We start from the raw sequence: 218,013 nt of genomic DNA, 5'->3' as shown, positions 1-218,013 counted from the left end.
CAAGAAGAAGAAGGCGAGTTAGGTCAGGAGCAAGCAAGCAGTAGAAAGACCACTTCTGAGCAAAAGCACAGGTGGATGTGAAGGCCCTGAGACGGGGAGCGGCTGGCTCCCTGGAGACAGGTGAACGAGGCAGGTGTGGCTGGCGATGTGGCTGCAGCTGGAACAGGTGAGATTCTCTTGGTCACAGATCAGAGGCTGGTTTTTGTCTAAAAGTGCCACAACACTGACAGGTTTAACCAGAAATTGTACATTTTCCTGGGATTGGCACGTATCTGGTTTTAGATACGCGTGAGATTATTTTCATTTTATTTTGTGGTTTTAATCACTATAGATAAAAATGAGGCAAAGGAATTTATGAGGCAAAGAAATTAATAAGTAGGGCAGCAGGGACAGAGAACTTGAGAGAAAGGAGTTGGGGATTTTCTTTGTTCCATGATGCCATTTTAGAAGTTTTTTGTTTCTCCTTTTCTAGGTGCATGTTTTGGAAAATAGCAAACAAAAGCTGTCAAATCATTTTGTGAAAGAGTTGTCTTTCCAAACTTTGTTAAAATTTTTAAGGCTATAACTGCCTGTGAGATTTATGAGTCTTTCTAGAATATGCCAAAATTTATAAGGTAGCAACTGGAATTTTAGCACAATGTGATAATTGATTGACTCGGGCTAATCAAGTTCAAGTCCAACTTTTCAATCACTAGATGTGTGACAATATGTGGTTTAACCTCTCTTTCTCTTATTTTCTCTTATGTACAAAATGGAGACAACAATATTAACTACAGGGTTGTTGTTAGGATTGTGAAATAATGCATTTAAGCATGGTGGCTGGTAAATAAAATAGCATATGATCAGTCAACCAATAATAATACATAAAAATTTTAGGAGGAAATTATCTTTTCCCACCAAATAGATTGTGAAAAATTACATGTTTATTGTAATATACCATTTTATAATACATATGTGACAAATAACAGAAACCTAAGTTCACACACACAGACAATAGATAATATACAAAAGTATTAGAAGGCAATCTGAAGGATTAGAAGTCTGGATGAATGAATAGATAATGAATAGAGAATTCACAAGAATGAATGAATAAGAGATTAATTAAAGCTAACCTGTGATAGAATTCAAATACAAAAAGACAAAGCCAAGTTTAAATGGGTACATAAAAAAAGGCAAAAAATCATTTCAGAGGGTTCAAAAAACAATAAAAAGAATTTTAATTGATGTTTGAAAGCAAAGGGGCAGAGAGAGGAGCTGACGGCTAATAAGTATCTTCAAGGGCAGGGGAAGTGAGGGCAACATATGGAGCTGCTGCATGTAATAGAGAGGGGAGGTGGGGGGCTGCCTGAAAGCATTCAGATGAAAAACTAGATATGTGAAAAATCAGGCTGACCCAACAGTTTTCAGCCCCAGGAATAAAGTGATAAATCCTCCAAATTAACGGAAAATAACAATGGACACCCCAAACAAACCCTCTCTGGGTGTAGACCACATTCTGCGCCCCTCTCTCTCGCCTGATCTGCTCCCAGGCCTCTGCCCTGGCTCCTGCTGAGCCACGTTAGCCTGGTCCTGTGGCTGTGTGGAAAGACAATCCCTCGCTGTCCTTAGCATAGCCAGCCATTCCTTGGATGAGTTATGCTGAGATTTGATCCTAATGGTTATGGGTGTGATGGCCGGGAGGGCATGTGTGGAGGGCAGATCATTCCTAGTGAGGCACTTGAGTAAGGCGAACCCTCTTCAAGGAAGGGTGTATGTGGGGGGCAGTGGGCTCTACCCTCAACTCTGCGGAGTGGGCCTCTGCTGCAGACCCCAGGAGTTCAAGGGAATCGGGGGGACGAGGTGTCAAGGTTCTCAAGTATTTCTACTCAGACACCCCATCCATTCCCAGGGTCCCTATTCTTCCCCATCAAGGCCCTGACATGGGCTTTTGCTGGGAATCCAACCTTCTCTTGACTTCTACCATTCTTACCAATAAGTCTTCCAGCTGCAGGAGCTGAGGATCACTGCAAAAACTGTCAAAGAGTTTTCTTCTTCTTTACTCTCATACTTTGCTTTAAACTGTTGATTAATAAATCTGCCAGTTATTTTCTCTCTTTATTAAATGCCCCAGTCCTTATAGTCACTGTTTCCCACATACTGTCTAAACGCCTGTCTCATTGCACAGTTAATGCGTCTCTTTCCACATGTATCCTGTCCCACTTTTCTGCAGGTAAAGGCCTTAGCAATCACCATGCCAGGAACTAGCAGCACTACACCTCCCACCAGCGACGTGGCCCTCCTTTCCAACTAGCAGGCTGGTGACGCGCAGTCTCATCCTCAGCATTATTTCCTAGGGCCATATGCAATACCAACTCTTTTTTTTTTTTTTTTTTTTTGCTGAGGAAGATTCGCCCTGAGCTAACATCTGTGCCAATCTTCTTCTATTTTGTACGTAGGTCGCTGCCACAGCGTAGCTGCCGACGAGTGATGTAGGTCCGCTCCCGGGAACTGAACCCAGGCTACTGGAGCAGAGTGTGCCAAACTCAACCACTAGGCCATGGGGTCGACCCTGCCATACCAACTCTCCTAGGGCGGAGTCCCAAGAAGGAGCCTGATGTGGGGCTTCTTGCTCAGGTTACCGACTGGGAGGGTGCTCTCTGGAGAAGAGGAGTGAGAGAAGCAGGGATGGGGCAGAGAGGAGAAACTGGACGAGGGTGTGAGATGAGCTGGAGACCAGCCTTCCCTTGTGGAAGAGCCGGGGCAGGAGTGCACTGCAGAGCTGGCCCCCCCGGGTGAGGGCCCAGGCTTGGGTATGAACATCAGTCAGTGGTTGATCACGGTCTGCACTGTCGGCCGCCTGCACCTCCCCACAGAGATATAAAGAGTGGGCAACTCTCCACTGAGTTGTTGCCAGCCGCTGAAATAACTTTCTAGGCTCAAGATGGAGCTGCTCCTGCTTCAGCTAATGGAAACTTAGATACTTTTGTGTTCTTGTAAATGCTCCAGTTGACCAGAAACACAGCATATCCAGTCAGCCAATCCCCAAATGCCAAGCCGACTCTGGGCTCTATCCTAATGGAATCCTTCTCACCACAAATAAGGTTGACCATGTGGACCCAGCTACTAATTTTGTCTTCCTTGTTCCTTATTCCTTGTTCCTATGAAAGCTTCCTGCCTTCCACCCCATTTTACAGTTCTCTGCATGCAGACTGTCCACTTCATAAAGTGTTAAAGTTTGTATCACCTAATTGTCTTCTTTAATCATTTTTTAACACAGCTAGCGCACAGAGTGGCTGGGGCTGGGTGCTCCAGGCAGTAGGGAGAGTGGGGCCCCAACCTCCCCACAGCCATCATTGTCATTGTCACAGTGGGTAATATCACTGAGGAGCAGTTTGTAGTTTTACAACTAGAAAGTTTCCCTTTGATGATTCTTGTGAAACTAATGCTATTTTTTTCCTTCTACAAGAGGTTGTTTTCTTAATGTTAAACTGTGTCTAAGTGGAAAAGCCTTTCAATTTTAAGGGAAAAAGCAAGTGAATTTATTAACTAGAATATTAATAAAAAGGTTTATTGCAGTAATTTTCTCTTCTCATTCCCCACCAGGCCCCCTAACACATTTCCACACACACTACTTTCCTAAGAATGTCTTACTATTGGCTTCTGAGGTAAAAACACCTTTTTTTTTGGTCAGCTGTAACCCAGGCAAAGGTTTCCAAGTTGGTGAATTAATCTACTGTCTCTCACTTAAAACTAGCTAGGAGGGACACAGCATCACATTATATATTCACAAAAATACAACTTTAATATGTAAACTATAATTAATTAACATTTTGTGTAGAAAAATCCATTTTGTTTCAATCATTTCATGCGAGCACCTGAGAAATTGTTTTTCTGAAAGCTGCTAGGAAACTTCCAGAGTGATCTATTGAACTATAAATGTGAATCTATTTATAATGTACAAGCAAATAAGCTCCAGGCACGTTCTTATCATTTCAAGCTTCTCTGGCTAGTCCTCACAGCAGAAAAGAAAAAAAAAAGTGCTTTTCTGAAAGGACCTCTAATTTTCCTCCCACATTCAGCTTACATGAAGGAATTTGGGGAAATTTTGCTTTTAGTGAAACCCATTTATAAATTTTTCTTTCTGAAAATATTATAACCATGGCAGCAATCACGGGCACAGGAAGCGCTTGATCTTTGGTAAGTCGTTGGTGATGAATATTGCAAGTGAGAGCTACTAAGTCTGTATTGTAGGAGCAGTGGGCTGAAGTATCTGGTTAAAGGGGAAAGAAGTCTACATTTCAGATTTCGTGTATACTTCTAAGACCACAGTAGATATGACCTTTCAGGGAAAAAATGCCAAAGAAGTGGATTGCTTCCCCTGCCAGGAGACAGAATTTTTGAGCAGCTCTCTGGAGAGCAATAATGGTCCAGCATGGGTTTGACTGATCTGCAACTGGATAGGTAGTAACTTGAAGAAAGTGTTCTAGAAATATTTGAAAGTTATGTTTTCTCTATTGGACTGCCTTGAACATTTACCCGTCGCCACAGGCGTTGTGTGATCTGTAGAAAATGTAGTGCCTCGTGAGCTGTTGGAGGTGAGTGATGAAGGGTGACAGTGATATGTTGAAAGAAATCAAAATTCCCTTTCTTGGTCAGGAACGGTGGCTCGGTTTGAGGCATACCAGCTAAGATTTATTGAGGACTACGGTTGTACGAGGCACTAAGAATTTGAATGTACCTATTTATGAGGGAGGTACTATGACTACCCCCATCTGGTAGGCAGGGAACTAGAGGCAAAGAGAGAGTAACTTGCTCATAGTTACACAGCTAGTTAGTGATAGAGTAAGATTTGAACCTAGATAGTTTGACTCCGGAGCACATGCTCTTTGCTATTTTGCTATACTGACTCCAAAGTTATAACCACAATCAGGAGAAGGAACTTGTAGGCTTACATCATCCAGGTTACTTTGAAGTGAGATGGTGTCCCTGCAAAAGACGGTAAGCAAGGAATTGGATTATTTTCTGATGAATTTGGTCAATCCTGTTTGGCAGCCCATCTATTTTGGAAAAGTCAAGTTGTTAATGGTGGTTTAGAAGTCTCCAATTACTGTTTTTTCGGTCAGCTTTCCTAAATTCTCCACTTCATTTTATTGATCGAGTTTGTACCAGCTGAAAAGAACCCAAGCACAAGGAGGCAAATGAAGAAAGTAGCCTGGATCTGACCTCCAGCATATTTCCCTTTGCCAATGTGGATTTATAGAAGGATTTTGGAGAGACATGTAACTTTAGTTGGGCAAAGGGTGGGAGCCATCATGACCCTTAAAGATCAACTGGAGATGAGGATGCTGAGGGTCACTGAAGGTCAGCGACTCGTGTGGGGTCCCATGTAGTGGTTCAGAGACGGGCTGAACGGGAACCTCGAGCGTTTGCTTGCTCGAACAGAGCTCTCTCCACGACGGTGCCCTGCAAATTGAAGAAGCAAGCTGTCAGGCCGCAATTAAAAAAGCAGTGGGGGGCCGGCCCGGTGGGGCAAGTGGTTAAGTTCTCGGGCTCAGCTGCCGCGGCCCAGGGTTCGCAAATTCGGATCCCGGGCGCGCACGGATGCACTGCTTGGCAAGCCATGCTGTGGCGGCATCCCATATAAAGTGGAGGAAGATGGGCACAGATGTTAGCCCACGGCCAGTCTTCCTCAGCAAAAAAAGAGGAGGATTGGCAGATGTTAGCACAGGGCTGATCTTCCTCACAAAAAACAAACAAACAAAAAAACCATTAAAAAAAAAAAGCAGTGGAAAGTAATAGCTCTGGTGACAAGGCATTTGCTGACAAAGAGGCAAAATCCAGTGGAAAAATTCCCCATTGGAACTCTTCTGCGCCCTTCAGCCTTAGAGTGTCTTCCAGGGAAGAATACGTTTGGCTCAAGTCTACTCTTTGGTACCAAAGATGCCTGATGATGAGGTGGCCGGGGCTGGCTGGGATGGGGATAATGACAAGTTGGCAACCAAAATGAGAATAAAGCAGATTTATGGCTTGAAAACCTAACCCAAACCAGAGTGAAAAACAAGGGGCTATCAACTGCCAAGTGCTGAGGACCTCAGGGGATTTGATATCTCTGGAAATTAGACCAATTTCTTCTGCATCTGTCTAAGCATTTGAATACATCATGATACTGTGATCCTACCTTTGACAGTTGTAGAACAGTTTGATTGTGATTCACAGAAAAAGTGTCCTATTTCTAGAAATTAAAACATCACAGCTATAAGGCTAAATGTTAGTGTCTCATATTATTGGCACATAAATATTTTTTGACTGAATAAATAAATGAATGATGGCTCTAGCCAAGACAGTATGTCCCTGGTCAATCCTTACCTATTCTTGTGTAGAATCAACTTTTAAAATTGTGATCAAAATACTCCTTTTAAATTACTTCACTAAAACTTAATTAAATAACTGCCAGTTAGTATCGTTTGCATAACACCTTTTGGACTGCTTTGTACAATTTCTTTAAAGCCTTGACTAGCTTTTTGTTAGTAGCTAGAGAACACGACCAACACCTCAGGTTTACACGCATCTAATATTCTGTACAATTAAATTTCTGCTTCTTTCTCCAGCTCACCTTATTAGATGGCGATACAACTGTCTTGTACCAACATAATGGGAACATTGCAGGACCAGTGAGCGAATGCCCGAAGTACTTTGATAATCTTACTTGTGTGTGTCTGGTGATTATATTCATTAAATTGTCTGTTGGGAGCAGCACATAAGTGGGTTTTTAGTCTTTGAATTAAGTTGATTTTCAACCTGGCAATGCAGTTAAATTCAGATTCATTTTGAAATGTAGGTATTTTAGAGTAGAAAGAATTGGTAATTTCCCCCACTAAAAGAAACTATGGCTCCTTGGAGAAATGGTTGGAGAAATGGTTGATTCTTGGTCTGGGTCAGGAAGAGCACAAGGTGAGCTGGACACCCTTTTGTTCCAAAAGGAAAGGAAGCTATCAGAGATCACTGAGGATGTGCCGAAAGGACATAGCAGCCATTCTAAGGGGCTCCTACTGCCCTAAGATGGGGTCACTTGAGCTGCCCAAAAAGAGTAATGACTATAATTGGTCAAAACATATTGAATATATAGAAGTTGTGAGTTCATAAAGATAATGAAAAAAAGAAGAGAACAAAAGGAAAAAAAATCTCAAAACTCATTTGTCACCATTAGGGTGGCTGGTGCACCAAACTGATATTCTGAAAGTTTCCATTTAAGGAAAGAATTAAGGATTTATCTTGCCTTACCTATACAGTTTCCTACATAAATTGTATTTTAGGACGCTGAAATTGCCTCAGTTGATGAAGAATGCTTTAATTAAGCAAAAGAATTTTAGTTAATAAATGTGGAAAAAATAACAGTATTATAGAATCTCAGTTTTTCATCCCACAATGAAATAAATGATTCGGGCAACTATTATCAAAATGGATGGCACAAGGATTAGGTGAAAAGTTGATAGGGAACTGGATATTTGAAAGATGTCAAGGTACCAGCCTACAGTATAAGGGAGGAAAGTCAGCATTATAATGGCGGGGAGGGCAGACTGCCGTTTGAGCCACCTGCTCAATCCTAGCCCCCCAAAAGTGGGACATCCTGGCATTGCACGCCTCCTTTGAGAAACAATATGAAATACACAGTAACACCTAAAATGTTCTTGCCAAAAATCTTAAGCTTGAATGTAATCAAGCTTTAAGATCTGAATTCTCATTTACAGGCAACACCAGGAACAGAGGAACAAGTTAAATGACACCACAAGCTCACAGAAAAATCCAGAACGTGGGACATTTCATAGGACCACTGACATTGTTTCTTTAATAAATCACTCAGCATGGAAAAAAACAGGGAGGAGCTCTCTGCAAAAAGATATTTTGAAGATAATCAGGCAAGCTTGAAAATGGCCAAGATATTAGATGATAGTAAGAAATTATTGTTAATTTTCCTAGGTGTCATAATATCAATACTGTGGTTATATAAGAAAATGTCTTTTTTTTAGCAATGCATAGTGAAACATTTAAGAATGGGATGTCATAATGCCTGGGATTTGCTTTAAAACAAATATGGTCAATATGACAAAATGCGAATAAATGTTAACTCTGGGTGCCGGGAATATGGAGTCTCATTATACTATTCTCTGTACTTTTATGTATGTTTAAAAGTTCTCATAATAAAAAGTTTAATCGGTGTTAGGTGCAATAAAATTACTTATGAATTAAGCTCTGAGGAGCAGTTCAAAACATAGAAAAAACTTCAAATTGTTTTTTAAAATACACATATAAGTAAATATGGGATATTTTGCTTATCAAAACTAAAATAGCTGGATGTAATAAGGATTTTTCTTAAACAACCTGTATGTAATAAAAGGAAAAAAGGAGAGGTGGGCAGGCTCTAACATTCTATTTCTTGGGGATACTGGCTTCCTTCTAGTTTCAGAGCTGGACACTGGATGAGGGCTGACACCTACCATCTAGAATTGGAATTTTGGCAGAAATGTGCCATTGTAATTAAAATGCAGTTACTGTAATATAATTGTGAAGTAATACAGACGTGTATAGTGCCGCAAAATCCTAGACAAGGAGAGCCCGTTTTAGTGGCATTATGCCTGAATTAAATGAAGTTTATGTAATTTCCATAGTTAAAAAAAATCCATAACCTGAAACCTCAAAATGCAGTTAATCTAGTTTGAGTGGACAAGCAAGCAAATGTGCTCCCTCAGCATGGGGCCAGCGACCGACAATTCAGAGTTATCTTCACATGATCTCATTACAGACATTTTCAAATTAAAGGTTTCTTTGTGAGTTTAAAGGTAAGTGAATGGTCTACATTTAATGACACTTGTAGTGACTAATATTTCATTCACTACTTTTGAATGACAAGTGCATATTTAATTAGCTTAGAAGTTTATATGTAAACTCCAGAGTTTTAGTGCATTTTGAATATAATAATCATTTGGGAGTTGTCTATCTTCCTGGAGTCACGTTACGAGGAAAACCTTGTAACAAGACACACATGTTCTGGAGAGACCGGCCCGCCAGAACCCCGGTACAGAAGGGCCATTATGTTTTAAATTCAGATGTTTGTGTTGTGTTAATAGCCCTGGCAATTTCCAATAACATGACGCTGAAAAACTGATGTTTAAGTTATCAGGTGCAGGAATTCACCTCCATCTCCTTAAGAATTCTTTTTATCAGAATATTCATGCTAGAAGTGGGCCTGTGGTGAAAAATGATCTGTCAGGACAGGTTAGAATAGTCTCTGGGCCCAAGTAGTAGACGCTTGGGTAAAAGAGTTTTTCTTCCTTTTGAAGGTCTTGGCTCATCATGAATATCAAAATCAGCACACAAAACACAAACCACAACGAAAATGTCAGAGAGAACTTTACATTTGTCCTCATTGAAATAAATTTTTTAAGCTAGCATCTCCTTCTCTATTAGCCTGGAAAAGATATTTCTTTGTTAATAGAATGTATTATCATAACAAGGCGATGAAGTTCCACAGGCAAACTTCTAGAGGATCATGGTGAAGAATAAACAGAGGCTCAAGTATATATCGCCCAGAAAAGAGAGAGTAAAAAATAATGAGAGCAGTAGTGGTAATATTAACCAACATTTATTGAGCAATTACTATGCACCAAGTGCTATGCTAAGGGCTTTACAGGGATCATATTCAATTCTCACAGTAACTCCATGCAGGAGGGACCATTCTTATACCCTTTGCACAGATGAGGAAACTGAGGATGGAGGAGTCAAAAACTACCCAAGCAAAGGCAGAGCTGGGCAGTTGGAGTCCAGAGCCTACGTTCTGATGTCCTAGACAAGAACTTTTGCTAATCACAACCATTATATGACATGAAATTTAAAATTTCCAGTGCAATAAGCAAATATTAACCAAACAAGCAAATAATCCAATGGCTCAAAACACAGTTCTGCCTGTTTATAAGCATACAGTGAAAAAGCACGGGGACTTTCCCAATACACACAAACGCAAACACACATTTACACACACGCACACTAAACACAGACACACGAGAAAGAAGACAGACCTGTAACACCACAGATGACATCCACAGCCACTTACTAACATTTATTCACCCTTGCAACAAATATTTAGTCCTAATAAACAAAGCAAATCTAAGAAATTTTCATGACTTTCTGTAGTTTGCCTAACTCAAAAGCCGATTTTCACTGGAAAGGAAAGGACTTGTACTGTTTTAAACATGTCTGCATTTTATTACCTATTTAAGTGTGTGGCGGCGTGCCTGGGTTGAATTTAAGTGAGTCTCAGAGATGTCTGGACCTGGATCCTGGTGGGGCAGGTAGTGGGGAGCCCAGAGGAGAGGCTTCTAGAAAAGGAACTCTACCTTGTGTCCTCTGCTGGGCTCAGATATGCCTGTGCAAGTCTGGGGAGCAAGTGTGGTAGCCACAGGGGTCCATTTACAAGGGGGCTGAGGACCTTCCAGGGATGATATTTATCCAAGTGGAGGAAGAAGCCAGGTTGGTTGAGCTCAACCCAGGGGCAAGCTTTGCCTCACACAGGGGAGGGAACAAGCATTCTGATGCAGTGTGATGGCTGTTCCCCCAGTCCATCTCCTGCCCCCCGGGATGCATACTTGGCTCCTGAGTAGAGAAGGGGGCCAGCTTTTCTGCACAGAACATCTAACCAAGGGGAAAGAGCAGAGGGCGCTCTGCCTTTCTGAAGGGTGGTGGATGCCTGCTGAGAACTGCTGACCCAAGAGATTCAGGCCCAGTGGAGAGATGCAGGAGCAGCTGGACCTGATGGGGATGGGAGGGAGGTGGGGTGAGGGTGACCGCATAGCAGAAATGCCCGATAGAGGCTGGGAGACTCCCCTTGGCAATTTCCAGAATTAGATGCAAGGGACTTGGCAGGAAGTCAGAAGTCCTGCATCCATGGCAGCTACAAACCGGCAGATGCTTTGCCTCTCCAGGCTGGTGGGTCGGAGGGAAATTTGGGTCACATGTAAATGAACAAAGGAACCGGCATGGCTGCCAAAGTCAGTTCGGAAGCTCAGCAGGTTTATTTACGTCGTATTGATTTGATTATTCTAAACCTAAGTTGAATTAGAACTGCTGCTAATTTGGAGACCAAGTGCTCGTTTTGCAAACATGCTCCGATATTTTATAGTAACTCACAGGTACCAATGAGCCGTGGAGGATGCAGGAATAGGGAACACTGTCTGCTTTCTCTTTGTAGAGAGATATTGGTGCCTTAAGAAACACCCACTGGAGTTTTCATAAATAAAACATAGCAAAGAAACGCCCAGGAGGGCAGTTTTCCCTCTAGTGTGAAAGGAATTAGTGTAGTCGACAGAAAAGGAAGCTGTGTGTGAAACCACAGAGCATAGCACAGGGTTTTCACTCTGGGGGTCAGGATATTAAAGATGCAGAATCCAGTAGTGAGATCGCAGGGGGGTGTCCAGAGGGGGTGGTCACACACCTTTAATCTGTAGGCTGCAATGTTGTTTTCCTAATGTCTATGTGTATGATCTTTCCCATATAAATACATGTTTTATAATGCATAGATAAATAAGGCGAAATACCAATGCTTCCTTCCTTCAGCCATCATGTAGATGAAGAACAATGAAAAGCAGGACACATAAAAAGTTACAGCACAGAACGGGACAGTGAATTAGACAACAGTCTCTTCTAGATTGTGGGGCTGATGTTTTCCTGACTCAGAGCTTCTGTCCTGCCTTGAGTCCCTTATTAGTGATAGAATGTTACATCATGGACTGAGGCAAAGAGCATGTTCACAATTCTGTGTGTGTCCAATTTTGTGGGACTGGGACCCTCAGTGCAGCAGCCCCTCTCCCACGATGGAGGTCCCTGTGATCACCACTGCTTCTCAGCAGGCCTCCCGGTTTGTCTCAGGGAGAGGCGTCTGGCAATAACTGAGACCCTGCCCAGACCTGGTGGGGCTGGAGATTAATCAGCTACAGACCAACCAGCGGGGAGCCCTTCTAGTCATTTTAACTGTCCTGACCATTGATTTAGGACACTCACTGTGGCTCCAATTAATTTTGTTCATTTTGAAAAAACAAAAAACAGCCAAGAGCGGTCATGTTGCTGAAATATTGGTATTCTGATCCCATTCTTATTGTTTTCATTCCTAGGAAGCCTGCTATAGTATATTTCTTGGTCTTAAAGTCACATAGGCTCTGCATTTTTGTTAGCTAGCAGTGATAGAAAATGCTCCTGTGTTTTAGTGCTGGCTTCACTCTTTTCTGAAGCTTGCATCACGTGAGACTGTTTCTGTCAGAAGCTACGCTTGGCACAGTCTTCGTATCGGGTTTCTGAGACTGCTGTCAAAACCAGAAACACCCCCTGAGGTTTGCTTCTGCTTTTCCTTTTTGTGTGTGTGAAGTTTAATAAAAACACTTTGTGTGCAGTATGGGTTTCCCTACCATTTTGCCCTGAGTTAAGAACATACATTAAATAGATTACACAAGGAATAGAAAGTTCCCATCTTATTTTATTCTGACCTGATGTAAAAAGAGAGGCACGTTCTAGTAATCTGGCTGTGAAAAACCTCCACAAATAGGTTCTTGGCTTTAATCATAAGTGCTATAGGGACATTGCTGTTGTACACATTGCATAGATGCCCCCAAAGCTGCAAAGAATGCCATAAGCCATTTAACCTAAAAGGCATCCAACAGAACATACAGGGACACCAGAAGTTGAAGGGCAAATTTAAGGAGCGGGGAGTAGATGAGCAGGACTACTATTGCTAAGGCCAGCAGACGTGTAACTCACGAACCGCGCATTCCGAGGAGGGCGGTGCTGTGCTTCTGAAATCTTTCCCCAACATACATTTTACCCTGAAACACTGTCTGAGGACATGGTCCAGTGCCTCCTAGTTCAGTGCCGAGTATTGGAATTTTATTCCGTTATACTTTACTTCTTTCCAAAAGATTTGAATGACTACTATGAAACTGAAGGTGAGATTATGTCCATTCCTTCTGAAACCGAGCACGAAGAGGTTAAAAAGTCTTCCCTGGGCTAGAAGAAGAGAGCAAGAACTTGGAGATAAGCTTTGCTAACTGCAGCTGTGCATATTCAGCATAATCAACTGTTGTTCAAAACTAACGAGGTCTTTCTGTCCCTCCTTAGTATATAGTGAGCTGTCTTTCCCAGGAAATCAAGGTCCAGACATCAAGATTCAGCCTCACAGGGCCAAACGCAGGCTGAAGATGAAAACTAACTGGAAAAGTCCAGACAGTCAAGGGAAAGAAACTCAGTCTTCAAGGCCAAATGCAAGCTGGTGGGAAGGTGCCAGCCAGCACGTCCACATTCTCCCCCTCCCTTACCTAAAATCCCAGCACTTGCTCTCCCTCCCTTACCTAAAGCCCCAGCACTTGCTCTCCCTCCCTTACCTAAAACCCCAGCACATGCTCTCCCTCCCTTACCTAAAGCCCCAGCACTTGCTCTCTCTCACAACTTTTAAAACCCCTTGCCTCCCATCTTTCGGGGATCTGGGACAAATTCGAGAGCTCTTGTCTCTCAGCTGACGTCACCCGAAATAAAAACTCTTTCCTTGCCATAAGCCTGGGGTTCTAGTTTTATTTGGACCCTCTTGTGTGGCAGGTAAAGGACCTGGGTATGTACCCGGTAACACTTCTACTTCTGTGACATTTGATCTAACGGGCAAATTTTCCTCCTCTGTGAATTGGGGATCCAACTTAGACTGTCTGGCCCATGAGCATTGCTCGGGTGAGCTAATAGCTCCGGAATACCGGTAAATTGTGAAGAGGCACACCCATGAAACACTGTTGATGGGCTAGAGACCTGTGGCCTTTAGATCAATGGTATGTCGGAACTACATCGTCATTGGGCTCTACTCAAGAACAGAGGAGTTTTAGTAACACCCCTACGTTCCCTGAGCACATGGGTGTCAGGTGTGGAATGCCCTTTCTCCCACATTCCATGAGCATATTAGTGTCAGGTGTGGAATGACCTTGCTCCGATAGTTCATGAGCATATTTGTGTCAGGTGTGGAATGGCCTTTCTTCTATGTTCCACGAGCACATTGGTGTCAGGTGTGGAATGGCCTTTCTTCTATGTTCCATGAGCACACTGGTGTCAGGTGTGGAATGGCCTTTCTCCTACATTCTCTGAGCACATTGGTGTCAGGTATGGAATCGCCTTGCTGAGTTCTTTGAGTGGCCCTCAGTGTCCTGGATGCCCCTGAAACTGCCCGGAATGGGATATAAAAGAAACCAGAAACATAGTTTGATTTTAAATCAAAAGTTATGATTTTATTTTTAATATATCAGAAAAAATATTTCTTTTAATGTTGTGAAATAAGCACTTGTAGATAACAATTCCAACATCACTGTGATTTGCTCTGTGAGGCTTATATGGGTGGGCTTAATCTGAACACAGGCTCTGGGGCCCCTAAGAGGCTGCGTCTTCCAGTGGTTTTTAAGGTAGCAGCACCAACCTCCTGTCTGAACTTCCCCGGACAGGCAGACCTGTCTGAACTGACACGCCTGGGCAGCGTGATGAGGCTACTTCTGGAGCCTTCTTGATTTCTGTCCACTGGGAGAAAAAGTCTCATGTGCCGCCAAGCATTGGGAAAATAACAGCGTTTAGATACCAGCGTGAGTCAGGACCCCTCAACCCTGGCCTAAATGGGTTGCAAATATGGCTTGACCCTGATTTATGGGAGCAGGTGCTTCAGGAGAACTTGACTACAACATGGTTTTGCGATTGGAGTTTCAGTGAAGTACATCTGATTGTAAGACTTCTGCCCACCCAAAATAAAACCAAAATGCCGTTATGGAGACCTCCCAAACCCACGTGGGTGTGCTCTCACTGTCTCTCTCTTTAGTGCTAGAGCAGCTTGTTTCACTTTTTTAAAAAAAGTATAATTCAGGAGGAAGGGAAGCCTAGGAATTATTTTCCCCCCTCTGCTAGCCTTGAAATTCTCAAAGTATCTGAGGATGAGGAGAGTAACTTGAGGAGTCAACAGGCTTGTGACTAGTCTTCAACGCTCTGCACAGGTGTACTTAACTGGCCTCTTTAGCTCTGGGTTCTGCCATATGGCTCAAGGATGTTTATAATTGGAGTGTCACAGCTGGCCTTCAAGAAAATCCTGTCACCACCCTGACACTTGTTCTGCTGTAGTATCGGGTACCAGCATAGAGGAGCTATGGGTTCATTGGAAAACTGGGACCTAACACTTCATGCTGATTGTCGGCACCAAAGAAGAGTAGGGTTGCTTTATCAGCTCTCACTTTAATGTGGATACACGACAGGCCAAGCCCTGTGGTGCATCCTTAGCAAAATCTCTTCCTGATGTTACTGGGTCTGAGGCACAGAGTCAGGTCTTGTACATAAATATAAAAGGGACAGAAGAAAGACTTTAAAAAGCTGCAGGAGACAATGACTCACAGCATGAACACAGGCTCTCCCATCACCCTCATTGTTGGCAGAATATTTATTATCAAAAACAAAAAGATTGGACTACTGGAAAGTTCTGGGCTTTCATCATGAAATTATCACATAATTGTACTTTTCAGGAGGGAAATTTTTTCAGGGAATAAGTGTCTAAAAGAAACAGACATGGAGCACACACATACAACCAACACACTGAATTCCAGGAGGCAAGTTTTCTCCACTTGAACCGCTCTCTTGAATCAGCTCGTGGCCGATCCAACAACTGTGTAAAAGAATCATTAACCCAACTGGAAAAAAGCCCTCAGAACGTGCTGGAGCTAACTTAGTTGTGTGACACATGCAGTCTGAGAGGCTGTTCTATCAGAAGAGATAGCAACCTGAGCACGTTGTCTCTCCCAGGCAACTCAGCAGTCTGGGAACGAGGCCAGGCTTCTGGAACACTCTACTCCAGTGTAATTGACTCCAGGTACTTTGTTACTCTGATGTGACAGCTTTTATCTGCTCATAAAGATACCACATCAGATTTTTAAAAAAATTCTGTGGGTCTCTCTCTGAGAAGTGTTCTTCCATTCGATTCTACAAAAACCCCACTCAAATGAAGTCTCTGACCCGGTGCAGAGCTCCGTTAGCAGAGATGTTGAGAAGTGAGGGAGATGTGATCAATCCTTTCTTTCCCCTTAAGCAACATATACGTATGTATTGTCCCTCCCCCCTAATTTTTGTAGTGGAAGGATGGCAGTAAATGACCTGAAATAACCTCAATACATGATTTTAATTTGGTACTTTGGCCTGGCATTGGATATGAATGATAGTAGTTGCTCTTTTCTCATTAGCAAAACTAGAAGGTTCAGATAAAATCTCCTGCTCTATGAACACAGCATTTCTTACTAGAATGTTTTTCCTTGCAAACTCATAGACATGGGTTGACGCTCAGACCTGATGTATTAAATTGCAGGTACTTATTCGTGAAATGAATGATTTGGGTTTTTTTTTCAACCCGGGAATGTTTTCGCCATACTGGAATTGGAATGCAGTGGAAAATCTTCGATAGAAAGATAATCTATTGCAGCATAGTGGGGCAGCTATAAAAACTTGCCTGCCGAAGTTTTTCTGGAATGTTAACTGACAGCAGGATTACCTATGTGGCAGTCAATTCTCTGGTAGGTTTCAGATTTGCTATGGGCTAGTGGTCCAGCCTCATATCTTGATAAAATTAAGCAGTTAAGCTGAGATGTTAAAATCATTGTCTGGACTTGTAACACCAGAATTTTGTTTTTTTCAATGTGTGGTTTTTCTCCTCCCATGATAAACATTGGAAATATCTTTAGCTAATTTAAAAACTATTTATTATACAGTCAACCTGTAAACAAAAATTCTAAATTATCTCACCAGTGAACACAAGCACGAACCTGTATCAAGATGAAAGTGCTTTGGAAGCATCATTTTGAGTCTATTTAAGGTCTATGCCCATTCCTTCACTCTAACCTGCAATAAAGGATCAATGACAAATCAATAGATTAAATAAGTAAATTAAATCAACCAGAGGAGCACTAACTGTTCCTTCAATTAAACTTAAGTCAGCTCTTATTTGGCCTTTTCCTCAATTTAATTATTCTGTCCATTTTCGGTTATAAGAACAAAAAAGCTTATTGCACAGTATCATGTATTTTCAAAGCTCAAAATAACAGTATTTGCATCTTCAGAATCTATTAGTTGTTATAGCAGGACCCACTTTTTCAGCTCATGTCAGTTTTTGCCACAATAATAATAAAATAATAATAATAATACATTCCTCCATCAATTGCTGCTCATCTATGAACAAATCAAGACATCAGAGACTGTTCACAATAATTTAACAGATGCGGCAGCTCCCCCCCTGCAAACCCCGCCCCCCCCCGGGCTATCAGCCCTGACTTGGTCTGCATGGATTCTTTGTTCACTGTTCAAACCATTCACACAGAATGGAGTAAAACTTTATTCTTTTAAATTCACACATAGACGAGATGCTGAGAAAGCCCTTGTCATCTCTGACAGAGAAGCAGAGCAGCTCTGTTTCATGAATGACAGCACAATTAAAGCTAAAATAATATAAAAATAATTTGAAAAATCCCTTTTACTGTACACTCTCAAATAAAGCAAGAAGGATAAACGACAGTTTCTTTTTCTGCTAGCCAGAAAACGTGTTTCTATTCATTTGGGCTTTGAAATTGGGTGCACCCCACGTCGGAGTGCATACGTGTGTAGTTCTGTGTGTAGAATCTATGCAGGGTGGTAGCTCCTAATCTTATCACCTAGTTTGTCTAATCCTTAAGCTACTTAACCAATTAGAATACTATTATATCACATTGAACAACTTTACGTAATCGCTTCTTTGAAATACTAGGAACATTTACACATTTATTTGGCTTGTAAAGGACTGAAATATTACACGTACTATTATATTATCTAGCTTTCTTTTTATTTCTTTAAAGAATATGGCTCTTAGTAAGTTGATTTTCTGAGTTCCAGAGCGAAAGTCCCTTTTAAAAAATTTCTGAAGCTCACTCGAAGCAGGAAGAATGTCTTCTGATTTGGCCAAAAATATGACGAGTATTTTATATCACTTAAAATTTGAAGGATAAGTCTAGAGGGGGCCTTTTGTGGTCAACTGTTCAGCCAAACTTGCCGTTGAGTGTGTTTGTTGAAGTATCTCCACTTGGCCAGCAGAGGGCACTTTACACACCTCTGCACTGCTAGGGAGCAAATGCAGAAGATGCAGAAACACAGTGTTCACTCATTATCGGGAGAAGCCCTGCAGATTCCTTTGAAATTCACAAAAATATAGAAAATATGGACTGTACCACAGGGTTTCATTTGGAAAGTTATGAGAATGTGTGAAGTCAAATGGGGTGGGCGTACACATTGTCTGTCTGTTGCCTTGATTTTCCGCTGACTTCTCTTCCCTTCCCCAGCTCAAGAATGGTACTGGGCTGAACCCTTTTACAGGTAGGTCAGAACCCAATTTCAAGCCATTTGGTTGACTTTTATCTTTTCTAGTCTGTATTTACTCTTCTTTTCAAAAGCCTAAGGGCCTCGGAACCAAGGATAATGCTCCGTATCTCACTTAAGTGTAGAAATTACAGCTAATCTATCAGAAATGCTCTGAGGTGGAGCTGCCCCTGTAGGAAGTGGGCTGCATGGCTTCCATCCTCCTGGGAAGGATCTCGGAAAAACATTGTGCCCGTCTGGTTTTGGCAAAATCACTAGCCCGAGGCTGTGCTGTGGAGAGAAAAACACCAGTCTTTCTCTTGGTCGAAATAGAGTTGTTTACATCTGTTTTCTTAATCTTAAAAGATTAAGGCATCTTTTCTCATGGGGGCTACATCTACTAGCCTTTCTTAATAAGGCTTTAATTTTTGCAAAAGCATCATTGTTCTGGATACACACCCTGTGTCTCTTCCATTTTTATCTATTACGCTGGCTCCAGTTTAGTGTCGAAAAAGGTGAGAAAGGATTGTGTGGGTATGTGCTCACACAGTTTTTTAAGTAAACTTCTTTCATCCTTAGAGAAATATAACACTTAGTAAATACATTTTTTTTCATATAGTGTTAAATTAGCCTTTGTCTGCCTGCTGTTTCTCTTTCTGCCTCTGGCTCACTTTTGTTCTCAATTGTCCTAGAGTTGACAGATGAAGAGGGAATGAGGTCCTCCAGCAGCAATCCTTTGAGACGGAGGTGCCCTCAGTGAGTCCTCACCCAAAAAGGATCATAAACTTACTGGGTTAAGTCAACCTAATCATCCCTACGCTGCCGTGGGCTTTGTGTTTGCTCATGTGTTGTGTGTGTGTTAGCTGCACCATGTGAGTCCTTGTGCCATTTTCTCTTGTCTGTTGTTTTTCTTGATGACCCTGAGCTGTGGCTTCCTCCTCAGTCCCAACACTATTCCGTCTTCGCTGTTTTCCTCATCTTGCCGATGTAGGCCTCAAAGAAGAAGTGGCAGAAGAGCACAAGGTAGCTGAGGTACATGAGTGAGGACCAGAAGATGTTCTGAAAGTGAGAGTGACACTGGTCATGCTGCATCCAGTAGAAGACCAGGTAGTTAATGACGCAGCCCATCAGCATCTGAGTGATCTGGGACAAGGTGATGAACATGGCAAACTTCCGAGAGACCCGGAACCCGGCTGCTCGCAGGGCATAGTAAGAGTACATCACGGCGTGCACGCCGTAGTTCATGGTCATGAACCAGCCACCCCCGGCGACCATGTCCTTGTAGGAGTACCAGGAGTACAGGAGCACAGTGATGTGGTGGTACCAGTGCAGGAAGATGAGCTTCTGCTTCCTCAGGATGATGAATATCGTGTCTCCTGAAAGACACAAAGGGAGAGGACGCATATGAGCCCCTGACCATGACACAATGATAATTTACGTTTTTGCAAGAAGCTAGAGATCTTGAACTAGTACTTGAGAGTGAGATGGACTGGGTTAGACTCCTGGACTGATATTTACTAGCTGTGTGCCCTTGGGGAGGTTACCTATCCTCACTATTTTCCAGTTTCCTCATCTGGGAAAATGAGGATAATCACAGTAGCTTGGAATTGTCTGAGGATCAAATTAAATAGGATAATCAACATGCCTTCTTGGCACATGGCAAGTGCTCAATAAATATTACTTTCAGAAAGGTGTTTTACACAAAATCTTATTAATTTTTGATCTGGAAGGGACATTAGCAACCATGTGGCCTGGTTTCTAACTTGACCTACATTTTAGGAAATATCACCTGGAAGAGTCGAGTGACTTCTAGATCATTCATCAACCGAGGGAAGCAGATTGGAATGCCAGTGCCCAGCAAAATGTTCTTAAGCCTCTCCGTAGGAGTAAACCATTTTTCTTTGGTACATGACAAAAGGTACCCCTCAAAAACATATCTTTGTAAGCTTCCTATAAAGTGAAGCCCTGATACACAGTAGTTAGAAAACTAAAAGAAAAGGCAAAAACAGAAAAGGAGAACAAAAGTCATCTTCTACCACATTTGCTGAAAATGGTAACTAGAATATTTTATACCAATGAATCAAGTGATAAAAAAACTGAGAATGATACACATTTTGATGGAATTAACTTTGAAAAAGCTTTCCAAGATCTATCAAAAATTTTACTAACAATATCCCTTTGAAGAAAGAGACCACTGCTTCTAAGGGAGGAAATTTACATTATAGAAGCTGGAATTATGCTCAGGTAGGTAGATGCTATATATTTGAAATGATTCTCTGAAAAGTTTAGGGATTTTGAAAAATATAGTGTAGAACTCTTATGTAAAAATGGATGAAGAGCAAGCATAGTAACAAATATACCCAATCCCATTTACAAGTATGAAAAAAGGGAAGAGATGCTGGGACGTGGGATAGAAACGTTTACACAGGTCAACACTTCGTCTCTTCTCTATCTCTGTTCTCAGATATGGGAAAACCCCACACCCTTCACAATCTTTGGTGAACTCAAACTTGACTTCTTTTTGTATAAGAAGGAGAACCAGAAGGTCCCTCTTCTCATTCTGAAATTTAATTAAGCACAAAGGGAATTAGTACTTATCCTAGACTTATCCCTCATACTTCAAGGACACCCTAAAACGTCTAGCACTAGGGAAGGTCAAAGAACGCTGGACTTTGGAAAGATTTTAAGTTTCTGATGGCTGTGGTTGGGATACAGGTGGTGCCCCATTCCATCCAGCAGAAGCTGTTAATTTATTTCCCTGCTGAATTGTTAAACATTATCACTTCCTTTTTGTTTAGAACAGAAAAGGAAAGCTGCCAGTTGCTGCATTTCTGAACATATTATAAAATTTTCTCAGACGTCCTCTTCTCTCTTGTGACGTGCCTGCCGTATTATGCCTGTAAATGTCAGACAGACTGACAATGATTGATGGTGATGGTAACTCTCACTTGTATACTTAGGGGACAAAATTGGTGTCAGGAGACCTGAGATCTACTTCTTAGTGTTAAACTGTGCTATTTCTGTGTGCCTGTCACAGATCCACTATTCTGTGTAATTACTACTCTGTGCCTCCTTTCCTCTGTAGACTATAACGTAGGCACAATAATTCCAGCCTACCTTTGCTTACAGCAGAAAGAAGGTAGAAGTCCAAGGAATTATATGTTAAAAACAAATTTAGTCATTCATAATTAAGAAGATGTTGTTTATGAGTCTCCAAGCATGAACTAAAATATATATCCCACACAAAATCCAAACACATTGTAATAAAAGTCATTTGTCATAAAGTAATAAGCATTTCATCCTTTTAAATTCTTTAGATTTAATATCATCGCTTTTACATTAAAACTTTATTGTCTCTGAAGAATGATTTCAGTGTGAGGAGCGTAGTAGGGGACTAAGACAGACCATGTTAGAATGGGATACCCTGGAGTGGGAAGTGGAACCTACAACTCTGGAATCAAAAATTGCTTTGTGTTTTTCCCGTCTGAGTGGGGGTCTCAGGTTCAATCTGAGACACACTAGGCGTTTCCATTTATTATGGGGGTGTGGGGGCAAAGGACATGTCATGAGATCTTCAAAACAAAATTAATTTGAATTCAGTGAAGAATTCTTTTCACAACAGATATGCAGGATGGTAGATAGAGTAATGAAGATGAGCATCTTCCAGTAAGGGCTCTGGAGCCTCTCAGGAGTACCACTCCACTGCCATCTCAAGGCTATGGTCCCCAAGAAGGCTGCTGAACCAGAGAATGGTAGTTTCCCTTGAGTTAGGGGAAAGTGGTGGGGTTCCAGAAGGGCTCCCTGAGACCTCCCATGGTTCTTTTGATACTGCAGCTGAGATGTATCAGTCATGCCACTCTGGCAGTTATGAATTATTTTTCCTCTGGGGGAATCACATAATATCACATTTGATTTGTCATGAGCCAGTCATGCCAAGCCATGGTACTTACAGGCTTGTCAAAAACTAGAGTGACCTAGAAATGCACACTAAAGATAAGCATTGTGTATATGATGTTGGCCAACCAATCTTTCTTGGCCAAAGGTCCGGTTGGCATTATGGAAAGGATTTTGGCCAAGTATAAGCCTTTTGACTCTTGAAAGTTTAAGCCATGTCATGTATTTTAGCTACCCCTGGTTCATGTTCTCTCTTTACCGTGGTCTCTCTAACCTTTGGCTCAGCTATTTTCAGTCAAGAGCCAGCCTGCAGGCAGGGCATGGTTCTCAGACCTACATGTCCCTCCTGAACTATATCTTCTGCTCACATGCCGGTTGAGTGCAGGTGTCTGTGCAGCTGTGGAGAAGTCAGTCAGCATCTGGAATCCCCAGGGCACGCATGGCCACCAAGAGATGGAGAGCCTACTCTGTGTGGTTTGTCATAGATGGCTGTGTCCCTCTTTGCAGAGTTAGCTGGAGTTCTGCTGAGTCAGGGTTTCAAAAACAATGACAAGCTCAACTGAGCAAGGACCTAGACTCAGAGCAGATGTTTCCAAGTTTTAACAAAACCAAATCTCAGCAGCTTTTAGTATAATTCAAACAGTAGGCACTCAAAGATTTTGGCACACAAAGCAGGTTGGTGGCTCTGTTCCCTCACTTGTTCTAGTAGATTGCAGTTCTATAATTCACTACAACAAGCTCATTGTTTTCTGCTGAAACAGAGAGCCTGTCCCGCTATTAAGAGTTGAGTGGAGGGGGGACCGGGAGACAGTGTTCAAGGGGTAGAGAGCTTCAGTTTGGGAAGCTGAAAAAGTGCTGGAGGTGGATGCTGGTAATGGGTGCACGATGCGAATGTTCTTAACGCCCAGCCCTATACACTTAGAAATGGTCAACTTTATTTATGTATATTTTGCCACAGTAAGAAGTTTAGTGAAAACTGCAGACATGCAGGCTTTGGGGGGAAAATAGAGTTTTAGTGTTGAACATGGAAGAACCGTTCTTTTTTCACACAAGACCTTTTCTTTCTGGTGCTTGTAAGGGAGTCCAGCATCTTAGAGTATTGAAAAGCAGAACTAGTGACCTAAAAATAAGAAAAGTTCTAAATAACCCAAATGGATAAATCTATTTTTTTTTTTTGGTGAGGAAGATTAGCCCTGAGCTAACACCTGTTGCCAATCCTCCTCTTTTTGTTGAGGAAGACTGGCCCTGGGCTAACATCTGTCCCCTTTTTCCTCTACTTTATATGTGGGACACCACCACAGCATGGCTTGATAAGTGGTGCATATGTCCATGCCCGGGATCAGAACTTGTGAACCCCAGGCCACCGAAGAAGAGCACGCGAACTTCACTACACCACCGGCCGGCCCCAAATCTTTTTTAATTAAATGGTAGTGACCAAGGTTTTCTAAGAGTAAAAGACTGGGAAGTAATTTAACCTCCAAATGACAGACAGACATCCAGGCAAACATGTTCCCTCCATGAGGGCGAGGGGCTGGCTGTCTCCGAGACACTCAACTGGCACTGATTTTTGGATCTATTTTGATCCAGCAGTTTACCTTGGGAAGGCCACTGTCAAATGAGCTCCAGAATATTTGAAAGAAAATTAATCATATTTTAAATTGAAAAAGGGTTCTCGGACAATGAAAATATCTGTATAATGGATCTGAAATTGTGTGAAGAATTTGTATCACTAACTAGCCTCGTTAAGGAACTGTGTCAAGATGAGGATTTTATTTTTTCCAACTCTTCAGCCCGTTGTCAACACTCAATCCCATATTTTACCTGTGAGGGATGGACTGATATTTAACCTATAAACTAGTGATGCTAGTGTATGAGGCTTCTCCAGGGAGAGGGATTATCAAGACAATGGCACAAGGGCTTGAGTACCGCTCTGTCTGGGCTCATGAAGGAAGACCCCATGTTCAATCATAATGCGTGCACAGAGGCAGTAGGGAGCGGCATGTCATGTCTAGAGTAAATTAAGACAGGGGATTAATAACCATCATTAGGACCAACTCTAACAAGACAGAGGATGATAGCAAGACAGCCACCTCTGGGCACTGCCCTGATAGCTCATCTGGGAATCCCAACTCTGCCCACCCTCCTAGAACCTTGAGTTCAACCTGGACTAGAAGTGGGAACAGAGAGCACAGGTCTAATCATGTCTTTGAAGGAAAATGACCACTATGGATAGGTTGGGGTGGCTCTTCAATAAATTATTCCTTCAAAATGTAGAAGGGACTATTTTTATTCTCAAGTCCCTCAAATACAACTGGATAAAACTCAGAACCCAGAGGAGCAGCCCTTGTAGGGAAAAGGCATTTCTAGAAGAAACACTAAGGCCGCGCCTCTGCAATTTGAGGCTTAATGGCCAGAAGCATAGTGATACCATTTCTGATTTTTTAAAAAAATATTTGTGGAGGGTAGTGAGGTGGGAATTGTGAAAGTGCTCAAGGGGGCATGTGGGGAGTCACACTTTCCACACATTCACTGCATTCATGTATCTGCAGTCGGTTCTTCACCAAGAAAGATGGGGGGCTAATAAGGATACTTATCAATGTGTACAGCACAAATGAGAAGTTGGGGATATGATATTTCTCAATATGAATAATTCTCAAACTTTCATAACGTATGAATTTATTTTAAAGATAAACGTCACAAGACGGCAAGAGTGAAGAATATGTGTTCACACTCTCGGACCAACTCCAGTTTGAGACCAAGGATCTGACTCAGAAACTCGATGAGTCCAACTAAAAAAAACAATCACTATGAAGGAGCTGGCAAGACTATCTTTGGTTTCTAAATGAAAACATAAAATTAATATATTCTCATAGAATTTTGAAATTCCTAAAAATATATCTGCAGACTTTCAGGCGTTATCTGTAGCTCCAAGTTTGAAAAATACTTCTCTGCCCTAAGATTCTGCACCTAGTGGTCCCAATTCAAATATAAAAAATAGCCTCCTGGGGCCTGGTACATAAAATTCGTATTATAAATTTCTTTTTAGATAAACTAGCCGTCCCATTCCAGCCCCTATTACATGTTTGGCCCATGGCAAGTGCTTAATATAAATTTACTAAATGAATGAATGAATCTACACTAATGCATTTCACTCTAAGACTGTTTACACAGGCTTGTGTGTGCGTGCACACACAACAGCGACATCGTTATCTTGGACTATGTAGAAGACCCATCTTTGTACCCCTGTGCCTCTTAGGAAAGGTTTTCAGAAGAACTTTTCTTCCGCGGCTCTTCCCTTGTCTTTGACCTGGGAAGGCAATGGTCAAACCAACAGTTCAAACCAATTGCCAGCTATGTGTAGACGGCAGACGTGTGGCACCCGGTGGAAAGTGGGCAGGTTGCTGGAGCACATGGGAGAGACCTCACATCCTCTGTGAACAGACACGGAACATGCACCAGGGGCACCTTACAGAAAGACGGTTGAGAGCTTATATTGTAGGCGGCTTATAATGAAATTGCAACCTCTCATCCCCTTTTTAGGGGCAACAGGAGAGGGAACACAATCTATAAATAAATATTTTGAACTAAATAATACAATTCTTAATTCCACATAAGAAATTAAGAAACCCAGAGGATGGCTAGGTGCTCCCTAAGGATTTACACCAGTTTGCGGCACTGCTCATGGATGAACTCAGAGCTTATCATCACCAGTAGATCCCTTTCTCTGGCAATAAAGATATTTTTCCAGAGAACAGTGCCCATGTCAAATCCTTGCCACTTAATTTTTTGCTGTTTCTGCTAACCTGTATCACACTTACAGTCAAGTCCATTAAAGAGTTGAAGGAAAAACCTTAGGAATCCACAAACATAGCCAGTATTTCAATTAATTTCTAGAAGGTGAACTACATTCCTTTTCTCCATGGCCCATCTCTCTGATGATTAAAATCAAACAACAGCAGAAACCAACCCTTAGCACTTGTTAATGAGAACTGGAGGAGACCCCAATGGAGATCTCAACTTGCTGGTCTGATCCGAACTCCAGAGATGAAAACAGCCTTCGATACGGGACTGAGAAGAGCTGTGTTGCTAATTTCCCCCCACATTCTAGTGTTAGCTCAGCTCTCAATGGGCCTGAGAGGAGGGGCTGTGTATGTTTTATAAGCCTCTAAAAGTGTATTTTCAGCAGTGCTTGGAAATCTGCACATTCTATGTAAACTATTTTGCCTTTCATACACACAACATACAATTATTTAAAAGGAGGGAGGGAGGGGAGAGAGAAAAAGACAGTGTAAATTAGTTAAGAACTCAAAGTCATTAATTCTAACTTTCTTGAACCAACACAATAGGACCTTCAAATTGTTTATTTCTTTGTTCATTTTGAAATAAACATGAGGGATGTGTAGCTACAAAGAGTGGGGAATGGAAGGAGAGAAGACACTCACCTAGTTCTGGTGCTTTGCTTAGCACAAAGGCATAAGCCCAGAATTTGCTGACAGGTCCATTGTAAAAACTCTGGTCACACACAGACTGCTTCAGGCCTTTGGTCATCAGAATGTACACCATATAAGCACCAGTTCGAAGAGCACCAAATATACTTCATAATGAAAAGAGAAAAGAAACAACATTCAGGAGAATAATTTCACGTCTGACATTAACCATATTTAGAAGACTACCTGCCATTGGTGGGTAACAGGTATAGATGAACCATAATAATTTGCATTTACCCAGAAGCATCTTAAAATGTTTTGTAAACAAGAGTAATAAAACTTCTCAGTGCTTTATTCTGAAGACCATACACAATGCCACTTATTCTTCATCAACGTTCCAAAAAATGGTCATGGATCCAGGGCAGGATCTTGTGAAGAATGCTGGTAACCTTTGTGTTTCAGCTTGAGAACTATCCCTTGGGAATGAGATGAGGTTGGCTGAAAACTCGTGGAATTATCTCCATTCTGTCCCATGTTCAATCATTCTCCAAGTCCCCCCGGCTCTATTCCCCGAATGTCTCTGTTTATTTCTTTCAGCCAGCTCTTCCCTCTACACCTGGACTGGCCGTATCAATCGAGGCCTCCTTGGCCTCTCCTTGGACTCCTGCAGCAGCCTCTGAACCACTGTCCTTGGTTACCCCTTCCCATTCTCTAATCCATCTTTCTCATGGAAGCCAGAGGGAGCCTCCTTCAAGGCTTAGCTCTATCATCACCTCCTCCAGGAAGCCCATCCAGGCTCACGCCTCTGAGCTCCCCGTAACCACGTCCTAACTCTGCTCGAACACTGTTCTGCAGTGCCCTGTTGTGTGTTTGCCTCCAACAGGCATGGGTGCTCAAAGATTGTCGAAAAAGCAAAAAACTGTTGAAAAACAAACTGACATATGGAATTTTGATCAAGGAACCGCTATGGAGACAGGCGAGCTTGGGAATGCGTAGAGCTCCCTGGTGTAACCTAAGTGTGAAAGGACATGGCACTGGAAGGAGCAGCTCCACTGTGGAGCGAAGCCCTCAGGCGCATGTCCCAGAGGATGCACACCACACGCAGAATGAACCGCGAGCTGGTTGAACAGTTGGGCAGACGTGCTCGCCCATCCTTGTTCTGGCAGCATCCCTTGTAGGTTCTAAAAGTCAGTCAGGAGATAAACTAGTGAATAACTGCAGCTTCCCCAAATTGGGAAACAGGAGCTTTCGTTGCTCTTCAGAGGCACTAACTTTTACCTACAATGTCCTAGAGTTGCTCTGCAATAAGTCATCCGACTAGATTACTCTGTCCATAAACGTGCACCGGCCAACTGGAACTAAAGGTCAACTTTGCAGAGAACCACGGCAACGGAGCTGAACTCCTGGCAACTGTCTGTCAAGTTGGGACTTTGTAAGTAGCCTCTCTAATGACATTAAATGGAGTTACTCTTTCCAACATATGAAACAGTCCCGCATAGGATTAGATCCTACTTAATCCTTCAGTGGCTTCAAAACTGTACTTAGAATGAAACCCCCAACTGCTCACTGGATCTGCAAGGCTCTGAAGGGCCCCTCTCTCCACCATCTCCTCCCTTACTTCCTGCCATTTTCTTCCTGCTCACTGCGGGCCAATCATTCCAGCACTTTCTGATCCTCTCAGTTTTCTGCCTCAGAACCTTTGCATATGATATTCTCTTTCTTGGGAAGCTTTTCTCCTGTGTTCACCCAAGGCTGCTCCTTCTCACTTTCTTATCTCAAAGAACTGTCCTCTCTTAATGGAATGACCTCAGTCTTTACAGTCAATAACCTGTCCTAATCTGAGAGTGGGGAGTTATATTTCATTGGTAAAGTCAGATAGTGGAGATTTTTTCTGTCTTATCTGAATTGATTTTATGTTTTGTCTTTACCTCACTAGATAAAGGCTAAATTTTACCACGAAAAATTGCAACCATCACCAAATTAGGGTTATTAGCAGATTGGGCGCGTTGGTTTGCTGCTATGGAAGGTAATATGTAAATATGGCATCTCTACTGAGCATATGTAGCAGATACTGTTGGTTGCCTGTTCAAGAGCCAAGTCCTTTCCTCCTCCTCCATATTAATATCCTGATTTTGTTCAGGTTCTCCCAACTCAAGATTCCCCTAAGGAGAGTGACCTTATCTTGATTTAGGAGTAAATCTTAAATACCTAAGCAAGTTTTAGTAATCCCATTTCCCTTACCAGTGATTTGTTAGGGTGCACATTGACCCAATTCTAGCCAACATGATGAGAGGAGAGGGATGCTGGGGGCCTTTTGGGAAAGATTTCCTCGCTCTTTACCATGTAGTGGCTGGAAGTGCAGCAGCCATCTTGCAACTGTGAGGGAGCTACCTTGAGGACAAAGCTGACTCAGAGAAGATGGCAAAGTAGTCCTTCAAGATGTGATGAGCTGCTGAATTAACCCATCTTTCAGTGACCCTCTCACAAGACCTCTCGTTTTTGAGATAAAGCTTCCTTATTGTATAAGGAATTCGGAGCTCTGCTTTCTATTACTTGCAGCCCAAAGCACCCCAGCAGACACAACACACAAGATCTGAGCTTCAGTAGACTTCTGAACACTATGGCCACTTAACATTTTGTGGCTACAAAATGCATCTAGTCATAGACACTGCTGATGAACTAACTCCATCAGTTGTCTGCTTTTCATAGACCAGTGGGAGAGACGTCAAAGACTTTTGTACAAGCCAAAAGCAAAGAAACACACAAATGACACACTTACAGTATGTATCCATCTCTGTTCCTTAGCCCCAGATGTATGATTTCTCTGAACCATCAGCACATTGGACACAGCAGTCTCTCCCCGCTGGTTCCAACCCACCACACCAAGGAAGCAGGCCCTGCCTCTACCATATTTTGCTGCTAGACGGTGTGCTTCATACATGATCAGAGTAGACCCAAAGAAAGTACCTTTGGAAGAGTTCTTTCCTTTCATCTTTTCGAGTCTAAAAATCATTGTAGTTTACACCCAACTTCTTAAGTATTGGCACAGTTTAATTTATTCTTTCAATTATTAAATATTTATTGGCAATGTTCTTAGATGCTGGAGTGACAAGAATCAATCAGCTAACTCTGGTGGGTGGTAGTGTTGGTCGTGGAAGACTTCAGAGGAAGTAGTATTTGAGGTAGGGACAAACAGGTATTCAAAGTTTGAGGGTTACAGTACAAGGAGGTCATTTCAGAGCACTGTAGAATTGACAGTTTAGATACCATGGTGACCCACACTACTGCTGACAACAAGTGCATAGAATATATTATTGTCCCACATCTGGACATAAGCCTCACTCCCTAAGCTCTGAACAAATAAGGCTGACTCAGAACAGAGGACAGTGCATTTTTCAGGGAAACCATCAGGGCCAGCCATTGGGCCTATGTGTCAAAGGCAAAGGCGCTTTGTTGGGATGTGACAATGCTCCTGCTGGGGAGCTGTTGGGAGGCTGCTGGGCCAATGGGATGATTGTTATTTGTGGGCAGCCAGTAGCTCTGCCCCTGGCACATCCCAGCAACGCTACACTTTGGAACCATATGGCTTTTTATTATAACTGGACGAGGGGCCCTTAGACTGTGATACTTTACCAAAATATACTTTAGAGAAGGAAACATTTTTTCTTCCCTAAGTTACATCATCTCGAGGGACAGTGTCATGCAAGAGACCAATATGCACCTTCTGTTCTGTTACCCTCAGGCCTTACTGATACTCACGGGAGACACCGCTAATCAATCTTGACACTCTTTCTGGACGTGCCTGGACTTAACATCAACGTTCTCAACCAGTCTAAGCCAGTCCAACAGATGAGAGTGGCAAATTCCAATCACAGTGCTCTCACTTACTAGTTTCCTGACTGGGCAGATTACTTAACTCTCTAAGTCTTTCTTCATCTGAGATGATAATAATATCTAACTTGCAAATTAGTTCTATGAATTTTGTAAGACAATATAAGTAGGGTATTTAGTTAGCACAGAGCTTCTGATATATAGGTGCTGAATAACACAGTTTTTATTATATTATTATTATTTTATTACTGTTCGCTGTTGTAATTGTTGCTGTATTACTTGATCTGTGCTTCAGTGTTTAAAATCACTTTTTTCTCTCTCATCTCATTTGTCAGATAAGAGAGGTTAAGGCTAATTATCCCTAAGTGAAAGTCAAGGAAACTGACATACAGAATTTGATTTGCACCAAAGATTTTTCATGTTAAGTATTTATTTTTAAGTGTTCTATTTCATGAGCCAAGTTTTCACAAAATAAGTGACAGCTAGCAAGTTCACAATGGGATGTGAAAAGAGCATTTTCCGTAGAATGTCTTGAAGGAGAGACTGTCGGTATAGAAGAGCATCTGGTTCTTGTGAAATTCATCTTTTGATGAGGTGAAAGATTATTCTAAATCTAGGGCCTCAAAGAGGCTGAGAGCCTGGGCCATTGGGTTTAATGATGGGAGATGACTACTATGTCACATGCCTTTTCCCAGCTGTAAGGTCACACTGGTATCCTTTTTTCCCTTTGGAAGAAATATATCATTTTTCTTCTCAAAGCTGAGTTTTGATTATAACACTTAATGGAATCGGGGAGAACTCGGTGGAGGCAGCAGTGGCTGTTTCTGCTGTCCTTCAGCCACATTAGGCACAATGCAGCAAGGAGTTCTGGAGAAACCACAGCCTTGGTCAGCTGAGGTGCTTCTTCTCAAAAGAATGTTCTGGATTCCTAGTTCAGAAGAAGCTTGTTTCTTCATTATTAGCCATTTGCCATGGCATGTACTCCAGGAAGTGCCAAGAATGCCCACTGGGCTGCTATCTGTGATACTCGGGGTGGCGGGGGGGAAGCTCTATTTGTACTATATATACATTTCTGCATTGTTCAACTGTTTTAAAGCAAGCATATATTAGATTGACAATTTTAAAAATACGTATTTTTAAACAGGTGCCTAGCTGCAATTCAAACACTGAATAAACAATCACATGGTACTAGCTTGCAAGGCTTTACTCGAGAACCTTTTAGTACAAAGCTGAGATACACCACTAATTCCTGACCAGCCCATGGACGACACACGGGCCTTGGGACTGGTGGAGAAAGACTGAGGCATTTATTGAATCAACACCTCTGTCATCAACAACCACCAAGTGTCAGATATTATAGGCTTCACCGGGCAGGGAGAGAATCTCTACAGCCTACTGCTGGAGACAGGAAACATGTAAATAAACAAAAATATATGTATAATATATAAAAATCTCAAATTCTGACAGAAACAATTTGTGGTATAAGTATTGGGTCCTTTCTAAGACCTCTAAGGTCCTTTCTAGGAGAGAGATGGCTAATCTTTCAAACCCAGGCTCTTACCATGAGGTCTGACCATTTACCCACTTGAGAAAAGGTTGAATAACTCTGTATTCTAGCCTTCCAATTTTACTGCCATCTGCAAGTCAAAGGGGAACATCTCAGTAACGACTAGAAGAATTCCAGAATTCTGCCCTGGGAAGAAAGAGCCTTGGGTATAAGTCATCAATAATACTTTCAATCATTTCAACATGAACACCAATAGTTGATAAAACAGTTTTTACACTGTTTCCTTATTGGCCCTCAACTTAAGTGTAAGGTATTTTGGAATCAAAACAAGGTTTCTCAGGGACCTTTTATTCTGAACTGCCAACCACTCTGAGCCCTTCATCCTGCTAACTCAATAACCAAAGGTGCAATTACTTCCAGGATTGGGCAATGAAAATGTTTTATTAAACTTGTATCCTATAATCAGAAAAAGGAAAAAAAAAAAAAAAGTGTGCAATATTGTCAGTTGTCAATACATGGTAACAGCTGATCCAATACTAGCAACTCTTCATAAACATAGGAGAAGTCACTGATTTTCCTGATAACAAAACTTGAATTGCCATTTGTCTTAGACTCTGACAGTTTCCAGAGTAGGAAGAATACTCAATGATCCCAGAACAGGCTAAAGCAAATTAACAACAACCCCCAAATCCACAGTAACAGCTCTAGATTTGGGAGGTGAGAGAGGATTATGGTGCTTGCAACACTGAATGATGGCATCTCCATTATCATGTCTCAGTCGACCAAGTGCAACCCAACTTCTAAAACTTTTCCACACCTAACAGGCATCCTTAATAGAGAAAGCCCACTTTAGTTTAGTCTAGTGTTTAGCCTTTGCTAAAACACATTTTTCAATAATAATAATAATAATAATATAACAAGCCATCAAAGTGTGGGTTTTTTTTGGTCCAATAAATCAGCAGTTAAATGGGGATATACACTGTACTTTTTTGATAATTTACTTCCTCTTCTCCTCCACTAACAATTCAGAGTGTACAATTTCACCTTTTACTGAGTGATCATTTCTAGGTTTGACTCATTTATCTTGATTGGGATCTTTAACGAGATATCTCCACTAGAAAGTTTGCAAGTCTTTCAAACATCTTGTGGATCAAGAAACATGAGGATAAAATTGCATATTATATATATCAAAATTGAAAATACATCCATCTTCTGACCTAGTAATTCCATTTTTGGAAATATAACATGCCGTTAGGTATATTTGTAAAAGTATACCTAGTTATATATTTTGTAGTATTAAAAAGATGGTTAGGACATAATCTAAATGTCCATTGACATGAGAACGGTTCAATACATAACGATGAACACAATACAGCTATCGAATATACGTAGTAGATCGCAGTAAGAATTTCCCAAAAGAAATGTAGCACCTGGCTATAGAACCTGTAACATTTTAGTTTTAACTGGAAATTTTGATTAAGATTGTGTGTTGTTTCATAAAACAGACAGGATTTTCTTTTACTTGAGCTACTATTATTATGTTTTAATCTGAGATACAGGAATTTCATCTTCTTGGCAGGACTTGTAGCCGCCTCAGCCCCGTGGGGGCCACAGCAGAAGACGGCCCTGGCTACTTCACTCCAACTCTCAGACCACACAACGCCAGCTTTGATTCTGGCTGACAAGTATTTGACTCGGTGCAAGCATTGTGCTAGATGCTGGTGTGGTGTTTCACATTTAAAGAACTTTATTGAGCTCCTACATTGTGAAATTTGATTTCTCACAACAACTTCATAGGGAACCATTATCCCAGTTGTACAAAGAAATAGGCATGGAAAGGGCAGGGAACTGGCCCAAGGTCATGCAGTTACTAAGTAGCAGACTCTTCTGACTACACCTGTAGCACTGATCCCGAACTCCCTGCCAGGCTTTCCTTTAGGTTAGTGGTTCTCAACCTGCCTGGACGCTACAATCGCCAGGAAGCGCTAAAACAATTCCAATGCCTAGGACCCATCTCATACCAATAGACCCAGAATCTTGGATGTGGAAGCACCTGTTGTCTTAGCTCTGAGTTAGGGACGCCTTGGAGACCTCACCCTCCAAGAGGTCTTCCTGCCTGCCCTCCCCTACTCCACGCCTACTCCATGCACCTCTGGATGAAGCTGCTCAGGTAACTGATGAAGAAAGTTGCCTGGCCACGCAGCACTGCTGTCCTGTGGGAGAACACTTTTCCCTGCATTTTAAGCCTTAGAGTTCTGCTAAATTTTACAAAATTAACGTCTTCTGGTGGGCATGCTTTCTTCCTTTGACTTATCTTCTTTATTCAGTCTCTGATGGGATGCTGTTTAATGCATTCCAGGGCAAATGGAGACTTGCCCACAACTAAGGCATTTTGGCTTTCAATTACATAACAAAAGAACAAGGTGCTGGTTCCTGGACTTTTACAATGGGAAGAAAGAAATAAAAAACTACCATTAGTCACCCCAATTAAGTACAGCAGAAAATTAAAATAGGGGAGTTGTATGAACTAAAAAAGAACCTAAAAATAGGTGTGGGCAGTAGTAAAGATTAATGGTGAAGCCACAAAACTCACCAAGACCACAAAGTGGTTAGTCATCTTGTTTCTACAGCAAACTTTGTTCCTTTGAGAAAACTCTAATCTCTTTTGCAACATTAACAAATTATTAGGACAGTGACAATTCCAGTGCCAAGTCTCACGGCATTGCCCCATTAACTCCATTGCACAGTCTTAAGCAGATTTCACAGCTGCATGAGGAAACCAAACTTCTTTTTTTTCTGAGGGGTGATTAATGAAAATTTCATTGGGAGAGAACTTGAATCATGATATATAACATTACCCGTATAAACAATCTCTTCTCCAACTCAACCCAATCAAATAAAAAAACTGAAACAAAATAAAAAGGAAGGAAGGAAGAAAGGAAGGAAGGAAGAAAGGAAGGAAGGAGGGAGGGAGAGAGAGAGGGAGGGAGGAAAGAAAGGGGAAAAAGTCATTATGACCCTCAGTCTTCCACATCCTTATAACTGGGGACTGGGAATGTCCTTTTGGATTCCAGCCCTAAACTTCTGTGACCTCATGTTATAACTTTAAGAAAGGGAGGAAACATAAGTCATCAGTCTCTGCTCATTATATGCCCAATTTCTTCCTTTGGGCTTATTAATCTAAAACTCCATTATATAAAGGTGATATGCCCTGCGCCTATCCTACTCCCATTGAAAAGGGTTTATTAAGGGGCCGGCCCCGTGGCTTAGCGGTTAAGTGTGCGTGCTCCGCTACTGGCGCCCCGGTTCAGATCCCGGGGGGCGCACCCACGCACCGCTTGTGGGGCCATGCTGAGGCGGCATCCCACATACAGCAACTAGAAGGATGTGCAACTATGACATACAACTATCTACTGGGGCTTTGGGGAAAAAAAAAGGAGAAGGATTGGCAATAGATGTTAGCTCAGAGCTGGTCTTCCTCAGCAAAAAGAGGAGGATTAGCATAGATGTTAGCTCAGGGCTGATCTTCCTCACACACACACAAAAAAAGAGTTTATTAAGAGATCACTCAAATACCAACACAGAAAAGAGATGGTAGGAAAAGAAAAGATATTCCTTTCCAAATCACATCTTTTGTTATTATTTTCTAAAGATAAGGATTTATAGGCCTCCAGGGAAATTTCTGGGGAATTGTCCAAAGGATTACAGGGCCTGACACATCGCGTCTGCTCTCTGGCAGGTGAACTTTATAATGTGATGAGCGGAGAGCCAGCCTCCCCATCACCTGGGTCCTTTGCATCAGAAATACAGTAGTTCTCAAATGAGATCAATTTACCACCACAATCATGAAATTAGAGGGATGGCCGGACAGACAGACAGACAAATATTGACTGAAGCCCTTCAACGATAGCTGTTGACTGCTAGAGAGTGCCTAATTCTATATGGCTGACCAGGGATCTCAGAACGTTGAGTCTCTAGGCTGAAGTGGCTGCTATGCAAATCCTTTTCCTGTTATTCCTAGGAATCACTGGGAATTTATCTTCCAGGTGAAACTCAATAGTAAGCTCTTCAACTGCAAAGTGTTATAGATGGTGCCCAGATGGGTCGCCCCTCAAATGTGTCACACCGACAGTGGCTGGCAGTGACTATGTTGCTGAGTTCATCTGCTCCTCCAGAAGAGACCCAGCAAAAAACCCTAGGCAGTACTAACAGTCTCCGAACTTGTTGCCAATTCAGAATCTCTCATCTTAAAATTGCCAAGATGCTGGCATGGCCACTCTGACATTTGTGACTGTCCAAATGGTCTGCCCTGGGATCCTCTCGCCTCCATCTCAAGAAGTTCCTTTTGCTCAAAGAAGCCTGAGAATTTTCACCCTCCTGCACCTCAACACTCAAATTAAAGGCTCCCACAGTGCTGCACAATGATGCAACAGGAACTCATTGCCCCAATTTCACCACAAAAGGATTTTGAAAACAAAAATCATAGCATAGATAAGCACATTTTTATACACGTGTATATACCATGTCTAATTAAAGAAGGAAAATTCACTCTGTTCCTTATTTCTTCTATAGATCTTGGCTTGCTTCCTGCCTGTTTCCATTTTTCCTATTAATCCAGATTTTTGAGTAGAGAATTCAAACGGGACAAGTTTATGATCTACTAGCAGCAAAAAGTGGAGATGACCAAAATGACTGCTTTTAATTACTATGCCTATGAAAAGTTTTACGTGTAAAATGTCATCTACCTTGACCCAATTAAATAAGATGTGCACATTCCTCAATAAGACCACTCACGTAGGAAGGACTTAATAAAATGCTAATCACTAATAAAATATATAATACCCATTGAGATAATATATGTGAAAATATTTCTAATAACTAAGGCATTCTCTAGAAGTTTTAGGTATTATCAGAGAGGCAGCCTGGTATTAGGCAAAGAAAATTTGACAACCAGATTCCTAATCTCGTCTCCTCCACTTACTGAGTGTTTTAGGGAATGTCTCATAAATCTTCCCACTTTCCTTGTAAAATGGAGATGGCATTGTCTAATATTCTGCCTACATCACAATTTGTCATGAGGATCACATAAGCTGATGGATGTTAAAATTATTCACTCAACAACAGTAAAACTTTATTATTGATACCATACAACCTCTCTTTCGTCATTTTCATTACAGTCTCTCTAATTTTTCTCCAAGCAAACACACTTGTAGTAACTGTGTTCTGTGAATTTGTAGGAACTAGGAGCATGTTAAACTCTCCTACCTAGTCTGCTCAGCTTTGTGCTTTTCTTTCTTCCACACACACACACACACACACACATTTTTAAGATCAATCTGTTAGATTTCAATGACAATACTCTGGTAACTTTTAAGAAAAGACATCCGTGTATACATTTATCTCTTAGTAAGAAATCGTATCTGACTACTAACAGATTAACAATTGAAAACAACAACAATGTCAACCACAAAAATACAGAGAGCACTCAGGCTTTGATCCCTTGTTTTAATACTGGAAAACATTTCAAGCCCATTCCATCGGACGGTTGGGACCACAAGTTCCTGGACACATCTCCATCTCTTGTTTCCAACCACACGTGTCACCAAGCTCGTGGGAGCTGATGGCTGGTACACTCTGCACCTGGACTGCCGTGGCATTCTGTCAGTCCTATCTAGGAATATTCATCTTTCTTTCCACAGAGGAATTTTTTTTTTTAACCTTCAAGGCAGAAAAAGCTTAAAATTTCATTAAGTGTGCTTTCACAAATTATCTTAAAGATCTTTGGGACATAAGGCAGGAAGTTGTGCCTGTGAGTTACCCGTGGCCCCTAGGCACCTCTGAATAATAGGAACTCAGTGGGGATTTGTGTGCCATGATATTTATGACTATGAGTAGGATTGGGTAATAAAAAGAAAGGTTTCAAAAAGTCTGGGGACCATGCTTTCTCTTGCTTCACAGATCCCCGGGCTATTGAACTTTCCACGTGGCCTCATCATGCACGACTGAGCTCTCCAAGCCTCTGTAAACGTCCTCAGGGGAGAAGGTCTTCTCATTTCATCATCAGAGGTGAGCACTGAGAAGAAGGGGCATCCCCTCCACCTCTGCCCCTGACTTCCCAGCCAGACTAGTGAGGACAATGGGGTCGCTGAGGTTTTAGGGTTTTTCTCTCTTCTGGAGAAGAAGCCAGTTTCCATCTGATGATTGAGAGGGGAAACAGACAGATAGAGCCTAGAACACAGTGGAAGGTAGATGGTTTGTGTTGGCATTTCCGACCTCACTTGCTGGCCTTCTCCTGTATCTTTGCTGCCTTTCCCTTCCCATACCCCACAGCCTTTAAAACTTTAGGTTTCAAAATACAGATTCTTCTGCTTCTCTATTTCTGCAAAAAATTCCAATAATTTCTCAATTAGATGTTAGAAGACAAATGTGACTCAAGGAGGCAATGACTAAAACACCCTTAACTCCTCCTGGAGTGTTAGGTACATTTCTGACTGATAAAACTGCAGATACTCCAGGTCTCTGAAGAATTCCAGGCAGGGGAGGAGCAGGAGTTTTTAATTATTCATTCATTCAACTCACAATTTCCTGACTGTTTGTATAAGTGCCAGGTGCCATTTTGGGTGAAGAAGAGGCCTAAAATTTTAGGACCCAGAAAAGCGTAGAAAGGATGTGGATAAGACATTAGGTACTGGGAATCCAGCAGTAACTCAACAGACAGGTCTTGCATTTCTTGGAGCTTACACTGTAAAGCAGGGAGAGAGATAGTATGTCAGGAAATACGTAATATGCCAGATGATAAGGAGGGTAGGGGGTGCTGTGGGGGTGGCCTTGCTGTTTTATTTTATGTATATATACATGGAAACCTCAATAAGATGGGGACATCTGAGCACAGACCTGAAGGAAGTGATGAAGTGAGCCCTGTGGCTGTCCTCCATCCTGTGACCTGGCCTCGGCCTTCACTGGATCCCCACGTCCATCTGTGCGCTATGCCATTGTCTCCTGGAGCTGGAAATGCGACTGACCCACTAGGTCCCTTATGTTATCAAAGCTTTACGTTCATAGGTTCTGTGCCCAGCAGGCTGGGGTAGAAGCAGAGAAGTAGGCCCAAATTCAAATCTCACATTGTCCAATCTTTATTACTCTGGGAGCAAATACACCTAAATCAAGAGTGCTGGACGGGCCTTGAGTGTCTCCCCGTCCAAACTTCTACACCTTGGGCAATCACTTCAATAATGCCAGTTAGGAGGATTTCCCAGTTATTGACTTTTAAAATACTGGGATCAAAGTTAAATCGAAAGTCCAAACGTAGGTGACACGTGCTGTTGATAAAAATGATAAAATGACTTACTGAAATAAATCAAAGGTACCAACAATATTCGTCCAGAGACGAATAGAGTAAAACCCAACTTAATCAAAATTACTGCGGACATCAGAGTGTTGCATGGAAGTGTCACGGCCTAGAGATGGTAACAGAGAACAAGCGGAGTAAAGAACTGAGCACCAGTGTGGCAGTCACAGCCAGCACCAACACCAACACCAGACGGAGCTGAAGAGACTGCTGAGAACGACTCAGCCCTTGAAGCTACAAATTGAATTCGTTTATAAATAAAAATGAAGAATTAGTGATGAGAGCTGAAGAGAAGACAGACAACCATCGGTACAAATGTCTGGGGACAAGAATGCTAGGAAGCATGAGAGGAAGAGGATGAAATCATGACTATTCTCTATAATTTATTGTATATAACTATATATAATAAGCTGTATCAAGTTTTCATTATAGAATCACAATGATCTCAACCACCCACCACAAACCCCGTTAGCAGCTCCACAGAAATCCCAAATTAAGGAATGCCTTCGGGTACTGTTCCATGAAAATATCAGAACAGTAAACCTGACTTGGCTACTGAGACAACTGTCTGGTGCCCAACATGAGCACAATCAGAGAGCACAGACACCCCTCTACAAAATTCTGATTTCATTACACTGTTTCTATCTGGGTTTATTCATTTAAAAAATTTATTCTAGCTGTGGCTACCACTACATTCCTCACAGTGTGGATGTTCCTGATCTGCTGAGAAAGGCACAACAGCAGTAGGAAAAAAAGATGTTCCCAGAGACTTAATCCATTCAGGCAGCTGGTTTATTTCAAAAGAAGAAACTACTAAGCTACCTACCAGAATGGCTGAAATTGGGAAAAACTGACAATACCAAGTGTTGGTGAGGATGAGGAGCAGCTGGAATTTTCACATGCTGTTGGTGAGAGTGTCAATTAAATTGGTGCAAATCCTTTGGAAAACTGTTTGGCAGGATCTGCTAAAGCTAAAACCAGGGACGGAGCAATTCCTCTCAAGGGTATACACCTGAGAGAAATGCCAACACAACATGCACTCAGGACAGGTGTAAAATGTCCGCAGCAGCATTACTCATAGTATCTCCGAAACAGAAACAACCCAAATGTGCACCTACTAGAGAGTGAAATGAAATGAACAAATGCTGTGCTGTACAGTGAAGAGAACACAGGAACCACTGCCGCATGCACAATCGTGGACGATTCTCATAGACATAACGCTGAATGGAAGGATCCAGACACACGAGCACGTGTCATATGATTCTGTCCATATGAAGTTCAAATATAGGCAAATGTAAACTGATGACAGAAGTCAGAGTCGTAGTCACTTTTCGAGAGATCATAATTGGGAAGGGGCGCAGAGAGAAGCTTCTGACATGCTGGCAATGTTCCGTATCTTCCTGGGTGGGGATTACATGAGTGAGTTCATTTTGGTAAAAAAAGAGAAAAAGACAGGGAACCTTTTGGCATGGAGTCTATATTTGAGTGGGAGGGTAACAGATACATAAAAAATAGCTTAAAAATTTCAGGTAGTGTAAGCGCCATACTGATACTACATGGGGCAAGGTGATACTGACTAGGGGTGGGGGCAGGAAGATCGCCTGCTGAGGTCAGAGAAGGCCTCTCAGAGGGGGTGACCTGGAGCTGATGAAAAGGAGCCATTTCTGCCAAGACCTGGAGAAGAACATACCAGGAAGAGGGACAGACAACTGTGACGAGGACGAGCTGGGCATGCTTGAGGTACATGGCCTGGGAGGCTGGCAGTGACCAGGGCTGGAGTGAAATGCAGGTCAACAGATGGGCAGGAACTAGATCTTGTAAAGCCTTTGAGGATTGTGTAAGGCATAGAGATAGGAATATTCATCGTTAATAAAAAGTCATAAAATTTATTTTATTCGAATTGCACTGCATAGGCATTGGTGAATTTTAAGCAGGGGAGTGACATTATGTGATTTATGTTTTTAATGACAACTCAGGCTGTTGTGTGGAGAATGGACTGTAATATAATAAGATATAATAAAATAATTAACATAATAGTAATAGTTATTAATATACAATTAAGACTAATGTATAATTATTAATAATATTACATCATAATTTATCCTTATATAAGAAAGCCTCCAGGGAGAACATTTAGAAAGACATTATATTTCTCATTTCCAAATGAGAGATGACAGTGGCGGGTACATGGTGACAGCGGGTGTGAACAGAAAGAAGTAGACAAATTGGGGATGTATTTTGGCAGTAGAGCTGATTCCACTTCCTGAAACACTGTATGGTAATGCCAAACAGAAGAAGACTAAGCCTGATCAACAGGGTGGATAATGACAATACCAGTGTCATAACACCAGTTAGAGATAAGAGGAATCAAATAACTTACTAATTAATTTATTTGTGTTAATTAATTAATTTGTGTTAATTAGTTAATTGATTTTAATTAATTAAGCCATAGTGGGGAGTGGAGAGAGAGGAAATCCAGAATTCTGTTTAGGTATATTAGATATGAGGTGCCTATCAGACATCCAAGTGAAGAAGAAGTAGCTTTTCAATTTAGGGAGGAGATTAGGCCCGGAAACTTCAATTTGGGAGTCACCTGATCATTTACGGAGAGAAAGTAAGCAGAGGAGAGAAGCCAACTTTGAGAGGTCAGGTAAGAGGAGGTGGAGTTGGCCATTGTTGCAGGAGGAGCTGGGAGGAGATTGTTGTCAGGCCCATAAGAGATGAAAAGAGCGCTCATGGCGGGTGTTCTAGAGTCTTTAACAAGGACCTACAGAGCTGACCTGAGCAGTTGAGGGTGAAGTTAGAGTCCTCTACGTATTGAACCCTGTGAACAGGAGGTAACCAGACTATCCCCATTGGGGAGTTTGATGAGCTTTATAAAAACACAACTTATAAAAGCATATATGCTTTGGAAAAATCAGGAAATGGAGAGGAAAAATCAGTCATGATCCTATCAACCTAACAAAACTATTATGATTTTTACTACCTTCCAGTCTTGGTCATTTTCCACTCATGGTTGAGCTTAGAGTACCTTAGTAGTGCAGCCTACTTAGGTACAGTCCTTACTTATCATCAGCTATTTTCTCATGTTGCTACACAGTCTTCAGGAACCCTCTATTTAATATCTGCATAATATTCCATTGAATGCTTGTGAGAAATGTAATTTACTACTCCCCTCTTTTTACATTTCTCTCTAGATTGATTTTAATTTCTTCTAATTGTAAATAATGCTGCCATAAGCATCATTATACATGAAGCTTTTCCTTGTTTTGAGTTATTTCCTTGGGATAGATTCCCAGTGGTGAAATTACTGAGTGAAAGGATTAGCTAAGAACATCTTTCATAAAACTCTGTTTTAGGTCATGTTGAGTCTGAGGCAAGATGGGACATACAAGAAAGAAGATGCAGACTGATCTGAAACAGTGACTCAAGAGATTTGGCAAATCTGTATGCGTGTGAGTGGAGGGATGTGGTGTGGGAGAAGCCGGAATCATGGAGACAGTGTCCTCAGAGGAGGTCAGAGCAGAGGTATGAGACGCTGCTCTGGGCCTTCGGAGACGGCATTGGGACGACCAGGAAGCTAATTGACCACGATGCCGATAGAGGTATGACACTGATGTTATCTCAGGTGAAAGCACCCAGTTAATAGTCCACGGTGCAGGAGAAAATGGCTGTAGAAAGGTCAGAGGCACAATAAGAAATGCATGAGTAAGGACTAGGTATGCCATAGTCGGCCAAAGTCGTAGTCTGATACCTCTCCAGAGAAGCTCACCATGCATGACCCTTCTCAGCTTCTGAACATCTCTCGAAAGTCTAGTTGTTCAATAGGGACTGTCAGTGTAGGGGTTCCCTGGATGTGGGGTGGGGAGAGGGTGGGGTTTAAGAGGCATATAAACCCCCTGAAGTTATACAGAAATTTTAATTACAGTAAACCATGGAGGCTGGTAAAAATGTAGATTTCCAGGCTCCACCACCAGAGGCTCCAATTTAACAGCTTTAGGAAAGACCCAGAAATGGGAGCTTTAATAGATATTACAGATGTTTTGATGCAAATGGTCCACAGGCCACAGTTTGAGAAACTCAGCAGTTTCTCCTCCCTTCCTGGCTCATGAAATCATATTCTTCTCTTATCAAAGCCACTCACAAAGTCCTTCTGGAAATCAGCACCTTTCACTTTGACCTTCCCATTTATGTAAGCAGCACAGCACTGAGTGAAGAGCTGGGGCTTTTGAGTCAGACCAACTAATCCTGATCCTGTCACTTAGAAGCTGTGTGTCCAAGGGTACATTTCTTAATTACTCTAAGTATCAGTTCCTTCATCTGCCAAATAGAGAAATAGTTGCATTTTATATGGGTTTGATCACTACATTTTGAAATATTGGTATATACAATATTAATAAGGATGCTCCTAATATGTAAAATTTGCAGGAATATAAATCTCTTACATCTAAAATATATTCAAGAATCACATAATTTCAAAGCTGGTGGCCCAACTGATTTCAACTACATTTATAATACTGCCACATAGAGCACATTAGTGAGGAACAGAAACACCTACATCTTTGGTCAGTATCTTCTGAACCACTCCGTTGTTTCGGTGCCTCAGAAGTCCTCAGGGTGATTTTGGTGACTACTGAGCTGTTACTTTAACAATCACCGTCGGTAAATTGTAACAACGCCACCCGAGGATTCAGTGAGTGGGGGTACTAGTGGTAGAGCAGAGAAACATGTGTCAGAAACCAAGAACTTTCTAAAGGAACAAAAGTTAGACATGATGAAAAATTGTTATAGGTATGTATTTATTTGTTGTGTATAAAATCATTCCTGTGGAAAAACCAATTTTGAATTATGAAAGTTCTGCAATATTTGAATATTTTGAAATATTCAAGGAGCTCATCCATCCCATGAACTGTGACCTCCCTATTATAGTATTTTCTTTATAGATCTGTCATAAGGATGAGTGAGATGGTGTACATAAATAAAGCGCTTGGCATATCCCATCTAAATTGGTTATCAGGTTTGGAAATTTAGAGCAAAACCTATAATTTCTTCTCTGTTCTCAACAGAGGGGAACCTGTTCACTTTATTTTATTTTATTTTTTTTTGTGAGGAGATCAGCCCTGAGCTAACATCCATGCTAATCCTCCTCTTTTTGCTGAGGAAGATCGGCTTTGAGCTAACATCTATTGCCAATCCTCCTCCTTTTTTTTTTCCCCTAAAGCCCCAGTAGATAGTCGTATGTAATAGGTGCACATCCTTCTAGTTGCTGTATGTGGGACACGGCCTCAGCATGGCCGGACAAGCAGTGAGTCGGTGCACGCTCAGGATCCGAACCCGGGCTGCCAGCAGCGGAGCGCGCGCACTTAACCACTAAGCCACGGGGCCAGCCAGGAACCTGTTCACTTTAAATCAGAGTAATCTCCAAAATTTTGGAAAATGAAGAGTTTTCAGAACAATAAAAGTTTCCCATTCAATATTGAGAGCTACTTCCTGTACCCCCACCCCCTCAAAGGCTTTCACAAATCACCTAAAAGTTCCAAGGAAGCCTGGTTGAAATCCTCAGCTCTTGGATTACCATGGCAGCCTGGGAGTGGATAAGGAGTCTGGTTTTCTCTCTCCTTTATTTTCAGTGGTTTTGACCAGATGGTTCTCTACTTTGCATTCTATTAGTCAAAGTGTTTACTTTGACCTCTTCTGAGAAGACTGCTCCTTTAGAAATATTTTTATAAAATTCAGTCACTATTCTTGCCCCTTGGCTCACATTTCTTTCCTACTAGAAGACCAAGGTTATCTGAACAGCCTGAAAACTTGGCAGTTCTAAAGGGTAATTATTCTTAACTTCTGCACTGGATCCAATACAGGAAACAATAAAAGACTTCCAGAAAGTTTGCAAGCTCAGCTGTCTCTGACACTCCTCCTCATTCTGCAAAAATATTTGAATGAGTTTCTTAGTGTGCACCTGTCGTTAATGTCCTGGCAGAGAAATTCCCCCTTACCTTGTTTGTATAGTCACTTAAGCTGCATCAAGGGACGGTAATTTAAAACCTATGGTGGGATCAAGGAGGAATTAATTTTTAAAAAATATCTCCTATTTTCTGGTTGGTTTTCAGTACAAAATACTTCTAATCAAAGTGATTTCTGGTAGCTTTGTTTAGTCAGAAGATGGATCATGTAGTCCTTAACAATTAGTCGCTTTGGTTCTCTTCTTTTTCCACATTCTCGCCTTTTTTAGAATAAAGGTTATGAATACATGATTTGATTAATTTTTTGGAGTGTTTTAAATGATAAACCTATTTAGGATTTATAGAACATGTCACAGGGTTTTGCCTCGAAGTGTTTAAGGAAACAAGAGGTAATGGTTCAGATACTTCCAGGCCCTTCAGTCATTTCTTCAAAGGTTTCAGTGGAACTGGGTGTGGAGTTTCTTTTCACCAAAGCCCACATCAGGGTGTGGTAGCTTGTATATTTTATGGGAGTCAAATGAGAACAAACATTACTTTCTATCAAAAGGCTGGGTACAGTAAGAGCGAGTGAAAATGTGAGGAATTACTTGCTCACATTAGTGTTTTAATGTAGGGACTCTAGAGTTGAACCTAGCCAGAATTTCTGCAACACATTTCCTTTTCCTCTAAAAATAAGACTTTTCTCTTCGGCTTATTCAAATTTTCCCCCCTTCTAGCAAATGTTACTTCGATGAAGTTCACTCCTAAGAGATCTCATGCCTTTTTTTGAGATGCAGGCAGAAGATCAGGCCACTAGATGCTAATACTGTCTGTGGGTTATACGAGGTTTTTGACCAATGAGAACTTTTGATTAGATGGGCCAACTTTTCTGCTGTCAAAGCTGTTCATTGTTGTGACTGTCACTGTCGCATCAAGACAGCAAGTCATACAAGCTCCTACTCAAAAGACCTCAGGGCTGCACGATGAGCACAGCCATGATGATGACAAAGAGGAGGCGGAGGAGAGCAGTAACTTAGGTATCCAGAGGGCAGAGTTCTGCAGTAGGTTCCTGTGTTGGAGTGATTTTCATATAACAGAACAGGTCTATTGTCTAGACGTGACTGTGGGCAAATTACTTAAACCTCTCTGAGACTTTGTTTTCTCATTTGTAGAAGGAGAAAGTATATACCTCAAGGCAGTTCTGAAAATGAGATAACACAATATCTTTAAAGAGAGTTTAGTACAGTGCCTGGTACATAATAAACACCCATGAATGACTTCTACTGTTAGTGTTACATTATTAGGGCAAAGACCAAAATTCTCTCAAATCTTTTTTCCCTCATTCCACATAACATTGCTTAAATCTTGTGTGCTGAGGTGGGGGTTTAGACTGTGTATGGAGCAGGGTGACATTTTCCCCATGGGCTCCTTGTGAGCAGCAAGATTTATCATTTATCATTACCATTTATCTACATGAGAACCTTCTGTGCAGGAGGAAGAGAAGTAGAAGGCGTGCCCTCTATTCATATTTCTGTCAACCAAAACTCTTAAAAAGATGCAATGTGTGCCCAGCACCACAGCATTCTGCACGTAAGGATAGGCATGTTGCTTGTAAGACATATTACCCATCCAGTCACTTATGGATTTGAGACGCAATAGTGAACCATACTTTGTGCTGGGCTGGAGATGCAGGAGAACAGTAGCGACACAGTTCCTCCCTCACTGGCCACAGGAGGTAGTTCTTCTTGAAACGGCAAAGAGAACTTGACTCTTGTTCTTTAGAACTAACTTCGGATCCAGTCCCATTTGTAATCTTGGCTGTGTGTGTAAATGTGAAGGAAGAAGTCAAGAATGTATTATAAAGGGATGGTGGAAATAGGACTAGTAAGATATTTACAAGCAAGCAAAGATGGAAGGACGCCAACATAATGAATTTAAAGTAGGAAATACACAGGCAGGAAGTGTGCATTTGTCTTTACTTTTAATGACTGGTTCTGCTCTGTGAATGGAAGGATCTAAGTCCTTAAAGAGCAAGACTTCATATACACTCTAAAGGTGTCGATCAGCAGCTTGGAGAACACTCAAGTGAGATTCCTTTAGGCTTAGGTGTGATCAGAGATGGGTTTGGTCTCAGCAAAAATGTAAGAGGTGGGGAGAACCAGTTCGAGAAGTTAAGAAGAAATATCTTGAGCCAGGCTGTCTGCTCAAGATTGGAAAAGTTCTAGAGTTTTAATTATGTTCTTTTTACAAGGCAGAAATTAGATTTTTCTTCTCAACTTTACCCTCTTGAGCTCTGAGGCCTTGCCCTGGACCCTTTTGAATTTTTTTCTGCACTAGTATAAACTCCAATTTAAAGCTAAACCCTTTCAGAAAACCCGCATCCCTGCCTCCTGCACAGGAGAACTCCGAATAGCTAACGATTCATAATTTCTTCAAGCCATAGGCAATTCTATTAAGCTGTATTGAAGATTTCTACTCTGGCTCTGGGTTAACACAAATAAGTGGAATCAATGAATAATCTCTCCCAGCTACTGTAATCACACTGCACATCCGCTTCTAAGCTAATGATGCTCATCCACTTCTCAGAACAAAAAAATACAAAAAGCCACCTCCCTGTCCATCATTGTACCATTCATAATGAAGTAAAAGGAATAAAAGAAAACCATGGCTTTATTATGTTAGAAAAATGCAGTGTTCGAGCAATGAAGTATGATGCCTGAGTCAATCATTTTAATCACATAGATTTGATTCTAAATCCCAGGGCTCTGAAAACCGTAAGAAATATCATGGGTAACAATGAATACAGTGAGGACGGCTTGCGTACTGCAGCCTCCAGCAAGAATGACAATTTAGTCATACGTGATGATAAGAAGGGAACAAACAGCCCCTACACCAATTTCCACTTGCAAATTTTTTGAAATAAATGGTAGGAAATGAGTTCCAAGGAGAGGTACCTATCAATTAAACTAATCCAACTACTCGCAGCACCAGCTAACAGAATCACTGGTTACAAGGGAGATAACTGGGCCCGTATTTCACACACAAAATCAAGTGGGATCTAGGCAACTTGTCGATGCCACAGCATCATCAAAAATAGATGAGCAGTTACTATTTGAAGTTCTTGGTTGAAATATAGAGAATAAAAATGGATAGCTTTCATGAAAGAACTGCCAATAGTATCGAGACTGAGGTCAGAAGAGGCCTGTAATAGTTGTTTCACATGGGAAAGGCGTTCTATTTCGGAGGATGGTTTTCCTTTATCTAACAGCAGTGGGTAACCCTAGGGTGAGCGACCAATGTTTTAGTACTGAACCCTGATCTCATGTCTTCCCTACTGTCCTGCCCTCCTGTCCACGCTTTGAGGACACGTGGACAACAGAGGGAAGGAAGTCTCATCTCTCAGTGTTTCAGTGAATTCTCTGCTTGCTGACGGGCCTCTCCAGAATAAACTTCTAGCACTTTTCCATGTTATTCAATTTTATATTCTCTTCAGCCGATTTACAGCTGTGGTTACCTCAACTTAATACTGGATGTCAGCATCATCTGCTGCTTTCTAGATTATGCAATTAAGCAATATCATAAAAAGTTAGGTCTGAAGATTTTTTTTTTTTTGGTGAGGAAGATCGTCCCTGAGCTAACATCTGCCAATCCTCCTTTTTTTTTTTGCTGAGGAAGACTGGCCCTGGGCTAACATCCATGTCCATCTTCCTCTACTTTATATGGGACGCCGCCACAGCATTGCCTGATAGGTGGTGCGTTGGTGTGCGCCTGGGATCCGAACCAGCGAACCCTGGGCCGCCGCAGCGGAGCACGTGCACTTAACTGCTTACGCCACCAGGCTGGCCCCTGAAGATATTTTAAGCATTCAATTTTTTGTTTAAAATTTGGTAGTTTTTTTTTTTAAACTCTGCTAAACAAGAAGGCTAGCTTAAGAATTTGTGAGGTAACGATGTTTATAAGCACAGTAATCCTTAACTCAGTCTTAACTCAAAATCATCCTTAACAAATGCTTCAGGGGTTATTATAGTACATCCTAAATTACCAGGCAGTTGCTTCGAGAATACTCATGTTATTTCTCACCCAAGCTTCAGAAAAGCTATAGTATTACAGCTATTTAAATACTAATTCATTTTGGTAAAATGATTTAAAATATCTTACACGTCAGCTGTTTCAAGTTACAGCACCTGTAATGCAAACCTATTACGAAGTCTATTCTGTCCAAACTCAAATATTGGATTACAGAGCATTAAAATTATGATGAAAGAATCTCATAATTAACATTAAATTATCGAAAGGGCACGCACCAAAATATTCACAATAAAGACCTGTGGGTAGTGAGATGAAAGGCTCGGTGTGTGTGCTTTTCTGTGGTTCAGTTTTATGCACAGAGAATTCTCACTTTTATAAGTGGAAAAAGAAATTATTTAATAAAAACAATAACTACTGGATAACATTTCCGAATGTGAATAAGCACAGCTGTCAGATGGACTGCAGCCCTGGGAGAAGGGGAGCCACTCTGCCTGTGTGTGCATGAGCCCACAGGTCTCCCCGAGCCTCGCAGTGGGTGGTCTGGGTTCTCTACAAACGTACTACATTTATAACAAACTGCCATGAACTGTAAACTTTTGTCCAATTTGGACCAGATCATTACACTATGAGCGGATTTTTTTTTTCTTAATTAGGAAGGAAATTGATAAACCAGGCAAGTATGGAGCAGCAGAGTGACCTACAGTGTCCATCCTGAGGTAAGGGGGGCCAGCCTGCCCTCGTGGACCAGAGCCCAAAGTGCCACCTGCAGAGCAGGGTGACACCTGTTTTCCTGGCTTCTCATCAGTAAGCCCCTTTTACAGAAGCTCAGAATTCTCTCTCATAATGGACATTTTTATCTTAAAAAAACAAGCAAAATATCATGCATTTACTTAATCTAATCTTGGAAGTACTAATTCGTAGTTCCTAGATTCAAGGGAAAAGCAGAAAACTTTTCCTATTTCCCTCTTTGGAAAGAAAGATTTTCCAAAAAAGGAAAAGAGAGTTACTAACAGTTGTCTACAAGTATCCTCTGTTCATTTCCCTTTTCAATTAAAAAATAAATCAATATTTATCAAGCACCTCCTTAGATCCTAGAGACACAGTAGAAGATCTGACAAAGATCCCTGTCCTCCCAGAGCTCGGAGTCCAGCAGGAGGAGGGAGAATGAACAAAGTTAGTAAGACAGACGGGGCTAGAAGGTGGTACGGGCCAAGAGGAAAACAAATCAGGCCCGGGCAATAGGAGTGAGGGTGGGAATACTGTGATTTTAGACAGTGAGGAGGGGGGCCTCACTAAGAAGGTGACATTTGAGCACAGATCTGAAGGAGATGAGGGGCAAGCCTTAGAATATCCAGACGAGGAGTGTTCTGAGCGGGGAGGGCGCGTGCCAGGGCCCTGAGGGAGCAGCCTTACCAGCATGCTGACGGACAGCAAGAGGCAGGAGAGAGGGGAGAGGAGGAGAGGGGGAGCTCAGAGAGTGACGAGGACCAGACTGTGCAGGGCTTTGCAGGCCTCGGGAAGGTTCCTGCAATGACATGACGTCAATCCCAGATTTCTTTTCTTTTTTTATTGAAACATAATTGACATATAACATGATGTGTTTGTTTCAGGTGTGCAACATAATGATTCCACATTTGTATGTATTGCAAAGGATCACCACAATAAGTCTAGTTAACGTCCGTCACCACGTGTAGTTATACATTTTTTTTCTTATGCTGAGAACTTTTACAATCCTCTCTCTTAGCAACTGTCAAATATACAGTGCAGTATTATTAACTAAAGTCACCATGCTGTACATTACATCCCCATGACTTATTTATTTTATAACTGGAAGTTTGTACCTTTTGACTCCTTTCATCCATTTCACCCACCCCCCAACCCCCTAGCAATTACCAACCTGTTCTCAGTATGTATGAGTTTGGTTTTTTTTTCTTTTAAAGATTCCACATATAAGTGATATTATACAGTATTTGTTTTTCTCTGTCTGACTTATTTCACTTAACATAATGCCCTCAAGGTCCATCCATGTTGTCGCAAATGGCAAGATTTCCTTCTTTGTTATGGCTGAATAATATTCCATTGGAGGTATACATATATATAACATTTTCTTTACCCAGAGATGGACACTTGCTTCCATGTCTTGGCTATTGTAAATAATGCTGCAGTGAACATGAGAGTGCATATATCTTTTCAAGATAGTATTTTCATTTCCTCCAGATAAACACCCAGAAGTAAAATTGCTGAATCATACGGTAGTTCTAATTTTTTTGTGTGTGAGGAAGATCGGCCCTGAGCTAACATCTGCCAATCCTCCTCTTTTTTTTTTTTTGCTGAGGAAGACTGGCCCTGGGCTAACATCCATACCCATCTTCCTCTACTTTATATGGGACGCCACCACAGCACGGCTCAACAAGCGGTGTGTCAGTGCGCGTCCGGGATCTGAACCTGTGAACCCCGGGCCGCCGCAGTGCAGTGGAGTGCATGCACTTAACCGCTTGCGCCACTGGGCCGGCCCCTGGTAGTTTTATTTTTAATATTTTGAGGAACCACCATACTATTTTCCATAGTGGCTGTACCAATTTACATGTCCACCAACAGTGCACAAGGGTTCCCTTTTCCCCACATCCTCACCAGCACTTGTTATTTCTTGTCTTTTCCAGATTTCTTGAAGCATGTCTGCACTTTCACAGGTAAAGCCTGATGATACCAAATGAAGACTGGACTGGGGTATGTCTGAGGCAGTTGATACAAGAAATATCAAGGATGAAAAAGTGAAATGACTGACAATGCCAATTACACGTGACTGGAGAAGTGGCCAAGTGTGGGATTTTAATTCATTAATGGAGGAGGTGGGTGTGTCAGGAGCAAGGTGTAGACGCAATTCTGGCCCCAAGGAACCCATTTGGTCTACCGAGAAGTACATGGTTAAGGCAGTATAGAGGCTGAACTGATGACATAGCAACAAGTGCGGTGGAAACTGAGATATGGGTTGAAATGATCAGAGAAGCCTTTATACAGAAGGCATTCTAAGTTAAGTCTAAGTGATGGCTAAGATTTAAAGAAAAGAAAATGGAGGAAGAATGGAGAAAGAGAGGGTGATACAGTGCGTTCAAAGATGTGAAATTAGGACAGGCAAAGTATATTTGTTCTGCAGGCAATGATCAGACATTTGTTGGCTTGAATGGAAAGTTTACATAGGGCAGTGATGAGAGGTAAGACAAAGATTGTAATTTTTTATGGACAGACTGAAGTTTTAACCTAGAGGTTCATACAGGGAAACGATATGGCATGTAGAGCTGCTTGGACAGAGGAAACACTTGGGAGACAGCAGTCGGTGGTTGCAGTGCTGAACTGTGAAGTGGAGGCTGTGGCTGGAGTGTCCAGCACGGAAGCAGATAGGTGTGGACAGCTACTCCAGATATTTAATAAGAAGTACACAACTTGTGACCTATTGAAAGAGTTATTTGTATATTTTGAATGACTTAAAGATGCTCACTAGGAAAACAGTGACAAATTTTGAGATATTTTAAAGTGTTATCAAAAAGGGATCTGGTTTGAATATTTTAAATTTCAGTGATGATACGTCATCACTGGTTACAGACAGGAGAGCAAGCTCCCTATGAGAGGTCAATACTAAAAATACAGATGTGTTGGGGCTAAGTTGGCAAATGATCATTGGTATTTTTCCTTTTTCTGTTTTATTGCGCCAACACAATTTCTCAGTGGGTTATAAATAGAATAGCCATTTCACTCACTGTTCAGATTGGGACATTTTTGAGAGTGAAAGGTGATCTATTAATAATTACACTGAGATAGTGGGCATAAAACTAAGACTGTTCAGAGTAAACCAGGATGTATAGATTCCAGTTTATAAGTTCTATCTTACTTTTAAAAGATGGAGAGTTGATATTTCTTATCTTTATTAGTGCTCTTGGTTTTTCAAAAGGAGTCAAGTGATTTAATTAGTGTCACTTTTTGTGATTTGAGACTAGAGTTTATTCTGGCAAAGGATCCAGCTTTAGACATCTAAAAAACAAACACAATGCTAATGAAGTAGCCTATGTCATACAGCTCCTTTCTATGACCTACTGTTGATGCTCTTGGCATGGCTACTCAAGAGTTGAGGGGGGAATCATGGATGCTCTGGGTTGGCACTGGATCCTCTGATGTGAGATCCCAGCTGAATCAGCATTTTACTTGAGTTGTATCTGAAAATGGAGGGATTGAACAAATTCCCGGGGAGCTGGGAGAATACCCAAAGGGTGTATGTGTGTATGTTGTGCACACATGGGTTGGGAGGGGCAGGTAGGATGTCTTCTTTAGCCTGTAGCTATGATTTTTCTGGTAGTCCTTTGCAGCACACATAGGTTAACAGAATAACAAAACTGATATGTAAACTGAGCAGAATTGTAGAGGGTATCCTGGCAGCTCTCAGGTGGAAAGGCATTCAAATACCACTCAAAATGTACAGAAAGCCATTGTGTTTCAGACTAGACATTGTCATCTCCATTTATGAAAACGTTAGCATGGTGTCCTTCATCAAGGAAGGAAGCGAATCTGCAGGTCCTAAGTAAATGCCGGGATTATCTTTCCTATGGCAGTGGACTTTTTTGCTTTTACTGTTTATTAGGCTTTTTGCCTTGATTGTTTATTGGGTTTTTTATTTAGTGTAGATGCTTCACATTTCTCTTGCTGCAAAGGGAAACAAAATGTGTTTTGTTATCATCCTGGGACCTGACCTTTGAAACAACTGTGTCATCTGGCTGTTGTGTTATTCCTGGTCTCAGCTGTTTTATGTCTCAATAAACAAACATTCCAAAAATTTTTTTGAGAAAAATCTATTTGATTCTGAAAAAAAAAAAGCTTTTATACACCTTGCCTTCAGAAAGAAATACTTTCCTATATATCCATTAGTTTCAGTTTACAAAAATGAGAGAGAAGCTGTAATTTAAATATGGCATCAGAATCAAACATTAAATGATTTCTATGGTTCCTTGATAAAATGACACAAAAGCCAGAGAGGAAGGAAGGCACAAAGAATTGATAGAGATAAGGTCATATTTTATATTTTCAAGTGGACTAAACATAAAACCAAAACATTTTGATAAAATGAGATGATTAACAAAATTTAAATGAGCAATATCTGACCTCCATCTGTCTACAAGGTGTCTACCAGACCGTATATCTGTGTACAAGATGGAAACATTAACAATGATGGAGTCTTCAAGGGCTGAACAACAACGGACAGGAAAGAAATGTCCCCAGATTATCCTTTCAGCTACACATACACACTTAACACAGTATCATTGTCAGAAAAGAGAAACAAGAAACATTCTTAATTTTAACTATGAATCTGCCATTATGGGGGGAGGGGTGTGAGGATCAATAGGGCACAAAGTCTGTGTTTTGATATAAGCTGCTTTATTTAATGTACACCAGCGTGTTATCAGATTCTTATAAAATGACACAATTGCTAACTTTTCTTTTGAAAAACTGACTCTTTTCATTTTTTGCTTTATTGCCATCCATACTTTGTATCAAACACAGTTATCTTTTTGTTTGACTTGTCTGTAATGACATAAAATCTTACAAAAGGAGGTGAAGCCTCCTATGGACCCTCTCTGATCCCATCACTCTCCCTGCCTCCCCAGAAACACAGACAATCGCTAGCCAAACTTTTCAAACATTACTTTTATACTTTTACTACATATATGTTAATAGATAAAATGTAGTGTTAATTTACGGGCTATGAGCCTTTTCATACGTGGTATCACACTCCCAGGATTATTCAGCAGCTTTCTCACTGCTCAGCATTAGGCTTCCTAGCGGCATCTTTCACTATGTTACTCTAGCCCTTTTGGTGCTACATTTACAAATGTGAAATTTATAACCTATTATTGATAAAATAGGAGCTTTTCTCCTATGACATTTATAGTTTATGTATCCATTTCTTTTATATCATTAATATGGCTGGAATCATTGTCTATAATGTTGTTCTTTGTGGATTAAGAGGGATCACTTTTGGCAACCATAGACAAAAATACTGGACATGAGATGCTTGGGTATAAATTGATTCAGTTGTCCTGAAATTTGTCATTTTTGACATTTCATCATTTTACAGGTCAGTGATGTACTTACTCCTTCAATATGAGTTCTTTAAATGTCATATTTTCCTCATCTGAACAGTTTCAGTTGGTTTTTAAATTATATATTTGTTGCCTTAAAAATAAGACAATTGCTGCTAATTCTTCAGATATTAGATACTGATGTGTGTGTATAAAATCACGAGTAGCTTTGATTAAAAACCATTCACTTGCTGCTCTGCACTATTAAACATACTTTTCTGAATGTCTCCTGTGCTGTATTCAAACACTTTCTTCATGGAAACCTCACTGAAGAAAAAAAAGTAATTTTCTATTAATCTTGAATATATTTTACACATAAGCAGATAATGAAATTTAATGACAAAACAAAAATATGGCCAGGAAATAAAAGTGAGTTTCAACAGGGAAAATTGCTGGTTAATAACGAGGTGAGAAGTCAAATTGCAAAGTACAGAACATCTGGCTTTGTGCAAATAAAGCATAAAACAATCGAGGCTGGAGTGAATCACTAGGACACAGGAGTAAGCAACTTTGAAGCAAGTGTGATACTGGCATCTATAAATATGCAGCCCAAAGTAATTATCGTATTCCAATGTGCGCTGACTAGACACCATGCTTTGACCTGTTCTGGGTCAGAGACCTAGAAGAAGGCTCCTTGGAACTCCTTATGCTGCCAACGAGAAGAAAACACTGCCAGACAGATACCAGGTAAAGCCTGCTTAAATCAGAAGCACACACATCTGTACTCAATCTGGAAGGACTGAGAGTTATTAAATAAATACATAGAAAGTCCTTTACAAATCAACTGTAGTAACCCAGCCAAGATGTCACAGCAACATGATTTAATGTCAGCAGTGTCTGAGAAGAACAGAGCATAGGCACCTTGAAGTGCTTGATGCTATTTGCCATGAGGAACAATCTCATCCAAAGGCTTTACTAATTCAAATTAACAGAATTTTTCTCAGTATTTACCCTAAGGAAATGTTCAAACATCTAGGGCCAAACGCCACAGGGAATTACGTCATCGAATAAGGAAATGCTTCTCCTTAGGTTGGGTGGCATGTATGCTGGAAGAAGGGCACTGTCTCATCATCCCGGTCATATTCGTAAAGACTAATTGACACCAGAAGCTGGTGGTTTGGATCTGAAGGGGGGCTGTGGGTAATGGGGAGAAACTGTCCACAAAACCCCAGAGAAATCATTCTCAGATGAAAGGAAGCCAGTGCAGGCCTGGGGAAGACTCAGCTCATCGTATTCTATCTACTCCATCAAAACTTAGGACAGCTTTCAATAAATTAAACTGTATACAGCCTGTGTGAAGACCGCTATCATGTTCAGCCAACATCCAAAGATAAAGAAGAAATATATTCTACAGGTAATTCTTGCCAAACTATACAAAAAAATCCCAACACTTTCTGAAGCAAACAGGGTTCTTGTTTTTGCTTAAGTACTCTGCATATACAAATTACTTCCCATTTCAGTTATCTTAGTTCACGAGTACACAGTGTGTGGCTTCTGGAAATCAGTCATAGCTGGGTCTCGGTGTCAATGATTTTGAGATGAATTTGATGAATTTAAAGTATAACTCCATGAGTTCATAATGATACATAAGCAAAAAGACGTTATTATTCACATGCTATGTAATTAAATCATTTTCTTTTTTGAAACTGCTAAATATGACTCGTGTCAAGCATTTATCCTGCCTTTGCTGTAATAACTATAAATACTTTGGGATAACTGAAGAGTTGATGAAGGCAAGTTGCCTCTTACAGAAAGTCCTGTCAAATGTTAAACCTGAATATAATCAAACTTCTAGATCTAACTACCAACTAACAAGGACACAGGGGACAGAAGAAGGCCATCAGCAGAATCCAGTCTGGGAGAGCCTCTAAGGGACAAGTGATCTGATTTCTTCAAAGGGTGGATGGGGTCGGGGAGGGACACAGGAAGAGCAAGGTAGAAACCTCTAAGTTAAAAGAACTCAACCAATGGAAATGTATGAATCTTGTTTTGACCCATAAAAATAAATTGTAAAAACAAAATCATTTGTTGGACAACTGGGGAAATTTGAACACCTAGGAATAAAGAATTATTACTAATTTAGATGAGATAGTGATACTGTGGTCAGTTTTTAAAAATGAGTACTTAGATTTTAGAAATGGTATCATTTCACTCAGAAATATTTCAGCTTGTATTGTTTCCAAATAATATGGGGAAAAGGGGGAAGTTGGTAGGGATGTAGACGAAAGAAGATTAACCCAGTGTTGATCATTGTTTAAGCAGGTAATGGGGTGCATGCGGGTCCATGTACTTTCTTTTCTGCTTATATGTGTTAAAGTTTAAAAAAAATGAAAGATAAAGGCTCAGGGGATGTTAAAAATTCTGTAAAATGGTGAAACGCATCATTCAGATACAGATAATTATTTCCTCAAATATCAAAATACTTTGGTCGAGGCATACTCTGTGAACCTTAAATTTAAATAATAATGAAAATGCTACTTTGTATTCAGAGAATCATGCCCTGAAACTGATTGAAATGGAAGAAGTCTTGAGTGACAGATCCAAATCACAAGTCCCTCAAACACAGCACCTTACAAAATGCACCGGAATCCGTGTAGACTATATCTAGTAGTAGCGAGCACATGAGTGTTTAGATGCAGGATCTGACATAATGGAAATGTACAGGTCATCAGAGTTGGTGAAAATCCTCTTCCTGCCTCATCATTTTTAATCAGCCTTAAGTGACTAATGAGGCTTCTAAGGATACTATCTCTTTCTGCTTAGTGGTAGGACAGTTAATATATAATATTAAAAAATAAAAATAAATATTCATAAATACTACTAAAATGAATAGTTTTTAATTTTGTGGTATGTCTACATCTGCTCCCTCCACCCCTCTCACCCCAAACCTAGTTATAAACTTGCTGGTTTTGACAAGCAAAACACAAATAGAACAGGTGCCTTTGTTAGTGCTGTAGGTAAATTCTGGCACCTGTTTGGACACCACCTGTGTGCTAATTAGTCTTGTGATTGCCTAGATCACCAAAAATTACAAAACTAGAAATGCTCCTTCAAGCTTCCAGGAATGTGTCTGAATGTTGGCTGGCAGATGCCCCCAGAGATACCAGACCTGGTCCTGGCAGTCTCTACGATGAGTTCTACCTGATACAAAGTAAAAGCTAGCTGCAGGCAATGGGGTGGAGGGTGCTTCTGGGGACACAGAACAAAAGCATTCTCTGGTCTAGTGATACTGACGCAGCCTGGTGTCCAGTATCCAGTCATATGCCTGAGTGCCATTTTTTGATTAAGTATTAGTTAGGAACAGTATGCCCATCACATTTGAACCCTACTCCACCATAGACTTCAACAGTTTACTGGTGCGGCTTTCCATTTAGCCCTTCATCTATATTTATGAAACAAAAATAACGAAAGTGACGCATTGCTTGTAGACGTAAGAGATAAATTGGATTACCGCATGAGCAGTTTGGACAAGAAAGGAGATGGCATGAAAGCTCTCCAAATACAAAATTGAGTATATAATGTGGCACATTTGGTTGCAATGAAGTCTTTCTCTCTGGACATGGCTTTATTTTATGTCTTCAATAATCAGAAATGTGTGATGTAAATATAAAATGCTCAATCATTGCTTCTTTCAGCCAACTCTGATGAAATGGATGGATTGTATTAGGAAAAAGAAAAAAACCTACCTGAAGACAGCAAGGGTCAGAGACCAGAGCACTAACGGCTTCCTCAGCTCAAACTTGGCCCGCTTGTTCATTAGGTGCCGACCACCGAAGATAAAGGCAGCGTACAGGGCGGAAAACAGGAACGATTTCTTCCTATGAACAAACACAGAGACAAAATCTTATGCGATAACAATCTTTAAATGATCTATTAGAAATTTATATTTATTCATTATACATCAACTTTTATACCAGTCCCCCCTTTGTTAGCACTGCAAACATATTCTTGGGAATGTGCCCCCTTCACCAAAGAGAGATTGTTGAGTCCATTTGAGGACATGGTGTTCTGTTGAAATCTCCCTTGACAGACTAGGTCACCCAGATTAAACAACATATGTCAGCATAGATAGATTTTCTTTTCAGGCTGTATGACTAAAGATTTCAACAACATACCATCAAGGTACGAAAGGAAGCTTTTCTCTGAGAGAATTAACTGTGTTTTTCAGAGTTTGTTGGGCAATTTAGATAGATTTTTTAAAAAGAATTATTTTTCCCACCAGCTGGGAGAAAATATTTGCAAAACATATATCTGACAAGGGGTTAATCTCCATAATATACAAAGAACTCACACAGCTGAACAACAAAAAAAACAAACAACCCGATCAAAAAATGGGCAGAGGAAATGAACAGACACTTCTCCAAAGAAGATATACATATGGCCAATAGGCACATGAAAAGATGCTCAACATCACTAATCATCAGGGAAATGCAAATCAAAACAACACTAAGATATCACCTCACGCCCGTTAGAATGGCTATAATCACCAAGACAAAAAACAACAAATGTTGGAGAGGATGTGGAGAAACAGGAACCCTCATACACAGCTGGTGGGAATGCAAACTGGTGCAGCCTCTACGGAAAACGGTATGGATATTCCTCAAAGAATTAAAAATAGAAATACCCTATGATCCAGCTATCCCATTACTGGGAATCTATCCAACGAACCTGAAATCAAGAATCCAAAGAGGCTTATGCACCCCTATGTTCATTGCAGCATTATTCACTATAGCTAAGAAGTGGAAGCAATCTAAAATGTCTCTCCACTGATGATTGGATCAAGAAGATGTGGTGTATATATATATAATGGACTACTACTCAGCCATAAAAAAGACAAAATCGTCCTATTTGCAACAACATGGATGGTCCTGGAGGGTATTACGTTAAGCGAAATAAGCCAGAAAGAGAAAGACAAACACTGTATGATCTCACTCATATGTGGAATATAAACCAACACATGGACAGAGAAAACTGTATTGTGGTTACCAGGGGCAATGGGGGTAGGGCGTGGGCACAAGGGGTGAAGGGAGACATATATATGGTGACGGACAAACAAAAATGTACAACCCAAAATTTCACAACGTTATAAACTATTAAAACATCAATAAAAAATTATTTCTATTGGAAATAAAATACTCGGTGACAAGGTTGTATCTTGGGACAAGAAAGCCATTTAAAACTGCATCTTCCTAATAGGCTAATGAAACTAAAAGATGATTTTGGAGAAATACTAGATGATTTAAAACACTAAAATCGAGCTACATGACTTGGGGCACTCCCAACACGGATTCCTGAAATCTTCTCCACCAAAGAAGCAGATATGAAGTTTCCATATTATCACTAATAACAGGCATAACTGGCAGACACGATCTGATGTAACGGGAAGAACACAGAACCACCTGCGTATACTTGCCTAAAACCTTGAACTGAATCTAATAAAAATCTGGTTTTACTACCTGTTTAAAGGAAATACAGAGGATAAATTCAAACTGTGAGTCCTTCTGAACTTATTTCTTCACCAAATCAGTAGTGTGGAATCAAAATCTGTGACTGCTCTAGACTAAAAAGCGACTTGAGAGACACAACAATCAAATATAATATGTAGAACTTTTTTGGGTCTTTATTTGAATGAACCAATTGTAAAAAGACATTTTTAATAAGATTAGAAAGTTATTAGTCATAATTTTAAAAGTACTTAGTTAATATTTATGGGTGAAATTACATGTCTTGGATTTGCTTTAAAATATCCCAGGAAACAAACAAAACCAAAACAATATTAAGGGCGGAGAGATGAAACAAGATTAACAAAAGGGATGATGGAACACAAGGGCTCATTATTCTCTTTCTCTTTTTGGTGGTCAAGCTTATGTGGGACTAAGCCAGAAATGTATAAGCAATGTAAAGTGGCATCTCCAGGTCCTGCTGGTTTATTACTGCACTAAGGAAGTGAACAATAGTACTGATAGCGCCAACAAGAACAAGAACAACAGCTTCTATAGAACTATGATTCAATAGAAAGTAACAGAGGCCTTGTAAATAATTTAAACATCTGTGCATACCTCCTAAAAAAGCAATGTTTCTCTTAAAATGGGTATTCTCCACTCAATTAGCTTAAAAGGGAGAGGGTTGAAAAGTTACAAGACATAGTACAAAAAGCACAATATATTAACCTAAAGAGCATATCTGTTCATATTTTGTTCCCTAACTTCTGACATGGATTGCTGACTCACGAGGGATCTTATTATTTATGCAAGCAACACTCCTGCTTCAATGAATGCAAGTGACCTACTTGGTGAACACAGTGGTGGTTCCAGAAATCAACCCATAAATACGAGTGGAATAAATCACTTCCACCGAGGTTTTCAAACCCCTCTTGGAAACATGAGACCTGGCACACAGTAAATGCTTAATAAATACTCATTGAATGATCATGGTCTTGTCATATCAAATTTTCTGATAGGAAAAAACAATTATGCACCTGTGTTCGTAGGTGCTCAGCAAACACTAACTGAGTGAATGAACAGTTGTACTCTCCCAGGAATATATTAATAACTAAAGAATAAATTATTCAGAAAAAACATATGATCCATTTTCTTCCTCCAGAAAGATACAGACTATTTCTATACTTCAAAGAGAAAAGTGAGGCAATTTTATGGAAATTTTAACTATTGAACACTTCAAGAAGAAAGTACTTTTGGCCATAAATATATACATCGCTTTACCTCTCCTTTGTATTTTGCAAGTATACGGCATTAAATTACTTTGAGTCAGAATCACTATCTGCCTTTATACTCATATAAGCAAGGACTCACTAAAGAAAAACAAAATTCTATCAAGTTAATGTAGGCAATAGTAATACCAAATAGTATATATTCTTTTCTAAATTATAAAGTAATAAGTGACAATATTCACTGTATGATTTAGGAAGTGATTCCTGTGGGTAGAAGGAGTGCTAAAAAGCTTTCTCTTCTAATCCTCCCAATCACCCCTAAAGTCAGCAAAGCATTATCTTGATTTGATGGATAAGCAACCAGGCTTAGTGGCTGAGTAGCTTCAGATCTTCCTGTTCTCCTGTGGTAAACTTTCAGGAGAAAAAAGGGTGCACCTGATGTGTAATCTTATACGCATATAAGAATTCCTTAAGCCCTCCTACTGAATTGCATAGTCATTGTGTAACTGTATAGTACATTGCTTAACTGTGAAAAGTTGAAGAGGAATCTCCATGCCTTCATGTTTCAACTGTCATATTTTCTGGGCATGGAACACTTTGATCCAAACCCTCTTCACCTCCTGGAGAATACAAACTAACACTATATGCCACTGAAAACTTTTCCTTAAAATTATTTATCATTCTTTCTCTTGCTTATTCAATCTAATTCAGATTTTGGTTAGGGTTAGATTAATTGTAATTCTTGTAATTATGGGCCAAGTTAAACGGATGTCTTTATATGATCCTATCAATCTAGCCATTAAGGGAAAAATAATGTGCCTCAAAGGACCAAGAAAAGAATAAAAATCTTCCCTCTGTATTTTTTTCTCTAATTTCTTCAGTTATGGAATGAGAATTAATCCTAATGCACTGCTAACTTCCTGGCACGAACCATTCTCTTCTCCATGTGTTTTCTAAAGATCTCTTTATAAACCTTCAATTCCACAGCTAGGTCAACCAAGTCAAACAATATAGACACGAAGAACTTGAGAACTGTAAGAGACCTTAGAGATGGAGCCCAATTTTCTTTTCTACAGAAGGGGGGTGAGTTCTGATGACATCAGTTGCTCATGGTCACATAGCTACATTTTGCATATTGGTCAAAATTACCAAAAATCCTCACGGCTGTGATCAAGCAGGCAGGTAAACATAAATTGATTGTCTAGGCTATATCTGGGTCATAGGTAGTCAATAATGGAAACTGATATTTGTTTAAGTATAAATGCTACAATAATAATAAGCTGCTTATTGTATCCTACACAAATCTTGTACTGGGGTGAAATTCCAAGAATGCTTTGGGTTAATTTAGAATTAAGCTTAGGCTTCTTCTGTAAGAGGAAGTCATCTAAGAAAGTATTAACTCTTATCTCTTCAACTGAGTAATCAAAATTTATCATTTATAGTTGAATGTGTTATGATTTTTCCATTTTGCTTAGAAGAAGAAAAAATTCTCTTCAGCAAACTGGGCAATTTAAGCAGATTAAAACGGTCTTTCTGTTCTGGCATCTTTTTGGTAAAGGTTCAATTATAGTCAAGATGAATAATGACTTGCCGTAATCCACTTAGCATTTACTGTGAATAGATGACTTCCCTAAAGCTTCAATGGTAATCCAATAATACTCCATATTCTCGGCCTACATAGCTGGGTATAATGGTAACACTACATTGTTTTATTACCAGATAACTAGTAATTTCTGGATGGGATGGAGTCTTCTTGTTTAATAAATCTTAAACTAGTAATTTCTGGATGGTATGGAGTCTTCTTGTTTAATAAATCTTAAATGTACATCATATAGCAAACCCTTAACTCTAAGTGCTTAATAAATACATTTAAGGACAGCGATCCTGTAGCTGCAATTACGAGGTAACTAACCAAATAAAAATCACCCCAATGAGATACTGATGTGCTCTGAGCTTCTCATGCTTGTATTTACCTTTTTTCCCCCTTCTATCTCTGCCATCAATGAGAATAATGGAAATTAGTTCACAATTAATAAAAACAAATAATGGCTTTATCCTTTATCCTTACAAAGCTGGATTTCTCTATCATGCTACCTTGTTCCAAAACATTCCTAGGGGATGTTTTGCTGTTCTTACCAAAGTAGCTGCTTAGGATTTGTATTTATTGTTCTATCCAATAACACTTCTCAAAGAGTATGTATATATATAAATGCTTTTTTCCCCCCAACTCCTGGGATTCCACCAAAAACAGTACCTAGCTTGAGTTTCTTTAACACTCACATCAATGGAATACTACTCAGCCATAAAAAAGGAAGAAACCTTGCCATTCTCGACAACATGGATGGACCTTGAGGGTCTTATTTTAAGCAGAACAAGTCAAAGAGAAAGACAAGTACCATATGATTTCAGTCATATATGGAAGATAAACACAAAGACACAGAGAACATGTTGGTGGTTACCAGAGGGGAAGCGGGGTGAAGGGAGGGTGAAAGGGGTACAGGGGCACATTTGTACAGTGATGGATGGAAACTGGACTTTTGGTGGTGAACAAGATGTAGTCTACATAAAAGTCAAAATATAATGATGTACACCTGAAATTTATATAATGTTATAAACCAATGTGACCTCAATTAAAAAAAAGATCTCTACCAGCTGACTTGTATTCCTTCAGGAGTCAAACAAGTTTAAGAACAGAGAAGCCTGTATGCGGGCAGCACTTCAACACAGGACAATTGCTAACGAACACCTTGGGGAGACAGATGGCCTGAGCTCGTTTATCTCTAAGTGACCTTATTTTTATGGCTACCATATTGTGTAAGGCAGCTGTGAAAGTGAAAATTAAGCTGCAAGGGAGAAAAGATAGAAAAGGAGCAGCGTCTCTCGCTTTCACTGGTATCTATGGTAGATAGATAGTGTACAGAAAGTTTTCATGTTCTAAGTTGAAGAGTTTGAAGCTGAGAAAGAATGCTAATCGGTGAGGCCACATCTCTTTTAAGATTTCTCCTTTAGTTCAGTTGCTGATTCAAGTCAGGAAACAATTCAAGTTTCTGAAAGGAACTTTAGGGCCGCGTATCCTGGAGACCCAGAGACTGAAGCAAATACACTTCTTTTGCCAACATGGCCTTCAGGGGGTGTCCATGGTGGTTATAATTTGATAAGAATATAAAGGAAGGTTTTTGCGAGTGGGATCCTGAAGTTGTGCTCTTGGAGTTCTAGCCAGGCCTGGATTGCATCATATTCTTGAGAATTCCCCCAAGACTTCATAGAGGCATTTTTCAACATTAAAAATAATGGGAATTTTTAAGCAGTTTCTGTTCACAAGTAAATTATAACTGAGAATTAACTCTGTGCCCAAAAGTTCTGACAAAGAATAACTTTGTAAGTAATAATGGAAATATGTCCATAATTAATACAAGTGAATGGCGCCTTGATAATTGCAAGACAAAGCCAGGACTAAAGAAACGGGTTATTCTAATGTTATGTTTGACCCAGGAAACCAAATAATGTGTGATTTCTGAGCTTCTTTGAGTTGCAAACACCTCTGCTTCTCATTCTGCTTTCCCCTGAGATGCTAATTTAAAGATCACAGGTTCTCCATACTTATTTAAAAGAAAAAAAAAGGCGAGAAAACTATTCTTTTGTAATTCAGTTCTCCTGTTGTTGAAGTAGGCCGTGATCAAAGTCACATTTAGTGACTAAAGTTGCATTTAGTACAATGGATTCAATAACCTGGCTACACATCCCTTTCCAGGAGAGTCCACTTCTCCTAGAATGGACCAGCTAGGGAAAGGTGCTTGTACATATCTGTCAACATGTCTTTTCTTCCCCTTGTTACCTTTTTAAAAATCTTGAATTCTACTTTCTTGTTGGCTTTCTTTTTACAATTGAAAATAGGATCTTTGGGGAAAAAATACTTTCAAAATGTTAAAAACACCCACACACAGCCCCATAAAAAAAAATGCCATCGCTCCAATACTTAAATTGGCAAGATATCAATTAATTACCTTTGTCTCCTTAGATATTTTCAGTTGCTGATGAAAAATGCTGACATTCATCCATCCATTCAAAATTTAATCAACTTTTTATCATTTTCATTTTCATTTGCAGTGTGGTTAGTATGCCATTGAATGAAAAAATAATAATAAACCGATCCCTAATTAAGAGTAAATCCTGCCTCTGCTAATCTAGTTAGCAAGAAAAAAATGTGTGCTATAGATAATAATGTTTGATAAAAATTCTGAGGAAGGAGCTATTATTGTCATGAAAAAATGCTCTGTAGAAGGCAGGCTTTGAGCTGGACTTTTAAGGCCTTGGATGAATGGACAGAGGCCAGTGAGAATCTGGGGTGGAAGAAGCCGCCGCATTAGGCATAAGCTGAGTCGGGAGTGAATCGCAGGAGGCGCTCTGGGGTGTGAACCACAGAAAGTTAGTTTGGAAACGCAGGTTAAAGTCAGATTGTGTGGAGCTCTGAAAACTGTGGCGGAGTTAGGACTGTTCATCTCAAGTTCACCTCAAGGTTGCAGGTAGGTGGCCAGTAATTTGTTACTACTAATAACTAAAGCACAGTACTGGAATTTGTGGCTTAATTTTCTTTTCCTTCCTCCTTCTTTTTAAATAAACAAGAATAGATTCACTCATGTATATACCACTATGTGCCTTGGGCCAGAGAAGAAGGAGGAGGAGGTACTGCTCGTGGCCCCCAGAAAGACAGATGGAGGATGCTGGTTTCAGCCATGGAGAGCACTGAAGGGTTTTGAGCTGGGAGGGGGCAGAATAAAAAAAGATATGTCTTCAGAGGAACTTGGCATTAATTATTTCTATTCTAGCGAGCAGATGTGGCTGAAGTTTGATTCCACATCTCTAAGTCAGTACACTCAGGCACATTCCCCACAGCCCACATTGCCAGCATCTATAGCTGCATAAGTGCATGTGTGTGAACTGAAGGAACTTCTCTAACGAATTTCTGCTCTTCCCAGGAATTATCAGATGGGGCCACCTCTAAGTTCCATTCATTTAAGAATGAATATCCTCCCATTCTGAGAAAAGGATAGCAAATTGTTAGGCTAATCATGGTCTATTTCAGTAAAGCTGATGTTCGCCTCAGTGTCCTGAATTGTCTTGTAGACTAAATGTCAATTTTAATCCTAAAGTTTTGCATCTCAGAGAGATGCAAGAATCTTTTTCTTTGTTTTAGAAGACATGGTTTAATAAAACTGATCAAGAAGAATCCATTTCAAAGTTAGAATCAAAGATTTTAGACGATACTAAATCAAAGAAAGAATTAAAACCTATTCTTTCTTTGATGAATGTGACAGTTTATCTCCTTAGAAAGAGGAAAGCTTACCACAACCTCTGAATAAAAATTTAGCCAAAAATGGTCTTATTAGACAAATCTCCCATCTCAGAGCAAACTAATAATGAGCTCTGCATTGACAAAGTAATTTATAATCTGTTTTGTTTGAGAGTATTGCTCTCAATATTCTCGTCTTGATTCTCCAGTATTGATTGCCACTTCAAGTCAGAATTTCCAAGGAACTGTCTTATATAATACATCAGCTACTGATACTAGTAGCTAGTAAGTAAATAGTAGCTAGTCATGGTAAAACGTTAAACTTGAGTGGCTGTTTCAAAAACACTAAGTTCTCAATAGGAGAGGCAGCATGCAGACACGGAATCCAGAGAGTGGTCTCAGCAGCAAGTCAGTTTCCTTGTGCTAATACCCTTAAAGAAATGCCCTTAAGAACAAGAACCAGACAAGGATGCCCACTTTCACCACTCCTATTTAACATAGTATTGGAAGTCCTAGCCAAAGCAATCAGGCAAGAAAAAGAAATAAAAGGGATCCAAATTGGAAAGATGACATGATTTTATATATAGAAACCCCTAAAGAATCCACTAAAAATCTTTTAGAAATAATAAATGAATACAGTACAGTTGCAGGGTACAATATCAACATATAAAAATCAGTTGTGTTTCTATATACTAACAATGAAGTAGCAGAAAGAGCAATTAAGAATACCATCCCATTTACAATTGCAACAAAAAGAATAAAATACCTAGGAATAAACTTAACCAAAGAGGTGAAAGATCTGTACACTGAAAACTATAAAACACTGTTGAAAGAAATTGAAGACACAAAGAAATGTGAAGATATTCTGTGCTCTTAGATTGGAAGAATTAACATAGTTAAAATGTGCATACTTCTTAAAGCAATCTATAGATTCGGTGCAATCGCTATTAAAATTCCAACAACATTTTTCACAGAAATAGAACAAAGAATCCTAAAATTTATATGGACAGCAAAAGACCCCGAATAGCCAAAGGAATCCTGGGAAAAAAGAAAAAAGCTGGAGGGATCACACTCCCTGATTTAAAAATATACTACAAAGATATAGGAACCAAAACATCATGGTACTGGCACAAAAACAAGACACACTGATCAATGGAACAGAATCGAGAGCCCAGAAATAAACCCACACATCTATGGACAGCTAATCTTCGACAAAGGAGCCAAGAACATACAATGGAGAAGGGATAATCTCTTCAACAAATGGTGTTGGGAAAACTGGACAGCCACATGCAAAAGAATGAAAGACCATTGCCTTACACCATACACAAAAATTAACTCAAAATGGATTAAAGACTTGAATGTAAGACCTGAAACCATGAAACTTCTAGAAGAAAACATAGGCAGTACATGCTCTTCGACATTGGTTTTAGCAACATATTTTCAAGTATCATGTCTGATTGGGCAAGGGAAACAATAGAAAAAATAAACAAATGGGACTACATCAAACATCTTCTGCATAGCAAAAGAAACCATAACAAAATGAAAAGACAACCTAACAATTGGGAGAAGATGTTTGCAAATCATATATCTGATAAGGGGTTAATATCCAATAAAGAAGTCATACATCTCAACAACAAGAAAACTAACAATCCAATTAAAAAATGGGCAAAAGACCTGAAGAGACATTTCTCCAGAGAAGATATACAGATGGCCAACAGGCACATGAAAAGATGTTCAACATCATTAACTATCAGGGAAACACAAATCAAAACTACAATGAAATATCACCTCACTTCTGTCAGAATGGCTATAATTAACAAGACAGGAAACAACAAGTGTTGGAGAGGATGTGGAGAGAGGGCAACTCTCATACATTGCTGGTGGGAGTGCAAACTGGTGCAGCCACTATGGAACACAGTATGGAGATTCCTCAAAAAATTAAGAATAGAACAACCACACGATCCAGCTATTCCACTGCTGGGTATTTATCCAAAGAACATGAAAACACGAATGCGTAAAGATACATGTACCTCTATGTTCATTGCAGTATTATTCACAATAGCTAAGACTTGGAAACAACCTAGGTGCCCATCAAGGGATGAATGGATAAAGATGTGGTATATATACACAATGGAATACTACTCAGGCATAAGAAACAATGAAATCCAGCCATTTGCAACAACATGGATGGACATTGAGGGTCTTATGCTAAGCAAAATAAGTCAGAGGGATAAAGTCAAATACTGTATGATCTCACTCACAAGTAGAAGATAAAAACAACAAAAAACAATCACATAGAGACAGAGATTAGATTGGTGGTTACCAGAGGGGAAGTGGGGAGGGAGGAGGGCGAAAGGGAAAACTAGACACATGTGTGTGGTGATGGATTGTAATTAGTCTGTGGGTGGTAACATCATGTAATCTATACAGAAATTGAAATATAATGATATACACCTGAAATTTATACAATGTTATAAATCAATGTTACTGCAATTAAAAAATAACAAATAAAAAAAAACGGGGCCAGTCTGGTGGCATAGCAGTTAAGTTCGGGCACTCTATTTTGGTGGCCCAGAGCTCACCAGTTTGGATCCTGGGCACGGACCTACTCACCACTCATCAAGCCATGCTGAGGTGTCATCCCACATAGAAGAACTAGAAGGACATACAACTATGCACTGGGGCTTTGGGGGGAAAAAAGCAAAAAAGGAGGAAGATTGGCAACAGATGTTAGCTCAGGGCCAATCTTCCTCAAAAAAAAAAAAAAAAACAGAAATGACCTTTGCTCTAAGAAACAGAAAGCTTTCATCTGAATTTCCCATGAAGAAGTGCTCACTTGTTGAGATTATTTTAAAATACAATAATAATGATAATACGGAAAGCACACTATAACTCTGAAATGGTTCCTATTAGAGCAGTTGAGTGCCTCCTCTGTCATCAGGTTAACTTTACCTCTTACAGTCTTAAAATCTATTATGTAATATAAGTGAGGGATTAGTGATGTTTTTTCCTGAATATGAAATTTTCTTGGACCAGAAGTCGTATGATGTATAATTATGGGCTTGTGTCAAGGCTGCAATCTTTAAAAAAAAATCTTGTCATCCACTCTAAGTGCCTGCTGACCATAGAAATATATAATAAGACAATTTATAAAATACTAAAAATTATATAAAAAGTAAAATTAGAGTCAAATATAACAATCTGTTTTCCTGCTTGTCTTCATTCTCAAGAAGCCCTGAATGTTCTGCAGATAACAGATTTATCTGAGAGCTGGAGACTAAAACCAGAAGTGAAAAAACACTATAAAAAGCATATGATTATTCACAATGGAATGGAAACCAGATTTCAGGTTTACAAGATTAAGTCCAATTCAGACATAGAATTTTCCCAGATTTAGATCAAAATGACAGCTGCACAGAAAACTATATAAACAAGCATAAACATATCTAAATCTGTAAGCACTTTCTCTACACTCAAGGGGTGAATGTTGGAACTGAAGATGATCCCCGTCTGTTGCAGTCTAATACATCCTTGTATTTATGAAGAGTTTTAGTTTACAGTCATTGCTTCAGACAACTGTCAAAGAAGCTAGAAAATACTATCAAGGAAAAAATTACATGTTTTCATGTTAACTACTGAGTAATTATGTATCCTGCTGCATGAACCTTCCCCTGGATATAAAGTTTGCAAGGAGTTGGAGAAGCAACAAGAAAATATGCCCCAAATACTATTTCTGGATTAGGGAGGAAATAGCTCAGCCATGATGAAGATGATCTCATGGTATAGGTCATGGACACTTTTCTGTCACCAAAATCAAATTTACATAAGAAATTAAGCCTGAGTAAAATCTAGCAATGACAAGAAGAAATACATTATTAGCAAGGTAATGAAGATGGCAGACATTTTTCACCCATGAGATATCACCCATTTACCCAAGAAGGGATTATCAGTTTCATTTTGCTCTTGAAAATAATAATGTGGCAAGATTTTGATTAGAGCATTTACATTGCTCCTTCAAAATCTGAATGCTCATTCAGTGACGTAAGACGATAAGGCCTGTAGACGCTAGCTTTGAGAACTCTGCTAATGAGGACAAAGTGCCTCATGAATGGGATTGTATTACCTTACTGCTGCTGGAACAAATTCCCACAAACTTAGTGGCTTAAAACAACATGAATTTATCATCTTACAGTTCTGGAGCTCAGAAGTCTGAAATGAGTCTTAACGGGACTAAAATCAAGGTGTTCCCAGGGCTGCATTCCTCTGAAGGTTCTAGGGAAAATATGTTCCCTTGCCTTTTCCAACATCTAGATGCCGCCTGCATTCTCTGGCTCGCTGCCTCTTTTTCCGTATTCAAAATGCATTGCTCCCACCTCTGTTTCCATTATCCCATTGCCTTCTCTAACTCTGCTTTTGTCATCACCTCACCTTCTCTGACTCAAATCCTCTTGCCTCTCTCTTAAGGACACTTGTGATTACACGGGGCCCAAGGGATAATCCAGGACCACAGCCTAGAAAGGTTCTCCAATTTTAAGGACCCATGTGATTAGACTGGGCCCACCCAGATATTCCAGAATAATCGCCTCATCTCAAATTCCTTAACCTAATCACATCTGTAAAGACTCTTTTGCTATGTAAGGTAACATACTCACAAATTCCAGGGATTAAGACATGGACATCTTTGGGTGATTATCAGTCAGTCATTTTACCACATGGATTAACCTGAACAATAGTAAGGTCTAAAGCCATTTTTCTACAAAACACATGGAGGAATGCCCTACAGATGGCATACCTTTCATCTCTACGCTTAGTTTGCTAGATCTAAAGCCAGCCTCTTCCTTCCAGCTCAGGAAAGCATTTTAGAATGCGAGGGGCTGAGAGTCAATCTGGAACGGATTGTCCTGAAGCCACTGAGAACAATATAAACTCACAAACATCAGTACTTGAACTCTTATTACTAACATTTGATTTAACATATACTTTACAATGGACTTGGCACCAAAGCTTACAATTTCTAGTAAAATATACAGTTTATTAGAAATGACTAATATGTATTCAATTTATCCCGACTGTCACAAATTCTAAATTGCCATTTTATGCTCTTTTGCAACAACAAAGATTGTTTGGCTTGTGCCCATCCTCTGAATTTCAATCTTAAAATATATGTTACAGGCTCCATCAAGTTCATTTTCCTATTTGCATTAATCGAGTTATTTTATACTTCACCACTCTTATAGTTAAAAAAGCCATAAAGAATGAGTCATCTCAGGTGGCTTAACAAGGGGCAGCATTTGATACAGATGGTAACTCTCTCTTTTCTGCAACTTTCTTCACTTGGTTTCTGGGACACTATTTTCTCTTATTTCTTCTCTAACTTCACCATCTGCTCGTTTTCCATGCTCCTTTGCTGGTTCCCTCTTCATCTCCCCAGTCTTCAACTTTGGAGGGCTGCCAGGGCTCAGTCTAAGGACTTCTCTTTTCAGCTACACCAGTGGTTCTCAACGGGGGTGATGATTTTGTCCCTAGGAGGACATTTGGCAATGTCTGAGACATTTTTGGTTTTCACACTGGAGGGGAGTTGGCTATTGGCATCTAGTGTGCAGAGGCCCTGGCTGCTCTCCAGGACAGCTCTCCACAACAGCGAACTATCCGGCCCCAAACGTCAATAGTGCCAAGGTTGAGAAACCCCGGACAGGAGAAATATGAAGACAGAGATTAAGAAAAGAGAAATCGGAAGACTCAAGAGAGTACATGTTGAAATGTGATACAGCCTCAAAACACATGTTCACTGGTTGGGATGATGTCACTTATGCTTCAGATACACTCGGGCTGAACTGCTTCCAACTGATGCCAAGCACAGAGCCAACAGAGTACGCTTCTCGTTTCAAATCAGCAGTTAAACTTAAAAGTGAAAACAAGGCAAAACAACCAATTCGGCTCAGTTTTTCCCTTTACTATTCTAGAATTAGCTTCACTTCTGCCTACAATGGAAACATGCTCCAGCTGCCCGGTGAGGCCTGGAGTGACCAGTTCTTACACACTGTTCATCTGTCGCAAGGCTTCCCTTGCCACAAAGGTCCTCCAGAGCTGCATTTTACAATCTCTCTCCGGATAAGATAGAGGAGTGACCTGAAATGAAGGGCAGTCACCCCACAAACAGATTTCAAACTCTTCTTGAAGTAGAATTCCAGTAATTTCCAGTCATCCCTTTACTAACCAATCCTATAAGACAATTCCATGATAGCCGATCCTAACTTAGTCCCGCATGGGGCAACGTTGTAAAACTACATCAGACTATCAGAACTTACAACTATGATATAGATCTTATATGTTCTTACCCAATCTCTTCTAAATCATTAAAATAGGGCAATGTGATAACAATGAAGGTTTCTATGACATAAACTTTTAAAAAATTAAGGGCAGAAATAGCTCTATTTCGTTAAGTCTCAGAATTAGACAAGGAAAATATGTGTATCATATGATAAAGTATACCAATTGTGATGAACAAAATCAGAGTCTTGGAACAAATTAGTGATTATTTTTATTAGGTACTCCTAGGCCTTTGTTCCCCGACATTTTTGCCATGTTAGGAGCCACTGATTCTCTTCTGATGATTGTGTACCAAGCTGAACGAGTTGAACAGGAAGCTGCTCCCTATAATGTGCATGTCATCAGTTTCTACAGGAGAACCAGAGGCAAACCTGCCAGGAAGTGTCCCAGCTGGTTTAGGAGCCTTTTATCTCTATATCTGTTTACATAGTTTCCCACAAAGACTTTCTCTTTGCTTCCTTTTTTTCCGTCATTCACAGGTTCAAAGCTAGGAAAAATGATATAAAGACTTTTTGGGGGAAAAATGTTTAAAATGTTTAATAGGAAAATAGAAAAATGTTTAACAGGAAAACCTCAAGGTCTATCAGAAAACATGGACATTAAGTGCATATGAAGAAGATCAACTAAAGAGAGTAACAGGCGAATTTGTTTTATTTTTAAAAGTCTCTTTTTACTACTAGGTTGTGAGACAAGATTAATTTCTTCTTTACTTGCATGTCAGATGAATCCTGGGATGTAACTAAGGTACATCTGTGATTTATCAAGCATGAGTTTTGAGAAAAGAGATTCTCAAAATAACAATTTCCATAGCATCCTTTTCTTCAGACAGTTTCAGAAGGAAGAAAAAATGCTTAGGGAGAGAAGAGAGTGTATCTGACTCATGGTTTCTTTGAAAGCCAGAAAGTTAACGTGTTTTCCCATATTCCTCAAAGCATTCCCCTTGCGAAAGTGGTCTGCGAGGGAACGTGTCCTTCAGCTTACTCATGCCCACAGGCATGCGCCGTGTCCATAGACAGTCATCACTGTATAGCCAACCTGAGCCTTTGTGCTATTCTCTTTCCTTCTTTTCTTGTTTGTCTAGACTGATTTACTAAACGAGAAGATCTGAGAGTAAGAATATTCTTTACTTAGCTATGCTTACCCAGAAAGGTTTCCCACCAAAAGAAAACAAGTAAAAAAAATAAAGGATTGCCATATGTTAACTTAAGATACGTGCTTTAGTCCACGGCATTTTTGAACCAATTTGAGAAATTCTAGATGCATAAGTGCTATAATAACATTTAAAAGTATTTATTGAACATCCACAGGTTGCAGCTCACCAATAAATGTAGGGTGCAGGAACTGACTGTTCCATAATAGACGGTTGAGGGCTGGCCTGAAATCACAACAGCGCATCGCTCCAGACCACTAAAATAGAATGGGTTTTAACTGGATCAAAGTAATAACTTTTTAAATGGAGCAGTTACTATATTCCAGGCACTGTTTTTGGTGTTCCAAGCACTTGATATATATAAAGTCTCATTTATATTTCTAAGAACCCACCATCATGCACATTTTGCCAACAAAGAAACTAAGGAACAAGGTTAAGTCACTTGTACAAGAACCATGGCTTTAAGTGACAGTGCTGGGATTAACCTAGGCAGTCACGTGTCAGACCTGTGCGCTTAACCATGACCTTGTAGTCTGTGGTCCTTTCAACAACAGTGGTTTTTTAGCATCACTTTTTTCAGCTCCCTCTCACACCCCACTGCTCTTTCTGACATTCAAAAACATAAATAATCAGGTACACTTGAAATTCACTTTTTCTCCAAGAAAGCATTCCTTTCTTTAAATCATATTCATAAGGCTACTGATTTTAATAGAGAGAAAGAACTTGAAGAAAATAAACTAAAAGACGGCACCCTTGCTTAAGAGGTCCAAGTCTCCAGACAGTACCTCCCACACGTTCCCCGCATGCTGGAAGCTGCCTGCTCCTTTCCAGTGCCATGCCTGCTGACTGGTGTGCATGCTGACGGCCGCGTTCCCTTGACCACTGCATGGAAGGATGTCCTGAAGGTCTTTGGCATATTACACACTTTTCTGCCTTTGGGTCTTCCCACTTGGACTGATTTATTCTGTAGTTCTAGCTGTCCAAAAGGACATGCAAGGTGCCTGTGCTTTTGGATCCTGAAACCTAGTACTGAAAGATTGTTGAGACAAGACTATATATAAGGAAATGTAAACATTAAATCATACAAGGGCAAGTACTTTATATTTTCTAACTACCTTGTTCATTTATATTGGCATGTCATAAGGTGGGTTATAGGCGCTACAGAAATTTTAACAGGTATGACATTGTCTCTTAGACTATGTCCAAATGCTTTTACATGATTCAAATAATTTGACCTCTGTCCACTCTGGAATCATGTCTTGTCACTTCCCCTCGAACATCCTATGCTACAGCCATGTTGTGATTTTCAAAAGACATCACAGCCCTTTGTCTCACCTTGCCTTTAAACACGCCATTCTCGCTACCTTGCATGCCCTTCCCACCTATCCTTGTCATCTTGTTGATCTCTGTGAATAACATTCCTGACTGCTTCAAGGTCAAATTGATTCCCCCTTCCTTTGTCACCTCTGTGCTTTCTATATTCCTTTCGCATACCTATTATAGCACTTATATCTTTATATTTCACACGTTAAGTTCACAAGTCTGTAATCCTGAAGGGTAGGAACTGTGTCTTATTCAACTTTGTATGCCCAAGGCCTTATCCCACAGTGCTGGCCTTAAGTGGGCTCCTGACATAGGAATGGATGAATGATACATTGGATATTTTAAAAACCTTATGTTTTGGAAATACTTTAAGGAAAAAGAAAAAATATATAACTGGGAGACTAAAGAGGATAACCAATGCTCAAGTCATCTATGAAGCTATGCTTCAAATCCACTTGATTCCAAGTCTAAACAGTAAAAATTATAGCTTGCTTTTTTCTTCGGAAGCTGAAAGAATACTATAAATGAATCTGAATTCAATTCTATTGGGTTTTTTTGGTTAACTTCTTTTTGGAAATATGACTATGTTTCTGCTGGGGCACGTTGCTCCTGGAGTGGCATACTGTTGCAAGTACTGCTCCAGAATGTTGGGAAAGCGCCATCCAATTTCTTTAGTTCTTGCTGGCCAGAGACCAACGTATTGCCTTCTCAAGGTAATTGTTTGCATAAAGTAAGCAAAAGACAGAATAGACAGGTATAAATTGAGGCTAGTGCTGTGACAGCATCACTTTCCACCTGATAACTGTACCCTCATCTGTAATTAACTGATACATTTCTAGCCAGATTCTGTGAAGGACCAAGCTTAATCTGAAATCAAAATAAGGACAACAACCAACATCATAATATTACAATTCTAAGTAAAACATGTTTATTTTGATCAGGATCATTATATAATTAAAGAAAACTCTAAGATACCATTCGATGTCTAGCAATAGACAAAGAGGAAAGGAATGACACCTGATTCAGGTGAGGATACATATGTCATATGTTTTGCTGGTGAGAAGGCAAAATGATAGATCTCTTGGAAAAACAATTTATCAAGAACTTTAAAACATTCATAAGTTTTAATCCTGCAATTCTACTTCAAGGAATCTGTCTGAAGCAAACTATCTTACATATGGTAAAGGCAAGATAATCACTGCAGTACCCCAGGAAAAAGTAGACGAAAGCTCTGAGAGTCAGGGATGTACTCTGGTAAATCCACTCCAAAGACTATTATTATACAACCATTAGAGTTGTAAAATGTATAGGATTTTAATAACTGGGGAGAACAAAAGCAGGATGTGGTATAATTACAAATAGGAAGAAGAAATACTCCCACCCCAAATTTATGGTAGTTATTACTGGGTGGCAAGATTATGCATGTTTCTTTTCTCCAATTTACTTTTATGTACTGAAAGTTTTTCCTACTAGTTTAATAATGAAAAATGAAAAATTTATATAATAAAATTAAATTTAAAAAATGTTTTTATTTTTAAAAGTACAAAATGCTAACCAACGCACCAAGTGTTTTGGTGATGGCTACATGAATATTATATAAAATTATACAAATTTTACTCCCCACACTTCTGCACATATCTCTTTGGAAGTTACTTTGGCAGACACCACCAGCATAGAATCACAAAGACCTGGGTTTCAATCCTGGCTGTCTCATTGGGTCTATGACCTTGAGTGAACTACTTTATATCTATCTCATCAGCCTCAGTTTCCTCAATAAAAAAAAACTGGGAGAATAACACCTACTTCTCAGGCTTGAGTAAATCATCAAAACACTGAACCTGGCAGCATCTGACACATTGTAAGTACTCAATACATGGTAGATAATGCGATTGCTTATTATTAGGAAAAAACAGAAATACTAAGAATAGAATCAAATGCAAAACTGGGCTAGTTGGGTCTTTATGGCCAAAGGCATTTTGAGTCCTGTTTAGTCATTTTAGTGGTATGCATGATACCAGAACTCTTGCGAATTTGATGTTGGCCTTTTGTGAGTATCTTAAAAAGCAATAAACAAGCAAAACAGCACAATCCAAATTTACAAATAAACAACAGCTTTTATGAAAACAAGTCATTTTGATATCTCAGCTTGAATATGGAGAGAATTAACGCTGTAAAACCAATAATTTGAACGCTTTATTCTTATAAAAATTCCTAGATGGCATGCAGGACATAAATTTCTTAGATGGCACACGCAGGTCGCTCTTGAACTGAGCTAAAAGGTGTGGGTCCCCCTAAAAGCAGTATGTTTAGGAATAGTAACAATTAAAAAATGGCTATAAATAAGCCTTCTGAATTAGATATTCTAAAAGAAAATGAAAACGAAAAAATATTACGGGTAGACACTCTTTTTTTTCTGACCTATTTATGGTGGAAGAAAAAAGAAAGGTCCCTTTTACAGTCATTTAATTACTAGGGTGGCAGTAAAGAAAAGAATTAAACCTAACCATTTGGCTGATTTTTGCTGCAGTTAAAAGGCCCATGGAACGTTATGGCTGTAATGTTGTACACTGCTCATTCCTTTCACGACCTACAGTATTTCTGCAATCAAAAATGTTTATTGCAGCTAGTCTGAGATGAGATCAGGTTGGCCAGGCAGCCACGTGAGTGGAGACAACAGTCTGTATTGGGAGGTCGCTGCTCTCACCTTGGAGGTGAGCAGTGAAAAGCAGACCTGGCCACAAGGTGAAGGGCTCATCTAACCCAGATTTGTAAAATTGGCATCATTTCTTTGATGACAGCAGACATTCAAAGGGTATCTGCAGATACAGATATGGCACTATCTGATTTTCCCAGACCAGCTACTGGCCAGGAATCTGCCCGCAATCCCACACACCTGGCACTGGGTGAACCTAACTGAGCAGGAGTAAACATTCACCAGCTATTGGACTTGAAGGGACCTTTCGCTTTGGGCCGACAACCGCTGATGATCTTAGATAATTAGTTTTCAACTTCTACTCTTTCCTTTTGCCCATGATTTTCCTTCGATCTTTACATGAAAGAAAACTTCCAAGGGAACCTGTGCACAAGTTGAAAGGGGCTGAAATTATGAAAGGGCTTTGGGAGGTTCCCCTTCTCATCAATATCCTCATTTGGCAACTACTGGCTGCTTGGGGCAGAGGAGTGGGCAGCAAGAGCTCCACTCAGCTTTTCAGCTGAGTCAGAGCTCCCCACCCAACAGCCAAGGGGCAGAGATCTGCACGTGGTTCTCAGGAAGAAGTGGTTCCAGTAGGGACAGTTTAATCTCAAGAGTGGAATGGCAAAAATCTAATCCTTTTGTGGTTTTTTTGGTGAGGAAGATTGTCCCTGAGCTAACATCTGTGCCGATCCTCTATTTTGCATGTGGGACGCTGCCTCGAACCCCGGGTCACCGGATTGGAGGGCACGAACTTAACCACTATGCCACCAGGCTGGCCCCTAATCTCTCTTTTTAGAGTAAATCTTTCTCCCAGTTGCAAACTCTTTGGCTAGGTCCATTGTGAGGTGTCTCAGTCTATAAAATGGTCATTAAAGTTGCAGCATGGATATGACCTCGAGGGGCAAAGGCAGCCTTGCCCAACTATACGCAGGCATCATGGTCAAGAATTCTCATCCATCACCGTATATGATAAAAAAAAAGCAGGGGTTTTACCTAAAAGACATCCAACTGATGATTCTTTTTTCTCTTTGAATTGATGAATTTTGCAGGGTAAATTGATAGAATCCAACAATTTATATCATATATTCACTGAAACTCATATGGCATATGTTCACTTATCTTATGTCTAGTCCCCATAGCTGCCCCAAAGAAGAAAAGTTGTACATTTTGACAGCACAGATAGCCACACAGAAAAATAAATTTGCCAGATTCTTTTCCAACTCCAGTTGGAACCCCTGATTATTCATTCAGGAAGTATTAATTGAGCACCAACTGTGTGCCAAGCACAGTTCTACGTTCTGGGAACACATCAATGAACAAGAGACAAAAAAGGCTGCTCCCATGGAGGTTACAAGTCTGGAGACAGACAATAAATAAGAAAAGAAAAAAATAACCTGGTATGGTATGTTAGAAGATTATAAATACCATGGAAAGAAGAAAAAGTAAAGCCATGTAAAGGGAAAATGAGATGGTGAGTGAGGGACAGATCCCAATTTAAAGTAGGGTGGCCAGGGCAGGCACATGGAGAAGGTGAATTGAGCAAAAGACTTGAAGGGAGTGAGAGAGTGAACCACTCTCGGAAAATGTGTGTAAGGCAGAGAGAAATAGCCAGGGCAAGAACAACTTCCAAAGTTGAAATTTACCAGATTCTGCCAATTTTGTCTTTGGAACTTCAAGATCATCAAGATTATTTAGCTTCATACCTTCAGCCATCACCACCCCTAACCCCTCTGGATTCTTTGATTTCCTACCTCAAAGTTAACACAAGTGTAATGCATATCAAAGTCAATTATATCTTACAATCAAATGAAAAACTTCTGGCTAATATCATATTTACAAAAAAAAAAAGTGCATTACAACTAGCAAAGATTTTTTGACAAAAGACGAAAACTCAAGGAAAGGAAAAGTGGTAGACAATCCCCTGTTCTTGGCGATAACACAGAGACAGGACACATGCACTGGAGTTGCCAGGACCACGAGCGTGAGAAGGTAAGTCTCTGTCTCACCAAGCTTCTTTTTTTTTTTTTGTGAGGAAGATCAGCCTTGAGCTAACATCCGTGCTAATCCTCCTCTTTTTGCTGAGGAAGACCAGCTCTGAGCTAACATCTATTGCCAATCCTCCTCCTTTTTTTCCCCCAAAGCCCCAGTAGATAGTTGTATGTCATAGTTGCACATCCTGCTAGTTGCTGTATGTGGGACGCGGCCTCAGTATGGCCGGAGAAGCGGTGCGTCGGTGCGTGCCTGGGATCCGAACCCAGGCCGCCAGTAGCGGAGTGCGTGCACTTGACCGCTAAGCCACGGGGCCGGCCCTCACCAAGCTTCTCAAGCTACTCATTTGCATGAGAATTGAACAAAAACATTAAATTAATCTAAAATCTCTTGCCTTTTCAAACAAAATGAAACCTAAGAATAACATATTTACTTGTCTTCATAAGTAATGAGCTACTTCAGGTGAAAGAAATAATCTTCCAGGAATTGCTCTGGGGATGATAGTTTAGTCTAACAACAGAGATCAAAGATATTTACTTATCTTCTAATTAACAAAATTTTGCAAAGCCTTTTGGCTTATGGTACAAAATTTTGCTGAATTAGTATTACTAAGATTTTATCTGGGCTGAGAGTAAGGAGAGTTCTGATTCATTTCTTCTTTCATATTGCTATTCAACAAATATTTAGTGCTAACTACATGCAAGGCACTGAGGAGAGTTAACAAAACTCATTCCTCGCTCCCTGGAGATTTTAAAGTCTTTTGGGGGTAATAGACAAGTAGATGGAAAGGTGGGGGCACAAATAATAAGAAAATACTCCAGTAACAATAACAATAACGATGCACTCTAACCCAGATTTAAACAAGAGGAGTAGGTGAGCGGGAACAGCATGGACCAAGAGCCAGATGCAAGAGAGAGAAGCACATTCAAACAACTATTTGACATTAAGTGTACCTAACCTTCAAAAATCCAAAGAGTAGGTTGGAGAATGTTGAGCTGAAGGTCCAAGAAATAGGTGGAAACAAGATCATGAGGACTCTTACAGACCATGTTAAAAGGTTTCTTCTTAATCCTAAGAACAGTGAGAAGCCATCAAAGAGTTCAAATGAAGTCAACCTGCTTTTACTTGTGATGTATAAAGACTGCTCACTGATAAAAATCAAAGCAGGAGCTCGAGTGAGCCCTGAGTAAGTGAGTGGCACAGGTTTTAGATAAGGGCAGGCCCTGGATCTGAGGACGAGGCAAGCATGGGCAATGTGGTCACGGCAAGTTCCCAAGTCTGCACTCTCCCAGGTGGGGGTCATTTCACAGGAGCTCATCATATGCTCAAATGTTCAATGGATGGTGTATGAGGGTAGTCAGGGGCCTTCTGCAAATGATTTCACTCAAACGCTCATCTGTGAGTGTAGGGCACACAGTGAAGTGTCATATTTCCTCCTTGGTTTTTGTGCTTATCATATTCTTAGATATAAAATCACATTCCCTCCTGCCATGTGTCAACCAACAGTACACAGTAAGGTCAGTTTCGGGACCAAGAAAACATTCATCTGTGTTGCCAACCAACAGGGCAGAACTTGTAAAGGAAAGTTCTCAGCTCACATGGGACACATTTTTGAAGATCCAAGAAAGGCTATACTGATGAGGATAAGTACATGTGTGACTTAGTTACCAAGAGTTTACATCCATGCCTCCAAGGTAAAAAAACTTTTTTAAAATACAAGTTTATCTTACTTTATGCAACAAATTTACTCCAGGAAAATTTTGCATTTTTTTTGTGTGTGTGTGAGGAAGATTGGCCCTGAGCTCACATCCGTGCCCATCGTCCTCCATTTTGTGGGACGTGACCACAGCATGGCTTCATGAGCTGTGCGTCGGTCCGTGCCCAGGATTTGAACCTGCGAACCCCAGGCTGCTGCAGCAGAGCGCATGAACTTAACCACTACGCCACTGGGCTGGCCCAACATTTTTTTAACTAAAGTGTATTCTGAAAACATTTGAGGAGCTTCCCTACTTAACAGAAGTTTAATGATTATTTGCAAAGATCAAATCTTATTATTGTATTATACGTTTTCTCAAGTGAGGGCACAGGTGTATGGGATTGCTCTCTCTTCTTGCCAGCTGAGAGGATAGGGTGTCCCCAGTGTCATCTCTTGAAAAGTCCCTGAGTCTCTCAAGAGATGCCACAACACCAGGGCAGACAGCGCAGTGAGTGATGGGCTCCATGGGTGCCCTTGGGTTGGAAGCCTAGCTTCAGCGGACTGCATCATTAGTGAGGCTGACTGAGTATGGCAGAGTGACTGACTCGCCCTCCATGGTACCCTTCTCCCTAGCTCCCAGCGACTGCTCTAGGGGTAGCCGTGGGATGGAGCTCTGGCAAAGATACGTAGGCAGAAGTGGGCAGGCGGGACTTCTGGGAAAGCTTGATTGACTTGGCTGACATGCTCCTTTGGAGTTTTCTCCTTTGCACTTCTCTTTCCTACCTAGTCACAGATCTGATGCCTGGTAGCAGCCATCTGAGAGCCACGAGAAAGAAAGGCCGTGGTGTAGAAAGATGAAATGAGCTCGGTTTCCACATGGTATCACTGAACTGTCTTATCAGCTCTAGATTCTGTGCTCCAGACTTTTGTTGAATGAAACAAGGAAATCCTCATACTTAATTAAGGTTCTATTTGTTTATTTTTCTATTTTCAGCCCAACATACTCTTAATCAATACCCTTAATTTCTATTGAAACCTCTCTGAATATAACATATCAAGTTCTGTTGCTACTGACAGTATGTGGAATTCTGTGGCGATTTAATAACATGAGTGAGAACCAGCAAGCCATTAACTCCAAAACATAATTTTTTTTGGCTGAGGAAGAGTCACCCTGAGCTAACATCCACGCCAATCTTCCTTTATTTTTTTTTTAGTATGTGGGCTGCCAGCTCAGCATGGCCACCAATACAGCAGTGTAGGTCTGTGCCTGGGAACTGAACCCAGGCTGCTGAAGTGGAGTGTGCTGAACTTAACCACTAGGCAACTGCTGCCGGCCCCAAAACGTAAATGTTTTTATAATAATGTTGTATAGCCTCCTTCTATAAAGACGCTGAGCTGCCTGATCTATGGGAACTGTGTTGTTACCAAAAGACATCAAGAAAACAAAACCTGAAAAACCCTCCACACCCTTGCTGGGTATTTTGGCCACAATTATTTTCATTTAGTTGAGCTTGATTGGTCAAGAATTAAAAAGGACCGAGCCCTGGATGCTAAAGCAGAAGCGACAGAATGGCTCAAGGGAAAGTAACTTCCCAGAAAAATAAGGCAAAATGTTTTGTGGGCAATTTTAGGCAAATGAAAGTTACACAATAATAAGCACTGCACAAACCGTCCAAGAGTCAGCTATCAGGGACCAGACAGCTCACTTGAAGCAAAAGGTTCTAACAGCCATACTTATTCAAAGGTGCAGCCTGTCCGGCAGGCTCCAGGATTTTCAGATTAGCTTATATGTACATGACTGTAAATCATTTTCAGATATCAAAGACAGCACATTTATATCTGTGCATGAGTGTGTATTTATGTTGGCATTTAAATGCATGTAAACAAAGGTAAGTACATATTTCTGTTGAAAGAGATAATAGGTGAGTTTACCACAGTATAAAGCTCATTAGACTTCTCACTCCCACTCGTATACAGAAGCTCTAGCTGCACTGTTTTTAGTCTTCTTTTTATGTAACAGAATCTTTTACAGTTAAGGAAGCCTCTTAAATCATTAATTCTTATATGTAGGGGCTATACCTTGGACACTGAATTGAAAATAATGAAACACATATAAAATATCTGCCACAATGATTTTCAAACCCCTGCACACCACCTGGTGCGATGCACCATAAGTCGAATTTGCACGGAGAGAAACTGAGTTCCAGAGGTGGGACAACATGCTCACTGGAAGAACCTGGAGAAGAGTGTGGGCTCTTAAATCTGGTTTCGTGGATTATTTTTAATCTGTTCGAATTGTTTGTTTATATTGATTAAAATTAGCCAGAGGATTTCCAAATCCCCAGTTCATCTATGACAGATAGGCAATCATTTCCCTAGAAAATTAAACTGCCTTTTATAAACATGATGAGTATTTACAGAATTATCAGCAACAAATCCAAGTTACTATAGCATATATGAATAAAATATAGGCTCCAGGGGCTGGCCTGGTGGCCTGGGTTCGCAGGTTCGGGTCCCAGGCGAGGACATACATCGCTCATCAAGCCATGCTGTGGCGGTGACACACATGCAAAATAGAGGAAGACGGGCACAGATGTTAGCTCGGGGCCACTCTTCCTCAAGCAAAAAGAGGAGGATTGGCAACAGGTTTTAGCTCACGGCCAATCTTCCTCACCAAAAAAAAAAAAAAGAAGAAGAAGGCTCAAAGGTTCCAGCTGATTTGTTTATTCAAAAATATTTATTGAATACATATATTCATAAAAATTAGCTGGGGAGTCTATTTAAAAAAACAGAAACCCTCATTCTCTAGGTCCTGTGGGGGTGGGTAAGGCCCAAGATTGTGAATGTTAACAACAGCTAAATGATTCTGACTTAGGTGGGCCTGCGGATCCCACTTTGAGGAACACTGGTCTCTGTTGCTCTAGATGCCAGGGACACAAATCTCAAACTGCTCCATCTAGTGAGATAGACAAGTAAACAACCGTTTTACAATGCACTCTAAACATCCAGAGAGGTACGAAGAGGACAGACGGCAGAAAAGGGAGGGCAGAAGTGAAATTCTCCTGCACAAATAACCAGTTTTTAAGGAGGAGAAGAACCACCAGAGAAGAATGGGAGAAAAGGGGCCTGTGGAGCAGGCATGGCAGGGACACGCATTCAGAGGGGCTGGCAGGAGCTGAACTCGGAGCTTGGAGTGACCAGGGCACCAGGTACGGGAGAAGGAAAGGAGCTTGGAGAATTAAGACAAGGGAGTACCCTGGATGACTCAAACCCACTGAGGGCTTACGTGAGGAGGAGCGGCAGAGTTAGAGTCCATCTTTAGAAAGCCCGCTAGGCAGCAGAACATGGAGGACATTTGGAAGGAATGTAACCTGATGGAGGCAGGGAGGTGCGGTAACTGGAATTCTCATCACGAGAAGATGCCTGTACGGGTGAAGACACACAAGAAGATTGCTATCTAGAAGATGGTAACCCATCAGAGTGACCAATCCTTATGTTTACTGAAATGAGTTCAACCTCTCTCAGGAGGTAGAACAGCCAGGCCTTAGCAAATAATTTAATGTGGGGAGAGAGGGAAAATGATTCTTGGGTTTCTGGTTTGTCTGACTTGGTAGCTGGTGCTAGTTTGGTGGGTGGAGAGTACAGAAGAAGTAGCATTTTAGTATTTACTAATAAAGATAGTTAAGAGGACTGTAGGCCTTACTGGTAGAGACTGAGAGAGGTCTGTAGGGTGTGGGACTTAGAACTGTCTGAGCTGAATGAAGATATCTATCTGGAAGTCATCCATGTCTGGGTGGGGTGGCTGAAGTCACGAACATGAATGAGGTCATCCAAGACGAAAACTCTGAAGGCCAAGGTGGAGCCTGAGAGGGGGGCACCACCATTTAGGGGGGAGGTGGAAAAGAAACAAACAGGAAAGAATAAGAAGAGACAGCCAAAAGGTAAGAAGAAAACCAAGGAGTGTCAAGGAAAAAAGGCTAAAGAAAAGAGAGGGTCAAGTGTCACAGAGCAATCACGTCAGATAAGGACTGACAAGGAGAGTGTCCCATGGTGACCCCAGTGGCCTATCAGTGCCTCCTCTGTGAATGGTTCATTCATTTCTTCTTCAACAAATATTTACTGGAGTCCCCTGGGTGCCAGGTGCTGGGCAGATACACCTCAGACCTTAAGGACGCCTCATCCTACTCCAAAAGCACAGCAGAGGCATTTCCATTTCCTCACAAATATTACACCAGGTGAGATGTGAACAGGCGTGAATTTGCATGTAGGGCACATGTTGACACTGCACTTGGGGCAAACAGGAATGAGGAGGGGAGGTGACACCTCATCTCATAGTTACTTAGCACTGACTAAATGTCCATTTCTTTCTTTTTTTATTTTTTAACAGAACAAGCCTTTTGATTTTTTTATTACTCAAAAAGCTTCACTTTTTAACTTTAGCTCTCTGACTCTGTGACTCTCACAATGGTTTTCTGCTCTCCATAAGGAAGGCAGGCTAGAGCCAGTCGTGGAGCCTCCACAGGCCCTGCGGACCTGCCGTTTCCTTGCAGACAGCCTCCTGAGAACTTCCAGTCTCACGGCACGAACGCCTCCACGTCGGCCTGGGCACATGCCACACTCGGGCTTTGGTGCTGTCCCAACCTTCGTGGTACAAAGGTAAACAACTCCATCGCCCAGGGTTCGGCAGCCTGCTTTCCTCAGGGGCTGTATGTAGGATGGCCTACAACGTAATGTCCAACGCTGGACCACGCCCAACGCCTCTAGACACCGTCCTGGAAGAGCACCCATTTCTTAAAATTACTCTAAAAACTTAACCTCTAAACCCCCAAAATAACAATTAGTAGAAAGCCTGCTTATACACCTTTAGAAAAATAGAACTGATAATAATCTCCACAACACGTTAGAGTAAATCCTACAATTGTTTCATTGATCCATTGACTTGATCAGGAAACAGTGAGTTCTTGCTAAACATTACAAGTGTTAAAAAGATGAAGTCCTTGAGCTCATGAAGCCTACACTGAGGTGGGCGACAGAAACGAGCAGACAACCCGGGGGCTCCACATCACCGTCGTAGTGATTCGTGTCGTGTAGAAAAGCACAGCACAGCGAGCGGGCCACGAGTGACCGGGCTCCACCAGGCGCAGTGGTCAGGGAAGGCCTCTCATACATGGAATAGAAATGTATGGAAATAACCCTTTGAGATGATTAGAGAGAATGGATTTGACTTCATAACTGATAACTGGTTCCAATCCCCACGAGGTATTCCTTCCTTCAGTACTCCACCACTGAGACCTACCAGTGGCCAAGCACCATTTGAAGCCCAGTGGGGGACAGAGAATGAAACCATTTCCTGCCTTCAGAGTCCATCACACATGGAAGAACGTGGCTGGTCATAAAAAAGTTATAAAAAGAGGACGCTAAGCGAGCAGATGAGGGATTGTTTCAGGCTGTGAGAGAACAGGCCTCAGGTAGGACTTACATCATGACGGGACAGGGAACGGTGGAGACCAGCAACATGATGTTCCAGAAGGAGGGAACAGTGTGAAACAAGGGCTAGGGCGTTTGTGCAGAGAATGAAGGTTATTCCAGTTTGGCAAATGTGTTCAATGTTTGAAGGTGAAGATGTGGGAAATAAGGCGGAAGAGGGAGTTTGGAACAGAACAGTGCAGGGCCTTGAATTTCAGGCAAAAAATGTGAGGCCTTTCCTTTTCCTTCTATTCATTAATAGATCTGGACAATAGAACCCAGGACCCTTTATTATGTAGACGAATGACTTGGTGAGGATGAAGGAATCACCTTAAGGCTCTCAAGGGAGTCACTGAAAATAACATGAGGCTGCCTGACAGATGAGACGTTCAAACTGGAACCAGAGCCCAGTGTTACCTGGGACTTTTCAGGGACCGTGCTGAGAACCTGGTGCAATTTCTCCTTCAATAGTCACCAACTCCACCAGGGGTGAGCACCATCCCCATTGACACATGAGGGCACTCTGCAGGGTTAAGTAACTTGCACAAGGTTGCACAAATAGTATAGTAAGTAGTGGCGTTGTGGGCTCACACTGGCCTCTGTGTGACTCCAAAGCCAAGGTCAGCACAGTGGAGAACAAAAATTGTAATTGAGTTAGCAAATCTGAGGGCTCAGGAACACATGCCATGAGGCTCACTAAGGACAGTTTAGGGTAGCAGGCTGGCAGCCCAGGGAAGAAGGGAAGACACTAAAAACTTAACATTTAAAAATGGATGAGCTCAGCGGCAGGTAAAGGCCTTAGTGGTAAAGAAGTCAACCAGCTGAGGGACTGCGATAGGGCACTCTCTTCCCTTCCTGCCTTCTTCCTTCCCTCTCTCCTCCTCTTTCAGTCAACCTCAATCAAGGCCGCCTGGAAGGACAATGAAGTAATCCTGTGCTCGCACAAGTCTGATCCACACCAGGCACCAGAGGCAACTCAACGTTCAGAGATCTTCAGAAATGAACAAAGGGTCAGAATGTCAGATCTGTGAAGAAATATCAAAGAGAACCAGGAGGAGAGAAGGCTGACCGTAACTTAGTGTAAGGTTTTCAAAGAACTGACCTCTACCTTCATCAACATCCCAAGAAGAACTTCAATTAGATGTTAAAACTGTGAGTCCAGTAGAAAAATGAATGTTTCTTCTAAACTTGGATCTGTGGTTAGGACGTTAATTTAATCAATATATACTGATTGATGATAATATAAATGATTAGGTCTGGGTTAATATGAAAGACATCTATAATGGGCTCCTTAAAGCATTGATCATGGAGACTGCACATTCACAAACTGAAATGTACCCATTCACAAAATTTAGCTCAACACATTCTTGTTTTTCTATTAATGTTGTTTCATAGGATTCTGGATATTTGAAATTCTAAGTGTTATTTTGGCCTCAGTTTTCTAGATAAGTATCTCAAATTCCCATTTCACTTTTTGACATAGCATGAATGCCCTCAGATGTTTTTTCTCTAACTGGAAATCCTGCATTAGTAATAGACACATAAATAAAATACTTCAAGTTTCATATTTAAGTTCAATCAATTGTAAAGTTAAAGGCTATGCTAACGGTTTTGGGTAGAATTCCCACAACTGTAGGTTTGTCTTTAATAAAATGTTCACTCTATATTGAATGCCTTCTTGAAGACATTAGAAATGTATAAGTAGTAATAAAGAAATTTGTCTTGCTATAAACAAAGCTAGGACTGATTATGTATTCCATTGACTGACATACAATCACCTAAATTAGGAGCAATCAGCACTTCCTCATACACTAAATTAAAGACTGGAGATGTGGTCTTTGCATCAGCTTATGAATATTTTCTTATTTACCCAGAATAACCAATTCTGTAGGATCTGCCGGCAAGCTCTAATTATATCAGTTGCACCCAATAACAACACTGAACAACATTATTTTACCCTCTGAACAACAAGCCTGCTTAGCAGGCTACAGGTCAGCTGTGGTTTTCTGTGTTTCATAACACTTTTGTGTTTCAGGTCCTCGAATGTTAATTTATTTGTAAAGCTGCTGTTTGAGACTGAATAACAAAATTAGCAGCTAAATGGCAGCGACACCATGTCCATCTATATCCCACTACAGAGTGCAGAGAGAGGTCAGAGGAAGAGTAGAAAAGGTGGAAATGGAGGAGAAATTGAGGCCTGAAAAGAAAACTTCATCACAGAAATGTCCAGATGTCTTCTAGGATTGTCAATGAAAGATCTGTGGAACTCACATAAATGCAGAATTAATCCCTTTCTTTCTTCCTGGTTGGAAAGCCAAAGGCACCATGGTAATAAGTACATACATCAAAGCTTGGCAGGAAAATGGCACCTTTGGAAATTTTATGGTCTGGTATTCTATATAGGCCAAGAAACATAATAACTGATTTCTTTGGTTTCCTTAGAAGACTGGAAATCAAGAGAACTTTAGACTAGACTTTTGGGTTACTAAGAGTAAATTTTACTTCCTTCCAGCACCAGAATTCAGTGATTCTTTGACTTTGAGCCTGGATTAATTCGACCTTGGTTGAGTATAAGCCTGGATTACTGGCTGGTTGCCTTCAGTGATTTTCCAATTGATGGCTGTTTCCTCTCAAGAAGTTCACCACAGCGACTAACGTTCTTTGGGGCAAAGTTGGAAAGCAGAGGTCAAAGTCAGTTCAAAATGGAGCAAACAAACTCACCATCCACCAACTATGAGGGCAACATTTTCACTAAGAAGCATTAGCATGGTTTAAGGTTCTAGAAGGGATTTTGACTTTACTGTAGATCTTATTATATCCATGTCAATTAAGCTTCTGCTTCTCTTAAGTCTATCTAAATTAAAAAGGTAAAAGCTAACAGTCGCTATTAACAGATATCTCTTATTCATTAATAGAATCTATTATTTTTTAAGTGTATAATAATCTTAATAAGACCATAAAATTATATGGCCCTTTGTAATTCACAAAACACTTTCACTAACATTACCTAAGTTTCTCGACAACCAACTCTAAGACAATAAGAAATGTGTGGAAAGAACACAATTGGCAACGGGCTCACAGATGCCCGGAATTTCCAGGCATCTGCCTGCATGGGCTCCCCCTTCATTAATTTCAAAATAATGAGACTGTGCAGATTCATTTATATAATTATGGCAGGTTTTAACTGTATCTCATGTATCACCTACATTATTCCTATGAGACAAAATTATTGCCTTTTTCAGATAAGAAAACTGAGGCTCTTGGAGGCTCTTAGGAAAAGAACTTACTTATAAATGATTAAAAAATAGCAGATCTAGAATCAAAGTGAGTACGATCCTTTCTTCCACCCCACAACTTCTGTTCAAGTCATTATAGAAATGTATAGAGTAATTCTTAACCATTATTGCTCAGGTTTCTCATGTGCAGTAACCCATTTTAGCAATACATCACACTCTGTAATTTACTACTGAGGTGACTACTACTAGGAGTTTACTAGTAACCTTTAATTTGGTAAAACATGACTAATAAAAACGAATCAAATGGCAACTTTATCTTTCTTCACGGCCTCATGTTTGTAGAGCAAGCGAGTAATACAATTTATAGTTTGTGGATTTGCACTAAAGATATATATTCACCTCATTAATTCCACAAATACTTATTGGACACCTATTATCTGCCAGACCCTATGCTAGGTGCTGGATGCACAGCAATGAAGAAGACAGATACCACTGGGGGCGTTACAGAGCTTGTTCCACTGAGTAGGAGAGAGAGAGACAATCAACTAACAAATAAAATAACCCGCTATGATGTGTTTTGAAGGAAAAGTAAACAGAGCACTGGGAGAGACAATGTTTGCAGGTGGGGAGCCCTTTTAGACGGAGGATGAGAATGTCTCCCTAAAGAGTTGGCACACAAACTGAGATCACAAAAATGAGAAAGAGCCGGCCTTGAGAAGGGTGGAAGGACATTCCAGGGAGAAGGAACCGCCTACTGGAAAGCCTAGAAACTAGAGTTCGGTTTGTGTAAGGAGCTGAGAAATGGTCATCGTGTGGGCAAGACGTAGGGGGATGGGGGATGGTGTGAGAGAAGAATGGAGTCCTGAGCAGCTCCTAAGCATATGCCCCAATGTGCCTGCTTCCCTATGTGCCTTCAGTGGGCCATCACTTCAATAACTGGGTTGTAATCCAGAAACCATGACAGATTAAGCATATAAAACTAAAAATATAATAATATCAATAGACTACCTAAAGGACACAGTGTTACATCTTTTTAATGAAGGTTTGCATTAAGTTAAATCATTATAATTATAGATACTGATATAGATACATTGATGGATAGATAGCTACGGATAGATAGCTCTAGTATTCTAGAAAAGTATTCTCTCTCAAGGTTGGAGGGTAGGGAAACTTTCACTTCTTGTCAATTTTAAGGAAAATGTGTGATTATGGGGACTTACTTTTTTGTGAGTGTGTATTTTTTATTTTTTTTTAGTGAGGAAGATCAGCCCTGTGCTAACATCTGCCAATCCTCCTCCTTTTTTGCTGAGGAAGACTGGCCCTGGGCTAACATCCATGCCTCATCTTCCTCCACTTTATATTGGATGCCGCCACAGCATGGTCTGCCAAGCGGTGCATCGGTGCGAGCCCAGGATCCGAACCAGCGAACCCCGGGCTGCCGCAGCGGAACGCACATACCGAACCCCTTGCGCCACCAGGCTGGCCCCCTATTTTTTAAATTAAGACTAAACAACAAAATGAAGAAAACCTTTTTGTTTTTATGAAAGCCTGGTTCTAAGAATTTCAGTGGTTAAATTTAGGGATCTTAAAAAAAAGATCAAATCCAAGAATGTTCTCTGGAACTGAGCCCAATACAAGTTTATTTGAGTGAGAATTGGATGTACATTTTTATCCCCTGGGGGCTCTGGACTGTCGATATTTCACTTTTCAGAGAGAGGCAGACACGCTAGTCATGGTGACCCCAGCAACACTCCTTCCCTTATATGAATATCTTCTTTCCACAGTATTTTTGTCTGTTAAAGATGATTTCTTTCTTTCTTTCTTTTTTGGCTTGCAGGTACATTTTTAGAGAGTAACTATGCACATAAAAAATTTTCCCCTTGCTCTGCTGGACCTGGACTTTTTCTCTTAAATGTCTACTCTTTGTCTCTTTGGAAGTGATTTAGAAGCAAAGAAGAGAATGGCTATATAGTTGACCCTACTCTTCCTCTCAACAGAGGGTTTTAACTTAAAATTTTTAAGTGGAAGTGAGTGTTGTTTGTCTAAGATTTTTTTCAGGTTCTTAAACTAACTCTGCCCCTGCTTCCCAAGTCAACCTTGGCCAAACCTGTCATTCAGCAGGTAACAGTCTCCACCATTGCTGAATTTTCACAGCCAAGAATCTCAAAACTTACCAACTGGTTATAAACTGTTCTGTAATATCTAAGTGTTTGATATGGCTCTGTCCTGTCCCTTTCTTTTCCTGGCAGAACACCTAACCTGCCCCTTACACTAGTCATTAAGCCTCTTTGGGGACGGTTATGTCACCCCTGTTGCTTGGTATTCCCTACTCTCCTGGTGTGAGGTGAAGATCCGTGACTTCCCTAGTCCCTGGCTGCCGTAGATGGGGCTGACTCACCTGCTCATTCCCTCAGTGAGTGCTGGGCTGGCTCACGTGGCCTTTATTCCCCACGCCACTTGAGATACACAGGGCTAGCAGCTTGCCATATGCCCCAAACAGAAAGGTGGAGAAGTTGGGTTTTTTTTTTCTTTCCTATCCACAAGAAGATACAGCCAGAGGAAGCCTGTACCTAGTCTTTATTTCTGCAATTGCGACGAGCAGCTGCTTCCTGCTCCTCACTTCTAAGTTTCTGAGCATTCAAGTATCAAATCCCGACCAATCTCTACCACTTACTCTGCTAAAAAGAACACATGTTGTCTCTGAGGCTCTAGTTCATGTTAATTTTCGAATGGTTTTCTGCCTTCAATTCTGAGCACTTCTTAATTTCAATTGAGATCATATTTTTTATGAATTCTTAAGGTTATCAACAGATACTCAGTTCCAGCAGTGCCTGAGTGACACCGAGCAAATCCTACTGCCCAAGTGGCTACTTGGCATTTGCAACCAAGGGTAATATTTTTTAATGAATATATTAAAAGTCTTCAAGAGCTACCTAAAGTTTAACAACATATGAAAATACTGTGCATGTTCTTTTTATTACCCACAAAGGTCACCTCTTGGGCACTGTAAAAATACCATGGTAAACTCTTCCAGAATGACTAGTTTTTCTGCTGTTTCTTAGATAATCTCTTTTATTGTGATATGAATAGATAACATGCAAAGGGACATTTATCAATAACTTATTGCCGGTGTGTAAGAGTGATATCCTGCTCTCGGCCCTGTGGACGATGCGAAGCCCCAGGCTCTTTTTCTGCAAGTGGTTGGCAAGCTAGCTGACGAGCTTACAATTTAGTCTGAACAAAATACTGACCTAAACTAAGTTCAATTATCCCAGTTTACAGACTGCTAAAATGTTCGGGTTTTTTTTTTATGGCTCTCCATCACTATTAAAATTTCTCTATACCAACAACGAACTAACAGAAAGAGAACTCAGGAAGATAATCCCATTTACAATTGCAACAAAAAGAATATAATATCTAGGAGTAAATTTACCCAAGGAAATGAAAGACCTATACAATGAAAACTATAAGACATTACTCAGTGAAATCAATGATGACATAAAGAAATGGAAAAATATTCCATGCACTTGGACTGGAAGAATAAACATAGCTAAAATGTCCATACTACCTAAAGCAATCTACAGATTCAATGCAATCCCAATCAGAATCCCAAGGACATTCTTCACAGAAATAGAACAAAGAATACTAGCATTCATATGGGGCAACAAAAGACCCCGTATAGCTAAAGCGATCCTGAAAAAGAAGAACAAGGCTGGAGGCATCACAATCCCTGACTTCAAAACATACTACAAAGTGACAGTAATTAAAACGCATGGTACTGGTACAAAAACAGACACACGGATCAATGGAACAGAATTGAAAGTCCCGAAATAAAACCTCATATCTATGGGCAGCTAATCTTTGACAAAGGAGCTAAGGACATACAATGGGGAAAGGAAAGTCTCTTCAATAAATGGTGCTTGGAAAACTGGACAGCCACTTGCAAAAGAATGAAAGTAGACCACCTTCTTTCACCATATACAAAAATTAACTCAAAATGGATCAAAGACCTGAAGGTGAGACCTGAAACTATAAAACTCCTGGAGGAAAATACAGGTAGTACACTACTCGTCATCAGCCATAAAGGGATCTTCTTGAATTCCATGTCTACTCAGACAAGGGAAACAAAAGAAAAAGTAAACAAGTGGGAGTTCATCAGATTAAAGAGCTTCTACAAGGCAAATGAAACCAGGATTAAAATGAATAGGAAACCCATCAGCTGGGAAAAAATATTTGCAAACCATATATCTGACAAGGGATTAATCTCCATAATATATAAAGAAACTCACACTACTGAATAACAAAAAAACAAACAACCCAATCAAAAAACGGGCAGAGGAAATGAACAGACACTTCTCCAAAGAAGACATACAGATGGCCAACAGGCACATGAAAAGATGCTCAACATCACTAGTCATCAGGGAAACGCAAATCAAAACAACACTAAGATATCATCTTATATCCATTAGAATGGCTATAATCACCAAGACAAAAAGCAACAAATGCTGGAGAGGCTGTGGAGAAATGGGAACCCTAATCCACTGCTGGTGGGAATGCAAACTGGTGCAGCCTCTATGGAAAACAGTACGGAGATTCCTCAAAAAATTAAAAATAGAAATACCTCATCATCCAGCTATCCCACTACTGGGTATCTACCCAAAGAACCTGAAATCAACAATCCAAAGAGGCTTATGCACCCCTATGTTCCTTGCAGCATTGTTCACTATAGCCAAGACATGGAAGCAACACAAGCGTCCTTCGACTGATGATTGGATAAAGAAGATGTGGTATATATATACCATGGAATACTACTCAGCCATAAAAAAAGACAAAATCGTCCCATTTGCAACAACATGGATGGACCTGGAGAGTATTATGTTAAGTGAAATAAGCCAGAAAGAGAAAGACAAACAGTGCATGATTTCACTCATATGTGGAAGATAAACCAACACACGGACACACGGACAGAGAGAACTGTTCGGTGGTTACCAGGGGCTAGGGGGCTGGGGGGTGGGCACAAGGGGTGGAGGGATGCACTTATACGGTGACTGATAAACAATAATGTACAACAAAAATTTCACAATAAAAAAAAGAAAAAAAATTTCTCATTCACTCATTCTCATAACTCTTGGTTTTGGAAAAACTCAGTCTACAGGAACTGATTTGCTCTAAGGCACGAATGACTGACAGTTCTCATTTTTAATCTTTAAAGCTGCAAGGTCCTGAGCCCTGGGAGCACATTAGAATCACCTAGAGAGTTTTAAAAAATACAGTATTTGAGAGCTACCTCCTAGAGAACCTGATTTGTTTGGGGTAAGGTCTGGGAAATTGGTATTTTTTAAAAGCTGCCCAGCTAACTCTAATATTCAGCCCCAACACTTCTGAAGGATTCCCAGAATGCACCTGAAGAATACAACAGAAACAGCATCTCACTGGGGCCCCATACGCAGAAAAGGGTGTTATCAGAAGGTCTGGGACAAGGTAGGGGTGGGGGAAGATCTGAAGCAGTGCTACAGACGACTGATAAGGACCCACTTGGGTGGGAGGTGTCCTTAGCTTGAGATACACTGGGATCCTTACAGAAGTATTTGAACTTTACTAGTATTAGTGTTTTACTTGTATAAACACTAGTGTTTACTAGTATTCATGTTTTATTAGTATAAAAGAACCTTGCAGTGCTTTGGAATTTTAGGCAAAATTTTTAAAAATACAAGAAATTCAGCTGGCGTGGGAGAATATGCTTGGAAACAGAATGACTACCATATAGATAGTTTAGCCTGGCTTTAGTAGCTTCCCAACTCTTCCAGAAGCTGGTCATACATTTCTGATCATTTTACCTTTGCCACTTCTGAACCAGCAACATGCCCCCCAAATTGCCCACATTTCTTTCCGTGGCTCAAATACTAGTAGCAGCAGCAGGGGTTCTGGGAAAGTGCCCTGTAAGCCGTGACTGTCACCCATCCTTGTCCGTCAACTTATTATTGGTGGTCCTATGGTCTCTGTCCAGCTCTGATCAAATGCCAGCGCCCTCCATGTTCCACAGCCCAGGGGAGCTGGCAGTCTGACAAAAAAAAGGAAGTTTGATCCCATTAGAGAAGCACTGTGCTTCTTATCCAGTTTCTTCCTCATCACCAGGATGCCTCCTTTTTCATCGGATATCATAAAATTACTGATTTTGAAACGAGTAGCTCTTCTCTCTAACAGAAACAGAATTTGTGACGTTCAAAGAGATATTTCCTGATCGAATTGCCCAAATCAGTATTGTCATTCCAATACCAAAAGTTTTGGTTTTTATTTATTTATTTATTTTTACTTTCATCACAAAATAAGTTATCACATTCCCAGAGTTACTACTTCTGCTCTGGCAAGTGGGGAATGCGCTTCTCAGGGGGCTGTGATACGGTGCTACAGAGCCGGCTACAGTCACTCACCTGGAAAGGAGCTTACTCAGTCTCGAGAATTTCATCCCCAGGGAATAAGTTGTATGCAATCGTTTAAACTGTGAATGTCAGATCTGTAACTTTCTTGCATGTGTACTGTATTTTTTAAAAACTTGTTCTCACTATTTAAGGTGATTTCACTTAATTTATCATACTGTAAAAACACAACAACCAGATGTTAGTATACCAGTTTTACAGACGAGGAAGCAGTCTTGTTGCTTACGTGACATGTGTGGTATATAAATTGTAGGTGACCGTGCTCAAACTTGCAGCTCACTTCATTATCGTGTTATCCTCTCCTTACTATTTCCCAGGACTGTGTGTAATAGCACAGGACTGGACTTCAAAATCAACAAAGTTTTGATTCCCAGGTGTTTGTTTTAAGAGTATTAACTGCATTCCTAATTTTTACCCCAGGTAAAAACATAAGTATTTTTTGTTTTTTGTTTATTTTTTATAAAGTCCTCTGTCTTGCGAATTACTTAGCAAATTCTACTGGTGACTCACTCTGAGAACAACTGTCCTGCAATCTGGCAGCACATGACTCACACTCCATTCCTCTCCAGAACTGGAACTTGAAAACGCACGAAAACATCCGAGCGGGTGGTCTGACGTCGGACGGCCTGCGGCAGCTCGGCCAAATGTCATTCGTTTCTGGGGTCTTTGCAGCCCAAGGAACTTCATCCCGGACTCCTGCCCTTCCGCCTTTTAGTAATGCCCTGCGTTATAGGAATTTGCCTGACCTGTTTGACAGGATTTCACAGTGTTAATCTTGCTCCCATGCTAACTAGAATTTGCAAACACTGCTTACATTCTCATCTACGCCTGTCTAAACCGTGGAATTATTGCCATTTGATGTAATCAGTCTACTCATTTAGTCTGCCTAAGGAATTTTTGGACAAATAGTTAAATGAATTAATGTAATAACCAGGAAGTTCAAATCTCCAACAGTAAGAATGAACCCTTGCTCTCTTGATAATCAAATTGGCCCCTCCTCCTTCTGGTAGATCTGGCATTTCCTCATTCGTACTGAACAGGTAAACGACATAATTACTGACTTCTACTGAATCCTTCGCATACCATTTGGCTGGGAGCTTTGTTGGCTGTTTTTTCCATTTATCATCAATCCTACAATATACTGTTTCTTTAATATAACTCATCTTTACATTGTGGTTTTACCTTTTGAAGAAGTTATTAATTATAACAATGCTAAATCTTGTAAAAAATATTGTTATGACTTGCTGATTATTCTTCATACACATTCCTTTTCTCTGCTCTTCAGCACACATAGAATGGCTTGTTCCTTTGGCAAGTTCCATAAACCCTTAAATCTACCAACTAAAAGCTAATAACCTATCTCTACCATTTGCCTATCAAGTCAGTAGTTATTGTAGGCTGGACTACAATATTGTGTGAGGGACATCAAACTCCTGATCCCAGAATTTGATAACGATACAACATTAAAAAACAAAAACAAACAACCTCATTTGACATTGCTAAACACGGCATATCTCATCACCGTCAGCTCAAATAAATAGAAAGGAGATTTTTCACACAAACTAGACTCCAGTGCTGTTTTCATTAATCTTTACAATAAATTTTTTCTATAGATATAATAGAATATATTATATTGTATTATATTTATACACTATATCTTATCTAATACAAGTCTTCGTATTACTTCATTAGTTCAATTATTCTTTAATGGCACTCTTGAATCGGTGGATAAGGTCAAAAACTTTCATGCTGTGATTTCATGTTTTGCATTTATAGAGTAAATGCAAATCAGGATCAGAAGAAAAGAACTAGGTTGTATAGAAATAACCCATCCCAAGAAATGCCAGCCATTTCTTAGGATGACTAGAGCTTTACTACTCAAAGGGTGGTGACAACCAGCATCATCAGCATCATCTAAGATTAAGAATCTGTATTTACATACTGCCGACTTCCTGAAAAAGAGTTTGCATTTATCGGGTTTCCCCAGGGTTCCCCAGGTGATCTGGATGCTCATTAAAGTGTGAGCAACAGTGTATTAGAAAGTTACCTTTCCATCAAGAAAACAATAATAACAGGAACATAAAGTAAGTCACTTGCATAACATAAGAAGAGTGGTCTTGAGAAAATTTAAGTCAAGGAACTGACATAGCAATCTCAAAGCAAAAATACTGAATCTCTCATAGAAGGGCATCTCTGTGACCCACTAGATTCTAGTAATACACAGTCCGTCAGTTTCTATTACAGCTGAAATAACCCACAAAATTAGGTAGTTCCCTGCATTTTGATTCCACCCCAATCCATAAGCCTTATGGGGGTACTTTTAAAAAAAATGGAGAGCCAGAGAGTAGTGATAGATATTTTAGATATTGGAATATTTTAGATATCTTCCACTGTAAATCAGTAAACTTGGCATGAAGCTTACAGTATATTCATAAATGTAATACTATATTGGCATCAAAATCACATTTGCTTATATCCACTTGCAAGTTTTTGACGATGAACATGAACATTTTATATAAATACCCTGTTGTTCTCTAATAGAACCTGTATAACCAACCATCAGTGAGGTGATGAGCCCATGAGAGAAGAGGTGAATTATGAGGTCCCTCCTCAGTAGTCCACTGTGGCACTCCTCCTTCCAGCCTTACACTGGTACCTGATCTGCAGAAAGGATCCTAATGATAATATCGTAAGCCGGGAGGGAGGCAGTTAGTGTCTCCCTGCTTGGGTGTTGCACAGGAGTGACCATCGCCAACAAAAATACAATGTGTAGCTAACTCTTCAAACAGACTCTCCCTGCTTTGAAGAACTGAACTAATTCCAAATGGAACAACTGTAATCACTAGGAAGAGAATGCCTGCCAAGAAATACATTCTTAAAGATGGAAATTCCAGCACTCCAAAAGGTCTAATTTTAGATGCCAGAATCCATCGATTGGTGAAACTTTTCTCCCTCATCTGCTCGTCAGGCAGTCACCTCCCTCCTTTTGGTCTGACTTGCACTCTCATTTTCAGCCCCAAGAAGTGTGTTAAAACTCTCATCTGAGGGCCGGCCCTGTGGTTTAGCGGTTAAGTGCGCGTGCTCTGCTGCTGGCGGCCCGGGTTTGGATCCCGGGCGCGCACCGAGGCACTGCTTCTCCAGCCATGCTGAGGCCAGGTCCCACGTACAGCAACTAGAAGGATGTGCGGCTATGACACAACTATCTACTGGGGCTTTGGGGGAAAAAAATAAATAAATAAAATTTAAAAAAAAAAACAAAACAAACTCTCACCTGAAGGGGCAGCCCAGGGTTCACAGGTTCGGATCCCGGGTGCAGACCTATGCACCACTTATCAAGCCATGCTGTGGTGGCGTCCCACATACAAAGTAGAGGAAGATGGGCACAGATGTTAGCCCAGGGCCAATCTTCCTCAGCAAAAAGAGGAGGATTGGCAACAGATGTTAGCTCAGGGCTAATCTTCCTCACACACACACACAAAAAACCAAAAACCCTCATCTGAGAAGGCTGGTGCCCAGCAGGCTATGATGCATGAGGGTCCGTGCCAGCTGGAGGAGGAATTCAGGGTGGGTCAAGGTGGGGAGGAACGGTCTGGTTGGGGCAGCACACCAGGCAGACAGAAGTACAGGGAAGAGACAGAGAAAGGCTGTGCAAGGTGGTTCAAACTGGTGAGGATGGAAACAGGACCCATTACCTGGCTAACAGGACTGGCAGGAATAAAGAAGGAAACCAAACTCCAGCCAGCTTCCTGGGACCAAGAAACAACTGTTTCCCAGCCACTCATTACCAATCCCCACTCCACAAGTTGAGAAACTCAAATAGACAGGATATCCAGGCAGAAGGGATCCTGGTCAGCAGCCCCCTACTCAGGACGCTGATGGGAAGAATGTCACCAAGGTCACCAAACTAAGCAGTTTATCGTAGTAAAGGCTTCTGATTTGGTTCTAGAAAAGAGGTGAATCAGTCTGTCCACATCTCATAAATCACATGATCATAAATCAGGACAATGATGAGACAGAAAACGACAATTATTAGAGACAGCAAAAGATTTGGAATAAAAGAGGGTTTGAATTCTATCTGGATCACTTTCTGCTATTTTCCTGTTAAAGAGTCTTCCTAAAACAGATATTTACCCGCCTACATAGAAAAGTCTCCACTTAGAAAAGACCTACATAGAATTTGTTATAAGCACCCCAAGACTGATAAGTGAACTTATTATTTTTCAAAGACTAAATCCTACAGATTTTAGAGAGCTTAATACCTTCCTAATCAAATTTTTAGTTGAATTTTTATTTTTTCTTTAAAACAAGCACATCCTGAAGCTTAAGTGAGCAACTGTGTTGTTGAAAAGTAGAAATCTGAGCGGAAACTGTTTCCTGTTTTCTATGTTATATTCACACACTTTCAAAGTAACCTTGGGGATCCATGCACTCAAGTTCATACAACATTCTCATTGCCTGAACTGCCAAACTTGAACCAACAGGCAGCAAAAGCTAAACTCCTGTAAGTTTTGATTCTTTGCTTACAGATTGATCTAGATTTGTTTTTGATGATTTCCTATAAATATCCAAACATACTGGTAATTTTGATATTATCGTATGTTCCTACAATTGTCTGGCAAAAGGGAATCTCAAACTCATTACCCATCAATAGCCAATTTCTAAAACAGAAGATTTCTCAACAATTAAGGAAAGTTAAGCGAATGTTTTCAAAAAATCCTCCAATTTGCATCTTAGAAAGCTACAAATGTTTAAAAATTTTAAAAGTGGAATACTTAAAACATTATTCTTGACATTATTTAAACAATTTTGGATACTCATTCATTGTACAATCCTTTCATTTCTACAGTTTAATCTTATTACTTGGTAATAATATATATTAGTATTTTAAAAATAAAAATATAACTTTAAACTTTAAAATTCTTAACTGAATTGCTAAACCTCTTAATTGCATAAGTTCCATATGACAAGAGAGATTTTGAGGTCTTCCAATACCATTATTATATAATAAGTCACCAATAAGATCGTATTTGGGTGTGACCAATAGGATAAGTGCTTGGGTGTGTCGGGAGATTTATATGTAATTGTTTACCAAAGGTTTTTTACTAGTCAGAGCAAAAATGATGAGATTTGATATGCTTACCCCTTCCTAACAGACAGTGATCCTGGGCCATAAGGACATCTGGAAGGCAATCCAGAGTCATAGTTAAGAGGAGGGACTTTGGAATGAGAGAGCCTGGATTTAATAGCTGCCTCTGCCACTTACTAGCTGTATTAATTTTTGGTAAATTACTTCATCTCTTGGTTCCTCAGTTTCCTCATTAGTAAAAAGGAGATAATAAGAGCTGTTGCCTAGCAGTATTGTGGAGATTAACTTAATGGATCATGCAGGACACATTTAGTAATCAGCCAACGATCAGCAGTCTTATCAGAGACGTTGGAGGAGATGACAATAAGACGTCATTACCTGAAAACATGAACATTCTTAAATTCTAAACTAGATGGAAATCCTAGCCATAAAAGGAAGGTTTACTAATACAGAATAACAGTAAAACAGTAAAAGGTTTACTAATACAGAATAACAGTAAAATGAATATTCATATGAGAAGTATTCGATTCTAAATAGTTGACTCCTATTGTTTTGGCTCTTGGCACTTGCACAAAATAACCACAAAGTAACCTTGGGGATCCATGCACTCAAGTTCATACAACATTCTCATTGCCTGAACTGCCAAACTTGAACCAACAGGCAGCAAAAGTTCAATTCCTGTAAGTTTTGATTCTTTGCTTACAGATTGATCTAGATTTGTTTTTGATGGTTCCCTATAAATATCCAAACATACTGGTAATTTCAATATTATTGTATGTTCCTACAATTGTGTCTGGCAAAGAAATCTCAAACTCATTATCACTCATCAATAGCCAATTTCCAGAACACTTTTAAAGCTTAATACTAAAACTAGAAACAGTTTTCTTTAGAGACTACCGAAAGCTCACACCTTACCTCACCCCAATCCCTATTATGGATCTTTCTCTTTGCAGATCATTAAATTGAAGGCACCATCAAAGAGGAAATTCTTGAGAAAAACCTTGTCTGTTACAATGGATTCTCATCAATTACTTCCCTGGTATTATTTTACAGCTGCAATTGTCACATTGTTACGGTTATAAAACCTTTACCTGCCCAGACCTCACCTCTCTACCACCTGGGATCAGGACTCCCCTTGCTTAGAAAAGAGTAAAGGATTTATTCAGTGAAAATACAGATGGTGCCATGCTTGGCCTTTCTGCCAGGCAGTGAGTAATTCCTGATACCAGCTTCTCAGATTTTGGATATGTGTGAACATAAGAAACACCTGGATATCTTGTGAAAATGCAGATTTTGATTCAGTAGGTCTGCGGTGGGGCCTGAGATTCTGCATTTCTAGCAAGCTCCCCAGAGATGCTGCTGGTCCATACACAGATCACACTTATAAGTAGTGAGGATTGAGATAATTAGGTCACTATAGTGTGTGTGTGTGTGTGTTAGCTAAAAATATTTCAGAAAACCCTCACTGCACTGTCCTAGAAACCTTATTTCAAAATAAACATTTGGTTCTTTCAAAATTTGCCTTTTCAAATTAGTAAAGACAATTTTTTGTCTCTCAAAATGAGGATGTCAAACCTCTGTGACCCTCCATGAGTTGAGGACACTGGCTTATCAGAGGGCAGGAATGACATGGTAGTTGATGAACCACTTCTCTGACACACCCCAGGTCAGTTTTTAATGTCAAGATCAGCCAGCGTTAGCTTGCAAGTAGGTAGCCAGAACACAGACAGATATGAAGAAACAATTATAAACAGAAGGTGTATTAGGAAAATTTCCCGGTGTCATGGATAAGACTTTTCAAATTTAATAATAATAATAATGAACTATAATTACAGTAACATTGTGGAAAGTACACCATGCTGTAGGAAGTAGGTGGCTAGTGTCACTTCTGAGACCTTATATATTAATCTCTTACACAAAAGATTTATCTTCGAAATAGAATGACGGCATTTACCACCTACCAATCTCTCTTGAATGCTTTAAACCTTAATAGATGGTGGGATAATTTAATAGGTAGTTATTAGACAGTAGGCTAAAACTTAATTGATAGTTGAACAGCTTAAGAATTGGATATTTCTCATCCTAAGTTGTACATGTGGCAATTCTTGAGAAATTCATTCATTGATATAAAATCCACAAAGGGTGGTCAGGTGAAAAGTGCCATGTAAAGCAAATAAGGTGTGGGGCCAGCCCGGTGGCACAGTGGTTCATTTCACACACTCTGCTTCGGCAGCCCAGGGCTCTCAGGTTCGGATCCGGGGCGCAGACCTACACCCTGCTCATCAAGCCATGCTGTGGTGGCATCCCACATACAAAATAGAGGAAGATGGGCACAGATGTTGGCTCAGGGACAATCTTCCTCAGCAAAAAAAATAAAAAAAAAAAAAATAAATAAAAAAAATAAGGTGTAATAAATGCTCCTTTAAGATCATAAACTGTTAACACATTTTATCCTCCCTGTAAATCTCATTCTTAAAATAGACAGTTTTCTTTTTAGTGTCTTGAAAATTAAAACTTTTAAACCTTGTGCTCCCATGTAAATAAGGAAGTGAAAAGTATTATAATCTTAAAACTTTTAGGGATGGTTTTACAGATTTAAACAAAGCTAACAGATGTTTGTTTAAAATGGGATCCACTGAACTTTCCAACGCCATTCCTGAAATACCTCGAGAGATGGAATAATGGGCTGTTTCTTACTTGGTCGTTTCTCAATGCAAGCAGCTTTACAGGGCTTCGCTCTCTCCACTGACCTAACAGAATTCTTTACCTCATTTGCAATGAAACAGACACAGTCTATTCTCCAACTGCAGTTTTATACCAAGGCATAGACTTTGGTCTATTAAAGACACCAATTCCTCTTTTATTTAGAAAAGTTAAGAAATGTGAAAAGTGCCAGGTGTTGTGTCATCAACATTAATTTCTTAATGTAAAGTTTAACATCTGATTTGCCTCCCTCCAGTTATTTTTTAAGCTATCTCTGTCATCAACCCCAAACTGCCTGACGGTCTTATCAGCTGTCCACTTCTGTCTTCTGCTGTCATGGCTGGGGGAAGAGGACAGCCTGGTGCCGCCTGAAAAGGAAGCAGCAACACAACGACCAAGTGAGAGAACCATGTGCCATGTCGGTCTCTGACTAGGAAACTCCAGCTCTGACTTGTCATTAACTTGGAGGAGAAATGCTCTTCTGGCTGCTGTGAGGCCAAAAATGTGGTTGAAGTAGAAAAGACAAGGGCTTTCCAGAGTGATCTGAGTCAAAATCCTATCCTTTTGACGATTACTAATTCTGTGACTGAACCTCAGCTCCCTCGTCTGTAAAATGGTGATAATATCTTCCTTCCAGATAACATCTCAGCATCTTCTGAGAATTAAATGAGTAACATATTTTAAGCACATGATAGGCACTTAATATACTTTATTAACCCTAATAAATTTTTAGGAAATTTTGAGCATAAATGGTAACATTTAAAAAATTCCATGAAAACATAATTTAAGTACATATTGACCATGTTTACATAGACAAAAACTAACTTTTACTTCTTAAAAGTTTTCAGATGATAAATTATTACACTTGCTTTTTTAGAATTAAATCATGATCCTAATTTATTTATTGATGACTTTGTGGTTTTAGAAATCCTCTTACATTTAGTCACAGTATTTATTAGTGTGTTAATAGTATTGAATTACCTAAAAACACAGGCACCAAAAATGATTAGCCCTGGGCCTAAGAGTATAGGAAACTTTCCTAACAATGCAAACAATTCTGTTTATAATAGGAAAAAACAAAAAAATGATAACTACAAAATCTACCAAAAATATTTAAATGCATTCTATTACAAATTGCATAATACTTTACAAAATCAAAGTTTAAAAATCTGTGCCACAAATATCAGGATTTCACTATGTTATCAATGTTTGTCGGAACATTTATTTTTACTCTAACACAGTTTCATTCTTCCTAGACAGTAAGAGAGACTGGAGTTGCCCTGGTTCACATATTCATATCTAGATGCAGAGATAGCTCAATATGCCACGATAGAATGGCTACAGATTCCAGGTATATTTAAAATAATCAGAATCAGTTGGGCAGATAAATAGACCCCCCCCCCTTGTTTCTATTATCTTCCTAAACCACAGGTTCTCATTACTGCATCTCCTGGGGCAGGTTTTAATCCTTCCGAACTCCACCTCCAGAGATGCTAAGATGATTGCGTTGGTGATTGTAAAAGCTTCCCAGGTGATTACAACGTGGGACGTGCAAGTCACATGAAGAACCACTATCCTAGATAATGAGCATTACTACAATGCAGTGCAAGAATAAGGAAGCACACAACCATTGAAAAAGGACATCGAACAAACATTCTCTGCAGAATACTGCCTTACTGGGCATACCTCCAAATACGCCTGTAGAAGAGGAAGACAAAAGAAAATCAGAACCTGCTGGAAAAGTAAGATTCCACCAGAGCCACCTTGAAAATGCAAGAGGTTGTTACTGAACCTGCCATGGTGGGTGAAATCTAAATATTCAGGAAGTGAAAATGTTTTCTTGAGTGGGAGGCGTGTCTGGAAAGAGGATTAAGTAACAAGTGACCTAGAATTAGGATGTGATTCTCCCCGAAGGACTGCTGCAGGGGGGATCATGAAAGGTAAGACTGTGCTCCCTCCAAAATCTCACCGATGTACATTAACAGAAATAAAAAGGCCCCATGTGTGATGAAATACATGCTTCTTTTTCAGGAAAGAAAGACAGGAGGATTGAATCCCTTTCTGCAAGCAGCTAGTTTTGCGCTTCCTTGGTTAATTAAATAAACATTTGGTTAATGAATGTCTGCCTTGGGACAAACAGATCATGAAACTAAAAACAGCATCCACACCAAAAGCAAACCCTAAAAAAAAATCTTGAAGCCGTGGCAAAGCTGGTAAAAGATGCCTTTTCCTCACTCTGCGTAATTGATGTGTAACAGCCTGTGCGAACGGACTAATCATCTTTCGGACCCGTTTTTGGCAGATTTGGAGAGGAGGACGGTCCAAGAGTAAAAGGCCAGGGCCTCTTTGGTCTCCCTGTAGCAAGGCCAAAGCCCAGGAGAAGAGGGGAGTGAAAGAAAGGCTCAAACATCTGATACACCCCTAGTGTCACGTGTCCCCTCCACAAGGACTGCATAATAGGAAAATCATTTGTATCTGCAACATGAAGCAGGAACACCTGGTTCTTCTACTGTGGGCAGGTCAGATGCCAAATTATACTACAGACATGCGCCACATAATGACGTGTAGGTCAACAACGGACCGCATAGACAACGGTGGTCCCATAAGATGAGTACCATGTGGCCTAGGTGTGTAGCAGGCTGTACCATCTAGGATTGTGTGAGTACTCTAGGATGTTCGCACAACGATGACATCGCCTAACGGCGCACTTCTCAGACTGTGCCCTGTCGTTAAGTGATGCATGACTGTAGACAGTAGTAGGGACAGGGGAGTGACCAAATAATCTGTAAAATATATCTTAAGGATATTTTATCTTTCTTAAGAAGAAAACTAACAGGTAATTTAATAAACATTTATTGAATGCCAATTACCTCAAGGAATTCTATATCTGCTATGGAGGATATAAAAACACCCTCACGGCATTATACACGAGTGTATTAGCCTAAATGACACTTTGTTCACTTTATTGTTAAGTTAATTTTTAAAAGGAAGTAGGGGGCCAGCCCAGTGGCACAGCAGTTAAGAGCACGAACTCCGCTTTGGTTCGCAGGTTCAGATCCCAGGCGCGCACCGACATAATCACTTGTCAGGCCATGCTGTGGCAGTGTCCCATATAAAGTAGAGGAAGGTGGGCATGGATGTTCGCCCAGTGCCAATCTTCCTCAGCAAAAAAGAGGAGGATTGGCATCGAATGTTAGCTCAGGGCTGATCTTCCTCACCAAAAAAAAAAATAATAAAATAAATAAATAAAAGGAAGTAGGAAATACATATTCATGAAGGTAAGAAATGGAGCAAAGATCAGTGCATAATATTCTGGCATCTAATTGCAAATCCTCTTCTAGGAACAGGAAGGACTAAACCAATACATTTAAATGGTAATTAAATACTCAGTTACTTTATATAGAAATACAAGGGTAAACCAAAGTTCATGAATATAGTACATTGAAAACTAAGTTTGCCAAATCAGTTACTTATGCTTTAATACATAGTTTAAGAAAATCATTACATTATTTTATTGCATTTTTTTACAATTTGCTGCATTTATCAACATATATAGTACTCCAATCATATATGCTCCTATTTTACTTTATATTAAGTAAGAGTGCATCTTTCCATGTCGGTACATATTCATCCATTTCCGCAGAAATAGATGTAGGGCTACACAGTGGACCATTGTATGGATGGTCTGTAATTTAACTCACCCCATTTTGAATATCACAAAAACTTTAAACCAAACATGATGCGATTTATTTTGTGCCACCTATGGGATTAACCTACACATTTCCTCTAATCACAGTCTATTTACTGAGATAGGAACACAGCTCTGAGGAAGAAAAACTCCACGCTCATTGACATCTTTCTGTATCCCATTTTTCTGGCAAGAACCAGAACAAAATGTAACAACCATTCTCTAATTAGCGACCAAGAAGTTGGATAACACATTAAGTTAAACAAATAGTCATGACTCGCAAAGCTTAGCCTAAGCTCTAACACCACACTTAGTTTGCACAGTTGCTTTATTTTACCTAGACTTTGTGATTTAGTTTTTTTCTGTCGTTTGTCTGTAAAACCAAGACAATAATGTACCTGACAGAATGATGATAGTATTTGAATATTGGATGCTTTATTTAAAAAGTCTTTTCCTTTATTCCTTTGGGCAAAAAACTTCTCTGGAGTGCCTACCACGTGCCAGGTGTACCCGGGGAAAAAGACAGACACAACCCTCTACTGTCACAGAATGAGTGACACCGAAGGGGGTCTGCCAGTCAATAACATGTGTGAGGTCAATGAAAACAATTTGATGACTAAAGATATTTTGCTTAATCACATGAAGAAAAATAAATGTTTTTCCATTTAAATTAGTGAGATTTAAATTTATACTATAAAAATAATAAATGCACACAGTTAAAAAAACTCAAGTAATACAAGAAGAGTCAAAATGAAAGCCAAGTCTTCCTTCCCACTGACTCCCAACTCCACTTCTCAGATTTATATGCATATTTGTGTGTATTAATATATGCAAATACACTTTTTTTTTTTTGATGAGGAAGATTGTCCCTGAGCTAACACCTGTGCCAATCTTCCTCTATTTTGTATGTGGGACGCCACCACAGCATGGCTCGATGAGCGGTGTAGGTCCGTGCCCAGGATCTGAACCCACGAACCCCAGGCTGCCAAAGCGGAGCACGAAAATTTAACCACTATGCCACCAGGCCGGCCCTGCATATATACTTTTTAAAAACTATATTTTAAATACTATCGTACATCTTGATGCTTTTCACTTACAGCAACGTATCTTTGAGATCTTTTCACATCAACACGAGATTACACCTCAGTCTTTTTAACAGTTAATAAAGGATGCAAAATTACCCTCAAAAACAACTCCAAAAAGTACAGAAATTTATACTTCCATCAACATATTTTCCCATACTCTTTAGCATTGAGACGGTTCAAAAATTTTAATCTCTCATAATCTAAAATATGAAAGTATTATCTCATTGCTGTGTTCTTTTATTTCTTCAGTGATGCATACATTTAAGCATTTTCTTCATGTCTGGTGAAAGAAATAGCTAAGAAACACTGCTGTTGTTGTGAACTTTCTGTTTATGCTTTTTATGTACCTTGTTATTGATTTTATCTTTCTTATTTATTTGTAAGATCTCTTTTACCATTAGAGAAATTGGCACCTAAAGGAAACAAAATTTAAAGTCTTTTTAACAATACATAATGTTTACTACTATTAAATACAAACACACACATACACTATTGAATGCCTTGATTTTTATCACTTGAACAATGTATCTTGTGGATCTTTCCATCACAGCATGTAGAGCTTGACTTCCTTCTTCTCACAGTTACATAGTGTTCCATGGCTTCAGCGTGCCATACTTGATCACATCGTTCTCTGTTGGAAGGTATATACACTGCCTTGAATTATTTGCTATTACAAACAACGCTGCAAAGAATAGTCTTGCACCTGCATCTTTTTGTACACATATGTAAGGGGGGAAATTCCAGTCATGGGCAAAACGAACATACATTTAAAAAATTTTGACAGATACAGTAGTCTCCCCATATCCATGGGGGATATGTTTCAAGACTGCCAGTGGATGCCTGAAACTGTGGATAGTACCGTATCCTGTATATACTGTGTTTTTCCCTATACCTACATACATATCTAGGATGAAGTTTAATTTATAAATTAGGCACAGTAAGAGATTAACAACAATAACTGCTCTTTGGCATATCTGAATTGCCAGCATCACTACTCTTGCACTTTGGGGCCATTATTAAGGAGAATAAGAGTGACTTGAACATAAGCCCTGTGATACTGTGACAGTTGATCTGATAACCAAGACGGCTACTAAGTGACTAATGGGCAGGTATCGGATACAGGGTGGATCCATTGGCCAAAGGGATGAGTCACATCCCTTTGAGCAGGATGGCGTGAGATTTCATCACGCTACTCACAACGACAGGCAATTTAAAACTTATGAATTGTTTATTTCTGGAATTTTCCATTTAATACTTTTGGACCACAGTTGACTGTGAGTAACTGAAACTGAGGAAAGCAAAGCCATGGATAAGAGGGGACTACTGTATTGCCTAAAGTTCTCAAAGATGGTAGCCATTGATTGTCCCACCAATAATGCACATGACTGCCTATTCTCCACACCCTCAATGCACCAATAGTGATCAAATTTTAAGATCTAGCTCTTCCTCAACTCTTTACCGAGTCTTCTCTTCTTACTCTTTCCTCCCTCATCTGCTCCTGCCACCCTGGCCCCTTGTCAGATATGCTCCTGCCAGAAAGGGCCTCTTCTTGGGCCCTTTCCTCAGCCTGGCATTTCAAAACCTGCACAGCTCACCCTCTCTATCTCATAGTCTTTGCTCAGATGTCATCTTTCCTAACATCCCAGTAGATCCGTACCTTCCAACTGCCCCAACTCCACCCTGGCCTTCCTGTTCTGCTTTCCTCCAAAACCATCAGACAACTACATATATAAACTATTAATATGTACTATATGGCTAACTTATTTGTTTATGGTCTGTCTCTTGCTACTAAAATGTAAACTTCATGAAGGCAAGGACTAAAAATGGTATCTTATTAAATAATTTTCACAACTGTGCCATTTTACAAATTTCAATTGACACCAACTTCACGGTAGTAAAGCTTCAGATATTTTTAATTTATTCAAATTATGCTCTCTAGGTTGTTGTAACAATAAAATACTGAAAACATGCATGTTGCCCATATGTTGCTACAATGTGCACTGATTTATGAAGTGCTATTTTCTGTAGAAAGTTTAACTAAAAAAGGAAATGATAAACTGTTTCATGTGAAACATTGAATATAGTCATGTATCAAATAAAAAGGCCAGGAAACAGGTAAACAGAGAGGGAAGGAACGTGAATATCTCACACCCTGACTCCTTTGAGGTTTTAACTGTTGCTTTTCCATTCAGTGGATTCTTGTGTCTAATGGAAAACTCTGTAAGATGGTTCTTCTGACATAGTAGATTTGTATTAAAACAGAATTCAAGTCATTATCCAGTACAACCAGCAAAGGATGCTGCTATATGAAAGAATGCCACCCCCTCCTGTAATGGTGATGGGGTGTATAAGGTACAGCCTTCATGGAGGGCAAGTGGACAATATCTACCAACATTTCCAGCGCAATTCGATCCATGTGTAGCCTACAGATATACATACACAGTATCTCCAATAATCAATTTGATCCATATATAGCCTACAGATATACATATACAGTATCTCCAACAATAAACGATTGGAAACAACACAAATGTCCATGTAATGGAATAATATGCAGCCTCAACAGCAATATAAAATACAGAAGCTCCTTTTTTACTGAAATGAAATATATATGTATGTGTGCATAAAATGTTTAAGATGTAATGTTAAGAAATGAAGATACTTGGGCCTGCCCGGTGGCGCAAGTGGTTAAGAGTGTGCTCTCTGCTGCGGCGGCTCGGGGTTCGCCGGTTGGGATCCTGGGCGCGCATCGACACACCGCTTGTTAAGCCATGCTGTGGCGGCGTCCCATATAAAGTAGAGGAAGTTGGGCACAGATGTTAGCCCAGGGCCAGTCTTCCTCCGCAAAAAAGAGGAGGATTGGCATCGGATGTTAGCTCAGGGCTGGTCCTCCTCACAAAAAAAAAAAAAGGAGAAATGAAGATACAGAATATTATGTATTGTGTACTACCATTCGTGTTTAAAATTAGAAAAAATAACATATATAATCGATCCTCATTTTTCACAGATTCTGTATTTGCAAGTTCTCCTACTCACTACAATTTATTTCCAACCGCCAAATCAATACTCAAAGCCCTTTCACGGTCATTTGTGAACAAGCTCAGAGCAGCAAAAAGTTGGAGCCACCTGACCCGCTCTTGTGCCCAGCTCACGAGGAGCAAGGCAATGGTTTATGCCTCTTGCTCCAGCTCTCACACTGTAGACAAGTGTCCTTTCAACGTCATATTTAGTGCCACGTCTTTTGCACTTCTGTGAGCGATTTTGCTGTGTAAAATGGCCGCCAGTGCTGAAATGCTGTCTAGTGTTCCTAAGTAAAGCCTGTGATACACTTCATGGAGAAACTTCGTGTGTTAGATAAGCTTCCTTCAGGCATGAGTCGGAGTGCCAGTGGCTGTGGGTTCAATGTTAATGAATCAACAATCTATATTAAATAAGATATACACACCAAACAAGGTTACGTATTGATCAGTTGTCAAAAATGCTGTGACCAGAGGCTCTCAGGAACCTAACTCTCTAGTTCCCCTCAGTACACTGGCTCTGTATTTGCTAATTCAGTGTTTGTGGTGACTTTATAGAACATAAGTACCACAAACGATGAGAAGTGACTGTATTTGTAATTGCTTTTATGTGTGCACAGCATCTCTGTAAGGGTACACTGGTTATCCACAGGGAGGGGCACTGTGGTCTATAAAGGGGTACATTCTTTTACACTGAATACCCTTTCCAGTGCATACTCTTGTGCACATTTTGGGGGTATATTGTTATACCATGCTTATCTTAAATTATTATTATTATTTTTTTTTGTGAGGAAGATCAGCCCTGAGCTAACATCTGCCAATCCTCCTCTTTTTTGCTGAGGAAGATTGGCCCTGGGCTAACATCCACGCCCATCTTCCTCTACTTTATATGGGATGCTGCCACAGCATGGCTTGACAAGCGGTGCCTTGGTGTGCACCTGTGAGCCGAACCTGGGAACCCCGGGCCGCCGCAGCGGAGTGAGCCCACTTAACGACTGCACCACCAGGCTGGCCCCTTAAATTGTTTTTTAATGAATAAAATTAAAGTTAAAAAAATAAATCAAAAGAATGCTAACAGCGAATGTTGAACACATGGTTTTAGAGGCTATCCACTGTAGAATTATATAGATGATAGACAACAAAATACCAAAATTCTCTCTCAATTTTAGTCAGACTCAGTAAAGCTTTAATATTGGTATTTCAAGAGTCTGTAATGGAACATTTTGCTGAATATAGGTATTTTGGATGATTTCTTTCCCCAGAAAATTTTTTTTTGCCCTTTTCCCTCCTATCTCCCTGCTGCAAATATAAAATAGGAGATCCTGATATATTTCTATCTGGACTCTGGACTAAGGGCAAATCGAGCCATACTTTGGTAAAGGAATCATTTACTGGCAGCTTCTCCACTCATTTAACATGTTATAATTTTCACTGTTAATCCCCTTAGTTCCCTCATCAAAGCCACTCCTCGAGAGTGGGGAGGCGATGCGGGCACCTCCACTGAAGACCTGCCATGCTTCCGTTTGCAGCAGGGGTCAATCTGCCTTCTTAAGATGAAAACTCCACAACGAATGCTTAACCACTAGACTTAACTGCAATGATGTAGGCAGGCAAGCTCAGAATCGAGACTTATAACACCACATTAATAACATATTTTAAGGTTCCCAAAACACAGCGCATGGCATAACCAAATTCTACTCTCTACTGAATTTCTCCTGCACGCCAGGCACTTGATACACGTGATCTAATTTGATCCTCACAACTCTGAGAAGCAGTTCCTGTGATACTCATTCAAGACGAGGAACCTGAGTCTTCAAAGTGAAACCGAGCACGAAGAGGTTAAAAAGTCTTCCCTGGGCTAGAAGAAGAGAGCAAGAACTTGGAGATAAGCTTTGCTAACTGCAGCTGTGCACATCCAGCATCATTAACTGTTTAAAACTAACGAGGTCTTTCTGTCCCTCCTTAGTATATAGTGAGCTGTCTTTCCCAGGAAATCAAGGTCCAGACATCAAGATTCAGCCTCACAAGGCCAAACGCAGGCTGAAGATGAAAACTAATTAGAAAAGTCCAGACCGTCAAGGGAAAGAAATTCAGTCTTCAAGGCCAAATGCAAGCTGGTGGGAAGGGGCCAACCAGCACGTCCACAGGCTCTTCCTCCCTTACCTAAAACCCCAGCACATGCTCTCCCTCACAACCTTGAAAACCCCTTGCCTCCCATCTTTTGGGGAGACGGGACAAATTTGAGAGCTCTGATCTCCCGGCTGACGTCACCCGAAATAAAAACTCTTTCCTTGCCATAAGCCTGGGGTTCCAGTTTTATTTGGCCCCTCTTGTGTGGCAGGTAAAGGACCTGGGTATATATCCGTTAACAATTTGGCAAGCCAGCCAGGAGGCTCTTTGTCCATGGCTCCGTGGCCCCGGGCCGACTGGGATTTCCTGGGAAGCAGTCCCGGAGCTGCCTAGGTAATTTGCCCTAGAGACTGCCCCCAGTACTTTCCGTCTGACCTGGCACCGCTGACCCCAAGCACATTTTCTTATGGCAAGGAAACAGGCTCTAGAATTGTTTGTTTTTGCTTCTGGTGAGTCGGACTCAATCTGGAGTAGGGTAAGTTGCCTCGGATGTACACCGAGAACTCCCTTCCCCTCCATCTGGGGTCCTATCTCCTTGAAAGGCAGGGCCATCTGGTTGACAAGGCACCCTACCAGAGTGGGAATAGTTGTAGGACTTTTACCCGGAATCTGTTGGGTGCACTTGTCTGTTCTGTTTGGGATTCCATCTGGCTGTCTGTTCTGTATGTTTGTAATTCTGAAAGGGGGGGAACTCCATCTGTCCCCAGGAAAAGCTCTCTGGGCCACCTCTTGGCTAAATGGGCTAACTTCAGCTATAAGCCCACGTCCAAGAAGATAATTTTTGCTTGTAACACCACATGGCCACAATATTCCATAGACGCCAGAGAGAAAATGGCCAAAATGGGATAATTTCAGTTTACCCAAACTGATGTATTTGCTTATGCAATTGGAAAAAGCCAGCTACAGAGTTGAGCAACCAGTGGGAAGCCTATGTTAATCTTTTGAGGCTTCTAAATGAAATCAGGAATACTGTACTGCCTCTTTAAAAGAAAATAATTAAACATGCCGGGCTGGGGGATGCCAGCGGCCCCGCTGACGAAATGAAACCAAAGCTGCTCTCTCACTGAGCTTCCCTACTTCAACTCCCCTGAAATTCCTGATCTAAAATGAAGCAAGTGAAAATAAGTAAACTTTTGAGGTGATTTGGAATTGTAATGGCCATTCTGGGGAACTTTCTGTTTCAGATGAGTCCACCTTAAGGGTCACCCTTAAAAGAGAGGATTCAAAACCTCTCATGATGGGATGCAATCTTTAATTAATACACTGAAACTTCTAAAAGACAAAGTTATTTCAAAAACAGCCGTGAAAAGGCTTACAGTAAAAAGAAGGAATATTTAGTAAATATTTTTGGCCATCTGAGCAGATCTACCTGCTAGAAAAATAGTTTGGATCTGTTTTTCTGAGTTTTGTACCTGAGACCTGGTTAAAATTTTGAGGATCTCTGTTTGTGTTTATCTGTCTCTGTGTGTATTTGTCTGCCTCCAGATGGTACAGTTTCTAAAGGAGCTCTATTTAATTGGCTTGGAGTAAACATTTTTACAAGTTATTTCTAAATGTAATAGAGCTAGCCCAGATGTCTTTCAAGTTAACATGATATAAAATGATCTTTAATAAATGAAAAGCTTGGGCAGGCCCCGTGGCTTAGCAGTTAAGTGCGCGCACTCTGCTGCTGGCGGCCCGAGTTCGGATCCGGGCGCACACTGATGCACCGCTTCTCCGGCCATGCTGAGGCCGTGTCCCACATACAGCAACTAGAAGGATGTGCAACTATGACACACAACTATCTACTAGGGCTTTGGGGGAAAAATAAATTTAAAAAAAAATTAAATTAAAAAAAAAATAATAAATGAAAAGCTTAAGTTTGTTGGTTTAGGGGCGGCCCCACGGCTTAGTGGTTAAGTGCGCGCGCTCCGCTGCTGGCGGCCCGGGTTCAGATCCTGGGCACGCACCGACACACCACTTCTCCAGCCATGCTGAGGCCGCGTCCCACATGCAGCAACTAGAAGGATGTGCAGCTATGACAGACAACTACCTACTGGGGTTTTGGGGGAAAATAAATAAATAAATAAAATTAAAAAAAAAAAAAAAGATTAAAAAAAACAATAAAAAAAAACAGTTTGTTGGTTTAATTGAAATAAATATGTTTTCAGAGTTATCAACATTGGATATGATGGAGACATATAGCCTGGGTTCACTGGTCAAATGAGCTCATGTTATCTCTGTTGCAAAATTTGTCAGCAAAAGTAATAACAGAATAATGACTGTTTCCGTCTGATGTCTCATAAGGTTTTTGTTGGCAATCTAAATATAATTATTGGGAACAAATAAACAAAATAGATGTGAAAAGGATGAAAGTTTTTGGGGGAACCTTTTTAACAATAATTATGTTTTGTGGTATATATGCTTGAAAAACAGCTCCCAAAATCTTTTTGGTAACTTGAAACTGTAGAGTTTTGCTAAATTAAGTTAATAAAAATTTATTGAGTCTCTGGGTCATTTCCACATAACATAAAACATTAAAAATTCGTTACTAAGCATAGATTTGTCTGCCTTTGGTTTCTTATCTCAGAGAAACTGAAAGATGCTTGGGTTTATTGATAAACATGTTTTGTATATGTTGAGAAATTTTCTCTGAGAAAGTACATATTTCTGGAAAGTCTATATACAAGGAAAATAAAATGTATGTTGTCCGTAAAGAAGGTATAAAGAATAGAGATATTTTGGGGCCGGCCCGGTGGCACAAGCGGTTGGGTGCGTTCGCTCCACTGCGGCAGCCCGGGGTTCGCCTGTTCGGATCCCGGGCGCACACCGACGCACCGCTTGGCAAGCCATGGTGTGGCGGCATCCCATATAAATTAGAGGAAGATGGGCATGGATGTTAGCCCAGGGCCAGTCTTCCTCAGCAAGAAGAGGAGAATTGGCAGATGTTAGCTCAGGGTAGATCTTCCTCACAAAAAAAAAAAAGAATAGAGATATTTTTGTTTGTTTTGTTAAGAAAGATAAATTTGTCCTAAAGTACTAGAAAAGAAAAAAAGAAGAAGACATGGGACAAATTCTAATTGTAAAAAGTAAGTGACAGAAGGTTTGTGAAAGTAAAACCCTGAGGAGTTTTGTACATGGTCAAGTTGGCTAAAGTAAGCTGGTGGAAAATTAGGATTGGCTTTCTCTCTTATAAAGGTAATTTTCTTAAACTTTGGTCTGTTCTTGATATAGAGGTTAAAAAGGTGTTCCTTTGAGTAAGTCTATGTAAAAGACAGAACATCTATGTTTTGTTAAAATAATTTCCTATGTTCCAAAGGACTGAGGTCTCTCTATTAAGGTTTTTGATTTTGTTTTTTGACTGTTTTAACTCCGTTTGCCTTTGACTGTTTCTGTTGTCACCTTGTTTAAATGGATAACTAGGCATTGTTTCCTATTTGACCAAGTGTTTTAAAACCTTTTGATAGTTTGATGAACTTCCCCCAAATTAGAGTCTTTTTTTGACTTAAAAAGAAAACTTTGAGAATTTCCAATCAGCCCTGAGATTTCTCAAAAAATTTGTTCTCTTTCTATAAAGAGAAAAATATTTAATTATACTTACTTGGTATGTTAAATTACATGGGAAATATTGTCAAATAAATAATAATAAGTCTTCCTGGCTTATATTGTATGGATAAATGTTATTAATAAGTGTTTTTTAAAAAATATATAAAATCCCAAAAGTTCTGATCTGTCCTGGTTGTTCAGTCATAATTCTGGTTATTATCTCAAAGTATTGTATGTCACAGAGATAGCCAAGTGTCTTTATCAATTGCCATTTTTGAATGTTTTGTTATTTGCAGAAGGTTGTTGTTTTACTCTGATGTGTTTGCAAATATGTTTCATCTTTGGAGAAATTCATGGAAAAGACTCTGACACTTGCTCTAAAATACAGTTTCTGATAAACTTTCAGATTATAAAACTAAACCAGGTAAGAAATTCCAGAATTCTAACTGAAAAACTGATGGCCTCATGAAACTGTTAACAGAAGATCAAGAGTTGGTTATATGAAACTAAGTAAACTGACAAGAATGATTATAATTTTTATGACTTTTTATTTGAAATATTGTTGATTATTATTATTTTTTTTTGTGTGAGGAGATCAGCCCTGTGCTAACATCTGCCAATCCTCCTCTTTTTTGCTGAGGAAGACTGGCCCTGGGCTAACATCCGTGCCCATCTTCCTCCACTTCACATGGGACGCCACCACAGCATGGCTTGCCAAGCAGTGTGTCAGTGCACGCCTGGGATCCGAACCTGCGAACCCCGGGCCGCCGCAGCAGAGCACGGGCACTTAACCGCTTGCGCCACCGGGCCGGCCCCTGTTGATTTCTTTTAATGTTTTGTTTTTTCAGGTTTAAGAAAAACTTTTTCTCTTTTCTCTTAAGGAACTGACTTATAGCTTTGTAAGCAGAATTGAAGCATTTATTTTTTCTTCCTACCTGATGATCCCTCCAGAATTTGAAAACCCCTAGTAAGTGAATGTTCTTATTTCATGGCAATACAGTTGTCTGCAAAAGTTCAATAAGAATCTGTTTTTCTTATAACAGGAAACAATTGGAAACATTGGTTATATTATCAGAGCTTTGACTAGAACATTATATTTAAAAAGCATATACAAGCTCGGATATGAGCAGACAGTTTCCGAGAAATAAGGATTGGACTTGATGGAATAAAGCTACAGCATTCCCAAACAGCAACCTTAAGGATAAGTAAGGAAGGTCACTATCTGGCAGGTGCCTGGAACCTCACTATTTTCGGGAACCTCAAAAGAAGAGAGGAATTCACCCAAATCTGTAGATATTACAGGCAAATCTGATGACAAGTCATTGGCTTGGCTTTCCTGGCCTCGAGAGGCCTTTAAAGTTTGATCTGAGATTCCTTATAAGAAATTCCAGAAAAGCAGATTCAGAAGAGCCTATATGATCAACTGCTATTCCTGCTGGACTTATGTAAATAATTGGGCCAAGTTCATTAAAACTAGACTTATTTTGCAAACCAATGAGTCTTAATTTGGCTATCTTTGGTAAAAGTGGGGGTGATTTTAGAGAGAAAAATTATGTTTCAACAGAAACTATAGTACATATTTATGGATGTTGGATTCTCGTTCTGTTAATTGTCTTTGAGGTTTTTGTTTTCTATCTGTAAACTGGACTGGATCCTGAATTCTAGTTTCCTCAAATATCCGGTACAGATCTCCAAATTGATGTTTTCAATGTTTTTTTTCTGTCCTTTTCATTTGGAATCATTGAGAACTAAAACCATCCTTTCTCCTGAAGCCCTGCAAACTGAAGCTGGACGACTTGTTACAAACCTAAGCGAGGGCACCATGAGAGCCCATGTTTGGACAATCTTCATGCCCGTTGCTGTGTAAGCCACTTACAAGGTATTACCTGAATGACTGATGACATCACTGGAGACATTGTAAACTGCAGGGGATGCTTCAACCCTGATATCTGGAGATCTTCTTGACTGGCTGTCTCCTGAGCTTAGAAATTGGTTTATAATTTTCCTCAATCATTAACCTTGTTTTTATTTTTGTTTCTCTAAAAATGCTTCTTATTAAATATCTGGTTACTTGCTTACACAATGTAAGCCTAACTTTGGTAGACCCTTTCTATGTTCTAGAGATGATCCAAAAGACCTGGAGGGAACTTGAACTAAGAAACTAGGCACTGGCAGGTGTTTCTCTGCACCATCTTTGTCATAGAGACTGGGTCCTATTGAAATCCTGGACTTCATCCCTGCTGAATGGGACCGTATGAGAAATGCCACAGCAAATATAAACCATGCCATAAAAAAAATCACAACTGGAATCACCCAAACCTTGGGTGACTTCATACTCTTGACACTGACTTCTCTGAATGGTCAAGTGAATCCCTAACACACCACAAGTTGCTGTTCAGAAAACGGTCTTCTAAAGATAAGTAATAAATGACTCCCAGGTTCTTACCTTATTTGTTGAACTAAAGACAGCAGGCTACTTGGCTACATCAGATTTCACTTGGGGTTCTAGACACTAACCTTGATTGATTTACAGGCCTCTTTTCCTAGATTCCCCATGGACTGAGGTCCATTATGGAGGGGATACTAAAATTTGGGCTGTCTATTTTACTAATATGTGTGGTAAATGTAAACTTAAGTATTCTTCCAAAGCCATTGATCAGAGTACTAAAATATTAGTCATGCAAAGCATATCTCGCTCTCCCCACCTGGTACCACAAAATATTTTCAAATAAAGGTAAAACAGTTTCATTCCTCTGATCCTGATCTTCACCCTTTTATAGCAGGAAGTAGCTAGAGCGGTCTTCGCCCCCCCATTCCCCAAGGTTGAGAAATGATCATAAGACAGTGGGGATTGAAACTGAGCACAAAGAGGTTAAAAAACCTTCCCTGGGCTAGAAGAAGAGAGCAAGAACTTTGAGATAAGCTTTGCTAACTGCAGCTGTGCATATTCAGTATAATCAACTGTTGTTTAAAACTAACCAGGTCTTTCTGTCCCTCCTTAGTATGTGAGTGAGCTGTCTTTCCCAGGAAATCAAGATCCAGACATCAAGATTCAGCCTCACAAGGCCAAACGCAGGCTGAAGATGAAAACTAACCAGAAAAGTCCAGACAGTCAAGGAAAAGAAATTCAGTCTTCAAGGCCAAATGCAAGCTGGTGGGAAGGTGCCAACCAGCACGTCCACATTCTCCCCCTCCCTTACCTAAAATCCCAGCACTTGCTCTCCCTTGCAACCTTTAAAACCCCTTGCCTCCCATCTTTCGGGGGGACAGGACAAATTTGAGAGCTCTCATCTCCCGGCTGACATCACCCAAAATAAAAACTCTTTCCGTGCCATAAGCCTGGCATTCTAGTTTTATTTGGCCCCTCTTGTGTGGCGGATAAAAGACCTGGGTATGTATCTGGTAACAAAAGGATGAGTAATTTACCTAAGGGCACCCAGGTAGTAAGTGGTACAGCTAGGATTTGAACTAAGTGTTCTGTGTCCAAGGCTACACAGGGAAAAACTGGCTCCTGTGAATGACTATGAACCAAATCATTTAGATAAAAGTAATACAGACGCACACTGAAAATATAATGAACTCCAACTATCAGATATAAACCAAATGTGCAATCAATATCTGACACGTGTTCAGAAACAAAACTGAAAGCAGGAGACTATTCTGGTGCAAAGTTCATCTGATGAGGGCTTTGCCTTTGTTGTGTCCTGTCTGGGATCCTCCTGTTCCAGATGTCCCCAGAACTAGCAAGGTGTTCCCACTTGGTATCATCTCAGTTGATACCTTTAGAGAGCCCTTCCTAAATAAGCAAGTTACACTCTTATCTAGTTTTAGTTAGGCCTCACCTCCTAGCTAAAATGGCTCCCTCTGTCCCCAAGTCACCTCCTACCACATTGTTTCTGAATTTTCATTATAGCACTTATCAACATCTAATATCATTTTATATATTTGTTTACATGTTTAATGCCTCTCTAGAGGTCCCAGTGGCATCTATGTTCCCTGAGAGCAGGGACCTTGCCTTGAAACCTGGCAGATATCAAGCCCTCAAACATTCATTGAATTGAGTAAATGAAATTCTACAAGTAGTTATTGAATTGACTGTATACTGTAGACGGCTTGGCTGAAGTCAAGTCTTATATCAATGAGTATAAGGTGCTCTAAGGATGACAATACAAGTTACAACTAAATTTATTTTGAGAAAATCTGCCAGAGCTCTATAAGAGTTAGGGGTTTTACATGAAAATGTCAAAACCATTTAGAAAACCTTTAAAGGTTTTAGGAAGGTGGTAGTAGCATTGAGTTGGGCTTTCTGGGTAAGTTTTAAAAGTAGGGAAAAAGGATGGATTATTCTAGGTGACAGAAACAAAAGGAAAAGGAGAGCTGGAAGCACACGAGAAATAGGAAGTGGTTCCATCTGCGGGGTCATAAGTTATACATGGGAAAAAGGAAGAAGTAACTACTAGACGAAATGGGGAGTTGAGGTCATGCTGCAAAGAATCTCCCATACCAGGCTGGGATATTTAGTCAATGGGATAGGCAGTTTGGGATCAATGGAAAGTTCTTAGGCAGAGTTGTAATATGATGTTTCTGAACGCTTAATGAGAAGTTAAAAAATATTGCTGATTTAGGAACTCTGTTGTTTTGCTGAAAGCAAGGCAAACCTAAGATGGCTGCTCAGAGTCCTACCAGGAAAAGCTACCCTTTATGGAGGGCTTACAAAGTGCTGGACAGTTGGTAAGCAATTTACAAACCTTACCTACTTTCATTCTTACCACAGCCTAATTTGATTATCTCAATGGCACACTCAGAAATGGAGGCCCAGGCAGGTTAATGAATGTGCTCAAGTTCACCAAACCATTAGGGGCGAAGGTGGATCTGGAACCCAGCGTGTTTGAATCCCCAGGGGCCAGGCTTTGGTACACTGCTTCTCTGATGAGAAGTTCAGGGTAAGGAAAGTTGAGGCCATGGCTTAGAAAAGGAAAATTGCACGTATAGCATGAGTGTTAGGACCCCAGCACTTGGCAAACGCTTTCACGTAATGCAGCCGTCACAAGTCTGCCCTTGAGATGCCGTGAAGGTTTGTCAAAGAAAGCAAACGGGGGCCGGCCCCGTGGCTTAGCGGTTAAGTGCTCGAGCTCCGCTGCTGGCGGCCCGGGTTCGGATCCCGGGCGCGCCCCGGGCACGCACCGATGCACCGCTTCTCCGGCCATGATGAGGCTGCGTCTCACGTACAGCAACTGGAAGGATGTGCAACTATGACATACAACTATCTACTGGGGCTTTGGAGGAAAAATAAATAAATAAATAAAATTATTAAAAAAAAAAAAAAGAAAGCAAACGGGATGGAAGGCAGGCGGCTAAGTGCTCGTTTCTGATGAGAGGAAAGATTTCCGAAAAGCAATGCAGTATCGGGCCTTTCTGTGCACTTAACCTTTATAACGTCCGTCCAGGTTGTGGCAACATACAAGCTTGTGCAGCAGGTCTGACCTTTACTCCTCAAAAAGAGAAAGGCTTCTAACTAGTTGGACAAGAAATACGGATTGTTTGCTTGGTGTCTGCAAACAACGAGAAACTCAAAATGGCAACCCTCTCCAGGACCCACTCAGGTGAAAGTGGATGTGAAGTAAGAAGGAGATTCAAACAGTCCCGGGGAATCTGTTGTAGATGAACCATATGACATCCCCATTTCATAGGTCAAAATGTTTAAATACTGGCAATTTCATAGAGTTCATCCTAAATGCTATTTGGGTTTGCGAAAGAAGAGGGCTCTTCCACCACGAGGTTCACACCTGACTTGCGTGGTTCCTTCCTGCCTCCGGACCTACCCCAGTTCCTCAGTCTGGCCTCCAAGCTGCCCATCTGCCCTCACGTATCCAGCCTATTGCCCCCAACAGCCCTATGCAAACCTCGGTCAGCCCGGGCTGTCTCCTCTCAGCTACTAATGCTTATCAAATCCTGCGTTTGAACAGTATTGTAAGAAACAGAGAGGGTAGGAAGGAGCGCGGCTTGCCCAGCTCACGGAGACGTGGCAGGGCTGCACTTGAGCTGTTCCCTGTGCCATGTGGCACTGTGGTGGCCGGGAGGAGCCTGGGCTCTGGTCTCCAGAGCTGGGCATGTGCTGAGCTCTAACAGGGACACACTCACTGAGGGGCAGAGATGACTTAATCCTGTCCTTGAGACTCAGTTTCCTTAACTATAAAATAGCAATTATAATGCATTCCTGTCAGGATCATCAGGAGGACTTATGAAATAAGGTATGGAGGTTGCAGGTGCCATCTGCTTTGAAAAACCAAGTGTTTATGCATGCACTGGAGAGAATCCAAGATGAATTCCCAAGGACAGTCCCACATCCTCTGCCTGTACCCTTTGGCCCTCCAGGCAAGGTGGGAAGAAGGGTGGTCTTCTCCAAGCAAGAAGACCAATTGGACTTCTCTACCTTGCTAACTAATTATCAATGGGGGATTCTGTTCTCAATACACTGGCCGCCTCGTCTGCCACACACAGAGCCCTGGCGCTCTTGGGACAGCTTATCAAAAAAAGCCCAGCTCAGAGCTGATCTTCAGGGAGGGTACTGTCAGCATTATATGTTCCCCTGGGTACTGTGGACTCTAGCCTGCTGTCGGGTGAGATCACTGAGAAGTAGCTTGGGCCCCATTAATTTGGCCCCTGGGCTGTAGGGTTCTTTGACATTACGTCACTGGCTTCCCCCCAAAGGCTGCTATAAGTATTTGGTCTAGGACCTTGGTTTGTCCTTAACTTACTGCCAGAAAAATCACCTAGCTCTCTTGAGCAATAATTAGACGTGTGCCTTTCTTTTCAGATAACAAGAACTCTCTTAAGTCCTTGTGTTTTACTTTCGCACTGGCTGGCAGAAAACGACTGAGCAACACTGCGTCTTAATCTCACATTCGGTAAACCATCATGGTTGGCATATCAGAGAAAGTGCAGAATTCTATTGCTACACCTTAAAAGTAAACTCCCAGTTCTCCTTTCTGCCAAGTCAACTATAAGCTCCCAAAGTCCCTGCCTCTTAATGAAGTCTTGCTAGACATCCCACTACATAATGATTTTCCTTGTGGAGTTACTATAATTCCTATATTCCAGAACTTGAGTATCTGCTCTGCCACATGGCCTCCTACCTGTATTCTGCATGTACTTTTGCCTTCCTGAATGAATTGTAATTCAAATAGATTGGGATATTTACAGAGGGTACCAATGGTAGGACACTGCCTTCTTTGTCTTCTCGCCTATCTCTTGCATCTCAGGCACACTCTGATCTTTCAGTAATCACTGGCTGGCTTGAGCCAAAAACAGCCTGAACAGCCGGAATGCACATAGCTGCTGAAGACCAAGGTGTCTAAGAGTCTCTCCACCAGCAAAAATACTAGGTGCGTTGAGGGGCTGGCCCGGTGGCGTAGTGGTTAAGTTCACGTGTTCCACTTCGGCGCCCCGGGGTTCAGGGGCCTGGATCCTGGGCATGGACCCACACACCGCTCATCAAGCCATGCAGTGGTGGCATCCCATATACAAAATGGAGGAAGATTGGCATAGATGTTAGCTCAGGGACAATGTTCCTCACAAAGAAAAAAAAAGTATTAGGTGCATTGAGATACACTTTTGGTTCCCTGCAGTAAAAACTTAATCTCATCTTCAAAAGACAACCATGATTAGAATTTTGATTTACACACACAGTTAAAACTGTATATGTTTGCATGTATGTGTGTATGTTTTACAAATTGGCCATGCTATTTTATAGGCAGGGATATTCTCCCTGTCAGCAATAGGATGTACATTTTCTGTCAAGATATATTCTTCAGTAATATAATTTTAATGAGCACATACGGGTCTACTAAAGATTTTAGTGGGGAGTAAAGGTTTTTTTTGGGAGGGAGAGGAACTTTCCATCAGAATATTCTCTACTATAATTGATCTTTGTCAAGAACATACAAATAGCTCACAGATATCTTTTTTTAAAAAAAGATATATGTAGAGTTCCTATTTTTTTAGAGACAGAACAGAATGCCTACCTCAATGTTAAGCCTGTTCTGAGGGTTTGCATAAAACTTTCTGAGGCCTTTAGGCACTGACAAATGTCATGCCAGTTAAGGAAGTTCTTTCTTATATTTTTGGTACAAAATTCTAGATTTGGTGCTTGATTCCAATTGGAAGGTCTAGTTAGGGAGTGTTTATTAGTTAAGATTAATATTTTAGTAAAAGTTTAATATCACATTATGAATAGAGCTCAGAATGTAAGTGAGCATGAAAGAGGTTACTCAAAGAAAAACATTAAAACTCTTCAAGAGTGAATTTTCTAGCCGTATTTTTCATTTGTAATGTGAGCATTATATCACTAAAAATTATTAGAATAAGAGTCCAATTCAAAAGATACAATCAGAACTTTGTCAAAAACTGCTATTTCGCATGATATATTTCCATTGATCTGGGCCTTCCTTAACAAAATGACTTCTTCTCTCCTACCCCCCGCCACCCTTTTAAAATATTGTCTTTGATAATTGTTTCTGTAATTTTCCCAGCAAGTGCTGAGGTCATAAGCCAAAGGGGCAGAGGGAGTATAGCATAGTGGGAGGACTGAGCCTGCCTGGGTTTGCTGCGCACCTCTGCTGATTCCCAGCTGTGTGAACTTTTGCGAGTTATTCATCCTCTCTGTGCCTGAGGTTCCTCATCTGAAAAACATGCCCCGTCACAAAGGGTATTTCATAAAATAGGTGGTTAAGTGGGTCAATGATCATAAAGCCCTCCGTAGGCACAAGGTAGGCTCTCAAAAACTTAGCTAATATCCTTATTAAATGCCCAGTAGAAGTCTTTAAATAAGCATTCCTCATAATTTCCAGCAAACACACTCCAATCACCTTCCACAGTCATAAACGCAATGGCAAAGAATTCACTGTCTATGTGTGTGCATGGAATTATCTGCCCTTTTCCCCAGTTCTCTCTGGATTCTCACTTAGGAAACGACAACAAATTTTTTTACCTGATTATTATCTCCTTTAATAAAATGTAAAATCTCCAGCTTTAAAGGCACGCTTTATGATGTAAATTTGAAAAGACAAGTTTTCTGTATAAAGAAAGACTTGCCCTCTCAGCATCCTGTGAAAAAGAATTTTCGCTGCTAAGCATGAGTGAGTGCTGCCATCGTAAATCAGGGTTATCCAGGACAGGATGAAGATGTCAACTTTGGGTGTTACTTTCTACTGCTGAACACAGTTGATCCTCATTATTGCAAATTCGCCTACTCACTGACATTTGTTTGTCACCCAAAATCTATACTCACAGCACTGTCATGGTCAAGCACAGAGTGGTGAAAACTTTGATTGCCCAATGCCCACGTTCCCAGCCGAGGTCAAACGAGGCAACCCTCTGCCTTCTTGCTTCAACTCTCAAGACTGTAAATGTGTCCTTTTTTCAGTCTACTTAGGGCCACATGTTTTGCATTTTTGTGCTTTCTGTTGGTGATTTCACTGTTTAAAATGGCCCCGAGTGCTGAAATGCCATCTAGTGTTCCTAAGCACAAGAAGGCTGTGATGTGCCTGACGGAGAAACGTGGGTTAGATAAGTTTCATTCAGGCATGAGTTATGTGCCGTTGGCTGTGAGTTCAATGTTAACGAATCAACAATATACATTAAATAAGGTGTCTTTAAACAGAAACACACATAAAACACAATGTGATACATTGGTCCATTGATAAGAATGTTGTGACCAGAGGCTCACAGGGACCCAACCCTATATCTCTCCTGGGAGCAATGCTTCAGAATTTGCTAATTTTGTGTTCCTGGAGACTTTCTGGAACATAAGTACTGCAAATAATGAGGATCCACTGTATCTCTGATGAGGAAGTTGGATTGGAAGTAGATAGTACTAATCCTCCAGGTAATGGATTAGACCCTGGGAAGGAAGAGCCTTCTAGAATATAATTCATACTTGATACTGGTTGCTTAGGTGAGTGATTACCTTTCTTCTTGAGAAATGCGATCTGACTTGGCTGAGTTTAAAAAAATACTTAAAATTCTTAGGTTTTTTTTTTTTTTTTTTTTTTATGGTGGATGTGGGGACATTTCATCTGAGCCCTATGCTATACACAGTGCAGAAGAAACACATGAAAACCAACAACACTCCCCGGACCTCCCAAACCTGCTTTTCTTCAGGTCCTAAGTACAATAAGAAATGCAGAATTTGGAGCCACACTGATTTCTCACAATGCATATGTTTGGGAGACACCTTCCAACCAGCCCTGTGCTGAGTGAACCTAGAGGTCTGTGTGAGAATGTACTCACCATGCATCACCTTAATAGTATACTATTTCATCCATTGACTTTATCTGCTTACCTATGTATTCAAATTGCACCTCTGACCTAATTCTCCACCCAGACAACACAAATTGCTGGGTGTGACTTAGTCAAGTGTGAGAATGAACACCAACAGGGAAATGTGAACTCAGGCTGTCAAGGCCCAGGAGCAGGCAGTAATAGAAGCAGGCAGAATGTGATCCCAGCAGATAATTTGCTCTCTGAGTGCCAGTCCCAGGATGATCATAATGCTCCAAGTTCTGTTAATGCCGCTAATGTTGCCCCCAACCAGTCATTTTCTCATCCTAGAGCATCCACAACTGAAACATTTCAAAAGACTCCTGACCACCGTCTAAGACTTTCTTAGACTTAATGAGAATGAATTCTTTACCTGATTTCTAGATCTGCAGGAGGCCATCGTAATATAATTTACCCTCTTATTAAATAGTCCATGTCACTTAGCCTATGGCTGCATTCTGCCAAAACCACTTTCTGAACTGTAAAAAACCCCTTGATTAACTGGTTCGTTCTTCTGCAAGATGTTTTGGCAAAAAAATAGGGTGACATGACATTATCTTCAACACCAACTTAAAAAAATTTCAAATATCGAGATGCAAAGCCATTCAGCCATTTTAAGTACGTACCTTCACAATGATAAATGCCGTTACTTTTGAAGATTTTTTTTTTTTTTTTTTTTTTTTTTTTTCCCCCCAAAGCCCCAGTAGATAGTTGTATGTCATAGCTGCACATCCCTCTAGTTGCTGTATGTGGGACTCGGCCTCAGGATGGACGGAGAAGTGGTGCCTCAATGCGCACCCGGGATCCGAACCCGGGCCACCAGCATTGCAGCGCGCGCACTTAACCACCAAGCCACAGGGCCGGCCCAATGCCGTTACTTTTGAATATGAATCAAAAGAAAAAGCTAAAAGTTCAGATGGTATCTCTTCGTGCCTGTGGCCCTACTGAATCAGATTGGACTTGCTGAGAGTTTTCCGTCGACCTTGGGTTCCCTCCTGCACTGAGCCAGTCCCGGTGTCAACGCACACTCATCAGCCTGGATCTGCTTTCCCTCTATGACGCCTATAAGTCACAGATGCAAAATCCACAGGTAGAAAATATATTTAAAGCACAGGAAACTGTCACATAATGTACCATGATCTTTACCTACATTTTTACCTTCACCCTCAAGTTGGCATATCCATGCATCTAAATCAATCTCAAGAATTTAATGCAATGAATGAACATAATTATTCTCATTAAGTGGAATAATTCCTGGGATATTTGTTCTACTAACCATGCATTCCTTTCTCTTCTTCATACTTTTTTTTTTTTTTTTGGTGAGGAAGGCTAGCCCTGAGATAACGTTGGATACAAATCTTCCTCTTTTTTGCTGAGGAAGATTGGCCCTGGGCTAACATCCATGCCCAATTTCTTCTACTTTATATGGGAAATTGCCCCAGCATGGCTTGATAAGCAGTGCGTCGGTGCATGCCCGGGATCCGAACCAGCGAACCCTGGGCCACCGACACCGAGCGCGTGCACTTAACTGCTGCGCCACCAGGCCAGCCCCCTTTCATACTTTGTAATGTGAACTTATGGACCACATAATCTAAGAATGTGTAAATTCTATGTATATTATAATTTCTGCTTACACTATAAGTAAAATTTATAATTAAAAAACTAAAAAGACAAACAGAATCATTGTTGGGCTCATACATGGTTGGGACATAGTGTAAAGCGAGGTAGGGATGAAAACTCTTACTTCACAGGGTTGTAGGGATGGGATCATGAGATAATGTGAATGTTCTGTGTAAAATGTTAAATACTGACACATTTAACATCAATGATAATAACATAACTAAAACTTACGTGGCATTAGTGAATGCTTTACATACATTAATTCACTTAATCAATGCAATAACTCTATCAGGTCAGTATTATTATTTTCCACATTTTACAGATAGGGAAACTAAGGTTTAGAGAAGATATGTAACCTCCCCAAGTTTATAGAGCCAGTAAGTGGCTGAACAAGGATTCGAACTCAGGCAGTCTGGCGCTAGAGTCACACTATATCATCCCTCTGTACAGTGTTCCTAGCATATGTTATGTGATCCAACAGAGTCAGTACGGCTACTTATTCCAAAGTAGCACCTTGCTTTGGAAGGTTAGGTGAGATCTGCATTGAGTCTAGGTACTGAGTGGCTGAAGATGAGTGACACATTCTGATATCAGTGACCCCAGTACTTTGTCATCGTTGGGTCAAGTTTTAGGACTCTCCTGTCATGTAACGTGTAGAATTATTCTGACTTAGTCATTTATTGGTACTTTATTTAGGAATTATTCTTCCACTTTCACTGGAAGGTTAGTATTTGCAGCTCCATCTTTAGAGATTAAGGAGTAATTCACACAATAATTTGCATTTAGCATCACCATGAATAAATCAATGTTTCCACTTTTTAATAAGACCATTCTGTTTGTGAGAAGTCTTGTAAAAAGGAGAAAAATGAATTTTATTGTGGCCTTAACTCTTTTCTGTCTTCTCAGAGTGTATGTTGTACTAGCACGGTGGAGGATAACCTAACAGCCAACCCAATTCCCTCCTTTGCTAACAGAAAACTTAACCTGCTATTGTTTGGAGGGCACTATGTCCGCCTCTGAGAGACAAAGCAAGACTGGTTTAAGCATCTCACGGCAATTAGTCTCTTTGTCAGCAGTCCACGGGTGTGCAAAGCAATCCAGTCCTCTCTGCCAGTGATGGTCCAAGAGTGAGACATGTGACCCAGGCTTGGCCAATGAGATAAAGTTACAGCAATAACAGAAGAAAATCCTTACATAAACTAAGAGCAAGTTGGCTTGGATGCTTCTCCTTGATAAAGAAGAGAACTAAAAGGAGACTTCTTTGCTGCTGTCCCTTCCCTTCTGCTGGGGAAGCTGGAGTGAGGATAGATGTTTGGTGATATGGCAGCCATCTTGTGACCACAAAGAAAACTGTTGATACATGAAGGATGGCAAGACAAAAACTCAGATAGAACCTGGATCATTGATGACATTATTAAACTACTGAACAACTACAGAGGCTCCCAACCAGACTTATTCTCATAGGAAGTAATTAAATGTTTTATGTTTTAAGCCATTGTTAATTATGTTCTGGTACTTGCAGTTGAAAATATCTCAACACGGTTCCTTGATTGGCAGGTATATTCTCCACAGCAAACTGATGAGTATTAGTCAAAGAGGACATAATCCATCAAGGAAATAATCTGAAATTTATTGCATTTTTATTCCACCACTCAAACTTAAAACCATTATAATACTATTATTCAGTGTATTCTTTTGCTCTTTTAAAGCTACTAATTTTCTTTTTCCTTCTAAGAATGATAGAAATTAAGATGCTGATTGAATAGAGAGATACGTGTCTCCTCAAGTTTTTCACATCAGCTGGAATAATATATTAAAGAAATATAATTCTCCCATTTATACTTTGGTGAAGAAAGTATTTAACAACATGGAAAACTGTCCATTCTATATTAAGAAAAAACGTCAGGTTACAGAAAAATATGGTATGAATTCTATGATAATATTTTTGTTAAAAAGAAAAACAGAGAGATGGATAGATGGAAAGAAAGAGAAGTTTAAAAAGATTTGCACCAAAATGTTAGTGTTTATCTCAAGGCAACATTTATTTTCTTATTTTTGCTTATTTTTGTTTCCTAAATTTTCTACAATGTGTTATTTAAACTTACTTGATCCAGGCCTATCCACTGAAAGCAGAAACTACAACAGATATAAGTGTATTCTTTTTTAAAATATTTCTATGACAGTACACGTCTTTGCTTTATAAAAATGAAGCCTAATACTTCTATACATTAAGTAAAATCTTAAGAAAAAAAGATTATATGTATATATCCATAATTCTAGGCCTCCAGTTGCATATAATTTAATTGATAAAGCAAAACAATATACACATAAATTTCAGAACATAGGGTAGAAATATCAAATCTTTAAGCCCAGCTGAACTCATGAGAAAACTAGAGTACTGCTTTTCATTTTCTCATGAAAAAACAATTAAAGATAACTATTGAAGACAATTGGCAAGCTATTGATGGTCTGGCCCAAGATCAACGAAAATATAATTTATAGCAATACTTCAGAAAATTGCTACATTCCAAATGTCCTAGACTTTGTATTATAAACAAGATATGTGAAGCTAATATGTTACAAAGAAGATATTGTAACTACTGTGAAAACTAATAAAGGGAAACCTCATTTAAAATGGAGTCAGGAGGCTGGACAGGGGGCGGCGGGTGCTCCCATGCAGTACCACTGGAGGTCAACTACAGGAAAGATAGTCAATTATAGACCCCAACAGAAAGAAGTCCTTAACAGGAAAGAATGGTCAATTATAGGAAGAAATATACATTGCATCCTAAACAGAAATTGACTCCACCAGCAACTCAGCCAATGAGAAACCATCACCACCCTGAACTCTTGCTTTTCTCCAATGGACTTTCATTCAAAACAACCCCTCCAAATTTCCTTCCCTTTCCCTATAAAATAATGTTCATCTCCTTTGATTGTTGGACTTGGCCTATGGCTTTTGCCATAGCATGCACATCCCAAATTGCAATTTTTTTGGCAATTCCTGAATAAACTTGTTTTGCTGGTAAGATAATTGGCTGTTTCATTTTTAAGGTTGACATATATGGTGCCCAAAGTGGGATCCGAAGGAGGCGACCCTGAGAAAAGACAGTCCCGCGACTTAAGCGAGGTACCCGCACTGAGCCCCTTGTGCTTATCGCTTCAGTGTGCTGCTGCCTACTTTCACTTTGGTGGGTCCTCTCTTGGATGCTGAGCTCTGCTTGTGTTTTGAGCTCTCCGATTTTATTCAGGAAGGGGAGAGGGTTTTTTCCTCTCAGAGAAGAGTTAGAGTCTCTTTAAAGAAGGGTTAGAGTCCCCTCAGGAAGAGGTTTCATCTTAGGGTCTGTCCTTGCAGAGAGAGTCTTTGTCCTTTTGGGCAAAGGGTTAGAGTCCCTGCTGCTGAGTACTCAGCTATCTTCTGAGGTGCACAGTAGCCTTCCTTTTGGGGATTAAACTAGTGGGGATTTTCTTTTGGTTTTGGATTTTCTTTGGTTTTGGAATCCTTCTAGAATCAATTTGGGCTTTCAGAAGACAGGAAATGGGATGCCAGTCATCTAAATGTTCTAAGGGGCAGGCCTCCTTCAGGGACCCCGGCCAAGTTTATGTTTGAGAACTTTGGGCCCCCTACATGTGCGTTTTTAACTAAGTGGGCCAAATTAACCAAGAGTAATCCGGAATTGCAATGGCCATTATTGGGAACTTGAGATCTCCCCAAACTCGTTTTTCCTTTTTTTTTGGTGAGGAAGATTGGCTATGAGCTAACATCTGTTGCCAAACTTACTCTTTTTGCTGAGGAAGACTGGCCCTGAGCTAACATCTGTGCCCATCTTCCTCTATTTTGTATATGGGACGCTGCCATAGCATGGCTTGATGAGTGGTGTGTAGGTCCACACCCAGGATCCAATCCTGGGAACCCCAGGCCACTGATGCAGAGTGCGTGAACTTAACCACTATGCCACTGGGCTGGTCCCCGAACTCATTTTTCTTAAAACTGTGGCTCTAAAATTAAGCAAAACAAATGGTATGTTTATTTTAATTGGTATCTGGAGGCTTCCAAATGTGCACAAAACTCTAAAATTGCCACACTACAAGATACCATATCTGAAGTAGCTTAGGGAGAACAAAGTGGCTTCTGAGGGCTCTCTTTCCCTTCCTCCGTTGTCTTTGTTTTATGCTCAGGCCCCACATCCAGTATCATCTTCCTCCTTCCATTCTGCACCACCTCTAACGCTGAAACTTTGGCCAACTCAGCAAGTAACCTTAACTTAGCTCATTGGCCAGAAACACAATTTGGATCCAACTACTCCTTTGAACTTTGTACCTGAGACATAGCTGAAATTTTTAAAACAAAAGCTACAAGGTCTCTGTGTCTGTCTATATGTTATATATGTCTATGTATGCATGTGATATTTTTCTACATTTGGATGTTATTGCTAAGATCACTTTGTAAAAGAGCTCCATTTAATTAGCTTGAAATTAAGTGGTTATAAATTAAGTATTTCTAAACCTCAGAAATATAACAGAAACTAACCCAAATGTTAAGTTTATGTGATCCAGGATTAATTTTTAGTAAATAAAAGCTAGCTTAATGTTGGTTTAATTGAAATAGGCATGTCTTTAGAGTTATTAATGCTGAATATAATGCAGACATACAACTTTCACTCTACCTGGGTTTATTAAGGTCATATCCTCTCAATTGCAAAATTTATCAACAAGGAAATTTGCTTGAGATGATGACTGACTTTGTCTAATATCTCATGAAGTTTTTTGTGAGTAACTTAAACATACTTGTTGGGAACAAATTATTTAGATAGATGAAAACGGGATAAAAAATTTTAGGTACAATAATTATGTTTTATGGTATGTGTGCTTAAAATAACATCCCCAAAGCTTTTTGGGTAACTTAAAACTTTAGAGATTTTTGCTAAGTTAAATTAAATGATGGCATTTCATCAAATGTCTGGATCATTTTCCAAACAATATGAAATACTAAAACAATTAATTACTGAACACAGGTTTATCTACTTTTGGCTCCTTATTGAAAAGAAACTAAAGATATATCTGAATCTGTTAGTAACCATGTCTTGTGCCACACCGAAAGATTGCACTATTTAAAAGGGCATACGCTTCTAGAAATTATATGTATTTATAAATTTGTTTATCCACAATTGCTTACTTCTTAGTTTTTCACTAGGAATTAAGGATTCTAAGGGTCTAAAAATCCTAATTAACACATATGATTAAAGCTACCAGATGCAAAGAAAGTAGGATATGTGTTAAAAAGATATGAGGTATGGAGATATATTTTTGCTGGAAAGTAATTTTGTCCTAAAGTAAAATGGTTGCCAGAATAATAAAGGACAAAATCTGAATGAAAAAAGAAGGTTGTAGAAGGTTTGGGAAAGAGGAATCTTTGGAAAAAATTTTATATGTGATCAAGCTGGATAAGGCTAAATAAAATTGCCATTAACAGTTTAAAAATAAGCTTTAATATCAATAGTGTACTTATGTAAAACTGTAACTTAATTTTCTTTCATCTGATAAAAGAACAAAGTTTGCTTGGGCTATTGGTCTGATCCTGATAAGAGACTGTGAAAGATTTTTTCTTATCTTTTTGTGTCATATCAAAATTATTTCCTGTAATTTTGTTAAAAGCTGAGTCTTTTCTATTAAGAGGAGCTAAGGCTTTTTACATCTATGTAACCTTCTATATTTGTCTTTGAAATCTTTTTGCCACTTTGGTTAAATAGATAAGTAAGTATTGTTTCTTAATTTTCTGTGATCTTATTTGGTCAAATGCCCCAAACTTCTTGATATTTTTGACAAACTTCCCAAAATTCTAATTCTAAAAAAAGGTCTTTTTGACCTGAAAGTAACTTTGGGAATTTCCAGAGGGCCCCTGGGACTTCTCAAAGGATTTGTTCTTTCTTCTTATAAAAAGAGAGATGTTAAACAAATTAGGCTTCTTGATATGTCAAGTTACATGGGAAGCATTGTCAAATAAATGATGATAAACTTCTTAGGTTATACTATATAGGTGAATGTTATTAACATAAATGTTCTAGAGATTCACAAAACCTCCTAAAATTCTGATATATATACCTTGGTATAATGTTATCAGTCATAATTTTAAAATGTATGTCACAAAAATGACCCAATTTACTTGGCAATTATATTATAATGAACCCTCATCAGATCTTTCACCATTGCTATTTTTAAGTCTTTTGTCATTTACAGACAGTTATTGTTTTACTCTAGTGCTTTTGCAAATATATTTTATCTTGAGAAAAATTCATGGAAAAGATCCTGACGAATACCCTAGAATGCAGGTGTTTGATAACTTTAAGATCATCACACTGAACTGGATTTAAAGGCCCCCCTTTCTCCTCTCCTTTGAGAAAATGTATCTTTACAACAAGGGTAAAAGCATTTATCTTTTTCTCCCTAGCTAATCCTTCCAGAATTCAGAAACTCTTAAGTATTCTTTTCATGACAATACATGTATTTGCATAAATTTAATGAGAATCTGTTCTTATAACGGGACACAACTGGAAATAATAGCTACATTACCAAGGCTTTGACTGCAATGTCATATTTGAGAGAGATATACACAGACCCAGATATTTACTATGATTATCTTTAATAAAAATGGGGGTAATTGTGGAGACAGAAATTATGTTTGCACCTTTGTAGATAATAAATTCTAGTCCTATTAATTATCTTTAAGGTTTTGTTACATACCTGTAATCTAGACTGGATCCAAAATTCTTCTACTTTCCTTAAATGTCTGGCTACAATACTTCAAACTGATGTTTACAATTTTACTGACCTTAAAATCTTGGAAGGGACTATACCAGGTCCCCCTCACTACCCAGATGGCAGCCAAACTTCAGGGATTTGAGCCTTGGGTTCATATCTCACAGCTGAAGAAGGCTCCACCTGACATCTAGTCCTGTGTAAACACTGGGGATCTCCGAATCAAATTGACCAGGAAGAGAAGCAGTCACTATCTGAGGCAGACAGCTTCCCCCAGATGACGGGACCAGGCCTGTACACCCTCTTCCCACTGTTGTTTCTTACTTTATTTTCTCCCTTTCTTTCCTGGAAGGACAATGCCCTTGTCCACATTTCCCAATCCCTCATGAAAGGGAGAAACCTCTCTGATTACTGGATTTGCCATCAGAAAACCTGATCTGTTCAGAAAAATAATGACCCCTTAGTTCATCCTATAAGTAATTTCACCAGAATTCTGGATGCCATTGTATGTTTAAATTGTTCTGCAAGCCCATTTTATAAAGTCACGGTACTAAGCCCACCTAATTTTGTTCCTTGCTTTAATTTAACCCCAACTTTGGAAGGGAAAGACAAGATCTTATGAATATTTGAATGATTTGATTCTGTAGGATTGCCAGTGTAAATCGGATCATTTGTACACTTGTTAATATAACCATATATTTAGGCAACCTCTTGATATGTAACAACACAATGTCTGAGCCTTGGTTAAATGGTGATAATGCTACTCTGCCAGTGAATGAGTCCATACATACTGTCACTTATGCAGGAGACTTATGTACACTCCCTGGCAACATTTTCATATGTGGAAGCTCCGACAACAGCCTCTATGCTCGGGCATCTCATTGACTAGACAGCTGGAAAGTACGAGGACAGTGTGCCCTTGCCATATTCACCACCGCCCTGTTCTGCTTGCATAACCAATCACAAGTATCTCATTGGTCGGTTCCACTCAATTCCTATAATTGCCTCAAATGAGAACTTCCAGGAGGCATGCATGATTCTGGATTTGCCTGTGCAGTGGGAGCTTTCTTTCCACAGATGAGAGTAAGTGCCAACAAACAAATGATCAGGTATCTCTCCCTAACACTAGAAGAGTGCCAATTCCACAGCCAAAGCAGTTGTGACCCAAAAATGGTCGCTTAATTCACTGGCCAGGGTAGCTTTAGATAAACTACTGGGTGAGCAGGGTGGTGTCTGTGCAGTAACAAACACCTCCTATTGCTCATGGATAAACACCTCTGGGGAAGTTGAGACCCAATTATACAGAATTTGAGAGCAAGCTCCTTGGCTGCAACAGATTTCACCAATAACCCACTGTCTTTTGATTTATGCAGTTGGTTACCCTCAGGCCTGGGCTCCTGGTTTAAAACTGTCATACAAACTGGGCTTGTTGTACTGCTCTCTGTCCTGCTTTCTGTACTCGTTGTTAAACTCTGCACCTATTGTCTGTCGAACCTTTGTAAACATGACGTACCTAATAAGGTGATGTTAACTCAACAGTTTGAAATGATTTCTGACGCTTATGATGTTGGACAACTACAGACTTTGAATAAGAGGTGCTGGAGAGTTCTCCCTCCTAACCTTCCCTGTTACTCATATGTGGCCTAAATGGTTTCCAACTGCTAGGCACTTTTTCTCCACAATATCCAGGAAAGGTCCTTCTTGACACACAGGGACAAATGCCACTGAATCCAGAAAACCTGACTCTTGATGAGCGATGCTTTCAGAGAAAGATCTTGATCAAAAGGAGTAAATGTGAAATTAATAAAGGGAAACCTCCTTTAAAACAAAGTCAGGAGGCTGGAAGGGGGAGCTTCCATGAAGTACCACTCGGGTCAACTACAGGAAAGATAGTCGATTACAGACCCCAACAGAAAAAAGTCTTCAACAGGAAGAATCATCAGTTACAGGAAGAAATGCACATTGCATCTCAAACAGAAATTGACTTCACCCCAGCAACTCAGCTAATGAGAAACCATCACCACCCTGAACTCTTCCTTTTCTCCAATGGACTTTTGCTCAAAACAGCTCCTCTCAATTTCCTCCTTTTTCCCTATAAGATAATGTTCATCTCCTTTGATTGTTGGACTTGCCTGTGGCTTTTGCCATAGTACACACATCCCAAATTGCAATTCTTTGGCTATTCCCAAATAAATTCATTTTGCTGGTAAAATAACTGGCTGTTTTATTTTTAAGGTTGACACTACCCAAGGGAAACAATTTAAATCTATTACAGCACATCTATATATAGATAAACTACAAACATGAAAAAGAGCCTGTATTTTCTTTCCACTAAGTAAAATTAATCCTTAAGGGGGCATCCAGTTGCAACAATTTTTGTTACTTTCTATACTCCATTGTGAGATGGTAGGACAAGCATAATTCACCAGTTTCTGAGTCTCTATACTTTGTCCCTCCAGCATTGCTGGGAAAAAAGGAGCCTCTGGACACCAAATGCTCTGAGGAGAAGCATATTCTCCACAAAAAGTTTACCTAGATGATGAACTCATAGTTCTCTGAGGCTCAGCTTTCTACTCCTTAGCCACGATCTAATTCTCAAAAACATAGCAGAGCCTTTTGTTTTTTTAGTTTGTTCCATGCGGTTTTCCACTGGGAGTATATTATTTCATCTATGTCATGCAAATTAAAAAAACTCTCTGGTTTGCCTGAGTTATCCGCGTGAAATAACACCCACAATTTAAGCCCAGACAGCAGTATAGTGTGTGGAACACTTCTTCCTGTTACAGCAGAACTAAAAGAGATTAGCATCCACATTTGCTCGACTTAAAAAGAATAAGCCCAATAATTAATAAAGGTTTATTTTTAAAATTACCACAATATTCATATTACACAGCAATAAAATTGAAGAATTTTCAAAATAAATTAAATGTAAATATTTATCAAGCGTTTATAGCATGTGAAAATTTGAATGTTTAAAAGTTTATCAAAAGTTTATAACGTGGAAATTCTTGTTTTAATGTTTTAAAAAGTGAAATACAATCATATAGCCATCACTCTCTGTAGAAGGAATTGCATCTACATATTCAGAGATTGTGCTAGTCAGAACATTTTATGCTTAGTAAGTTGTAATTTTGACATTAGACTGACATAAACATTCTGCTTTGGAATATGAAACTATATATAATTTATTAGGCCTTATTTTGCAGTAGTTTCCAAAATTTTTAAAAAATAAATTTCTATAATAAGGAAAAGCTTCCCTTAAAAAGAACTACCTGAAAGGAGATAAATGTACCTTCTCTTCTGATGTTACAGAAGACAGTCTTAAATGTTTAGCAGATTAAATTTTTTAATTTACTTCAAGAAAAATTATCTTTTAAGGAAATAGTATTTTTAACACTCTTTTAGAAAAATCAAGCCTAATATACCTAAAACATATTAAATATGCAATATTTTCCTTAGTATTTAATATTTTCTTTTTGTTCCTCTAGGATATTCCTAACTTATCATTTGTTTTCTTGCATCCAGAAAGAATACTTAAAGTTGTCTATAGCTTAAGAACAAAACTTTTTCTAAATTTATAGAAAGGATAGAACCAAAAGATCATGATTAAATCATTTAGAGAGATTTTAAAAACCTGTATCCCATATGATTTGGAACCATCATCCTCTAACCTTCCTCTCTCCTCTCCTGTGCCCTCTGGTTGGACGGCTGAGACAATGCAGAAAAGATGAGTGGAGTGGCAAGTCTTCCTTAATACCGGTAATGTATAAACAAAACAGAACACTATTTCTCGTGTATTCAGAGGGCAATCCTCCATCTCCCTCTCCTCTCGCTAAGAGGAAGTCCAGAGGAAGCAAGAGTCCAAAGCCATGCCCAGGACTGATAAGATCTGCTCTACAAAGCAGCCCTGTTAACAAGCCGTCACACTGTCCTCAACCAGATCCCTGGGACTTCTTACTAGATCAGACACATCAGACTCTCTGGATCCACACAACCTGGCCTCTGGACTAGATGGCCCCTTTATAACCTTTATTTCAGAGAGTAACAAAGGCCTTCCAGCTTCTAAATCAGACACGCAGGCATTCTGCAGTACCAGATATATTTGTTCATGATGTGTTCCAGGTACGTGGGAAGTATCTGTTTCCAGGTGCCGCAAGGTACCTGAGCCAATTATCCTATGCAGTTTTCTCTCTCGGGACAGGTTTATATTTAATCTTTTATCTCTATTAGATTAGATGACTATTGTCCCTGGGGAACCTTTGCCCTATTAGGTACATTCCTGAAGCCCATGCCTAAAAGTGGCAGTGTTAAAGTCAAATCAATGTCTTTTATCACCCTCCCTTAAAGAAGTATGACCCTTTCCTACTAAAAAATAATCAAACTGTGTAATTTATTATTGGAGAAAGAGAAGGAAATTTACTGTGACATCAACAGCATGTCTCATCTCTAGCGTAACCTGAGAAAGCCTATGCATTTGGAGTAAAAATGTACAGTTCAATATCCTTACAAACTGCCATTAGGTTTAACTGTATTGCTTATTTTAAAGTTTATTTCAAAATGCGTTAGTTTTTTTTTTAAAAAGTGTCTGTTACCTGATACCAGATAACACACCATTGAAAAAGGAAACTTACACTTATCACAAAAACAGTAAGTACATTGCAGTTAATGCAAAAAATGGAAAAATGAAACCATGTGCATAACCACACCACCCATACTGTAACGTAAAAAGATTGCAGAAAACTGGAGGAGCGAAGGAGGAATAATAACTATCATTTCACCACCTCTAGACAACTACTGTTTACCATTTGGGATTATTTTCTTCCTGATGTGTTTTCCTTGTACATACACTCCTACCCTCCCCTCATTTTAGGGAAGTCTTTTGACTTCTTTTTGATTGATGGAGTAGATGGTTTCAGTGCCTAGAAAAAGACTAACACTCCCCAACGGTTATTAACATGGGTTCATAGTAAATTAATACCTTTCCTCCTAAAAATAAAAGTAGAGGAAGAGAATGAAATGAGTATCTTTATTATTGTTTCAATAAGGCACTGGACAGTCTCCCATGATTCACTTAACGACAATATAAAGATGTATTGGATAATAAATCAGATACATTTGAAAGTGAATGAATAGCCTTGCGTATCCATGCATACATGCATTCATCTATCCAACACCTATTGAATGCAACTATATGACAAATTCTGTGACAGGCACTGGTTTCAAAGCTAGAAGAGAAAATACTAATCTGTTTATGAGCCAACTGCCAGCAAACCACAAAGGAAGGAGCAATGGATTTTGATGGGTGGGGTGGAGAAAGGATTTATAATTTGCATTTGAATAGGTAGGCATGGGATGAAGGCTGCTTCAATAGGTAACACTAGGAAGGTAATTTGGAGCCAGAGTTTGAATGGTCTTTCAAATCAATTAAAAGAATTTGTATTTGTCCTACAGACAACAGGAAACCATAGAAGGTTTTTACCAGGGGAGTGAGAGTGACAGTGACATGATCAGATCTGTGACTTAGATAATGCTGAAAGCAGAGGAAGAGAATGGATGTAGGAAAGTGAGTCAGGAGACAGAAAGCGGTGGTGGGTGCCTGAAGGGGGCCCATGGCAATGGGAGTGGATGGAGAGAAATGAAGCCGAGAGCCAGATCCAGCAGGACTTGGCTGTGAACTGGAGGTGAGGAGGGTGCTGAGCAGATGACAAAGGAGGTAGAGAGTGTTGGCAGAGGAAGAGTTCAGTTTGTGAAATCAATAATCTGAGAAGACAGACCAGAGAAGGGGGGATGGAATCAGCACCATCCAGGGCAGTGCTTCTTCTAAGGCAAGTGTAAGAATCACCTGGGAAGATTTTTCACAGTACCTGGGCTGCTCCATGAGCCTGCTAATTCTGAATCTCTGAGATGAGGCCTGTGCATGTGTATTCTGGGGAGAAACAAACTCTGCAGGTGAGTCTGGCCCAAATACCTGCTTAAGGATCCAGGACATAAGAGTGTGGTTCTCAAACTGTTTTTACTCTAAACTGCCCTCTTATTGGTAGAAAAAGAACTCAGTAATTACAAAGAACTGGAGGAGAACCAAGAACCTACCAAATCCGTGCAGTCACAAACTATATCGGCAATCACAAAACACAGGTTCAAAAAAGCATTTCTGCAAATATGAATGCAGGAACAGTAATTAAAAACCAACTACAATTCAAGACAACCCTGGTAGTGCTGATAACAGAGAGTCCTTAAAATTTCCAGAATGTCATGTACAATAGAAGCTTTGTAATGTTCCAAAGCACCACGTGGCAGACTTTTTAGCAAAGACTAAATCAGAACTCCTCGCTCCTCTGCTACTATTCTCTAATACAGACTTGTTCCTTTTAATGTATACGTGACAAATTTTAGTAAGCTTTAATAAATTTCTTACTAGTTTCCTAGTAGCTAATGTTTCATTGTTCAGACCAAAAGCGTGGGAGTCCTCACTTTTGATTTTTCATAAGGACCCACGTGGATTATCAGTGGACCGAAACAGATGTTTGAGAAATGGCTCAGAACAGGAAGCCTAGAGAGGACCTAACAGCACTTTCATACAGCAAACAGCATTTTCGAATGCATACGAGATGGTCATGCAGGAGTGGGAATAACACAAAGCTGGAGTCAGAACTAGTCTAATGGAGGACTAACGGAGGACATAACGCTCAGGTCGATATGGAGAACAGCCTTCAAACAGTCAGAGCTACTCCAAGCGGAATGAACAGAAAGAGGCTTCTTAAGGAAGTCCTCAGGTTCTGAGCATGGACGACCAAGTCCATGCTTTACCCAATACAAGCAATAAGCAATAAGGAATTGCTTTACCCAAATACAAGACTAGTCCTGATGACCACAACACATGGAAATGCTATCATCTATGACCTCTCTGCAGTCAAGAAAACATGGTTTGACACTTGATAGCCTACCCATCTTTCTCTTTCTAGCCCCAAAACAAAGTAAAAATGAACAATGCTGTGAGGCAGAATGGTAATCTTCATTTTTTCTTTCTTTCTGATTAGACCCTCTACATCCTGAATGTTAGGATGTTCTGAATTTAGAGCAACCGGAAGCAACCTAGGCTAGTGCCCTTGATTCTTCTCAATATATTAATATGAAATGTTTTTTGGAGCTACCAATTGAATAAAACCACGGATAAAAATGTTGTGATTTACTTCAGATTCGCTGTGTATTATTCAATCAAGTAGATAAACTTATTTTATCATCACTTCATAAAATATTTATTGTAACTAGCCAATCCTCATCTTATTTATTCTAACTCTATTAAAAGTTAATTTATTTCAACTTACGGTGAAAATTTTTAAATGTGAAGCAGTACATAGTTTTTCAAACTTCTTTTAGGAGGATGTGAGCAAAAAAGTTTGAAGAACACTCCTTTACTCTAGAAAATTCTATAAAACCATCTATTTTTTCTGATTAAGCATCACAATGTTCCTTGACGTCTTAATCTTCTGTTACTTTCTAGTCAATGTCAAGTGTTGGACTCCTTTGTGGGGCCACTTTTCACAAGGACATAAAGTTTCTGTCTTTATGAGAGTTCCTACCTACCAGACAATAAGACAAAACATAACTGCTCTGACAAATGAATGCTTCTCAAATTTGACCTCAGCAAAATAAAAAAGTACTTCATTTCCTGGACCTTTGGGTCATTCTCCAAGTCAAAACTGCTGTTGTTAATACCACAAATTCCAAGTATCTATACCACTAGGCCTGAAAAGGGAATAACCCACAGTTGACAGTGCCCTAGTGAGTGGGACAGTCCACTCATGGCTTAAGTATTATTAGCTTGGAGGCTAGTTATAAAACACTTCCAATAGCACACACGCTATACCTGTGCTCCCATGACAGAGGGTGCAAGCTGCCCATTGCAATGCGAACTCCAGGTCTGGAGGAGGAGCTGTTGGTTTGTAACCTCAGGAGCTTTCCTCTCATGAAATTCGAAACCAGCTGCCATATATAGAGGGCAGGGAGGGACAGAAGAAAGAGGCAGACCACTCCAGATTGGTAGGTGGCAGCTTTAATAAGCAAGGGAACTTTTTTGTGAGGCTTGTCATGGGCAGCCACAAGATGAGTAGATCTCTGCACCCACTCACCAGAATTTTAAAAGTTTATATAGAGACCTTAATGGGGTTCAGTCACATATACAGTCCAAATGGTCTCGACAACACATTCCTCTCTCAAGGCCACATCCTTGAAATGGATCCTAGTACTGGAAGGGTGGGAGAAACATACATTCCAAGGACAGGGGAGGGAGTGAGGAGCCTCTGACTGCCCAGGTCTAGTTCCCAGGTCAACCCCCCGTCACATCATCTAGATGACCTCCTCCAGCAGGAGCTAAGAGGGAATGAATAAGCACATGGAAGAAGCTCCTCCATCCCCTGTGAACTCCTAATGGACTTCCTTGTCTCAAGAAAGAGAGAATTGGGAACCTTAAAAAAGGACTCCACTTAAAAGATTTCTCCACCACAGGCTTACCACAATTCAGGCATGCAAGAGAAAACTGATGTGTGATGTCTCTTATTTTACCTCACTAAGAACCAAACAGCCATGCCTCTTTCACGGAAATAAAAAAAAATCTTTGAACAATGACCACAGACTTACTTGAAGTGTAAACTTGCAAGCTCATAACTCATTTCAGCCACTATCATTTTCACTTATTGATATAGTGATTTTCACCTGTAGTGTGTGTAACACATACAGACACTATCACACTTTTGCTGAATAAATTATTAAATGAGATAATCTCGGGTGTTTTATAGGAAATAAATTAGTAATCAGTGTCTATTACTAAGACTGCCTTTACTTGACACCATGTTTGTTACCTGTGATTGAAGATACAGCATAGCTTCTGAAAATGTTTCCAAATGTTCACAGTAGAACAGGCCTCCACACTTTTTATTAAGCCACATTTATAGTAACAGTGTTTGCCGGGATCTTTCAAAGTAGATTACAGGTTCTTGAAAGCAGAGTTGATGTCATGCATTTTTTTCCTCCTCAGTACCTATATCTCGGTGGTGGATCCTAGGTAATGGGGCTCTTTATGTCACATTTGAAGGATTGATTGCGTGGCCATTTTAGGTTACCTCAGGAATTTAACTGTGATTCCATACAGCCTCCCCATTCCCTCTTGATCCCATAGAGTCTATGGTGCAGATAACAATAAAGGTGTAATAAAAATGTATGTGCTGGGCACTGTTCTAAGCGCTTAATGTATAATAACTTGTTTAATCCTCACAACTTGCTAGATTCCATCACCATCATCATCATCATCATCATCATCCCCAATACTATTATCGTCATTCCCCAAGTTAAAGACGAGAGAACTGAAGCTGAGGCGTTAATTAACCTGCTAGTGAGTTGGCTCAGCTCCTGTGTCATAGAACCAGGGCTTGAATCCAGGCACACTGGAGCCATCCAGAGTCCACGGGCTTAACCACTGCACTACAACGCCACAGTGAACTCTCATCATCACACCTCGGAAAAACTAAAAAATAAATGCAAATAAGAGAGTCCAAAAATTAGCAGGAAGTTAAGAGACTAATCCCCCACCCCCCACACTGAGCAGGAGCCCTCTTCTCCTCTTCCTCCCTCCCTTCCTGAGGTTGCTGACCTACAGCTTATGTAAGAAGAGATAAGCACAGTGATTTCTCCTCATTTAGATGGTGATGGAAAACACATTTCTATTTCATATACTAAACTAGTTGCTAGATCCCCTTCCAACTCTGGAAAGTTAGCACATAGAGGCCTCAGAAACCACTCTGGGGAAGAAATTATTCCCAACGAGTAGTCGTACTAGACAAAAGGCTAATATCCTTATAACATCCCAAGTGTAAGCAAATAGCTAGTTAGGAAAGGCCGGGTACAGATAATTCTCAAGAGCAAATGGAAAATAAACACAAGTAAATTTTTTGAATCTCACCAAGACATCAAATAAATACAAAATGAAGCAATGAGATATCACTTTTTACATTAATTTATCAAAGATTTTTAAAATGTGATCATCTTCAATGCTAAGATGGGTGTGAAAACTCTCCTTTCCCGGGGGGGGGGGGGGATGTAAATTGGTTCAACTTTTCTAGGCATCAACCTGGCTGTAGATATCATAAACCACAAAAAGAGTCATTCACCTGGACGATAGTTTATATATATATTTTTTTTTTGGTGAAGGAGATCAGCCCTGAGCTAACATCCGTGCTAATCCTCCTCTTTTTTTTGCTGAGGAAGACCAGCTCTGAGCTAACATCTATTGCCAATCATCCTCCTTTTTTTTTTTTCCCCCCAAAGCCCCAGTAGAAAGCTGTATGTCATAGCTGCACATTTTTCTAGTTGCTGTATGTGGGACGTGGTCTCATCATGGCCAGAGAAGCGGTGCGTCGGTGCGTGCCCGGGGTTCCGAACCAGGGCCACCAGTATCAGAGCGCGTGCACTTAATTGCTAAGCCATGGGGCCGGCCCGATAGTTTATATTTATCCAAAGGAAATTATCAGATAAGCGAAAAGATGAATATACAAAGATGTCGAGAGGACTATTTCTAATAGCAAAATACTAGAAACCTGACATGGTCAACCTCAAGGGAATGGTTACCTAAACTAATTTAAGCCCAAACAACAAAATATTAAGTCTCCCTGAAAACTATACTTATGGACACGTTTTAGTGACATGAAAAACATTTATAATGCCAAAAACGGAAAAAAAGCTTCACAAGAAGTTGTGTGCAGACGGTATGAAATGGACAGTGCCCAGCGCAGTCCCCGGCACGTGACGGGAGCGCGATCTGTCGCTGACATGCACTGCATGATCTACAGATACAAAAACTCGGACACAAGGATGAAAGAAACACGGCAAAATAACCATGATTACCTCTGATAGGAATTAAAGGTGTTTTCTTTCCTGTATCTTTATATTTTTTAATGTTTTCATTTCTTTTCCCTTATAATAAATATTTCTCACTTTAGAATGAGGAAAAGAACTTAAAACTAATAAAACAAAGCAAAAAGGACTCTAATTTTTCACATTGTGGGAGCTGACATCTAAGAACAGGGACATCCCGAACCCACACCGTTTTTTTTTTTTTCTGTCATCAGGGGGTGGCTATGTACCAGTAGCTACCAAAACCTGCCCGGAGGAAAGCCTGGGCGCAAACCAACTCCGAGGTCTAGCGCCAAGCTGATGTATGAGGTTAACAGCGCAGAGAAGCGGACAGAAAGTATGCTTGACAAGAAATGTTCCAAATCTGTCATGTTTGTTTGAGATGAAACTGGAACATTTTATGACAGAAGCATCAAAGGTGACATGGCTTTCTCTAATCATGAAAGTGTTGATAGATACTGAACAAATAATCTTCAGAAAATAGTATTTTTTGTGTGTGAGGAAGATAAGCCCTGAGCTAACAACCACGCTAATCCTCCTCTTTTTTTTTTTTGCTGAGGAAGACCGCTCTGAGCTAACATCTATTGCCAATCCTCTTCCTTTTTTTTCTCCAAAGCCCCAGTAAATAGTTGTATGTCGTAGTTGCACATCCTTCCAGTTGCTGTATGTGGGAGGCGGCCTCAGCATGGCGGGAGAAGTGGTGCATGGGTGCGCGTCTGGGGTCTGAACCCAGGCCGCCAGCAGCGGAGAGCGCGCACTTAACCGCTAAGCCACGGGGCTGGCCATGAAAATAGTATTTCTTAATGATTACAGTATCTACACAGTTTAATGTTCATTATAACGTTAACAGCTGCTTTTCGTAGTTGTTCTGGCCTTAAGTGTTCAGGATACACCCAGTGAAAAATCAGAAGAGGCACTTGTGACATCACCGAGTAAGACCACAGGTGCTTCCGTGTTTACAGTGCCACCAGGTTCTCAAGTGCATTGTTTTATTGATTGGATATTTACTCCTATTCAATAAGGGGATGATGGGGCCGGGGTGACCCTCTTGGTAACGCCTGGAGCCCATTTCTCTTCTTTTTATCTCTACCTGCAAATCCCAACTTGTTTAACCACACTGAACCTCACTTCCTGCTGCATACAACTGAAAAGATAACACATCAAAGAGGGGTTGGGAGCATTTAACGGTTAACATATGTAAAACACTTTAAAAGAATGCCTGCCATCAGTAAACTACTATGTAAGTATCAACTATTAGTAAAATTTCTCCAGAATGAAGACAATCTTCCCTACTTTCTAAGATCTTTAAGTCTACGTCAAAAAATCATAAAATTGAGAGAAAACTATAGACCTTGATATTTAGAGAACCTTTTATTGAGCTTCCTACTCTCTTATTGTAATGATCACCACTGCTACTCCAGCTTTTAAGTGCTTAAGGCACTCACAGACTTCAACAGAAATCTCACACATTAAAAAAAAAAAGTCTCCAGAGTACACCTTTTCATCAGGCTTTTTTTTCCCATTGAGCCTCCTAAAACAAGATCATGAAATTCTCAACTTCAAAGCATTCAATCCCACTGAACTCACTTCACCTGAAAAAGTCAATCACCCCAGTGGGAGTGGGCCTAACATCTGTAAGCACGTTCACATTTTATTTAACATCACCCTTAGGAACAGAAAGAGCCAAGCAACTGGGCCTAAAAAGACAAGAAAACTTGAAGCTTTCAGCTATTATTAACCATATTGAATATTTTTTTTAATTTATTAATAATTGGGGTAAATCCAATATGAAATGTTTAATTTTTACAGTTTTAAAATGCTTATTGGGGCTGGCCCTGTGGCGTAGCGGTTAAGTGCGCACGCTCCACTGCTGGCCGCCCAGGTTCAGATCCCGGGCGCGCACGAGGCAGCGCTTCTCAGGCCATGCTGTGGGGGCGTCCTAAATAAAGTGGAGGAAGATGGGCACAGATGTTAGCCCAGGGCCAGTCTTCCTCAGCAAAAAGAGGAGGATTGGCATGGAAGTTAGCTCAGGGCTGATCTTCCTCACAAAAAATAAATAAATAAATAAAAATAAAATGCTTATTAAAATCATATTATTTAACTAGTTTTTAAAAAATTGACAAAATAGACAATTAAATTAGGACCTGTTTTGCAGCGAATTTTAGAAAAGTATGTTTGGCTCAGCAAGATGCTCTTCAAATGGCAAAATATAGACAAGAAATGGTCTTTAATGGGGTAGCAGTTTTCATTTTTTTAAAGTCACTTTAACGTATGTTTATGTATATGTACATGTATGTGTATGCACATATATACGTACACTTTTCTAGGAAAACGTCTGTATTCTCCTCACAAAGATAAAAGATAAATATGCATTGCATTGATCTTTTCATAGTCTTCACAGAATGATCTTGCATATTGTTCATTAAGAGTTACCAAATAGTCAATTCAAAAATTCAGCCTCAGGAGCCAGCCCAGTGGCGTAGTGGTTAAGTTTGCGCACTCCGCTTTGGCAGCCCAGGGTTTGCAGGTTCAGATCAAGGGTGCAGACCTACATACCGATTATCAAGCCATGCTGTGGCAGGCGCCCCACATATACTAGGAGAGGAGGATGGGCACGGATGTTAGCCCAGGGCCAATATTCCTCAGCAAAAAGAGGAAGATTGGCAACAGATGTTAGCTCAGGGCTAATCTTCCTCACACAAAAAAAATTCCAGCCTCAAAATGCAAAGGATCATTTAAAAAAAAAAAAAAAAAAACTAGCTCTAAGGAAAGGTGTTAATAAAATTAAGGGTTGAGCTAAAACACTTGAAATTTTTCTTTAAGAAAATGGAGTTATACTTATTTCGCTTACAATATGGGATCATAAACCTGATTAAAATTAGCAGGGGTCCCCCTCCCCAAAATACATTATATAAATGATATACTCCTTATCATATTGCAATTAGGAACTCTTCTACAAAAGCTTTAGAAAGAAAAAACACTAAAACATGATGGAAACAGAAAAAAACTATTAGAAAATGATGAGTATCTATCCAGCAAAATTCCTTCTAATCAGCACGTCTTATTTATCTCAGCAAACAGAAGTGTAAATCTTTTTCACGTGTACATTTTTTTGGCCAGACAAGCTTAAAGATAAATTTGAGCAAGTTCACAGTGGGTGAGTGACTAAACAAAAGTTTTCCTAAAAGTAGCTCTATTCTAATATACTAGGATAAGGAACCTTAAACCAAAAATTGTGAGTACTCAGTACTATGTAGTATAGAAATGAATCATGATAAATACATTAGCTTGAACTTCAATGACTTACAAGGACCTATGCTTTGGGATGGTTTTTGCTCAATGAACTTAAAATGACAAATTCATTTTTGACTCTAGGGCAATAATTTTTTTCAAAAGGACTAATCTATTTCTAAAACAAAATTACTGGAAGTTAAATGTAACTGGGGATGCTGTTTTTTAAAGTTCTCTGAGTAACTATGCCTACATTGCATGTTTGTACCTGCCTGTACACACAGGCCAAGGACCAGAATACAGATCAAGGATGAAGTTACGAGCCTGAGCATTTCAATAAAGCCACGTTATACTTTCATTCAGATTTCCTAGGCTGATCAATAGAAATACTATCTGTGGTACAGGTAACTTTTCTAGGTAAATGCCTGGGCTCTCCTAACAAACATAAGCGGCAAGTAACTGAGAGCAGGCAGGTTTGAAGCAAGGGCCTAGAAAAGGTTGAGAGAGTACAGGTAATGAGGTAAGGCAGATGAGGGGGACTGTTATGTGGCTCCTACTAATACAGGACAGTCAGCTCACCTGTGACTCTTCGATCCTAAGGCTAATATGAGCTGTGATTCTCCAAAACAAGTGGCAAGCGACATAATGAGTACAATGTGGACACAGTATTTTCCTAGACAGCTGACCAAATTTGCATTTGCTGTAGTGTCATTGATTAAATGAGACTCTGTGGCCTTTTCAGTTTAATGACCACATATTACACTATTTTCCAACTATTTTTCTTACAAATGCATACAGCAGGTCACAAGGAGGATTTTAGAGATCAATGCAAAACAACTGTCACTACAAGAAAAACAGCCTGATACTGTATCCGCATTTTAAAAGTCTGACAGACATGATGCTATACTTTAAGTAACATACTAATACAGGCTTATAATGCTTTTATGTTCTTTAATACTGAAATTGTACATCATGTTACATTCTAAACGTCAAAAGTAAGAAAGAACATATAGCTGTAGAATTCCTTTTAAATAGTTTCTTTTAATTTTTTCCCTTAGTAAAAACAAATTTGTGGATAAAAAGGTTTTCTTAGCCAGACAGTATTTAATTCTAAAAATTCCTACTGTCTTATAGACCCTATAATACAGAACACAAAATATAAAAACAACAAAACCCTTAAAACCATCAACACGGAGGGAGGGAGGAAAAAGTCAGAAAAATATACAAAGCATTGCAAGGCTAGATATGTGGAGGATGCCACAGGGGTGTGGGGGAGGGCTTCACGAGGTTCTCGGCAAGCCCCGCGGTGACGTCACCTCACATACATAATGTTACAGGAGTCAGCACAGGCCTCCTGCTTTCCTATTGGTGAACAGCTTGTCAGCCGACATCAGAAGATAATCATGATTGGCCAGACAATTACAACTGGAGCAGCTAGCACGCACCGCTGTTAGCACAGACCTGGTAGGCTGCTGAGAAGGAAGGCAGAGCCCAGCTGCCCTTCTCACTCAGTGACTTTCACGTCACTTACCCATCACGAGGCGATTCTGCTCCCTTGCCGGAGGCACTTAATAAATTAAGTCAGTTATTAGTGAGAATAACAGGTAAAGGTCAGACATTTCATAAAAGAGCAAAATGCCTCTCTTCAGTGTTGTAAAATCACAAGGGCTTTTCAGTGTAAAACTGGAACTCAAAAATGCTATTGAGCTAAAAGCAGGCATTTTCCTCTCCCTCATGTAATAAACTCTCATTTACCAGATAATATGATCCAGGGTATTTTGAACTTGACATGTACTTTCAAGAGGAGGCTCAGGATGATTCTCCAAGGGAATGTATTTATTACTTTGCACTTCAATTGCTTTTCTAATCTATTATATATGAAACTATTTGCTAGAAAAGTAAAAAGGTCAATAGTAGTTATCACGTGTCTAGAACAATGAATATAGGGTTCATCATTCCTTAAAGCAGCAATAAACTGGACAAACTTGCTTCGGTTGCACCCTTTAGTGTTTATACAAACACCACTCCAAAACAAGGGGCTCCATTACAGTAACATGTAATAAGGTAATGAATAGAGATTATAGGATATGTTTAATAAATACCCTTATTTAAGGGCCTCTTAAATGATCCTAGGTAGCAAAGGCAGTATACTGACAAAACACCTCTCCTGGTCTTCCTCACAATTCTTCAAGAGGCAATGTAGCTCATTTTTGAGAGACAAGTTATAATTCGCTAAATTAACAAGTTTTGTTTAAGGCTGTGCTAAGAGATTTTTAAGGACAACTGCAAATGAGTTCTCAAAAGGCAGAGTAAACCTGCCCAGCACTGTGTTTTTCCTCCAGAAGCTATTTCAAACCCTTTTAAGACCATGAGTCTGGCAGAGGTAAGACCACAAGGTCGCCCAATCTTCCCCTGCCCCAAGAGGTCTGAGCGTTGGTTACGGAGCCCCCTTCTCCCGTCAACAACGGAAATGAAAAGAAAATCTTCATTTTCTTATACACTCGGTTCAAGACTTTTTGGCTGCTGGGGTTTGGGGGGGCGGTTATAAAATTGGGCCCGCAGAATACAGGGAGAAATGCACACACCCTGGGGTAAAAGAAGAACGCAAGGCAGTGAGGGTCAGGAAGACTTGCAAGGAAGGACTAACAGCCAGCAGGGATTTCTGGCTGCAACATGCAAGCCAAGAAGAACGTGAAGTCAACAAGAAGAGAAAAGGCCAGGAAGAGGAAAATCCCAGTCTGTGACTATGGCATATATTCACAACGCAGGGGGAGGCCAAGGAGGTTAAGCTTCAGGTATTAACAGGTAGTGCTGGCAATAAAATGGGCGCCTATCATCATTTGAACTCACTGGACAAGCATTCTCCCGGCATGTGCCGTGTAGGAAGCACATTCTTCCAGTCGCTCCGCGGGACTGGGAGTGGGATGAAACAAGAGCCGGGCCCCAGCGAGCTGACTGTCGGGGAGGAGGCACAAGCATACCTGTACACATTCATGTGCGTAAATAAAAGCCAGGAGAGAGAATGCCAGAAGAAAGGTACAGATCAAGAGCTAGGAGGAAACAGTAGTCAGAGCCCACCAGGCGAAAATAAGTTGGCGCATTTTTACCCTTTTTAGTCCGGGGGGGGGGGGGCGAGACCCTGTCTGGCTCAGCGTGTACTTGAGTGAATGGAGAGAAGAGGCGGGAACTGGTCCCTGGAAGAGGCACAGAAAGTGGCCTCAGAGAAAAGGCAACAAGTAAATAAGAGGCAGCCGCGACCAAGGTAGTGGCAGGGGTTGGGCTGGCGGACAGTGAACGGCGGCAGGGTCGACAGGGCGCGGCAGACGATGGAAGACACAGAGCACACGGGGCCGACGAGGGAGGCAGCGGCACGGGCTGTGCGGCCGGAGGGGTGACAAACCGCTGCGGAGACGGCCGGGCCCTCTGCCGGCCGCCGCCCCACCCCGCCTTCCGCGCCACCCCCTCCGCGGGAGGAGGAAGTGCAGCTGGAGACGGTCCCAGGCGGCGGGCCCGGGGGCTCGGCCTTTCCTTCCGAGTCTCAGCTCCGGCGGCTCCGGCCACCTTCCGGACCCACCCCGGCGCTCGCGGCCTCGGAGGGCCACCGCCCCGCGCCCCGCGCGCCGGCCGCCCTCCCCGCCGTCCGAGCCGGCCGCCTTCCCCGCCGGCTTCCGCCCCCCGCGCCCCGCCGCGGCCGCGTGAGCGCGGCCAGCCCGCCGCCCCCGCCCCGACAGCCCGGGCCCAGCCGGCGCGCGCGGCGCGAGGGGCGGGCTCCGCCCGGCTGCAGCCGCAAAGGGCCAGCGGGGCCCGGGCTGGCCGGCAGAGGAGGCGGGCGCGGCGGCCGACCCTCCCGAGGCTGGTCGCGGCTCCTGGGAGGGAGGGAAGAGGAAGTTGAGCCCCCTCCCCCGGCGCCGGCCCGCGGCTCCCCTCGTAACCAGCCACCCGGCCCGGCCCCGGCGCGCCGGCGTCTCCGGTGTCCCATTGATGCGAGCGGGGAGGGAAGGCAGGACGCCGAGGGCGCGCGGGCACGCGAACCGGGGCCCGACCCTCCGTCCAGCCCCCAGAGGCTGCCGGCCACTGCCCAGCTCGGCGTGCGCTGGGCTCGCACTCTGCTGCTCGCCAGACCCGGGGTCAAGAGGAGGGAGGGAATATCTGCCACAGCAGCTCGGTCTACAAGGAAGAGGCGAGACGAACACACCCTGCCCTGTTAAATATTGCAAGGTGACACAGGATCGCTTCCCACACAGGGATTTTCAAAAGGACTGGCGGAGGGAACACAGTAAACAAGAGAGAGGCTTTCTGCGAGAAGTTTGTCTGGAGAAGAGCCCCCAAGGACTCTGAGGATCGAGGGTTTTTTAATGTGTCTCCACTCCCATCAGCAGCTTCCCGCTGAACTGGAGCTGAGCGTGTCCAAAAGGCATTTCCGTAAAACAGAAACTTGATCATGGCGTGGCTCCACTCCCTCGGGTTCATTCATTTTTATGACTGTATTCCTCGTCCCTCCTTCCCGCCCCGTCTCTTTATGGAACCGGAAAGGGATCCGCGCGGGGAAAAGGGGTCCAGGAAAGGAGGAAGCGGCAGAAAGGAGGGCAGTGAAGTAGGAGAGCTGCAAGGAGAAAGGAAGGACACGAGGGATGGGGCGAGGGCGAGGACCAGAGAGCCGAGGAGAGCGGGCGGGAGAGGGTTAAAGGGAGCCGGAGAGCGGGTCCTCCCTCCAGTGCCTTTCACACTCCGCTTGCAGGAGGCCGAGCCAGAACACCCAAATCTAGATGAAAACCAGGAGGTAGCCCAGGTAGAGAATTTGGACTGTGGCATCTCCCCCGCCCTCCCTGTCGCGCAGACATCTACCCTACGTACACATATATGTCCTGTGTTATATAATCGAGGTTCAAGATGCATGTGGAGCCGCGGTTCACACAGGGGCACCCATTGACCCACACGCTTCAGGCCGCCCGGTGTCGCCTGCAACCGGGAGATCCGGGACCTGCGCGCGGCTGCCCGCGATTCATCGCTTGTTCGCGCCCCAAACAGGGAGTACCGACATGCAGGCACACCGGGGAGACGCGCAGGGCTCCCGGGAACAGTATCACGCGAAAGCATCACCTACCAGTTTTCCTGCATCCATTGGATGGCTTCATTCTCGTTGAACTGCTTTTCGAATTCATATTCTTGTAAAGTCAACACTGACATGTTCATTGGGGCTGATCTTCGGAGTCGCTACGTGTTCTCTACACAAAATAAAATAACCTGTAAAGCGCTTGATTTCGAGGGCTCTCCTGTCTGCTTCCCCCACCCACCCCCCTCGGTCTGCCCCTGGCCGCTCGGGGTCCGGCGGTCGGCCTCTCCCAGCCTCTCAGCTACATCCAGGGCTGAGCATTGCCTGTGCCTCGGCTCGCCGCTCCTCGCTCCCGGGCTCTCCTCCTCCCGGCGTCCGCATCCACCGTAGGAGGAAATGAATGCCCTGCGGTCTTAGTGCCCGCACGTTTGTCCATCACCCTTTTTACTCGTCTACAGGGAAATCTCCTCCCCCTCGTGCGATCGGAAAATTAACTCTTTGCGAGAGAGAGCGCGACAGGGTGAGCCCTCCCCAGCCCTGGGGGGCAGTTTTGTTTACGCGTAAGTGACTAGGGGAGTGGAGGAAGGGCGCGGAGAGGGAGGAAGTGGCCTTGAGGTCACCAAAACCCCAATCCCTACCTCGTGGGCCGCCCAGCCTTGCCTTTGAACGAAGTTTCGACCTGCAAGGCGCAGCCCCAAGGCGCGCGGACCCGCGAGCTTGGCTAGTAGGCGTAGGGAAATAGTAAAGCTTGCCAGCCCTGTCGCAAGGAGAACTCCGGGCATGTCTGAGCCGAGATCACACGTGAAGAGAAAGTGCTTCCCACCTCCTTGCGCACGCGGTACCCGGCGGGTCCCCTACCCTGGAGCTGTGGCTTTGGCTCACGTAAACCTGGGTCCCCGAGGCCCGCAGCGCTCCTCAGTCACGTGCCGGCTGGGATGCTGAAGTTGAGGCTGGTGGAGAGGCGAGAGTGACTAGTCGCCAGAAGAGGGAGAGAGGTTAAGAGAAGGGGTTTGGGTACATGGAGGGGTAGAGTTAATCAACTGAGACAAAGGGGGAAGGAAGTTAGCAGACAGGAGAACTGGACCAACTAGTCCAATGCGAAAACTTTATTTTTATGCATAAGGAATTTCGCTTTATTTATTGTGTGGGTGAGTGGGACAGAGTTATGGTTGAGGAGAGGGCGAAATGTAACTTCGACGCCTGCGGAACCCGCGTCTCACAGCAACGTTTTAACCTCAGGTTCCACACACACCTGTCTTTCTTTTGTCGGAGGGAAAGTATATTCTACTCCGTCTGCCCCTCCACTCATTTCCCACAAGTTAGGAAAAATGAAATATGGGACAAGGAAGCATCTAATAATCTAATCTATGGAAGTAATTGTAACCTTAAAATATAGTAATAATGATAATAATAACAAGGAACCTATGCTTTGAAAATTAGGTGGACTTTAGGACCAGGAAGAAAATTCCCTTTCTCTGGGGCGCATCTCCCCAGCTCCCTGGTTGTCCAAAGAAAGGGTATGTTCATTCAAAGTCAGGTGTCTGGAACCACTGAAAAGTGGGAACTGGGAGAAATATCTCTGTAAGGGAGCAAGGTATACTAAGAAATTAAAGAGTTTTAAAAATCCAGTGTAATGTTATATAAATCAAAGGGCTGGACTGGTTGATGATTAGCAAGTTAATTTATAAGTTGATGCTCCCAGTGATTCCACTGTGGACTCTCTTCGTCTCTCCGTTTAAGGGTTGTCATTCTAGAGACTTCTGCAGTACAAGTGTGAGTGAATTTGGAGGTAAAGCCCAGGCCAAAAGACTTGGCAAGATTGGGCTGAAAGGTGGGTGTGGCCCAATGAGAGATAAGGCTTTTAGCACAGTACCTTGGCCTGTGAACAATCAATAAATATTTGTAAAGTGAATGAATGATTGATTAAATAAATGAAAGAAGGGAGGGGAGTGAGAAAGGAATCAAGTGTGAGAAAATCCAGCAAACATTTTACTGTATGTTGCAAGGATAAGTCCTACTTTTGTCTTAAAACGATTCAATTTTTAAATTCAGTATTCTTACTAGTCATCTCATCAATTTCAAACTAGTGTAAGAAATTCTCATTTAGTTACTATGTTTCTTATTCAAATAATGCCTCTTATTGCCTGTTTATTTTCCAAAGATGGATTTGGGGTTATGTTAAAAACAAACATCTAATTTGTTCTTAACAGTATCTAAAGAAAAATTACTCCAAAATGGGAGATAAGTCCCTATTTCTTGACCTTTAAAGCAGACAATTACAAAAAATGGTAAATGCTTGGTAGTACTAAGTACTGCCGAGGGTATTCAGAACAGGCGCTGGCAGTGGCATTGGAAACTGCTGCCTCTTATCTGGAAAGCAATTGGGCAGCCTATTGGTCATTTTAAGTCCACTTAGCCTTGGACCATTCATTCATCAGCTGTTCCTTGAGGCTGTGCTCTCTGAGCTCTTGGGACTCATTGGGGAAGAAGAGAAACAGGGCTCCTGCTCTTTTGGAGCTCACATTCCAGAGGGGAAGACAGAATAATTTCATATAAAGTCAAGTGCTAAGATTAAAATTAAACAGCACGGTGTGAAAGCATGAGAGTGCTCATTTGAACCCTGAAGGCCTCACTGAGAAGGTGACTTAGAGTTGAAACCACAATGACAGAGCCAGCCACCTCTCACAGAGTGTTACAAGAAGGAAGAGCAAATACAAAGCCCCTGGGGTAAGGAATGAGTTTGCAGGATTGAGGACAAAGGGCTGATGTGTTCCAAGTCATAAAAAAGGAGTAACTGATAAGTTGGAGAGGCAGGCAGGCCCAGGTCTTGGCATCCTGGTAAGTCAAGATAAGATATTTGGAATTGATTCTAACTGCAATTGGGTGGGAGAGTATAAAGGGTTTTTACTTGGGGAATGGCATGATAATTCCTAATAATTCCACTACTAGGAACTTACTCTGTGGCTACCGTCACAAAAACATTCTACATATATGTACAAGATATCATTCAGCACTGTTTGTAATAAGAAAACCCTGGAAATAATAGGGGGCAGGTTAACTAAACGATGGCACACCCTTGTAATGGAATCCTATGAAGCCTTTGAAATAGAAATGGTTCTGTAGGTTACAATATTGAAAGAGCTTCCATATATATATATATATTTTTTTTTTTTTTTTTTGGTGAGGGAGATCAGCCCTGAGCTAACATCCGTGCTAATCCTCCTCTTTTTGCTGAGGAAGACCAGCTCTGAGCTAACATCTATTGCCAATCCTCCTCCTTTTTTTCTCCCCAAAGCCCCAGTAGATAGTTGTATGTCATAGTTGCACATCCTTCCAGTTGCTGTATGTGGGACGTGGCCTCAGCATGGCTGGAGAAGCAGTACGTCGGTGCGCACCCGGGATCCGAACCCAGGCTGCCAGTAGCGGAGCGTGCACACTTAACCGCTAAGCCACGGGGCCGGCCCCAGCTATATTTTTAAGGAAAATAAAAATCAAGACACAGCACATTGTGTATAGTGTCACTTTATAAATAACATCTATAAGTGTACACAATTTTTTTTTTTTCTGGAAAGACAGACAAGAATTTGTTGGTGATGTATATATTTAGGGAAAGACTTGGGAGAAAACTAAGAGGTCCTACTTGCTATTTACACTTTTTATTTTACTGCGGTATTTGAATTTTCTTATGATTTGTATTTCATTTTTAAAAAGTCGACACAAGTTAACTGAGTAGTGAGATAATGGGTCACTTCTCTATTTTCAATTTTCTATATTGAAAACCTTAATATGTAGCATAATATTAGAAATAAAACATTTAAAATGGTGATTTTTCCAAACATTTTAAATTACAAAACTTACACCAAGGCCTGGCTATTTGCTTAGCTCTTTTCCTGTGGAGGGGCTACAGAAGGTGAAGAAAGATGGAGGGAATGTTGGGAGGGTGCCCAGCAACACCACTAGGAATTTTATGAAAAGATTTATTGTGTGTGTTTCTAACCCATAACCAGATAGGTCGTTAATACTGAATATAAATAACTGGGACTCTAAGAGTAACAGTTAAGTGATATTTAGTAGCACAATTTAAAAAATTAGGCCAGAAAGTAAGGATTATTTAAAAGACAGAAATTTACTGCAAAGGTGACTTGACTACTAAACAAAAGATCTGGATTTTTAGTCCTGACTCTATTCTAGACGGAGTTAGCTGACCTTGGGTAAAGTGAATCAATCCTCTAATTTCCTTTCCTGTCTATAAAATAACAGTAGATGATCTTGATACCAGCTCAAAATTTCTCTGGCATAGAAATATGTTAAAATACATGCATTGTTTCTGGGTCCTTCTCACACTAACCTGCTTTTCTAGATCTCTCTTCCATAGCGGAGTCTAGCCAAGCTGAACCATTTGACATCTTCTAAACCTCTTAAGCTTTGGCTCCCTTTCTTCCATAATTCCCTCCGCTTGGAACACCCTTCCTTCCCAAACCCTCCATTTCTGCCTGTCAGATTCAGCCCGTTCTTTAGATACAAGCTACTCCCTACGTGAGGCCTTTCCTGTTCACAGAGATGATCTCTCACTCTCTTGTCTCCTAAACTCTCAAAGCTCTTCTTAGCACAGCTCTTAAGGCCTGTAGCCTTAATCTCCTGTGTAGATTATAAATTTCTTTAAGGGCAGGGACAATGTTTTACTGATTGTGTTAGGCTCCTAGGGCTACTGTAACAAATTAGCACAAACCATACATCACCCCAGAGTTACGCAGCTCTGTTTGACAGATGTGGAGATTTCTAAACTGGAAAATGAACCTGAAGCAGGTGAACTCATTTTTCCTTGCATTCTGATTCAGTTGATCTATTTCTTCGAGTACCTTCTCTGATGCCCCCAAGCTGCATTGGGTCTGGGTAAAGGACATAGGTGGAAAGGGAATGCTGTTCTCTGATTATAGCTGCAAGCTACAGTTTCATTCCAGCCCCACCTACAATACAGGGACCACATCTGATTTTTTCCGCCTCTGAACTTTCATCCACCTCTTTGTGGATATTTTCAAAAAGTTGGACACCATATTCTTTTGTAAAAGAGAAATACTTTTTTGTGTTCTTAATATTGCAAATAAAAAACTCATCCACAAACTAATAACACCACAGAGGAGAAAGTTCAATATTCAGTTCCAGACCATTTTCACTTTAGACCTCTGAAAATTATAAATTCTAAGAGGAATTTTTTTTTCTTTAAGACACAATTTATTCACAAACTAAAGAGGCCAAGGAGACTTTAGCCACCATGATCCTCTTCTTGAACAAAACCTGACAGAACAGAGGTGGCTTTCCATCTCCTCAAAAGGCTTCTGGTCAGAACACGCAGTGAAGTTGGGACCAGGACCTCCTTAAAGACCCTGGCAGAGCAATGCCCTCCCTCAGGCACTGAAGGAACAGGCTGAACCAGGCACCCACCTTCGGGTCCTGCCACCCACTGCCCTCCAGTGAAGCTTTGGGGTACCCAGGGTGGTGTCTCCGATCTCCCTATCACAGTGCTGGGCCATAGCTCCAGAGTGTCTCCTGGCCTCAACCCTGAACCTTGGGGTGGGTCTGGGCCACCTCACACCCCATCCCAAATAGATCTGTCCTGAAAGATCTCATCATACCAACAAACATTCCTTATTGATCTCAGAGGGGACTGAGGTAAATATAAAAGACACCAAACATTTAATATAAATAAGAGAAGTGCAAATCATTATGTAAAAATCAACTCACACAGTGAGCCTGTGCCTTCCACCCTGAAGACAGTTTTTGCCTGAAACCCTCTGAGTTTAGGAGCCAAGATTTTTCAGTTTGGCAGTGAGTAGCAGAAGGCAGTCAAGGTCCACGGAATGGTTTGTCTTGGCCCTTGGGGCTCAGGGTCTCTCTGGGAAAGGAGATCAATGAAGGAGGTGACGGGCTTCTACCTCTCTTGTGCTTTCTTCATTTCAGATACACTTCCCCTGTGTATGTTCAACACACAGAATCATTCAGTAGTACAAAAGTTTATTTGGGATATAAATGAAAACCTAAAGAACGTGACTATTTGATGAATGCAGATTTCTCATCACTGCTGTTAAGGTCATAGCGCCCCTGGAGGACAGTTGGGCAACCTGCGCCGGAAGAGAAACCTGGAGAGTTCCTTTGACATTATTAAGATCTTTCTCTATGTATGTATGTGTTAACGAATTGGCTGATAGGAAATTGCATTTACTCCTCATTATCTGTGTTAACAGAAAAGAGAACATGCATGGAAAATATCTAATGATGAATAAACTCCTTTGAGTTACAAAGCAGTACCCAGACCCTCCCCTGCTATCCCTCTGATAGGTACTGTTCCAAAATATAAAGGAGGCCTCAAGAAAAGCAGAGGTCTCAACGGGCCCCTCTCCCACCACGATCCCACCTTCACCTGTCAGATGCGTGGAGACCGGGCAGTGCCTATGACTGGGCCTTTGGACAAACAGGGAGATGACTGTCATGTAAGGCTTAAGAGGGCTTTTACCCTCTGTGACTTGGGCTGGGTCTGATAACAGGGAACACCAATTAAACTACTAAGGACTGTATTCTCAGCCTCTTCCAGGCCAGATAACTTAAAGGGGAAAAAAGCCTCAAATGTTTTCATTATAAGGAACCTCTGAAGAATATTTCCATCTGGTCTCAGTACTAAGCATAATTGTATCATCTTAAGGAATTGATCTCTTATAAAGAATACTGTCGATCATGGCCTCACTGTTAGGCACTTGGGGGCAATCTGGAGCTTGCCCCTGTAGCAGGGATTTAGCTTCATACGATACATATTTTTCACCTCCTTCTCCTCTCCTTCTTATAATCTTACCCTTATTTTTCCTTCTTTTACTTGTTTTTATGATCTTGTATTTTATACATCCTTTTGCTGCATTTCATATATAACAAGGTGGGGAAAGAATGGAAGGAAGGAAGGAGGGAGGGAAGGAGAGAGGGATGGAGAGAGGAAGGAGCAGAGGTGAGAGGGATGAAGGGAGGACCAGGAGGGAGGGGGGAAGACCTACCAGCCTCAAATGCATGCCGAGCAAGACCTGGCAGGAGAAGTCATTTCAGCCACCTGTTAGAGGAAGGACATCTTGAAAGGGAAAGTGGGACAGGTGAAAGGAGGATGGAAGCATGCGTTCTGTCCTAGCCCTGCCGTTAACTTACTGGGGAATCCTGGGCAAACCCCTTCACCTCTCTTGGCTTCAGTTTCTTCCTCTGTGAAATGAGGGTATTGGACAATGTGGTCACTAAGGTCTCCTCTAGCTCTAAATGTTCTGCGGTTCTTAGTGGGCAAAGGAGGAAGAAGCAGAAAACTTTGGCAAACTGGCAACCCTGCAGACTGCCACGCCACCAGAAGCCTGACCGCCTGTGGTTCCTGTGCTCCGAGTGTGGTGGACACTCACAGGAGTGGATTCCTCTCAACCAAGTCAGCTTCGAGCCTGCAGTCTTTCTTAGTTAGACCACATAGAGAACTCTTGTACTTACTCAAGTACCTCGAGAGAAAACTTTGGAAGAGATTGGAAGTGTTTTAAGTTGGAAAATAAGATGACATTGAAAAATATTCCATCCATGAAATAAAAGAGTTCCCAAAGATCCAAAGGAGTAAAATAGTTCCCAAAAGGTGGGTTTTCCAAGCTCATGCTGATTTATTAATGTCTGACTCTTTGTTTGAAGGCTTGCACTTTAGGCTTTTGAAGCTGTTAACCATGCTTTTTTTGATTAATATCATATAATACCTGTTATAAAGTCTAATGATTTATGGCGTGTCATGAATTTGAGAGCACTTTCTAATCATTTTGAGTTTTCAAAACTGATGTTTCAGTGAGGATGAGGAGGAAGAAAAATGGATTCTTGGAGATAAGATAGTAGGTGGGGGGTTAAGCATAAGAAAGAGATGCAATATTGATATAAAAAGAGATTTGGAAGTAAGTAACACTGAAAGAAAAACTTTCCAAAACCGGAGAAGGAATTGAGGAGATGAGGAAATCAGGGACATACGGGATTTAGTTTGTAGCATCAGTAAGAAAAACTTCAGAAAAACAGAGCCTGTACTCCTCTATCTTTCTACATTTACGTGGACATTTGCTGGTTTTGCCTCTGCTCTTCTGGTAACTGCACGTCCCTGCTACTTTCGGGAACTTTGGGAAACCCCTTACTTCCACGTGGCCCCTCTTGATCGTGGGGCAGCCTTCCCTCTCTCCCTCTTCTCCTCAACCACGGATAGAGTGGGCATTTGACCCAGGCTGGGGCAATCTTAGTCCCCCAGTCCCAGGGCCTAGTTATTGTTCTAGAGGTGGATACATGGCCTGAGCAGAACCAATCGAAGTCTTCCTTAGGGTTACATTGTAAACTGATTCAATGAACCTCAACTATCTTCATGACTCCTCTTCGGAGAGAAGTGTGGAGTGACCTAACCCTGCTGACCTGTATATGACGGACGGTTCATTTCTGTTAGACATACAGCCATTCACTAGGTGTTAATTTCTCTGCATCTATTGAGATGATCGTGTGGTTTTTATTCCTCATTTTGTTAATGTGATGTATCACATTGATTGATTTGCAGATGTTGAACCTTCCCTACGTGCCTGGTATAAATCCCACTTGGTCATTGTGTATGATCTTTTTAACATATTGCTGTATTCGGTTTGCCAATATTTTGTTGAGGATTTTTGCATCTATGTTCATCAGTGATATTGGCCTATAATTTTCCTTCTTTGTATTGTCCTTGTCTGGCTTTGGTATTAGAGTGATGTTGGTCTTGTAGAGTGTGTTAGGAAGTGTTCCCTCTTCCTCTATTTTTTGGTATAGTTTGCGAAGGATGCGTATTAAATCTTCTTTGAATGTTTGGTAAAATTCACCGGAGAAGCCATCTGGTCCTGGACTTTTATTTTTTGGGAGGTTTTTGTTTTGTTTTTTTGGTGAGGAAGATTAGCCCTGAGCTAACATCAGTTGCCAATCCTCCTCTTTTTTGCTGAGGAAGATTGGCCCTGAGCTAACATCGGTGCCCATCTTCCTCTACTTTATATGGGACACTGCCACAGTATAGCTGGATAAGTGGTGTATAGGTCTGCACCGAGATCTGAACCTGCGAATCCTGGGCCACCAAAACAGAGCTCGAGAACTTAACCACTACGCCACCAGGCCGGCCCCTGGGAGGTTTTTGATTACAGTTTCAATCTCTTTGCTTGTGATTGGTCTGTTCAGACTCTCTGTTTCTTCTTGGTTCAGTTTTGGGAGGTTGTATGAGTCTAAGAATTTGTCTATTTCTTCTGGATTGTCCTATTTGTTGGCATATAGTTTTTCATAGTATTATCTTATAATCCTTTGTATTTCTGTGGTATCCATTGTTTTTTTTTTTTTTTTAAAGATTTGTTTATTTATTTTCCCCCCAAAGCCCCAGTAGATAGTTGTATGTCATAGCTGCACATCCCTCTAGTTGCCGTATGTGGGACACGACCTCAGCATGGCCGGAGAAGCGGCACGTTGGTGCGCGCCCGGGATCCGAACCTGGGCCGCCAGCAGCGGAGTGCGCGCACTTAACCGCTAAGCCACGGGGCCGGCCCAAGTGTGGTATCCATTGTAATTTCTCCTCTCATTTCTAATTTTATTTATTTGAGTCTTTTCTCTTTTTTTCCTAATGAGTCTGGCTAAGGGTTTGTCAATTTTGTTTATCTTCTCAAACAACTCTTTGTTTCATTAATCTTTTATACTGTTTTTTGGTTTTAGTTTCATTTATTTCTGTTCTAATTTTTATTATTTCTCTTCTTCTGCTGACTTTGGGCTTTGTTTGTTCTTCTTTTTCTAGTTCTTTTAGGTGTAATTTAAGGTTGCTTATTTGGGCTTTTTCTTGTTTGTTAAGGTGGGCCTATATTGCTATGAGTTTCCCTCTCAGGACTGCTTTTGCTGCATCCCATATGAGTTGGTATGGTGTATTTTCATTTTCATTTGTTTCCAGATATTTTTTGATTTCTCCTTTAATTTTGTCAGTGATCCATTGGTTGTTCAGTAGCATGTTGTTTAATCTCCACATCTTTGTCACTTTCCGAGTTATTTTTTTGTAGTTGATTTCTAGTTTCATAACATTATGGTCTGAAAAGATCACTAGGTGTTAATTTCTAAATCACAAGTCTAGGTCCTTGAAGAGCACCAAGCCAAGTTAAATGACCCACAGTTTTCAAGTCAGGCTAAAGGCCTTCCGACTTGTCTCTCAGGGATCATCCAGGGTTTCATAGACTTGGGAGGGCTTTGAGAATGCAGGAGGGATACAGGGTAGGGATTAGACAAAAAGTGAAGGTCAAAGAATTTTTGTCTGTAAGACACAGTGAAAGAGAAATGTTGCCAAATGCAAAAGAAACCTCTTTAAAATATTGGTAATCAGGTTCTGGACGGCCAGTTAAGAGCAATACCTTCAACTGCTCCTAAGAGAGCTCCAGGGCCCCTGAATGTGAAGTTATTGTCTGAGATCTGTAGTTGACTTGAGAAATCCTCTCATTGCCAACCTTGAATAAGATATGAAAGAGAGATCAGCCCATCAGTGAAGTAGCAGCCAGAACTTGCCTAAGCCTGAGCTGCTGACCAGGGAAATGGCCCCAGGTTCCCGAGGGAGCACTTGGATTTGCTTCTCTTTCCATTAGTCTGACTTCTTCATTAGTTTAACTATCACTAGTTCCTAGATCTTTCCCTCAAAGATCTGCCATGTTGAAAGAGGGGGAAAATGTAGATTAATCACAAATAGAAGGGTGTGCTGTGAAAATGGTTGATATTGTGAAGTGACAACTTAAATTATATTACATAAATTTCCCCTGCACTATTATTTCTATTTTAAAATGTGTAGTCTGGGAAACAGATATGTGACCTCGTTTCTTAATTTGCCACCTGTATCTGTGGCTCCTAGGTTTAAGAACTTCATGCTTCCTCTTTGGACAACTGCCCGTCTTTTTGTACTGCTATAACTGGTCTTAAAAAGGAAGACTAATATGATTCTTTTATTGTCTTCCCACTTAACACTGTCATTTCATTCATTCATTCGTTCATATACCCATTCATACATGCATTTATACCAAACAGTGGGGGAAGTGCTGAAGATACTCTCAAAGACCCAAAGTTCAGTGGGAGAGATGGATAGTTAATCCAACTATTACAACATAGTGAAGACAGGACTCTGAGAGGTGTATTGTGGAGGTTACTTGGGGGCAGGTAGGAGCATACAACAGAGTATGAATTTTGGGGAAGACCCCCAGAGGAGGTAACATGAGTTGAGTTTTGAAGGACAAGTATGGTTTCTAGCTCAGAAATCCCCTGTCAGGGATTTGCTGGTGCTATATGGTGCTGTGGAAAGAGCCTGATCTTTGGCTTCAGTCTTTATCCTGGTGGCACCACTTTCTGATAGTGTTTCTTTAGACAACTACGAAAACAATGGCTTACTTTTCCCAGGCTTGGGTTGAGTGCCCTACATGCAGAATCTTCTTTAGTCTTCACAACAGCCCTGTGGTCTAGGTTTTGTTAGTATATTCCAATTTACGTATAAGAAACAGCAAGAGGATAAGCCATCTTCCCATGCTTACAGAGGTAGTAAGGAGAGAATTTGGAATGAGGAAGCCAGGTAGTCTGTGTTAAGAAATGATGCTCTTAACCAATGTACAATTCTATCTCTCTTACCTCTGTTTCTTTCTCTGAAAATGAGGATTAAATACAGTAAGAGACTTACAAGGGTAATCTATGTTAATGTGATTAGTACAGTACCTGGGACAATAGGAGGCAGGACATTAATGTTACAACCTTTTCCTCTGTCCCATATAGAACAGTAGAGGAGTAAGAGATGATCCAGGCCAGCCACAACCTTTCTAGAAATGAGGAAATATTGAGGCCTGGAGAGGTTGAGTGGCTTTTGCAAAAGCATTTGTTCTCAGAGTCTGTTCATTTAGAAACACTGAAAGCTTCATACTGGAAATCGCTGGTGCTGGCGACTCAGCGAAGTTTCCACCAAGAGAACAATAAATTGAGCTTCAGCGATCATCTGGGAGAGCAAATGCCATCCTGTCAACTTTTATGACCTCAGGAACCATTCAGTGTATTGAGATCCACGAGCTCCACAAACGTCACAGTCTTTAAAAGAGAAGATAAACGAAAACTCTACAGTTTTATTGTAAAACAGGGTAACATTATTAAAGAAAGTGTAAAAAAAAAACACAAAAAAAGAATGGTGGAGGATACCTCTCATAGCGTCTCCCTGCTAACAGACACTGCATTCACCATTTACTAGCTGGGTGATCTGAGCAAATTATTTACCTCTCTGTGCCTCAACATTCTCAACCAAAAAAAAGAATAATAGTACCTACCTCGTCGGATTGTGAAGAGGATTAAATGAGATAATGTTTGTGAAAGCGCTTAGGGACCAGAAATTTAATAAGCATCATATATATGTTTGCTAAATAAAGAAAAGTAAAAAGCACCAACTCTCTGATGTAGAGTAGGTGACATCTGAGCTGAGACTTGAAGGAATTCATTTTGCAGAAAAGGTGGGAAGGTATTCCAATTTCTAATTGGAAAAAAAAGCACTTGCAAAGACATGGAGATATAATGATAATGATGATGATGGTGATAATAATAATAATAATAAACAACCATCTATTGAATTTAGACAATGTACCAGGCCCTTTATATACTGTATCTCCTTTAACCTTATCAACAACTCTGCAATGTAGGTTTTATTATCTCATAATATAGTTAAGGAGGCCAAGGGTCAGATAAAATGGTTAAGAGGCAGAAGCAGGCTTGCAATTCCAAGTCTAACTGTAGTTTTTGCCCATGCTTGGGGAATTTCAGTTTCCCTTAAGTCTTGGGTGTGGGAGGCAGAGTGATGGGAGATCAACTAGAAAGTTGGTCAGAAGTCAAATCTTACAGGATCCTGTGGGTCATTTTGATTTTAAGGAATTTGGACCTCATTCTTTATATAATGAGGAGCTAATGAGGAATTTGTCCACTAAGTGGCAAGATAAGTTTGCATTTTGGAACAATTATAGAGTCAAGAATGCATTGTAGAGGATGGATTTTTAAAACAATAGGCTGATTTGACAGAGCAATTCCACTGTTATTGAGTATATTCCCAAGAGAAGTGAAAAGAGGTGTTCACACCAAAGATTTGTACATGAATGTTCACAGCAGCATTATTCATAATAGCCCAAAGATGGAAACAACTCAAAGGTCCATCAACTGATGAATGGATAAACAATGCACAGTATACCCATACAATGGAATATTATTTGGTCAGAAAAAGGAATGAAGTACTGATACATGCTAGAACACGGATGAATCTTAAAAACATTATGCTAAGTGTAAAAAGCCTCATGTTATGCGATTCTATCTATATAAAATGTCCAGAATAGGCAAATCTATAGAGACAGAAATTAGATGGGTGGTTACCTAGTGCTAGGAAGCATAGGTGTCAGAGTAACAGCTAAATGGTATAGGGTTTCATTTTGGGGGTGATGGAAATGTTCTATTGATTGTAGTGATGGTTATACAACTCTGTGAATATACTAAAAAACCATTGAATTGTAGACTTTATTTATTTATTTTTTTTGTGAGGAAGATCAGCCCTGAGCTAAGATCCGTGCCAATCCTCCTCCTTTTCTTTTGCTGAGGAAGACTGGCCCTGGGCTAACATCTGTGCCCTTCTTCCTCCACTTTATATGGGATGCCGCCACAGCACGGCCTGACAAGTGGTGCATTGGTACGCGCCCAGGATCTGAACGCAGGCTGCCAGCAGCAGAGTGCATGCACTTAACTGCTACGCCACAGGACCGGCCCTGAATTGAACACTTTAAATGGGTGAGTTGTATGGTATGTGACTTATATCTCAATACAGCTATTACAAAAAGAAAAAAATGGGCAAGCTGGATACCAGCATTCAGAAGAGTGTTGAGGAGCGAGGAACTAACATTTTGGATGGATCTATCAAATGACAGGCAGAGAGTAAGGCTTTTCACATAGATTACCTAATTTATTTTAATTCCTACAATATTCTCATGCAATAAGATGTTTTTAAATCCTCAATTTACAAAAGTGCAAAACTAGGCTCATTGTTACTTCAAAATCTTTGCCTTTGGCATTTTCTGGAACTTAATGCCCCATGTGGGTCCCTCTCAAGACAGCTGGTTTATTTTGTCCTCTGTTAGGTTCCTTTTTATTGCTCTTTTCTTCCCCTGTTGTAATGGGTAGGTGTTTTCATTGGTCACTCCAGGTTCTTTTCTAGGGCATTACCCCATTCAAAAAATTTCAGAATTCATTCGGACATTAGTGTTCAGATCTAGATGAAACCCTCTGATACTCTGCTAAAAGGGGTTTTGCTTTGTTCATTTTCTTACAGTTTGCAAAATAGCTTTCTGTTGTCCTACGGGTGAGAGGGTCCAGCATTCTTTGATCACTCTTTCTTCCTTTCAGATCATGAGTGTCATCAGAGGTGAAATAATGACAAATAACTACAAAGCAGAGTAAATGGGTAGTAGGGGTTATAATAGATCGTTCCTTCATTCGCTCTGTGCCCGGCACTGCTCTAAGCTCTTTACACATATTATCTCAGATAGGAACTCAATAAATATTTGTGGAATGAATGTTGTATTTGAAGAAGTGGAGGGGCTATGGAGGGGGATTCAGGGACAACTTTATGTAGCAGGGGATATTTGAGGTGAGTCACTGAGAACTGGTAAAAGTTTAATGTAGATAATGGCAGAGAAGGGCACTGTAGACCGAGGAGCTCTTTTGGGGAGGAACTGAGGTCAAGATCACTAGTATGAGGTAAACCTGAATTCAGTTCCTGCCTGAGCCTCTCACTAACCATGTTATCTCTGAAATTCCTAAACTCCTCTCGGATTCAGTGTCCTCAACCGTAATACAGGATGGACAGAACCTATCTTTTAGGGGTGTTGTATAAAGAGCTTAGAACAGTTGCAGGCACAAATTTCTATGTATACACTAAACGTTCTTTTTCAGCCTCAACTTAGATTTTCTAGATCTAACTTCCTGCTTGTGAGGCACTTGAGTGGATAGGAAACACATAGCCTTGGGAGACACACATATCTATTTTTAGTAGATAGAAAAGACTCACTAGTGGTTGCTATTATTACTTCCATGCATAGCAATTGTCTAGGAAGAATGGATTAAGGGGATCCGCAATGGGGTAGAGATGAGACAAGACAAAACGAGAGCTGGTAAGGAGAAGGGCTCTGTGTGTCGTGTTATGGGATTATGGCTCCATCCTTTAGGTCAGGGTCAAAATCTCAAATGCCTTCAGGGGCCGAGATTAGGAGACAAATGAATGGAGTAAGTAGGTTACAGTCATGTGTTGCTTAGCGACGGGGATACTTCTGAGAAATGCATAGTTAGGTGATTTTGTCGTTGTGTGAATATCATAGAGTGAATTTACACAAACCTAGATGGTGTAGCCTACTACACACCTAGGCTATATGGTATTAATCTTATGGGACCACCGTTGTGTATGCCACCCGTTGTTGATGAAATGTCATTATGGGGCACATGATTGTATTAGAAAATGGTGTTATGTTGACCCAGACACACCTTGGGTGCATGTTAAATAAGTTGGAATGTCTTTACTCCTCCAAGGAATCTACTTTTTCTCATTTTCTTCTGAATACATTGCCATTTTAAGTCTATCTTTTGTTTTCCTGATTTTAACAGAAACGCGGGTATAAGAATATTTCACTTTCCTCTTTACTCGAAGAAAACACCACCACAAAGGTGATGATAAATGGCAACTGACCCTTCGCCAGTGTGGAAAGGCAATAAGACATGGTGGGGATTGTGTTGAACTGGAGAAGTAGGTCCCATCTTGAGAAGGCAGCAACTGCTGCCAACTGTGGCCCTGTTTGAATGCAGGCCCAGTGTCCCAGATTTTTAATTTCTTAAGAAAAACCTAAAAATGAATTGTGTGTAATATGTTAAGATTTTTAAACATTGGCCAGAAATTAATTTTCTTTTTTAACAAATCACTGTTGAGGCAAAACAAAACCTGTCTGTGGTCCAGGTTTAACCCAAGGGCTGTGCAGGGGAGGGAAGTCACTGAAGCACCTTGAGGGGTGCATCACAGGATCAGACTTGCATTTTCGAAAAAGCACTGAGAGAGCAAATTAAAGACTGGATTGGGGACTAGAAAAGGCTATTTACGGTTGAAGAGAAAAATATTGAATGCTATTTAAGGTCATGACAATGTGGAGAAGAGAGTATGGACTTGAGATAAATATCTGAAGTGAAATGTTCAAGAATTGTGACTCTGGAAGGAAGGAGAGTGAGGACTCACGAGTGATCCCCAGGTTTCTATTCTGAAAGGTGCCGTTAACTAAATCAAAGTTATGAATAGGCAAACGAGCCTTTTCCACTCCCAGTGTGGGTCTTGGGGAAGGCAAATTAGGGGAGCAGACCCCAAATGGTACCTCTGTGGCGATGGTGAAGGTTCAGAACTCAAGCTTCTCTGTACCGGTGGATCAAGAAGGACTTTCCAGAAGAGGAGAGACCTACACAAAGAGCTGAAGGGTGGGCTGGAGCCCGAGGCCATTCAGTGTGGCTGTCTCCTCTTGAATTCAGGAGAGCCCACGAGGCTGCCCCTCCTCCGCTCACTGCACTCCCCTGCCTTGCCTGTCTGCCCTACTGGGACTCAGGGATTGAGCACCTGAGCTGCCCTCTCCATGGACTCAGAATCCCCTTACGAAGCTGCAAGCAGGAACTGCCACAGGAACTGCTTTTCCATCTGGGGAGGGCCAGGACCCTCATAGGGTGACACTTTACTACACAAATCCCCCTGTTGCCCTGTTCTCACTCAAGACTTACCAGCCTAGCATAAGTTTTCTCTCCAAGCCTCCTCTCTCTGATACTGTGAAGTTGCTTGGGACCTACTTGCTCTCTCACAGGTCATAAAAGATGATGACCCTCTGCCCATGGACCCTTCCGCTCCCTGGATGACTGGAAGAGGAGGTTCCTTCCCTTCCCACCTGTACGTCATTCGGGAGCCATGTCACCCTTGAGCCCAGGTGAACTCAGAGAGGCACAAAGGTCTAAGACCTAAAGAAAGGTGACTTCATTTTGTTTCTATTTTGAATTGTTTTGAAATGATTCTGCTAATATCTAGCAAAACTCTCATGCAGTGTGGCAAAACGAAGTGCATGAATGACCTGATCTTATAAGATTCTCCTCTGGCTTTAAAATTACCCGTATTTTATCCATGTAATTCATCCATGTCTAAGGACACAGGCCCTTTCCTTGGGTGACTGTAAGACAAAATAGTTTCCGTAGGAGTAAGGCTGGGCTTACAAGGCACAGGGGACTCCGGCTTGGGCCAGCTGCCACGTCGAACTGCAAACAACTTCGTTTCATCAAGTTCTTAATGTGTGGTGGCAGTATGCTAAACAGCTTGCATTCGTCCTGTCTTTCAATTCTCAAAACCACTTTGTTGTGTTATCTTCATTTTACAGATGAGGAAATTGATGTTCAAAGAGATGAATGACTTACCCAAAGACACAAAGTAGTAAAGTGGGAAATTCAAGATTCGAACTCGAGCCCCTTAGGATCAAAAGACTACGTTTTCTTTCTTCCATACGAAATGCATGCTAAGAATGTATTCCTCGCTTACTTATTCACTCATTTAACTTTCGCAAAGTAGCTGCCACATGTGAAGAACTGTTTTAGGTGTTGGTTTTTTGGAGACAAAGAGCTACATCTCAGTGATTTATTATTAAATCCCCTCAAATAGGCAAGACCAGTGGTTGCAAAACATTTTATTGTGCATTCCTATCAGTAAAAATATTAGTGATCACTCCCCTTCCATATATATTTCTTGTTTTGAAAATTATATACACGTATTACTAGTACATATTATGTTCATTTCACAAAAAAATTAAAAAATCAAAATTAAAAATGAGGAAAATAAAAACATAAATTAAAAATTTTGAATTAAAGTTTTAATATTTTCTTCATGCATGCCAAACAGGTATTGCATACCCCACTTCGGAGGTCATTGAACCCGAACATGAGATAATAATATTTCTACACCACTCTTGAGGAGTTCATGATCCAGTTGGTATAGGCCCTGCAGTACATGTTATGTAAGGAGGCAGCTAGAGTTGCCTGGGGGAATCAGGAAAGGCTTTATGAAACAGGTAACATTTGCACTGAATCTTGAAAAATTAGTAAGAGCAGTGGCAAGTGGATAAGAAGACATTCATTTCACACAGAAAGAATAACTTGTGTAAAATCATGCATATGTGAAGTCCTAGTGTGTGGGAAAAGAATAAAAAATTTAGCATGTAATTAGAACACTGGGTGTGGGGGGAAGAAAGCTGGTGAGGTAGTTCGAGGTCAGATAATGAAGGGGTGTTGGTGCCATGCTGAGGTCTTGGACTTTGCACCTTAGGCAACAGGGAACCGTTGAAAGTAAGTGCAGAGTTAGGAAACTATTGCCATGATCTGAGGAAAAGCAGATGCCTTTAGTTTCCTTTAGTTTCTTCCTAATGAAGGCATACACTAATGCAGTGGCAAGAGGATGGGAGGAGGTGATGAATTCGAGAACTGTAACTGAATTTGGGTAGAAAACCCTTCATTGTTGAATAGGTGTAGGTAAGAGGAAGAGGGAGAAACCAGGGTTTCTACTAGGAGTGGAGCTGAGAGTGAGTCCAGTGGCTGAGGCTGGGGAGCCTTTGTCTGAGTTTCTGAGGAGCAGTGAGGCCACGGAGAAAGCACAGCCTCTGGAACCAGAGCAATGTGTGTGTGAATCCTGGCGGCATCACCGTCTGTCTTGTGTGATCTTAAGCAACGTGCTCGCTCTCCTTTTCTCACACTTTTCTCATCTGTACGTGGTACACTCTAGTGCTCTGTGGCAACATGTCATTGGAGAAAAACTGCCTCGAGCAACTGAGCTAGGAGGCTCTGATATTTCAATACTTATAAAGTACTTGTTCTGTGGCTATCCTGTAGCAAATTACCACAAACTAGGTGGCTTAACACAACAGAAATTTATTCTCTCACGGGTCTAGAGGCCAGAAGTCCAAAATCAGTGCCAATGGACCAAAATCAAGGTGTCAACAGGGCCGTGCTCCCTTTGGAGGCTGTAGGGGAATCCTTTCCTTCATTCCTCCAGCGTTTGATGCTGCCAGCATTCTTGGGCATCACTCCAATCTTCAAATGTCTATCTGCTTTGTCTTCATATCTCCTTCTCTGTGTATCTGTGTTAAATCTCCCTCTGCCCCCCTCTTATAAGGACACATGTGATTGCATTTAGGGCCCACCTGGATAAACCAGGATAATCTCTCCATCTCAAGACCCTTAATTTAATCACACCCACAGACTCTTTTGCCATGTAAGGTAATATTTACAGTTTCCAGGGATTAGGACCTGATAGCTTTGAGTGGCCATTATTTGGCCCATTGTAGTACTTTATTAAGTATTTGTAGGGTTTTCAGATTTTATGTGATGCAAGCTAAAGGGCATTTCTTCCTGGATTTTTTTTTTTCATGAGAGAGAATGAATATGCTTGGAGGAAGCACAAGTTTTGAAATACTTTCCTTTAAGATCAAATGAACCCTACACATATCAGATTCCTTTTTTTCTTTCTCTGTAATATCAAACAGTTGGAATTTTGGCATTGTGTAGCCATAGCTCATGAATAAATGGAAACTGTATGCTTAATCATTTCATTGCTATTTGAAGTTGCCAGGTAACACTAGTTGCATTTCCTCTGCTTTCAATAGAATAGATTTACTTAAAATAGTTGATTTCCCAAAGGTGGTAACTTCCATCATGTTCTTCTGGTATTGTGTAATTAAAAACACAATAGGTTGGGACTGTGACACAGTGTCTGCGATCAATACTGAAGAGTGGCCTCCTCAGTCCCACCCCCACTCTCCTTTTAGAATGCCTTTATTTGAACTTGAGGCTGGAAAGCTGAAAACTATGTGGACCACTCTCCTTTGCATCTACAGTCTGGAGGCAAATTAGGTTCCATCTGTTAGACACAGTCATGACCCATTTGGAAGAGGAAGGTTGTAAAGAGAAACTCTGTTCCTACTCTACACTGTACACTCAATACTTTACTTCTGACCAGATGTGTGGGCTTTTCCACACTGAGCAATTTTCCAGTTCTCTGTGGACACAGACTGAATGTCCTCCAACTCAACTCAATTCTGACACTGTCTACCGGGAGATCCCACAGGTTAAGGACTCAGTCCCACAAGACTCCTCCTCCACTTCAGGTGCCAATAACAAGTCTAGATTGTCACCTGTGCTTCTGACCTACCGGCTACAATTGGAGGTTCCTATGACCTCCTCCTCAGGTTTGATAATTTGCTAGAATGGCTCATGGAACTCAGGAAAACAGCTTATTTACTAGATGTCTAGTTTATTGTAAAAAGATACAACTCAGGGACAGCCAGATGGAAAAGATGCATGGGGCAAGATACGGGGATAGGGGCAAGAAGCTTCCATGTCCTTTCCGAGCATAACATCCTCCATGTGTTCAGCAACCTAGAAGCTCTCTACACCTCCCCGCACCTCCATGTGTTCAGCAACCTAGAAGCTCTCTACACCCCATTATTTAGAATTTTTATGGAAGCTTCATTATGTAGACATGATTGATTAAATCACTGGCCACTGGGGATTAATTCAGTCTCCAGCTCCTGGATCCCCTGACAACTTCATCCTGGGGATTTCCAAAAGTCACCTCACTAATATAAACTCTGGTGTGGTTGAAAAGAGTTTGTTATGAATAACAAAAGGCACCTTTATTACTTTTATCATTTAGGAAATTCCAAAAATTTTAGGAGCTCTGTGTCAGGAAGGGGGACAAAAACCATTTATTTCTTATTATAAATCACAATATTACAAAGGTAGCTAGAGGCCACCTTCCTGTCCTTTTTGGCTCTTTCCCCTTATAGCTAACAGGCTTTTCTACAGCAGTTTTCCAGTGTCTATTCTCTGCTTCCTAGGTGTCTATACATTTGTGACAGAGACAGCAGCAGTAGCGGCAGTGACTTGGTTCCGGTCTCCCCGTACTGGGATTGCAGCTGTAGTGGTGTGCTCTTAGCTCAATAATTCCAGTGGTGACCTCAGAGATAGTAACTCCTTCAGCATATCCATTCTATAATATTCTAGGAATCATTCTTAAAGACTCCACCTAGAGCCCTCTGCATGAGCCGTTCCAAAAATTTTGTCAGGATCTAATTCCCTATGTTCAATTCCTTTCTGCTTAAAATACCTACAGTGGTTTGAGTGTGTGTCTAACTGAATACTGACTGACAACAGTTGTCAAGCATTGTGGAGGTGGATAGAGATCAATCTTATTTTAGGATTCTGCAAACTTAGCTCCTAATTTTTGGGAAACATGATTTCATTTCCTCCTACAGTATGTCCTTCATTTTCTTTTCATTTACAAAGCTTCAATTAAAATACAGGATGTAAGTATGTGATCTATAACTTCTAATTTCCCAAGAGTAAAATCCTTAGTTTTTCCTCTGCAAAACATATAGCAAAAGAATTCTCAAGAAAAAAGAAAACATATAACAAAGAAGAAAATATGTATTATGGTTATTATGTATTATGTGTGGTATTATGTATTAGCTAAAGTCAGGCCAAGTGTTAAGTTTATCAAAGCTGAGATGGCTTATTTATTAATTTCATTTAAAGCAGTAATAGCCAATACTTGAAATAGTAATTGTTTGCTTTAATTATATGCATTTACTGATAAAAACGTTGCAGTTTTCTGGTTGTTCTAACACAGCAGACCAGTTGGCTAAATATTAAAAATACTCTATAGCCTGATAAACAGCAGAGGAGTTTCAAATCTGGCCTTAATCAGCATTGGCTTTGAATATGTAGAGTAATTTGAGAGTAGAGAGTAATTCTCTAGAATGTTCCCTCTACCATAAATGATCTTCCAGTTGTCCCACCTGAGGGGTGAGGAGTTGTGGTATTTATCCACCGACTCTGTTCATCGTTGATTGAGGGTTGCTTCTTGAGGTATTAACTCATCAGTACTTCTGGCCTGACCCTAAGCAGGGCATACTCCTATTATCCAACAGTCATAGGTGCCGAAGAAATGTAGGTGGGGCAACAGTAGCATCTCCTACCATATTGAAGGTTGGATAGGGATTCTACAGATGAAGACTCTCTGTTGAGTGGATGGATGGAAGGATGGATGGATGGATGGATGGAAGGATGGATGGATGGGTGGATGGGTGGGTGAGTGAGTGGGTTGGAAATTCATGTGGGATAAAAAAATAAAATAGAAATGAAATGGAAACAGTATTGTGGATTTTTGAGCCTATGCCTTTTTCTTATTTATAGAGGAGATCTTTATGTATTGAATATTAACCATTTTTTTGTCATATTTACTACAGGCATTTTTCCTAGTTATTATCTTAACTTTCACTAAGTTGGTTTTAGGCTTCACTGGCTATTTTAAATTAAACACAAGTCTTACTATCCATAGGGGAGAAAGATATCTGAAAGCAACGGAAAAATAAATGAGGCTGTTTTGTTTTGGGGGCTTATATAAAAGATCCATTTCTATGAATATACTTGATTTGGTAATATGCTTTTATTAATTCAGAGTGTATACAATGTTATATATATGATTCAGAAGGATTTCTGCACCTTGTGAATAACTTTGTAAACTGTATACTATCCTGCCTTTTTATCTCCCAGTGTAAATGAAGCATTTATTTACTATAATCCATTGTTCAAAGGTGCTTCTCCAATTCCTTTCTACCTTCTTACCATGTTTGCACTATAAGTGGATATACATATTTCTACATGATTTAAAAATATGATACTTGGTTTCACACCTGGTCTGTTGATAGTCTTGAATTCAGCAGAGTTCCAAGCAGAAATTCTATACTATAAAAACATTGTTCTAGCAGGTAATACCAGTAAAGCAGAAATAGGTATCTTTTTATAGCTCACAGCTGCTCATCTGGAAAGCCTTTTTAATAGTGGTGATATAATAAGGCTTACTAAGCCTTTCATAATGTAAGCATTCTGGGTTTCCCACCATCACCAATAACTTTACTCAACTTTTCAGTGACTTGATTATTTATTTTTTTTTATGGTCATTTTGTTCTTTCACTAGGAATTACCTTTGGTCACTAAACATGAGTTCTTAAATCTCTTTTGTAAAACAGAAATACTTCTTCTTCTAGAGATTTGACGAGAAAAAACAAAAACTATAAAAGTTATGTTGCTGAACATTTTTGAAAATCTGAGGATGGTTATAGCCCTTTTCCTGTGACCGTCTCACCATGAGATGTTGGGTGTGGGAGGCAGCAGGTAACTAGTCCCTTTAGTGCTTAGATCTTCGGGTGGTGAGGAACTGGACTCCAGGAGCTGTACTTAAGAAACTAAAACTGAGGTGCCTCTTCTGCGCCCAGACCTGATTTAGATGATAGATTCTTGACTTTGAACTGGTGCTATAATGGGGTGAGACTTTTGGAAGCTTTGGGAGCAAGTGAGTGTGGCATATAGGAGGAATGTATGTAATATGCTAGAAGGCATTCTGTGTTGTTTTAAAATATGTTCACAAAGTCTTAGATACTCTTCCCTTCAAGGGGTTGACCCCAATTTCCAACTTATTGAATATGGGCTGGACCTGGTGGCTCTCTTCTAATGAATATGATAAAGCAGAAGTGACAGTGTATGGTTTGGAGACGAGGTCATAAAGGCATTGTGGCTTCCTTTGGGCTCTCTCTCTCTGAGGGAAGTTAGCTGCCAGGCCATGAGTATACTTAGGAAGCCTATACAAAGGTCCACATGGCAAGACACTGAGGCGTCCTGTCAACAGCATGTGAGGAATTGAGGCCCCCTCCCCATAGCCTTGTGAGCAAGCCATCCTGGGATCAGGTCTTCCAGCCCCAGTTAAGCCTTCAGGTGACTGACTGCAGCCCCTGCCAACATCCTGACTGCAACCACATGAAAGACTCTGAGTCAGAACCACGCAGCTAAGCTTCTTCCAAATTCCACAGAAATTGTGAGATACTAAATGTATGTCATTTTAAACAATTAAATTTGGATAATTTGTGACACAGCAATAGATAACTAATACAATGGTATGGGGTAAGGTATCGGTTAAATATGGTCACAATAATGTTGTGTAACAATTACAAAATCTCAGTGCCATACAACAATAAGCATTTATTATGGGCCAGCTGGGGTTAGCTGATCTGGGTGGGCTCAGGTAGGTGGTTCTGTTAGTCTCAGCTAGGCTTGCCCTTGCCCCTGGACTGAGATGGGAGTCTTCGTCGTGTCTTTGTCATTCTCATCATGGACCAGCAGGCTAGTCCAGACATGTTCTTCGAGGTGCAAGAGGGCAAAGCCAATCACTCAAATGACTTTCGTGCCTTTGGACAGGTCCCATCCACTAATGTCACATTGGCTGAAGCAAGTTACATGCTGGTCCCAAAGTCGGGGGTGGAGGGGAAATATACTTTGTGTTAGTAATGAGAGGAACTGCAAAGTCCCATGACAAAAGGTGTGGATATAGGGAGTGGTGGAAACTTGGCGCTATTAAGGGCACGTACCACAAGTGAGGGAAACGGAGCACATTTTACAGCAAGTAGGAAATGGTGTGAGAGGAGTGAGAACCAGGCAAGACTCATGGTGAAGACAAGGCTGATGGTATTTCCGCTGACAGTGGGGCCGCAGCTGTCTTCTCCAGCGGGTTGTGGAAAGTGACTGGTGAAGGTGGTCACACTGCAAACAAATTTTCAACCTTGCTGAAACAAATATTGTCTTGTATATTCATTTCAGAGATGAGAAAAAAAGACACGAAGCTTCCAAATGTAGGCTAACACTTTTAGGTGGAAACTATAAAGGTGATACTGAGCTCAAATTATGCTGGTGAACACTTCCCAAATCCCAGGGCCCAAGAAGTGTGAGTTATCGTGAGCTGTATCATCATAAGAAAAGGGAATGACAACAGATTTCCATTTTGAGTTTCATTGGACTGCACTGAATGTGTCTTAATTTTGTTTGTGATCAAGGTTGGAGTTTCATGCTCAAATATCTATTTATTAAACATAAATGTCTGTTATGTTTATGCTAGGAAAATATTTATGTTACTTGGAACAATGTAGCATTACTCAAATACATCCATATACGTGACTAAGGCAGTCCTCGGGATTTCAGACAAGGAGCTGTAGTTTACAAACTGAACGGTTTAGGGAAGATTTAGGTGTATTTAAGTGTCCAAAATTAGCTTTTTTCCCTAACTCAAGTGAAATTTGAACAAGTCCTTTTTGGCCTGTGGCAGTCAGCATAAATATAGGTATTTGGTGCTTTAACTGGAACAAACAAAAAGTGTAGTGTAATTTAAAAAAACGAAGGAGGGAAGGAAGAAAGAAAGGAAGGAAGGAAAGAAGGAAATACATCACTTGGTGTTTTAACTCCTGTGTTTAAAGATCACTTATCTTCTGAATGTTTCTTAAGGGGTGAGAGGTATGTACAAGATTTGATGTCACTTTGGACAGCCTGGGCAAGTACGGAGGACAGAGTTTAACGGATTGATATAAAAAAGAAGTGGCTGTTGACCCAAATAATCTTTTTAGATCATTTGCTATGAAAGCTTCCATACATACCTGTGTTCCCCCATGAAGGGCACTGCTTCCCCACATTATCAGGCCTGTGTAAGTTGCTTTCCTGATGGTAACATGAATTGGTATTTCCAGAGGTGGTATCATTTTAATTTTAGGATATTATCACCATCTTAAAAGACAAGATCGTGGGATGTCAAAAGAGAGTATCTTTGTTAACTCATCTGTCGGGTTTGTGGTCCCTGTGGTGCGTAGAAACAGCCTGCACAGTGTAACAGTCAAGCATGTGAGTTCTTTTTCTCATTTGCAGACTTAGTAGATGTGATCTTGGACAGGTCGCTTCCTTTCCCCCAAGCCTCAGTTTCCTCATAAAGAAGGGCAAGTCAGGTTTTACAGACAAGAGAACTGGGGTTCTGAGCTGAGTGACTCCTCCAGGAGTGGGAGGCTGGGTTAGAAAGCCTCAGGTTATCCCGTAACTCAGATTCTTACTCAATTAGAGGCTCTTCTCTACACCAGAGTCACAGAGCACGGGGTTAGGGTATTTGTTTTTCATTTTCTTGGAAAAAAAATTGTGTGTGTGTGTATCATTACCCAGTTTTTATCCTGTCAGTAGTATAAAAATACCCCATATTTTGAGAATTTTGTTAGGGCAAATAGACATTGTCATTTGTATACCTTAGAAATATTCGTTTAGGAATTTTTCTTTTAAAATAAGTTCTTTTTATATTAAAAAATTAATACATATTATATAAAACTAAAAAAATTTTTAAAAATTAAAAAATAAAATACAAAAAAAAGAAAACTTGAAAACAGACAAGCAGAAGAAAGAAAAAGAATTTAACTGCGTCCCTTTACAGTCACCTTAGTGCATTTTCTTTCAGGCTTTTTGCTTTGCAATGGTTTACATTATTATGATAAAAAATTAATAATTAGATCTTAAGAATAAATAATTATTAATTAAAAATTAATTTATTATTAATTTTGTCTTTTCTCTTCTCCTTAGTCTGAAAGGAATTTTCACATGTAAAAATATCTGTAGGAAAGTATAAAGAAAAAATAATGATCACTCAGAATCCTATCACATATTTTTCCCACATTAATGGACATCTGTGTTTGAAAATAAAACTTTTTAATCTCATGCTCCCTCTTTCTTCACCTCTTTATCCCATTCTTCTAGACAGAGGGTAGTATTTCTGTTCCATGGAAGCATGGATATTCCAGGAATCAACACAGGTATGTTACAATGATTTAAAGATTCTCAAATCCTATACAAATGTACCTTGCCCTTGTTCTCAGTTTTCTCTTTTATGAACTCAGAATTTGGACTAGATGTTCTTCTCTGTGGTTGTCTGCACCTGTCATTATTGACTGGTTACATTGCACTGCCTCAGGTTCCCTTCTGTGCCTTCATACAACAAATTATCAAGAATTACGGTGTGAACAAGAGGGCTAACTAAGACATCCCTGATTGTATCCCACTGAACAACAATAATTTGGCAACCATCCACAGACAAAAGTGCCTTTGTGGGAGCTGTGGAATCCAGGTAGAGATTGTGTAGCCCCCGTGCAGTCCAAGACCGAGGAGAGGTGTTTTGAGAAGGCAGGCCTGTACCCAGGCAGCTGACTTGCTGACCGTGGTCCCAGTTACAGGCCCAGAAACAGCTCCTACTCCTGAGAACTCAGCTACAGCCCCCTTTGGCCCTGTTCCTGTCACGGGTGCCATTCACCAACGGATCTCAGAGGACTCATACCTACCTATGTGTCAGATAATAGGCTTATCATCCCAGCCATGGACCCTGAAGTGGCCTGTGAACCAGCTCTATCCCCTCTCAGATGCAGTCTAGAAGCCAATGGAGGGAAGCCTGCCAAACTCAGTCAGACTGTAGATTCTGAAAAGGCCCAGGAACCAGGCTCCAGCCCAACTTAGCTGCAATCTGTGAATAGTCTTGCTGGCACAGGCACCTGGCAGGAGACATTCCTGTCTGGACATTCCTGTCTCCCTTCCTGGAGATCTTGAAAGGGCGCTATACTTGGCTGCAGCCCCTCCCAGCCACAGTCCATGAGCAGTATGGCTGGCCCAGGGACCTAGTGGGAGATACTTAGATCTGTGCCTCAGAAGATCCTGAAACATACCTATACTCTGCTCCAGCCCCTCCAGCCACAGTCAAGGAACAGTCCAGCCCACCCAGGGGCCTGGTGGGAGATAACGCCCATCTGTGCCTCCAGAACCATGTCTGCAGACATCAATCATGGCTGTGGAACCCAAAACAGCTCTAGGGCTTGGTTCCAGCCCCTCTCAGCCATGGTCTAGGACCAGTCCTGCCCACTTAGGGACCTATCCAGTAACCAGGCAGGAGTCCTCCCAAGGACCTACAGGAGTCACGTCTATCCATGCACATAGTAATAGGCCCATGGACTGTGGATACTAAGTGGATCCTTGTCCCAACACCATCCTACTGAATAAGGTACTGGATGCAGTTCTGTTTACCCAGGGACCAGACATGTTCCACACCTGCCTGAGCCCCTAGTAACAAGCATGCCAAATGTGGACCCAATTGCAGACTCAGCAACAGCCTTGAAACTGGCTTTAATCCAGCATGACTGTGATTCTGGGGTTGAACCCATCAGCCCAGAGAACTGACAGAAGGTCTTTACCTGCCAAAACCAGTCTGTAAAGACTGGAAGAGGTGTTTTCTCCTTTAAATGCACAGATACCAATGCAAGGCTATGTGAATCACAATTGAACCAGGCAAATATGACACCACCAAGGAAATTAATATAATGTTACAGTCAGTGACTCCAAAGAAATAGAGATCTACAATTTGCCCAACAAAGAACTCAAAACAATCATCTTAAAGAAACTCAATGAAATGCAAGACAACATAGGTAGACAACTAAATGAAATCAGGAAAACAATTCATAAACAACATAAGAAGTTCAATTAAGAAACAGAAACCATAAAAAAGAACCAAACAGAAATCTTGGAGCTGAAGGATACAATGACAGAACTGAAAAATTTAATAGTGAGCTTTAACAACAGACTTGGTCATGTAGAAGAAAGAATAAGCAAACTTGAGGACCAATCATTTGAAAATAGTCAGTTAGAGAAACAAGGAGGAAAAAGAGTGAAGAAAGCCAATGTGAATGATGGGATACCATAAATCAAATGAACATTAGCATCATGGGAGTCCCAGAAGGAGAAGAGAGAGAAAAAGGAGCAGAAAGCTTATTTAAAGAAATAATAGCTGAAAACTTCCCAAACTTTGGGAGAGATAGGGAGACCCAGGAACAAGAAGCTCAAAGGATCCCATGCAAGATCAACACAAAGGAGATTATTCCAAAACACATTATAATCAGAATGTTAACAGCCAAATACAGAGAAATAATTTTGAATGCAGCAACAGAAAAATGACTCATCACATACAAGAGAACCGCCATAAGGTTATCAGCAGATTTCTCTGCAGAAAACTTGTAGACCCTTGTAGGGATGATATATTCAAAGTTCTGAAAGAAAAATACCACCAACCAAGAATACTACCGGGCAAAACTGTCTTTCAGAAATGAAAGAGAGATAAAGACATTCCCAGACAAACAAAAGCTAAGGGTGTTCATCACCACTAGACCTGCCTTTCAAGAAATGCTAAAGGGAGTTCTTCAAGTTGAAAACACATGAAAACATAAAAAGTATAAAACTCACTGGGAAAGGTAAATCTACATTCAGATTCAGAATACTCTAATACTGTAATGGTGGTATGTAAATCACTTTTATCTCTAGTATAAAGATTAGAAAAACAATAATATTAAACATAACTATAGCCACAATAATTTGTTAATGGATATGCAATATGCAAAGATGTAAATGTGACGTCAATAGCATAAAATGTGGGGGTAGGAGATGTAAAAGTGTAGATTTTTTGTGTGTGATTAAAGGTAAGTTATTATCAGTCTAAAATACTGTCATATCTGTAAGACATTTTATGTAAGCCCCATGGTAATTACAAAGAAAAAAACCTATGGTAGATACACAAAATATAAAAAGAAACGAATTAAAGCATACCACTACAAAAAAATAAATCACAAAGGAAGACAGCAAGACAGGAAGAAAGGAAGAAAGGAACTGAAAAACCAATCAGAAAACAATGAACAAAAGTGGATATAGTAAGTCCTTATCTATCAATAATTGCTTTAAACTTTGAATTTTAGACTAAATTCCCCAATCAAAAGTTCATAAATTGAAACAATTAATATTTTAAAAAATGTTCACACTATCCAAAGCCATCTATAGATTTAATACAATCTCTATCAACATTCCAATGACATTTTTCACATAAATAGAACAAACAATCCTAAAATTCGTATGGAACCACAAAAGATCTTGAATAGCCAAAGCAATCTTGAGAAAGAAGAATAAAGTTGGAGCCGTCATTCTTCCTGATTTCAAACTACACCACAAAGCTATAGTAACTAAAACAGTACGGTACTGGCATAAAAATAGACACCTAGATCAAAGGAAGAGAATCAAGAGTTCAGAGATAAACCCATGGTCAACTAATATTTGACAAGGGAGTCAAGAATTCTCAATGGGGAAACGATAGCCCTTTCAACTTACAGTGTTGGGAAAACCGGATGTTCCCATGTAACAGAATTAAAGTGAACTCGTATCTTACAGCACTCACAAAAATTAACTCTAAATGCATTAAAGATTTAAATGTAAGACTTGAAACCATAAAAGTCCTAGAAGAAAACTTAGGGAGAAAGCTCTTTGACATTGGTCCTCGGCAACAGTTTTTTGAATATGACACCAAAAGCACAAGCAACAAAAGCAATAATAAACAAGTGGGACTACTTCAAACTAAAAGCTTCTGCAAAAGAAAAGAAACAGTCAACAAAAGAAAGAGGCAACTTATGGAATGAGAGAAAATATTTTCAAACCATATATCAGATAAGGGGTTAATACCCAAAATATGTAAGAAACTCATACAACTCAATAGCAAAAGAAAGTCTGACTAAACAATGGGCAGAAAACCTCAATAGACATTTTTTCAAAGAAGACATACAAATGGCCAACAGCTACATGAAAAGATGCTTAACATCACTAATCACCAAGGAAATGCAAATCAAAACCACGATGAGATATCACCTCACACCTGTTAGGATGTATATATCAAAAAGAAAAGAGATAAGTGTAGACAAGGATGTGGCGAAAAGGTAACATTTGTGCTCTGTTGGTGGGAATTTAAATTGGTAAAGCTGCTATGGAAAACAGTATGGAGGCTCCTCAAAAAAATTAAAAATAGAACTACCATATAATCCAGCAATCCCATATCTGGTTATATAGCAAAAAGAAATGAAATCACTATCTTGAAGAGATATCTGCCACCCCCATGTTTATTGCAGCATTATTTGCAGTAGCCAAGACATGGAAACAACCTAATTGTTCATCAACAGAGAAATGGATAAAGAAAAGGTGGTATATATATTTACAGTGGAATGGTATTCAGCCACAAAAGGGAAGGAAATTTTGCCATATGTAACAACGTGGATGGACCTTGACGGCATTATGCTAAGTAAAATAAGTCAGACAGAGAAAGACAAATACTATATGATATTATATGTGGAATCTAAAAAGAGGGCCGACCCCGTGGCTTAGTGGTTAAGTGCACGCGCTCCCCTACTGGCGGCCCAGGTTCAGATCCCAGGCACGCACCCACGCACCGCTTGTCCGGCCGTGCTGGGATGCAGCCTCACCGTAAAACGGTGGTTAACAGGGGCTGAGGGGTGGGGGAAATGAGGAGATGTTGGTTTAAGGGTACAAACTTCCAGGTATAAAATGAGTAAGTTCTGAGGACCTAATATACAACATGGTAACTATAGTTAAAAATACTGTACGATATACTTGACATTTGCTGAGAGTATGTCTTAAAAGTTCTCCTCACAAATAAAAACGGTAATTATGTGAGGAGATGGATGTGTTAAGTAACCTCGTTGTGGTCATCATTTTGCAACATAGACATGTATCAAATCATCACGTTGTATACCTTCAACTTACACAATGTTATATGTCAGTTACATATCTAATAAAGCTGGAAAAAACAAATCAGACAAAAAAAGTAATTATGGTGTGAGATAGAATTTTGTAATAAACTAAGAACCAAAACAAATATTACAATAAAGGAAAGTTTCTTATATTTGGTGGACACTGTTGAGGTTTCTTAATTGTAGTTTTGTTTTTTTAACATCACTATTGTATTTTGCTATAGGTTTATTTTGCTTGAGATTTCAGATAAATTTCCTGAGGTAGAGTAATCTTAACTATTCAGCCAGGTTTGGAGGTGATGTGGCACAGGTTTAAGACTTAGGCCATCTGCATTCTATTTTTCAAGTGCCATGGCTGGGGTGGGGTAGGGTGGAGAGTCGAGGAGGCTGAAATCGAACCTGTGCTCCACGCACTAAGCAGAACACACTTTACAGATGTTTTTTTCTATGTTGCAGGAAAGTACCCTTTGGGCTAGCGGTGACCGTGGCTGGGTTGTTGAAGGGAAAGAGAGGGTCAACGTTGTCCTTGATGTCATCTGTTGACTTTGGCATCCCTTGGAACAGCTATCATGCTATCTGGTCCTTAGATAATAGTCCACGTAATCACCCAGACGTTTTGCATTCCAGTCTCCACAGGCCCTTCATTTTCATCACTCTCTCTGTGCTTCTCTGGGGGACATGGAAACCATTCTGCTCTCAGGCTGTGCTGGGGCCCTAAGACGACTAGGACATTGTCTCTACTGCCATCTGCTTAGGCACACCATGCAGCCTTTCTCCCTGGAGCCATTTCCCCAGGCTCTGCCTGAGCAACGGGACTAGGTTTCCTTTTCCAGAGACCACCAACCTATATAGGGGTTTTGAATCCTTCCCAGAACTCAGCCCAAGAAAGAGGCAAGCTCCCTCTTTCTGGGACCCACTTGAAGCTCTGTTACCACGTCTCTGTTTCCATCACAGTAGGATGGAGTCTTCCCTTAGCCGAGGACTCCTTTCTAGTCTGGGGGTTGGAGATTGACAGGGAGTGGGGCGAGGCTGGGACGCTCTGCTCTTACTTATCATATATATTTGCATTTATGTTGTATGTGTCACGGCACATTTTTGCCCTCCAAATGGCCTAAGTTTTAAAATCCCAAATCTAGGAATGAACTCCTCTAAATCTTGTCATCTGCTGACACATCATTTTCCCTAATCAAGAAGACACAACAATGCAGTTGTCTGCATGATGGTGGTGGCTTGTGTGTGAGGAGGCAATGGAGGAGCTGGAGAAGGAAATACCGAAGAGTAGGGCTACAGCAACGCCATAATATTTAAAAATATTGAATAACGATTTTTCCCTGTACTCTTTTTATTAGTCCTAACTAATGCCCTCAAAGGCATTCTTTCCCTGATTTGAATATTGCAGGGACTCTTTTAAAAAGAAAATCATTTGGCACATCCCTGAGAATTAATCTGTGGATCAGGTGCATTGAACTGCAGTTGTGAAACTGCGCCTTCAGGGAAGGTTACTCAAGGGCTAGAACAGCCCTCTGCACTCATCAGCTTTATTTGGCCAGGTTTCCTGGAGTGCAGCTGTTTTCAACAAACGGATTTAAAGTCATAGTGCACACATGGGTGATGACTTTTGGATGCATTCCATGATACGCAAGTTGTGATGCACGGGGGTAAAGGTGTAGAGATTGCTTCCTCTTGGAAGCACTTTGGCTGTGCATCTTTCTTTCTTTCTTTTTTTTCTTGGTGATTTCTTTTCTTAAGGTATAACTTATAACTTGCAGTGAAATACACAAATCTTAAGTGAATAGTTTGAAGGATTTTTTGCCTATGACATGTAGTCATTACCCAGATTAAAATATAAACTAGTTCCATGACTCTGGAAGGTTCCTAGTGCCCCTTCCCAATCAATACCTACTCCCCCAGGTACCCACTGCTTTGACATCTCTTTGGTGGGCGCTTTGGCATTCTGTGGGCATTCTCTTCTGACCGCTGGTGAAGTAAGCTGGACCCGACTGGTCCCCTGGCCTGAGGAGGAAGGAGTGAGTCTCCGGCATTGTGGGAAAATCCCAGCTCTCCTGCTCTGTCTTTCAACAACTGCCCTGCTGCTTTGTGTTGGATGAGCTTTTCTCTCTGTATTGGGAAAGCCTGAGATCAAGTGCTTAGGGAATAAGGGCCAAAGTAGGTCATTTGGCCTGTTTTGGTTCTTAGGCCTTAGGCTGCCCCTGGCTGAGGAAATGATATTTTTCAAATAGTCCATGCTAATTCATCAATAGATGAATGTTTCTACTGTTTTCCATAGACTACATTCTTCCACTCAATAATACTATCTCTGCTATAGCCTACAGCGGGCAACGATGATGTTGGTTTAGCTTGTAGTATATGTTGTAATATATACGTTGGCTTAAGGAATGCTGTTGGCGGTGGGTGGTTGCTGCGATTTAAACACTATAGTGCCTGCAATTTGTTCTGGAGATTTCCACAAAGTTTTCTAAACTCAGTGGGTAAAGGGCTGGTCCTGTGGACATTTGTAAAAACGGGATACTTGAGACCACTGGGGTTGGAGCGATTCAGCCCTGCAGGTGCTGAAGTTGGTGCCACCCCAATGAGACCCACTAAAGAAAGACACACAAGTCGGTGCAAGATGTTGAAGAAGGAGGAAGACTCAACCCAGGCACCCTCCTATTGGGTCAGAGAAGAATAAGAATTTGGGGAAGGGAAATATTTTTCAGTTTTTCTGGGACTTTACATCCTCTGTGTAAAATTGAAGAAGAGATCTATGGGGGGGAAGGGGAGTGAATTTATTTCTGGAACAAGTATAGACTTGCTAGTAGGAGCTTCATTGTCTTAAACTTATAGGATAGTGGCCAAGTTCAGGGATTTCCATCTGCTGTCTGTGTTGGCATTTTGGGCTTATGTTCTCACGTGATCCGTGTTGTGACCCTTCTGGTGAGTTTGGTTGGACAGTTTAGCACAGCTTACTTTAGTTTTTCTAAGTAGCCAGTGTGAGTTTTCTCTGCTGTGGTGTACATAGTCTCATTTCCCAGAGGCCTCTGGGTATGTGGACGGGGTATTTGGTTAGGCAGACTTTACTTTTTGCAGATGCAGACTTTAGTCTGGGGGCAGGGAAAGTCCAAATACTGGAATGGGGAGGACTTTACTCTGTGGCCCTCTTCCCATCCTAGAAGCCCTAATTCTTCCCAGGAAATTGACACAATTATTTTTAAAAACATCCTTAATATTGTTTTTTGTTTTTTTCCTGAGGTAAAATGCTAGTGCGCATGTGAGCAGAGAGGGATATGAGAAGACGGGAAGGGCAGGGTGAGTCACTGACTGGACAGCTTTTCCATGGTTGGAATTGTGCTGACACCTCCTGCTTTGGAGCTACTTTTTGTTTTACTCCAGGCCATTTCAGATGTGCTCATTCAGAGCCGAGAACTCTGAGAGGTTCTGTCTTGTTGAAATCTCTTCCTTTTTCACTGCAAGCCCCTGCTGTCTTGGGCTTCTTTCCAGCCTCTAGAAGTTTGTTATGTTCTCACATCTACTGACAACTCCCATCTTGTTCTCCTCTGTCGTCTGTCATCTTGAACCCAAAGGCTGTCAGCCATAATTTGGGATGTCAATGGAATATGTAGAGTCAGTTGTTTATGGTGTGATTGTAAGACTGAATTAATAGCCCATTCTGGATTATTTCAGATGCTTCTAGTGTAAGAATGTAGACGTATTCACAATGTACTGAAGGACAGATCTCCCTCTCTTACCTGGGAGCACTGACAATTTCCCTACAAAGGGATAAGCAAGATACTCTGATATTCTTCTGATATTCTCCCCTGCTAATTGACTGTTGAACTGCTATTGAGCTTGTTAGGTTCACAGGCTAAAAAAGAAGACAGGGGTGAATGTCGGCTTGGGAGAAAATTACGGTTCTTCCCCCAAATATTCCCATCTGTGGCAGAAGCTTCTATTTGCCTAACTAAATCCAGTTTTCCTTAAATATAGAATCCCCTCTGCCCACTTTTTTCGGTTGTGGTGATGCTCTCAGCTGTATTTCCAGCCTCTCTTACTGGTAGCGGTGTCATCTAATAGAGTTCCAGCAAATGAGATATAGCAGAAGTGATGGGGGGCTTGTTCTTGGAAACTCATTCAAAGAGGGCCGATTCTGCTGACAAAATCCCTCTTTGCCCTCTGCTCTTCCTCCTGCCTGAAGGAGATTCCAAGATTCCAGGAACTCAGAGTGTGGTCTAGAAGGTGCTCCAAGCTCCAGGGAACAAGTCCTGTGTCCCTTACCCATGTGGAGGGGTGAGGTCAGAGGAGGGCCCACGTGAGAGGGACCCTTGTCTGGGTGGCAGTGTTAATTTAGTCCTGTTTCTGACTTTACTTTCTCTGCATAGACAGGCAATTCCTGCTTAATTCTAATAATTTATTTCTGAAGATCAGACTTTATGGTACAAGAAAATTGACAGGAAACACTTCATATTATTTTAAACTATAAAAATTACGTTGTGCTGCATATTAACCGCAAACTTTGAGCCAATTTCTTTCTTTTTTTTATTGGCTTATAACATTGTATAAATATCAGGTGTACATCATTATAATTCTATTTCTGCATGGGCTACATCATGTTTTCATGTTCACTACCCAAATACTAATTACAATCCATCACCGCACACATGTGCCCAATTGTCCCTTTTGCCCTCCTCCCTCCCCACCCTTCCCCCTCTGGTAACCACCAATCCAATCTTTGTCTCTATGTGTTTGTTTGTTGTTATTATCTACTACTTAATGAGTGAGATCATACAGTATTTGATCTTCTCCCTCTGACTTAGTTCACTTTGCATAATACCCTCAATGTCCATCCATGTTGTCACAAATAGCTGGATTTCATCGTTTGTTATGGCTGAGTGGTATTCCATTGTGTATATATACCACATCCTCTTTATCCATTCGTCCCTTGATGGGCACGTAGGTTGCTTCCAAGTCTTGGCGATGGTGAATAACGCTGCAATGAACACAGTGGTGCATGTGTCTTTACACGTTGGTGTTTTCACATTCTTTGGGTAAATATCCAGCAGTGCAATAACTGGATCGTATGGTAGTTCTATCCTTAATTTTTCGAGGAGTTGATTTCTAGTTTCATACCGTTGTGGTCAGAAAGGTGCTTGGTATTATTTCAATATTCTTAAATTTATGGAGACTTGTTTTGTGGCCTAACATGTGATCAATCCTGGAGAATGTTCCATGTGCTTTTGAAAAGAATGTGTATTCTTCAGTGTTTGGATGGAATGTTCTGTATATATCTACTAGGTCCATCTGTTCTAGTCTGTCATTTAAGGCCAATGTTTCCTTATTGATCTTCTGTTTAGATGATCTATCCTTTGGTGTAAGTGGAATGTTAAAGTCCCCTACTATTATTGTGTCACTGTCTATTTCTCTTTTTATGTCTGTTAATAATTGCTTTATATATTTAGGTGCTCCTATGTTGGGTGCGTAGATATTTACAAGTGTTACATCCTCTTGTGGGATTGTTCCCTTGATCATTATGTAGTGCCCTTCTTTTGTCTCTTGTGACAGTTTTTGTTTTAAAGTCTATTTTGTCTGATATGAGTATTGCTACCCCAGCTTTCTTTTCATTGCCATTTGCGTGGAGTATCTTCTTCCATCCCTTCACTTTCAGTTTATGTCTTTAGGTCTGAAGTGTGTGTCTTGTATGCAGCATATATAGGGGTCTTGTTTTTTTATCCAATCAGCCCCTCTATGCCTTTTAATTGGAGCATTTAGTACATTTACGTTTAAAGTAGCTATTGATAAATATGTACTTACTGCCATTTTTTAACTTTTTTTTCTTGGTGTTTTAGTAGTTCTTCTATTTCCTTTCTTCTCTTACTTTCTTCCCTTGTGGTCTGTTGGGTTTCTTTAGTATTATGTTTGGGTTCCTTTCTCTTAGTTTTTTGTGTATTTATTATAGTTTTCTGGCTTGTGATTAGCATGAGGTTCATATATAGTAATCTACATATAAAGCAATCTACATTAAGTTGATAGTCTCTTTAGTTTCACCTTTGTCTGAAAGCTCTGCTCTTTAACTCCCCTCCTCCCACATTTTATGTTTTTGATGTCGTAATTACCCTCTTATCATGGAAGTAGATAATTTTTCATATTTGTGGTCTTCTCTTTTCCCCTTATATAAGTCCCTTTAGCATTTTTTGTACTCCTGGTTTCTTGGTGACAAACTCATTTAATTTTTGCTTGTCTGGAAAACTTTTTCTCTCTCCTTCCATTTTGAACGATAAGCTTGCCAGGTAGAGTATTCTTGGCTGTATGTTTTTTCCTTTTAGCACTTTAAATCTATGGTGCCACTCTCTGCTAGCCTGTAAGGTTTCTGCTGAGAAGTCAGCTGACAGCCTTATGGGGTGTCCTTTTATGTAACTTGTCTTTCTCTTGTGGCTTTTAGGATTCTCTCTTTATCTTTAATTCTGCACATTTTAATTATGATGTGTCTTGGGGTGGGCCTCTTTGGGTTTATCTTGTTTGGTGCTCTCTGTGCTTCCTGTAGCTGGATGTCTGTTTCCTTCCTTATGTTAGGGAAGTTTTCAGCTATTATTTCTTCAAATAGATTCTCTGCCCCTTTGTCTCGCTCTTCTCCTTCTGGGACACCTATAACATGGATGTTAGTGTGCTTGATGTTGTCCCAGAGGTCCCTTACACTGTCCTCACTCTTTTTAATTCTTTTTTCTTTTATCTGTTCAGTTTGAGTGATTTCTTCTAGTCTTTTGTCCAGCTCACAGATGTGTTCTTCTGTATCGTCTACTCTGCTTTTGAGTCCCTCTAGTGAATTTTTCATTTCCAGTATTGTATTCTTCATTTCTGATTGTTTTTTTTCTTATATCTTCCATTTCTTTGCTGACGTTCTCACTGAGTTCATCCATTCTTCTCCCCAGATCAGTGAGCATCCTTAACACTCTTTGTTTGAACTCTCTGTTGGGTAGGTTGCTCATTTCTGTTTCGCTTAGTTCCCTTTCTGGGGTTTTGTCCTGTTCCCTTACTTGGAACATATTCCTTTGCCTCCTCATTTTGCCTCTTTCCCTGTGCTTGTGTCTATGTATTAGGTAGGTCAGCTACGTCTCCTGCTCTTGGAGAGCTGACTTTATATAAGTGATGCCTTATAAGGCCCAGCAGTGTGCTTCCCTCAGTTCCGAATGTTCCAGGAGTGACCCCTATGTGGGTTACGTGTGTCCTTCTGTTGTGGCGTGGTTGATCTTCCTGTAGGTGCCCAGGGAGGCTGAGCTATGCTCCTGGCCAGCTTTTGTAGTGCTCAGCTGCTTATAGTTGTTGTGGGCCCTTCAGTCTCTTTATCGGGTTTGGGGAACCCCAGCACAGTTGGCTGCAAGTTCTAATAGCACATTCCTGTTGCAGTATTTCTGTTAATTGAGTAGGCCCCCAGCGAGGCAGGTTGTTAGGCTCAGGGGCTTACGAGTGCTATAAACCTCCCACCTTCAGGTCTCTTGACAGCTCTCTGAGGATTACAGCTGGGTGGGGCTGGCCTCAGGCATGGGAGCACCCAATAGTTTCAGGCTTTGGAAGGTGGGGCAAACCCCCTATGTGGCTGTTTGAGAAGCACAAGTCTTCTGCAGCTGACAAGCCCCACCGCCCACAGGTCCACACACACAGTCAACACAGTCCTGCCCCGTGTGCACGCCCTGATCTCCTGAAGTGGACCCAATCTCTCCATGGCGGGAGCCCCACATGCTCCACCACCACCCCACACTCTCCACCCGCTCGCTGTGCACACCCTGCAGCACAGAGGTGGACCCGGTTGCCAGGCGGCACAGAATCCAGTCACCAATCTTTGCAGGCCCACAAGTTGCCTGTGGGCTTGTTGTGGGGTGGGGCCAGTCCCTAGGGTGGGCTTCCTGCCCTGGCTTAGCTGGATTAAATAGATGCTCTAGTGGGTGGGGCAGACCCTGGGCTAGCAGGCCACAGGGTGAACTTCAGTGGTGTCTGCCAGTGTCTGTGTCAACATGCTCACACCGGGCCACAACAATGACTGCTGCCAATGTCCCAGTCCCTGGAGAGGTCTCACCTCTCCCCAAGAGGCACTCACAGCCTATCAGGTGAGTCTCTTTTCACCAAAGGACTGTGCCCCTTTCTTTCTGCTGATTTTAGGTTGCTTTCTGAAAGGGGTGGGTTTCTGCATGGGACCTTTAAGAACTGGTTTTAGTTTCTTTGTGAACCAGCTTTTCTGGAGATATTCCCCAATGTTTTAGTAGCAAGCAAAGTCAGATATTAGGACACTCGTCTTGATTGTGCTGGGTCCACAAAATGCCTATAGCAGGAACGCTCTCCGGCTCAGGGTCCCGCTCCTCCAAGGAGGGCTGCATACCTTTGGGCTGCTCCCGGCTGGCCATGAAGTGCTGTGGCATGTGAAGGTGTTGTTTTTCTCTCCTGAAGGGAATTTCTGCCTCTTCCACCTCAATTAGGATTGTGGTTTGTTGCAGGAGCTCCTCTCATCCAGTTTTCAGTTCTGTCTCAGGGGTAATTTTTCCATGAGTAGTTGTAAATTGGCTGTGTCCACGGGAGGAGGTGAGTTCAGAGTCTGCCTACACCACCATCTTGACTTCTCTCTCTGACTTCTCACCTCTTAATTGAGAACATCACACACCATACCATGTGCGATTTCAACCCTATGAAATTTCAACCCTATGAAACCCCCAAAGTTCTTCAACCTCACTGACCTAAAGATTGGCCTTTGATTTGCCACTTGCAATTTGCCACACCTAGACACCTGTGTTAAGAATAACTCGCCTGTCTGAAGTTCCTGAAAGTGAAATAAATCTGTATGCTTCTTTAATGGGTAAAAATGGAATGTTCATCTATAGACAGGATTAAGTAAAGGGAATGAATGTGAACTGAGAAGGAAGAAATGGGGTCACAACCCTGGTCAGCAGAACTACAAACTCATGGTGTCCAGTCTCAAAAGTACCTCAGCCCTTCCTGGCAATTCTTTTGTGTCCCCAACAAGCTCTCACCCCACTTTTCACAGTAACTGCTTCAAACCTGCTCTATACTCTCCTCTTCTCCTCCCTTCTCATTCTCAACTGACAATCTCGTTTCCCATTTCAAGAGAAAATAACAGCTCCAAACAAAATTCCCTCAGCCTCTGCCACTGACTTGCACCCTCCTTTGATCCCACTCACTCTTTCTTCTGTCTTTCTATTCAAATCTGAGCGGTGACTTTTCTCATTATAAGTCTAACTCTCCTGCCCGTACTTGAATCCTGCCCGTACTTGAATCCTGCCTCTACTGCCTCCTTAGAGTCCTCCTTTGAGGAGCTGCCTCCTTTCTTGCTCACCTCTGACTACTCCTCCTTCCCTAGCTCCATTACTGTCAGCATTTAAACATGATTTCCCACTTTGGATAAAATCCACCCACCCCTAATCCTTACCCTATCCAGGTATGGGTCTATCTTTTCCTTCAGAGACAAATTTTATAAATAGCTAATTCATCTATTCATCAAATGTTTGCTAAGTGTCAACTACCTACAAGGCTTTGCTTTAAGTGCTAGGGATTTAACAAGGAACACAGTGGACAAAACTCCCTGCTCGTGTGGAGTATCTGCTCTGCAGAAGGGCTGGAACCACTTCCCCATTTCCAATTCATATCCCTGCACAGTGTCATCTGACTTCCGCCTCTACCTTCCTTTGAAAACTGCTCTCACCAACGTCACCCACGATCTCATTATTGTAAATCACACAGAAATTTTTTAGTTCTCATTGTATTGGATGCAAGTTTTGCAGCATGTGAGATGATTGTCTACCCCTCCTTAAAATTCTGGGCCCTTGAGATGATGTCCACTCCTGATTATGAACCCTTAATGGCTGCACATCCCTTTTAGCATAACGTTTTAAAACCCCAACAGTGGATAAGGTCCTTACTGATGGTGCTCCTGCCATCCTCTGCATTCTCAACCCTCAGCTTCTTAGCCATGATCTTTGTCTGCCACCCTTGGTTCCAAACATCCTCATCTCTGTGATCCACTGAAAGTGCCACGCACGCCTTCTCCGTTCTTGTCTTGGCTCTTCCCTAGTCACCCTGCAGGCCTCAGCTTTGGCATCCTTTTCTCTGGGAGCCCTGAGCTCCCAATTTTAATTCAGAGGATTTCTTGCATATTTCCATAAGAGCCTTTAATTCTTCATCTGGCAGTATTTATCACAGTATGTTATCCTTGTCAGTTTACCTGTCTGTATCCCCCTGGAGTATACAAGACCCTTTAGAGTGAAGATTAATTCTTAGTTAAGATATATTTCCAGCACCTAGCATAGTGTTTGGCATAGAGTAGTTCCTTAATGACTATTACTTGAATTAAGATCATATACACTGAAGACCTATTTTATGCCAGGCACTATGCTGCATGCTTTACAAATAGTATATAATTTAAGCCTCACAAAAAACCTTCAAGACAATAATTTCTATCGTAGGGAAATTGGGCATCCAAGCAGTAAAATGATCTGCTACCAGCCAGCTGGACCAGTGGTTGCCCAGCAACCCAGTGATGAACAACCTCAACAAGAGGAGCCACCAACTGAAAGTCAAGACATCCTACCTGGTCAAGGGAGAGCAGATGAAGAAGCACCTGGGTTCAAGGGCCTGACCTGGAAGCTGATAACAGGAACTGGCCCAGCCGAAGACTGGGGGTGAGTGTGGAGGCCGTCCAGAGGTCATGGGCAAGAGGACACCAAACTTTGAGCCCATTTAAATGCCAGAAATAGGTGAAGGACAGCCATAGGTTTAAAAGAAGACAAGCTAGAATCATGCAGGCTGTTTTTATGTTGAAAATTTGTTAAAACTCTCTCAATAAAGTTTTGTAATTTTTTCTTCCCAAAAATGCCACAAAGACAGTAACTAGTGAGGGAAGATTTGAAGCCAGGTTTATTTGATTCTACAGCAAAAAGAGCATTTCACACATCTCTAAGTTTCAGAATGAATTAAAGAGAATTATACTAATATATTACATTAGTACACAGTAGAGATGCTGGAAGGTCCCTCATCCTGAGGCCAGGTCAAGGTGCCAAAATCCAGGGCTGTGCTTTCTAAATCCTGTTCTCCCCATGAGAGCTCCACGAGGAGGAGCGTTTGACACACTTATGTTTGCCAGCATAACCTTTCCCCTGACTAATAGTACAAAAGTATTTAAGCCCTGATGTGATCATCGTGTTGGAATGGGAAGAAGCTAAAGGATGGCTAGTCAGAACATGAAATTCTGAGTCTTTAAATCCTTCCCATGAGCATCCATCTTCTAGTGGGGAGGCCCCTGAAAGAAACCCAGGAAGTTCATCTTTTCCTGGTAGGATACCCCTTGATCTTGAATACCCAAACCTCATGATAGTGTGTATCTCTCCATACAACATTTTTTGGCAAATATTTATATAGGCAAAAGGTATATATATATGTCCTCAAAACAAAACAGTGCACATAAAAAGTCAATTATTTTCCAAATTGGCAAGATACAAGAATCATGAAAAGAGCCCCCAGTGTCAGCAAAGTGGTTATGCCATTCTGGCAGCACCAAGAGAGGCTATACTAACTGCACACAAAGCAAAGATGTTAACATCTATATCAGTTTTTTTGTTGAGCAGGAAATGATATTTTAAACATTTTCCATCCTCCCATGACAGTTCATTTATTATATAGTCATGCATGATTTAACAGTGGGGATACAGTCTGAGAAGTGTGTGATTAGGTGACATAGTGATTGTAGGAACATCATAGAGTGTACTTACACAAACCTAGATAGTATAGCATACTATACACCTAGGCTGTCTGGTACTAATCTTATGGGACCACTGCCATATATGCAGTGTCATCGACAGAAACATCATTATGCTGTGCATGACTGCATATGGTATTTTTGTGTGTTTAACTGCATTTTAAGAAATTGGCTCAGGGGGAGAAGTCAAGATGGTGGCATAGGCGGACTCTGAACTCACTTCCTCCCGCGGACACAGCCAATTTACAACTACTCTTGGAAAAATTATCCCTGAGAGGGAACTGAAAACTGGATAAGAGGAGCTCCTGCAACAAATGACGATCCTAATTGAGGTGGAAGAGGCAGAAATTCCCTTCTGGAGAGAAAAAACTCCACCTTCACAAGCCACAGAGCCTCACAGCCGCCGGGGAGCTGCACAAAGGTATGCAGCCCTCCCTGGAGGAGCGGGGCCCTGAGCCAGAGAGCACTCCCACTATAGGCACTTTTTGGAGCCAGCACAATCAAGACGAGTGTCCTAATATCTGACTTTGCTTGCTACTAAAACATTGGGGAATACCCCCGGAAAAGCTGGTTCACAAAGAAACTAAAACTGGGTCTTAAAGGTCCCATGCAGAAACCCACCCCTTTCAGAAAGCAACCTAAAATCAGCAGAAAGAAAGGTGCACAGTCCTTTGGTGAAAAGAGACTCACCTGATAGGCTCTGAGTGCATCTCAGTGAGAGGTAAGGCTTCTCCAGGGACTGGGACACTGGCGGCAACCATTGTTGTGGCCTGGTGTGGGCATACTGACACAGACACTGGCAGATGCCATTGAAGTTCTCCCTGTGGTCTCTAGCCCAGGGTCTGCCCCACCAACTAGAGTACCTATTTAATCCAGCTAAGCCAGGGCGGGAAGCCCACCCTAGGGACTGGCCCCACCCAACAACAAGCCCACAGGCAACTTGTGGGCCTGCATAGATTGGTGACTGGATTATCTGCAGCCTGGCAACTGGATCCAACTCTGTGCAGCAGGGCGTGGACAATGAGCGGGTGGAGAGTGTGGGGTGGTGGTGGAGTGTGTGGGGCTCCTGCCGTGGAGAGACTGGGTCCACTTCAGGAGGTCGGGGCGTGCACATGAGGCAGGACTGTGTTGACTGTGTGTGTAGACTTGTGGGCGGTGGGGCTTGTAAGCTGCAGAAGACTTGTGCTTCTCAAATAGCCATATAGGCCCTCAGCCCTACCTTCCAAAGCCTGAAACAATTGGGTGCTCCCGTGCCTGAGGCCAGCCCCACCCAGCTGTAATCCTCAGAGAGCTGTCAAGAGACCTGAAGGTGGGAGGTTTATAGCACTCATAAGCCCCTGAGCCTAACAACCTGCCTCGCTGGGGGCCTACTCAATTAACAGAAATACTGCAACAGGAATGTGCTATTAGAACTTGCAGCCAACTGTGCTGGGGTTCCCCAAACCCGATAAAGAGACTGAAGGGCCCACAACAACTATAAGCAGCTGAGCACTACAAAAGCTGGCCAGGGGAATAGCTCAGCCTCCCTGGGCACCTACGGGAAGATCAACCACGCCACAACAGAAGGACACACGTAACCCACATGGGGTCACTCCTAGAACATTCGGAACTGAGGGAAGCACACTGCTGGGCCTCATAAGGCATCACTTATATAACGTCAGCTCTCCAAGAGCAGGAGACGTAGCTGACCTACCTAATACATAGACACAAGCACAGGGAAAGAGGCAAAATGAGGAGGCAAAGGAATATGTTCCAAGTAAGGGAACAGGACAAAACCCCAGAAAGGGAACTAAGTGAAACAGAAATGAGCAACCTACCCGACAGAGAGTTCAAACAAAGAGTGTTAAGGATGCTCACTGATCTGGGGAGAAGAATGGATGAACTCAGTGAGAACGTCAGCAAAGAAATGGAAGATATAAGAAAAAAAACAATCAGAAATGAAGAATACAATACTGGAAATGAAAAATTCACTAGAGGGACTCAAAAGCAGAGTAGACGATACAGAAGAACACATCTGTGAGCTGGACAAAAGACTAGAAGAAATCACTCAAGCTGAACAGATAAAAGAAAAAAGAATTAAAAAGAGTGAGGACAATGTAAGGGACCTCTGGGACAACATCAAGCACACTAACATCCATGTTATATGTGTCCCAGAAGGAGAAGAATGAGACAAAGGGGCAGAGAATCTATTTGAAGAAATAACAGCTGAAAACTTCCCTAACCTAAGGAAGGAAACAGACATCAAGGTACAGAAATCACAGAGAGCACCAAACAAGATAAACCCAAAGAGGCCCACCCCAAGACACATCATAATTAAAATGTGCAGAATTAAAGATAAAGAGAGAATCCTAAAAGCCACAAGAGAAAGACAAGTTACATAAAAGGAAACCCCATAAGGCTATCAGCTGACTTCTCAGCAGAAACCTTACAGGCTAGCAGAAAGTGAGACCATATATTTAAAGTGCTGAAAGGAAAAAACTTACAGCTAAGAATACTCTACCTGGCAAGGTTATCGTTCAAAATGGAAGGAGAGATAAAAAGTTTCCCCAACAAGCAACAATTAAAGGAGTTTGTCACCAAGAAACCAGGACTACAAGAAATGCTAAAGGGACTTATATAAGGGGAAAAGAGAAGACCACAAATATGAAAAATTATCTACTTCCATGATCAGAGGATAATGGATACAAATTCAAAAAAAAGAGGTTAGATATGATATAAAAAACACAAAATGTGGGAGAAGGGGAGTTAACGAGTAGAGCTTTCAGACAGAGGTCAAACTAAAGAGACCATCAACTTAATATTGATTGCTATATATGTAGGTTACTGTATATGAACCCCGTGGTAATCACAAGCCAGAAAACTATAATAAATACACAAAAAAACAAGAGAAAGGAACCCAAACATGATATTAAAGAAAGCCAACAAACCACAAGAGAAGAGAGCAAGAGAAGAAAGGAATGGAGGAGAACTACTAAAACAGCGAGAAAAAAAGTTAAAAAATGGCAATAAGTACATACTTATCAATAGCTACTTTAAACATAAATGGACTAAATGCTCCAATTAAAAGGCATAGGGTGGCTAATTGGATAAAAAAACAAGACCCATATATATGCTGCATACAAGACACACACTTCAGACCTACAGACACTCACAAACTGAAAGTGAAGGGATGGAAGAAGATACTCCATGCAAATGTCAATGAAAAGAAAGCTGGGGTAGCAGTACTCATATCAGACAAAATAGACTTTAAAACAAAAACTGTCACAAGAGACAAAGAAGGGCACTACGTAATGGTCAAGGGAACAATCCCACAAGAGGATATAACACTTGTAAATATCTACGCACCCAATGTAGGAGCACCTAAATATATAAAGCAATTATTAACAGACATAAAAGGAGAAATAGACAGTGACACAATAATAGTAGGGGACTTTAACACTCCACTTACACCAAAGGATAGATCATCTAAACAGAAGATCAATAAGGAAACATTGGCCTTAAATGACAGGCTAGAACAGATGGACCTAGCAGATATATACAGAACATTCCATCCAAACACTGAAGAATACACATTCTTTTCAAATGCTCATGGAACATTCTCCAGGATTGATCACATGTTAGGCCACAAAACAAGTCTCCATAAATTTAAGAAGATTGAAATAATACCAAGCATCTTTTCTGACCACAATGGTATGAAACTAGAAATCAACTATAGGAAGAAAATCAGAGAAGCCACAAACATGTGGAGATTAAACAAAATGCTACTGAACAACGATTGAGTCCACGAAGAAATCCAAGGAGAAATCAAAGTACCTGGAGACAAATGAAAATACGACATGCCAGAATTTATGGGAAACAGCAAAAGTGGTTCTAAGAGGGAAGATTATAGCAATACAGGCCATTTCAACAAGAAAAATCTCAAATAAGCAGTCTAAGAGTGCATCTAAAGGAACTGGAAAAAAAGAACAAAGCCCAAAATCAGTAGAAGAAGGGAAATAATAAAAATCGGAGCAGAAATAAATGAAATAGAGACTCAAAAAAATACAAAAAATTAATAAAACCAAGAGCTGGTTCTTTGAAAAGATAAACAAAATTGACAAACCTTTAGCTAAACTCGCCAAGAAAAAAAGAGAGAAGGCTCGATTAAGTAAAATCAGAAATGAAAGAGGAGAAATTACAACGGACACCTCAGAAATACAGAAGATTATAAGAGAATACTATGAAAAGCTATATGCCAACAAATTTGACAATCTGGCAGAAATGGATAAAGTCCTAGAATCATACAACCTTCCAAAACTGGATCAAGAAGAAATAGAGAATTTGAATCGACCAATCACCAGTAAGGTGATCGAAACAGTAATCAAAAACCTCCCCCAAAATAAAACTCCAGGACCAGACGGCTTCCCTGGTGAATTCTACCAAACATTCAAAGAAGACTTAATACCTATCCTTCTCAAACTCTTCCAAAAAATTGAGGAGGGGGGGAAGCTCCCTAACTCATTCTATGAAGCTGACATTACCCTGATACCAAAACCAGACAAGGACAACACAAAAAAAGAAAATTACAGGCCAATATCACTGATGAACATCAATGCAAAAATCCTCAACAAAATACTAGCAAATCGCATACAACAATACATTAAAAAGATTATACACCATGGTCAAGTGGGATTTATTCCAGGTATGCAGGGATGGTTCCACATTCGCAAATCATTCAATGTAATATACCACATTAATAAAATGAAGAATAAAAATCACATGATCATCTCAACAGATGTAGAGAAAGCATTTGGCAAGATACAGCATCCATTTATGATAAAAACTCTGAATAAAATGGATATAGAAGGAAAGGACCTCAACATAGTAAAGACCATATATGACAAACCCACAGCTAACATCATCCTCAATGGTGAAAAACTGAAAGCTATCCCTCTAAGAACAGGAACCAGACAGGGATGCCCACTGTCACCACTCCCATTTAACATAGTACTGGAAGTCCTAGCCAGAATAATCAGGCAAGAGAAAGAAATAAAAGGGATCCAAATTGGAAAGGAAGAAGTGAAACTGTCACTATTTGCAGATGACATGATTTTATATATAGAAAACCTTAAAGAATCCACCAAAAAACTTTTAGAAGTAAGAAACGAATACGGTCAAGTTGCGGGATACAAAGTCAACATACAAAAATCAGTTGCATTTCTATACACTAACAAGGAAGTAGCAGAAAAACAAATTACGAATACAATCCCATTTACAATTGCAACAAAAAGAATAAAATACCTAGGAATAAATGTAACCAAAGAGGTGAAAGAGCTGTACACTGAAAACTATAAAACATTGCTGGAAGAAATTGAAGAGGACACAAGGAAATGGAAAGATATTCCATGCTCTTGGATTGGAAGAATTAACTTAGTTAAGATGTCCATACTTCCTAAAGTAATCTACAGATTCAATGCATCCCTATCAAAGTTCCAACAACATTTTTCAGAGAAATAGAACAAAGAATGCTAAAATTTATATGGAACAACAAAAGACCCCGAATAGCTAAAGGAATCCTGAGAAAAAAGAACAAAGCTGGAGGGATCACACTCCCTGATTTCAAAATATACTACAAAGCTATAGTAACCAAAACAGCATGGTACTGGCACAAAAACAGACACACAGATCAATGGAATAGCATCGAAAGCCCAGAAATAAACCCACACATCTGTGGACAGCTAATCTTCTACAAAGGAGCCAAGAACATACAATGGAGAAAGGATAGCCTCTTCAACAAATGGTGTTGGGGAAACTGGACAGCCACATGCAAAAGAGTGAAAGGAGACCATTGCCTTACACCATACACAAAAATTAACTCAAAATGGATTAAAGACTTGAATGTAAGACCTAAAACCATGAAACTTCTAGAAGAAAACTTAGGCACTTTGCTCTTTGACATCAGTCTTATCAACATATTTTTAAGCACCATGTCTGACCGGGCAAGAGAAACAATAGAAAAAATAAACAAATGGGCCTACATCAAACTAACAGCTTCTGTACAGCAAAGGAAACCATCAACAAAGTGAAAAGACAACCTAACAATCAGGAGAAGATATTTGCAACCCATATATCCAATAAGGGGTTAATCTCCTAAATATATAAAGAACTCATGCATCTCAACAATAAAAAAACTAACAACACAATTAAAAAACGGGCAAAAGACCTGAACAGACATTTCTCCAAAGAAGATATACAGATGGGCAACAGGCACATGAAAAGATGTTCATCATTAACTATCACGGAAATGCAAATCAAAACTACAATTAGATATCACCTCACACCGATCAGAATGGCTATAATTAACAAGACAGGAAAGAACAAGTGTTGGAGAGGATGTGGAGAGAAGGGAACACTCATACACTGCTGGAGGGAGTGCAAACTGGTGCAGCCACTATGGAAAACAGTGTGGAGATTCCTCAAAAAATTAAGGATAGAACTACCATATGATCCAGCTATTCCACTGCTGGGTATTTATCCAAAGAACGTGAAAACACCAATGCGTAGGTACGTGCACCCCTGTGTTCATTGCAGCGTTATTCACCATAGCCAAGACTTAGAAGCAACCTAAGTACCCATCAAGGGACGAATGGATAAAGAAGATGTGGTATATATACACAATGGAATACTACTCAACCATAAGAAACGATGAAACCCAGCCATTTGTGACAACATGGATGGAGATTGAGGGTATTATGCAAAGTGAAATAAGTCAGAGGGAGAAAGTCAAATACCGTATGATCTCACTCATTAAGTAGTAGATAATAACAACAACAAACATAGAGACAAAGATTGGATTGGTGGTTACAATTTCAAAGGAGAAGTGGTGGGGAGGAGGGCAAAAGGGACAGCTAGGCACATGTGTGTGGTGATGGATTGCAATTAGTATTTGGGTGGTGAACATGAAAACATGATGTAATCCATGCAGAAATAAAAGTATAATGTTGTACACCTGAAATTTATACAATGTTATAAACCAATGTTACCACAACAAACAGAGAAACAAAAAAGAGGTGAGAAGTTATGAAATTAATTGGGCTCATTCCAGACTGTATCAGATATTAAAATCAACAACCCTGTTTTATAGTGCATCTGTTCTTTGAAAAGGATCAGGTGATATTTGAGTCGATTTCCCTAAATCATATCATAGGTGAGACTGCTAAATTGGAGTTAAATTGTTAAAAATGGAAACATTGAATTTGTTCCTAGGTAAATTGATCTGCATGAATCTTTAGAATGGCAAAAATAAAAAATGCATTCATACATACAAAGAAGAAAGATTGGAAGGATATATATCTAAATATTAAAGGTAATTATCTTTAGGTAATAGGGTTGGAGTAATTTATCTTATTTTATTTTTTTGCTTATGTATATTTTCTAAAGATTTTTTTAATAGGCAAGAAATATGAAATATTATTTAAATCACATGTTGGACCACTAGACACCTTTAGAATGGCAAAAAATAAAAAAACAACTGATAACACCAAACGCTGATGAGAATGTGAACAACAGGAACTCTCATTCATTGCTGGTGGGAATGCAAAATGGTACAGACACTTTGGAAGACAGTTTGGCAGTTTCTTACAAAACTGAACATACTTTTACCATATGATCTAGCAATTGTGCTCCTTGATATTTAACCAAAAGAGTTGAAGATTATGTCTACACAAAAACCTGCACACCGATGTTTATAGCAGCTTTATTCATATTTGCCAAAAATCGAAAGCAACCAAGATGTCTTTCAGCAGATGAATGGATAAATAAATGGTGGTATGTTCAGACAATGGAGTATTACTCAGCACTAAAAACAAATGAGCTATTAAGCCATGAAAAAACGTGGAGGAACCTAAAATGCATATTACTAAGTGAAAGAAGCCAATCCCAAAATGCTACATGCTGTATGATTGCAACTGCTACATGACATTGAGGAAAAGGCAAAACTATGGAGATAGTAAAAAAATCAATAGTTATCAGGGGCTTAGTGGGAGGGAAGGATGAATAGGTGGAGCACAGGGGACTTTGAGGGCAGTGAAAACCATTCTGTATGATACAATAATGGTGGATACATGTCATTATACATCTGTCAAAGCCCACAGAATGTTCAACACCAAGAGTGAACCCTAATGTAAAGTATAGACTTTGGGTGATTAAAACAAAATATATGATATATATTGAAAAAAATACATGATATATGTTAAGAAAACATGATTAGCAAAATACGTAATATATATCATGTAAAATTACATGATACATATATAATATATATATATATATATATATATACACACACACGCATATATCCACTGTCATTCTCTTCAACCCCTTGATCTTCAGGGACAGAACGAGGAAAAGAAACAAGATTCGTCTTGCTCCCCCAAGGGTATTTAGCGGATTTTCTTTGCCCCTGCCCTATTTTGCCACCTGTGGATCTCACTGGGACTATTTGTGTGCCTCCAATTCTCCAGGGACCCGTGTAATGGAGTCTAATGCCCTGGGCCTCGCTGTCCTCTGCACTCGCAAAGGTACACTGGGCTATTTACAAGCCATTTGGTTGGCTGATACTCAGAGCGACACAGTGTAGGGTCCTGGAGGGAGCCTGGAGCGGGTCTGGCCGGCACTGGGAGGAAAGCCAATCTCATTGGCTGACTCTGTACACATTAAATACATCCATGCACGTCAAGGACAGAAGACAAGGTTAGAACAAGAGGGAGCGATAATCAGGCCTTTGAGACTAAAAAGACTACTTTTTTGAAAAATGTGGTTAAAATGGAATAGAAAAATGGAATTAAAAAAATATTTGTGATGACCCTTAATTACATGTAGCCTTTGACACTAACCTGAATAAAAAATCTTTGAAAATATACTAGTCAAGAAATATTAGAAACTTATTCTTCCCCTTGCTAAATTTTTCAGAAAAATTTCTTGTGCGGGAATACTAGTCAGAAAAATTCTTTTAGAAAAGTCATATTAAAAAATTCTGTTTTTCTGGGGCCGGCCAGCGGCGCAAGCAGTTAAGTGCGCGGGCTCCGCTGCCGGCCTGGGGTTTGCTGGTTCGCATCTGGGCGCTCACCAACACGCTGCTTGGCAAGCCATGCTGTGGCGGCGTCCCATATAACGTGGAGGAAGATGGGCACGGATATTAGCCCAGGGTCAGTCTTCCTCAGCAAAAAAAGAGGAGGATTGGCAGATGTTAGCACAGGGCTGATCTCCTCACAAAAAAAAAAAAAAAAAAAAATTCTGTTTTTTTTTTCAGATTTTTTAGTTTTGGAGGAAAGTTTCCTTTCTTGTCAGTAAATGTTTATTGACCTTCGGATTGATTAATCATTAGAAGAGTTAGTCTGAGATCGCGTGGGCAAAAAGCATTGTCTATTTAGTTTGGCGAGGCTTTTGAAGTATTCTTTGAGTTGTACTGTTACCTTTGGCCACCGTGGCAATGGCTCTGGTCCACCATTCTCACCGAGGTGCCCGTCACTCAGGCAAGAATTACTTAGGTTCACACACGCTTACGCAGTGAGCACAGACCTCACGCAATGCAGCAAGAACACCAAGGCGAAGAAACTTGAATGCTCTGGTTGACACTGCAAAAGCTGGAAATAAAACTGCTCTGGAGTATTCTACCCTTACTGTTATTTTTACTAAAATTTTTGAGTTCTTATTCATTTGATTTCTTTCCTTGTTTCTATTTTATGTATTTATTTTACACACTAAATTTCATAATGATCTTATGTAACGTACTATTTATATTTATATTTATATGTACTATGTATATTTTCTTGGTAAACTTGAGGTTATCCCGAATCAATCCATGGCTTCCTTGACCCTAGGAGCCACGCTATTACGGGGCACACAGAACTTTAGTTCATCTGTATGTATATATAGGACAGGGAAAGAGACTGATTTATCATAAGGAATTGGCTCACATGATTATGGAGGCAGACAAGTCCCAAGATCTATAGTCAGCAAGCTGGAGACCCAGGAGAGCTGATGGTGCAGTTTCAGTCTGAAAGCCAGTAGGCTTCAGATCGAAGAAGAGCCAATGTTTCAGGTCAAACTCAAAGGCAGGAAAAGACCAATGTCCCAGGTCAAGGCAACCATGCAGCACAAGTTCCCTCTTACTCAGCCTTTTTGTTCTATCCAGGTCTTCAACTGATTGGATGAGGCCCACTCACACTAGGCAGGGCAATCTGCTTTACTCAGACTGCCAATTCAAATGTTAATCTCATCCAGAAAACCCTCACAGATACATCCAGTATAATGTTTGACCAAATGTTTGGGCACTCCTTGGCCCAATCAAGTTGACATGTAAAATTAACCATTACACATGGCAACATAAAAGACCTAGAAGCTTCCATTGATAGTTGCCACACCACAAGGAGAACAGATTCTAGGTGGTTTGTCTGGCTATAAACGTGGTCAGAATGGCCTTGTAACATTCGGAATGTCACATTGGTGAGGCCCTGAGGTTGGACCATTATGAAGGATAACCCGAGAAGCACAGCATGGGGGTGGAGGAGGGAGGGGTGACTCATGATGTTGCCTCTTTTTAGTTAGAGGGAAGTGGCAGCGGTGCCAGCCTAATTCTGTCTGACGGCTGACGCACGTGAAGTTGTCCCCCAGGAACACCTATATCACAACATGCTCTAGGCTCGGAGGAAACCAACAGCAGAGCTCTGGGGAGAGAGGGGCACAAGGGGTCATATGTCCCTCTGCAAAAATCTCATCATAATGCCCTTGAGCTGGAGGAAAGTCTTATAACTGTACAAGCTAAGACCAAATATGAGAACATGAAATCTGACAGTATATAAACTATGTAATTGTGAAATGTAACTTATGATTCTATTTATTCTACAACAATGTAAAAATTCTAGATTTTTTTTTTTTTACTAGAAAAGATTTGCCCTAAGCTGACGTCTGTTGCCAATCTTCCTCTCTCTCTCTCTCTCTCTCTCTCTTTTGTTTCCCCAAAGCCGCAGTACCTAGTTGTATATTCTAGTTGTAGGTCCTTCTAGTTCTTCTCTGTGAGCCACTGCCACAGCCTGGCTATGGACAGACAAATGGTGTGGTTCCACGACTGAAAACTGAACCCAGGCTGCCTAAGCAGTGAGCGCGCCGAACTTGAACCACTAGGCCATCAGGTGTGGCTCTAAAAATTCTAGATGTTTCTTCAAGATAGAAATAGTTAATAGTTAATAGAGATAATAGTTAACAGCTCTAACAAAGTACAAACTGAGTGGCTTAAACAACAAATTGGTTGTCTCTCAGTTCTGGAAGCTGGAAGTCTGAGATCAGGTGTCTGCACAGCTCATTCCTTTGTAAGGGCTGTGAGGGAAGGGTCTGTTCCATCTGTACCACTCTCCTAACTTCTGGTGGTTACTGGCAATCTTTGTTGTTCCTTGGTTTCTGCTGTATCGCCCTGATGTGCTCCTTCGTCTTCACCTGGCATTCTCCCTGTGCGCGTGTCTGTGTTCAAGTTTTCCTGTTTTAGAAGGACACCAGTCGTATTGGATTAGGGGCTTGCTTTACTCCGGAATGGCCTCATCTTAACCGATTACCTCTGCAACAACCCTAATTCCAAATAAGATCTCATTCTGAGGTACTGGGCGTTAGGACTTCAACATATGAATTCCGAAGGGTGCAATCCAACCTCTAACAGAAACTAATAGTGAGCAAAGCCATCTTTTGTGGAGAACTATCTCCGCCTCGTTGCCTGCCTCCTCTCCTCCCCAGGCATCTTAGTCATCTTACGCTTGGGGGGGAGCCCACCCTCGCCAGTGATTCCTGCAGACACGTGGTGTGCCTAGTGCTATTGAATATTTATTTGTTCTGAATTTCTTTTCCTGCGATATCTTTGAAGCTCCTCCGCCTTTTTTGCCTCTCTGACTACTCCTTTCTTTTCTCTCTCTCCCTCTTTCTTTTTGCACCTCAGCGACCACTTGTAGGCAATTTCATTCACATCTTCAGCCCTGCCACGACATCCAACAGCATCAGTTGCCTGTTCATTATTTCCACTTGGCTGGACTTGCTGTCACCTCCAAATAACTTGTTTCAAGTCTCCTTCCTCCTAACAACACAATAAAAAATATGTCTGATTCTCCTTCCAACTTCTCTAGTAGATTGATTAATTCCACTTTGCACTCTTTTGGGATGCACGCTGAAATTCAATGTTTAATTCCTCAAATTAACCGGGTTCAAAATACAAGACACTTCCAGTAATTTCCCTTCATTTGATAAATCAGTCAAGAAATCGTTTTACTTTCTTAGCGTATGGTTTGACCCTATTCTCTTCTCTACATTCACATTGCTCTGCCCTCAATCCTGTCCTTAGTACCTAACGTGTGGACTAATGTAGTTTCTCCCCATTTTATACCCTACTGCAAGGTATTGCTCTCATAGTATCATTCACTGTTCAAAGAACTTCAAGGGATCTCTTGTGCCAACTGTACAAACAAAGCTCCTGGCATTTAAAGATGGCCAGTATGTATTTTCATTCTATTTATTCCACCCCTACCCTCCTATACCTGGACGTCGAGCGCTGCTGGAGAAACACATGGATTAGCACCACTACACACTCATTGTCTCCAGTCAATTTTGTGAACTTTCCACACCACCGATCAACATTCACCCTTCTCTGCTCTACTCCTCAGTGACTATTCTAAATTTCCTCAAGCCTTAACCCAGCACCCTTACTCTCAGGAGGTCACCTATTTGCTCTGGCAAATTGAGAAATTGGGTGTGGTTTGTCTCGACTATCTTCCCATCTGTTTGCAAACATACTGACACCCACTCATCTTTAGCAACGTTGTGCTGGTATTCCAAATCTGTTCAGGGACAATTTTCCTTGTGTCCTGACCCTACTCCTTTGGCTTCAGGGCACTTTGCTCTATTAGTCAATTCCCCCTATCTTCAATGTCATTAATCTCTTTCTTTTCTCACTGTTTTTCTTCAGCATTGAAAATAAGTAAGCATTCATGTGTTTTCCAGGAAAAACCTCAGGATATAACAAGATGAATTTAAGATGCTCTGTAAATTTGATGGAAGTACAATTAGGTTTACAGATAGTGTGTAAATGTTCGTATTAGCAGCTATAATCAGATTTATTTTAGGAATAAGTGTATTGTAAAGTTTTACAATCCATGAATGTGGCATAAACTTTTCTCAAGACTCATTCTTTCATCGTGTTTAAGAGATGAATTGAGGGTGACTTGGGGCAATGAGCTTTTCTAGCCATAAACTGCATATTATCAAGAGATCTATAGAAGCTGGCAAACACCTGCCCGTCCTCAGCATGGAGAGGTGAGTTTTTAATGATCATTGGAAAGAGAGGTGATGGCTATAAGAGCAATACCTCACCAGAAAGTCTCTCTCCCAGGGAATTTTTTCCTGATCTTTTGCAGTATCCTCCTCTAAGGCTTACTAAGGGGTCCAGATGGCAAGACCACGTTCCTGTTAGCAGGTTTTCTTGGAAAAGGACAAGGGGCAGGCCTTTTCCCAGAAGAAGGGATAACGAAGCAAAGACCCCACCAAAGTCTTCTCACACATCACTAGCCCAGTTCTTTGGGTCCAGATGTCTTTGATAGATTGTAACTTTTTTAGTACAGCAAACATGTCTGATAGTTTTTATTATGCCCTTACTGTGCCTACATTGGATACTAGTTGCTCAATAAAGCCTACATAAAACTTAAAAAAATATATCTTTACAAAAGAAATATACATTAGAAAATATATAGAAAATATAAATAAGCAAAAAAGCAGAAGACTTTAAAATTACCCATATATCCCCTTCCAGAGATAATTGCTGTCAACATTTGACATATATCTACTCCCGCAGGAATATGGACTCCTTGCAAAATGGAAGCTCCACTTAACAGATAGAGCTAGGGTCCTCTGTGACCGTCACAGCTTGTTCTCATCTCCTCCCCACTCCTCAGAGGTAACCGCTACAGTCACTTCGGTTCATATCCTTCCAGTTCTTGTTCGTGCACTTGCATAGGCATATCTTCTTGTAGAGAATGTAAGGTGTCATTATGTATGCTTATTTCATATTTTATATAAGAGATATCACATTGCAATTAATTTCATATTTTGTTTAAAAGATACCACATTCCAATTTATTTATCAGCAACACGCTATTTCTTTTAACTCACCAATATGCTATAGAGCTCTATCTATCTTGATACAGAGAAGTAGAAACCCTATCAGAATTATACACATTTTACCCAGTTCTCTCCAAAGCTTTTGTTGCAGTTTATATTCCTGTGAGTAGGATGTGAAGGCATTTGATTTCTAATACTCTTGCTAATACTTTCTTATCAAATTTAATTTTTTTGTGCAAATCTGATGAGTGAAAAGTGGTATCTTCCTTGTTATTTGTGAGATTGAGCATATTTTAATTTGTGTATTGGCAATCTATATTTCCTTTTAATAAATTACATGTACATATGCTTTCTGTAGTACACAATTTTTTTGTCTTTTTCTTGTTGATTTGAAATTCTTTATGTATTCTGGATAGTAATTCTTAGTTATATATGCTGCAAATATTTTTTTCTCATTATCATTTTAATTTAATTTTGGCATCTTTTTTCTTTATTTATAGCATTGTCTATGGTTTAATTTTCTTGTATTCAAATTCATCTTTTTTTCTTAATGCTTTTTACTCATTGCTTCTTATTTAAGAAGGGGTTGTCTTCTAAAGGTGTGAACCAATTATATTTTCTTCTCATAAATTTATAATTTTGTTAATACAACTGGACTTTTTTTGTTGTTAACATGTGAAGAGTGGAATTGAACTTAATTTTTCCCCAAATATTTACCCAACTTTTCTCTCACCGTTTGTTGAGTAGATTGACTTTTCCATACAGATGTTCCTGTCTCATTAGGAAGGGAAAATGATGCATGAGGTTCAAACCAACTTGCGACCTTGTGCCTGGTCTCAGATTTCTCTCCGTGTCAGTCTCCCCTGGCCTCCTCTTTCTCCTGGCTTCTACAGCAATGCAACCCCTCCCTTTGTGGTTGTATTCTCTCACCTGCTCCTGCTGGTCGAGGCTAACATTTTCCTCTTTATTTAACTAGACTCCATTTCTTTCTGTTCCTCAGGGATGCCATCCAATTTCTAGTCCACTGAAAGTTCCCTTTCTTTCAGCTCTAACTTAGTTCCCCAAAGCAGTTGATGAGTCAGCATTCTCTGAAATCATTGTTAAAGCTTTGTGTTTGAGCATGATTATAGAAAGTAGTGGAGAGTGGAAAAGACTAGCCAGAAGGCCCTTGGGCAAGACATACCTTCATGTCATGACTAGATATCTAGTGAGTCCAAGGGTATCCTGAATTACAACGCTTAGTTTTCCTGTTTGCAACTTAGCATTCAATCTATTAGCAAATCCAGTTATTTATGCCTACAAAGCATGTTTAAAGTCTGATTGTTTCCCCCTCCAACTCTTCCACCTTGGTCCAAGTACTCATCTTCACTCCCCTGGACTCCTGGGTCGATTTCCTAACTGATGTCCTTGCTTTGAATTTTACCTCTCCCTATCTATTCTCTGCACTGCAATCAGGGTATTCATTTGAAATATAAGTCAAATTGCGCCACACTCCATCACAGCCCCCCAATGTCTTCCCCTTTCTCTTAGAATAAAGTGATGACCAGATCCTACAGACCCTGGTTGCTGGGTAACTTTCTGATTCTACAGGGCTTCTCTTCCCTTTACACACTGCACTCCAGCCACCCGGGCTTTCCAGCTGCTCCTTGTGCATGCCAAGCACGTGCCACCTCAGTGCCTTTGCACTTACTCTTCTCTGCACAGAAAACATTTCCTTTAGAAATTCACAAGCTTCACTCCCTCACCTCCTTCATATCGCTGCTTATGCTTCACGTCCTCTGAGAGTCCATCCCTGGTCACCCTATCTGTAATAGCTCCTCTGTTTCTACCTCTTTCTCCTGCCCCAGTTTTTCCCATAGCACTTTTCACCATTGGACATTACCTTTTGTATTTGTCAACTGTCTGTCTTCCTCACTTGAACCGTTTTTGTTGTTGTTCACTGCATATTGCTAGCACATAAAACAGTGCCTGGCGTGTAGTACACCCTTAGTAGATATTTACTGACTCTACTTGTTAATGAGTGTGGCTGTGTATTCACTCATTCTAAGGGCAATCTTTTGTGTCATCTCCAGGACTTGGTCCTGTAGTAGGTATCTTCTGCTACAGTAATGCTTTGTAACAAGCAACCAGAAACCTCAGTGGCCACAGAAGTAAGCATGTCCTTCTCTGGCTTCTGGGCAGTTCAGCTGATGCAGGCTGGGCTTAGTTGATCTCGACTGCTCTTGCTCAAGTGCCTGCGGATTGGCTCTGCTCCTTATGTCTCCCACTTCTTTTCCTGGGATCCATGGAGAGTCTGGACATGTCCTTTTCATGGTCACGGCAGAGGTGCAAGAGAAAGCATGTTCCAGGGCCACACCCACTTCAAGCTTCTTCTCGCATATCCAGTCTGCTCACACCCCATTGTTCAGAGCAAGTCACACCACCGAGACCAGGGGTGGGGCAGGCAGGTCACTCTGCCCATGGTGGAAGGCTCTGCAAAGTGAGATGCAAAAGGCGTGGTAGGCAGGGGTCATGAGGTAGAGGAGCTGAAGGAGAGACTGCAGAGTGTATAGTTGAAAAATAAACATTTACTTTCAGCTAACATTTTAATACTATGCCCTGAAAAATTATGTAATTTGTTGAGACCTATAAGAATGTAGAGAAAGGACGCCTAAGGCACCTCGAGGATAGGAGAACAGTCTTAAGCCTTATGAACAGAAACATATTCGCAAACTTCAATAGTAAGTAAACACAATTGCGATATGTTAACTGGGTATTTGAGTCCATTGGAGAAGAAGCGTCCATTTTCAAATAAGCGAGTAAGAGAGCTCTGCCTCAGTGAGACAAGCATCAAGGTTTGTGTTAGATCATGCCTGTACATCAACGGACAGACCGCTGGCTTGGATTGAAATCTCTTAACCTCAGTGCGTCTCTTTGCTGGTGAGATTGCTCAGGTAAGTGTCTGCAAGTGCTCGTCAAGCTTTTCGTCTGGACGCGTCCAGCTGCAGCCTTGCTGAGGATTCGGTGACCGGGAGGGTGTGGTGTGAGGGATATTTCTGTGGGCTGTGTTCTTTATTAAATTAGCCCAAATATGTTCCCCTCTTCCTGACTATGGAGGATATGCATGTTTTCTTCAATATTTTAGTCACATTTTTGGGTAGGTAATAAAATAATTATTTGTGGTTAGTGACTTTAGTTATCACCGCTTCTAATTTGATCCTTCCTGGAAAAGCCCAATTTAAAACTGCCTTGTGCAAGGCAAAAGATATTATGTTTCAAAGAAGAAGTTTCTGATTTTGTTGGTCATTATTTCATAACATTTCTGGTGATTAAAATTATGTGTTTCTGATATGTTATTGAGAAAGAAAAGTGATATAGTTCTGTTCTTAACTAGAATTTAAACGTCGTTTTCCACTGAATTCTTTGCTTCTCGATTTTTTTGGTTGCAATTCAGTAAGATATATTTCCTAAGCAAGATGTCATTTACCCAAAACCCGGCAGAGTGTAATCTTAGATCTTATCACTGAATACAATTTGTAAGTACCTTGAACTTGACGATATATATTTGAAAGTTAATTTTTATTATTTTTACATCAAATATACAGATGAAAAGTAGGTATACATT

General features: G+C 40.7%; 1 protein-coding gene and 1 long non-coding RNA gene across 4 annotated transcripts; one reads left to right on the top strand and one right to left on the bottom strand.

Moving 5' to 3' along the window:
- Window positions 1-17,377: 17,377 nt before the first annotated feature.
- On the bottom strand, window positions 17,378-157,357 carry ELOVL6 (ELOVL fatty acid elongase 6). 2 transcript variants are annotated; one of them, XM_087437741.1, is made up of 5 exons: window positions 157,222-157,357; window positions 156,949-157,069; window positions 59,183-59,314; window positions 26,730-26,881; window positions 17,378-19,769 (listed from the first exon to the last, which is right to left on the bottom strand). In XM_087437741.1, exons 2-5 carry the CDS (start codon window positions 157,035-157,037, stop codon window positions 19,345-19,347), a joined length of 798 nt encoding a protein of 265 aa, XP_087293867.1. In that variant the 5' UTR covers window positions 157,038-157,069; window positions 157,222-157,357; the 3' UTR covers window positions 17,378-19,344. The 2 variants fall into 2 exon arrangements, with proteins under 2 accessions (XP_087293867.1, XP_014640080.1); XM_014784594.2 differs by lacking the exon at window positions 157,222-157,357 and having other exon boundaries at window positions 156,949-157,134.
- On the top strand, window positions 115,472-122,338 carry LOC147915876 (uncharacterized). Of its 2 annotated transcripts, none has more exons than XR_015553845.1 (3): window positions 115,472-115,962; window positions 119,894-120,891; window positions 122,015-122,338. It is a non-coding gene; the product is annotated as an uncharacterized LOC147915876 (long non-coding RNA). The 2 variants fall into 2 exon arrangements; XR_015553844.1 differs by having other exon boundaries at window positions 115,477-115,962; window positions 119,894-119,979; window positions 120,785-122,338.
- Window positions 157,358-218,013: the final 60,656 nt, after the last annotated feature.

This window comes from Ceratotherium simum, chromosome 12 (genome assembly GCF_057802395.1).
Source record: "Ceratotherium simum simum isolate JZ-2026a chromosome 12, ASM5780239v1, whole genome shotgun sequence".
Classification (NCBI taxonomy): domain Eukaryota; kingdom Metazoa; phylum Chordata; class Mammalia; order Perissodactyla; family Rhinocerotidae; genus Ceratotherium; species Ceratotherium simum.
Note: the sequence above shows the minus strand (reverse complement) of the source record. Positions and strands in the feature narration are given on the sequence as shown.

Coding starts and splice junctions, on each gene's coding strand:
- ELOVL6 (XM_087437741.1), bottom strand. CDS start 157,037: ATGAACATGTCAGTGTTGACTTTACAAGAATATGAATTCGAAAAGCAG. Junction 59,315..156,948: donor CAATGGATGCAGGAAAACTG/GTAGGTGATGCT, acceptor GTTTGTTCATAG/GAAGAAATCGTTCCTGTTTT. Junction 26,882..59,182: donor CTGACCCTTGCTGTCTTCAG/GTAGGTTTTTTT, acceptor TTCATTATGAAG/TATATTTGGTGCTCTTCGAA.